The 288358-nt window shown below is 44.3% G+C and overlaps 4 protein-coding genes and 2 long non-coding RNA genes across 17 annotated transcripts; 2 read left to right on the forward strand and 4 right to left on the reverse strand.

The window, feature by feature from the left end:
* Nucleotides 1-10671: 10671 nt before the first annotated feature.
* Nucleotides 10672-16155, reverse strand: COMMD2 (COMM domain containing 2). The gene is made up of 5 exons (XM_075937710.1): nucleotides 15782-16155; nucleotides 15307-15384; nucleotides 14387-14469; nucleotides 11820-11993; nucleotides 10672-11248 (listed from the first exon to the last, which is right to left on the reverse strand). Exons 1-5 carry the CDS (start codon nucleotides 15846-15848, stop codon nucleotides 11051-11053), a joined length of 600 nt encoding a protein of 199 aa, XP_075793825.1. The 5' UTR covers nucleotides 15849-16155; the 3' UTR covers nucleotides 10672-11050.
* Nucleotides 16156-22273: 6118 nt separating this feature from the next.
* On the reverse strand, nucleotides 22274-66363 carry ANKUB1 (ankyrin repeat and ubiquitin domain containing 1). Of its 10 annotated transcripts, none has more exons than XM_075937707.1 (7): nucleotides 66023-66363; nucleotides 43017-43160; nucleotides 34413-34629; nucleotides 30401-30515; nucleotides 28094-28833; nucleotides 27904-27958; nucleotides 22274-23047 (listed from the first exon to the last, which is right to left on the reverse strand). In XM_075937707.1, exons 1-7 carry the CDS (start codon nucleotides 66167-66169, stop codon nucleotides 22963-22965), a joined length of 1503 nt encoding a protein of 500 aa, XP_075793822.1. In that variant the 5' UTR covers nucleotides 66170-66363; the 3' UTR covers nucleotides 22274-22962. The 10 variants fall into 10 exon arrangements, with proteins under 10 accessions (XP_075793822.1, XP_025036943.2, XP_075793818.1 ...); XM_075937701.1 differs by adding an exon at nucleotides 25854-25962 and having other exon boundaries at nucleotides 23025-23047; nucleotides 27904-28833; XM_075937706.1 differs by lacking the exon at nucleotides 22274-23047 and adding an exon at nucleotides 25536-25962.
* A 75-nt stretch (nucleotides 66364-66438) lies between these two features.
* RNF13 (ring finger protein 13) lies at nucleotides 66439-171690 on the forward strand. Of its 2 annotated transcripts, XM_025181159.2 has the most exons (11): nucleotides 66463-66598; nucleotides 83457-83623; nucleotides 86767-86890; nucleotides 91489-91569; nucleotides 105238-105363; nucleotides 125815-125902; nucleotides 127102-127192; nucleotides 140276-140381; nucleotides 149648-149741; nucleotides 166629-166709; nucleotides 170216-171690. In XM_025181159.2, the coding sequence occupies exons 3-11, from the start codon at nucleotides 86777-86779 to the stop codon at nucleotides 170578-170580; spliced, it is 1146 nt and encodes a 381-aa protein (XP_025036944.1). In that variant the 5' UTR covers nucleotides 66463-66598; nucleotides 83457-83623; nucleotides 86767-86776; the 3' UTR covers nucleotides 170581-171690. The 2 variants fall into 2 exon arrangements, with proteins under 2 accessions (XP_006115996.1, XP_025036944.1); XM_006115934.4 differs by lacking the exon at nucleotides 83457-83623 and having other exon boundaries at nucleotides 66439-66598.
* An 18330-nt stretch (nucleotides 171691-190020) lies between these two features.
* Nucleotides 190021-196841, reverse strand: PFN2 (profilin 2). 2 transcript variants are annotated; one of them, XM_075937712.1, is made up of 3 exons: nucleotides 196552-196841; nucleotides 194135-194327; nucleotides 190021-191724 (listed from the first exon to the last, which is right to left on the reverse strand). In XM_075937712.1, exons 1-3 carry the CDS (start codon nucleotides 196681-196683, stop codon nucleotides 191627-191629), a joined length of 423 nt encoding a protein of 140 aa, XP_075793827.1. In that variant the 5' UTR covers nucleotides 196684-196841; the 3' UTR covers nucleotides 190021-191626. The 2 variants fall into 2 exon arrangements, with proteins under 2 accessions (XP_075793827.1, XP_075793826.1); XM_075937711.1 differs by having other exon boundaries at nucleotides 191721-192031; nucleotides 196552-196821.
* A 535-nt stretch (nucleotides 196842-197376) lies between these two features.
* On the forward strand, nucleotides 197377-202215 carry LOC106731491 (uncharacterized). The gene is made up of 2 exons (XR_001367766.3): nucleotides 197377-198326; nucleotides 201783-202215. It is a non-coding gene; the product is annotated as an uncharacterized LOC106731491 (long non-coding RNA).
* A 99-nt stretch (nucleotides 202216-202314) lies between these two features.
* On the reverse strand, nucleotides 202315-205435 carry LOC142830771 (uncharacterized). The gene is made up of 3 exons (XR_012906239.1): nucleotides 205296-205435; nucleotides 205096-205191; nucleotides 202315-203592 (listed from the first exon to the last, which is right to left on the reverse strand). It is a non-coding gene; the product is annotated as an uncharacterized LOC142830771 (long non-coding RNA).
* Nucleotides 205436-288358: the final 82923 nt, after the last annotated feature.

Genomic DNA, 288358 nt, shown 5'->3' on the forward strand with positions numbered 1-288358 from the left:
AGGGGGCAAGAGGACAGGGTGCTGGGGCTCTTGTACATTTCAAAGACTGAAACACTGCGTGGAGCCCGGGACCAGCGGGGGACTCAGGGAGGTGTCCTGAGTGGAACAAACATGGAACGCCACTGGTCCACCCCCTCCCACGGAGCTGGAGCCCCTTCTTCCCACCCCCCTTGTTGCCTCTTTCTGATAGAAGCAGCGAAGGGGGAAGTGACTAGCTGACTAGTGTGTTGACTATCCAATAAGCTATTGCTTATCAGATAGTCAACTAGTTGCTTACATCCCTAGTGGGCACTCTATAGTATAACTATCCCTCGTACTCCCTACCCTCCTGTGGTCATTGCAGAGCATAACTATCCCCTCCTATCAGATCCCTCCCTTTCCATATTATGGAAAACAGATTCCAGGCACATCCTATTGTCCTGGCACAACCAAACCTTGACCTTGCTTAAAGTTAGGATAAGAGGAAGCTGCCTACCAAATGTTGTGGTCCTAGCTCTTACCATTTAGGAGAAGTTCTTGATCAAATGGATTCACAGATGGACAGACTCACGGGCAGACAGATGCACAAACTCTCTAACATAGAGCGAGAAGGTTTGATAGAATTGTAAAGGATGGATCCATGTTCACAGCCTACAACGGCCAGATAAAATACAGCCTGCCACCAAGCCACTGGATCCTGAGGCTGGCTCCCTGATTGCCGCAACTCTACACACCATTCAGAGCAGCCAGCTGCAGGGGCCTATGCGTCATCTCTAAGTGCCGCTGCGAGAAGGGGGAGGAGGAGATTGAGCTGGGGATGGGACTTTATGCGGCTGCCCCGTCCCCAGCTCAATCCTGCAGCTCCCATGGGCTGGAAAGCGGACAATGGGAGCTGCATAAAGCCTTGCACTCCCCTCTCCTTGCTCACAGAGGTGCAGAGAGACGCACAGGCCCCTATAGCCGGCTGTTCTGAGTGACCTGAAGGGGGAAGGCAGGCAGGGTACCTGCCTGAGAAATCTGCTGGTTGGAGCCACCTAGCTAAGTGCCTCCTGGCCAGAGCACCCCAACCCCTCCCTCCCTCCCTCCCTCCAACCTTCTTCCCTCTCTCCTGCACCCCTACCCCACATAACCCAAACCTTTCTGCACCCCTGCTCCTGCACCCATACCCCTTTCCAGACCCAGCACTCCAATCTCCTGCCCTAGGTCACAACCCAAACCTCTGTACCCCATGTTGAACTCCTCCTCCAGGTCACACCCCCTCCCCAGACCCTGCACTCCCTCCTACAGGTCAAATCCTCTTCTGTACCCATATCACCTCTAGATGTTGCACCCCCTGCTACATCCCAATCACCTGCCCCAAGTCACAACCCCCTCCTTCACCGAAACTCCCTCGCAGATGCCACACCACCTCCTGCACCCCGATCCCTTACCCATCCTATTCAACTTATTTATAAATGATCTAGAGAAAGGGGTAAACAGTGAGGTGGCAACATTTGCAGATGATACAAAACTGCTCAAAGTAGTTAAGACCAAAGCAGACTGTGAAGAGCTTCAAAAAGATCTCACCAAACTAAATGATTGGGCAACAAAATGGCAAGTTCTTGGAGTGCCTCCCCCCCATCAAAAATGATTGTCCACCTCTGCACTATAGGCTTGCCTTTCAACTGTTATAACTCAGAGCAGAGTAATTCCATGTTCAGATGCTTTTTGTGTTCAAATATCGCGAGACTAACACATAGAACCTGAATACACCATAGCAACAGCTCTGAAAATATCACATTGATATCTTCCAAAATATGTTTTAGACTTAAAATCAGTGCATATTTGTGCCAGCCCAAGAGCCAGGTCTTTTTCAGCTCTGGCTGAGGAGAGGGCATAAAGGAGGTTGGATGCCACCCCAGTCCTGACACTGGCTATGCACCAGTCTATTCTCCTGAGAGCCTGTTGGCTGTTCTAAACTGTGATGTCTGCCAAGAGCCTCGAGAGGCCACCCTAATAATCAGAGATGTTCTAGCATGGTACCTTCCTGCTTGCCATGCGCTCTGAATAGCAGCCAGCTACCAATGGTGATGGTGATAAAGAGATGTTACGGTGTCTTGACACCAGCTGATTTCTCTCTCTGCTGGAAGATTCTTACATGGCTAATTAAGCTGGCTCCATAGAAGCATTGAACAGACTGACTAGCACAAAGCTGCCCTAATGCATCAGTGGATTAGCAGAACAGACTATAATTGATTTTTATGAATGGTTGCAGTCTCAAGTATAGCCCAGATTCAGATACTCTTATTCATGCTAAATAGCACTTTACTCCACAAAAGGTCCCACTGAAATTAATGGTAGTTACCCATAGAGCAAGGTATTGTTCTTAAACAACGTCTAACAACTTAAAAACATACAGATTTTAGGACTAAATCTTACTTCTTATTCCCACAATCAGATTGCCTACAACGACAGGCAACCAAATTGATCCCTTAAGGGTATTGTGATTTTTCTTTTTTTCATATTCAACTGTTTTTCTTTATTCCTCTTGGGGAAGCAAGACCACTTCCTATTCCTCTGTGCATTATTTTGTCAAGTTCTAAAAGCGCCCTCAGAACCAGTTCTTTATTTTTAGTGGCAGAATATGGAGCTGATAAAAAAGGAGCCTATTTAAAACTTAACTGGATTAGCACTAGGGACATTACCTCAGTGTTTTTAATAATTTGTGAGAAGTGAAGGAGGATTCTGGAAAGCAACAGCAAAGCCATAAGGAAAGAAGGAAATTGTATTCATTTTCTTTAAAAGAACTCTCATTCTGTGTGATTCAGAGTGGGTGAGATTTGAAATGAGCACTGTAGAAATTCCAGATCTATATCCGGATTTCAACTTTACCACAGTTTAGGAGTATTGAGACTGAGTTGCCAGTTCAAATCCTTGGGTTACATCTGCCCGAGAGAACTGAATCACTGGTAAGTCAATCAGTGGAATTATTCTGGTGTAAATGGCTGTACTGCAGTGCATCCAAACTAGTCATTATATTTAGATGCAGTTTTACCCTGCCTCTACACAGGTACTCTATTCTCCTGTTGCAGTTGCACATCATGCTGAAGCTGCCCTCCTTGAATTACAAAAGCAGGGAAAAGGAGAAATTTGCACATTAAGTATAATCCAGCAAACTGTCCCTGCAGCCCCCATGCCTGCCTGAAAAACCAGCTCCAGTGCTACAAATAATAAAAAGCAACATACTTGGTGCAAGGGGTCCTTGTCTCCCAGTTTCTCATCTTGAACCTGCTCAGCTGCCATCTCCAAGTATAGTCTTGGACATCTCCCAATCCAGCTCCTCCTCTTGGGTCTCTGCTGAGGACGTGAAGCCGATGTTCTCTTTCTTCTCCTCCTCCTTCTCTTGGCCCCTCACCATCATAGCATACAAAGTGCCTCCATACTATCAAGCACCTCGTTCAGTGCATTAGACTGGTGGGTTTGCCTCCATACCAGCTGTTACTTTGAACCTTATTATACTGCAGCTTCAGCCCTTTAATATTTTCATGGCACTGTGAGATAACCTGAGCACTGCTCTACTTAGTAAGGTATTGAGACACCAGTCACAAAGTTCAGCTCCAATTGGATTGCCTTGTCATCAGTACCTATACATCTACCACTTGCCAGTTAGTAACACACTCAGAAGGTGTTTTCCTAAGAGATCCTAATAAAGAAGAGGATTTCAAATAATTTCTGTCATTGTGTGAGTAAACAACTATGAATATTGGCTACTCACCCCTACCTCCCCCTCCCAATCAAAGAATAAAATAAATTACATTTGAAAGGTCTGAACTAAGCCCCTTTTTTAAAAGGTAGGAACTGCCAGTTTAATGCACTTCTGCCGTCTTTGGTTTTAAATACTACTTTCCACAAAGAGTAAAAGCCCCAAATGCTAAAAAATTACAACAGATTTAACAATAAAAAGTGCATTTTAAAACAAACCCAGAACAGCAGCAAGGGAGCATTATTATAACATCAGCGTGGAAGGGTGAGACACAACATGAATTGAAGCCAAATCAATTGTACAAAACTCCACTATCTATTTCTGGGGTGGGCAATAATTTTAGCCAGGGGACCACTCCAAAATTTTGGAAAGTGATCAAGGGCCGCACTCCTCCATGATATTAATAGAGAAGATGTGGAGTATGGGATGGAGGTTGGGTGCAGAGGGGAGCTTGGAGTAAGGGATTGGGGTGCAAGAGAGAGACTGGAGTCTGGGAGAGGTTTGGGTGGAGAAGGCAGTTGTGACCTTAGAGCAGGTGCCTGGTGCAGGGATTGGGATGTGACCTAGGGTAGAAAGGGATTGTGATCTGGGGCAGGGAATTGGGGTGCCAGATCTGGGAGGGGGCATGGGTGCAGGAGGGGGACAGAGGGTTTGGGTATGTTGAGTGGCGGGGGTAGAGGGTTAGGGCAGGGAGGAGATGGGGTGCCAGACACAGGCTGTGGCCAGGAAACTTACCAGCCAGCAGTCAAACCAGCCTGCCTGCAAAGCTAAGACTTGAAGAACTTAAAACATTTCCCAGACAGCCTGTCTGCTTGCCTGGCCATATGCTTCACTGAATAATTGAGCTGAGGAGAGGGGGTATCATTCTTCCTGGCAACCTGTTATTCAAACAGGCAGCTCTCATTGGCTGGTATCAGGCCAGAAACTGGCCAATGGGATTGTGCTGGAGGTGGGGCGGCTCCTGAAACTCCCCCTTTGTCCGCTCCGGTTTTGAAACAGAAAGGAAGCCCAGCAGCCACGTTTCTCCATGGCATGCAGGGCTGTGGGGCAAGCAGGAGAGCCTGCCTGGGGCTCCCCGCTGCCTCTGCGGCCCGGATCCGGTGGCTTGGTGGGCAAGATCCGGCCCCTGGGCTATATTTTTCCTAGGCCTGATCTATTCTCTCTCCATTACAGTTCCCAGGATGTATAATTCACTCCCACTAGTAATAAAGTGATACTAACATGCTAGTCACTGAAACTACTAAAGCAGGGGTGGGGAATAATTTTTAAAAGGGGGCCACTTCATAAATATCTGAAATGGCCTGGGCTGCCCCAGAAAAAGCGGGGCAGGAGACTTCTCGTGCACACCCCTCCTTCCAGACATTGATTGGCCTGGGGTGGGGAGGGGAGAGTGCATGAAGTCTCTCGCCCCGTCCCTGCCCTGTCAGGGGCAGGGTTGCCAGGTGTCTGGAATTGACCCTGACAGTCTAGTATTTTTGCCTCCTGTCCGGTAAAAAATTTCAGAAAATACTGGACCCCTAAAACATCCCGCATTTTCTGATTTTTTTCCCCCTGCAGGAGGCAAAAGTACTGGACACCTGGCAACCCTACGACACACTCAGCAACTGGGCCCAGCCCCCGATCCCCCCCTCTCTCCCCGCTTACCTGGTTCCACAGGGAAGCTGTTTTCTGGCTTGATCAGGAAAACAACATGGCCACTGGCAAAAAGCTTCAAAGCTTTTCTTAAAGGGGACATGTTCTTGGGGTTTTTTGCTTAATAACTTTCGGGGTCCTTTTTTTTTTCTTTGCTCAACAACTTTGGTCTCTCCCCCCCCCCTTTTTTTCCCTCTCAACAGAATTTTTTCCCTGGTGTTTTTTTTTTTTGGCTGGGGGGGGGAGGGATTCGGTATTTGTAGTTAAACCATCTGGCAACCCTAGCCAGGGGCGTGTGGCAGCTAGAGAGAGCCTCCAGCTGTTTTAAAACAGCCAGTGGTTCTCTCTGATGCTGTGCACCCCTGGCTGGTGGAGGAGACTTTGCACACTCCTCCCCCCACCCCAGGCCAATTAGGGCTTGGGGATGGGTGAGTGCACAAAGTCTCTCGCCCGCTACCCCCACCCTGCCAGGGGTGCACAGTGGCTAGAGAGAAATGCCAGCTGTTTTAAAACAACCTGCATTTCTCTCTCATGCTGTGCGCCCTTGGGCTATGTCTACACTGGCGGGTTCTTACGCAGGAATATCTTGCGCAAGTATACTTGTGCAAGATCTCTTGCGCAAGAAAACAACTACACTGGCCAGAACCGCATTGTAAGAACGCTGAGCTCTTGTGCAAGAAAGCGTCCACACTGGCGGGAAGCCCTTGCACAAGAATGTTTCTCCGGAAGCAAATCGGCCATATCAAGAGGTCACCAGCAGCGTCTGTGGACATGCGCCGGACCCCCATTGGGAAACGTACTTAAAGGGACTCCTGGACGGCCATTTCCCTGTGGCTGCGTGGTCTCACACCCTTTTGAGGGAGTGAGAGCCAGAACAGCACCTGTCACCTCTGTTCCTGGGAAGTGCCCCGGGCACCCTCGCTGCCACCGTCACAGCCATGGAGCCGGAGGAGGACCCCAGCCAGCAACATCCACTCCTTACAGCCATTACAGAGGCTGTGGAGCTCCTCCACCAGGGAGCCACATTGCTCCAGAAGGAGCTGGAGACTGGGCAGCAGGTGCAGAACCTCGCCACGGCTCCAGCTGGGCTCGGGCACCCGCACCCCACCACTGACAGGCGCCTCTGGAGCTACGACACCAGTGGGGACTGGTGGGAGCGCCTGGTGCTGGGACAATGGGGAGACCAGCAATGGGTGCAGAACTTTCGGATGCACAGAGGGACATTCCATGAGCTCTGCACCTGGCTCACCCCTGCGCTCCAGAAGCAGGACACCCGCCTGCGCCCCGCCATCCCCGTGGAGAAGAGGGTTGCGATTGCCCTCTGGAAACTGGCCACCCCGGACAGCTACCGCTCCGTGGCGAACTAGTTCACCATGGTTGTCCGGCAGATAAGGCCCTCCGTGGACCATGGGCTCATCCTGGGAGAGGGAAGGGGCTAGACTGGGCGGGGGGAGGCTGTAGGGGCGGGGGGGAAACCTCGCACACAGGGGGTCACGCTGTCCTTCCTGCACATAGCCCTGCTGGTGAGGGAGGGAGATATTCTGGAGGGCAGAGGGCCCTGGCCTGTGTGGGGGGGAAGGGCCATCAAAGGGAGGGTGAGCACACCCCAGGGGCCCATGTACGCACTGTCTCTCATTCCATGCATCCCTCTGCAGGTTGTCAATGCCATCAATGACGTGCTGCTCCAGAGGGTGATCCGCCCCTGGGACGTGAACACCAGCATTACTGGCTTCGCCAGCCTCGGGTTCCTGAACTGCGAGGGAGCCGTAGACGGGACCCACATCCCCAACTGGGCACCAGAGCACCAAGCTACCTGGTTCATAAATCGGAAGGGCTACTGCCCCGTGGTGCTCTAGGCGCTAGTGGACCACCAGGGCCGGTTCCAGGACATTTATGTGGGGTGGTCCGAGCGGGCCCATGACGCTCGCATCTTCAGGCACTCAGGCCTGTGCCACAGGCTGGAGGTGGGCACCTACTTCCCCCAGCGGGAATTCATCATTGAGGATGTCAGGGTGCCAGTGTGCATCTTGGGGGATGCGGCCTACCCCCTGATGGCCTGACTGATGCGGCCATACACCTGCCACCTGGACCACAGCCAGGCCACCTTCAACAGCCACCTGGACCGGGCCCGCAATCCCATCGAGTGTGCCTTTGGCCGTCTGAAGGCACGGTTTAGGTGCCTCCTGACCCGCCTGGACATGGGGGTGCACCACCTCCCAGAGGTCATCTCGGCATGTTGCGTGCTCCACGATATTATTGAGGGGAGGGGAGAGGCCTTCCTCCTGGGGTGGATGGTAGGTGAGGGCCAGGCCTACCAGTAGCCCCACATGGCCGCCACCCGGAAGACCAACTGCCATGAGGTTCGGGTCCAGGAAGCCCTCCGGGTGATGCTGGACCAGGCCCCACAATAGACCACTCCTACACCTCTGACCGCAAGGGTGCCCCCGTGCCCCCACTTCCCGTTCCCATCACCACCCCTTGCTGCCACCCTTCCCTCACCTCCCAATAAATAAAATGCACTTGCTATACATAAGGCACTTTTCTATTTACATGGGGAAGGCTTCAATATCTGAGATAGAGGTGAGAGGATTATTCTAGGCGGGGTGGGTGAGATTCTGTGGCCTGCACTGTGCAGAGGGTCAGACTAGATGATCATAATGGTCCCTTCTGACCTTAAAGTTTATGAGTGTATGAGTCTGAGTGCACTGTGGGGAAGGAGGGGACCCTGAACTGGGAGGGCCTCATGATGGATAATGGAGGCCTCTCCCACCCCCACGAAAGCGGGGGCGCCTTTGATCCTCGTGGCGGGTTGGGGCAGGCTGCACCAGGAGGTGCCGAGGGTGGGGGACCTTGGGAGGGGGCATGGGCAAGGCAGGGGGAAAAGCGGGCGGAGAGCTGGGGGTGGCAGAGGGGGGCCTGGCAGCATTGGGCTGATGCACAGGGCCCAGCCGGGCGGCAATGGTGCCCAGGAGAGTGCAGACACAGTCGCAGCGCTCCAGGTACTGGCCCCACACCTGCTCCCACCACTCCGCATCTGTGCGAATCTTCCGTCAGAGTGCGCTCCACTGCGCAGACGTGGCGGCGGTCCCAGGAGCGCTGCGACGGGCCCTGGATCCTTTGCGCGGCAGGATGGGGCTGTAAGGTCCCTCGCTGGAGAAGCAGAGGACAGCAACATGGTCAGTGAGCCCTGCCCCAAATGGTGTTCCAGAGCCCTGTGCCCTCCTCCCAGCACATCACGATGCCTGGGGACAGGTGTGACTGGTGAGGGGGAACTCCCCTGAGGCAGCAGGAGGGGGGGGGTCGTCCCAAGAGCCCCCAGGGGGGCCACCTGTGCTTGGGGGGGGCCCTGTTGTGCCTTCCCCGGGGGAAGCTAGTGTCCCAGAGGTGGCCATGGATGTGTGCAGCACCCTTTAGGCTGTGTGAGGTTAGGCCTGCAACCTTGGGGCTGGCCTACTCCTGGCCAAACCTCCCCCCACCCCCGTCTGGTCGAGCGGAATCCCTGGGGTCGCTAGCTGCCACTTCTCTGTGCCACTTGGTCTGGCTGCACGTAGGGTTGCCGGATGGTTTCAACAAAAATACCGGACACACTTGACATTACATGACAGTCTACATTACATCTTCGTGAAAATATCCCAGACATATATATTTTCTCATTTTATCCTCTCAATTTTTTTCCTGAACAGAAAGCTCAAAGACTGGACTGTCCGATTCTAAACTGGACACCTGACAATTCTGGCTGCACGAGGTTGCACGTGCTCCATGCCTCTGCGCAGCACATGGCCAGGCTGTGCAATGTGCCGCTACCTCTCCCCCATCCTGAGGCCCTCCCCCGCCTTCTCCAGCACACTGGTGAATGGTAGCCACTGCACTCACCAGACAATCCGTCGCTGGCTTCAGAGGATGCCCGGGACACATCCTGACTGCTGCTAGGCCGGGATGGTGAGGTCTGGCTACTGTCCTCTGCCACCTCCTCGTCCAAGGACCGGTCTCCCTCCTCCTTCTCCTCCAGTGGCCTGGGTCAGACCACTGGGGTGGCCATCGCTGTGTCCACCTGGGACAGCAGAGAAGTGGCCCCTTTGTCCCCCAAGATCTGGTGCAGGCAGTGATACTGGGAACAGGCTGTGGCTCCGCCGCCCCCACGCTCGCTGCGCAAGAAGCCGCGAGTGTAGACATAGTTTCCTCCCCCCCCCCCCCCCCAAAGGCTTTGTGCACTCCCCCATCCCCAGGTCTTGATTAGCTTCCTCGACTGGTTCCCCTTCTCCCTCTGGGTCTACTGATTCCAAAACTCTTCTTCCTCTTTCCAGGGAGTAACTGCATCCAATGCACTTTGCAGTCTCCAAACACTACTACCCCTTTGCAAAGAAGGGCTGCCCTTGCTCAGCAGCAGCTGTTCCCAGCAACAGTGACCCCTATCTGCAGCCAGCTACTTGACTTTATACAGGTCCTATCCATTTCTGCATAGATGAGCCTGTTCTTTTCATGGGGCTTTCTTCTTAGCCTCTGATCTACTATGTTAACTGGCTCTTCTGGCCTCCATTAACTCCTTCCACTCCTGTGTGGGGTGGAAACCCCTACATTCCTAGACTATAGCAGGGAATGCAAGAGTGTAGCCATTTAAACTCATGCTTATCGATTACCCAAATAGCTACATGAGACTCCTAGTCCGACTCCCCACACTGCTGCCTTTGATAGAAACACCGAAGCACAGGACAGCAGCCAGCACCCTGGAAGTGGGGTGGCAGGTTGTTACACAGTTAATCAGTTGCACGCATTTTAACATCCCTACGATAGTCAAGTATCAGAGGGGTAGCCGTGATAGACTGAATCTGCAAAAGCGGCAAGGAGTCCTGTGGCACGTTATAGACTAACTGAAGTGTTGGAGCGTAAGCTTTTGTGGGCAAAGACCCACTTTGTGCATCTGACGAAGTGGGTCTTTGCCCACGAAAGCTTATGCTCCAACACTTCAGTTAATCTATAAGGTGCCACAGGACTCCTCGCCGCTTTTACGATAGTCAAGGCAGTGCTACCATATTACACATCTTTACAGAAAGATCAACAGTAGTAGAGTGCTTTGGCTAACAAAAATTTAACTTAAAAGTGCACTCTCATTTGCAAGTCTAGCCAGAAACATAGGAAATGCTATCTAAAACAAACAAATGATTTTGTCTATAATGTGACTCTGATGAGATATGGAGCACTAAAGAATTTACTACCACCACTTCAAAAAGCATTCTGGAAGCCACTAACAGAAACTATGACAAGAATTCATTGGTTCTAGAAGCATAATTATGGAAGACCAATCCTGTAAAATATCAGTCTTTCGCAGCTTAAGTGTATTTTTTTATTTTATGAAGGAACACACAAAAAAGTTGCTTGATAAACATAATTAATACACAACTTTATATTACATTGATTTAATGTTAGAAAAGCTCACTCAGGAGAGTTAACTAATGTAGACCTGACCACACTAATTTCTATATATGGACTTAAAGCACAAGATAATTATCCAGGTCACCTCAGGCAGCTGCGGAAAGTTAGCACCAAAGGAAGTTTGGCCTGTAACTACTGGCTCAAGATCCTGGCACAGGAAAGCATTTCATCTGATCCAGATGTTTATTTTCCTCAAAATGTATCTGTGAACATTGTTTTCTGCTTCTGTTTCACAAATTACTTAATGAGATAAGTCACAAATTAATGTTATTTGATGTTGCGCACTATTCGCCTACAGTGATTTGTTTTCATTTCCCCCAAGGCTTGCTCCAATTGCTGAATTAGGTGAACCAGAGTAGCAGGGTCAGTTTGTAATATTTTGGTTGTCTGTTCTCCATTTTGATCAAGGTGTAGCTTTACAGTGACAGCTGGTTTAATTTGTTGTCTCAAACTTCTGCTGGCAAGCTGTATGGAGACGTTCAAATAAGATGATATGGAGAAGTAGGGGAAAAAACAGTAAGAGTTAAAACAAAGAAATATGCTAGGAATCCAAGTATCATATTCAAAACTCAGACCACTTCTACAACTTTATTCATAGAATGACATGTTTACCCTTTATATCTGTATCCAGTTTTATCATTCTTAGATTGCAGTTTGATTTAATTTGTTTTTTACAATGCTATCCTTTGACAATGCTTCATTATATACAACACCAAAGACTTAAAAAAACAAAACAAAATAGGATAATAAAGTTATTCTTTAATATATAAATCTCTGAACTCAACTCCACATTATAACAGTGAATAAAACAATTACATCAATTATTTTGCAACATTAAGATGAATGAAGACTATGGTTAATGCCTGATGCTTTCCAGTGCCGACTGGTAAATAAGGATCTATAAATATTTATATAAATACTGCTGGTCTCAAGCATTTTAAGACAACTGAATTAACCTTAATTTTTCACAACAACCTGTTCTGCCAAAATGTGCTAACATGAAATTCAATTACTTACTAAGACTAGGATATGTTACCTGAACATCTAGTCTCCATTCAAGACTGTGGTAACTGGGAAGCTTTGGTGCCAGTTCGCTAAGAATGCTTCTGATTTCCTTTCTGTTGTCAAGGTAAAGTTGGAGCAATAATTTGTTCAATTCCTCTGAGAATCCCAGAACAAGCACAGAGTCTTGGAAGTCTATCTCAGAAATCTAGAAATTAACAATTTAGAATGAAAATCAGGAATTACACAACTATTGTTGCTATTATGTTACTTGTTCCTCTGAATCTATATATTACAGTCCCTAGTTACAATCCCTTTCATACAGAAATATAAGAGAAGAGTTCCATTGCTAGAACCCATCAAATATCTCACATGTTAACTAGTGTATAAATGCTGATACTATATTGCTATCAACATATATCAACTTCAATAATTACATTCAAATGCACCAATTCAAATATGTTAAAAAGGGCAAATATGCTTATTACTCTGTATTTAATCATTTTGATACAGTTATTTGGAAGAGTTAGGAACCAGATAATGTGTCAATAGAAGGAGCTCATAACACTGACTTCTTGGACCTTGACAGATTGTAGTCAATTTCTAGGTATCAAATCTATTAACAGCTATTACAATTAATAATTATGTACTCTGAAATTTCTAAAATGTTTAAGTATGTAGGTGCTGATGCATCACCAGAACTCTCATTAATCTAGAGTGGCCTTTGTTCGTTGACAGTCCCAGATCAGAGGTTTTCTAGATGTATGATTTATGGTAGTGAGGGGCAACATAGATTTGTGAGTGGGCCACAAGTAGCCCTCCATCTCAGTGTGCTGTAAGATTGTCGTAAACAAAGCGGTTTCTTGGGAGAGCGTAGTTTTCCTAAGTGCATTTGCATACCTAGAATTTGCAGGGTGTACCAACTGAACCATAGCAGTACTTTGAATGCAGAGGGAGACCATGGCTCTCCCAATGATGTGTGTAATAAGTGCATGTCAAAATCTGGCAACCTTGTGCATGGGCAATGGTAAACAAAATGTAATGTGGGCCACACGCAGAACCCCAATGCACTGCAGGTTGCCCTCCACTATTTTATGGTGTGGTTCAGTTTGTGTTATTCTGGAAGTGGAGATGTGCTTGAGAGAAGAGTCTTCCTTTTGCACTAACAGCTTTCACATACTATAAATGTTCAATGGCAAGCTCTGTCCCAAGCTCAAATTGCCAATCTAATGTATTTCATTTTTCAACCTTACTTCACAAAGGAAAATATTTCACTCTTTTCCAAGAACTGGAAGCAATACCAGAAGAATGCAAGTGAATGAAAGTTAACGTAGAACTATCCCTGCTCCACTTCTTTCACGTTTGCAATATTCGAGTATCCTCTTACTTCTTGAATAGTCTTCACAGTGGAAAGGCAATTTATACACTCACTAGCTACATCTAGACTGGCATGATTTTGCGGAAATACTTTTAACGGAAAAGTTTTTCCGTTAAAAGTATTTCCGCAAAAGAGCGTCTAGATTGGCACGGATGCTTTTGCGCAAAAGCATCCATGCCAATCTAGAAGCGCTTTTGCGTATAAAAGCTCCAATGGCCATTTTAGCCATCGGGCTTTCTTGCGCAAAAAATTAAGGTGCTTGTCTACACTGGCCCTCTTGCGCAAGTATTCTTGCGCAAGGCTTATCCCTGAGCGGGAGCGTCAAAGTATTTGCGCAAGAAGCACTGATTTTGTATATTACAAAGTCAGTGCTCTTGCGCAAATTCAAGCAGCCAGTGTAGACAGCTGGCAAGTTTTTGCCAGTCTAGATGCACCCTGTCTCTCTCATTTGCCTGTTACCTTTTATAGTGATTTAATTAAAACCTCACAAACTAAGCAGCATCAGGCCAGACCAGTAGTACCCTAGGTAGTGATAAAGAACACCTACTTAGAGGATTTAATACTGTATGTATTTAGTACAGCTTTTGAACAGTGTCAGAACTTTAAAAAAACAACATGGTTTTCCTTTACTTACAGTTGGATAGTTATTTTAAAATCATTATTCTTCACATTCTTTACTTTGTGTGTTGTTGCTATGCAGTGTTTAAAAAATTTAACTCCAGAGCCACTGAAGAGGCACATTCTAAGCAAAGTGAAGTGAATCACATATACCATTGGTCTCCAACCTTTTTACACCCAAGATCACTTTTTAAGTCTCAGAACAGGTGAAGATCTACTGCCCCGCCCCTTCCTTGAAGCCCCGTCTACATTACATGAGGAAATCTAATGTAAATGTACTGTGCAGGTGCGCAGTTCAGAGCGGGCTCAAGAGCTACTCTTAGAGCCCCTGAGATCTACCGGTAGCTCGCGATCTACTGGTTGGTGACCACAGACATATACAGTGCTTTAGGATTCTTAATATTATAATACTGTGTGAAAGTGATGTTGCTTTTATACACACACTTCAAATCTCCCATCATCAAGAATGTGGAAGACCTGGTAACTTGGATCCCTTGTCTAAGAGTTTCCACATAGTATAGGAGCTTTAGTTTTCCAATAAAATAAACTGGAGAGCTCCTTTCAAATTTTTACCTACAGATTTACTGTCTGGACATTATCCTTACCATGAGTTTGGAACCTTCAGTGAGAAGATATGTTAATCCTTCTACTCCATGCTGAATAATGTCACTACTAACATTAAGTTTTCCTGAAAAGAAAACAGATATTCAAGACAAGACAAGGTGTATAGGCGTGGGCTATAACGTATAGGACATGTAAATAAAAAAAATATTTTTAAAAGCACCACAGAACTAGTACAGACTTAAGCACTCATTGCATTGTAATGGGACCTGCAAGAACCCTGCAGAGTTTAGAAAAGGCATTAAAGTGACATCAACACAAACAATTAAATTATTTAAACCACAGTTACAAGTATAACTTATGATTCCTATAGATGAAAGATTTTAAAAAGTAGCATTTTCATATGGATTTTATTTATGCATTTGATAATCCTTTGGGGGTACTGTGAATTTTATTTCTCAACCTCCAAGTTAGAATCTACTAAGCAGACATTTTTATCTTGATGGTTGGATGGGCCTTTCACAAAGCAACAGAAAAGAGAAATATTTTTTGAAAATCAGGAAAGTGTTACCATAAAACAAAAATTGGAAATGAAATTCAGAAGCAACAGAAAATTATTTTAAGTATATATAGCAAATTGGTAACATCTATTTAAGGCATCATGAGGTTACATCTGACCCAAAGATATTTCTGGATTTTATATTCCTGCTCAACAATGTAAGCCCCTTCCATATGAAATCATCAGCAACAATCAAATCCCTTGTGGATTTCATGGAATCGATGGCAATTCTCCCTTTTCAGGGAAGAACATTATTACGGCGGATCTCTCTCTTTTTTGTGTGTGGTTATTTTAGATTTTATTAGTTTTTAAAATTAGTTTTACTTTTAAATCAATTCTGACAATTCCCTTCAGTCCAGCAAAGTCCTAGGCAGCATTACCCATCAGCCCTTCTCTCGCTCTTACTTGCGGCTCCTTCGTAGATTTTCGGGTTGGTGCCTTTCCTTAAGAACTCCACCGCGATACGGCCAAATTCACCGACCACTGAAACGAAAGGAGAGCAACTCTCCACAACCTGCCCGCCTGACGCCGGAGCTGGGGTAACTCTGGGGCCTGTGGGGAGGCAGGGAGCAGTTTGTGGGACACCTCGGCCGGGCCTCCCTCCTGCAGAGCTGTGCCGTGCCCGCGGCAGAAGGTCCTTAGGGCCCCCTTAGCCACAGCAGCTCCCAGGGACCGGGCGACTGTGGTAGACTCCTAGGGCTGGAAGAGACCTCAGCAGGTCATCGAGTCCGGCCCCCTGCCCAAGGCAGGACCGGCCCCAACAGACCCCACGTTGCTGCGGGATTGGGGGCCGCTGGGGGGCGGGGGGAGCCCGCCCAGGGCAGAGTAAGGGCGAGGGCGGGGCGGGGCAGCCCGGGGGGGGGGGGGGGGCGAGCCGGACCTGCGCTGTCCACCTGGGTCAGGAAGCCCAGGTGCTCCTTGTGCTCCTCCGACAGCACCAGCAGCATCTTGCCCGCGGCCTTCCGCCTGCTCCGCTCCAGCCCCGGCCCCGGCGCCTCCCCGCAGTCAGCTGACCCGCTCCCTGTCGGGTGGCTCCGGCAGCTCGCTCCGGCCGGCAGCGCAGCCCGGCGCTCGGGTTCCGGGGCAGGGGAAAGGCCTGACCCAGTGGGGGCAGTTCAACCCCCAACGCCTGCTGCAGCCCGGCCCTTCCGCCCCGGGCTCCCGGCAGGAGGAGGGTCCCCGGGACTCGGCCGCTGGTTCAGCCCAGGCGCTCTCAGTCTGGCCGGAGCGCGCTGGGCCCGAAGCGGGGTCTTGTGTTCCCCGCAGCGCTGGGCTCCCGCCGCCCGGCCAAGCGCCGTGACTAACAGACCCCCCCGCAGGTGGGTCCCCAGGCGCTCAGGTTTCTCCTGCGTGAGAGCTCGGAGTAATAGAGCCCTGCATGTCCGCGGACAACTGCTTTATATCGCATTCGTGTTTATGGGCGTGGATATCCGCAGCTCATTTTTGCAGGTCTGGATGCAGATACAAACTTTGTATCTGAAACCCTACACATTTGCGGCTATGAGCTTTGAATCCCGCAGGTATCTGCATCCCTAGCTCATTTTTCAGATACAGCTATGGGTACAAATTTGGCATCTGCGCAGGGCTCTGTGGGTTAACATCTCCCCAGAGTTTTAGGGAAACCGTTTCAGTGTTACTACTGATTTATAGTTTTGTTAATTAGCACAGTTAAGGCTTGATCCTGCAAAACATTCTCCACTCCCACTGAGGTTAATCAAGTCCAGCAGAGCTTCACACATGCTAAACACCCTACAAGCCCTGATTAGGACAGAGCTAACTATTAGCTAGTTTCAAACATTGTTAATATTTCTGTGTGACAGGTACCTGTACTTCACTTCTAGCTGTCAATTTACTGTAAATTATTCAAAAGAAAAATGAAAGAATAAAGCAACTAATATTTATTTCTAGTGCTCTATGTACTTCCTCTTCTGCATGTGACATATCCTAAAATTCCCACAGCTGGCCAATTTTATTTGGAAAGAAGGTCACTTAAAAGTGGAAAAGGCCAGCAGATAACCAAGTAAAATATTTGCAAATTTAGTTTAAAATTCACCCATAGATATTTCCCCCTTCCACCTCCAGTTTTTAACAAATCTGGTGAAGGCATACAATTTGCTTATCCCTAGATCCACTCTCCCCTCCAGAAGGGGTAGTAGGAAAACAATGAGTCTAATGTTCTTTATCAAGCGTTTGTCCCTTTTGTCTATTTTTCAACTATTGGAAACATTAATAAACAAAATAATGTTCCAAATGAAATCATAGACTGGAAGGAATCTTGAGAGGTCATCAAGTCCAGTCTCTTGCACTCATTGTAGGACCAAGCACCATCAAGACCATCCTTGACAGGTGTATGTCTAACCTGCTCTTAAAATCTCTGGATGTTTCCAACTGCTCTGAGAGACTTGTTTGGAATGAGTAGGAGAAAATCCTTTTCGTTTAAACAGTATCACTCATCTACTACAGGGTAGGAACTGCAAAATAATGCTCTGATAGTATCATTGTGAATAGCTAAAAACAATTATATAAGCAAAATAGATCAGAATTTTATTTTACCAAAGCTCTACAATGACAGTATGCATCTTTGTGGCTATTTTGTTTATTGATGACATTGTAATTCCTAAAAAGCACAGTCTAGTGCAGTATGACCACAACTGGGCCAATTCTTTCATACCAGAGCTGACAAACTGCCACAGATTTAAATGGGAGGTGGAGCAGATCCTAGATTCATAGTAAAAAGGTAGTCACCAATTTGTTTTAATTACAAGTGTATATATGTGCAGCACTGAACATGAAGACACTATATGCCATTGCCTTCAAAAGAAGATATGTAAGAAATAGAAATTGTAATGATTTTTATTTTACAATTCTGTACAAAAACAATATTATGTTTTGTGTGCGTGATTCATGTTTCCACTGGTTGAGAAAAATGCTGAGAAGTCAAAATCACAGGCAATATACAATGTAATAAGTTGCTAGACCAACATACATATTTCAGTTAGGGGCTTTAAAATGTATGTAATTTGCTAACCATGTAACTGCTGAAAATTTCAGCAGTTACACGGTTATATGAAGGATGACTCCCTACCAGTCTGGGAGCTGGTGCACCCCAGCCTCCGGCTTTTAAACTGGCTCCCCATGCATACCAGCTCCCACCTGCCACCATGCACTGGGCTCCCCAGGAACTGATACATGCCAAGAGCCGGCTCTTGGTGAGTACTGGCTCCTGCCTGCTGCCCCACTCCCCAGGAGCCAGCTGCTGCCTCTGGTATAGAGGCAGCAGCACAAGGTGGCAGCCAGCTCCCAGCAGCTGGACTGGGAGCCACATGTAATCGTTTGGATAACTGATAACCTCATGCTTACTGGTTACCCATTTAAATGAGCAAAATGCAGGACAATGTAGCACTTTAAAGACTAACAAGATGGTTTATTAGATGATGAGCTTTCGTGGGCCAGACCCACTTCCTCAGATCAAATAGTGGAAGAAAATAGTCACAACCATATATACCATTTAAATGAGCATACTCTTACACCTCTAATTCCAGTTGTGAATTTAATAGCTTACCTGACCATCTTTTATCTCATAGGAATGAGGGGGCTGTGGAGAAATACACAGGAAGACACACACTTCATTCTTACTCCTGCTTCCTATAGAATCAATGATGGTACAATCTCAGGGCATGTCTATATGCCCTGCAGTTCAGACTAAGAGGTTGTGAACAGCAGTGCACACCAAAATCCTGTGCTATAACTCTCATGTGTGGATGCTGTGAGCATGAACTAAAAGGTTCCCAGTTCTGTTTGAAGAGGACTACATTAAGGTAAATGAGAAAACTTTTCATTCATGCCTGTAGCATGGGGGAGTTACGGCACAGCACTTTGATATGCACTCATACCCTATAATCTGAGGCAGGCAAAGCAGTGTAGGCAAACCCTCAGACATGATTTTATCACTGTTTTCCCCCTGGAAATATAAAATCTGAAAATGCTACTTGTATATCGTGGACATTTTGAGAATTCCCAGAAGTTAGAGTTGGAAATTATTTATTAGGCAATCTAGCCTATGTGCCTGCCAATACTGGATATTTCATTTTATAAAATGGCAGAATTTTAAATGTTACCCTTTTTCGTTGTATATTTTACAGTACTTCTAATTCAGTTCATATGACAGCATGTAATAGAATATTTCACACTAACCATAGTTCCTGTTCTTTTCCCATTTAAGTCAATACTAAAACTGTTTTTACTAGGAGACAAATCAAGTTCTGTTCCCCAACATGCTTTGCAGATATAAGTTTACAGTTTCAGAGCATGTCTTCACTAACCGCAGTATTGACTGGCAACAATCAATCCAGCAGGAGTCAATTTATTGCATCATACTAGATGCGATAAATTGACTATCGAACACTCTCCCTTCAACTCTGGTACTCCACCAAAATGAGAAGAGTAGGCAGAGCTGATGGAAGGGATGTGAATGTTTAACTAGCTAACTGGTGGGGGCTGGAGCAGCTCCCTCCCTGCCACAGGCAGAGGGCTGCTACAGCCCCATAGAGAGTGTGCCATGGACAGGGGCTGCTCCATCCCAATCAGAGCAGTCCCTGCCTGTGCGGGGGGGGGGGGGACACTCCAGCCAGGCTGGAGAGGCCCCGCTGCCAGTCTGCCCCTTTAATCAGTTAACCAGTCAAACAAAACATTTAGCTAGTTGAACATTAAATGGGGTTTTATACCAACAGGAGAGCATCAGCTGCTGACTTACTGCTGTGAACATACTATGTTATTCACGTAGTTGAAGTTGTGTAACTTAGGTCAATGGCCCATAGTAGTATAGAGAAAGTCTCAGTTAGAGCCTGATCATGTTAACTCTTACTGTGATGGGCTGGACCAGGCCCTGAGGCCCCTTCCGGAGGCTTGTGGCTTTGCCACACCCTGTACCAAGAGACTATAAAGAAGTCCTTTATGCAGGCTAGAGTGGCAATGGATTAGGGGCTGTGAAGGCCCTATAAAAGGAGCTGCAAAGCAAAGCAGCAGTCAGTTGAAGTGTGGACCTCAAGGGATTGCAAACTGGGTGAGGGGCTGGCTGAGACTTGGAAATAAAGCCCGGAAGGGAGGGCAAAGATGTTACCACCAGGAAGGGAAGTCCTGAGGGCTCCACTGTCATTCAGAGTGAGGAATACACATGGGACACTGCAAAGGGCCCGTATTAGAGGTGCACCCTGGAAGGAGTTTGTTCAATTGCACACAGTATGTGACTTGGCTGGAGGGCTGAGTCGCCAAAGAGGCATTTAAACAAGAAAGTGCAGGCACATGTACCTGGCCAGAGAGGGCACTTGTAGGAGGTGAGTGCTGCCCTGTTACATTCACGCCAATAAGTCTTATTAATTATAACCTTAGCTGATCAAGTCAGTGGCTAATCATCTCTGTAATGTGATAGGAGTATTAACTTTTTAAACTCCAATATTAAATGACTGGGGTCAGACAATAAAGGCCAGGTTGACACTCAATGTTAAGTCGATCCATCTAAGTCACTCAACAGAATGGAAAATTTATACTTTGGAGTGAAGTGTCTAAGCTGTTCTATCCCCTGCTGTAGACAGCACCAGGTGGATGAAAGAATTCTTCTGTTGACCTTGCTATCAGCTCTCAGGGAGGTGGATAAAGTACACCAATGAGAGAATCCTTCCCATCACTGTGTAGCATTTCAAATGTAGACAAGACCTACAAACACTACTGTTCACTGCACATATACTGCAAGTAGCACAAGACTAGGAATATTAAATATCAAGTAATTAACTAATTGAATAGTCAATGCATTTTTGCATCCACTATTCAATTAGTCAATGGGGGCACCTCCGCCTTTGAAGTGTAGCAACAGCCTTAGGCACTTCAAAGGCGAAAGCGCTGCGTGGAGGCCGAGGTTAGATGGGGAACTGACCCCGGGCTCCATGAGGCACTGGCTCTTTAAAATGCCATGGGGAGCCTGACGTCAGGCTTCATGCAGCATTTCAAAGCAGAAACGCCGCATGGAGCCCGGGCTGTTTTGAAATGCCGCGTGCAGCCTGGGGATACCCCAGCTGACCCCAGGCTGCCCTTGGCGTTTCAAAGTGGCAGAGCCGCATGGAGCCCGGGGTCTGGCCCCAGGCTCCATGCAGCACTGTCACTTTAAAGTATCCCCTCCGCTTCCTCCCTCTTGCTGTCTTTTTTTGATAGACGCAGGGGAAGTAACTAGTTGACTAGTTGTTCACATCCCTACACAAAACCCTTAACTTAAACAGAACTGCACAATATGTATTACTCATACAAGTAAGGTCTGGCAGAATGAGGATGTTAAATAATAAACATCTCAATGGAAGAGAGAAGGAAAGTATGTAAGAGAGAAAAGATATATTTGCAGATGAGACTTAAAAAGAGAATACAGGCAGTCCCCGAGTTACGCGGATCTGACTTATGTCAGATCCGCAGTTACGAACGGGGCTTTTCTCGCCCCGGAGGACGGGAGCGGCGGGACGCCCAGATGCGCCGCGGTCCGCTGCCCCCGTCCTCCGGGGCGAGAAAAGCTGCTCCCCGTCTCCCTGGTCTGCAGGGAGACGGGGAGCAAAGCCTTGGAGCACGCAGCAGTGGGGACAGCCTGGGCGCGCTTGAGCTGTCTCCCTGCGGGCGTGCTCCGCGGCTTTGCTCCCCATCTCCCGACCAGCAGACCAGGGAGATGGGGAGCAAAGCCTCAGAGCACGCCAGCAGTGGGACAGCCGCGGTGCGCCTGGACTGTCCCGCTGCCCGCGTGCTCTGTGGCTTTGCTCCGCGTCTCTCAGGTCAGCAGACCAGGGAGACGGAGCAAAGCCGTGGAGGACTTGGGCGGTCCCGCCACCCCCGTCTCCGTGGTCTGCTGGGGGGAGAGGGGGTGCAGCTAGTGCCCCCCCCCAGCAGACCAGGCTTTTCTTGCCTACCCCTGGGGCAGAGCAGCTGGGGGCTGCCGGGTTGGTCCCGCAGCGCAGCTCCGGACCAACCCGGCAGCACCCCAGCTGCTCTGCCCCAGGCGTCCTGATTCAGCCGCTGCTGGTTAGTTTCAGCAGAGGCTGAATCAGGATGCCTGGGGCAGAGCAGCTGGGGTGCTGCTGGGTTGCTCCAGTAGCGCCGAGGAGCCGCGCTACTGGAGCAACCCAGGAGCACCCCAGCTGCTCTGCCCCAGGCGTCCCCAAGTTAGCCGCTGCTGAAACTGACCAGCGGCTGACTACAGGAAGCCCGAGGCAGAGTTGCTCTGCCCCAGGCTTCCTGGAATCAGCCGCTGATCAGTTTCAGCAGCAGCTGACTTGGGGACGCCTGGGTTTCTTAAGTTGAATCTGTATGTAAGTCAGAACTGGCATCCAGATTCAGCCGTGGTTGAAACTGATCAGTTTCAGCAGCGGCTGACGCCAGTTCCGACTTACATACAGATTCAACTTAAGAACAAACCTACAGTCCCTATCTTGTACGTAACCCGGGGACTGCCTGTAGTGGTAAAGAAACACAGCATAGCACACTGTTCCAGATGGCAGGAGCAGCAGAAACAAGTTTTTTTAATTAAAATTAGTTTGAAATTATTTTAAAGATAAATGGAAGATCTTTAAACTCCTGGGGAGTGCTGAACAATGAAGTCTGCTAGCACACAGTACAGGTTCAATGGCACTAAAACTTAGCACTAGGAAATGAATTTTTCTTTCTCACAGTGGTGCTACACAATGTTGAAAACCTTTGGTTCACACTAATCTAATAATTTTTTTTTTCCTTTAAACATGTTACGTTAAGTTTTTTCAGAATTATTTTTGTCAAATGATCTAATCTTATCTTCTTTAGAGCTACAGTGACCAAATATCTGTAACAAAGCCCATAGCATCCACTAATGATTTATACATTTTCTTTGTGTAATGTGTTACTTATTAAATATACCTCCATTAACCATATCTGTGTATTATGTTAATGGAATAAATAGAATTTAGGATGCTTGTCGAATAGGACAGCATTGATATTGTTAGAAGCATCAAACATAGCCTCTCTTCCCAAATTACAGTTCCTTGACACACTAGGCCTTTATCAGTACACAGGTTTGAGAACACTCTTCTTAGCTAGGGTTCTGGCAATTCCCAGTTGTTGAAGCCATGGTTTCTCTTTAAATGCACTGCAAAACAAGTGACAGGACAAATTAACTATTTCCTTTTATGTATTACGTCTGATGCACTTTTAGCACAGGCAAAATTTCAATTGACTTGACTAGGAATTTTGCCCAAATAAGCAATGCAAAATCAAGTTCATGATGTACAATTCTTCTCAATACAGGTTGGACCTGCCTTATCTGACACCCTCAGGACCTGACTGGTCCTGAATCAGAGAATTTGCCGGACCAGGAAAGGTTCCCTGCCACAGCCCCTCAGCGCTGCCAGCTCTGGGACCCCTCTCATTCCTAGCCCTGGCCGGCTGGAGGCTGGTTGCGAGCTCCAGTGCTGTGCTGTGCTGCTACGAGTTCAACCCTGGCCCCACGGGCTGCCAGGGGCTGCAACTGGCTCCGGCCCTGATCCCACTGCCACAAGTTCCCGGAGGTTTATCGAGGGCTCAAGCTTGGAATTCAAGGCAGCCCATGGGCTTTGGCCCTATGCTACCTCAGGCTGCCCAAGACTCTGGCCCTGACCCCGCGCTGCCACAGACTGCTGGTCCTGCTGCCGCGGCTGCTGATGGGTCGAACTCCTGCCCTGCAGCAGTCTGCAAGCTTTGGTCCCGCTCCCATAGATTTTGCCGGACCAGAGACTGACTGTTTGAGAAGTGCATCTTGTAGTGGCCTATCAGTATGACTATGCACAATTAGTTGTTTAATTTGTACAGACAATACCATGATTCTGTGTGCTGATAAAGTCGTTGAATGTGCATATGATATGGTTACACACTGAAATGCTGTAGAAATGGGCATAAATTAGGTACAGGATTGCTGACAGGAAATATAGAAAGTCAGTTAAATGTATAGGAAATAACAGTGAAGAATACTGTAGATTTTATACAGTGATAAAACAATTTTTCACACATCTTTTAGCTACAGAGTTCATCTGTCTAGTACACTTGCACTAAAACTGACACTCTCTGGTCTGGCAACATCTGTGGTCTGGCACGATCTTGGATGTTCTTGGGTCAAAGAGCACAGTAGCCTAGGGCAGGAAGGCTAGCCAAAAGCAGGGCTGGGATGAAGTGACAGGATGGAGCAGGAGTTGGGGCTGGTGGCAACCCTGAGCAGCCTGCAACAGAGGAGCTGGAGCCAGCAGCAGCTCCGGGCAGCCTGGGGTACTGAGATCGGGTCCGGGGCAGCACCCGCAGTGCAGGACTGGGCAGTCAACAGCTGGGGTAGTGCAGGGCCAGAGCCAGAGCTCTGGGCAGCCCGCAGTAGTGGGGGCAGAGCCTGGGAGCTGCCACAGGACAGGAGTTTGAGCCCTCAGCAACCCCCGGCAGCGGGACCAGGCTTGGAGCTTGCAGCAGGCCATGGCAGTGGGGCTGGAGTCAGACCTGCAGGAGCGCAGGGCCGGAGCTGGAGTGTGGGCTGCAGGAGCCTGCAAGCAGCCTCCAGCTAGGGCAGCAGCAGCAGGGCCAGCCAGGGTTGGGAGCAGTAAGGGGGTCCCCAGAGCCAGCAGTGCTGAGGGTTGAGGGCTGAGGGGCTGTGGCAGGGAACCTTTCCTGGTCCAGCCAATTCCCCGATTCAGAACTGGTCAGGTCCCCAGAGTGACGGACCAGGGAGGACCAACCTGTGTTATGTTGATAACCCCCAAAACCTCATTCACTAAGTATTTATTAAAGCATTTTATTATATTACTATATGACTCTGTCAAGCTAGATACATATATTGCCAGTACTGCTATTAATATATTTTACATTGAAATCCTCAAGGTTTGCTTAATACTATCACCTAAAAAGAAGCAATCCTACAGATTCACGTGTCTACCTGCCCTGCTGGGCTCATACAAAAATCTGACAGAATCTTCCTGGCACCTATTACTAACAGCAACTCAAAATCATCTGTTTTGACATTTTTCTGCCCTTGAACGGTTTCACACCCATCTTCTTCCCTTGAGAGGAAAGGGGTCCACCCTCCTCCCAACAGTTTTATTTTTAAAATGAAAGGGGATAACACAATGTGCCAAATTCTCATCTCCTCACTCAATGTTTACTAAGACCCCACTGACTGAACAAACACTTACAGCCTGATTCATTAAGACACTTCAGTCCATGAGGAATGCCTTTGAAGCCAATAGCTCTTAAAATTAGGTATGTATCTAATTCCCTTTACATCAGTCCAAATTCTGATGTTTTCGTTTAGGTACAGATTCAACAAGGTAATTATTTTTTCCTTAAAAATGGTTTAACAACTTCTTGAGCATAATTTACACGTCACCCCTCTCATTATGCATGTTTAATGTTTCTGGGCATGTGTAGTACTCTCTCACTCGTAATTTAGTGTGTTACCTAGTTCTTCTATGTTTGTTGTTTAAGAATTTCAAGAGCATTGACTATGTTCTAAGATTCTAGTCAGATAAAGATGCTTTTCCATCTGCTATGATCCTCAATTCATGAGGCCTCAACTATAACTGATGTATGCTACTAACTGCTACCAGTAGGTGGCAGTAATCCCTCATCAAACATATCGTCCAAAATTTTGCTGCAAATATCCCCAGTGTTGTAGCAGTGTTGGTGCCAGGATATAAGAGGCATGAGGCTGGTGAGGGCCTTTATATACCTCAGATTGATTAATTACAGGAAAGGAAGAAAAAAATCTGGAGGGAAAATGACCACTTTTATTAGACCAGCTTCTGGTGATGAGAGAGACAAACATTCTAGCTACACGTCCTTCTTCAGGTCTGTAAAAGATATTCAGTGTGTCTCAGCTAAATACAAGTTTAAACAGATAGTTTAGCATAAGTTGTTAGAACATATTTTAAGGGACCATTTACCTTAGTAGCTTTTCAGACTTGAGGAAGAGTTCTGTGTATAATGTGAAATCTTGTCTCTCGCCAACAGATGTTTGGTCCAACAAAAGAGATTACTGCACCCGCCTTGTCTCTGCAAATATTGGCTACTTGTAACTTCCAAGAAAGTGCCAATTATAATTCAGTAGTCTATGATTAAAGAATCTCAGTGATCAGTTGTAACGACACACAAACTAAATACTGCTTTAAAAAACATGGTTGTTTTTGGATCAGCTTCTATGTAGTTTGCTTTCTTTTCTTATGCATTTAAACAATGAGGGCAAAACAGAACTAACTGTAAATTAAATCTATGATGTGTTACTTACCAGTTGTAACAGATGTAGTTTCAGACATGTATTCCAAAACACAACCCTTCATCTCTTAGGCTATGTCTAGACTGCAGAGTTTTCCAAGATAACGGAGGTATCCCAGAAAAACTCTCCTGCATGCAAGGAACGCATCCGCTTTTCCAAAAAAAAACAAATCAGAAAAGTGGACACATTTTTTTTGTCATCCCTGTAAACCTCGTTTTAAGTGGAAGAAGGGATGTTCCAAAAGAGGTTTTTTTTTCTGAAATCTGGCCTCATGTAGATGGGCCAAATTTTGGAAAAGCCTCTTTTGGAAGTAAATCAGAAAAAGATATGCAATTGTGTGCTGCAAATTGCATTTCTTTTTCCAGTTCATCTTTGTAGTGTAGACATAGCCTTAAGGAAATAAACTGGTGGCAGATCTGGCAATGCTCTTAACACATGAGCTTCCCCCACAATACTATAGACACCTGGGGTGCAGCTACACTGCAGGGTTTAACTCAAAATAAGCTACACATATTGAGCTACATCAATTGTGTATCTTATTTAGAAATAGCTTATTTCAAAATTGGAAGCATCTACACAGCACTTATTTCGAAATAGAGCACTATTCCTCCAACTTCCCTTATTCCTCGTACAATGGGGGTTACAGGAGTCAGATTAAGAAGCCCTCCATCTTAACAGTATTTTGACACTATTTCGAAATAACTGCCTGCTGTGTAGCCGCGGACTAGTCGGACTATTTCGGAATAGTGTTGCAGTGTAGATGTACCCCTGGAATCCAGGTTACTCACCAACATAGGCTTGCTACAGGAGGCACAGGATTTGAAACCTGGAGACTGGGCCATGCTCCTCTGAGCAACTGTGAACTCTAACTATATACACTACAACTAAGAGAAACAAGTCAAAAGTAACTAAATTTATGAAGAAAGGAGGGAATAAGAGAGCCACTAGATGAAAGCCATGCTGAGGGAAGAAGCCATGCTGAGGCATTTTTCCAGCAACCATGAAGAGGTGTGGACTGTCTGGTATCCTTATCTTCAGAGGGATAGCCGAGTTTTTCCTGGTACAAGCAACCCCCAACTTACGATCACCTGAAATACGACCCCCCGCATTTATGACTGCCTTGCTTCGGCCTCTGCCTCCACCCGGCACAGCCCCAGCCGGGTCTGGTAGCAGCTTGCGCCACGCCACCTTTCCCCGGCACAGCCCCTAGCCGGCTCTGGGAGCAGCTCACACCACGCTGCCTTCCCCCGGCACAGCCCCAGCCGGCTCTGGTAGCAGCTTGCGCCACGCCACCTTCCCCCGGCACAGCCCCCAGCCGGCTCTGGGAGCAGCTCACACCACGCTGCCTTCCCCCGGCACAGCCCCCCACCAGTTTTGGGAGCAGCTCGCACCACGGACTTCAACTCCCAGGAGGCAGAGTGGGCAGAGTTTCCCCATTTTTATCATTGCACCTATGGGGAAAAAGGGTTCGACTTATGACAGTTCTCCAGGAACCAATTAGATTGTAAGTTGGGAGTCACTTGTGTCCTTATATCAGTGTGTGAGCATACAACATCAGAGGGTGCTAGACCTGTCCAAACAGATACCACTGAGGGAAAAATTTCCAATGACAGTGCATGCAGCACATGCTCACTTAATGATATGAGCAAGCACTGGAAGAAGAAAATATATATATAAACACCTGGAGAAATAAAGAAGGAAAACAAAAGATAATACCATACCTGGCAATAGCTAAACAGTAGATTGCATTATCTCTTGGAGTTCTTCCATGGTGTTCTGAGAAAGAATCAGAGGAGGAGTTTAAGAGTAATTTAGCATTAGGTGTTGAATAGTAGAAAGGAGGGCGTAAATTTCTGAAGCTAGAAATAGAGGGCAGAGGAACTTTAGCTAAACACATATTTTGGTCCATACTTCCATCTTTTCTAGGCTGAGCAGACTTCTTTCTAATATTCTTCTTTTGGTGAAGTCTAAGTTTGTTATGGAGTTTATTCACCTCATCCAATGGAGGTAATTTGAGTTTTATTAGTTTTTGGTTCTCCTTTGTAACTGTCAAGGGACATGAATTTTTCTCATGTGGAGTTTGATCAGTTAGGTTTGGTAACTTATAGTTCTTATTGCCTGCTGCCTTGATCCTGGCTTTGGAAGTCATTTTTGTCTTTGTAAAGCCATCCACGATAACAGTGTCCCCCACGCGTGTTCTGAAGACTGTAGCTTGGTTAAACCATTTCAGGGTAGGTATGTGATTCTGAGCCCTAAGCAGCCATTGCTTTAATTTAATGTAGATCTTCATGGGAAGTGAAAAATTAGGATAAGAAACGACTGACCACATTTTGGTAACTAAATATTGCACACAATCCTTATGTTTGTGCTTGATACACACGTTCAGAGGAATTTTCCCTTCTGGATTTTGGCACTGTAGGCACAACACACTGTAATTGACAAAGGCCTTCAGTATAATTAGTTGGCCTGCTTCTGCAGCTGCATGAACTGGACATTTAGTTATGTCTGGATGATGTGTTTCCTGACACCATTCTCGGTAGGGATGAACACCTACTGCCTCATAGGGGCTCACTCCCTGTTTCAGGATCCATGCTGTGAGCTCAAGGTGGCCAAAAAATGCTGCCACGTAAAGAGCCACCCTTTTTTGATATCTGAAAAAAATAAACATAAAAAATAAATTAACTGAAGAACTAAAAATATCCAGCATAACATAAGTATTAGAAGAATCGTACCATTCAAAATGATATGTATTTCTTTACAGAATGACAGCACAAAAATATTCAGCCAAACATATGCCAAGAAGATATGTTTGTAAGTCTCATAATTTTGCACTCTAATAGGGTGATTAATGGGGTGATTAGATAAGATGGTCCGCATATGAATAAGTAATGTATGGGTTAAAATACATGTAAAGAGGATAGATTTGTCAGACCAAATTCTTATCTAACAATATGTTCTGTGTGTCCTTGTTCTTGGTAAAGAGAGTGGATACCTTTTGCAATGCAAAGCCACTGGTGGGGTGATGTACTGCTCCTAACAGCAATAGGCTATTCAAACTCATGACACAGTCTATACGATAGTATGAAGGCACTGTCAATTATTTCCAAATCTATAATTTCAAGTAATTTGTTAGCTAGCATCCAGTGTAAAAAGACACCATTTGTTTATAGTTCTGACACTTTACATTCTGGGTCTTCAATTAGTCAATTAAACATTGAAAATCTTGTGCTCTAGTCCTGCACTAACCTCCTGAGAACTGGGGAAACAGAGGGCCCATAGGACTGGGAAAAGAGAGAGCCCAAAAACTTAATAAGGTCAAGTTCCACAAGGTCTGTAGCCATGTTCTAAATGTGGTGCCACATTATCATGCAGTGCTGTGATTTTTTACAGGCGGAAAGTGTTAGCATACTGTATTTCATTTAGAATACATCTTACTATGTTAGGTCATGTCTAAAGATCTTTTACAATCACATGATCTTCTTTATCCAGTTAGGTCAGTATTAGGATGTTTTGCTCTTGCACTCATAATAGCTGTGATCCTTTCTCTCCTTTGTATCTTTCACCAAAGCTATGCATTGCAACACAGTCTAACTATACAGTAAGGAACACATGTTGAGAGTTATTAAGGGTGTATTAAATATGGTATTGGCTTACAAAATCACCAAGAAAATGTATTGGTTTAGTCATAAAATCTGCTTGATCCCCTTCATACCATAACAACTTAAAAGTAATTATATTTTACTCACCTAGGAAAAACTTATTCCAGGTGAATGGACAAGTAGAATTTTGCAAGTCTAGTATAAACAATGCTTGTTTGCAAGAAAAGTTTATTAAAAATAATAATGAAGGGAAGGTGATCTTTAGGGCAGCTTTCAGAGGTGTCATTACAATTCCAGGTGTCCAGATAAGAGAGTGAATTTTTAAAATACTGTACATATACTCCTATTGTAAAATAAGAGCCTAATTCATAGCCAATCAAAATCAATAGGATCAGACTCCAAATTACTAAACTGGGAGCTGGTATTTTTGCTATGCTCCCTTAAATTTAGAAGATATTTCAATTGTTTGAATAGTACCTTATACTAAAATACTAAAGTAAACTGGCAGTTAAATCCAAGATGTAATCAGTTTTCAACAGACACTGTTGGGCACAAAGGTGCTTGGACTAGAGAACTTAAAATGGAGGAAAAAACTAATGCAATTAATTAGTTACTGTACTTGAGTACTGGTTCTTCATCAGAAAGGAAGCGTTGGACTATATGCTTGTTTCCTAAAAGACATCCAGTCAGAAATTCTTTCCATCCATCCCACACATCTAGGCGAAGTGTTGAACCTACCAACAAGATACAATCTCTTAGTATGGTTCCAGTTTCGTTATATTTGCCATATTGTGCATATAAAGGATATTTGTCCGAATCCTACTGGCTGGATTTTGTGTATTACAACCCTCTGCTGGAGGGAATGTCAGGCCACACCTGTGAATACGTTGTTCTCTCGTGGCTGGCCAAAAATGAGAATACAAGCCCCCTAATACTGTGAATTTACCAAAATACCAATCTGAAAAGATGTACATTTTAGCTAGTTTATATTTAAAAAACAGGCTGTTTGTAGTCTGTTGCACATAGATGAGATATTGATTGGTTACTTGGTCTGAAATAGTCTAAATTTTGTGACCTTCCAGTGATGTAGCAAAAAGTATCTACTGGAAGAGGCATTAGAGAGGGTGAGGGTATGTTCTCAGAATGATGGGTGGAAGGGAGGAGGCTGAAAGAAGCTTTTTGCAGCTGGTTGGTTAGTTGAGTTGTGTTATTGTTCTTGTCTGAAGGTTTGATTTTTAATGCTGCTAGATGGATTATGTTGTAATTGTAACTGAGTGTCAGAGCACTTAGAGGCTGTTGGTAGGTGTCTTTTTTATTATTTAAATCAGAGGTGAAAGTAAACAGGAGCACGCTGGTGTGCAGCTCCTGCAAGAGTTGGCTGAGCTGTGACAAAAGCCAGCAGAGAGCTATTCAAAGAGCTGGCAAGGACCTGGGTTGCAATAGGACAGTACCTATAAGAAATTATGAGTTACTTTCACTGCTGATTTAAATCAAAATAAACAAACAGATAAATGGTAAGTAATTAGACCTTGAGGTTTGCTATTAACAATCCACTACAGTTTGATATTCATATTTTAAACATAATCACAGACCCAAGTTACTGTGTAAAAGTTTCAAGGCAATGAAGTTCAGCAGGAATGTCTTGTTCTAGGGAGTATTGTAATTAAAACTACCATTAGAGGGCATTAAAAAACTGTGGGATCAGTCCTGATCTTTTTTTCATGGCTGTAACACTCACTGGTTTCTGGGGGTAGAAGTGGGCCCATTGTTAAAAGTGCAAATATCAGATAGGTTGTGAGATTCTAAATTTAATCCTTTAGAGGCTGTCCCTGGTAGGCTGATATTGTGTACACACTTAAACTCCATGGAGTTATGTGGGTGCTGAATCAGTGTGAGCAGACAAGTCCTACACACAAGTCCCCATATCCAAAATGATTGCAATAGCAGTTGTGACTGCATCAGGACTGCAAACCCGAACTTCTGGGCTTTAGATCTCTAAAATGTTTCTTATCTGGTTTGGGATGTTACTGTATATATCAGTGATGGGCAATAACTGGCCTGTGGGCCAGAAGTAGTTTGCCAGGGTTAGCCCATGGCGAGCCACCACCACTTTATTTACCTGAGCCTCTGCAAGTATGGGGTCTTGCAGCTCCTGTCAGCTGTGGATCAATGTTCCTGGCCAATGGGACTTTTGAGAAGTGGTGTCCCAGACTATGCCACTTTCCACAGCTCCTGTTGGCTAGGAACAGTGATCCACAGCCGACAGGAGTTGCAAGCACTTGTACCTGTGGACATTCAGGTAAATAAAGCAGTGGCGGCCTGATGTATATACTGGGTTCAGGACCCTTCACCAAATATCCACACCCAAGAGAGCAGAATTATTGCTCAATCATGTAGCCCATGATTTCAGAGGTTACGTTTCTGTATGTATACTGTTGACCAAATCCTTGGGCTTTTTTTTCTGAACAGTTTTAAAAGCAGTGTACATTTAAATTGTCTTATTGCTTATTTTTGTAATACTGTATATATGGTATCAGATGTGTGTTTGACCAACAACTTAATTATCCATCTTTTATAAATATAGTCCCAGAAACCAAGCATTACTTGATTGTTGTAAGTTTGTATTTAGATTATTTTAAATTTATCTCATTTCTTGGCATTGTTTTAATATTGAGGTTATGGAGCAAAATCAATAATTGCACTGTAGCTTGTCTAGTCACCTGAATCAGTACTGTCTGAGTTTTTACATCTATCTTTCCCGACTACAGCATATAGAGAGATTTTAGGTTGTTATGAGAAACTGTTGCTGGTTTGGGGGAATGCAGGTGGAAGGTTAAGTATTTCTGCTCTAGCAGACTAAGCAAAAGAGAAGGAACTAGGAAGCAATGAATTCTAATTTTGGCATTATCTTACCCTACAGTTAGGTTGGTTCATTGGTTAGGTTGGTCTGACATTTTTCAGTTTATTTTCGAAAATTAAAAATGACAAAACTTTGATCAGCTGTCCAAAACAAAGTCAAAAGTTTCAGAGGGATAGCCGTGTTAGTCTGTAACTGGAAACGGTTAAAAAACAACGAATAATCTTGTAGCACCTTAGAGGCTAACGAAAAATGTTGATGGTATCATGAGCTTTTGTGGTCATAGCCCACTTCAGATGAAAGTGGGTTGTGCCCACGAAAGAAGGGATGTTAAATTTAGATTAACTAATCAAATAGTCAATGGGATTTCCATTGACTGTTCGATTAGACTGTAAGGACACCTCCACCTTTGAACTATAGAAAGAGCCCTACTGAGCTCTTGCTACAGTTCAAAAGTGAAAGCCCTGCAGGGAGCTCGCTTGAGCCTTTCAAAGGTGCTTCTGGCCTCAAAAGGAAGCCCTGCAGGGAGTGCAGGGCCAACGGGAGAGTCCTCTGCTGGCTCCCGCTCCATGCAGGGCTTTTGCTGGGGCTTTTGTACATATCAAAAGCAGAATTGCAGCAGAAAGGCATGTGTGGAGACCGCTTCCATCTCTGCTCGCACCATTTCCTGCTGTGCCTTTACCTCCCTTGCCCCCTGTGGAGATGGAGCTGGGAGAAACCGGCTTTTAAGCAGGATACATTTTTGTTAGTCTCTAAAGTGCTACAAGACTATTGGTTGTTGTTTAAGTTTTTCCAGAACAAAGTCAGTATACTAGCTGGCTACGTCTAGACTGGCATGATTTTCCACAGATGCTTTTAACGGAAAACTTTTCCATTAAAAGCATTTGCGGAAAAGAGCGTCTAGATTGGCACGGACGCTTTTCCGCAAAAGCACTTTTTGCAGAAAAGCGTCCGTGGCAATCTAGATGCGCTTTTGCGCAAAAAAGCCCTGATCGCCATTTTAGCCAGTACTGTGCTGTCTATACTGGCCCTCTTGCGCAAAAGCTTTGCGAAAAAGGACTTTTGCCTGAACAGGAGCAGCATAGCATTTCCGCAAGAAGCACTGATTTCAGACAGTAGGAAGTCAGTGTTCTTGCGGAAATTCAAGTGGCCAGTGTAGACAGCTGGTAAGTGCTTTTGCGGAAAAACTTGCCAGTCTAGATGCAGCCGCTGAGTAATAATGTAATGGGAAAGATTAATACCTTTGGAGGTGGTCTGAGACTATAGCACAGTGGGCTCGCAGAGCTTGCATTAATCTTATATCTCGTTATGCAAGAATTCTGCAACTTTGTGTGTACTGTTTCATTTTACAAGCAACATTTAGTTTGATAAGAATTCTCATTCTTCCCTCCCCAGCCCCCGTTTCATACCAGTGCAGCTCCACAGATTTCTCTGAAATAAGTCCCAATTTACAGTGGTACAAGTACAGGCCCAGTATTTTTACAAGGCATACAGAAGCACATTATGGGTTCCTTTTGGACATCTTTAATTTTTTGTCTCTCCACATGCCTTTCACATTGTTTTATTTTGAAAGGCATCAGATGACCCAAAATGTTTTTTAAATACTCAGATATGCACCCCAAAAATATCAATAATATTAATGCTTTTCAGGTTTCCCTTAAATGTAATCTTAAAGATTAATATTCTTTAAGTATAGAAAACTGTCATATTATAGACACGTTTTGGGTCAACGTTGCTCTATTTAGTAGGTAGTTTACACAAAACCATCTTATACCTATATCTAACTGGTAATCGTTCAGTGTGTTGCAGTCATACATCTCCCTGCCTTCTGGAGTCCTAAAACAATAAACGCTATTTGGAAGGCCACATTTCAAGGTTACCAAGGTTTTCAAAAGAGACACTTTTGTAGCAAGAAGAGAAATACTCCCCTCAATGGGCACTTTCTCTTGGGTTACAACATTGTATATGTAGAGAACTGGTTTGTCTTCTTCCTAAAAGCAAAAATAATAATAAGTACTCCAGCAACTATGCTCTTGTAAATTCTGCCTGTAGTTTAGAAACACTGTTTTTACACATCTAAAGATCTACTGTCATTTTTTATTGGAGTGTGGTCCAGTGGATAGAGCAGGAAACTAATGATCCCTCAAACTGATTGCTTGACCTTCCTCCAATTATTAAGCACCCAAACAAACAAGAGATAGAGTGCATCTTTTGAGGTGCTGAACAATGTAAGCTTTGACATCAGTAAGACATTAGGGCACTCATTATCTCTCGACACCTTGGAGGAGTAGGTCCCAAACTCCTCTGTGATCCAGTTCACTCAATAATATTTATTTCACAAGGATATTGTGAGGCTTAGCCATTTCCAATTTGTAAAATGCTTTCAGATGCATGGATGAAAGTCATTAGCATGTACTTTTACTTCATTTATAACATTTCCAGGGTAAAGTCTGTCTGTATTTTATGTCTTGTACAATAATTAATTCATGGTCACTGCTTAAAAACATAAGCCTAATTCTGCACATTATTGCAAATACTATCTAATTGTTAGCATGACTAGAAGTTACTGCACTGAGGAATGGAGAGAGGTAACTACTGTTGTCCCGCAAGGGTCTGTACTGGGACCAATCCTCTTTAGCATATTTATAAATGATCTGGAGAAAGGTAGCAAAATTTGCAGCTGATACTAAACTGTTCAAGATAGTTAAGTCCAAAGCAGACTGAAGAATTTCAAAAGGATTTCACAAAACTAGGTGACTGGACAACAAAATGCCAGATGAATGTTAATGTTAATAAAGACAAAGTAATGCATATTGAAAGGGTTCTGCAGAGATCAGTTCTGGGTCTAGATCTGTTCAATATCTTCATCGGTGATTTACATAATGGCACAGAGAATACAATTATAAAGTTTGCAGAAAATACCAAGCTGGGAAGGCTTGCAAGTACAAATTTATGTAAAACTGTAGAAATGATCTAAAGTATATAGAATGAAATTCAATAAGGACAAATGCAAAGTACTCCACTTAGGAAAGAACAATCAGTTGCTCTAGTGCAGGGCTATTCAACATGTAGCCACCTGTGGTGCAATTTGAATTTACGTGTGGCTCAACACATGGCCCACGGGAGGGAGACAAAACAAAAAAAGGAGTCAATATAATGGTCTTCTGTTGATATGTGTTTTAGTAGTCAATTTCTTGGACTGTCATTGCTCATTAAAAATCCTGTCATATGGGTGGAAATCGGGTAAATATTGCATTTTATTAATACCAGCAGAAATGACTTAAATGGGGCCTGTGTGTTGTGTAGTCTCGCTGTAATCTTTGTATTCATGCCCATCTGTGTGAAAGAAGCTATTTGAATATATCTGCACATACGAAACATATGAAACCACACTTAAGCTGCAGCCCTCGGCATGTGCTGTGAATCATAGAATCATAGAATACTAGGACTGGAAGGGACCTTGAGAGGTCATCGAGTCCAGTCCCCTGCTCTCATGGCAGGACCAAATACTGTCTAGACCATCCCTGATAGACAGTTATCTAACCTGCTCTTAAATATCTCCAGAGATGGAGATTCCACAACCTCCCTAGGGGTATGTCTACACTACCCCGCTAGTTCAAACTAGCGGGGTAATGTAGGCATACCGCACTTGCAAATGAAGCCCGGGATTTGAATTTCCTGGGCTTCATTTGCATAAGCGGGGGGGCGCCATTTTTAAAACCCCGCTCGTTTGAACTCTGTGCAGCGCAGCTACACGGGGCATGAACTAGGTAGTTCGAACTAGGCTTCCTAGTTCGAACTACCATCACTCCTCGTGGAATGAGGAGTAACGGTAGTTTGAACTAGGAAGCCTAGTTCGAACTACCTAGTTCGTGCCCCGTGTAGCCGCGCTGCATGGGGTTCGAACGAGCGGGGTTTTAAAAATGGCGGCGCCCCGCTTATGCAAATGAAGCCCGGGAAATTCAAATCCCGGGCTTCATTTGCAAGTGCGGTATGCCTACATTACCCTCCTAGTTCGAACTAGGAGGGTAGTGTAGACATACCCTAGGCAATTTATTCCAGTGTTTGACTACCCTGACAGTTAGGAACTTTTTCCTAATGTCCAACCTAAACCTCCCTTGCTGCAGTTTAAGCCCATTGCTTCTTGTTCTATCCCCAGAGGCCAAGATGAACAAGTTTTCTCTCTCCTCCTTATGACACCCTTTTAGATATCTGAAAACTCCTATCATGTCCCCCCTCAATCTTCTCTTTTCTAATCTAAACAAACCTAATTCCTTCAGCTTTCCCTCATAGGTCATGTTCTCTAGACCTTTAATTATTCTCATTGCTCTTCTCTGGACCCTCTCCAATTTCTCCACATCTTTCTTGAAATGTGGTGCCCAGAACTGAACACAATACTCCAATTGAGGCCTATCCAGTGCAAAGTAGAGCGGAAGAATGACTTCTCGTGTCTTGCTCACAATATACCTGTTAATGCATCCCAGAATCATGTTTGCTTTCTTTGCAACGGCATCACACTGACAACTCATATTCAACTTGTGGTCCACTATAACCCCTAGATCCCTTTCTGCTGTACTCCTTCCCAGACAGTCGCTTCCCATTCTGTATGTATGAAACTGATTGTTCCTTCCTAAGTGGAGCACTTTGCATTTGTCTTTATTAAACTTCATCCTATTTACCTCCGACCATTTCTCCAATTTGATCAGGTCATTTTGAATTATGACCCTATCCTGCAGATTAGTCGCAGCTTGGTATAATCTGCAAACTTAATAAGCGTACTTTCTATACCAATATCTAAATCGTTGATGAAGATATTGAACAGAGCCGGACCCAAAACAGACCCCTGTTGAGTATCATTGTGGCCCGAGGCTTCCAAAGTTGAGTAGCCCTGTTTTAGTGGCTGGTGACAGAACATTATTTAGGTTGCACCTCTGTGTTTTGGGACTCTCTGGTCCAACAACTGGTCCAACACCATCCGTGATTCAGCAGGATCATGGATGTTGCGAGACCAAAGAGTTCCAGTGGCAGAGGTTGCTGGCAGCTGGGAGCAGAGACAGCCAGCTAGGGTAGTAGAACCCGTGGGGCAGAAGAGCTCACAGCTGGCAGGGCAGTGAAGCTGGCAGGGTCACTGGAGCCTGTGGGGCTGCAAAGCCCACAGGGCAGCAAAGCCAGCAAGGCCATGGGGCTGAGGCACCAGCACAGCTGCCAGAGCTCCTGGGACTGCAGAACCAACAGGGCTGCTGGTGCTGCCAGAACCTATGGGCAGCGGTGCCTGCAGCTGGCCCAGCAACAAAGCCAGTGGGGCTGCAGGAGCCAGTGGGCTGCAGAGCTAGAAGGGCTGCTGGAGCCTGAGGCCACCAGAGCCCTTGAGGCTGTGGAGCCCACAGGGGCTGCCAGAGTCAGCAGGCCAAGGGCAGTGAAGCCCAGCAGCCAAGAAGAGGAGCCCAGCAGGGAGGCTGGTGTTCTCCTACCACCATCTCTCCTAGTCTGGCAAACTGCATTTTCTGGGACTGGTCAGGTCCCCAGGGTTCCAGACCAGGGAGGTACAATCTGTAGTATGAAGGCTTTCACCTCCCAAATGTGTGTCACCTTTTGTTCCAAAAAAGCTAGAATTTGTGAACTTCATATGCAAAACTTATCTACATGCAAGTTTTTTTTAAGGGGCATAGAGTTAGTGGAGTGGGTCTCAGTGTTAGTGAATTGAGAAATCAATCACTGTTGATGCTGTGTCATTTAGCATACATTTTACAAATAGTGTTTTTAAATATTGATGGTTGGCGTGTTTAGTGTTTTATGACAAGTGTTATGGAAATATATGTAAATTCTCTAAAGATTACCACATGTTTAAGGCTCACTCCCCAGGAGTGTTGTATAGGGTTGCTAGGTGTCCGGTTTTGAACCGGACAGTCCAGTATTTGAGCTTTCTGTTCGGGAAGCAAATTGAGAAAATATAAATGTCCGGTATTTTCTAAATAAGATGTAATGTAGATTGTGATGTAATGTCAAGTGTGTCCGGTATTTTTGTTGAAACCATCTGGCAACCCTAAGTGCTGAGCATCTCAAGCAAAATGCTGTGGTCTCTCAATTTATTGACTCTGTGGAAATGGTAACCATGTTGCCAGACTGGACAGTGACTACACAGATTTACCAAGAGAGTTGTTGCATCTGGGTTTAAAGAGACAATTAAAAAAGAAAGCCTGCTGCCAAATATCTGCCTCTTCTGAACAAAAAGCAAATACACAGCATCTAACATGCATTCAGATCAAGGACTTGATTAAATGAAATTCATCTTTCTCCCCAGAGGAACTGCAACAAAACAAGAACAAAAAGCTAGAATCAGAACACTTGGAATGAACAAGCACCTAAACTGAACACTGCAGTTCTTTTACTACATTGTTCCCACTCCTTATTTTTATGTGCTGCATCCCTAGTGATGCTATGCCAGGAACAGCAATAATTCTGGCTAATTAATCCTATGACAGAGAGTGGAGCAATAAGAAAGACTAACAATGTTCTTTATTGTTTATGGACTGAGGGGCCTACAGCCAATATATCTTCAGCATCATTCCCTGCTTATATAACAACTGTAGAAAGAAGCCAGGCTTATTAGTGCACAGAAGCTGCTGCCTTGCAATAGCTCGCCTCATTAATTACTGCACATGGCTTTACAGTTTGCAGCTAAAAACAAAGCCCACTCAAACAGCCCCCCCCCCTTCCCTGTGTGTATGAAGCAGAAATCCAGGCTGCAGTACTGTTGAGTATTTTAATTGTGTCTTTTCCTATAATACTTTGTTTTGCCTGTTTTTGTTTTCTTCATCGCAGCACTTATCTCCCTTCTGACAAAAAAATTGGAAGGTACAGTTATGCCTGGCTCTGTATAGATGAGCTTCAGTGGGGAGAGCACATGGACCCTATACTCCTTTCCAGCACTTCTACAGGAAGTTGTTGCTGAAAATAAGCTGAACCCTACAGCCCTGAAACTCAGATCTGGCTGATAGCATAGGCCCTGGAATAGCATAGGCCCTGGAATAGTGAGGATCAGAGGTGGCTGTACACCAATTTTACACCCCTCATTCCTGAGGCTAGCTAAGGTCTGGTTTTATCCTTGGGTCTACTCTAAGTTGTGCTAACTTGCAGCTGGACCCCAAGAGTTTACTGACCCCTCCACACTGCCTCCACTAGAGAACATAGGGGTAGTTACCCTGGCTGGCACTACACCTGTTTAAGACAGCACTGGCAATCCAACAGCCAAAACTCTGGTGTTATTAATACATGACATCTGTGTAACCCCCACAGCTGTGTTAACATGGACATAATTACTTGTATGGATGGCAGGTCCACAAAGGACTCTTAATGAAGTAGCCAAGAAGATCCAATATGCTTACAGATTGGAAGGGTAGTTAAGAGCCTCATGGCACAAAACCCACACAAATACTACTCCGGAGAGAATAAAAATGTTCCTCATGATGGATGAAAACTGTTAATGTTGTTATAGACATTGACAATGAGGGACAGAAATAATTATTTTGGATTAAGATTTAAGACCAGCCATAAAAGTCTTGTGCAAACCTGTCACCATATTAAACAGGCTTTCTTGCACAAAGGGTAACTCCTCCTTCCAGCTAAACAGAATGAAAGTCGCCTAGGTGGAAGAGTTGTGTTTTCTTTAAAATAAAAGGTAGCCATCAACCACCTCAGAACATTCAGGAAAATTACGTGTTACAGGATTTGGAAGAGGAAGAAGAATCAGAAGAAAAGACTACATTAGCTATTCATACACTGAAAAGACCCATATAAAGAATCTTATGCCTTCTCTGACAGAGGTACTTTGTTTTTCTTGTAACTTGGAACAATCCGGTCATAATGCTGTTAAAAAATAAACGTATGTGATGGCAAATCATAATTTTCTAATTTGTGTAAACCTCACTCAGTTGTGTTATATACTCTCATCGAATTACAGAAAAAATGAACATGGTTTAAACTGTTGCCCCCAAATGCCATCTTCTGTCCTTAGGCCCATATGTGAAAAAAGAGGACCTTCTGTTTAACACACATGACTAAGAGTCAGACAACATAAATTGTTTTCTGGCCGTAGGCAGGACTATCAACCCAGCCTAGGTACCCAGGCTATACCTAGAACCATCTCTTAACCTCCATGCTTGTGTTATCCAATGTTTAATACAGACAGAATATTTATAATAAAAACTAGTTATGCCTGGCTTGCAGAGATGGTAGGAGATTTAGTTCATTAATGCTCTAACAATGTTTTAGAACCCTCAGATGTGTGCACTCTAGAAGTGAAGTATTATTTATTGACTTTGAGATTTTAAGCAAAGATAGAATTTGCCATAAGCAACCCAATTTTCAAAATAGGGCATCCCAAAGTAGATGTGTCTGAACCAAGTATGTGTATATATATATATATATATAAACAGCAACAATTTGGACAGCTAGATGCAGGTCCACAACCAGATTTGAAATTATGTTTAAAAGTATCCTATATTCCATATTTTCCTTAGTTATAACAGTAAGGATAAATTTAATTTTTTCCAAATCATACCAGAAGGAGTTGCCATTGTATCGTGTGACATCTTTTGCACTGCTTGTTTCCTTTAATAGTGTTGGCATATAGCTGTAATACAAAACTAGGAGTTTCCCCCCTGAAATTCTAACTCCTCATTCATTCAAGCAAGAGTAACTTTTTGCTGCACACAACAAGAAAAGCCCAGGCTGTTTCAATGTAGACACACTTTGAAAGAGAGCAAGATGAAATCATGTATTCTAGTTCCTGAGAATGAAGAAAAGATTTTCCAGCTACAGCAGTACTGCAAAGTAAGATTTTGTTAATCATACATGCCCTTTTAGACAGTGCAATGCTGGGAGTCCCTGTTGATTTATTTTCCTTTTTCACACTTCACAAGCAAACTGAAATAATCTAATTTTTAATACTGTATACAGTTTTATTTTGAATTGGACTTAGGCTGGAGCCAGGGTTGAAGCTAGGCAATTTCCACTTTCTATGGTACTGTTCCCTCTTACCACACTCGATATCCTTGCAAAAATTCAGCAGGAAATATATAAGCTGGGACCTCTCAACTCCCACTGATGTCCTCTGCAACTGCTACTAAGCAGTATAGGAGACAGCATGTCTCCTGGTGGTTAGGAGAGGAGAGGGAGGCCAATGAAATCAAGTAACAGGTGAGTCATCCACATGAATGAATACTTGCTTCTATAGAGGAGGATGGCTGGGGGAAAGCCTTTCCTGCAGAACCAATGAATCCACAGGATCAAGAGGCCATACCAGAGATCTTTAAGCCTCCACCTCGTTGCCCCCAGATCTTCTCTCTTTCAGGGATCATATAGATGAAACTCCACAAGGAAGTTCCCTGGTCACATGGTATTGTCCATGGCAAGGAAGGAGCCAAACCATTAAAAATTTTCCTTAGCATGATGCCTCCAAAATTAACACAGAGTGTTTGGATTTCACTAGATACGGGGACAGGCTTTAGCATTCAGTTTAGAGGCCTAATAGAGACCTCATCTTTGGATTTAATGGACCTTAAATCTCAATAGCTGGTTTTGAGATTTCAGACCAAAATAGTGAAAGTCTCATGAGATCAGTTGCTTATGAGATTTCAGTCATCTTGAATGCTAGCAACCTTACATGACTAGACCTCTGAATGCTGAGCTTTTCTCACAAGAGTTTGGCCACAGTTGAACCATGAATGGAAAAGGGGTCATTCTAGTGTAGTAGCCAATCCAGAACCAAAACTATTGGGGTAAGATTGGTGCCAAGGATTACCGTCTGAAATTCAATGGGGTTCAAATTCAAGGTTCCAGTTCTCTCTTTTTATTCTCAATTGTATTATAAAGACTACTATGTGCTGAACTTTAAACCTGCTGCACTTAGTTTACTGGAAGACTGTGCAAGTGGGAATTTACTACAATTCACCTTTGGCTTTTCTACATATTATGAAGGAGCAGCAGCAACTAATTACCAAGATATACATTCAGCAAAGGAAAAATGACAGATGAGGACCTATAGTGAATTAGTGATCATAGATACTGAGGGAAGGAATGGACCTGGGAATGATACAAATATATGGCTGACAAAATCCTCCATTGCTCACAGTGGGAAAAGGGTATTATGCTGCATCAAACAGATCCATGTAACTAAATAAATGTAAGCCCAAGCATTCATGTTACCATAACAACTTTGTACACTCATTATTTAAAGGTCGGAGTGGCTACTCCTGAGGTCAGATACTTTTTATTGTTGCTTAGTGATGCTAAATTTAGCACTGGACCTAGAAGGAGAACCAAAAAAACACAGAGATTTTATGAACAACTTAAGGCTGCTTTTTAATTCATACTGTACCTTAACAACACATTTAATAGTTGAGGAAACTGATATCCCCACATCAGCAAGAATCCAGCTATCCTTCAGTATTGCTCCTGCATAGATCAAATCCAAATACTGTCTACCTTGTTTGTCTTCAGAAAGTGGAATGTTGAAGTAATCCTAAAAATGAATAGTAAATGGTGAAGTGTGTCTATGCTGCAGTGATTCCTGCCCAGAACATTCATTATTGGTGTTATGAATATTATACTAGAGCCCTTAGATACTGCTCTTGGTGCCACAGTCTGAATAAAGTGTTCTAAGAACATACAAGTTCTAAACAGAAGATTTATACCTTTTTGTTTTGAAAAGAAAATAGCATTGAGATATAGTAGCTTTGAGCTAGACTAGTTTTATTTTTTGCTTATAAGTTACACACATTCTATGTATGTAGAAGACTAAATAATCTGATGAAGTTTTGTTGCTGCAAATGAGTACTCTCATCCATTACAACTGACACAAAGCTAAAACAAAAATACACAGGCTGTGACATTTCTGCTGGGGCATTATGAAAGCACAACTTTTCTCAGGTGGCCCCTGCTTTTGGTTACCTCATACATTTGTGTTCCCAACTTAAGGCACCTTCATGACCTCATACCAAAATGAGGCACCTAAATGAATATTTACAGGTACCTGAATTAAATGTCAGATGGGATTTTCTATCTCACTCAGTATTGGTCTGTCTGATCCCACTGAAGTAAAGAACTACCATTGACTTCAGGGGTGCAGAGTTAAACCAGAGTGCTTTTGAAAATCTTACCTTACATATTCAAGCTGGAATCAAAATTTGAGGATACCAAAATTAGAAGCCATTTTTAAAGCTTGGGGTTGAATGACTTTGTGAAAGAACTCTGGACTCTTTCCTTGAAGGATGAATGTGACATGTATAGTACTTTTCCTTGTCTTGTCAAAATATGTGCATAAAAAAATGTAAGGTTAATTCAGACAATGCAGCCAAACCTGGAGCCATAGAGACTCCTGAATTACAGGCATTTCATCTCAAAAGGAGCAAGCTGAAATATTACTGTGATACACATTCCAATGCCACGTAATGTAGAGTACAAGCTGCTTACACATGCATCTGGAGGTCAGTGGTGACAATTTGAGACCTCTGGAGAATCCCAGCTCTTTTAATCCCAGCCTTGCCTACAGTGGGGCATCTCACAGCATCTTCCTTCTTTCTGTTTAAGAGAAAATCTCCATTGATTGTTCCCTTGACGCTCTACACACAAGCACACATGCCAGTTCTAAACACTTTCCCTGTTGCTCCCATGAATTGGAATACCCTTCCTACAGCTGCTGGTGGTAGAGACAATCAGATTTCATATTAAATTGTGGAATGTGTTGTCAGTGGTTCAGAAATGTATCTTGACAGAAAGACCCATTTGAATGTGCTCTAGCACAATGCCTCAGAGCCAGCAAACCATCATTAAAACAACTCTCAAAACAGATTTATGTACCCACTTTTTATATTTTTGTCCTAATTCCAGAATATGCCACATTGCATCAGCACCAGATGTGAACCCTCCCTTCTCTTCCCCTGAAGATGAAGTGCCTAGAGGTACTATGTATGTTAACACGTTAGAAGTTAATGTTATCTATCACCAATGTGTTACTGAACTAGTGAGGATTCTCATTTGTGGGAAATGCCTTTTTGGGTTGGCTGCTGGCAGCCAAACGCAAGTGAAAGTAGCCCTGAGATTGCTTAACTTTCCCCAGGAGCCTGCCAAGGATAATGAATTTCAGCTTTGCTTGCTACTCCCATCTTTCATATTGCAACAAGCAGACCTTGGCTAAACCTGAAAATCAGACAGTAAGCATCTGAGAAAGCCATATGCAGGGATAGGCAGCCAGCCCAGAAGACCCATAAAATGAAATTTCTTACATTATAATAGGGAATATTATGCAGTATACATGAATATTATACATGTATTTAAACCATAAATTAACGATAACAAAGTTAAAAATAATTAATTTGATAATTAGTTAAGCACCTACCTTTATCATCAGTTTTATAGCTTGCACAGTTTGGTCTGATGAAATGTCAAAAGATTCACAAAATCCTTCAAAAGCTATGAAAATCTTCATCTTGCAAAAAACTGAAAACAACTGCTAGGAGACCTTGCTGATCTAACAAAACACGTCTGGCGGAATTCAGATTCACAAGTGACAAAAGATAAACACAAATAAAGCAAAATCCATACCACAACAAGCCAGAGAAGATTACAAATATCCAATCTAAATACAAAGTTTCTCTTCTCTTCAAAGCAAATGCCTTCCAGAAAAAGCCCTGTAGTAACAGGCAGCACTGACAGGGAGGGAGATAAAATGTCCTGAATGTGTTTCTTTAGCTCAGCTGAATTGGAGCTGAAGAGGAGGGGGGAAAGCAGGGGGGGAGGGAGAAATCCCTCACCCATGTGCTTAGTGAAACTAACAAACCACATATTGATTAAGACAAGTGTGAAGGAGTTTCAAACATGCACATGCACGATCCAGGCTAATCATATTTCTACCATCACACCCACTGTCCACAAAACCTAATAACTATGCTTATTCAAAGTGCTACTGTTTAAAGCACCGAGAGTCGTCAAACAAGGTTCCTTGGCAGCTGTTAAATTGAAATGTTTGCTTATTGCCATCTGCAAAGTGTTTTGTAAATAAGTCTATGCCACATTTATTCATGTTACCATAACAACTTTATGCATCTATTTACACTTCTGAATCCACCCTGAGAAACATTAGCTACTTATATATTTTTAAAAGCAAATATAAAGACATATAAAATATAAAAAATAGTTTACAGCAGTGTTTCTTAAATTTTTTAAGACATGCCACAGTCTCTCTCTCAGTTTACACTGGGGCCTTCATTCTGATAGAGCAGACTTGTATACATTCTGATACAGGAGATGCTGGCCTATGGAGGCCTCACTACTCAGGGAAAGGTTAGAAGGACTGTCACTGGCTAGAGCTTTTGTGGAACTGGGGGTTGAGAGGTGATCTCTGGGAAGCTTATTAGCATGTTTAATTCTTTAATTGATTGGAATTTTTTTCTATAGTAATTTTAGTTTAAGAATAAAACTTTCTTCCATAGAAAGAATTGTGGTAGCTTAAATGTTGGCAATTATGAACACCAAAGTTACAAGCTGACCAACTGACATCCTCATTTGAAAGCACAAGTACACAAATAGGCAGCAACAGAGACAAAAAACAAAGAAACAAAAGCAAACAAACCAACAAGCAAGTACTGCAGGGGTTCTCAAACTTGTGATACCGTGACCCCCCTCTAAGTTGCTCGTGACCCCCTGGGGGGTTGAGACCCACAATTTGAGAAACATGGAAGTACTGTGTTAACCACAAACTATTTAAAAAAAAAAGGGAAGTTTAAAAAAATGACAAGATAAGGGAACAGTTTCTGTACTTGTTTCACTGAAATTTGGATGGCTAAAAGCATTTTTCTTCTACATAATATAGCCTTGAATGTTCAGTTGTAAATTCTGTTCAGAATTATCAACATTTCAGAATTATGAACAACCTCCATTCCTGAGGTGTTTGTAACTTTGAGGTTCTACTCTGTTGTTAGCCTCTGAAGAGGAAGCTGGCCTGTTTAGGCAGACCGTGTTTTGATGAGGCTAACACAGAAGGGAGGTAACTGTTCAGTCTGGAGATATCCCAGTTAGGAAGAAGAGAAAAGGCACTGGCTAAGGAACTAGAAGTGGGAGAGTGAGTGCCCATGTTTCACTATTAAGAGAAAATACATAGTTGCTTTGTGACTCCGACTTCCTCAGATTAAAAATGCTATCAACAGTAAATGAGAAGTTGAGCTGTTATACTCTCCCAAAATGACTAATCAGAGTTGTGACAGGGCATTCCATATGCTTCATGAAAATATGCTTATAAATTGACATTACCGGAATATGCTTTATGCAAAATACTTCATGTAAGATATCATTAGAAAGCTTATAATCTAATGAATATGGTTTTCCCATTTGTATGTATACACGTATTATTTCCGTATTAGAAAGTTAGAAGTATTAACCTGTGTTAATGTAGTCATGCTAAGGGAGACCATTAGTAGTACAGGCAGTCCCTGGGTTACGTTCAAGATAGGGACTATAGATTTGTTCTTAAGTTGAATTTGTACGTAACTCGGAACTGGCTCCAGATTCAGCCGCTGCTGCTGAAACTGACCATGGGCTGACTACAGGAAGCCCAAGGCAGAGTTGCTCTGCCCCCAGCTTCCTGGAATCAGCCACTGATCAATTTCAACAGCGGCTGAATCTGGAGCCTGGGACAGAACAGCTGGGGCGCTGCCGGGTAGGTCCCCCCAGGACCAACCCGGCAGCACCCCAGCTGCTCTACCCCAGGCGTCCACAACAAAAGCCTGGTCTGCTGGGGGGGGGAGCGCACTAGCTGTGCCCCCCCCCCAGCAGACCAGGGAGACCCGGAGCAAAGCCACAGAGGCGGCGGGGTCCCTCGCCTCTGTGGCTTTGCTCCGGGTGTCCCTGGTCCGCTGGGGGGGGGGGCCGGGGGGGGAGTCCCCAGCAGACCAGGGACACCCAGAGCAAAGCCGCAGAGTCGGCGGGGTCCCGCCGCCTCTCCGGCTTTGCTCCTGTCTCCCTGCTGTGCTGGGGGAGTTCCCCCCCAGCACAGCAGGGAGACCCGAGCAAAGCCGCACAGGCGGAGGGGTTCCCCGCCTCTGCGGCTTTGCTCCTGTACACAGCAGGGAGACAGGAGCAAAGCCGCAGAGGCGGGGGACCCCACCGCCTGTGCGGCTTTGCTCTGGGGCAAAGGAGCAAAGCCGTACGGGCAGCGGGGTCCCGCCGCCTGTGCGGCTTTGCTCGGGTCTCCCTGCTGTGCTGGGGAGTCCCCCCCAACACACCAGGGAGACCCGGAGCAGCTTTTCTCGCCCCAGAGGACGCGGTGGTGGGACCGCTGCGCTCTGGGCGGTCCCGCCGCCCGCGAGCTCCGGGGCGAGAAAAGCCCCGTTCGTAAGTGCGGATCCGACATAAGTCGGATCCGCGTAAGTCGGGGACTGCCTGTACTCAAATAACTTAATGGCCCAATACTCAGCACAATGTTCTGTGAATAGTTTTATTTTTCCTGTAAGCCTGAGAGAAGGGGCTATAATAGCTCCTATCAAGACATGTGATCCTGCCATATAACACTGGGATCCATCTTGGATCTTGTATTTTTTCCACAAGAGAAAAGAGAAAGTTAAGACTGAACCAGAGGTGAGAGTAAATTAAATTTTGTATTGTGACCCCCACCTCTGGTTGGGGGGACTCAGGGCAGGAAGTTGAGGGGGTTGTGATATGACAGTACATATAAGAAATGTAAGTGTAGGGTGGAGTGCACGGGGTGTGATGGGTGTAGGTGGGCTCCGGGCAGCAGGTGGGGATGTGGGGGGTGCAGGAGTCAGGGCAGGAGCATGGGCATGTGGGGGCTCAGGGGAGAGGGCTAGGATATCTGTGGATGCAGAGAGAGCAGGGGGGCAAGGTTGCTATTTATGAAGCATAAGGGGGCTCAAATCCCCTCCCCACAATTCATAGTAGGAGGCTGCTTACTGTTCCCTTTCATGAGAGGGAAGCTCACAGTATGGGTCACTCCTCTGCTCCCAAACCAGTCTCTTTAGTGTATTAAGTTTAGTTTGCATGTTCTGTTTTGTTTAGTAACCTATTTTGTTCAGTTTGCTACCTCTTATGACTACTTAGATCCTAGCTTTTATATGTAATAAATATATATATTTAATAAAATTACTTCTGTTCATTAATCAATCTAGTATAAATGTTACCCAGGGAGAATAGGCGGCAAGTAGCAGGCGCATCTCTCTTTTTACTTTGAGAAATTGGGTGCACAAAATGACTCATGAGTTTATTCTGTATAAAAAATTATACAGAGTAAGATGGATTTAATTAATTAATTTTATAAATTATTAACCTGATCCATTCAACGTATGAACCCTCGACATGCCAAGTTGTTCACAATGGTGTCTTGACAGAATCCGTCAGCATACCCTCAGGAGTCTGGTAAGGGAGCCTGTTGTCACCTTTCCTGTTCTTGATCACAATGGACTGGATTATGAGCAGGACAAAAGATGGCCATCAATGGGGCATTCAGTGGACACCTTTCAAACAGCTAGAGGACATTGATTTTGCTGACGATGTCGCCCTCCTTTCACACCAACATGAAAGCATGGAAGAAAAGGTCACAACACTAGATAAAACTGCCTTAATGATTGGACCTAGCATTAACAAGGGAAAGACCAAGATAATGAGGATCAGCCAGTCCAACAACACTGGGAGAATGACCTGGAAGATGTGCAGCAGTTCACCTACTTGGGGGCTGTGTCTACATTGGCATCCCTTTCCGGAAAAGGGATGCTAATGAGACACTTCGGAATTGCAAATCCACGGGGGATTTAAATATCCCCCGCGGCGTTTGCATTTACATGGCTGCCGCTTTTTTCCGGCTCGGGGTTTTTGCCGGAGAAAAGCGCCAGTGTAGACGCGATTCTCCAGAAAATAAGTCCTTGAAAGTAGGAATAAGGGATCTTCCAGAAAAGGGCTTATTTTCCGGAAAATCGCGTCTACACTGGCGCTTTTCTCCGGCAAAAACCCCGAGCCGGAAAAAAGCGGCAGCCATGTAAATACAAATGCCACGGGGGATATTTAAATCCCCCACGGATTTGCAATTCCGAAGTGTCTCATTAGCATCCCTTTTCCGGAAAGGGATGCCAATGTAGACACAGCCAGGGCGTATTATGAGCAGAGGAACAGACAAGGATATCAATGTTAAGATAGGGAAAGCAGCAGCTGTAGTTAAGACTCTTCGTCCCATATGGAGCTAACATCTGCAAAGATGAAACTGCAATCTTCAACACAAATGTGAAGTGTGTGTTCTTGTATGGATACGAGACCTGGCATACTAAAAAGTCTTCAAATCACAAGCTACAGACATTCATGAACAGATGCCAGAGGTACATCCTTCACGTCATATGGCAAGACTTTGTCACAAATGCGGAGCTTTGGAACAGAGTAGGACAAGAACCAATTGATGTTCAAACAAGAGAAGAAAGTGGGGATGGCTGGGCCACACTCTCAGAAAAACATCATCCAACATAGTCCATCAAACTCTCACATGAAATCTGCAAGGAAAACGCAAAAGAGGAAGACCTCGGACAACATAGAGAAGATCTACTAAGACTGAGGGACAACAACTGCGGTACTCCTGGAGTCAGCTAGAAGTTTTATCTTGAGACAGAGTGAAATGCAGGAGACTTGTAGATGACCTGTGCTCCACTCGGAATACAAGAGTTTAAGAAGAAGATGGATTTATCTGGGATTCAGGTCCCACTGGGGCTGTACAGATGGGTGCTGAGGCAAGTCCCATTAGCTGAGTCTTCCCAGAGCAGAGCTCATCTCAGAATCTGTATAATACTGCAGAGGGCTGTGACCCTATCTCTGTCACTGCTGGAGGAGTCCGGAGTAAGGATGTTAAGTATCATGAACAGTCAATCCATTTTGCATCGATTATTTGATTAGTCGGTAGGGCACCTCCACCTAACGCTGTTGCTACACTTCAAAGGCGAAAGCACCATGCAGCGCTGGTATTTTGAAATGCCAGGAGGAGCCTGGCGCCGGGTTCCTTAGCGTTTCAAAGTGGCAGCACCGCACGGAGCCCAGGATCAGCTGAGAAGTCCCCAGCTGATCCTGGGATCCACATGGCACTGCCGCTTTGAAGTACCCCCTATTCTTCCCCCCCTTGCTGCCTCTATCTGATAGAGGCAGCAAGTAGGGGGTGGGGAGGAGGGTAGTGACTAGTCGACTATCCTGTCGACTATCCAATAAGCATTTGCTTATCAGATAGTCAACTTATCAGATTGTCAACTAGAGGGCCCGGATTAGCAGGACTGAGTTGAGGGGTACCCACAAGGGCAGGAAGGTAGGCAGAGTGATATTTCAGCACACGGAGGTACCACTGACCAAACCCGTCACCGGAGTTTTTCCATGAACTTCATCATACTTTGGACCAAAACCAGGGTTCTGTTCCTCCCATCTTCCTCTGGTGCTTACTCATGAACAGTTATGATTGTGACAGATGCAGCACCTTCACTTCGCTCTCTGCGGTTACCGTCCTTTTGAGTGCTGAGATTAGGATGTCAGCTGGTTTGTCTGTTTGCATTTTCTCACAAATCCACATCTTCTTTCATAATTTTATTTCTACACTGCATTGGGCCACTGAGATTAGCTCAGATGCTCTGGCTACTTATGGCACTTAGGGCATTTAAGGGCTCCAGACTTCATAACAGTTCACAAATACACCCCTTTAATTTTGTTTCAAGTTTGGCTGTTTATAGTTTTTGTTGTTTATGCCAAAATGTATTTCCTAAAGCAGATTGGTAGACATGACCAGTGTTGTTTTGTTGTTTGAAAATAATAATATTGTTGCCTTCTGAGATATATCTGTATCAGAAACTTGCACACTAGTTTTTCACTGGAGGAGAAATCTATAACAGAGTCTGGATTTTTTTTAAAGTGTAAATAACCTATATACACCAGTCCTGGAACAGAGAGCAAACAGCGTGCAGGCAGTAGATGGAGAAATTAAGAGCAAATAATTTTGATGTTTGCAACAGCTGCCCCTAAAGAATCTTCATCACGGAAAACTATCAGTAATTTCTTCAAAGACTGTTCACTGCTTTCATTCTGATAAAAACAATTTGTAAGTCTATGTGCAAGAGTGGCCAAATCTATACTACAGCTGATAGGGCGGGTTAAGGTATACAACTCCAGCTATATAAAATACGTAGCTGCAGTTGATGTACCTTAAGCCGAACCTGGCGCCTTCTTCACAGAGGGAGGCTGATGGGAGCAAACACTCCTGCCAGCTTCCCTTACTTTTTGCAACTATGAGGAGTACTGGTGCTGACTGGAGCCACCCTCAGCATTCGATTTAGCGGGTCTTAACTAGACACACTAAGGCTGTGTCCAGACTCCATGCCTCCTTCGACGGAGGCATGTAGATTAGCCAGATCGGAAGAGGGAAATGAAGCCGCGATTAAAATAATCGCGGCTTCATTTAAATTTAAATGGCTGCCCCGATCTGCCGATCAGCTGTTTGTCGGCAGATCGGGAGAGTCTGGACGCGATGCCCCGACAAAGAAGCCTTTCTTCATCGACACAGGTAAACCTGGTTTCACGAGGCTTACCTGTGTCGATGAAGAAAGGCTTCTTTGTCGGGGCATCGCGTCCAGACTCTCCCGATCTGCCGACAAACAGCTGATCGGCAGATCGGGGCAGCCATTTAAATTTAAATGAAGCCGCGATTATTTTAATCGCGGCTTCATTTCCCTCTTCCGATCTGGCTAATCTACATGCCTCCGTCGAAGGAGGCATGGAGTCTGGACACAGCCTAAATTGAACACCAGAAGATTGATCTCCAGCGTGACAAGTGAAGACATGGCTAGTGCTATCACAGTCCTGGCTGAGACTTCCTAATGTCTCCTCCAAACTGTTAACTAGAGATAACCTACCTTTAGATCCCATGTGCATCCAATTCAGGTGGGTCTCATCAGAGCTCACTCACTGCTTCCAGTTGTGGTGCTCCCATGGCTTCCTCCCAGGCTCAGAAATCTTGTCTGGCACACTTCCTGGAAGAAGGGACTGGAAACTGAACCCTATGTTAGAACTAATGCTGGTAATGAGAGATTCATTTGAACTCAAGGCGAAAAGGCAATGCTTTGCAACCAGATTCTGCAGCCCGTATTCAATTTGCTGACTTCACTGGGACTAATAGTTGAATAAAGACTACATAATCAGTCACATGGTCCAACTTTTGTAGGTTGTAGATTCCTGGCACAAGAAATAGATTATCAGAGCCACTTCTGTCGTCTGTTTTGCATGCAATTAAAGTGCAATTCTGATGTGTTTCCCCCTGCAAATTTATGCTTAAATACTCTTTAGAAAATATTAATGCTAGCATTAAAAAATCATAGGTACATTTTAATTTAGCAATATATCTTAGTATCTGACTAGTGAGCCTACTCTGATAGTCTAAAATAAACCAGAAGTTTGATCACTGGAAAAATCCTAGAATAATTCTGCATACAGGTAGTCCCCGAGTTACGCGGATCCGACTTATGTCGGATCCGCAGTTATGAACGGGGATTTTCTCGCCCCGGAGGACTGGAGCGGCGGGACACCTGGTCCCGCCACTCGCCTCCTCCGGGGCGAGAAAAGCTGCTCCCTGTCTCCCTGGTCTGCTGGGGGAGCCAGCAGACCAGGGAGACGCTGAGCAAAGCGGCGGAGGACCCGGGCTGGACCCGCGGCGCTTCCAGATCAGCTGGAAGAGCCGCGGGTCCGGCCCGGGTCCTCCGCCACTTTGCTCCGCGTCTCCCTGGTCTGCTGGGGGGGACGCAGCTAGTGCCCCCCCTAGCAGACCAGGCAGACGTGGAGCAAAGCCTGGGGCCTGTGGTAGAGCAGGTGGGGCGCTGCCAGTTGGTCCCGCAGCACCGCTCCTTGGCGCTACTGGACCAACCCGGCAGCACCCCAGCTGCTCTGCCCCAGGAGTCCTGATTCAGCCACTGCTGATCAGTTTCAGCAGCGGCTGAATCAGGATGCCTGGGGCAGAGCAGCTGGGGTGCTGCTGGGTTGGTCCAGTAGCGCCGAGGAGCGGCCGCGCTACTGGACCAACCCAGCAGCACTCGAGCTGCTCTGCCCCAGGTGTCCCCAAGTCAGCCGCTGCTGAAACTGACCAGCGGCTGACTACAGGAAGCCCGAGGCAGAGTTGCTCTTCCCCGGGCTTCGTGGAATCAGCTGTTGATCAGTTTCAGCAGCGGCTGAATCTGGATGCCAGTTCCGACTTACATACAGATTCAACTTAAGAACAAACCTACAGTCCCTATCTTGTACGTAACCCGGGGACTGCCTGTATTTTAAGAATGGTTAGTCAACCTCTGTTCTCTTGGTAACAAATGCTAGAGTCCTCAGAAAATTTCTAGCATCAAAGGATCTCTGAAGATGTTTGGTACGTTTTTATGAAAAAGGAGTTATATTTGAATCAGTCCTTTATTGGACCTCCGTCAGCAAACAATATTTAATTTACTGGGGGTTTTTTTGGTTTATTTTCTCACTGAAGTGATTCATGTTGTATAGAACTATATAATGAGCCCAATTCTGCAATTTTACTCCTACAGATTTCCCAAAGAGTATTATGCCCTAATATGAACTGCAACAGCTAGACCCCCCCATAACATATACTATAAACGTTATTATACAGTCTGGACTATGAAGTTAAAATATAACTGACAGTGGGATATAGTATAGAATAGGGATGTGAAAGGTTAATCAGATAACTGGTAAGCATGACCCTTAATAGGCGATGCTTACTGGTTCCAGTTAACCAGTGAAGGCTGGAGCAACTCCCTGCCTGCTGTGGGCAGGGGGCTACTGCAACTCCCCGGGGTCCACCTGTGACTGACCGGGCCGTGTCTGGGCACCGCTGAGGGCATCCGCTCAGGGCGAATTGCTCAACTTCGGGGCTCCTTACAGCCCCCAGACTGGTGACCTCTCCAAACAGGCCACAAATCAGTCCCACAGAGCGCTTCAGCAGCCTGCCTGAAGCCTCACAAGCAAAACCCCTCCGACACCCCAGCGATATCCGTGCCCCAGATGGCCCCGGGCCTCATACACAGGTGGGGGGTCTTAGCACCCAATCCCACCTACCCCGAACAAGTTCTGTCTAGTTCCAAGAAACCAGCCACAGATCACTGGTCAATTTGCCCTCTGGACCTTACCCACAAATCACGCTGAGCCAATCCTTTAGAATCTATCATCTAAAGGTTTATTACCACAAGAAATAAAAGCATGAAAGTGAGGTTGCTAAAGTATCATACATTACATGCATCGAATCTCCCAGTTCTCGGTGTAGGCTCTAGCAGAGATGTTATAGCTGCTGGCTTAAAAGTCCTTGTTGCACATCCTAGATCAGGATGGGTCCACAGTTCTTTCTGGCTCTTCAATCCCTGCACTTCTGCCTCTGGGATGAAGTGCTGAGCTGAGTACCAAGATGGAGTCCGCCACATGGCCTCTTTATACATCCTTCCTGGTCTTCTTGGCTGCAGCAGGTCACCTAGCCAGTAGCCTATCCCTGTGTTCCTTGCTGGCAGCCCTTAGGTGTCACCCCTCATTCTTTAGGTGTGTCCTTGTCCCATTGAGTGCCATTGTCCCACAGGGCCTCGCTAATTAACATGTCTATAGGCTGGGCTCTGCCCAATGCTCAACCACATGCAGAGAAATATTCAGTATCCATACAGATTACAGATTCCTAACTACACACACAGACATCATACAATCACGTGACTAGTGTACATAGGATTAGCAGACAGTAAGCTTCTATTCAACACCCCATAAGGCCCCCTTTTATACCATTTTTGGGGCCAACACCCCCACCTATGGGTGCAGCAGTGATCTGGCTGCTTCCCTCAAATTCAGTAACGTGACACCACCACAGACAAAGGCTGCTCCAGGTGTCCAGAGCAGCCCCTTTTCACAGCAGGCCTGGCATGTCGCAGGCAGGGGCAGCTCTGGGATGGACCACCGCTTCCCGCAGATCTCCTTGGCTTGAAACGGCAAACCGCAGCCAATGGCTGAAATCCCGGTGAAATTCTTCAAGGGTCTCTTTCCCGTGGGTCCATATGATGAAGATGTCATCAATGTAGCATAAGTAGAGTTAGGGTGCTTGAAGGTGAGAGCTGAGGAAATTCTGTTCAAGGTCAGTCATAAAAATGTTGGCATATTGTGGGCCATGCAGGTGTCCATGGCTGGGCCGCTGATTTGAAGATACAAATTGTCTCCAAATTGGAAGTAGTTGTGGGTGAGGACAAAGTCGCAGAGTTCTGTAATCAGGTGTGCAGTGATGTCATCAGGGATGGTGTTCCTGACAACCTGTAATCCATCTGGAATCCATGTGGAATGTTGGTGTAAAGAGCTTCTGTGTTCATAGTGGCCAGGATGGTGTTTTCAGGAAGATTCCTGATGTTCTGTAGTTTTCCCATGAAGTCGGTGGTATCTCAAAGATAGCAAGGTGTGCTGGCAGCATAGGGTTTGAGGAGAGAGTTAATATAGCCAGATAATCCTGTTGTAAGTGTGCCAGTGCTTGAGATGATGCGTCATCCAGGATTCCCAGGTTTGTGTATCTTGGGTAGCAGATAGAAAACTCCTGGTTAGGGATTAGAAAGGGTGTTTGTAATCATCATGAACAGAACAGATTATGAACAGGAGGCAACCAGACAACTCACCAACACCAGATTCTACAAGTTTCTCTCCTCTGATCCCACTAGAATACAAAAAATAACACCAACAACAAAAACACAACACTGTTCATGAAGCTCCCTGATACTGCTCAGGACCAAATTTACACAAACACCCTCTCTAATCCCATCTACATGTTTTGTTAGTCTTTATGGTGCTGCTAGACTATTCATTGTTTTTTAAGTTTTTCTCTCTCAATCAGTTTTGCAGGAAAATTTATCCAGCCAAATAAAGGTGTGTGAGTACTTGTGGTTCATTCAAGAACATAAAAAGGGTTACAAAAAAGAGGGAGAAAAATTATTCTCCTTAACCTCTAGGGATAGAAAGAGGCCTTGTCTACACTGGGAATTTAGGTCAAACTTAACCATTTTAGGTTGAATTCTAAACAAAATTTCAGCTCTTCCTCCCCCCCAAAGGGCACCTTGAGGGTGGGAGGTTCAGAGCTGGGGTAGTCCTGGATTGGAGGGCATGCCCCCAGCCAGTCCCTTTGACCTGCCTAATGATTCTGTCTCTTTTCTGTATGATTTTTTGAGAAGCAACCCTATTCCAGGCATATCACATTTTCCTGGCACAACCAAACCTTTACCTTGCTTTAAATTAAGGGGAAGCTGTATTCTGAATTTGGTGGTTTTAGCTCCGACCATTTAGGAGGAGTTATTGAATAGATAGACTCTCTCAAATAATGATAGATAACATATTAATATATTTTTTTAAATAGAGGGAAAAAAATCACTTCAGTCTAATTTGGCATTGTTAAAGTCTGGTACTCTAGGGATGCGTCTACACTGCATGGCTTAACTCGAAATAAGCTACGCAAATTGAGCTACATCAATTGCGTAGCTTATTTTGAAACAGCTTATTTTGAAATTGGGAGCATCTACACAGCACTTATTTTGAAACAGAATACTCTTCCTCTGACTTCCCTTACTCCTTGTAAAATGAGGGTTATAGGAGTCAGAGTAAGAAGTCCTCCAGCTTAACAGTATTTCAACATTATTTCGAAATAACTGCCTGCTGTGTAGACGTGGATTAAGTTATTTTGAAATAACGCTGGTTATTCCGAAATAACGGTGCTGTGTAGACGTACCCTAGGTGACCACCTAGTTTGCCTATATGATTGGGCCTTCTTTACAGTGGTTTTCTAAGGATTCTTTTTTAGGCACCTAAATGTGAAGTACTGTGATGCTCAGTGCTGCAACACATACCGTATTTTCCGGCGTATAAGGCAACTGGGCGTATAAGACGACCCCCTAATTTTTTAGTTAAAAGATAGGGTTTCGTCTTATACCCCAGCGCCTCTCTGCCTCCTTTGCTTCGGCTTTGCTCCCGGTGCCTCTGGTCTGCTGGGGACCGTCTCCAGCAGACCAGGGACACCGGGAGCAAAGCCTCTGAGGACGTCCCGGCAGCGGGACAGCCCCGGCGCGCCTGGGCTGCCCCGCCGCCGGAGCCCCTCCGCGGCTTTGCAAAGCCTTGAGGGAAGCCGGCGGCGGGGCATCCCAGGCGCGCCTGAGCTGCCCCACCGCTGGAGCCCCTCCGCGGCTTTGCAAAGCCTCAGGGGAAGCCGGCGGCGGGGCATCCCAAGCGCGCCTGAGCTGCCCCGCCGCCGGAGCCCCTCGGGGGTCATCTTATATGCCGGTATGCGGCTTTGCAAAGCCGCGAAGGGGCTCCGGCAGCGGGGCAGCTCAGGCACGCCTGGGATGCCCCGCCGCCGGCTTCCCCCAAGGCTTTGCAAAGCCGCATACCGGCGTATAAAACGACCCCCGATTTTGGGGAGATGTTTTTTAACATCAAAAGTTTTCTTATACGCCGGAAAATACGGTAGCTTCCTTTGTGCATCCCACCCCAATTTTTTTTCTTGTATTGTAGTTAATATGGCTTATTTGGCTGATTGAATACTATTTTCTGCAATTATTATTGCAGGATTTTTCACTCACTGATGGTTTTTGTTATTTTCAGCCTGAAAGGCTTCTCACATAGAAAAAGCATCTCTTCATTGTAATGAAATGTACAGCTTTTTGTGTTTTGAAAGAAAAGATACAAAAAATGTGTGGCCAGGCATAAATCAAAAGTTATCCTTCTGTCTCCTGATTCAATAGAAAGTAAAGCTGGTGGCTTCAGGAAAAGCTGTTTCCTACAAAGCTACTATAAATAACACAATTTTAACAATGGAAAATTTTAATCCTAAAAATTCTGCTGTATTTTGTTGAAAGGGACATATCTTTAAACTGGCCTCTCATTTTGCAGCCATAATTAATGGCAAGTGTAAGTGCCAACATTTAGGTCTGTTTAACTACCTGGTCTGTAGAAATTTAGAGCTAACATCTAAAGGATCTGAGAGGCTTGGAGCACCAGCTGGTGGGAAGACAATGGAAATAAGGTTCCACAGGGAGCAATGTTGCCAAAGTGATGGAGATAAGTAAATAAACAAACTCTGTACGAGTGCCTCTGTGATTAACAGATGCCAAGATACCCAGGGAAGTTCTCTGCCACTCAATATTTGGTGGATTATTTATGGGTATTCATGGGTGTGGAGGGTCTTGCTCTATTCCTGCTTCAGCGTGACTAGTTGCTGAAGGACAAATCCACACACCCCTGGATTGAATTAACTGCAGGGAATCATAGATACTGAAATTTGGAGTTTCCTAGTTTTCCTGATACTGATTATATACTCTTTTACTCAGGGGAAACTTCCACTGTATATCTTCTTACTATATATTTTAGAAATGTGTGTCTATCTGTCCATCTGCCAATGAATCTGTTTATTCAAGAAATCTTCCTAAACAGTAAAAGCTAGGACTACCAACTTGGGTTTGCAGCTTCCTTTTATAACTTAAAGCAAGGTAAAGGTTTGATTTTGCCAGGACAATGGGTTCCATACAATGGAAAGGGAGGGGTCTGGCAGGAAGGAAAGTTATACTGCAGAATGACCACAGCAAGGGGCCAGAGATAGCTGCAAACCCATTAGGCTAGTAGAGGACAGGGGTAGAGAAAGGGACAGCCATCCATTATATACTTCAGAGAGTTTGGGTATCTATTTTCTGAGTGACTGTCTGTCCAACACCCAGGGGACATACACCCCCTTCCTGGCTGAACCCCCTGGAGCTGCAGTTACCATGGAGAGGTGTTTCTCATCTGGCCCCAAGTTGCTGCAGTGCTCAAGGTCTGGGGTAGTCCTCTCTCTCCCAGGGCAGACTGCATGCTAAAGCCCTCATCCTTGGCCCTACCCCAGAGCAATGATTTACATGAAGGAAAACAAAACTTATTTGAGTTGAGGATCTGAGAAACACTGGGTAAATCTTTTAGTATATCCATATAGATAGAATGACAGACATTCATTATGGTCTCAATTCAGCAAGGTACTTAATTAGGCCCCTGCAGAATTAAGCACAAGTAGTCGCAAAGAAGTCAGTGGAATTGTCAACATGTTTGAAAACAGGCATGTGCTTAATTGAATATTTTGCTACGTGGTGATTGACTTCAACAGTATTTTGCCTTAGAAAATATCCCGGGAGTGAGTTTTATGAGGGCTTTCCCATATTTTATATACCTCATCTACTTTCATCCCACACAACCCTGCTCTGGTAATCTTTTGTATTACTCTATGTTATTTACAAAAGAAATGCTGATATTAGAGAACATTATTTACCTTAAAGAATTTTTTTATGTATTGTTTATTTTTATTTTCCTTTCCTTTTCCTTCTGGTTTTTGGACATGGCAGTTAGGAAATAAAAAGGTATATGCAGAAGAGGGGAAAAAACCAGAAAAAAGAAGACTGGAGATAAGCTGAAAAGTAGTGAGAGGAAAGGAAATGAATGAAAAAGGAAAGGAAAAACAGCAGGGAAGAAAGAGAAACAGACTTGAAGTGAAAAATAGCACTTGGATAAGTGCTTCTTGTCCCTATATCAGTGATCACAGTTATTTCAGAAAGACAGCTTTGTTTATTAAAATAAGTGCAAAGAAATATGCCATATAGTTTGCAAAAAAAAAAAAAAAATCCATCAAAAAATGGTAACAGTGAATGAAAAAGAAATGCATGAGTTATCTGCCTACATGGAATGTGGAATTTGTGGCAGCCCAAGGCCCAATAGTATGGAATTTACTCTAGCAACCTACAAAAACTACCAGGACTAAATATGAATTACAGGCTCTTTCCCAGCAGAGCTAGGAAACCTTGTGGCAGGCCAAAACAGGAAAAAAAAAAAAGGTACAGCCATCCTTGTAATATGTAAACTAAAAAATTCCTCTACCTGTGTTATTTATGCCTTTCCACAAACAGAGTTAAATACAAAAATAGGCTTGCTTGCATATACCTTTCCACGCTTCAAAAAAGTGTCGAAGCAAACGCCTCACTCAGTTTACGCGGCTAAACAGACAGTTTTATTGGCCAATAAAAGCAAAGTGAGCCAAACGTGGTCCCAGCAAGGCTGCTTAATACAATTAATCCTAGTATTTTATACCCTTAACCAAACAAGTCTGACGTCAGGGCAAGAAATCAAAGAGAACTTCAAAGAGGAATTATTATCAGCATAGAAAGAAACAGGTTAAAAGGGAGTTTGAGCTTCAGCTCAAAATAGTTCATTAACACATTCCAACAGCGCATCCCTCTGGTTTCTCCCCACCTCGGTGAAGGCCAGTTCACTCCCTTGTGCAGACACAAGAAACTGAAATGGCTTTTTGTTATACAGAATGGCTTCTAGCTAAATATGAAATAGCTTTTACAAAAGTATATGAACACAACTGGCTGTTTTCCTTGTAATTATGTATCTACCCCAGAAGCACGGCCAGACTGAGGGGTGGGCAAGCCGGGCAGCTTCCCGGGGCGCCAACCGATGGGGGGCGCCTGATGGCAGCTGTAAAGGGGTGTGTGGCGTCCCTTATAGCTGCCATCAGGCGCCGCACGCCCAGCTCCCACAGCGCCAGCCCTGCGGCGCCAGCCAGCAGCACCCTTCCCCCCACAGCCGTGGGGCCCTGCAGAGCCCGGCGCACGTGCCAGCAGCGGTGGCTGGGCCGGGCCGTGCATGCGCCGTGCGCCCCAGGGGCAGGCCCACACATGTGCCGATCACCTTGGGGGCAGGTCCATGCACCCAGAAAGGGTGGGCCCGCGTATGCGCCGTGTGTCCGGGGTCGGCACCGCGCGCCCAGGCCTGGGGGCGGTGCCATGCACCCAAGCCTGGGGCACCAAAATGGCTCAGGCCAGCCTGCCCAGAAGATATTACAGTAAAACTCCAATAGTCTGGCATCCAATTGTACGGAACTCCCGATAGTCTGGCATCAAAATGGCAAGAGCCTAGTGAGTGAGCTTCAGCAAAAAATGAGTCACAAGGCAGCAACAGCAGCAGCTGAACAGAGCAAAACCGGATGGGACAGAGTCAGTCTGCCACTGGCATTGTGACATGCTGGACAGTGCTTGTGCTACAATAAAAAGGGTTAAATACACTTTATATAGAGTGTGTGTGTGTATATATATATATAAAAAACCATTGTATAGTACCTCCTGATAGTCCGTCATATCCAATAATCTGGCACTACCTAGGTCCCAAAGGTTCCAGATTATCGGAAGTCTACTGTACTAGGACTACAAACATCGCTGCTAGGAGGGACTATATTTCCCAGGAACCCTGTTTCCCTAAATCTCATGGGAAGACTGGAAGGGAAATACCATTTGTCAGACCATGACTGCATTGCCACTTTACTGCACTGCAACTTTCTTGCTCAAGAGTGTGAAAAAACATTCCCCTGATTACAAGAAGTTACAACACTGTAGACTGCTATTGTAAACAATTTCCCAGCTCTGTTAGCTAGTGTTCTCATGTAGGTGGTTTACGCGAAGCGCTGGGAAAGCTCTCTCCCAGCACTGGTGCCATGGCCATACTTTCACTTCACAGGACTTTAGTGTTTTAGCCTCTTTTTTCTCTCACTGCATCAGAGGAAATATAAGTTACAGTCCTCCCTGCCCATGGAACTTCAGCCTAGGACCCTAAAATTTGAGTCAGCAGTAGGGATGTTAGATATCAGTTATTTTAGTAATTGTGTAGCTGCAACAACTTTCAGCGGTTACACGTTTACTAAAATGCTCCCCAGGGGTGGGAACAGCAGCAAGGGTACTCCCAGCTCCACTCCCAGGGAGCCTCCTGCCACCCTGCACTACCATCTTTGTATCAGGTTTAAATATCAGCTCCCCACACAGACCAGCTCCTGCCTGTGACCCTGCTTTGCAGCCTCTGATACAGAGGCAGCAGCACAGGGGGGGGGGGGGACACAAATGTCTCCATGGAACTTGTTTCTCATGGAGAAACGGGTTTTAAGCTGCCCCCCCGTCCCCTCTGTGGGAGGCAGCAAGGGAATGGAGGCATATGGCTCTGTGGGAACCAATATGCGCAGGGAGCTGGCTTCCCACATGTACTGGCTCCCGCCTGCCCCCCTCACTCTTTGTGCTGCTGCTTCTCTATCCGAGGCAGCAGCACGGGGGTGGGGAGGCAGGTGGCTCCACAGGATTCAGTGCTCATGGGGAAGCAACTTTTAAGCTGGCTCCTCCTGAGCACTGGCTCCCACCTGCCCCTCCATGCTGCTGCCTCTGCTCTGCTGGAACAGTCACATGTGGCTTAAAAGCCAGCTCCCCACAGACACTGCCTCTTGCCCCCCTTCCCTACTTGTTGCCTCTGATACAGAGGTAGCAAGGGGGGTATATATAGTTATTTGGATTAACCAATTAGCCCAGGCTTATCAGTTAATCGTTTAAATGACCATATGCTAACATCCGTAGTCAGCAGTGTGGTTTCTTTACAAATACCAGGATGCTTCTGAGTCCTCTTTCTCCTCAGCAACCAAAACCTACAGGAAGTTAAAGGACTAATATACATTTAAATTCCTTTATAGGAATTAAATGAATCCCAGATAATATGGCCAAGGAGCAAGTGCTATGGTGATAAGCCCCTAAAATACATTAAGTACTATATAATTGTTTTAGAAGAAACAATTTAGAAGAAACAATAAAGAATAGCTAGATACCATTTATGCTACAGCCAGTTCTGAAATAAAACAGACATCACTGATGCTGTGATAATAAACATGAAGTCCAGTCTTGCATCTTAAAACACAACACAGGATCAGACTGTTTTGATTGAATAGAAGCTTTTTGTTGTAAGGAAACATTTGCTATCAATATCCATAAATTACCCTAAACACAAAGAAAAAACTTTTCCATAAAATATTTATTCATATTCACAACTGACAGTTTAAAAACCTAACCTGTGCAAATACTTGGTTTTGCTGCATAATCTTGGCAACTAATGGTCTGGTAGCACTTTATAGACTAACAAAACATGTAAATAGTCTACATGTTTTGTTAGTCCCAAAGTGCTACCAAACCATTTGTTGGGTTTTTTTTCTGTAACAGACTAACTCGGCTACCCCCTGAATCTTGGCAACGGTTTGTTTCAAATATCTGTGCATGAAACCAATTATAGCTTTTGTTCTTGGTTTTGAAAATTTGGCTCTTAAACTCCACATGAAACAGACAGCATCTTTGTTATTAAGAGCTTGTTTGACTCATCTACACAAGAATAAAGTGCATCCTCTAAGCTATGAAGGTTGAGCAGACTAACAAGATTTAAACCTATGGTTCTAATGAATAGAAAACCATTCACTATTCAAATCATGATGCTTAGATTGCTCAACTTCTCTCTCCAGAAGGCAGATTTTCATACAATGGCTAAATTTACAGAATTTCTCTTGCAACATCAAATTCAGTCAAAGAGCACAACTGGGGAACCTGAAATGGACAGCAAAATTCTATTGAGTCCGAAGCAGCGGTTAGTTGGGGAATATTATTTAGGTCAATCTTTGTTGCAAGGGAGATAAAAACAAAGGGACAAATACAGAAGAGATCTAAATTACACATTGATTGGTAGGTGTAACTTACAAGCCAATGAAGCATTACCAGGGAGAAAAGGAGTCATCCCTAGCATAGCAATTAGCAGGAGGCTGTAGGGTAAATTTCTTAATCCTATTTTATTTTAATTTGCCTTTCCTGCTGTCATGGGTGTGTATATTATAGCCTCTCTCTGAATTTGCCTCAAAATATGTATAATATATAATCACAGCTGATAGCATACCTTATACCTAGCATTCATTCTAAATGTTTGTTGTTTATATCGAACATTCATTCTAAATGTTTGTTAATTTATTCCAGTGGTTTTCAAACTACAGAGACAGTGTCCAGAGACAGTGTCTAAGTGATCTACAAAGGTTGCTGTTACCATACAACATTAATTTTCCAAGTGTGGTCCATACATCATCGGGGGTCTGCAACCTTTGTATAAGATTTCCATAGAGGTTCACACATCCATTTGAAGATTTTAAGGGGCAAAGGAAAACAAAAGGTGCTATATTCCAAGGGTACCACCTGTCTTGTAATTAGGCTGATTATATATTACTGGCCTCTAATACAATTTTTCTCCCTCAGTGGAAATGTGTCTTTTTGGTAAAACTCTTGTGCGGCACAACTTGGAGAACACTATAACAACCTAGAGCTGGCAGCATCTTAGTTATTGGTAGGGCTATATAAGGATAGCACCATTGGAGGAAAAAGAAAAACAATCCCACACCAAAACTGACTACAGCCTACCCTGGCAACTCTTCCAACTGTTGCCCTTTTAAGGGTCATGTTCACCATTGGGAGGTGAAACCCATGTCCTCCCAGCCACACTGCCCATGCTGTGGTATAGCAGTACTAGCAAGGGCCCTGCTTTCTGAGGCCTTGTCTACAGTGGCATGTTTTGTCACCAAAACCTGCCCTTTAGTGTTTACAGTATAATGTGACTTTTGTTGAGGAAAAAAATACCCAGTTTTGGTGACAAAATAAGCCTTCCACCCTGGAAGGGACTTTTCCCTTCCCTTTATTGTCAACAAAGATCTAGCATGAACTCTGCTGTTTGGTTGAGAGAACTGGGTTCCACTAGTATTCCACAATGCTGACCTAATAGCTCTGTGCAGTGTTTTGTGATCTCTTCTAAGGATGTAAGAGACTAGTTGACTATCCCAGTACCATCTCTGAGGAGGGCAGGAGAGGTCGAGGCACAGTGGGAAACAGCGTATGCGGGAACTGAAGTAGTCTGTTTGTTCTGCTTCTGCTGCAATTTTGCTTTTGGAATGTACAGATGCTTGCATGCAGGGAGTACAAGGCCAGCAGAGGAATCCCTGTTAGCCCCACCACCCTGCAGGGCTCTTGCTACAGTTCAAAGGCCAGATACCCTTATAGACTAATCAAATGGTTGATAAAAAGCCTATCAACTATTCAATTAGTTAATTAATCTAAATTTAACATCCCTAATCTCTGCTGCCTGGCAAGCATGCCCTTTTCAAAATTTCAGGAAGTATCTGACAGCTGAGTGAGTTGCTCCATTTGGGGACCAAAGAACCAATCCTTGGAATGCTTCTGTTCTACCTGCTGCTGGAGGAGGAGGGCAGGTGAAACCACTGTGCTGCTTTGACATGCCTCACACACACACAAAGCAGCTCTGGCTTCCCACAACACTGCACTGTGGGATGCTTATGTCAACAGGCTGCTAGTAATGTGGCCCTGGACTGCCCACAACAGGAAGCAGAAAACCTGGGTTGAAGGCCTGGTTTTCACTTTCGGCGATTTTTGCACGGCCACACGTCTCTTGACAAACCTTCCCAGCGTGGAGACAGCCCGAGCTGTGCGCCTCGCGTTCCAGGCATTGCCACGGGCCGCCCACACACCAGGCTGGCCAAGGCCGACAGGGAACAGCCCAGGCAGCCACTGCTGTCAGGACACGGGAACAACGGCCGCCCCACATCCCTGCTGGGGGGGGAGGGGGGAGCTGTTGAGCCTCTCAACTCATCCCGCCAGACATCTCCCTCCGCCTCCCCGCAGCCGGGACTCCCTGCGCAGCACCTGGCCGGCAGCAATCCTCAGCCTCCTCCGCCAGCGACTGCTCCGAGTCCCAGAACCCGCTCGGCGCCTCTCGTCTCCGCCCCCAGCTCCGCGCCCACCAGTTCCGCCCCAGCCAGCATCACGTGTCGTTGGCCTACGTGCGGCCCTACTGGGGATCCGCCGGTGAGTGACGTCAAACGAGCAAATCGCTGCGCCCGCGCCGGCCGCCTCAGCCTATGACGGGGCCCGGGGCGGGACTTCTGCCGCGCTCCGGCTGCGCGTCTGTCGGCTGACGGGACAAACCCATTTGTCATGGAGTCGCTGTAGATTGGTCTCTGCGCTCGGCCCGCAGGTAAGAGCTGCCTTTGCCGCGGTCGGTGATGTGGGGAAAGGGGCGGGCGGCGCTTGGGCCTCCCGGCCTGCGCAGCCGCCTCGCTGGCCCCTGCCTGGGCTTGTGGGCGCTGATGGACCCGTTGCGGGTCCGGGGCTGCGAGCTGGTGTTGCGCATCGAAGCCGAGCTCCGAGCGGTCTCCCCCCCAGGCAGGGATGCTGGCAGCCCACCCGCTGGAGCGGTTGCTCACTTTTACTTCAGCTTCCCTTCCCTCCCCCAGCCTGGAGCGAGCGCAGGGGAAGCAGAAGAGAAGAACGAGCGAGAAGAATCAAATGATGCCAAAGCGCCCCTGATTACACCTACAGCCCGGGTGGGGGTCCGCGTCTGTGGGTCTTGCGTGTGGTTTTCTTCAGAGCTGCCTGGCTCGGGATGCCGCCCCTACTTATGATGTAGTGATCATCTGTGCTCTTCCTGAGGGCATTTCTCAGCTGTGAAAGGGGAAGCAGGTCCTGGCTGTATAGTCTCACTTAGTGCCACCAAAACTATTAATAAAGCGATCCAGACAAACTGGTTGGGATGTACAGACTCTTTTCTGTCTAGCCCAATCCATGCTTTGGTCAACAAAATTCTGACAGTGAGAACTGAGTGTTTACCATTCTTCACAGCTATTCCCTTGTTAGGCCCCTGGTGCTTTTTTAAGTTTTCACACCCTACAAAGTGGGGAGTCAGGCTTCATTCTGGGGCTGATCTGGCTATAATGCAGATTCAGATCTGATGCAGTGTGATAAAAATCGATGCACTGAAATGCTGGAGGGAGACTCTAAGAATATTATTAACATTAAGTAGCTAAGATCAGTTGTCCTCTACTCATGAAATTGTAAAACCAAGAAGCCACCGGGAGCTTTTTAAGAGCAATTAGAATATAAATGAAATAAGTGTTCTAGATACTTACTGTTTCTAAATATTTTCTTTACTAACCATGAATAGCAGCAGAATTTACCAAAATGCACACTGAATTACAAAGCTATAGACAATGGGACAAATGCCTGGTGTAAGGTTGCTTAAGTTGAATTATGTCAGTGATGAATTTGTTCAAATATTAGCCAGTTCACTTAATGATTTTTCATGATGTGTGTACATGTAAGTATTTTTATCCTTCCCTCTGTGGTAAACTGAGGTAATAGGAGAAGGACTTATTTTAACGGGGAGGTCTTAGTCTGTGGCCCATGCTTTTAATAGCTAGTCCCTTGGACCAACCGCTCCTCTTTACAGACCTTCTCCACTCCCATTAGCACATTTAAGGGGGGAGGGATAGCTTAGTGGTTTGAGCATTGGCCTGCTAAACCCAAGGTTGTGAGTTTAATCTTTGCGGAGGTGATTTTGGGCAAAAATTTGTCAGGGATGGTACTTGGTCCTGCTGTGAAGGTAGGGGACTGGACTCAATGACCTTTCAAGGTCCCTTCCAGTTCTAGGAGATAGGCAATCTCCATTTATTTATTTAAAATTTACAGAGTTCCCTTCCTGTTTATAGCTTCCCTGTTGCAACTACAGCAATTGCTTACATGAAAATTAATATTAGGAAGATATTTGTTTCATAATTATCCGTAACGTAACCTAGTAGGTTTGAATAAGAAAAGCAGATAGTTCTTTGCCACCCACAGTACGCACCATGGGGAGCACCAGTGGCTTCTGAATGCTGATTTATATGAATATTAGAAGACTTACTTGGCATTGCCTGGGCCCTTCAGAGTAGGGGATTGGCGGTGTGGGGGATGTGGAGGGCAGGGCAGGAGGCTGGGGGGTGTGCAAGAGTGAGGGTTTGGGGAAGAGAAGGGGCTCAGGGTGGGAGGGGGTTCCATTTGGGGGACTGTCTTCCTTCCCCTCAGTACAGCAACCAAGGGCCAGGGAAGAGGGGTTTGAGGCAGGGGTGCTATTTACTCCTTGAACAGCAGTGCCTTCCCTTTCCGTGTTCTGGAAAATAGTCCCATTCCTGGCCCTTCCTGTTTTCCTGACACAAGTGCTGTCTTGCTTTAAGTTAGGGTAAGAGGAAGCTGAATACCGAATTTGGTGGCCCTACCTCTTATTGTTTAGGAGGAGTTCTTGAACAAACAGATTCACAGACAGACTCATTCCCTAATAGAGAACAGCTCATCTACAATTATGCCTTCTGTAAATGCTGCAGTATTCTATGTTTGGTAAAGGGAGATTATGCAGAGGTTCCATTCACGATAAGGATAAACTGTTTGCTTGAGGCTACGTCTATACTACCGCAGAAAGTTGAACTAAGGTATGCAACTCCAGCTGTGTGAATAGCATCTTTTGAAGCTTCTGCAGGCAAATCTCCCAGTGATTTGGGATGCAGGACTGCAGGTTCTGTAATGTAAAAACATACATTTGTGCAGTTCTACAGCTAGAAAGCTGGAATAAATGAGGAACGCAGCCCCGTGGCTACAAGGCTTAGTGCACTCCTGTGGAACTGTGCTCCTGGCCCCTGGCCTTTGGGGGCCCTCCACAATTAAGGATGTTAAGTAGTGAGTAAATGACTAATTGTGTAGTAAATACAAATTGTATTGAGTATATGATTAGTTGATAAGGGGCATGCAGGCAGCCCAGCTCCTATTACATTTAAACTGCAAAGCTGCAGCTGGGGTAAGTCTGGGACCTGACGTGAGCCAGGACTATAGCAGTCTGGACTGCTGTGCCTCTGCCTCTCCTGCCGCCCCCCAGCTTTTAAGCCAGCACCCCCCAGCACTGATATAGAGGGAGCAAGGGCAGGGGAGGGAATACAAGTAGTTGACCTAACTACCCAATAAGTCTAGGCTTATCGGGTAGTCAACTAATCAACTACTCTTTTACATCTCTATCCATAATACATCCCGAGTTCCTCTTCAGTCAATACTGGCCTCTCTGCTGCTGTAGAAGCAGAGCCCAACAGAGAGACTAACGTTGACCTCCCCTGGTCTGGCAAATTCCCCTGGTTCAGGATCAGCAAGAGTGCTGGTTGAGGGAGATCCAGCCTAAATAACATTTAGAGGATAGAACTGCGAGTCCAGAATCTTGTACTCTGTTCAGGTGACTACACAACAGCTTATGTGCCCAAAATTTGGTACCCAGTATTGAAAATTGCAGCCGCGATGACTTTACCAAAAGTCACATACAAGATTACTGTGGACTCAGTGCTAGATCCAGGAGCAACGTTACTTATTTAGATGAGCTGAGTACTCATATCCCACTGAAGTGCCTCTTTAACTGAATTTTTAACTGGTAACACTTTACTGTTTCACAGACATGAGTTTTAACACATTTTTGCTAAGCTTTTATAGATCTTTTGAAAGTGATAAAGTGCAAAATATCACTAAGGGTGCATCTACACTGCATTTTAGGTTGAAATAAGATACACAATTTGAGCTACAGAAATTGCGTATCTTATTTCAATGCTATTTCAAAATAGTTTATTTCAAAATAAATTGCTGTTCTGAAATGTCCCTTACTTCTTGTGGAATGAGGTTTACAGGGACATTGGAATAGTGAGCCCATTATATTTGAAATAGTGCTGCAATGTAGACATAGCCTAAGAGAAAAATATGAGGCACTGTTAACTAAAAAACAAATAACGCTTTTCTCATTTTGACCAATTATTATTATAACACAAAATTACTGTAACTGAAAGAGTTTAAGGGAATATTACACCATATTATAGCATTTTATCTATAGGTAGTTTTATTGCTTCCATATATAGTCAGTAAGTTTTTTCTCTGCTGTTTGTGCAAGAGCTATTGCTAGATAGAGTGTCAAAGGCAGATAAGGTACCTGCAACTCCCTTTATGTCAAAATGAAATGGATTAGGTTTCATGTTGGTTGTATCCCGTTAATTACCCCACAGCAGGCTGTAAAGTTCTATGAACCATAAACTGAACACTTGAAGATCCTTTTCTCCTGTGTTTCTATAACACCTTCTATATCATAAACAGTAATATGTAAGTCTAACATACAACTAGAAAAAACAGTAACTACATGTTCAGTGTGACTTAGCTATGATGCTTTTGGAATCTTAACTTTTGCAGCAGCAGCACATTTATATTGTGACGGATGAGCTTTCAGTGAAAAAGATCCAAAGATGGCTTTAAATTGTGAGCTGAGCTAGATCATTGGTACAAATTAGATTAGTGTAAGGGCTGCTATAGTTTATGGTGGCTTTCAACACCTTTGTTCTGTGGCTATTCCTGGAGTCCGATCATCTGGGGATGACATTCTGGTCACACCTCCTCCTGGTCATGTCCTTATTGGGAAAGGCTTGTTAGGGGAACAGTAGCATCCATCTTCATGTCAGCTTCATGCTGGAGGAATGTCAGAATTTGCCCAGTGTTGTTATGTGATCATATCTGCCATTCCAACCTTCAAAGGATTTTTGTTTTTCATGTTCAAGTATTATCTTGTGTTTGATCACATGGACTTCTCTAATGAAAAACAAGTAAACCCTTGTATTAAAATGTATTTTCACACTCATTCAGTAATTTAAACTGAGATAAAAGTTTCTCCACAAAGGATTAATTCTTTACTCTTGTTATAGACTTAGCCTCATATAAAACCAAGTCACTTCTCTTGATCTATTAACTGCTGACTTTTTTTAAAAAAAAGTCTATGGTCCAGTTGAGTGTAAGTAAACCATAAAGGGGAACCTTGTGTGGCCCATTCATGTTCTCTTTCACATGCTGAGTGCAGGAGCAAGCTAGTAAACTGATCAGTAAATCCAATGTTAGCGGTATGGCATAGTTTGTCTTTTGAAAGTTTTATGGAGTAAAAGAAGGAGAAAAACTTTAGTGACATCAAAGGGGAATAGTGAGGGTATAAATATTTTTATAATGTAAGTATACAAAAATAGTCCTCAGTTAATGATGTTGATAGGAAATTAAAACATTAGATGTTATTTTTGTGGAACATATAAATTGTTAATATGGGGCTATATTAAATCAGCCTTTATGAAACAGAGCTCCCTCTGATTTCAGAGAGAGTCATTCTGTTTAAAAAATATCATTAATACAATGAGTCATGGAAAGCAAAGCCAAATTTTAAAAAAGTTTTCTTTCAAGTTCATCATGAATAATCCAAAAGGGAAGGGGATTTTGGATTTATGTAAGAACAACAGACTGTGGACACTTCCCATTTTACTTAGGTCCTCCAGAAGACATCGTTCCATAATTACTGCCTTCATTTCCAACTCTACTTCCCTACCACCTCTGTTCCCATTTTTGTATTTTCCTCAGTCTTTACTTTTCACGTAATTTCTTTTTAGTTTTTCATTTAACTCATTTAACTAACAAAGCATATATTCAGTGTTTAAATGAGTCACCAATAAGGAACAGAGTAGGGATGTAAACGAGTAGTCGACTACCCAATAGGCAAAAGTTTATTGGGTAGTAAACTGAAGTATCAACTCCTCTCTCTTTTCCTCCCTCCTTCCACAGTTTCTGAGAAGCAGCAAGGTGGGGGGGGGGGGGGGGGGGGGGAGAGAAGACAACTTAAATGCCTCTATCAGAGGCATCCGGGGATGATAGGGTAGCAGCCCCTGTCCGCGGGGGTCCGAGCGGCTCCCCCATTGCAGACAGGGACTGCTGCTACTAAGCAGACCCTGTTTGTGGCAACTCGAGCTGGCCTTGCGCAGGGGCTGCTCTGGTAGCAGCTCCTGTTTGCAGCAAACAGAGGCTGCTGGACTCAGCGCAAGCTAGGACCGAGCAATCCCAGCTTGTGCTGGTCCGGGATGCTGCACCTCTGCATTTTAAATGAAGCAAGAGTCCAGCGGCTCAAACTGGCTCCTGGAGCTAGCCCCACTGCAGTTTTTCATAGCAGTTCTTGTCGACTACTCATGTAGTCAATACAAATTGTATTGACTACATGATTATTTAGATAACTGCAATTTAACATCCTTAGAACAGACTCCATAAACCATAGCGTATTATTATGTTATGTATACCATAGCTCATGCCTTTTCAACAATGGTGGGCATACTGCAGCCCATTGGGGTTCTGTTTGTGGCCCATGACACATTTTATTTACTATTGCTCACATGCAGAATTCCCATATTCCACTGGTTTCTGTCCACGTAGGTTTTTTTCCTACCAGTATTGCTAAAGTGACACACAAAGGAAAGCATGTGAAGTGAGGTACATGCTGATTGCAAAAGCGACGAGGAGTCAGACTAACACGGCTACCCCTCGGATGCTGATTGCAGACAACGTTGATTGGGAGAGATGTGCCTTTCTTTGCATCCAATCAAAACAATGTGTGGTTCAGTTGGTATGTCCCACAAATTCTAAGTATGCAAGTACAGTTAGGAAAACTACCCTATCTTGCAGCCTACTCATGGCCCACTCGCTTGCCTAGAGAGGTGGTAGGGAAGAAGGCTGGCCACCACCGCTTTACAACCTAAATATTTTTTTTTAGCATGCAATTATTCATTAAGGGTATGTCTACCCTGCATTCCTCAATCGAGAGAGGAATGCAAATGCAGACAAACAAAATTGCAAATGAAGCGGGGATTTGAATTTCCCACACTTCATTTGCATAATTGTGTCTGGCCGCTTTTTCGAAATAACCCCGTCTACACAGCGTTTTTTTTCCGAAATCGGGTATTTTGAAAAAGCGGCCGGCTGCGATTAAGCAAATGAAGCACAGGAAATTCAAATCCCCACTTCATTTGCAATTTCGTTCGGCTGCATTTACATTCCTCTCTCGAAAGAGGAATGCAGTGTAGACATACTTTTATACAATTAGGGTATCAACTCAGATTCGTACCACATTGTATTAGGCACTATACCAGCATTTAGTGTAAATTATGTTTGCCCTGAAGTGTTTACAGACTAAATAGTTATGTCAGACAGAGGTTGAGAGAAAGGAAAATAACACACAGAGGCTATGTCTACACTGCCGGGTTCTTGCACAAGAACGGCCATTCTTCTGCAGAGCATCCACACTGCCCGCCCGCTCTTGCGCAAGAAGTTTTTCAGTAAAGCGTGGGAAGAGAGGGCTTCTTGCACAAGAGCAATGCTCTTTTCTAACAAGTGTAAGCCCTCTTGCGCAAGAGCTCTTGCGCAAGAGGGGAGTGTGGACACGCAGCAAGGGTTTCATGTGCAAGAAAGCCCTATGGCTAAAATGCCCATCAGAGCTTTCTTGTGCAAGAAAGCATCCACAGTGCTATGGATGCTCTTGTGCAAAAGCACATATCAGTGTAGACATGTTCTTGCGCAAGCATTCTTGCACAAGAACCCACCAGTGTAGACATAGCCAGAGTGACCAGAGAGATGTTTGACAAATATAAAGCTTGTTCTACTTAAAAAAAAAAAAAAAAATCTTATCAGAACTGATTATACATACTATGCAAGTACATGAACTTTTCCATTCCAGTTATTTACAGTCATTAAAGATATATTACATGAGTTTAGGAAAGCCATAAATCTCATAACAGGCCTGAAACAGGTGGGTTAGTTATTCTTTTCACAGCCCCATTGGATTTACGGGAGGTGGGGAAAAGCATTTGCAAATGACATAATGACATTTAAGGCCAAATCCTACCCTTAATATATGATCAGTTCCATCAGTGTCAATGGAATGACTTGTTTGAAGGGTCAAATTCTACTTGCTTAAAATGTTATCAAGAATTATTTAGAGTCAACTGCAAGTAATATGGTAGACTGTGAAGCTGAGAGGCACTTTAGGAAAGTACAAGCTTTTGTATTGTTGATAAAGAAGTTGATAATATGCAAATACAGCAGCTCTATGGGGACTAAACCCCCATTTCATGTTAAATTCAGGTTGTGAGGTACTGGACCACGAAAGGGGCTTTTTGGCTGAGGACTGACTACAGCCGCTCCCTGAGTTAAGACCGTTCGCACTTATGACCAAAGCTCCCATGGAGCGGTCGTAAAGGCGGTCCCCGAGTTACGAACGCAACCCGCGCTTACGAACAGCACAGTCGTGTGTAATTCAGTGAGGTCCGAGTTATGAAAGGATCGAGTTATGGCCAAGTGTTTGTTCCGTAACTCGTTTGTAACTCTGAGGCTGTACAAACATTCAAGGACACAGCATTTGTGTTGTGTGATCAGCTTGATCATGAAATCACAAGAAGCTTAGTACTGTCAGAATTAAAGGACTGCAACTACTGTGCATAAATGATTTAGGACCTACTCCTGTTGCTCTTTAAATCAGGGTAGATTAATTTAAATTAAGGCAATTTAAATAATTTATTTAAATTACCAAGAAAAATTGGTTTAAATCAGGTTTCCTACTGACACTTCATATATTTCTTAAACAACGGTGCAAAACTGATCTTTAAAGCATGCTAATTTACAATTCAGTTGAGCATTTTACAACATCCAAGAGGGTATTCTTTTTGTGACTCTTTTTTTTAGATAACTTGATTTTTATTCATTTCGGAAACACAACATAACACTCATCTGTGTCAAGCTGCAGATGCAGCAGCAGTTCATTAGGAATGGTAAAAACTAAATCACACACAAAACACAAGAGCACTTATATTTTATTAAACTAAATCTTAAATGTTACGTAAATGCAATAGTCTCCTGAGTTGCTGGCTGATGGATGTCCTTAATCTCTTTTTTTTTTATTTTCAAATTGTATTAAATAATGGACAAGTACTTTAGAATACGAAATACACAGGTCCTTAAAACTTCTACAACTAGCTCTCATCTTCCCCACTCCCATTGTCCTTTTGAGTCAAACTGAAAGAGAAATACGAGTTTTCTTGCTTTTTTCCAACTCCCAGTCAATTCCTTAGATTTGTCTGAATAATACCAAACAATGAAAATATTCTCTCTGTGCCTGCAGAAGAAGCTACTGCTGTAAAAAGTTGGCTTCAACTGAAGGAACTCTGTTTCAAGGTGGCTGGCTGGCTAATGATTCCCACAAATTCAGGGGAGTGAATTTATTCAAAACATCGTCTGTACAAATGTATTGATTATATGGTTTTGTTCTAGTCCTGACATTTATTATGACTGGCATAAGTGAGGAGTGATTTTGAGATGCCCATGCCATGGCAGCAGCATCATCTACTAGTTAGGCATCTACTCTTATATCAAGGTGTGACGGAGCTGCCGGGCTCTGCACTCCAGCGGCAAGCACTGCACCGGGGAAGGCAGGGGTGCCGCCGGCAGATCATAAAGCCGCTGCCGGGCTGAGGTTGCGCAGTGAAGAAGCCACCCTGCTCCTTAACCGCGTGGCTGGTACTAGACTGGGAGAGCACTGGGCGGCACTGCAGCAGCAGGGCGGATGTGCAGGCGCAGTCAGGCAGGGGGACCACAACCTGGCAGTACCCGCTCTGTGCTGCCAGCGTGTTGACGCATGGCACATGGGCGTGGGCAGAAGGCGACCAACGTGGTGCTGTGGCGCCATCTTTAAAAGCAGCCTGCCACAACCCAGAAGGGAGAGAGGAGGGCTGGAACGCAGTAGAGGAAGGAGCAGGGAGGTTCCGGAGAGGGACGGCGAGCGTGCTGTGACGGGCTAGGGTGCGGAGGCACAAACTGACAGGAGGTACTGGAGGGGAAGGACTAGGTGGGTAGGAAGTGGCCTGGGGCATTAAAAGACACTAAACCCATTTCTAAGCGACTGAGAGACTAAAAGTACGGGGGATAGTGCAGTTGGTCAGGGGCACCAAGACTCGGGTGGTGATTGCGGGCAACCCGCCGCCTAGGGCACGGGGCACGTGCCCTTACACAAGGGTTAAAGAACATTCATGAGAAAATGAGATGGAGTCAGTGTTTGACCCATTTGCTGCTTTATTGTTTGTAATTTAACTGTCTGGTGAGGTATTTCTTTCATCAAAGTCCCTTGAAGTGCCCAGAGAGACATTTTCACAGCATTGGCAATGCAGAAGAAATTTTTCTGAAGTACAAGGTTCTGGTTAATAGGTTTCAGTATACTGATCATATCCTATACACTCCTCTTTAATTCAATGTTAGATACTTTGGATGAGATACTTCCACTTCCATCTATTTAACCATGATTTTCTTCACAAATTTTTATGAGAATAAGCCTATTCTTAATAAATTGTTCAAAAATCAACCACAGAATTCCATAGAACATTTTGAGGGAGAATTAGTTTGGATCCTCCTGCTCTCTTCAGTGAAGCTGAACCAAAATGGTTATTAGGAAGTATTTTGAGATTTTCACAACATTTTCTTTTATTCCTGGATAAGACATATTTTAAGTCTTTGGCTAAAATGTGCATTAAATGGGCATTGCAGCTCTATGTTATTAAAGAGCATACATCGTTTTCTTCTAAGTATCTTCTCATCTTTGCCATGTTTGCAGCATTGACTGAGACAAAACTTCATACATGACACTTCAATATTTGTTCACAGTTTTAGTTTTCAATTTCACATCTTTTAAATATTCTGTTGTGTAGACATTTCAGGTACGTCTACATAGCAGCATTATTTTGAAATAATGTCGAAATACTGTCAAGCTTTAGGACTTCTTATACCGACTCCTGGAACCCTCATTGTATGAGGAGTAAGGGAAGTCGGAGGAAGAGTGCTCTATTTTGAAATAAGTGCTATGTAGACACTCCCAATTTCAAAATAAGCTACCTAATTACGTAGCTCAGTTTGTGTAGCTTATTTCAACTTAAGCCCTGCTGTGTAGACACACCCTTCCTGATTTATCTATTTTACTGAAAGATATGCAATCCATATGCAAGTGCCTGGCATATCCCTGCAGCCCCTGAGAAAGTCAGAGCTGGGGGTCTCCACGTGCTGTCCTTGCCTGCAGACACCGCTCCTGCATCTCCTGTTGTCTATTGTCGCACAGACACATATTACTGGCTCATTGTGTGCATTACTTCACCCATCAAGGCTTAAACTGGCAAATTGCCCCTCAGAACTTGAACAGTATGGAAGAAATACTCTCTTATACTGTGCATCTAGCAACCTTCCACAACTGTCTGCTCTCCCAGGTGGAGAGTAGCTTGGTCATAAGGTCTCAGCTATGTCAATAAATGTGTTTGTTTACAATGTGAAAAAGATAGCTTGTGGTATAAATGCACCATGAAACTTTTTTATGTATCATGGTGTCTTGTTGGTATTTGCTGGTCCTTATTACAACCTACTCTTGGTGGTGGTTTTACCGGATGAATGAAATCATTTGTTCCTACTGACACTCTGTTGTCTGAAATATGTTTGGTTGCAGCACTTAGGGATGTTAAGAGGCGTGTAATTCATTAATCAACTACTTAATTTTGTCGACTACACAATGAATCGATAAGGGTTAGCGCTGCAAGCATTCAGTCCTGGCTTGTGCTGGGTCCAGCAACTACCCCCGCTCTGGCTCGGTATTTTAGGAGCCAGTGGGCAAGCAGCCCGCCTCAGTTCTGACTCGTGCGAGGTCCTGGGAGCTACCCCCCACTGTGGCTCTGCAAAGAAAGAGAGAGAAACTGAGGAACTTGCCTTCATATGCAAATTTGACACATTTAAGGAAGCATTGAACAAAGAAATGAACTGGATGGGCCGTTCTATTCAACACCCAAATGACATCAAAAACTAAGTTCGGGCACATACAACCCAACCTATTAGCCTCATTTAGCGTGGACACTTTAAATTGAAAAGGTTTTTTTTCCCTTTTCCTACGCTTCTTCTTTCTTTTTCTGCTATTTTTTGTACCTCTGGACCCCTTGCTCCATTCATTTGAAGAAAGGGAGTGTGCCCAAGAAAGCTCATGATGCTATCTACATTTTTGTCTCAGAGGGTACGGCTAGATTGCGGGGGGGGGGGGGGGGGGGGGTTAACTTCACTGCATCCAGGGAACGCGTTTACTCTTCTGCTTTTTTTTTTTCCTATAAGGAAGAAGGGGGCTTCCAAAAGAGATTCCCCCCCCCCCGACATTTGGCCCCGTCTAGACTTGCCATATGTCGGAAAAGCTTCTTCCGACAAAAGAATCGGAAAAAGGTACCTTTTTCCAACAAAAACTTGTAGTCTAGCTGTATCCTAAGAAACTGCAGGACTATTCGTTGTTTTGTAAAATTCAAGAATAGTAATTATTCTGAATTCTTCTCACTATTATTTGGTTAATCATTTACATTCTTTTCAGCAAGATGCATTTAAGGTTTACCTTAATAAAATATAAGTGCTATTGTGCTTGTGTACGTGATTTTTTTCCATTCCTAATGTATTTCTGCTGCTTCTGCAGCTTGACACAGGTAATGAGTATTATGTACTATTTCCTAAATTAATAAAAATCAAGTTATCTAAAATATTACACAAAATATACCCTCTTAGATGTTGTAAAGTGTTTTACTGAGTTGTAACATGTTTTAGTGATCAGATTTGCACCATTGCTTAAGAAACTAGGAAACTGGATTTAAATCAATTATTTTTTCTTGGTGATTTAGATCAATTATTTTAATTGCTTTGATGTAAATCAGTCCTCCATGAGTTATACTGAAGTAAATGGGAATAGATTTATGGCAGCACCTTTAAGGTCTGTGGCCATGATGTTGCAAAATAAGGGGCATCTATTATCGCTCTCTATATAAAAAAGTTTTTTTTCCTGCCAGGCAACGATGACTAAAGTGGCCAGAGACAGGGGGGCTGGCAAGTGTACCGAGCACACGGCGCAGCCTGCTAGTGTAATATAAAATAAGGAAATGATACTTGTGATTGGCAATTCTAGATTTCTTACTACATACTTGGGTGAAATTTCTTCAATATATTCCCAGATAAGATCTCTCATAGCTTCTAGGTGCAAGACAGTTTTTATGACACAAAAGTGTAGGGAAATATAGGAAGCTGTATGTGTGCTGAATAATGTCTTCAGCAATTTTCTTTCCAGTTCACTCTAATGTTCCTTTCTATGCTGCCTCCATCCCTTTCCTGTATATTACTTCTCCTGACAATGTCTTAACGAATTCCACTGGCATGCTTGGCCCAGGACTACCACTGCATAAGCACAGAACAAAAATAATCCTATCCAGCCTGTGCCTGTCTTTGCAAATGTTAATTTAGCCTGCTGAGAAACAGAATTAAAAGCCCAGAACTTTCAAGAAGCAAGAATCATAGAATCATAGGACTGGAAGGGACCTCGAGAGGTCATCGAGTCCAGCCCCCCGCCCTCAAGGCAGGACCAAGCTCCGTCTACACCATCCCTGACAGATGTCTATCTAACCTGTTCTTAAATATCTCCAGAGAGGGAGATTCCACCACCTCCCTTGGCAATTTATTCCAATATTTGACCACCCTGACAGTTAGGAATTTTTTCCTAATGTCCAATCTAAACCTCCCCTGCTGCACTTTAAGCCCATTACTCCTTGTCCTGTCCTCAGAAACCAAGAGGAACAAATTTTCTCCTTCCTCCTTGTGACACCCTTTTAGATATTTGAAAACCGCTATCATGTCTCCCCTTAATCTTCTTTCTACCAAACTAAACAAGCCCAGTTCATGAAGCCTGGCTTCATAGGTCATGTTCTCTAAACCTTTAATCATTCTTGTCGCTCTTCTCTGTACCCTTTCCAATTTCTCCACATCTTTCTTGAAATGTGGCGCCCAGAACTGGACACAGTACTCCAGCTGAGGCCTAACTAGTGCAGAGTAGAGCGACAGAATGACTTCACGAGTTTTGCTTACAACACACCTGTTGATACAACCTAGAATCATATTTGCTTTTTTTGCAACCGCATCACACTGTTGACTCATATTCAACTTGTGGTCCACTATGACCCCTAGATCCCTTTCCGCCATGCTCCTTACTAGACAGTCGCTTCCCATCTTGTATGTATGGAACTGATTGTTCCTTCCTAAGTGGAGCACTTTGCATTTCTCTTTATTAAACCTCATCCTGTTTACCTCTGACCATTTCTCTAACTTGCTAAGGTCCTTTTGAATTATGTCCCTATCCTCCAAAGAAGTTGCAACCCCACCCAGTTTGGTGTCATCTGCAAACTTAATAAGCGTACTCTCTATCCCAATATCTACATCATTGATGAAGATATTGAACAGTACGGGTCCCAAAACAGACCCTTGAGGAACTCCACTTGTTATCCCTTTCCAGCAGGATTTAGCACCGTTAACAACAACTCTCTGACTACGGTTATCCAGCCAATTATGCACCCACCCTATCATGGCCTTATCTAAGTTATATTTGCCTAGTTTATCAATAAGAATATCATGCGAGACCGTATCAAATGCCTTACTAAAGTCTAGGTATATGACATCCACCGCTTCTCCCTTATCCACAAGGCTCGTTATCCTATCAAAGAAAGCTATCAGATTAGTTTGGCATGACTTGTTCTTCACAAACCCATGCTGGCTATTCCCTATCACTTTATTACCTTCCAAGTGTTTGCACATGATTTCCTTAATTACCTGCTCCATTATCTTCCCTGGGACAGACGTTAAACTGACCGGTCTGTAGTTTCCTGGGTTGTTCTTATTCCCCTTTTTATAGATGGGCACAATATTTGCCCTTTTCCAGTCTTCTGGAATCTCCCCTGTCTGCCATGATTTTTCAAAAATCATAGCTAAAGGCTCAGATACCTCCTCTATCAGCTCCTTGAGTATCCTGGGATGCATTTCATCAGGACCTGGTGACTTGCTGACATCTAACTTTCCTAAGTGATTTTTAACTTGTTCTTTGTGTATCCTATCTTCTAAACTTACCCTCTCTCTGCTTGTATTCACTACGTTAGGCACACCTCCAGACTTCTCGGTGAAGACCGAAACAAAGAAGTCATTGAGCATCTCCGCCATTTCCAAGTTTCCTGTTACTGCTTCTCCCTCCTCACTAAGCAGTGGGCCTACCCTGTCCTTGGTCTTCCTCTTGCTTCTAATGTATTTATAAAAGGTCTTCTTGTTTCCCTTTATGCCTGTAGCTAGTTTGATCTCATTTTGTGCCTTTGCCTTTCTAATCTTGCCCCTGCATTCCCGTGTTGCTTGCCTATATTCATCCTTTGTTGTTTGTCCTAGTTTCCATTTTTTATATGACTCCTTTTTTATTTTGAGATCATGCAAGATCTCCTTGTTAAGCCAAGCTGGTCTTTTGCCATATTTTCTATCTTTCCTACACAGCGGAATTGTTTGCTTTTGGGCCCTTAACAACGTCCCTTTGAAATACTTCCAACTCTCCTCAGTTGTTTTTCCCTTCAGTCTTGCTTCCCATGGGACCTTACCTACAAGTTCTCTGAGCGTATCAAAATCTGCCTTCCTGAAATCCATTACCTCAATTGTGCTGGTCTCCCTTCTACCTTTCCTTAAGATCATGAACTCTATTATTTCATGATCACTGTCCCCTATACTGTCTTCCACTTTCAAGTTCTCAACTAGTTCCTCCCTATTTGTTAAAACCAAATCCAGAACAGCTTCTCCTCTGGTAGCTTTTTCAACCTTCTGAAACAGAAAGTTGTCTCCAATGTAGTCCAGAAACTTATTGGATAGCCTGTGCCTCGCTGTGTTAGTTTCCCAACATATGTCTGGATAGTTGAAGTCCCCCATCACCACCAAATTTTGGGCTTTGGATAGTTTTGTTAATTGTTTAAGAGCTGGTAGTCAGGCTGGATAGTCTAGACCAATTAATTCATTTGTATGAGACTGTAAGTGTAGGTGTAGTATGTTTGTGATAGAGTAAAATCCCATTTAAAATGTTAACCAGTTAAACTAACCGGTTCACTGCTTGTGAGGCTGCTGTGGCTGAGCTATGCGCCAGTTAACTGGTTACCCTGGTAAGCATGCTGGTAAGGCAGTGTTTACTAGCCTTTAGTTTGTGATAAGATTTAATTGTAACTGTTGTTTTTAAATTAGCAATTTAGTATTTTATTAATTTAAAAATAAATAAATAAAAAACATCATTTTTTTTATTTAAAAAAATCATTTATTCACCTTGATTTCAAATGGTTTACAGTTTTACCATCGAGGGCTCGAGTCATGCCAAACCTTACTTGTGAGAAAGAGTCCTGTTGACCTGAGTGTGACCACTTATGAAATAATTATTATTCGTGCAAATGAGGCTTCTGGATCCCTACCTTGTATTCTGAACATTTTTTAGAAGGAATTCCTAAAGACAATTGCCTAGCAAAACAAAACAGCCCCCCAAAAACAATGAATCAGCAATTTTAAAGGGCAATTCCTCTCTGCAAAGTTATTCAATAGAGCAAACTTGTTCCCTCTGATGACTCAAAGATAAAATTGTTGATTTTAATGGTTTAAGTATAGTTTAACTGGTTAGCATTGTAGAATCAAACAAGTACAGAAAAGGAAGCTGAGATCAATCCCTTTTTGCACATCAACAGAATTGTATAATAAGGGCCAGATTCACAGTTTACATAAACTGGCATAGCTCCATTAAAAACTACAAATTATGCATTTTTACGCTAGCTGAGGATCTAACTCAGTGTTACAAGTTATAGTTCCAAACAGTTGGAGCGCCCCAGGTATAGCATAGCAATATGAACAATTATACTCTATTACTTTGTATTATAGTGACGCCCAGGGTCCCAATCATGGATCAAGGCACCATTGTACAAACATGTAACAAAGACAATCCCTGCTCCAAAGAACTTACAAAGTGTGAGGGCAAATACTTTCAAAAGTTACTAGAGGTTTTGAGTGCAAAACTTGACACCTTAAGGAGACAAGATTTTTATAGACACATGCTGAGCACATTCTGAAAATCAAGTTCTTATAAGGTGTCTCAAGCTAGGAACCCCCCAAAAATCACTAGTTGCTTTAGAAAATCCTCACCATGGACTTTAAAGTCATAACTTGTTGCCTAAGGCATGCTTTATGCTAAAATGTTGATGCTGAGCAAAAGCATAACAGTGCCTTTTATCTCTAGCTCTTGGAAGTGCTTTACAAAGGCGGATAACATTATTCCTGTTTCACAGATGTCAGTCACATTTTTGGTCAGTCAGTGTTTAAGTTGGGAAGAGATGCAAGATTCCATGACTTTCAGTCACGTATGTTAGCTGCTGGACTGTGTGCCCTAGTGACTAGAGAACTGGACAGCAATTTAGGAGACATGAGTTCTAGTCCTGGCTTTGACAGATCTCAGGCAAGTCACTTTACCTTCTGGTGTTTCAGTTTCCATGTTTTTAAACTAGGAATAATATTGAAGCAGTTTGAAATCTACTGATGAAAAATGCTATATAGAAATGTAAGATTGGAAAAAACAGAAAAGGTCATCTAATCCACAGGTTCCCCAAGCTGGACAGCGTGCCCCCATAGGGGTGTGTGAAGAAATTCCAAGGGGTGCGCGTGAGGCAACCCAGCCCCCTGCATCACTCCCCCTCTCCCAAGAAAGAGCCCAGTCTTGCAAAAAAAAATCAGAAAATACCATGTGAAATGTCTGATATTTTCTGCTTTTCCTGGCTCAGGCATCCACCAGAACATGCGCAGCTTGGGCTGGCTGGGGCAGGGGGAGGATGGAGCGTCCCGGACAGACTACAAAATAGCCGCCTTAAAAGGGCAATGCCTGCTCTGCTCTTATAAGGGCAACCTTTTGGGGGGGGAGCCAACAAACTTTCCCCCTGGAGTACCGGTACCTTTTTTTAAACACTGGTCCCAGGAATTAAAGGGTCCTCAACTGTTTTTCGGCCCCAGTCAGTTCTTTTTTTTTTTTTTTTTTTTTTTTTTTTTTTTTGTGCTCAGCAAGTTTTGCTGCTATTTTTGGGGGGGTAAGGGGCATGAGGGTTTCTCAAAAATCAAAAAGTGGGCGTGATGCCAAAAAGTTTGGGAACCACTGTAAATCCATCCCTTCAACTTGTCTGTGGAGCTTCTCTGCTCCTCCCCCAATCTGACACAAAATTAAGTGTACCTAAAACAGGGGTGGGCAGTAATTCTTGCAGGGGGGCACTTAATGAATTTTGTACATGGACATGGGCCAGTTCCACTCCCACAAGGGGAGGGGCCAGAGAGAAAGAGGCGGGACTGGGGACTAGCCTCCCTCCAGAGTTGTGAGGGCCAGAGGCTTTGAATTAATAAACACAGCAAAGGGTTCACAGCTCCTGCCCCTGCTGGGGTAGCATCATGATTGGGAGCTATTTAAATGGAATCCTGCTGCCTGACCCACCACCTGGAAATTCGATGACTTGGACAGCAAGATATAAATAGAAAGCTGCCATATGCAGTCTGTGGACCAGATCAAAGTGTTAGGTGGGCTGGATCTGGCCCCCGGGCCAGACCGCCTCTTGCCTTTGCCCAGGCCTGACTTAAAACATCCTCAACAGCTGTTTGCTAAATATGTTCTCCAAAAACAGAGATTCCACAACTGCCCTCATCCACAGGTAGCCTGTTTGAGCAGTTTAACTATCTTTATGGTTAGAAAGTTTTTCCAAATATCCAGTCTATATCTTCTTTGCTCAGTAATTGATGAGTTGGGTATTATCATCATAAAGGTACTAGAGATCAGAAGGAAAGTTTTGAGACAATTACAGTATGTGAAAAATTCTCAAAGCCTTATAGAAGCAATTTGTACTACCATGACAGGGATGTGAGGTATGTGAATTTATTGAAACCAATGGGGAAGTAGTTCACATTCCTTTTTTGCTTAATGTAATTACTGATTTTTTCTGTGTTGCCTAAATAAATCAACAGTCAGAAGTTGTCCACAGATAAAAGTGAAAACCAACAAAAATTGATTAGCTGCAAAAAGTTAATTAAAAACGAATGTGTAGAATGAGTTATTTTTAAATACTTGAAATATTAGCTTAATACTGTGGCACTCAGCCCCATTCATTCAAAGAATGGCTGCTGACAGAGAAATTTGTGAAATATTGTTTGAAAGATAAGCAGTGGTTAATGCTATAATGATATGTGCTATAGAAAACTAAGGGGCTACACGCAAAAGTTGTACCACTTTAATTATATGAGTTTTGTTATAGCAATACAACACCCTTTCTGTTGACACATTTGCATCAGTACAAAGGTGCTTTGGATGAGTGTAGGCTTTTCTATGCAGGGAGGAGACTAAGCTTCACTGATGGCACTTTCATACCTAAGGACTTGTACCAGTTACTTTAGTTTGTTTTTTTTAAAGTCACACCTTCTAACTAAAATAAGTATACTGCTACCAAATCTGTGAGTAGACCAGGCCTGGCATGGATAGATGTGAATCATGAACTTATTTTACCTTCTCAATCAGTATATTTAAAGCCAGGAAATAGCTAGTGACCTTAGAAACCTAAAAGTCAACTCAGAGTAACAGTAGGCCACCTTTTGACAGCTATCTACAGACTTTTTAAAAGAATATTGATGGATGAATATGTGTGTCAGACATCTGTAATACTTTAAAACTGATTGGCTGGATTTTTGAGGAAAAGTTCTTTCTGAAATGGTTAAATCTTTTAAGTTGTTACAGTATCTCATTTCTATTCCAAGACAAATTACTATTTTTTCACTGTTTTCAAAATACAATAGTTCTGAAATTCTTTACATCGATTGTTTTATAAATTATATTTTAGCTGGAAAGTTAAAAGCAGAGCTGAATGTATTTCCTTTGGAATCACTTGACAGGAATGTTTGCCTTTTAAAAGGTCTTTAAATCACACACATTTCACAGGAGACTTTGGATCACAAATAGGAAGTACTGGACCAGAGTTTTTCCTTTCATTGCCTGATTGTGAGACATGCTGCACATTCACTAATCCCACTGAGACTCCAAAATTAATAGGTGATTGATTCCTGTCAAGATCACACCATCAGTTTATGTTGGTGTAAATCCAAAATAACTCCATTGCCTTTAATGGAGTTTCTTTAGCTGAGAGCATAATTTGGCTCACTGTGTTTATTGTAGAGGTGGGAAGTTAAAAATGAAGAATGTTAAAGTATGCTAAGAATATGCATGTCTGCTACTTTATGCCAACAGTAAGTTGCTTGGATAGCTGTATATTGTCTGCATAAAGTATTCTCATTGCTTCTATTAGCTGAATATTTAACCATTCTGGTAATCTAGATAGACATCGAACCCCATAGAAATTACACTCTTTGTGCAACCTGTACTTAATTGTGAACTAGTAATAACAGGTAAAAGTTTCTTGTCCATTTAGAATAACATCTCTTAAAGTACTCTTTTGAAAGTCAACTTTTAAGCTAATCTAAATAGATGTTGGTTAATTTGTTCTGATAATTAGGAGACTAACAAATATTAGGAAAAATATCTGCTACATGTCCTGATTATTTATTTTGTTTTATTTCCAGATATTTAAAAATGCTGTTGTCAATAGGAATGTTAATGTTGTCTGCCACTCAAATATACACCATTCTGACAGTTCAGCTGTTTGCTTTTCTAAACCTTTTGCCTGTGGAAGCAGACATTTTAGCAGTAAGTATAATAAATTTTTTAACATGCAATTAAACAGCAATGTCTTTCAAGTTTTCCTATTTATATATCATATCATGTAATACATTTTAAAACACTACCGTGCAAAGTTAATATCACCTATACTATTAATTACATCAAGCATATTCAATCAGAGGGTAGGATTTTCAGGGAAGGTTAAAGTTAGGTACTGAGATCTCTTTGGAATTCAGAGTAAGGCACCTAACTCCCTTAGGATCCTGTGAAAGTTACAGCCAAAGTATGTAGGATCATTTAATGCCATAGATCTTTAAAAAGAAGTCTCCACTGATTTAATTTAATTGTAAAAATAAATAACTAGATAGCTGACCATAATACATTCTAGGGACTCTTTAAAATTCTATTTGCTGCTGTTTGTGTGGGAGGAGTCTGTCCAGAGTAATTTACAATATGATTAAAAGCAAGAGTCCCTTCTCAGGTTCTCACTCATTTACATTAAGTTCTGAACTTGTGGAGATGCAGCATAAAATATTAGAAAGGGATGAATACTGTTTGGATATAGCAAGTTATGTTCTACCCAATTGTGATGAACAGGGAAACTAGTTGGGAGTTCTTTAGAAATCTGTAGAATGAAGTGTTATATTTTGTGGCTAGAATTTTCAAGGGGTCTTAAGGGTATTAGGTGATCTATTCACACTGATTGGTGTTATCATGAACATGAATGGATGCAGATTAGGTTTTTATTGTTATATTACACTACAGAATAAGGCCCTGATCCTGCAAACACACACTTATGATTAACTTTATGTACATAAGTAGACCCACTGACCTCGACTTAATATAGGTGAATAGTCACATTAAGCATGTGTTTAAGTGCTTAGAAGATTGGTGCCTGATTCAGGAGCAGAAAAGTAATCTGTTACCTTTCCATATTGTCAAGATATATATATATATACTCACACACACCCACATCCCCAGCTGAATTAAATGTTAAGTAGGTATCATCGAAGATGATCTCCTGGTTGGATATGATGTTAGAAAAGTGTTTAATTACTTATATCAATTTATACATAATTGTTTTGTGAGGAAAGTTATCCTTTTTCTCTTTGGGATAGGTGTTCAAGCCACTGAAAAAAAATATAATAGCTCTAGTCAGCTATTCTGTTTTCCTTGGGTATCACTATGGGTATTATTGTTAAGATACTTTCTCTCTCATCAGTTTATCTTAAATAGGATGTTTAAGTAATCAAAGAAAATGCATAAAGTTACAAGCTCCACACATTTGTAGTAGTGCAAGGTTGCCAAATACAGAATTGTGTTATTTGGTACTTAGGTTTTATTAGGTCCCTATTATAATTTTTCAGCATCTCTTTCTAGGTGTTTATTTTAGAAAAAGAAATGAATGTGCTGCTTTACTATGAAATAGCTAGGTATGAAACTTACTTTCTATTATAAATCTCAGTCTTCCTCTCCCCCTTTTCCAGAAGGAAGAGAATCTTTCTGCATGCCATTTTTGAGAATTGTGTGTGTGAGTGTGTAAAGTTCAGTAAAACTCAGAAAAATATTTTTTCTAAAGTTATGGTGATTTGAAAAATTAGTTGAAATTTACTTTCAAAGTTTTGTGGGCTTTTTGGTGGGCAAAAGAAGGGGTAACACCAAAGGCCTCTTTGTGGAAAAATGTCCCACAATATTTTGGGGGGATGGCAATGGGGGAATTACAAAGTACTCTAAAATAAACAAAGAAACAAAACACTGATGATACCTCCTGCTAAATGAAGAAGCAGTGGGATTATCAAGAGGTTCATTAAAGCAAGGTTATACAAAGGAGATAGTGGAATGAAGGAGGAGCCTTCAGTGGTAAAGGAAATGCTTGCCTAGCCACTCTGAGATCTGGGAAAGTGAAGGTCTTACAGAAACCTTGAGAGATTTTGTTAATTAAGGATTGTTTGTTTTTTATCTCAGGGATGAAGAATGTTTAAAGTCCCCTGTACAGTGGGCTGGTGTGGAGGAATGCTTAGCACAAAGGAGTGTATGCTTTAAACTGGCAGGATATAGTATGGGTGTGTGGATAGGTTGCAATATGGCACATGCATACATATTTTGTTACCTCTGGTAACAGTCTGGTCTACGTTTATACAAAGCAGCTTCACGTGTTCATGTGTTTATATGTGTGAAAGTGGAGGTGCTCTGCATACCTTGAACAGCTTGGGAGTGGGTAGGTGATGGGGGAGCATGCTGGAGGAAAAGTCCACAAGGGAGGGGCATGATGGTGGGGTAGTTGTTTGTAGGGGATGTGCGCTGGGGAGTAGGAGGTCACAATCCCCTCCTTCTCCCAAACTCCCTTCCAAATCCCACACCCCAGTCCCTTACCCCAAGATCCCTTCTGCACCCAACCTTCATCTCAAACCTCCACACCTCCTTCATCAACAAGAGGGCAGCCCCCGACCACTTACCACATTCTTGGAGTGGCCCCCCCATCAAAAATTATTGCCCACCGCCTGCTCTAGGGTGCGTGCCTTTACCCACACGTACATGGAATAGTGATCCCGCCTACCTCCTCACGTAGCAGCACTCACCTTCCTTGGATGTGGAAGGTAAGCTGCTGGTGGTGGTGGGGTTGGTGGGAGAGTGGAAGGCCAAGGCCACCTAGTGGTTGTCCGGCTGCTCCTGGGGAGGGCTGCCTGATGGGTGGCTGCCAGATCTGAAGCCGGGCTGTGGTATGGCTGCTACAGTATCGGGGTATACTGTGTCCCCAGCCCCAGAAGCACCCACACCGTATCCTGGGCTCCAGCTCTGGCAGCTGCCCATAGGACCCACCTTGGGAGCAGCTGCGCAGCCATCACGTAGCCCTGGCCCCAGCTCCAGCCCTCAGGAGAGGCCTGATGGCTCTGGCTTTTTTGCTCCCACCTGCTGCAGAGAACCACTTCCCACTGCCTCTCACCCCATGCCACAGAGCTTGCGAGAGCCCCTGGCAGGTGAGTGCTTGGGCTCCATGGTGGGATGGTCTCATATTTCACTTCAACTTCTATTACAGGCAGTCCCCGAGTTACACGGATCCGACTTATGGCGGATCCGTACTTACGAACGGGGCTTTTCTTGCCCCGGAGGACGCGGGCGGCAGGACCGCCCAGATGCGCCGCGGTCCCGCCTCCCGTGTCCTCCAGGGCGAGAAAAGCGTCTCTGCGTCTCCCTGGTCTGCTGGGGGGGGGCCCCCAGCAGACCAGGGAGACGCAGAGCAAAGCCGTGGAGGATGCGGGCAGCGGGATCGCGGCGCATCTGGGCGGTCCCGCTGCCCACGTCTCCCTGGTCTGCTGGGGGAGGGGGGCAGGGCGCAGCTAGTGCGCCCCCCCCCCCCCCCAGCAGACCATGCTTTTCTCGCGGACTCCTGTGGTAGAGCAGCTGGGGCGCTGCCAGGTTGGTCCCGCAGCGCCGCTCCTTGGTGCTACTGGACCAACCTGGCAGCACCCCAGCTGCTCTGCCCCAGGCGTCCTGATTCAGCCACTGCTGGTCAGTTTCAGCAGCAGCTGAATCAGGACACCTGGGGCAGAGCAGCTGGGGTGCTGCTGGATTGGTCCAGTAGCGCCAAGGAGCGGCGCTACTGGACCAACCCGGCAGCACCCCAGCTGCTCTGCCCCAGGCGTCCCCAAGTCAGCCGCTGCTGAAACTGACCAGCGGCTGACTACAGGAAGCCGGAGGCAGAGTTGCTCTGCCCCGGGCTTCCTGGAATCAGCCGCTGGTCAGTTTCAGCAGCAGCTGTCTTGGGGACGCCTGGGACAGAGCAGCTGGGGTGCTGCTGGGTTGGTCCTCGCAGCGCCGAGGTGCGGCGCTGCGGGGACCTACCCAGCAGCGCCCCAGCTGCTCTGTTCCAGGCGTCCAGATTCAGCCGCTGTTGAAACCGATCAGCGGCTGATTCCAGGAAGCCCGGGGCAGAGCAACTCTGCCTCCGGCTTCCTGTAGTCAGCCGCTGGTCAGTTTCAGCAGCGGCTGAATCTGGATGCCAGTTCCAACTTACGTACAAATTCAACTTAAGAACAAACCTACAGTCCCTATCTTGTATGTAACCCGGGGACTGCCTGTATTCATTTATTATTTTTATAATTTTATTGTTTTTATTAATGCATTAAAATATTGTAGCAACCCAACGGAAACAAGTGGAGACAAGACTAGATCCACAAAAAGACTCATGTGCCACAGTCAACATTTAATGTTTAATTTATGCTAATATTACTCATCATGTCAATTATCAATAATTTTAAGTTGTATATTTTCCAGTCATGCAAATGGGCATTCTACAGCACTTTGTTGACCACTTATTCTGAATTTTGATGTAGTTTGGCTTTTTGGTCTGAAAATGTTGCCGAACCCTGGTTTAAATCCATTCTCACCCACCATCAGACATATTGAACTCTTTGGTAAAGCAATTTAAGATCTACTGATAAAGAGTGCTGTATAAGAACTAGTAATGATTAAAGACTGCAAAAGGGGAGCACCACTTTGATGAGCCATAAAAGATCCTTGCGAGTAAACTTGCACAGTTCTGCTCTAAAGAATGTGAGGTTGTTTCTTTGTTTTCAATTTTATACATGTTACAGATCTGATTTTTCTTTTATATTTATGTTTAGTATAATTTTGAAAATGGAACTCAGACATTTGATGATCTACCAGCAAGGTTTGGCTACAGATTGCCAACTGAAGGCTTGAAGGTAAGAAGTAGCATCTCTGAATAGTATAAGCTAAAACAAAATTGTTAGAGTGCATTTTGTGTGCTATGTAAATATATTGGAAATAACTTTGTGAATGCTAGCTTAGAGACAGATTTATAATTTTCACATATACCTTTAATAATGGACTAAAAGAGAAGTATGACAGGGTACCATCCTCAATACACCTTTTTGTGTCCATGCTTGATCAGGGCCTTCAGTTCCTCTCAGTGCTTGCAATCATTTATCCACAGGGTGGGGAACCTAAAGCCCGGGGGCCGGATGTGGTTACCAGTTTGCCTGAATGCAGCCCCTGAGGTTCAGAACGCTCCCCAGCATAGGGGATCCCATGCTGGTGCCCTCTCCGCCATTCCCCGCGGAGCACACAATCTAGTAGGCTGAGCTCTCTCCCCCTCCTCTCCCCCCTCCCCCGAGGTTCTGGTGTGTGAGGGGAATGTGAGGAGTGTCTTTTTCCTTCTCTGTCAGGGGCCAGGTCAGTTTTTTTTCTTTTATAGGAAAAAAAATTGGTGGTCACCTGTGCTATAGTTCATATTATAAGAAAACAGAACAAAACAAAAAACCCACAACAACATATGGGCCCCATCTTGCAAGGTATTGTGCCTAAAGCCAATTAGATGCTGAGCTGGCCTTTAGACAATGAGGTTGTCAGAAAGACAGGGCTGGCCTTACCATGAGGTAAACTGACTGTGTGTGTGGGGGGGAGGGGAACCACTAGGCCCAGAATGTAAAAAATGGTATCTGCTGCTGGTGCATATGTATTCTCTCTGCTCTAGATGCACAGAGATGGTGAAGTGCTGTGCTGTAGGAAGGAGGGCACAAGAGACATAACAGGCAGGCAGGAGAAAAGGTGGCATTGGGGCGTCATTTGAGCTCCCCTCCTCAGGTGCCAAAATGTTGTGGGCTGGCCCTGCAGAAAGAACCATCCTGAATAGCTACATTGTACTAAGCAACATTGTTTTTTTGTGAAAAAGTCCTTGATACTTTTAAGTGAAAAGTTTCTTGTATTTAACATTTATTACACTGGTCCCTATCTGAAGTACATATTAAAGGTTGTCTGCAACAGATATGGACTGATTAAAGTGGACATTTAAACAGATCCTGGAGCTATGCAGACAAGAATCTCGCATCTTTGTATTTCTATACTACACTATACTGTTGCTAAATGTTTATTATAACTGAATTTAGCCAGGCAGGGAAAAGGTTATTACTACATTGCTCTTCATTAAGTTATTTTTATAGGTTATGGAGGCTGAAATTATGGAGCTGAGCTCACAGACTCTTGACAGTCCACTTCCATAAAGAGACAAAGTATCTGCCAAAAACAGTTCTTTCTAGATGAGTTCAGGCAGGCTTTTCTAAACCTTGATAATGAATTTAGCAGGTGAGTTATTGTAGGAATGTACCTGCAAACTAGAATTGAAGAAAAATACTTTTGACAAGACACCTTACTGTGTACAAAAAGGTAATCCAGAAGCAGCCACACCCAATGATGGAAGATTTAGTACAGATTTAGGGGGACTGGCCATAAAATTCTGAATTAGCATGTCTTCAGAGTGCATGCATTCCATAATCTGAATATAAGCAGAGCATATTACTAAATACACACAAGCTCCAGGAAGAGTCTTTTTAGTGTCTTCACTTCCAACTGGTGTATCCTGACCCAGGAGAAAGGGGATCTCACTTGAACAGTTTCAAGTGTGGTTCTTCTGAATGAAGTCACTCAGGCTATGTCTACACTGAAGGCTTCTTGCACAGTGTAGAAGAGATCTTCTGCAAAAACATCTTGCACAAGAGTGCATCCACACTGCAAAAGCACATTGCTTTTTTGATGCGCTTTTGCAGAAGAGAGCGTCTAGACTGCATGGACGCTCTCTCGAAAAACCCCTCTGTTCTTTCATTTTACTTGCACAAAAAACACACTTGAGGTGTGGATGCTCCATGAGTTTTTGCACAATAACAACTGTGTTTGTGCAAAACCTCTGTAGTGTAGATCTAGCCTCAGTGTTACAGATTGTAGGGCAGAGTGCACTGGGTTCCTAGGCAAATGTGCAACCAGAGTGGAGCCAAGAGGACAAATGAAGAAGAGAGGAGAGGAGAAGAGGGTGAAGGGAACCTCAGCATAGTATCTGGATACAGTGAAAGTCTTTATGCTCAGAACTAGGGATATAAAATCCTGTGTAATTAGTTAACCAGCTAAATGGGTGGGGGGCTGCTCCAGCCTGGCCCTGTCCACAGTTGCTCTTAACCTGCATTCTCCAGAGTTCCTGGAAGCATTGTGCCAGTATGATGGCCGCTACTTTGGCTGACTCCAGGCATTGAACTAGGGCTCTCTAGAGCCAAAACCATGAGCTGAGCAGCTGGCTTGGCATACTAGTAGTTTTAACAGATTTGCCTCCTCTATAGATTGAATACAGAAGGAAATACTGACACCAGCTCAAGACAGAGCATGTTTTGATGTGCCTTCTGAGTAAATTTAGCATTCCATTGACTCCCCCAACACAAAGCTGCACCTTTAAAGGCACAATTGAAACCTGAGATACTGATAAAAATGGGGATCAAATCACCTATCATATAGGATCAAATCATTTGTATTAAGTAATCTTTATTGCTATTTTATGGGGCTTTTATATGGTGGCGTTTACTTTTGATGATTCATCCCAGAATGTATAGTTTTTAGGCCACACCAGTATAGATAATGGATACAGTAAATACAAACGTTTTCATCTTTTGGCTTTAACCTACAATAACTTAAATTGGTGTGGAGTAAATCTGGGGTAACTATCAAAGCTCCACAGCAAAATCCAAAATAGTAGAGATATAAATACAAATATAAACAAACATCTCAGGTGAAACTCCAAAGACTTTCGTGTATTTGCCCCTTTAAGAACAAGAACCCCTATCTGAGAAAAAGCTACATCAACAGCCCCTATATTACTGTAATTTAGCTGTCCAAAAGCCATCCTAAAGTCACAGCTTTTTACCTGTACCTGAGGCCATGCTAAGCTAAGCTGTACTTGCTGCTTTTTCTGTGTGCTAGTCACAGCTTGTATGGCTCAGAATAAATACTACCAGAACAGAAGAGAGGCTTAATGGGAAGTCACAATCATTGCACTGTAAATTTTGGTGTCTTTTTTGCAGAAGAATTCTTTGTGAGCTGCAATCATGAAATGTGACTGATCTTTAAAATTTCCTGAAATTCCTATATTTTGGGGTCTGTGCATTGCAACAGTCTTCCTGTTAACTTTTTCCATTTATTTTTTAAATAAATTAGCATTAATGAAAGAAACATCCATATAACTCATAACTGTTTCTTCAACAAGGTATGTTAGGGCTGTACATATATTATCTTTTTAACGTAAAAGGGCTCTAACATTTCTTTGTGGTAAGTTTCATTATGATGATGATAGAAAGGATTTGTTTTTGCCACAGTCTGTAACAGAATAGAATGCAATGAAGATTTAGAGAAATTGTGCTGAGTAAAATCTTGCATTTCTGTGTGAATAACCTAACAATCAAGTACAATATGCAGACTGTGCTTGGATATATAGCAGCTGATGTATTGCTAGTTTCTTCAAGTAGTGTCCCCGTGGGTGCTCCACTACAAGTGTCTGGCTCGTCCCGGCACCACAATCTGGAGAGTTTTAGCCAGCAGTAGCTCCTGGTGGACTGTGCATGCGCAGAAGCCGTCTCTCGGCATTCGTGCTCTTTCTGCGCATTGCAGTCTAATGCCAGTTCCTCCTAACCGTCCACGGCTGCAGACGGAATTGGAATGCGCTCCTCATCAACCTGAGGAGAATTTAGATCAAAGTTACTTGTTCCTTCCCAGTTAGCCCCCCACCCCTTATAGTATAGTTAGTTATCACAGTACTTTAGTTAGTTCACACACACACAAAAAAGTTATTCTTGTTCGATCCCTCCGGCCCTTTGTTCGGCATGCTGGGATCTTTTCCCCCCATCTCCTGCTAAGGCACTTACTCCAACATGCCTGCGGGGTTTAAAAGAGGTGCCTCCTGTGGCGGCGCGATGCCAGTTTCGGACGGACACTCCTGCTGCATTCGCTGCTTTGGAGAGGGGCATATCCCACAGAAATGCAGTCATTGCTCTAAATTGACCCCCAGGGCCAGACGCAACAGGGAGATGCATCTGAAGATGCTCCTTTTTAACACAGCACTTCAGCCTGCGGCCCAGTGTCCAGAGGCTCCACAGTCGCGGAAGGCCCGCGAAGGCAGAACCTCCGCTCCGTCTAGGAGTGCGAGTGCCGGGGAGCAGCGACCACAGAGGCATGTTGAAAATGAAGATTTGCCTCCAGCAAATGAAGATTTGCCTCCAGCCTAGGAAAATGAAGCGGCGATTTAAATAAATCGCCGCTTCATTTAAATTTAAATGGCTGCTGCTTTGAGCCGATTAGCTGTTTGTCAGCTCAGCGCAGTAGTCTGGACGCTCCATGGTCGACAAAGGCATTTGTCGACTTCCCAGGAGGTCGACAAATGCCTTTGATGTTGACTGCGGAGCCTCCAGACTACTGCACTGAGCCAACAAACAGCTGATTGGCTCAGCGCGGCGTACCCTCAGAGGAGTCTAAGGAACACTCATGAATGATGCTAAGAACCTGTAAAAATATAATCTGACCATTGTAGCTTCAGTTTTCTGACCCACAACTGCCCGCACATGAGAAGAGTAAATTTTTTTATTCTTTTCCTGTTTCTCCCCTTCCCACGCTCTTAGACTTTTGTTTACACAAGAAGATTATACTGTCTTAAACTTAAATTAATTTTCAAACTGACTTAATTAAACCAGTGTTAACCTCACTGCATATATTCTTATTTCATAGTGACTTGCATTACACTAATGCCAGGAGGCCTCTATGGCATTGTGAGCCCACTGTTTTGGATGTTGTACAAACACAAAATCAGTGAGTCTCTGTCCTGAAGAGATGGCAGCCTTAAAGACAAAAATGTAACAAGCTGGTGTAAACAAACACATGGAGAGACTGAGGTGCTGTATACCTTATTACTTACCATCCCTAGGAAAGAATATTGTTTCTTTCAGGGCCTAACTTAAGCATATGTACTAGGGGGCTGTACCCCCTGCTCGCTACGCTCACCAACCCCCTTTTCTGGGGGTAGGCAGCTCCGGCATCCCACTGGCTACCAGGGAGGGCCACGGTGAAGCATAGTACTCCTGGCCTGCCCGGGCTGTCTCTTCCCCGGCTGCCGGGGAGTTGGGTTGGCCTGACGCTCTCCCTTCCCACATACTGTGGCCAGGGAGGAGAGATTGCCTGAGCTCTTCTCCACCCCCACCTCTTTTCCCCCAAGGCTGCTCCTGTTCTTGTTCCCTGCAACTCCTGCCCTCCCCCTCCCCCCAGCAGTGGCTCCTTCCCCCTCCTGGCTGCCAGGGAGAGGGGCCTGGAGCAGATTGTACCTGGTTCTTACTCCTGGCCGGGGGGGAGGGAAGGGACAACCACTTCTGGGCCTTACAGGCCCTGCAGTCTTCCACATGTCCGCCAGGGAAGAGGGAGGCTGTTGTGTGGCAGCAGAAAACTAGAGAAAGGGGAGGTGGGCAGCACAGCTTCACAAGTGATTAATCAGCCCCGCCCAGTCAGCTCTGTGCATTGAGCCCTGAGCCTCTGACTGGTTGGGGCTGGTTAATCACATGTGAAGCTTAGAGGGACCACTGGAGGGGGGAGAAAGGAGACAAGGTATAAAAAACTAACTTGTGAAGAAAGGTTAGAAAACTTATCTGACTAGAGGGTTTGAACAACTATTATTCTGAAAGGAACTGGTAGGAGTAGACAGGTATTCACATGGGTAAACTTCTAAAAAAATAGGAGTACATAGGGAATTTAATCAGACTTAACTGATGCAAAAAATATAGGGGCTGAATCCTAGACCTTCTTTACACCCTTGTTAGGAGTATTCATTTCCTGGGTTCTAGCATATAGTAAGCATATAGGGCTAACTGATCCTGAGAACCTGGTGATACTTCAGAGATCCTGCAGGTTAACTCCTCACCTCTTTGGGGAGCACCATGAAAGTCCTGGCCTGATTGCCAAGTGTGAGAGAAAGAGAATCATTTTGGGGCAAAAATCTTTCCCAAGCTGACAGTGCCAAAACTGTTACCTTCACACTGTTAGTATCCTTTCACCTTTCCCCTTGAAAATGAATTGTGCAGTATAGTATAATTTCAGGTATGGTACTCCATACTTTTGTAAGCACCTGGGTTGTTCTTTCTGCTCTAATATAGACATGAGCTATTTTCCATGGGGGCATGAACAGAATTAATCCCTGGAAGTAAATAAATACAGTAAATACAAGGCATGTGAAATGAAAATCTCCTTTGCTCTGTTATATTCCAACACTTGTCGAGGTTTTAGATTTCCTAAGCCCTTAAAATCCATTTTTGACCCTCTTCTTGGAGTAGAGCCCTCAAGGCATCCACAGCCCAATAACAGCTATGTAAATTGTACAGTGTTGTTGAGCCCAGGACTAGGGTGCTGGTGAATGACTTCATGAGAGATTCTCCATGCACTGAAGGAGTAGCATCTCCCTGGTTGAATGACAACATAAGGTCCCAGTGATTTAGACACAAAATTGACCAAGAGCTCCAAAAGGTTGGGGAGGATGGGTGTCTGTCCTTTCCCCATAAAGGAGTAATAGAGAATAGCCCAATGGGACTTTCCCAATTGACTCCATCCACAAAAGATAAAATTATTTCCCATCCTTGGTCTCCTCTCTTCTACGTGAAGCAGCTCTTCTGGGGATGCTGCAGCATCAAGGAGATGGAGTAGGATCTTCAGAGAACCAGATGGGGCCTTTCATATCTCTCCAGGTACTATCTGTGTTCCATTCTATAGCCCCTTCTTATTGGCTTGACTATCATCAGGGAAGGTCAATCCAGTGCAAAGTAACCTGCATATTCTCCTCCATGAGAGAGAAAGTGGGGTTTTGTCCCTATGAAAGCGAGAACTGAAATGCCATGATCTATCTTCACTAAACTTCCAAGACAAAAATAAATTACACGTATGTGTTAGCTCATAATTGATAGGTGAAATGCAGCATATTGTTTTTGCTTGTTTTTTAGTTTTCACTGTGTCCAGTAAAGATTGTTAGGGTTTTGTTTTGGGTTTGTCCTTACAGTGCAATATAAAGCACTCAAAGTCCACCAGAGGGCACAAAAAGAACTTGTATATAACAACATCGATGTTTGTATAACCAAATTTTTGAATGAAACAGTTGGGTTGTGTAGAGTGTATGTAACAGTGTAAACAGCAAATAACTTTTTCTAATAAGGCTTAAATACCACAAATTCCAAGCACAGCAAAGTAATTGGTATAGGCTTTAGTTTTCATTAGAAACTAGGATTAGAGAATCAAAAGCTACAGTTTACAGGCTATGTATTTTACAAGTTTAAATCTGAAACAAAGGTCAAAGATGAGTTGTAGAAATGCAGTGGCTGAAAGATTCTCTCTCCTGGTGATGCTTCAAACCTAATTTAGAGGTATCATGCAAGGTGATGCAAGTTCAAGTCAGATTTATTATTCTCACTTAGGGTATGTCTACACAGCAACGTTATTTCAAAATAACTAGTGTTATTTCAAAATAACTTAATCCGTGTCTACATAGCAGGCAGTTATTTCAAAATAATGTCAAAATACTATCAAGCTGGAGGACTTTTTACTCTGACTGCTGTAACCCTTATTGTATGAGGAGTAAGGGAAATCTGAAGAAGAATGCTCTATTTCAAAATGTGCTGTATAGACGCTTCCAATTTCGAAATAAGCTATGCAATTGACGTAACTCAATTTGCATCACTTATCTCGAGTTAAGCTCTGCTGTGTAGACACACCCCTACTGACGTGCAGAGGAGATTAACTGACCTCCCTGCATGTGGAGGACCTGTAAGATATTAAAACAGAGGGTGTCCTACTTCAATTTGCACTTTCCAATCTCCTGTTATTTTCCTTTGTTACATTCCTTTTTTCTACTACATTTACATGGTACTTACAACAACTAAGGGTTTTTTTACATTAATCATTGTAATTGCAACTCATGTACGCATACCCATCTAGTCTAGATAGCATGGCTAAAAAATATCAAAGAAGACACAGCAGCATGGACTCCAATATGGGCTAGGTGCACAAATACATGCTCAGGATATTGGGCAGGGATTGAGCAATAATTTTTGGTGGGGGAGGGAGGGGCTGCTCCAAGATTTTGGTACATGCTCAAGGGCTGCACTTTTCTGTCGAGAGCATGTGGAGTCTAAGATGGAGGCAGGGTACAGAATGGCACAGGGGGTAAGGGACTGGGGTGCAGGAGAGGGTGTGGGGTCTGAGAGGGTATTAGGGGGAAGGAAGGGTTATGACCTGGGGCAGGGGAATGGGGTGTAGGGTTTGGGAGGGTGCTTGGGTGCAGGAGAGGATTCTGGCCTGGGGGAGGGCTATAGGATTGGGTACAGAGTCTGGGAGGGAGTTGTGACCTGGGGGAAGGGGGTGCAGAGGGTTTGGATGGTGACCTGGGGGAGGGAGTTGGGGTGTGGGAGGGACAGTGGTGCCAGAGGCAGGCTCTGGCTGGAAGGCACTTACCTAAGCATCTCTTGGCCTGCAACACCCCCAAGGCAAGCTGAGCTCCCTGCCTGCTGCAGCCCCAGATCCCTTGAAAATACAGGCTGTTTCTTCCACATGGCTCTCAACTCAGGGTGAAGGAAGAGGCTTGTGCTGACCCCGGCTTCCAGGCCAATCTCTCTGGTCTGATTGACTGGCTGTTTCCAGCCAATAGGAGCTAAGAGATTGTCTGAGGTCAATTTTTATTGGCCGGTTGTTTCTGGCCAAAAGGAGCTGAGGATAGGGCTGGGGGCAGGGATATCATATGAAGTTTCCCCCCTTTCCTGCAAAGCAGAGAAACATAGGGACTGCACTTTAAACTGTGCAGCTGTGTGCCTGAGGATCCTGGCAGGGTGATCCGTGGGCTGGATCTGGTGGCTTGGCGGGCCAGATCTGGCCACTAGGCCATATTTTGCCCAGCTCTAGTATTGAGTGTTCTTGTACAGACCACGCTGAAATCCAATACAGCAGCATCTTTGTTGCTATTCTTTGCAGCGCTGTCTAGATTAAAGCTAGTGTGGGTATGCCTATGTGACTTAGTCTGACCCTATGATAATAGTGTAGTCCTAGCCACACACTCTTCAGTAAGTAATAGAGATGTAGCCGTGTTAGTCTGGTCTTGCTGAAACAAAAGCCAGGACTGCTGCATAGTCCATAAAGAAAATTAAATTAAGATACAGTTCCAGACATAAAGATGATGTCAGCGTCACTGACTTTGATCACTGCCATTTAAAAAGCCAGAAATATTGAGGCATGTCTAAATATTGTATATTGAAAAATATCTGTTAGGGCCCAGGTATCTTCTCTCCTTGATAAATTCAGAGGGTCAAAAGTGAATGAAAATGGTGTATGTGTCACACAAATGAGGAGCAGTAGCTCTAAGGTATATTGCCACTTTCACTGGTTCTCAGGAAGACCATCTTCAGAGACTTCATGGGGGTCAAATCTCCATGTTAAAAGTAAAATGTAAGAGATAGGGTTGAGGTTGCTTTGTGTCGGGGGCTCACCCCTGTCTTGGGGTTGCCACCCCCATCCGGGGCCTAGTTCAGCCCGTCTGGGCCTAGCCCTCAAAGTACAATGCCCCCCTCTTAGGGGAAATACGGCCTCCCGGCCTAGTCCACGGTTTGCGGGCCCAGAGGCCTAGTCCACAGTTCAGTGTCTGTTACTCCGGTCCCCACTTGCCAGGGTCTCGGGCAGCAGGAGTAGGGGGGCCCGGGCCCTCCCTCTCCACCGGGCCCCGACCCAGGGCCCTAGTAGTGGCGGGCGGTTCCCACCACCGGCTCAGCAGGGGCTCCTCCCCGCAACGCCCCGAGCCCTCGGGCTTCTACAGCTCCCTGCCCTGGGTCGCTTCCTACCCCCTGCTCGCAGCCTGCCGCAGTCCCACCTGTTGACGTCGGTCGACTGGCTGTAGTGGTCCTCCCCCTGGCAGCCGCAGAGTTGGCGGAGTCCGGTCCGGGGCTCGGGTCACGGGGGGGTCGGTCGGCGGCTCCAGCGTTGGGGCCGAGCCTGGCGGAGGCCCGGCAGCAGCACCCTCAGCTCCCTTGGCGACTCCCTCTCTGGCCAGGGGTTGCTAGCTCCAGCTCGGGTCACAGTCTGCCCCTTCTGAGCAGGCCAGCAGCCTTTTGTACCTTGGCTCCCTTTGGAGCATGCCCGGTAGGGCTGCGTGGGTGGGGCCTTCTCCGCCCCCGGCCCCAGGTGGTTTCTCTGGGCTTGAGTGCGGGGCGGGGCCGCCCCGTCACACTTTCCAAAACATCTTCCACCTTAAAGCTTTGACTGATTTACAGTGTGAGGTAAGGGTACATCTACACAACAGTGCAATTTCGGGATACCAGAGGAATCCGAAATAGCTACCCCAGGTCTTTTGAACTCATCCACTATTGCGAAATATAGCAGACATGCTATTTTGGCATCCCTCTAAACCTTATTACACGAGGGATAAGGGATGTTTCAAAATAGTATTTTATTTTGAAATTGGCGCTGTGTAGGTGCACCAAATTTTGAAATAGCCTATTTCGAAAAAGAATTGAAATAAGATTCGCAATTTGCCTAGTACAATTTGCGTATCTTACTTTGAGCTAAGAGTGCAGTGTAGACACACCCATAATGAGTGATCTGTTTCTATTTTCAGTTCCATGCTACTTGCATAGCATATCTTTCAGAATTCTTATATTGCTTCCCTATCTGTGTTGTGTAATCTTCTCATGAATTATGGTGTCTGGGATAGCAGCCAACCTGAAACCATGGCAGGGCAAAAAGGGATTTGGGTATGTCTACACAGTAGGACTAAAGTCAAATTATGACATGCAACTTCAGCTATGTCAATTGTGTAGCTTAAGTTGAAATAGCTTAACTCGGCTTTTAACGCTGTCTACACAGCAGGAAGTCAAAGCAAGAACACTCTTTCTCAGACTTCCCTTACTCTTCATGAAATGAGGGTTACCATGAGTCGGAGTAAGAAGTCCTTCAGCTCGACATTATTTTGAAATAAAGGCTTGTATTGTAGATGCACACTGTTATTTTGGAATAATGTCAGTTATTCCGATATAACACTGTTATGTCAATGTACCCTTAGAGCAGACCTGGGCAAAATATGACCCGCGGGCTGCATCTGGCCCACCAAGTAACCAGATCCAGCCCACACAGGCAGCAGGGTGCCCCAGGCTTGCCACACAGCTCCGTGCACTGTGCAGAAATGCAGCTGGCAGCACTCTGTTTCTGTTTTAAAAATGGTACTAAGGGGGGAAGTTTTAGGAGCTGCCTCCAGCACTTTCCCATTGGCCAGTTTCTGGCCAATGGGAGCTGCTTGTTGGAATAACAGGCAGCTAAGAAGAATCACACCCCCTCTCCTGGGCTCAGTTATTCATGATGCACATTGCCCAGCATGCAGGCAGGCTGGGAAACATTTTAAGCTCTGCAGGCAGGTAAGCAGGCTATTTTGGCAGCTGGCAAGTAAGTCTCTTGGCCACAGCCTGCTTCTGGCACCCCAACCCTTTCCTGCCCCAACTCTCTGCCCCCCCTCAACATACCCAAACCCTCTGTCCCCCTCTTACACCCATACCCCCTCCCACATCTGGCACCCCAATCTCCTGCCCCAGATCACAATCCGCTCCTATCCTAGGTCACATCCCAAACGCCTGCACTCCAGTCCAGCAGCAGATATAGGGCAGGGCAAGCGGGACAGCTGCCCCGGCCCCCGCGCCCTGGGCCCCACAAAACTCTCATCCACCCCTGCTCCAGTCACAAGTGCCTGCTTCATCCCAACTCCCTCCCAGACTCCAGTCTCCCTGCTGCACCCCAGTCCCTTACCCCAAGCTCCCTTCTGCACCCAATCTCCATCCCAGACCCTGCATCGCCATTAATATCATGGAAGAGTGTGGCCCTCAACCACTTTCCAAAATCTTGGCATGGCTCCCTCCAAAAATTATTTCTCACTCATGCCTTAGAGAGTAGTGCAGAGGCATTCAGCCACTATAAACACATCTGTGCCCTTAAAGATGCAAGATTTTTCAGTGGATTTTAGAGCACCTGCAGATTAAGAAGGTTATACCTAATCCTTGTCCTCAGGTGTGTGCAAACCCAGCCTCATGGTGGGACAGTCCAAAGAACTCCCTAAGAGTCAACATTCCTGAAGTTTCCTGGTTCTTCACTTCTGATAGGTGTGCATAAATCTCTGCAAACCTTGTAAAATCAGCTATTACACATTTAAATGCAAATCCTGTAAGTGCTTTCATAGATTGAGATTTTCTTTGACTTCCCCTTTGGTAATGCTTGTTGGCTTAGTGTGCCTGTGGTTTTGTTAATCACAGTGAACAGGCCTTAAAAATATTCACTTTGATAAAGTTACTGCGCTATGTGCACTGTTTCCTATACCAATCTCTCTCTTTCTCCGCGCGTGTGTGTGTACACACATACACACTGCAAATTCTTGAAGTGACATTAGTAACTAGTTACAAGCCAATAGGAAGATTAAGGGCAACTCATATATATATATTCAGTTTGACATTGTGTTTTCTCTAAGATCCTAAGCAGCACTTTGGTATTAGAGATCCTGTTTAAATGAGTAAAATATAATACAGGCTGTACCTCCCGAAACCTGGACCATAGATGTTGCTTGACCAACTAGAGACCCTGGGGCTAGGAGCTCAGTGGCAAGCTTAGTTAGGGCTGGGAACCTGCAGCACCCCGGCCGGTGGTTAGCAGCCTGTGGCAGCCGCAGTCGACATCCAGCAACCCCAGCCACGGCTGGCAGCCCACAAGCCCATTGTCCAGTAGCGTGTAGGGTTGCCGGGTGTCTGGTTTTCACCCGGACAGTTCAGTATTTTGGTCTTCCATCCGGTAAAAAAAACCCAGAGAATACTGGACATGTAAAATATCCAGTATTTTCTGTTTTTCTCAGACAGCTAGACAGCAGCATCTGCGAGGGTTGAGGGAGCAAGGAGCACGGTAATTAAAAGGCACAATAGCCTTTTTTCTCAAAATGATAGCCTGCAGCATCTGTGATGGTGGAGGGACCAAGGAGCGTGGTAATTTAAGGTGCAGCGACTTCTTTTTTTTTTTTCTTTTTTTTTTTGGGGGGCTCAACCAATTTTTCCCTGCCTGTTCAGGATTTTTTGTGAAGGTATCTGGCAACCCTAGCAGTGTGCAGAGCCGGGAACTCATGGCAGCCTACAGGGCTGCCACCTGGGAACCTGCAGCAGTCTCAGCCAAGACTGGCAGTAGGGGGGTCAGGGCCTGGCCGGGACCAGCCACCCTGATGGAACAAAGTCACAGGGGCTGGCAGGGCTGGAAATGGAGCTGCTGGTGGGGAGGGTTGGCAGGCTGGGGGTCAGTGGCAGGGGACCTCCTCTGGGACAGCAGATTCCCTCATTTGGTATCCGTCAGGCCCTGAGAGTGCCAGACCAGGGAGGTCCAACTTATACAATGTAAAATTCACAGTGATACAAGATTGAACTCTAGGAATTTGCTTCGTTTTCTTTCTAGAATATGACTTTTCCCCCCAGGACTTGTGTTGTCAGAGAGCTTCAACTGATGCTGTGATTTTGTTTCAGGGCTTCCTAATAAATTCAAAACCAGAGAATGCATGTGAGCCCATAGCACCTCCACCACTGAAAGACAACGTCTCCAATGCTTTCATTGTGTTAATCAGAAGACTTGACTGCAACTTTGATGTTAAGGTAAGCCTCTTTCATTGTACAGGTTTGTAAATGTAAAGCTGCTGTTATTTCTGAATTATGGCTATGGTTAATGTCAAAAAGGACTCCGACACATGAAATGAGAGTCATGTAACCTAGAGCAGGGGTGGGCAATAATTTTAGACGGGGGGGCACTTCACTAATTTTTGAAGTGGCCCCAGGCTGCCCCAGAAGGGGGGCGCCTTGGGCGGAAGGGGCAGAAACAGGACACGTCTGTGCTTTCACTGTAAGCACCGCATGCCCCTTGCAGAGCAGGAGGAGACTTCATGCACTCCCTCACTGACAGGCCAATCAGGCCTGGGGTCAGGAGGAGCATGTAAAGTCTCTCGCTCCCTGCCCCCGTCCTGATTGGCCTGAGGGCAGGGAAGTGGCAGGGCATCTGTGTGCAGGATCCCCCCACTCGCCCTGATCTAGAGGCAGCGACAGTAATCATAGATGTTGGAGACTAGTTTGTGGTTTTTCACTTTGTGCCATTTGTTCAGGAAATAATGTCTGTAGCTGGTAAGTATTGAGGAAACTAAAGTGAAAGGCTCTCCATATGAGAATGGAAAATTAGAGACTAGAGTAATTTGTTTTTGGGGAATATCTAGCTTTGATATTTATTACTTTGTAAGAGTGAAAATGGATCTGTTGTATGGGGGCAACAAGACCATGCTGGCCTGTTGGGACTTCTGTGCTCGATCAAAAATGGTTCCTGGTAATTTGCCACTGATTTTCATAGGATAAAACAGGGTTCGGGCATTTTTACCACCATGTCATTTGTTCAGAGCATGGTTATAGGATAGTGGTTAAAATTCCTGAACTCTGTCTGCATTGTAGCTTCCACTGTTGCTAATGCTGGCAGTGGAGATTGAGCCTATATGTACTAGTATAAAGGCAGGCTTTCTCCCCTGCTACCTACCACTGCTGCCCCTGCCTGTGAAAGCTCTGCAGGCTCTGCAGCCCTAGCAGCCCCGATATCTCTGGCAGCTCCTCCAGCTGTGAGCTCTGTAGCCCATCCCCCTTCCTGGCCCCACCGGCTGCAGGCTCAGCAGCAGCCCCTCCTGCCCTGTGGACTCTGGCAGCCTTGCCAGCTTCCCAACCCCACAAGCTGTGTGTTCTGCAGCACCTCGCACACATCTTTCCTGGCCCTGCTGGCTATGGGTTCGGCGGTGCCCCCTACTCCCACCCTGAGGACTCGGGCAGCCCTGCCACCTTCCCAGCCTGGCTGGCTGCAGGCTCTGCTGGCCCCATCAACCAGCTTTGCTCCCAGCTGCCAGCAGCCTCTCTGCTGGGGCACTCTAGACCAGCAACATTCATGGTCCTGCTGGACCACAGTTGTTGCCAGACCAGAGAGAGTCAACCTGTTCTAGCTGCTTGTGTGTTCTACTCCTTTTTAGAGAGCAGTAAGGACTTTCAGAACATATTTTCCCTCATGTCCACTTTGAGTGATACTGCCCTGAGCTGAAGAGAAGATTCTAGTGCTGAATGTATCACCTGTACCCACCATGCCATTTGCCATTGCACCACTCCTTGGAGTTATAGCACGATTTAGCCCTAAATACCGTCATTCTTACATATTGTAAGAATTGGTGAAAAATTAAGCAACTGGTTCAAGTTAAAGTTTGGTGTAAACAAAGTGGCATCATCATATTCTTAAACTGGACTTTAAGAATGGCAAATAAGTTGGAGAGTATGATGATAGATGATCTGGAGATAAGATCCTTAGCTTGAGCAGATAACAGTGTATAAATGGCAAACATGTTTGAAATTAACGATACTCTTTGCTACCACGGTATATTGGTGTAGTCAACTTGGACTTGAAATAAATGTCAAGAAAATGAAGTGATTTTGGGAAGAGACAATATATGAAATGCAGCAGTGAAGTGTCAGAACAAGTGAAATCTTATGTGCACTTAGAAGTTTGATTAGTGCCAATGGTTCCAGCGAGGATAAAGTTAAAAGGAGATGTGCTAATAAATGTAGTACTTTTAGTACCAAAGTAAAAAATGATCAAACAAGCATACTAACAGTGTTACTTTGTTGTCTGTTTCATTTAATGAAATTGCTTTCAGACATCAGAAGGCTACAGCCATTGCCTCCCAGGCAATGAAGTTAGACTTAAAAAAGAGTAAACCCCAGAACTACTAAGCAAAAAGAAAAACAATTGCCAAACTAACATGCTACCTGCTGAAATTCACTATTCAGTGATTTTTGGTTTATATTGCATCCCTTCTCCCATCTTTTATCTGTACATTGTAAATTTCTTGTGACAAGAATCTTGTTGACTTACTCATCTGCAAAGTACTTCGAACATTGTTGGTGCTAAATAGATACAATTTTATGATTGTCACTTACAATCTTTAATTTTAAGATTATCCAAATTCAGTTTAAACAATATATTCCAGTTTGTCAAAATTGGGATTTTTAAATGAGTTTTTTTAGGTGAATTTGGTCTAATCTACCTTTCATGTTTTGATAGGAGTCCTTGCTTTAAGTGGATTCATAATTCACATTCAGTGATAGCGACTGAAAAATGAAATATACCTTCAAAAAGTCTTTCAGTGGTAAATACAGGATTTTTCAGTTCCTGCATCATGTCTCACCTTAGAATTTCACAGTTGAGTGCAATATTGGACGACAGCTGCTATTATTTCATGTCTTGGGTGTGTCTACACAGCACCCTAAATTCGAAATAAGATACGCAATTTGCGCTACACAATCTTATGTCGAATCTATTTTGAAATAGCTTATTTTGAAATTTGGTGCATCTACGCAGTGCCAAATTTCAAAATAACGCACTATTTCAAGCTATCCCTTATCCCTCGTGCAACGAGGTTTAACAGGATGGTGACATAGAGTGCCCGTTATTTTGCAAAATATTTCGAAATAATGACCTGGGGTAATAGTCATGCAGTGTAGACATACCCTTAGTGTTTGTGTTGAAGAGGGAAGCAAGTTATAGCAACAGCACTGACAAGATATTTTTCTATATGGAATCTAAAATGATGGTGTCACATGGCTGGAGAGAAGACCCAGTTCAGGGCAGGATGAGGGTGTCAGTCTCACACCTGTCACTCTTGTATTCTCCATTTTTGTTCCCCAGTCCATGTCTTTAACTCCACCCACCAAAATCTGTATGCCCTCACCCCCTAGTCCCCAGGGCAGAGTGACCCAATTGTCAGAGCCTCTAACTTGCCCCTATTTTCAGGACAGCACAGTTCAATAGTCCAGACTCTTAACTTGCTCCTCCTTGTGGGGTAATGCAACCCAATCATCAGAGTCTCTCGAGGGACGATAGATAGGGGAAAGGTTTACATCCCCCAACAAGGGGGTCCAGGCCCTTGCATTCCACTGGACCCTAGCCCAGGGCCCTGTTAGTGGCTTTCTCTAACCACCGAATCAATGGGGAAAAGCTCCATCTGAAACACACTGACTCCCTAGCGTTGGCTAACTCACAGCCCTAGCTGTCCCTGGGCTGCTTCCTGCTTCAGTTGTCGCAGCTTCATCATGAATCTCCCTCTCCTCTGCTTTGTCAGGGTTCATGCGGCTCCTGCATGCCTCAGGAGCCTGTGAGGACTCTGGGAGTATCTGGCCTCCAGCCTGCATGGTAGCACCTTGGTGTTTGGGTAGTCGTTGTTTGCCTGGAGTTGGCAATATACATCCTCTCCCTCCAATCATCAGCCCCAACTGAGCAGAACTGCTCTCTTTTATAGCTGTGCAGCTCAAGCATGCCCAGTGGGTAAAGGGAGTGTGGCTTTCTCAGCCCTCAGGGCTGGGTTAACCCCCTCCTGTTCAGTGCAGGGAGAGTACGCCCCATCACACATTGTCTGTGAATCTCCCCTATGATTTCAGTGCCTATAGCAGCAAGAACTACAAAACTTCAATTGCTAGTTTCCTTTACAACAGGTGGGGAACCTTTTTTGGGTTGGGGGCTGCTGACCCATAAAAAAAAATAGTCAGGGGCTGCACACAAGTGAGAAGCAAAAAAACCAAACAAACCTTCACTGATGTGGCCCCTGACTGAGAAGGAGAAAGACACTCCCCTCACATACCACAGCCTAGGGGGTTCAGGCTAACGGTTTCTGAGTGCTCCAGCCCCACGGGGTGTGTTTGGGGCTGGTTCACCAGCACAGACTCTCCAATGCTGGGGGAGGGAGCCTGAGCCCCAGGGGATGCAAGCCAGGGGCCACATCCAGCCCCAGGCCTTAGGTTCCCCACCCCTGCTTTACAATAAATAATTGCTGTTGTGACAAACAGTACAGTAAGGTTATTCTCTTGTAATGAAGGCCCATATGCTGCCGCCAGTTTCAGTTACTTATTGGAAATTGAGAACAATACCATTTACTGAAGAGGAATTATTCTGAATTTACGTGGGGGTAAAAGAGCAGAATTTAGCCAGGTAGCTTTAGAAACACAGAATTAGTCTAGATTTGCCAGACATCTGGTTTTCAACCAGAATATCCAGTCAGAAAGGGACTCTGGCTGTTCCACTTGGCACTGCTGACTGGGCCATTAAAAGTCTGATTAGCAGTGCAGCGGAAGCCCAGGGCTAAGGCAGACTTGCTACCCGCCTGGCTGCAGGGGAGCTCCATGTTCTGCATCTTCTCCAAGTGCTGGCTCTGCAGCTCCCATTGGCCAGGAACCATGAACAATGGGAGCTGCAGTTGTGGGGGCAATACATGAAGTGTTCTTGCGCCTAGCAGTTGCATGGGCCTAGTGTCTGCTTTCTGGGAGTCACAGTAAGTACTGCCAGTACCCTCCACCCCCTCTCACACACCAGTCCTCTCCCTCAATCTGGATTCCCCTCCTGCATCCCAAACCCTCATTGCCAGCTCCACCCCAGAGCCTACACCTCCACGAGAACCCTCTCACAGCCCCCTCCCTGCACGCATTCCAACCTGCTATCCCAGCCAACCGAAAGTGAGAGAGGTAAGAAGAGATTAAGCAACAAAGAAGAGGGGATGGAGCCAGTGGGGGAGAACCTTGGAAAAGAGGCAAGGCAGGAATATTTACTTTTGTGCAGATAGAAAGTTAGAAACCTTAAACTAGCCTTGTGCATTTTGCATACTAACCAGCAATGAAATGAACAATCAGCAGTCTTTATACATGCCCAACTGCTGTGGCAATGTCATCTGAAGTTGTGTGTAGGATATTCAAACATTACAGGAGATGTTTGCAATTCACTGTTCATGATTTTGCTTATTCACAGGTCTCGCCTGTTTCTCACATTGCACACCATCCTCCAGCTCCTTGGAGGTGGGAGTAGGTCAGGGTGCGTGCGCGCACACACACGGGAAACTGCTATTAATTGGGAATTAATTACTATCACTTGGGATCACTGAATGTAAGGGAGGCATTCTCTGCTGTCTGGCTGGAAGAAACACACAGCTGTGGCTATTGTGTCAGTCTCTTTGTACAATATCGTTTAACACACAATTTTGTAGATTTGAATTTTCAGGGTAATTATGGCCAAAGAATATTTTTAGAATATGATTTATTCTGCTTGTGTAGTGTTTTTATTCTAAAGACAAATTAAGTGCTGAAAATAATATAATATTCAAAGCCCTTAATTATGGCTTGTGTTTTCTTGGGAAGAGATGCTTGTGCTCTGTTTTCAAGGGTGATGGGATTATTAAAGAAATGTTTTACATGTCACCTGCATGACAAAAAATATTTTTTCTAGGATCTTGGTAATAAAAAAGTTCAGACTCTATGATTCTGATCATTCTTTTAATATTTTATATCTATAACAAAGAAACACAGACCTGATCAATAACTGTACACATTCCACACTTTGTATTTTGGCTTTACTCTTTCTCAAGAGGATGCTGTTTTATACATAAAGCATTATTATTGAAAAGGTTTCTGCATTTTTCTGAAAATTGAACTTGTCCCCTTAAACTGCCCTAGTACCAGAGCTTGAGCACCGTGAACAACAGTAGGTCAGTGGGAGTTAGTTAGAAGAACGGAGACCCTTCAAGCTATTCTGTACTCTACTTTAAAAGGTTCAGGCTCTGAATGTTTTGACATATTGCTCAGAACTGGAGAGGAGGCCAAATAAAGAGCAGCTTTCTTATCTAGTAGCTTTTCCTGCCATGTATGGTATGGAATCCTGGGGCAGAACTACCATGTCAGATAGAAAGCCGTTTCAATTGCTTTTGAGACTCAATTTATATAAATAAAAATATGCAACTGAGGCACTGAACTGGTTCACTGATTTATAGTGTATTCACATGTGGGCAGTTGTAGATCACTTCAATATTTTTAGTGTGTTTCCAATTAAAAGGACCAGAAAAGGAAAGTGACAGGTTGAATGTTAGGTTACGTTTCAGAATAGATTTTCCTTCTGTGTTTCGCATTCCTGTCTGTTAGTGAGCTATGTCAACAGTTAACCATATCATAGCAGAAATAGTTTTTGAGTCAGATTCTCAGTGTAAATTGGCATAGTTTCATTGCCTTCAGTGGAGCTACACCACTTTACCCCAGCTGGAGGATCTGTCCCATATTGTTTCTGCCTATATCTTCTGTACATATGCCATGACAAAGATATCTACTAGGAATAAATTTGGTTAGTAAAAAAAAATTGGATTTTCCATCTTTGCCAATAATATTTTAGTATTAAGTAAGTTTATACTGTGGATCTGTTTTATGAAAAAAAGTGGAGGCTGCATTGAAATGTCAAATTTGCATGCCCACTTGACCTTTTTGAAAGAATAAACTTATTTTGTATTTGCAAACATTTGTTGTTAAACAGTATCCTGTTTTCTGACAATAAGAACATAAGAATGGCCATACTGAGTCCTTCTAGCCCAGTATCCTGCCTGCCAGCAATAGCCAATACCAGATTCCCCAGAGGGAGGGATCACAACAGGTAATCCTCATGTTAATCCCTCCCCTGTCACCCACCTCCAGAGAAACCGAGGCTAAGGATACCATTCCTACCCATTCTGGCTAGTAGCCATTGATGGACCTAACCTCCATGAATCTATCTAGCTCTTTTTTGAACCCTGTTAACGTTTTATCCTTCACCACATCTTCTAGCAAGGAGTTCCACAGGTTGACTGAACGCTGAGTGAAGAAACATTTCCTTTTGTTTGTTTTAAACCTGCTGCCTATTAATTTCATTCATGTCCCCTAGGGTATGTCTACACTACCCTCCTATTTCGAAATAGGAGGGTAATGTAGGCATACCGCAATTGCAAATGAAGCCCGGAATTTGAGTTTCCCGGGCTTCATTTGCATAAGCGGGGTGCCGCCATTTTTAAATCCCCGCTCGTTCGAACCCCGTGCCGCGCGGCTACACGCGGCACGAACTAGGTAGTTCGAACTAGGAAGTTACTTTCCAAAGTAATCACAACTCTATAGTTCCTGTCGCCTGGCCCCTCTTAAAGCTGCAGGTACCCTGGACAAGCCTTGTGGCAGAAAACCAGCCTGGGAGTAGCACCCTGACGGCTTGGCTCTCCCTGCCACAGGCCTGCTCTCTGATGGCACAGCCACAAGCCTCCCAAAACGCCTCGGCCCTTGCAGGAAACAGCCCCAGGGGTCCCAGGAGGACCAAGAAGTGGGCAATCTCCTGGTCCAGAGCAGAGAGCCTGTCCCTCAAGCTGTGGGGCAAGAAGAAGATACTGCAGGATCTCCGCTTCAAGCAGCACAATGTGGACATCTTAGAGCGCATGGCCAAGTCCATGGCGGAGCACATACACCCACCCCAGACCTTAGAACAAGGCCGGAGTAAGGTCAGAGAGCTCTGTCAGGGATACGTCAGGGCCAGACAGTGCAGCTCATGCTCAGGGGCAGGATCCCACACGTACCCCTTCTACCAGGGACATTTCCCCACATCATGGACTCAGGCCTTGAGACCCCTGTCATTGCTTGGCTGGAGTTATGGAGGAGGAGGACGACGACCAGGGACAGCAGGAGGGGGAGATGGACACTGTCACCCTGTCTCTGGAGCTGGTGCCTATCAGCCAGGATGTCTCCCAGATGCGGGGGAGGGATATTCAGGTGAGTGTTCTCAGTTTGTCACTCACATAGGGTGTGGGAGGTGTGCACGCGGGGGACGAGCGTCGCTCGGGCTGGACATCGTGCTACAGTCCATGAACATGAAATCATGTGCAGCATTAGTGTGCGCCACAGTGACTCAGCAGGCAGCCCCTGAGCATGGGTGGGATCCTGCTGCCAGACTCGGGAGGCTACACATGTTTGGCCCCAGGCGGAAGCAGGCTAGCCACAAGGGCACAGGCACGACCCCAGACACACCAAGTGCCGCACACAGCACGTGGTCATGCCTGCATGTGCGAGGCAGCACCCGCTCCCGCGAACAGCGCTGCGAGCCGCAGGTGTGTGTGCGCGTACCCCAGTGAGGGCCAGGCTGCTCCCGGCTCCTCTCCCGCCCATGAAGGTATCCCACTATGGTCAGACACTTCCTTTGCCTGCTTGTCCATGGGCTGAGGAAGGGGGCGTGGGAAGCGGGTAGCATTGTCCCCTTGGCAGCTCTGGGCCCCTGTGAAGAAGGGCCTGCTGTGCAGGCCACACATGGCCTTGCTCCTGGGATATCCCCCTCCTCTGGGCTGAGGACTGTTGGTCGCTGCTCACAGAGGAGGGCCCAGCCTCAGGGACAATGTCTGCATGGATCGCTGACTGCCTTTCCCTCTGTGTATTCTCCACAGCCGGACTAGTTGGGACTGAAGGGCGAGCCACGCCACTCGAGCCACCCGCCAGAGCCCGGGGTATCTGCATGCATGCCAGGGTCCAGGAAGACCTCATGTGGCAGCATCCTGCACGACATGCAGCAGACCCTCGCGCAGAAGATCCGCGAGGACACAGAGTGGCAGAACCACACATGGGACTAGCTCATGCAGCAGTGTGATACCATGTGCGCCTTCATGCGCAACATGATGACACACCCGCCTGCTGTCACTGCTTCTGCCACCCTCCTGCCCCCTTGCTATGCCCATTCCCCCTTCTTCTGCCCCCCAACCAATGCCTCTGCTCCCTCCTCAAGCGATGCCTCTGCTCCTTCCCCAACTGATGCCCATTCCCTCTCCCCCAATCCTCCTGTCATCCCTGACCCCACTCCAGCCCCCCCTCCTGTCCATCTCTCTTTGTTGCCAGACCCGCCAGACCCACCCAACCCCAAGTCCAACAAGGTCCTCACACCTGAGTTGGTGCATGCAGTTGCCCCCACGCCAGTTCAAGTCCTGCTTCTCCCTCCAGGTTATGAGCCCCCCTCCCCAGCTTTTTTAAATGAAAGATCAATACATAGTTCATTTTGTTTGGTTTCCAACAGGTGTTTTTACTGAGAGGTCAGGGAAGGGATGAAGGGAGGGGTTGTGGTGGGGAAGTGATAGGGCAGTAAGCCAGAGGCCCCTATTGAGGAGGCCCTGGGGAAAGTTACTGGGGTCCTTGAGAGAATCTCTCCCTCAGGGCCTCCTGCATGCTCACCCTGACCTGATGGTCCTGGTGTACGACAGCTGTTTGCAGCTGCTCGAAGGGTCACCCCTCGTGGCCAGCATCTGCCCCCCACCCTGGGAGGAAGGCCTCCCCCTTCCTCTTCACAATGTTGTGGAGGACACAACATGCCGCTACCACCTCGGGGATGTTGTGCTCCCCCACGTTGAGGCAGGTCAGCAGGCACCTGAAACACACGTTGAGGCAGCCGAAGGGGCACTCAACCTGGATCCTGGCCAGGTTCAGGCGGGCATTAAATTGGTCCCTGCTGGGGTCCAGGTGTCCTGTATAAGGCTTCATGAGCCATGGAATCGGGATAGACCATGTCGCCCATGATGCACAATGGCACCTGCACATCCCTAATGGCGAATTCACAGCGGGGGAAGAACATGCCTGCCTCCAGCCTCCCATACAGCCTAGAGTTATGAAAGACACGGGCATCTGTGCCCTGCCCAGCCACACAACAAAAATGTCTGTGAACTGACCACGGGGGTTGACCAGAGCCTGCAGCACCATCAAGAAGTAGCCCTTCCTATTAATAGCCTGGGCTGCTTAATGCTCAGGTGCGCGGATCGGTATTTGTGTCCCATCTACGGCTCCAGCACCGTTCGGGAACCCTAGAGCAGCAAATCTGGCCATGATTGGGTCCAGGTCTCCCAGGTGGATGACCCTCCACAGCAGGATTAATTTGATGGCCCTCACAACCTGCAAAAGGCGGCAAACACACAAAACAGAGAATGAGAGAGGGAGTGCCTGAGCCCTTGAGAGGTGCCCACCCCCTTCCCAAACACCCCAGGAGCCACCCCCCCATGAGGCCATCTCCCCCCCCCCCCACCCTAGCCAGCTGGCCTGTGTGAGGGTGGGATGACACAACCCCCCAGGGGTGGGGCTTCCCCCATCCCCACTCACCCCCACCCTCCTTTCCTGAGGGTCCCCCTTTTCCAGCACTTCCCCCTCCTTCCCCTACAGGCACTGTACCCCCAGAGTGCCTTACCTCCTTGAGGAGGGCCCCGATGGTTGACTTCCCCACGCCAAACTGGTTGCCCACTGACCCATAGCTGTCTGAGGGTATGTCTACACTACCCTCCTAGTTCGAACTAGGAGGGTAATGTAGGCATACCACACTTGCAAATGAAGCCCGGGATTTGAATTTCCCGGGCTTCATTTGCATAAGCGGGGCTCCGCCATTTTTAAAACCCCGCTCGTTCGAACCCTGTGCCGCGCGGCTACACGGGGCACGAACTAGGTAGTTCGAACTAGGCTTCCTAGTTCAAACTACCGTTACTCCTCGTGGAATGAGGAGTAACGGTAGTTCGAACTAGGAAGCCTAGTTCGAACTACCTAGTTCGTGCCCCGTGTAGCCGCGCGGCACAGGGTTCGAACGAGCAGGGTTTTAAAAATGGCGGAGCCCCGCTTATGCAAATGAAGCCCGGGAAATTCAAATCCCGGGCTTCATTTGCAAGTGCGGTATGCCTACATTACCCCGCTAGTTCGAACTAGCAGGGTAGTGTAGACATACCCTGAGGTGGTAAGCTTCCAGATGGTGATTGTAACCGGCTTCTCCAGGGTGATGGCAGGCTGGGTGTCGCGTCTCTGTAGGCTGGGGGCGAGCCAGGCACATAGCTTCTGCATGAGGAAGTTTTGGAACCACGGCTGGTCGTCCCACTAGTTCAAACTGGTGTTGAACCTCCAAAAACGTCTTTTGTTGTGGGGTGTTGTTGCCAGAGTGTAGCTCCCGCACCGAGGAAGAGGGTCCCAAGAATGAGCTTGGGTTCGAGCTCATGCAGGACCAGGAAGGCAGCCAGCAAAAAGTGCTGCAGAAACTGCAGCATGGCCATGTGGGGCCATCACATGCCCAAGAGCAGCTCCGGCTCCATGGCACAAAGGATAAAGTTGCTGAGGCGTCCAAAAAAGTGGGCAGCCACAGCAGGTACTGCGGCAGCTTTGCTGTCTCTCGAAGAGGTAGCAAGCACGCAGCAGAAGCAGAGAAACAGCTTTCCAGGGGGTCCCTTTAAACGCGTGTCTCTGTAAGGCTCAGGCACCAGCACTCAGAAACAACTGGTGACCTAAAGCCCTGCCTGAAGTGGTTCCGGGTACCTTTTATGTGAGAGAGTGTCCAGTCAGTCTGGACGCTCTCTTTCAAAAAAGCAGATCGCTTTTTTGATGCATTTTTGTGCATGGATGCTTTCTTTTGGAAGAAGTTTTTTCGGAAGATCTCTTCCGAAAAAACTTATTTCGAAAGAAGCTTGCAGTCTAGATGTAGCCCCAGTAGAGGATACATTGTGCCACTGCTATTTTTACCAAGGCCTGGGTACCTTTTACATATGATTACCCTTAAAAGAGAAGTGAATCATCTGATAACATCAGAAGTAATGATTCTGACTGGTGTATATCACCCCTCACCCCCCACACACACACGGGTAATTCCTGGTCTACAATGGGACTAAAAATCCACAGCATAAATCATATGGAAAAAAAGTGTAACTATTTCTATGCTTCTTGCCTTTTAGAACTTCTTATTGAAATCAGGGTGTAGGAAGATCTAGGTTAAGAACTGATAGAGTGAGGAATATAAAATGCAAATGAGTATTGAAGATACAGATAAGTTTGTGTAAAAAAGTGATTAACATATAGACTAACATAGCCTCCACTTATGTCTAGTCCATTTTTCTCTTTGTGTTGTTTTAGCTGCGATGATCCTATATTTAGGAGATGGATGAAGTAATAGCTTTTATTGGACCCACTTCTGTTAGTGAAAGGCAAGCTTTTATACTTATATAATGCTGTGTCAGCTCAGAAGCTTGTATCTCATCATCAGAAGTTGGTCCAGTAAAAGCTATTATTTCACCCATCTTGTCTTTTTTCTGGTCAGCCATTTTTCTCTTTTATTATACTCTGTGCATACCTCATTATATTAAGCCCTCAAGAGGAATCAGCTTTCTAGGATTGATAGTGTACTCAACATCCTCTGTGAAAAAAGAGGCAGGTTGGAAGCATTTAATCCCCAATGTTATAGTGCTTTCTCTTTCTGTTTTACTTCCTGTTTTCCTCCTTTATCCTCCTGTTTGCTGCATCTCTTTCCCCTCTCATACAACCAGTCTTCTCAGTCTGCCACTTCCACTGATGCACTGTCATGCCATATTAAAGGAGGTAGATGCAGTGCTACCCACTGTGAAGGTTGAAGTACTGCAGCACTTCCTTTTCCTGATTGTTTGGTGCTTCATCACAGCATACCAGCCCATTATATATATATTTCAGAAGTCAGCAGCCTTGTGCTCTCCTGACACAATCTACACTTTTGATTTTTTAGAATTGTGCATTAGCAAGTCTGTGAAACATTTCGTAATTGTCAAATGCCCAATATATTATACTTCTTTCTCCTTGCCTTAATAAGGGTAGTTTATTTCGTAAATTATGTTTTCTCTAAGTAAAGAATTCCATCTCAGTTTTTAGGTGCCTAGAAATATTCCTTTTGTTCTTGTATTTAACACGGATTCAAATAGCCCTTGAACATCCATCTTCTGTCCTTTTAAGAGTTTAATACTTCAGTAAAACCCCCTCTCTTCTTTTCCAAAGAATGCCAGTTTACTGCAACAGTACACTCTGATCTTGATGCAGGTTGACATTTCAAATTCCCTTATGGACTTCTCCCTAGTGTCCTCCACACTGTTTTACCGTACTCATAAGTATATAATTCTCCATTGTTTTAAGTCCCTAATACTTTTCACTGTCTGTCCCTTATAACCAGAGCCTTCCTGTTTGGAGCCTAATTCACTGGAATAATTGAGGGTATTTTTTGATTACAGGATCAGACTGGAGAGGGGATATTTCACAAAAAAATGCATTAGTGTGCCTGTTTGGGTGATGAGCTTCTTTTGCAGTGTATCTGTATTTAGTTATATCTGCTGTTTAAGGTATAATACTTCCTTCAACTGTGGTAAAGGACACAATAGGCAGTCACCTCTCCCACCAGAACATCACTATTTCTAAGGGCCATAGTTTGGGCTCAGGTTTGCTGACAATGATTTTAGTAATAGCAAGCTTCCAGTTGCTTTCCTTCATTTGACAAAAAAATCAATACACTGATATTTAGTTTTCAGGCTACAACTTTATGCATTTACAAGCAGATTTTTTTCATGTCCCCTAGCATTGAATAGGTAATGGAATCAAAGGTTATGATAGTAACAATGGACATTCTAGCTTTTCAGTTTAACTTTCTACAATATAACTTTCTACAGAAAGCTTAACTTGCTACAGTATAGGTAACTAATGAATAAAGGAAAGTCATGAAAAAGTCTCAGGATTTTTCTGTGAAGGTCCTTTGTTGCTAAACTACGGTAAAGCAATGGTGAAAGAGGAGAGAGCCCTACTGAGAACTACCATCTGACCGTAAGTCTGCTGGGATTTCTGCAGAACTATGACAGCTGATCAGATGCAGTCTAAAGAACTCCAGGCAAGGCTGTTTGAGTACAAGGAGCTCCTGACCTGAAGTTGCTGGAATTCAGTTTAACTTGTGGGAGTCAATAGTAGGAAGTGGAATCTTAGGCTGATCTCTATCAGGATGGCGATCAGAGGAAATCTAGTCTAAATATGGTTGGTTTATATGTTGAAATATTTGTGTATGTATTTGTCCCTGCTGCAGCAATAAAATCCCTTTGTTTGTGAACAATCCATTTTTAAAATTTCATTTTACACGAGCAAAATTCTTTGAAATGTTGGCCTGATACTTATTCTAACAGGTCAACATGCTACTTAGTTTAGTGTCCTGTTTGAGAAAAGTTTTGTCAAGAGGTGGTGCTGCATGTTGAAATCCAACATATGTTACATTACTTGTTTCTCAAGCTTGTGATGAGGATCATCATTGACAACTGTTAAACGTATTGCTGACAGCCTGCAAGGAGCTGAGCTTATAGTCAGAAGAACCTTTTATACAGCCAGACAAGCTTTATTTTCTTTGAAGGTGGAAAGTGAGTGTGTGTTGTATGCAAGTTGTATTGGGGTTAGAATGGAGAAGAATATTAGCTTTATTACAGTGTTGCAGGAGGAAAAATATCTGCATTTTGGGTGACTAATGATTACAGTGTAACTAGTCACCAAATCAGGCATCCATCTCTCCAAACCCCTAGTTTTAAGGCAGGTTTACATAGTAGTATATTAAAATACAGCCCAACTCTCCATCTCCATTTACAAGTGTAAAATATAAATATAGTGGTTTAAAAAATGAAGTGTTTGATTTTCAGCTTGGCCACAACTGCTCATCCAGTTGTGCACTGGTATTTTATGGACACAATTAAAGAGGTGCACACTATTTGCCCCCACTGATTGCAGATTCCAAACAGAGGCCAGCATTTGAAAGTATGATTCTTTATGCATAGTTTGGGTTATTTAATCATAAGCAACTACACTGAACAAAAACAGTTGTCAGTTTTCATATTAAAAGCTTTGCCTTCTTATGCACAAAAGCATGTGGAGCAGTGATTTTCAAATTTCTTTTCTCATGACACAGTTGAAGAACATTATTGATGCCCAGACCCAACATAATTTGACTAGAGTGTGGACTCAGGTGGTGGGGGGCTGAGTATGAGGCCTTCAACTTTGGGAGTGAGTCAGGGCTGTGGCTCCCAGTTAGTGATGCAGCGGGGGTGCTAAGGCATGCTGTACCCCAGGAGCAGCCAGCAGCAGGTTCCCAGCCAATGGGAGCGCAGAGCTAATGCTCAGGGAAGGGGCAGTGCACAGAGTCCTGTGCATTCTTCTCCCCCCCCCCCCAGCAGTTGTTGCCAGCCACTTCTGGGACACAGCACAGTATGCAGTATCAGGACAGCCTTAGCACCCCCTCTGATTACCTGATCACCCTGCAGCAATGAAATCCAGTGCCTGACATTCCACAACCCAATACAGGTTGGACCTCCCTGGTCAAGCACCCTTGGGACCTTACTGGTCCCAGATGAGAGATTTTGCCGGACATGGGGAGGATATTTCAAGCTCCCCTGCTGCTGGCCCCATCCCCCTGCTCTGCCCCCACCATGGGCTTCCTGGCTCCCTCTGCAGGCCAGCTGAGTTGCACGCTGGCTCCTGCTTCCCCTCCCTGCCACTGCAGCCCAGCTGAGCCAAGTGTCGGGCTTCCTGGCTCCTAGCCTCCCACTACCTAGCTGGGCCTAAGAGCTCCCCCTCCTCCCCTCAGTGCACTGGGATTCTGGCATCCTCCCCTCCCTCTCCAGAACTCTCTGATCCAGGAACATCCATGACCATAGCCTGTAGTTTGAAAACCACTGACGTAGAGTATCTTCCTGTTTCCCTATGCCAATGTGCAACAAATACATGCACAAAAGGGTAAGAGCTAGATCATGACAAAAATATATTGACATAGTTCAGATTTTAAAGTATTTCCCCCTTAATTATTGGAAATAAAGTTCTGTAGACATGTCTCTGTCCCTCTTCTACTGAGTAGCATGTGTATAAAGAATCATATACACTGTAGACCAATGGTCTCCAACCTTTTTAACCACAAGATCACTTTTTCAATTTAAGTGCAATGTAAGATCTACCTCAAACCCAAATACCCTTGCCCTGCTTCCTTCTCGCCCCTGCTCCACCCCTTCTCTGAAGCCTCACCCTGCTCACTCCATCCTACTTTATTCCCATCCTCACTTATTTTCCCAGGTTGGGGTAGAGGGTTGGGGTGTAGTCTCTAGTCTTGGGCCAAGAGGTTCGGAGTGTGGGAGGGTCTCCGGGCTTAGCCAAGAACAGGGGATTGGGGTCCAGGAGGGGGTTAAGGGTGCAAGCTCTGGGAAGGAGTTTTGGTGCAGAGCGACTCACGTCTGGGGCAGGAGGTTGGCTATAGGAGGAGATTCAGGAAGCAGGCTCTGGCTGGGCATGGTTTAACTGAGATGGCTTCTGGGTGGTAGGGTTGCCAGGTTTCCGGTATTCTACCGGACAGTCCAGTTTTAGCGCCCTCTGTCCGGTAAAAAAAATTCAGAAAATACCAGACATGTGCAATGTCCGGTATTTTCTGTTTTTCTGGCTGGGCGCTGGATGGAAGCCGGGCAGGGGCAGGGGGAGTGGCTGGGAGGCGGGGCCATGATTGGTGCTGGGAGCCTATGGTAGTGTGCAAAAGCCTGGCGGGGGTGGGGGTTGTGGCTGGGAATCCCCCTTCCCCCGCCAGGCATTTGCACTCTACCACAGGCTCCCAGCACCGATCGCGGCCCTGCCTCCCAGCTGGGAGCCTGTGGTTGCATGCAGGAGCCCGGCGGGGGGAGTGGCTGGGAGTCCCAGCCACTCCCCCTGCCCCCACCAGGATTCTGCACGCAACCAGAGGGAGTCCCAGGCTGGGAGGCAGGGCGCAGTCAGCGCTGGGAGCCCGCCACTGATTGTGTCTGAGGAGGAGTAACGCCTTGGGGAGGAGGAGAAGCCCTGTCCCTGCTCCTGAGCGCTGTTCAAGCGCGTTGTGGCGCCGTAGTCCAGGAGAGAAGCCCGCAGGTGCTTTGTAGTTGTGTTTAGGCACTTTCCATGGGCTCTCAGCCAGAACTGACTGGGGTGGAATTTCTGCTTCTTCCCACTGGGAAGAAAAAGCCTCTTTCGAAAAAGAGCATCTAGACTACAATCAGTACTTTTGAAAAAGCAAGCTGCATTTTTGAAAGTGAGCATCCAGGCAGTCTGCATGCTCTTTCAAAAAAGCAGAGTTTGCATTACATAGTGCCTTTTTTTGAAAGAACTCTTTCGAAAAAAGGCATTCTTCTCGTAAAATGAGGTTTTCTGCGGTCAAAAAAACTGCCTCATTCTTTCGATTTACTTTAGAAAGAATGCGGCAGCAGTCTAGACGTAGGAGAAGTTTTTTCGAGAAAAGGCCACTTTTTTCGAAAAAACCCTGTAGTCTAGACACACCCATGCAGCCTTGGGTGAAACATGAGAAACTCATAGGATATCTTGAGCCCCTTCCCTTACAAAGTAGTGTGTAGAAGCTTTGTCTATTGTAACTCCTGTTGGGTAATCCACGGAATTACATTCTATGACCTAAACAGGTGTGACTGCATAGTGCTGAAGTGTTAGATCAGTGGTCCCCAACATTTGTGTGCGCCCGCCAAGTGCTCAGGGCTGGCCTGGCCCCGGGCACATGGCGCACGGTGAGCGCCGGCCCCGGGAGCGCCGCGGATTGGCCACCCGCGCTCTGGGCGCACGGTGCATGGGGGGAGCGCCGGCCCCGGGCGCGCGGCTATGGGGGTAGGGGCGGCTGTGGGGGGTGTGGGGGGGGGCCTCTGACGCCCAGCAACCTTAAATTGTTGGGACCACTGTGTTAGATGTTGCTAATAAAATACACAGTGCTGAGTAGATTGCACCTGGAGCATGATGGGGGAAGATGGAGAACTAGAATATCTGAATACGGAAGGGAGAAACCTGCCAACTTGCAAACAGACATAATAACTATGCAGAAAAACAGAGAGGAAAAAAAAGCGCAAGGAAAATTTAAAATGTTCCATATACCATCTAACTGGAAAATACACATGCTTCAGAGAAAGTCTCTCTCCTGTTACAGTAGTTGTATTCTCATTTAAAAAACAAACTCCAACAACAGATAAGCTTATGTTGACACAGATCCCAAGGATACACATTTCTCTCACTTCTGATCCAGTAAATGTCAAATTTAACTTTCCTGTTTGGCCACATGGTAAGGCTGAACCTGGGTCAACATTGGTGTTTAAATACACACAAATGAAAATGAAACTATTTGTGTAGCTGGAAGTCTTTGAATGTCGGTATTTATATAAATGCAAAGGCCTGTTGTTCAAGTGACAAAGGATAGGCGTCTGCCTAGGGTTCCTTGGGATACAGTATAATTAAACATATTAACTTTCTTTATATAATAAATAAATTGCTTTTATCCTTCTGACTCTTAATAATCTTATGTAAAGAAACAGCTTATTTTTAGAATGCTTGCAAACTGTTCTACTATCGTATTTGTATGAATATGCTTTAATGAAACTGAAGGTGTCATAGGCTGATTTGACCACCCCGTTTTGCTACTAAACTGCTATGAAGGGATCCAGCCATTGAATCCTGGGTGTTGTAAGACTCCAATCTTAGAGTCTCTCTCCTGGTACATTCTTAGTATACAGATCTTCTATTTGGCAGCTGCTCTTAAGAGCTGCAGCCACTCAGGCTACGTCTACACTTCAGGATTTTGCTGGCAGAGAGTATGCTAATGAAGCACTCATTAGCATTTGTCATGCTGTCATTTGCATCTCTGCTGATGCTTTTTGTGCAAAAAACCCCTTTTGTGCAAGATCCCTTATGCCTCAAAAAAGGAGATATACGAGATCTTGCGCAAAAGGGGTTTTTTTTTGTGCAAAACGGACCTGTCTACACTGCTTGTGTTTGCGCAGAAACCTCCTGCTCAAAAAGCATTAGCAGAGATATGCAAATGACAGTGTGACAAATGCTAATGAGCTCTTCATTAGCATACTCTCTGCCGGCAAAAGCCTTGCAGTGTAGACGTAGCCTCAGTCCCCTGGAACACTAAACAGAAGAAACATGGCTGATACCTCAGATTGTCCCATAGTTTAAGGGAGCACATGAGTAGGTGTAGACACTTAAACACAGACTTTGCTAGTGATTCTAAACGAGCACTGTACTCTATTTCATAGCATGAGAAATAGAGATAGGTACAAAAATACACCCCGCATGTATTTCCTTGCCTTGCTTTCCTCACCACTCCAGTTTCTTAGGGCTCTGGCTCAGAATTGCCAGGGACTATTCAGGGTCGTCCTTCTTGAATTTCAGAACCCTTCTCCTAGGTCACCTCCTGACTTGGCCTTCCCATCCCCTTCTTCTCTTCTGTCCAAAATTCCTGCATGTCTCAGTGTGAGCCTTCCTACAGTGATTCCTTTTATAACCTCCTGCTTAATTACCTCTGTCCTTTTGTGGAGAGTATGAAATGAAATCTCACAAGCACTATGGACCATTATCTTCCACTCCAAGGGCAAGATGGATGTAAACATAGAGCAGCATGTACATTTTTTAAAAAAAGCCCCCCAAAACAAAGCCTATCAGTCATATAGTTTAATATAGTACTGGAGGTTTTTCAGATACTACAGTGAGGAAAGTGCTGGGGTGGAGGCTGCTGCCAGCTCCCAGCCCCCTTCATTTACTGCCACGGGGAGCTGCAGGAAGCTATGGCAGCTTTACGCAATGGAAAAATATCATTCACCAAGTTGATCTAGTCATGTCTAGCGAGGCTGACTTTCAGGCCAGATTATGCTATCAGTGCAACTGCTTTGCATTACACCTAAGAAACTAGTTCATATTCATAATTCTGTATTACTATAACATTAGTGATATCGTGAACTCACAAGTTAGAGATCCAAGCATGATATAAAGACACAAAGATTATGACTTACATATAATGTTACAGAAAATTAGTGCTTAATCAAAATAAGTAATCCTCTTGATGTTCAGATACGAGAAAGGTAAAAGATTTTAGGACGAGTTGTATAAATGTGAAACCTGCCTGCACAGAAGTGATTTTTGTCCTTTTTTAGAAAAAAAAGTATAGTGGCATCCTATTTTAGGATTATATGGTTGTTTCATTCAGAAATAAGGCATTATTTTTCAAAGTGGAGTCGTTTGCATTCATAGGCTTCGTCTACACTGGACCAGGAAGGCTGGCTTAAAGTACGCAATTCCAGCTATGTAAAATACATAGCTGGAGTTGGCTTACCTTAAGTCAAGCCTTGGCAGCATCCACACTGTGGGAGATCGACGAGAGCAAACGCTTCCATCGGCTTCCCTTATTCCTCGCAAAAGGAGGAGTAATGAACTCTGGCAGGAGCTGCCCTCAGCATTCGATTTAGGGGGTCTATACTAGACCCACTTAATCAAATACCAGAAGATTGATCTTCAAGCATCAATCTTCTGGAAAGTATAGATGTGCTCATAGAATGTTGTGAGAATCTTGTTTTATTATAGGCTACTGATTTTAATATAACAAGTACTATGTATGACTTACAGGTTTTAAATGCACAGAGAGCTGGATACAAGGCAGCTATAGTTCACAATGTTGATTCTGATGACCTAATTAGCATGGGATCCAACGACAGTAAGTACAGGTATCACTTCTCTCCTGTTTGAAAGTTATTCCATTCATATTTACTGAAAAGTAAGATGAAGCACTGTTGAGATAATTCAGTGTAAGTTAGCAGAACATCTGTATTTTTGTTTCTTCTTTCACTTTAAAATAGAACTAAGAGTTCCCCATCTGAGGTCAGTAGGGATGTTAAATTTAGATTAATTGACTAATTGAATAGTCAGTGGGATTCCCATCAACTATTCGATTAGTCTATAAGGGCGCCTCTGCCTTTGAATTGTAGCAAGAGCTGAGACTCTTGTATATTTCAAAAGGAAGCCCAGCAGGGAGCATGGGGCCAGCAGGGCAGCCCACGGGGGCTCTTGTACATTTCAAAAGCAGAACTGCAGCAGAAGCAGCGCAAGCAGAGACTTCTTCAGTCCCCATACACTCTGTTTCCTGCTGTGCCTCTACCTTCCCTGCCCCCTGTGAAGACAGTGCTGGAGGGAACCAGCTTTTAAGCTGGCTCCCCCCAGAACCGGCTCCTGCTCCCTCCCTCTTGCTGCCTCTCTCTGATAGAGGCAGCAAGGTGAGGAAGCGAGTAGTCACATCACTAGTCGCTTACATCCCTAGTCAAGAGAAAGATTTCAAGTTCTTGTGATAGCAGTCTGTGTTGGGGTTGCTTTCCTTCAGTCTGATTTCTCGTGAGACATGAGTAATGAGACTGGATTGGCTCATTCCCTCCTTTCTACTTTTGGACTTTTTCCAGCTTAAAATCATCTTTACTGCTTTCATCTATATGAAAAAACATGGAACATATAGGACCAGATTCTCAGCTGGTATAAGTCAGCATAGATCCTTGAAGGCCCTGAAGCTATGCCAATTTATACCAATTGGGGTGAAGCCATAGTTCAACCAAAACATTACTAATTAATTTACCAAAGAACTTCTTGTCATTCTTAATTTTTTTTTTTAAGAATTATCGGTTAAGGATTGCACAGACAGTAACTCTTAGATATGTTTTACCACTAGTAGTGGTATCATTTTGTAGATGGACATGTTGGCTAACAGAGTGTGTTAACATATTGTACACTAAGTGCATTTTATAAGAAGTCTCCACATGGATTGTCTCATTTTGTCTTCACAGCTCTTTATAAGGCAGTCTTAACTAATGGTGTGCCCACAAAGAGTTCTGTATGTCAGTGCTATTCTTTTGTTCTTTTTATGAACAGTTGAAGTTTTAAAGAAAATTGATATTCCATCTGTCTTTATTGGTGAGACATCAGCTAACTCTCTGAAAGATGAATTCACCTATGAAAAGGGGTAAGTAATTATTTACCTTTTTATTTTTGTGGAATGATATGCTGTAACATTCCTTGGACCAAGTTATCAGCTCTGTTTAATCTTTATTAAGATCAAGAAATTTTCTGGGATGAACTCCTGGTTCAAGTTGTCATGGGATAAGAGAGAAGGTCCTTTCATGGATTGATAACTGGTTAAAAGACAGGAAACAAAGGGTAGGAATAAATGGTAAGATTTCCAAGTGTAGAGAGGTAACAAGTGGGGTCCCCCAAAGGTCTGTCCTGAAACCCATCTTATTCAAATTATTTATAAATGATCTAGAGAAGGGGGTAAACAGGTGGCAAAATTTGCAGATAATACCAAACTGCTCAAAGTAGTTAAGACCAAAGCAGACTGTGAAGCGCTTCAAAAAGATCTCACTAAACTAAGTGATTGGGCAACAAACTGGCAAATGAAATTTAATGTTGATAAATATAAAGTAATGCACATTGGAAAAAATAATCCCAACTATATATACACAATGGCTACGTCTACACTGGCCCCTTTTCCGAAAGGGGCATGCTAATTTTACACTTCGTAATAGGGAAATCCGCGGGGGATTGAAATCCCCCGCGGCATTTAAATAAAGATGTCCTCCGCTTTTTTCCGGCTTGTAGAAAAGCCAGAAAAGAGCATCTACACTGGCCCGATCCTCCGGAAAAAACCCCTACTTTGAAGTAGGAATAAGAGATCCTCCGGAAAAGGGCTTTTTTCCGGAGGATCGGGCCAGTGTAGACGCTCTTTTCCGGCTTTTCTACAAGCCGGAAAAAAGCGGCGGACATCTTTATTTAAATTCCGCGGGGGATATTTAAATCCCCCATGGATTTCCCTATTACGAAGTGTAAAATTAGCATGCCCCTTTCGGAAAAGGGGCCAGTGTAGACGTAGCCAATATGATGGGGACTAATTTGGCTACAATTACTCAAGAGAAAGATCTTGGAGTCATTGTGAACAGTTCTTTGAAAACATCCACTCTTGAGTTCAGTGGCAGTCAGAAAAGCAAATAGAATTTTAGGAGTCATTAAAAAAAGGGATAGAGAATAATACAGAAAATATCTTATTGCTTCTATATAAAACCATGGTATGCCCACATCTTGAATACTGCGTACAGATGTGGTTGCCTCATCTTAAAAAAGATATATTGGCATTGGAAAATGTTCCGAAAAGGGTAACAAAAATTATTAGGAGTTTGGAATGGGTCCCATATGAAGAGAGATTAAAAAGACTTGGACTTTTCAGTTTAGAAAAGAGGAGACTAAGGAGGGGATATGACAGAGGTCTATAAAATCATAGAAATCGTGAATAAGGAAAAGTTATTTACAGTAAACTTCCGCTAATCCGGCACCTTTAGGACCCACGGGGTGCCGGATTATCAAATATGCCGGACTATCAGAAGGGGGGGCTATGAGGGGTCTGGAGTGGGGTGGGAGGGGATGCCACCCCAGACCCCTCATAGCCCCCCCTTACGATAGTCCGGCTCTGCCCCAGGCGTCCCTGATTCAGCCGCTGCTGGTCAGTTTCAGCAGCAGCTGAATCGGGGATGCCTGCAATAGAGCAGCTGGGGTGCTGCCGGGTTGGTCCCGCAGCACCAAGGGGCGGCGCTACGGCACCAACCCAGCAGCACTCCAGCTGCTCTTGGGGACGCCTGGGACAGAGCAGCTGGGGTACTGCCCAGTTGGTCCCCTAGCGCTGCCCCTCTGGGCTGCGGGACCAACCCGGCAGGACCCCAGCTGCTCTGCCCCAGGCTTCCAGGAATTAGCCGCTGCTGATCTGTTTCAGCAGTGGCTGAATCGGGGACGCCTGGGGCAGAGCAGCTGGGGTCCTGCCGGGTTGGTCCCGCAGCGCCGTCCTTTGACGCTGCGGGACCAACCCTGCAGCACTCCAGCTGCTCTGCCCCAGGCGTCCCCAAGAGCAGCTGGGGTGCTGCCAGGTTGGTCCCGCAGCTCCGAGGGGCAGCGCTACGAGACCAACTAGGCAGCACCCCAGCTGCTCTGCTCCCGGCTTCCCCGATTCAGCTGCTGGTCAGTTTCAGCAGCAGCTGAATGCAGGAAGCCTGTCCGGCTGCCCCAGCACTTCCGGGTTCCTGATGGTGCCAGACCATCAGGAGTCCCGGAGCATTGGATGCCGGATTAATGGAGTTTTACTGTACTTATTCCCACAATAAAAAAAACTAGGGGTCACCAAATGAAATTAATAGGCAGCAGGTTTAAAACAAACAAAAGGAAGTTTTTCTTCACTCGGTGCACTGTCAACCTGTGGAACTCCTTGCCAGAGGATGTGGTGAAGGCTACATCTTTAACAGGGTTCAAAAAAGAGCTAGATAGATTCATAGAGGTTAGGTCCATCAATGGCTATTAGCCAGGATAGGTAGGAATGGTATCCTTAGCCTCGGTTTCTCTGGAGGTGGGTGATAGGAGAGGGGGTAACATGAGGATTACCTGTTGTGATCCCTCCCTCTGGGGCATCTGGTATTGGCCACTGTTGGCAGACAGGATACTGGGATACATGGACCTTTGGTCTGACCCAGTATGGTCGTTCTTATGGTCAAACTGAAGTCAGAGGAAGGCTTGCGATTAACTTCACTTTGGCCCGGATTTCACTCTCTATACTTTAAACATAGAGATCAAGTATCTTGCAGTCTGTGTGATTTGTGGTATTTTTTTAAAATGTGCACTTCGGCAGAGTGGTCAGTCTAAGAATCTAAAGTTATTAAAAAAAAAAAACCCACCAGTCAGACCTTTCAGTATCTCTGAACTATGTGGCCCTAAAGTAATTATGGATGGTTTCAGCAAAGATATAGTTGCTCCTAATATTTTGATTTTTTTAAGTTCTCTTGAGGAATGTTTACTGAATATTATTTATTAAGCCTGTCAGCCTGACTAGTACTTCAGCAAGCTTCTTTGGATTCATATATTTGTGGCCACTTTCACATTTTTAAAGGATAGTGCACATTAGAAGTTGCCTTAAAGGGAAGCATCATCTAAATTTCGCATTCAGCATGTTCACGTAAAATTAAACTCGTGTGTTTATCAAACGTTAATTTATTTGCTGTAATTAAAATGCTGATGTAATCACTGATAAAGTTACACATTTGATAAAAATGCTCACTTATTCAAACTGATGGTATGCTGGCACTCCCCCCACCTTTTTCATCCTTTTTGGTCTGCCAACTGAAAGACTTCCAATTTATGGTCCATTATTAACAAGGGATGTAAGTAACTACTAGAGTCACTATTTAACTAGTTGTTCTCCCCCCTGCTGCCTCTGTATCAGACACAGAAATGGGGTTGGGGGGGGGAGCAGTAGCTGATGGGGGGGGCGGGATCCAGCTGAAAAGCCAGTTCCCCCCAGCACCATTTTCGTGAGGGGACAGGGGAGGCAGAGATGCAGCAGAGGACCCAATGCAAGCCAGAACAGCAGTTCTGGCTTGCACTGGGTCCCAGACGTTGCACCTCTGCTTTTTAAATTTAGTAAGAGCTGCCAGGCTCTTACTACATTTTAAAGGCAAAGCTACAGCAGTCTGGGACCAGGCATGAGCCGGGACTAAGCTGTCCTGGCTTGCGCCTGGACCCAGAACACTGCAGCTCTGCCTTGTAAATTTAGTAAGAACCTGGTGGTTCTTAATACATTTAAAAAGCAAAGCTGCAGCAAACCCCCTCATCGGCTACTCAATTAGCTTACTAACTGCTATTTAGCATCCCTGTTATTAATAGATGTTTTTAAAAATTTGGGCAAGGTCCATTTGTACTGATAAGTTTGTTTACTGTGTCTGTCTCCCAAACAGAATACCTGTTTCATTGTCCACTGAAATCATTGGAAAGACTTTCATTGACTTCTGTGAGCTTTAAATGACAATAATATATTAGAAAACCCCCTGCCACAAATGCACCTTTAGAACATACAAAACCAAACAGATGCCGACCCCAAACATTTTTCAATAATCTTAGTATATGTCATTAAAATTTACCACTCAAAACCCCAAATCCCACTTTTTACCTTGATTGAAATTTTTAAAAAATTACATGCTCATCAAGTAATATTATTTGCTCTAGGTAAGAACATTTTTTTCAAGGCTTTCCTAAGAGAAATGGGCCTGAGCGAATTTTCGTCATTCAGTTGGATAGTTGCTACAAAAACACAAGTCTAAACAAAATTCTTTCTTCTGGTTTCACAGCAGCAGTACATCCTGCTGACATGAGACTGAGCCTCAGGACTCAGCTTCTTAGATTGCAGGTGACATACCAATTTTTAGGGTAGAATGCTAACTACTTTAGTCTAGCTAAGCCCCTCTAGCCATTGTAGCTAGAGGAAATAAGGAATGAGCTCAGAGGAAACTCTTTTCTCCAGAATACAGGGAAAGAAAGATGAGAAGTAAGGGTGGTAGCATCAGGGCAAGTGGAATGGCAATGTAAGTTATTTGTTTTGCTAGTTCTTAGAGACAGCAACTCTCAAAATGAAGCAGTATGAAAATAATTCCATATATGAACTGTACAGATTATGAGGATTATTCTACAATTTGAGTGCTGTTACAGTCTGATTACTTGGAACTCATGAACCATGGAATAGATGAAATAATGATGAAATATAGGTTCTCTTTGATCATTCTTATGTAGCTTTGCATTTAAACTATAGACAGATTTTTGAATGAATGCAGCTGTAATGAACACATATTGAGCTAGGTTTGTCAAAACAATTACTATGATTTGCAAAACTTTCCACGAGCCCAGGCAAGTTTTCACTAGCTTGGAAAGCAACATAGTCCAGTGGCTAGTAAATAAGAGTGAGTTACAAGATATTTATTTCTTTATTATATAACTTAAGTGAGTCATTTAAATATGGTTTAACTGGAAAGTTGGCATTCTGTATTTGGTATCCCTCAGTTATTACTATATCATGCATGCTCTGTTCGCAGATGAAAAGATTTTTCTTACTTGCAGACTCTGCATGGGATATGACAGTTAAGCAGAGATTTTGCTTGCTCACCAGTATTTGAGACTTTGTGAGCCAAATGCTGCTATGAGTTTTAACTGTGCAGTTTCATTGTCTTCAGTAAGGTCATATAATTGTAAATGCTACCAAAATATTCCCCAGAATAGTAAACAATTACATTGATGATTGTAAAGGATCCAACAAAAGGGAAACCAAAACACAAACAAAAATAAATCTCTCCCATGCCCACCTTCCTTCAAGAAGTTCACAGAAAAGGAGTAGCCTTAAAGTTCAGAAAGTCCTTACCTTACATTCAGTTCCCAAACTGGGAATCAGCAAAGCTTCTATAGTTCCCATCAATCTTGTCCCAACCAACTCAGACCAACTGTAGTTTATATAGTATCTAGTCCTTTCTTTCCTACTTGGTTTCCTGTTCCTGTTAAAATATCTCAGCCCCAAAGTTGGGTTGAAATCTTCCTTAATTACATTTGTTTTGGTTGCAGATTCTAGCCCGTCCCTTAAAAAGGCAGTACACTCCTTTACAATGATAGACTAAAAAGAATAAAACCTAGCTCATGCTCTCTTAGCTGTGATAGCTTGGCTGAGCGAGTGTGTAAACTTGTTTTTGTCTGTAAAAGAACATATGAGCTGATACACTCAATGAACAGTTTTGTTGGGTAAGAGGTGACATTTTTAAATACAGGCAGTCCCCGGGTTACGTACAAGATAGGGACTGTAGGTTTGTTCTTAAGTTGAATCTGTATGTAAGTCGGAACTGGCGTCCAGATTCAGCCGCTGCTGAAACTGACCAGCGGCTGACTGCAGGAAGCCCGAGGCAGAGTTGCTCTGCCCCGGGTTTCCTGGAATCAGCCTCTGATCAGTTTCAACAGGCTGAATCTGGATGCCAGTTCCGACTTACATACAGATTCAACTTAAGAACCCCAGGCGTCCCCAAGTCAGCTGCTGCTGAAACTGATCAGCGGCTGATTCCAGGAAGCCCGGGGCAGAGCAACTCTGCCTTGGGCTTCCTATAGTCAGCGCTGGTCAGTTTCAGCAGTGGCTGACTTGGGGACGCCTGGGGCAGAGCAGCTGGGGTGCTGCTTGGTTGCTCCAGTAGCGCGGCTCCTCGGCGCTACTGGACCAATCCACCAGCACCCCAGCTGCTCTGCCCCAGGCGTCCTGATTCAGCCGCTGCTGAAACTGACCAGCAGCGGCTGAATCAGGACGCCTGGGGCAGAGCAGCTGGGGTGCTGCCGGGTTGGTCCAGTAGCGCCCAGAGCGGCGCTGCGGGACCAACCGGCAGCGCCCTAGCTGCTCTAACACAGGCGTCCGGAGAAAAGCCTGGACTGCTGGGGGGGGGGGGCGTACCAGCCTCCCCCCCCCCCAGCAGACCAGGGAGATGCGGGCGGGGGACCGAGACGCACCGCGGTCCCGCCGCCCAGGTCGTCCGCGGCTTTGCTCCCCGTCTTTCGCGTCTGGGCTGCCCGCGTGCTCCGCGGCTTTGCTCCCCGTCTCCCTGGTCTGCTGGAGACCAGCAGACCAGGGAGACGGGGAGCAAAGCCTCTGAGGACGCCGGCAGCGGGACAGCCGCAGCACATCTGGGCTGTCCGCTGCCCGCGTGCTCCCCAGCTTTGCTTCCTGTCTCCCTGGTCTGGGGAGATGTGGAGCAAAGCCGCGGAGCACGCGGGCAGCGGACAGCCCAGACGCGCCGCGGCTGTCCCGCTGCCGGCGTCCTCAGAGGCTTTGCTCCCCGTCTCCCTGGTCTGCTGGTCTCCATCAGACCAGGGAGACGGGCAGCAAACCCCGTTCGTAACTGTGGATCCAACATAAGTCGGATCCGTGTAACTCGGGGACTGCCTGTGGTCATGTTTCAGATCCAAATGCGCTGTTACCCCCTCTCCGTGCCTCATTTTTCCTATCTAGAGAATAGGGATTATAGTAATTCCCTTTATGAAATACTTTGAGCTCTACAGATTTCAAGCATTGTCTGAGTGTTATTGTCTATATCATGGTAGTGCCTAGCTTCAGTCAAGGTCAGAATCCTGCCCAGGAGTACACTTGCAATGCACATTTAGAGACAGCCCCTGCTCTGCAGTGTTTACAATAAGCCGCCTGTAATGTTTGGCAATTTACTTCAATTCTGTGTGCCCCTTATCTGCCTGACCCTTCCCATGTATGCCTTACCTATTTAGATTACAAAACTCTTCAGGGCAGGAATTATCGTATGTGTTTATATTACCCTTGTTACAATAGTATCTGAGCGTCTCACAACCCTTAATATGTTTATCGTCACAGTACCCTTCTGAAATAAAATAGTGCCATTTTGCAGATAGGAAATGAAGCTCAGGCAGATTAAGTGATTCATCTAAGGTCATACATCGAGTCTGTGGCAGAACTGGGAACTGAATCAGGGCTTTTAGGCTGAGGCTAATACCCAAACCACAGGCCCTTTCTCCCTCTTCCTGTCTGAGCTGCCTCTTATTATGTGTCTATATAGGACCTGAAACAATAGGCCCTTATATTGGTTGCAATTACTAGGCACTATAGTGATAGAAATGTAGCCGTGTTAGTCTGGGGTAGTTGAAGCAAAATGCAGGACAATGTAGCACTTTAAAGACTAACAAGATGGTTTATTAGATGATGAGCTTTCGTGGGCCAGACCCACTTCCTCAGATCAAATAGTGGAAGAAAGTAGTCACAACCATATATACCAAAGGATACAATTAAAAAAAATGAACAAATATGAAAAGGACAAATCACATTGCAGAACAGAAGGGGGATGCGGGGGGGTGGGAAGGGGGAGGAAGGAAGGTAAGTGTCTGTGAATTGCTGATATTAAAGGTAGGGAGAGTGGGATGTTTGTGAGTTAATGGTATTACAGGTGATAATTGGGGAAACTGTCTTGGTAATGGGTGAGAAAGTTCAAAGACTTGTTAAGTCCTTGTTGGCAAGTGTCGAATTTTAACATGAATGACAGTTCAGAGGATTCCCTTTCAAGTGCAGATGTAAAAGGTCTTTGTAGCAGAATGCAGGTGGCTAAGTCATTTAGAGAGTGTAGTAATAGCTACATGGAACTGAGATGCAACAGATGAATAACAAATAGAAGGGAGAGAGAATAAAGGATAAGAAATACAAAAAAAAGGATCATGCACTTACAGAGGATACAAATGTTGCCACTAATGGTTGCTACAATTAGTGCATTTAATAATATGGGGAAGCAGCTGCTTGGAATTTGGTGACTTTTGCCAAATTTCTCATTGAAGCTTTGAGCCTGAAACACTAAAGAAATGCCACTTTTCTTACAACCCCTTCAACATGAAAATGCTGAATTTCACATGCCAGGAATTTTACCAGAGTCATATCATGTGAAGAAATCAACTACTAGAAAGTAGTGTGTTTGAACATTGAGGATTTGATAAGATTTAGTCACTAAAGAACCCAAGGAAAATTCATAGAGGTTTAAGCTTTCTAATAATAGATCTTGAACAGTGCTGGCAAGCTTTATTGCTAATGCAAGCTGCATGTTCTATTTTCTAAATGCTAATTTCTAAGCAGGTGTATTCTCTAGGCAGAGCTGGGTAGGATCTACAGTAGGCAATAATTTTAGAAGGGGGGCCACTTCACACATTTTTGAAGAGGCAGGGCCTTGGGTGGAAAGGGCAAGGCCAGGACACTTCTTTGCTCTCCGGCTTACAGACCCTGATTGGCCTGGGGGTGGGGTGAGCATGCGAAGTCTTTGCCCCCTGCCCCCAGTAGCTAGAGAGAACTGTTCTGAACAGCTGTTGATTCACTCTAAGTTCTATGCGCCCCTTGCAGGGTGGGAAAAGACTTCACACACTCCCCCTGCCTCCAAGCCAATGTGGGCTTGGGGGTATGAGAGTATGTGAAGTCTCTTCGCTCCCTGCCCCCGCCTTTCAAGGGGCATGCAGCGCCTAGAGTGAAACACCAGCTGTTCAAAACAGCTGGTGGTTCACTCTAGGCACCGTGTGCCCCTGTCAGGGAGAGGAGACTTCGTGTGCTGCCCCGTCCCCAGGTCTCAATTGGCCTGGGGGCAGGGGAGCAGCAGGGTGGCTGCGGACCTGCTTCTCTAGCCCAACCCTTGTTTACAGATTTATTTATTGACCAGTCTTCTCTCCTTTCCTATTCACTATGGCAGTTTTTGCCATTGAACTGGAAAGGAAAGTCTTTTTCATATTGATAGCATGCTAGTGACACTCAGAGCTCTCTAGGTCAAGTGTGGCCAGGTCCACTGATGGTGGAAAAGGGGGCAGTTGCCCTAAGGCCCACCAATTCAAAGGGCTCCCTGCCACCAGTGCTGCACAACCATGCGGAGCGCTCAGAGCGATTCTAAGGGCAGGGTAGGCACCACATTTTGTGCAGTGCGGAAGGCTGGCTGCCCCACCCCTTTCACCTGAGGTCCCACCCTTTTTGGGAGCATGGAGCAGGCCCCTCACCTTACTGTCAGCTCCCCTGAGTATTGCAGTTCCACACCAGCCCCAATCTTCACCAGTCTGGACAGGTGACCTTTTAAAATGCAGTGCTGTGCTAATGGAAAGCCATGTGAAAGTAACTAATTTAATATAAAGGAGATGTATGTGAATCACGTTAATGTTTTCCGTACTATGTTTCTCGTTCTGTGTTGTATAGCTATTTTGTATTAGCCCCCTGTCCCTGAGGGGCTATATTGTAAATGTATCGGTTCCAAAATTATTTTTGCCTGATACATCTCGAAGTTACGGACAGGTAAGGTTCAGAGCTCAGCGTAAGTAGCAAAGTATGTCTGGTGTTTTAATGACCGTAGGAGATATTTCTGCATGCCCATGTGAATAAGCTACTTAATCATGTGCACAAGACTTCTGCAGATCTTTGGCCAAGAATGACTTAGAAATTCTTAACAGAGATGTTATTACTGAAGGAAAAGTAGGGTAAGGAGTTTAATTATTAAGTTACCTGCCAAAGCTGAGAGAAATACTTGACATCATAAAACTTCTTGTGGATTCTAAAAATAGCTTTTCTTCTAAGCACTATGCCATGTTTATTTTATATCATTTTGTAAAGATGAAAGGACAAAGCTACTGAGCACAACAAGCAGAATATAATTAAATAGTTTACAGTACATCAATTAAATATTTCTCCAGTTTTCTTCACACATTAGATGCAATATGTGAATCAGCCTTAAACTATAGGGCTAACAAGTTATAAGACGTTCAAGCTGATTTTTTTTACAAGTAGGTTTCTCAAGTTAGGCTGTTACATCCATATTTAGACATTCAGGCGAACCACAATTTATGTATCTTTTTCTGCTTTTGTTACTGAAAGAGGCTTTTTTGAAATGTGGCCCATCTATATGGGGCCAAATTTCAGAAAAAAGTCCTCTTTCGGAACATCTCTTATTCCTTTCACCAAGAGGAATACAGGATGCCAAAAGAACACGTCTGCTTTTTCGGAAACTGTTCCGAAAAAGCAGATGCGTTCCTTGGATGCGGCAGAGCTTTTCCGGAAAAAGCTCTGCAGTCTAGACATAGCCTCAGTAATAAGTGGGTGCTTTTCAAAATTTGACTTCTGGGGAAACTGCTGAGTGCTCTAATGCTCAGGACTTTTTTTCAGAAATCCTGACCACATTGTTTTCAGATGATTTATAATAAAACTGCTGAAAAACTAAACTGAACTTTTACATAGCATAACTATGGATTCACATAAATAATAAAAATGGAAATGGAATAGTCTTTTGTTTTCAGGACAGGCTGAGAGGTTTTAAAAGATCATCAATTTAAATCCATATCATGCCTTGATTATGCTGTGATGTATCTTTTAAGATGTGGTTCCGCTCTGAAAAGGGAACATAAAATGGAATTGTGGGTTTCCATGACTGGTGTGTCTGAATGATTTCCTTACTCAGAAATGGCCAACACAAAGTGAGTTTGGTGGTCTCAGTCCATTTCCCAGTAGACAGGTATCCACAATATAAACCCATCATACCTGGTACCCTTCCTGACAATCTTTTTTTCTCCCACAGACTTGTTGTATCTTGTCATTATTCTAGACCAGTGTTTCTCAACCAGGGATACGAGTACCCTTAGAGTACTTGAGAGAAGTCTGGGAGGTACATCAGCACAATTGAAACTTGGAGAAAACTGAATTTTTGTTTTAAGTTTTACAGCACTTTATTATTTTTGTACTTTTTACATCCAAAAATTTCATTGCCCGCCCGGCTACGATTAAGTTGTTTAAACAAATGAGTTGCAATGGTAGAAAAAAATTGTGTGTGTCTGAAAACTTGTAGGTATTGGGGATATTTACAATTATTTTTGTAAAGGGGGTACTTTATAAAAAAAAGGTTGAGAAACACTATTCTAGACTATGAGCTTATATTTGTGTTTGTTATGCCATCTGGTGCAACAGGACTGTCATCTCACTTGGGGCCTTTAGGTGGTGTTCTAACACAAATGAGAAATAATAAAAAACAACAACAGTTGTACAAGTAAACCAATGAAGTCCACATTGTGACACACACTAGTTTTTTTTCACTTACTAATTTGCAAAATGCATAAATTTGTAATAAGTCTCCCACATGGGTGAGGTAATATCTTTTATTGGACCAACATCTGTTGAGAGAGATACGCTTTTGCTTATACATGGAGCGCTTCTTCAGTTCTGGGAAGTTCAGAGCACGTCTTCATGTACAGCACTGTGATGCTGCAGCAAGTCCGGAAAAGACAGTCTTTGCCAATGGGATAAGATCTCTGTTGACACAAGTGCCAATGTGGATAGCACTCAAGGGTATAACTATTACACATACACACACAAAGCGACATAAGTTACACTGATAAACATTCGTGTGCACAGTGCTATGCCAGTGGGAGAGTTTCACCTGCCGACATAGCATCTGCCATTCACTGACAGATTTTTTATGCTAATGGGAGAGCTCTCTTCCAATGCCAGAGTATGTCTTCACCAGATACAATGCAGCAGTGCAGCTCTGTTGGTACAGCTATATGCCACTGCTGTGCTGTATGTATAAACATACCCATAGAGCCGGGGGGGGGAACCTAAGGCCCCAGGGCTAGATGCGGCCCCCAATTTGCCTGGATCTGTCCCCAAAGGCTCAGGGCTCCCCTCCCCCTAGCATTGGGGAGTTCGTACTAGTGCTTCAGCCCTCCCGCCATCCCACTGTGGGGCTGGAGCACACAAAATCTACTAGCCTGGGCCCCCCGAGGCTCGGGTGTGGGAAGGAATTGTGGGATGTCTTTCTCCTTCTCACTCGGATGCCACATCAGTGAGGATTTGGTTTTTCTTTTTTGCTTTTCACTTGTGTGTGGACCCCATCTGATTTTTCGTGGGCCAGCAGGCCCTGACCCAAAAAAGGTTCCCCACTCCTGCCATAGAGCGTCACAGCTGCAAGATGGAGCAGACTGTTAAGACAAAAAGTTAACATATATTCAAGGGGCCATTCAAGATGAAGTAGCCTATTAACATCCTCCACTCATGAGGAGGAAAGGAAGGGCGGGGAAGTAGCTGAGGTGGTTATTAATGGGTTATAGATTGTTCTAAAAAGCCATAAATCCCGTGCGTCTGTTCAGCTTATGCTTTCCAGTGTCTAGCAAAGTTATGAATTCAAGCTCCAAAGTGCATCTTTTGAAAGTGTTGTTCAGGTTCTCGTTGAGGTTGAGCACTGATATGTCAGATATCATGCAAATTAGCAAGGTTCTACTTTATTAACCAATGAGAAGACAATGCCTTTTAAAACTGATTCATTCTAAAATGGATATACAAAGCCTATTTTCAGCTGATTGTCTTCATGGTGAATTGCAATGAATGTTAGGGGTAAAACCCTGGTTCCATTTAAATCAATGGAAAAATTCAATTTGACTTCATTGGAGCTAGGATTTCACCCTGATAAGTTTGCTGATTCTAATTCTTGGAGTTTTACCTATTTATTTATTTAATTAATATTACATTGACTATGTGTGGACCTATTAAAAAAGTGGCTGGATAGTTTCATATTATAGATACCTCTTGTTTGCTTGAAGATGCTTATTTTTATTTTAATGATTTTGCCCTTTTGAATGTCTGTGGTAAGCTTCATTGTTTGTTAAAGTTTAATTTGTTTTAAAATTGTTTTTCTTTTCTGTACAGTGGCCGTATTGTGTTAATTCCAGAGTTCAGTCTTCCTTTGGAGTACTACCTAATTCCATTCCTTATTATAGTGGGAATCTGCCTTATACTCATTGTCATATTTATGGTAAGTGTTGCTCTTTAAATAATCTTTTTCCTTAAATAAAACAAGAAATTAACAGGACTGTGTCCAGTTGAAATTAGTATGACCCTCTATGCTTAGCTAAAGAAACAAAGTTTCAAATACAGATTGAACAGATTGAAGTACTCGAAAGAACATTGGGACTGATCCATTAGATCATTGGATTGCTGTGACAGATTCTGGGAGAATTCAGAGAACAGGAGCCATGGTCCTGCCATGAGTCACAGAGATGGGTATTACCATGTTTGGGTAGATCCCTCCCTCCCGGTGACCAGCTTGTGCTACTTCTAGATCTTGCTCCTCATCCTGGTATTGGTTCCAAGGCCAGTCTTCCATTGCAGAACTGCTGAGTGCCTCCAGTCATCGAGGTCCCCACAGAAGTGCACATCCCATCCAGACCATTCCTACTCCAGAATCTATTGCAGATATTGCCAGATGCAAAGTCACTGCCTCTGGTGGTTGGATACTTATACTGCTCTGGATATTGGACCAGAGTGCAGCAGAGCTCAGTATCAGCAGTGCAGCCTTCCAGACCTTTGGTGCTGTCCACAGCACCAACACCTGCCCAGTGGCCAGCTCTGGGCGGGGGGGGGGGGGGGGTTCCCTCAGGCCTCCCAACCTGTCTGCTTGGTGACAGAGGGTTTGGACAGGCTGGTAGCCTCGATGACCCAACTCTTTCTAATGCTTGAGACCTCAGGGAAAAAGGATTCTCCAAATCCATGTGGACAAAGGGGGTCAACCTGCTGGCCCACCAGTGGGCACCATGGAATCCATCATATTGACCTCTTCCTTGTCATCACCAAACTAAGCTATTACCAGGACCCCACACTGTGTCTCTCAAGATAACACTAGAGTGCACCAGGAATTGTTGAAGAGGGTTGTATTCAACCTCAACCTGCAGGCAGAGGAATTGGAGGTGCAGGTTAACTCCCTTTTAGACTTCCTCTCCACCATAGACCCTGTTAGGGTGGCTCTTCTCCTTCACAAAGAGGTGTCAAAAATTATTAGCACCTTGTGGCAAATCCCCTCCTCTTCACCGCCACTATCTCGAAGTGGGCATTAAGTACTTTGTGCCAATTAAATGACAAAAATACCTCTGCCTCCATCCTGCCTCAGATTCCCTGCTGGTCAAGGTAGATAACCACAGGGAATGTCAGGGACAACCTGGAGATATCACCAGAAATAAAAAATCCCAAGAGGTTGGACTTGTTCAGATGGAAAAATTATTCTTCATCTATCCTACAGTAGAGGGTGGCCAAGCTCTTCTGGGCCTTTATGATTTTAATATATGACAGACTGCGGCCAGGTCCAAGAATGGTCTCCCAAAAGGTTCCCGTAAAGAATTCCAGGTGATAGCTGACAAAGGCTCGGCTGCTGTCAGAGCAGCTCTCCAAACAGCATCTGACATGGCAGACTCCCATTGCTCACACCATGACATCTGCCATCTCCATGTAGTGAGCTGTTCAGAAACATATTCATGAGCTGGAGGGATAAACCATCTGACAGTGATGATTTAGTCATATACAGGGAGGAGGGTAAACTCTATCAGAAGAAGGGAAATTGTCTCAAGCTTCTTGTTAGTTTGGCTGAGAGTACCCGAGGGTGTGACTGCACCGAAGACACAGACTTGGAGTTGTGGGACCTAAGCTAACATACTGAAATAGCAGAATGGACATTGCAGCTTAAGCTGCTCTCAAGGTCCTGCGACTTCCAGACTTGAGACCTGAGCTCCAGTCCAAGCCATAACATCCACCCTCCTATTTTTAGTGCTCTAGCATGACCCTCACCAACACGTCTGTCTAGGCTAGGACAATCAGTTGCTTCCACCTACAGTTTAGAAATACCTTGAGAGTCCCCTCAAGGACATCACTGCTCCTCCCAAAGAACTGGGATGGAGTTTACTTACACATTTGAACTATTCAGTCCAATTATCAGTAAAAAGCTTCACCCTAGTCTTCACTACAGAGTTACGTAAACGCAAGGCAGCTTATGTCAATCTATGTAAGTGTCTACATTAAAATTTTGCTCCTAATACTGTAAGTCACTGGTACACCAGCTTAATAACTCCACTTTCATGTGAGGCATATGGTTGATGTAGTCAGGCTGATGCAGTGGCAGCATAGATACTACATTGGTTACATCGATTGTTGTTGCCTTTCAGAAGCTGTGCCATGATGCCTCACACTGGCAGTTCAATTGGCACAAGTTCTCCCATTAGGATTGGTCACTTCCTATGCAAGGAGGAAAGTATAGGCACGTGATTTAATTACTGCAGTGGTTCTGTGCTGCTATCAGGCTGATAATTTTGTAATATAGACATATTTTTCAACTAGGTGAGTTAAACTCAAAGTCTCACTCCCTAACTGTTCTGATAAGAGTCTCTGGTCATTCATAATTCTTTCCCATGAGAAGCAGCTTCCACATTAGATGGGCTATGGTGCTTTTTTTACAACTGTTTTCAGTGATAACTCATTACACTGACCATTATTTTAGTTATTTTGAACTAGAAGATTTTCCCAGTGTTGCTCAGGTTCTTAACTCAATGCATTTTTATTTTTTTGGAAAATAAAATGAAAATGTGCATGCTTCATTTAAATCATTGCTTTGAGGTAGGGCTGGGATTGAGGGATTCAATATGCAGGCTGCCCCAGGGGTCAGAGGGCTCCCCCAGCCTTTTCTCACCACAGTAGCTTGGGGTCAGGTGAGAAGCACCTTTCCATAGCTGCTGCAGTGTGCACAATCGGTGGAGGGGTGCAAGTCCCCAGGCTGGGATGGGTCCAGGTTTGTCTGCCCCCTGTCCTCCCCAGACAGAGTGAGGAATGCAGTAAACTATGTGCTTTCCCCTTTCTCCCTGACAAAGGGGAACAGCCAGCAATGTTCCCTAAAAGGCACTTGGGGTGTGGGAGGCTCAGGGCAGGGACAGTCCTGGACTGGGGTTCAGAGAACTCTCCCCCACCCAGCCCCTTTTACTTTCCTGGTGATTCTGTTTCTTTTCTGTATGTTTTCTGAGAAACAATCCCATTCCAGGCACATCCTGTTTTCCTGGCACAACCAAACCCTTACCTTGGTTTAAGTGATCATAAGAAGAAATTGCATATCAAATTCGGTGGTTGTAGCTCTTACTGTTTAGAAGGAGTTCTTAAACCAACAGACAGACACACAAATTCTCTCAAATAAATAGTAGATTATAATCCACATTTTAAAAAGTTCCTATCCTTAGATGTAAGCACTTTTGGGGCCATTAAAACTTCAGTCACATGAAAGATAAACTCTGCTGCTTTTTCTCTTTCCAAATCTAGACAATAAGAAAATAACCAACCAGAGATGACCTCAAACCTAAACAATACCTTGTGTTAACCACAAACACCAGCCCTGAGCATGGTCTTGCCCCAGTAGCCTGGGTAAATAATGGAGTGTGAACTGAAGGTCAGCAGATTCAGGCTACTTCAAACCAAAGGTTGAATAAATTCCATAGGTGAGACCTCTTATGGAGAATGCTCTATACACAGCCTTTTCCCTTAAATTGTCAGTGCTCCATCCAAAGCACCTCTTTTGGTCTGCTCAGTGTGAAAGTTGCAGTCAAAAAAGCACCGAAGATGTTAGGTATATAAGGAATGAGATGGAGAACAATACATAAACTATTGCAGTACTGTTATGTAAATCAGCAGTAATAGATTTACAGCTCATTGAGCATAAAGTGTGCCTTACTGCTCACCCCATCTCAGAAAAGACAGAGTAGAGGGCATGAATAAACCCTGATATGAGAAAAGATTGCAAGTTAAATAGTGCTAATCTTTTTGAGGGGGATTAATTAATAGATATGAGAAAAGAATAAATAACGAGTAGTCTGTAACAGATAGATTATGAGCTTGGTTTCAGTAGAGTGAACATTTCTCCGCAGATCTCCATCATGAATGCCTCATCAGTAGAGATACTTTCTTTTTTCAAAGGTGCTTTTTCATGCCCTTTTTTAGACTTGCCACCAATTCAGCTGCTCATAGGACAGCTCTAAAACTTCCATGTGAACTTCAAAGGAGCCTTTTTCAGGGCAAGAAATTAACTTCTTTAAAAGCTGATTTATGAAGATCAGCAAGAGGCAAGACTGATACAACAGAAACTTGGCTGACCTTATCAAAAGGCCACACCTCCTTAGAAATGCAGTTGTTACCCTGACAGGGGAAGAGACAGGTTTCTGCATCACAAATAACATTAAACACATTACAGGAAATATATGTGGATTTTTTTAAGATGGTAGCAGAATTTCCAAACAAAGATCATACATAAAAATTGAACATTTTGTCTGTTGGCTGTCCTTTAAGTGCAGCATTTATTGGTATCAGAGTAGCAAAGGCCAATACTCTGAATTAGCATAGTTTTGTAATGAGTGAGAGAGCAGTATTGTGGTGGTGCCCAACTGATACTTGCTGAAATGAAAGCCCTATTCTACATGCATGATTTTGGGACCAAACAAGTTTCTGTGCAAGCCTGAAGGGCCAGGCAGGATTAATTTTCAGAAGCAAATCATCTAGTTGGTGAGGTACAGCTAAATCATTGTGACCACATCCTCTGATTCTCTTGCTCATGTATTGGGAAAATGCAGAGGACAAGAGTAGGTCTGTAAACTCCTCCTTCATGTTAAAAGTCTAGTAAATGTAACCTTTCAAATATGAACCAAGTATAAACTACTTTCTTTGCCTATAGGTAACTTGAGACAATTGCTCTGAGAGCTCTGGACTCCTCTAGTACTATTATTCTCCTTGCAATTTTTAGTATGGAATTATATAAAGAAAGAGATATAAATATTCCCAGGTGAACTATGGGATGCTGACAGGTTGTATGCTGAAGAATTGTAAGTCCTAAATTAGTTTAGTTATATCTAAACTGTAACTTACTATTTTTAGATTTTTTTTTTTTTTTTTTTTTTTTTTTTTACAAAGGACACTTAAGACAAGAGGCTACCATAACAGACAGTGCAAACTGCAAGAATCACTATATATACATACAGCCATATAAGGACAATTTCGTACAATTTTGTTTGATTTTAAATTTAATTAAAGCATACTTCTACTGGGCAACTGTTTTTTTATCTATTGTATGGTCACTTAAGACAGATTTCTCTGTGTAATATTTTGAATGAATGGCAGGAATACCAGAACCAGCCTGCTGGATAAATGCTTATAAGCAGAATTTTAAAATGTAAAATAATTACTTTGTGCTTAGCCCACTTTATTTTGCTTAATGCTTTTTAGATTGGCTGTAACTGGTAAGGTTTAATAGTTACCAATACTTCAGCTTTATTCCACTTAAAGAAGAAAAAAGATCTAAGGTGAAAGGTAATCCTTTCATGATATAAATTTATTACAGCAGTTTAGGCCATCTACAGTTGAATTGACATTTTCCCTTACAATTTCACTTCTTTCACTTCCCTCAACTCTGTTTTCCTTGAGCAAGGGAAAACAGCCCCCCATCATCAAATCAGCTGACCCAAAGGGGCACTGTCACAATACGCTGCTCCCATGTGATCAGATGTCTAAATCAGTTGTCTAAACCAACATAATCTAAAAATACCAGGATAGATATTATGATAGAACCATCACAGATTAAATGCATTCATCTCCATAGCGGGGATAGCTGTTCAATAAACCTACCTTCTCAATTGCAAGTAAAATACCATGTGGCATTTTTTACATTTCAGTACAGAGCGTGGCTATAAACTTGTCCTGAATGCTTACATAAGTAGATGTATTTCTACCTGCGGACCTGTGTACAGTTTCTTTTTTTCTCTGTTGTCAGGGCAGTTACTCAGGGTACGTCTGCACTTGCACCCTACTTCAAACTAGGGATGCAAATGTAGGCGACCAAAATTGCTAATGAAGCGGGGATTTAACTATCCCGCGCTTCATTAGCATGATCTTACCGGCGCATTACTCCGCTCAACAGCTGTTTCAGAAGTGAAAGTGCACGCCAGGACACGTTAGTTCGAACAAAACTCCTCATTTTTTGAGGAGTAACGTTAGTTTGAACCATGGGGTTTGGTTCGAACTAATGTGTCCCAGCGCGCACTTTCACTTTCGAAACAGTTGTTGAGCGGAGTAACATGCCAGAGAGATCATGCTAATGAAGCATGGGATATTTAAATCCCCACTTCATTAGCAATTTCAGTCGCCTACATTTGCATCCCTAGTTCGATCTAGGGTGCAAGTGTAGACGTACTCTCTGATATTTAGTCAGACTTGCGCTTCAGTCACTGTACTGACCCCTACACAGAATCCAGACATGTTCTCCCAAAAGATTTGTTGGATATGGTTCACCAACTTCTTTGGTGAAGCTCGGGTTTTAAATAGGAAATAAAGAGTATCTCAGGTCCATGTCTAACATCTGAATCCCACAGGTTAATTGCAGTTCTCACCTGGAAAACAAAGTGCTTGGAAGTTCAAATAACAGAGAAATCTAAATATGCTATGAATGCAAAGCAAAAAGTAGCATAGAGGGAGGATAAACATGTTTGTTTTCTTCAGGGAAGAATTAAATTCATATAAAAATTTCAACTAAACTGTCGTCAAATAGCATGTTTATAACACACATTGTGTATTTTGTCTGTATCAATCATATCTACATTTCTACTTACATTCTGTTGAACAAAAGGAGATACAGGGAGTAGTTTTATTGGAATAGCTGTGGTCAAAAAGTGAAAACAACTCATGTTATTATCAGAAGGCAAGGAAAATTAACATTATTTACAATACTAATATTCAATAGTGTTTATTGTATCATGAAAACAAATAGTCCTGTTGCAATTCTGGGTATATCTACACTACACCATTATTTTGAGATAACTAGCGTTATTTTGAAATAACAATATGAGCGTCTCCAGAGCCATTCCGTCATTTCAAAATAATTTTGAAATAACTGACGGCTTGTTCCAAAATCTGCAAACCTTATTCTACGAAGAATAATGCCTATTCCGAAATAGCTAGTTCAAAATAAGGTAGGTGTAGACACTTCACAGCTGCTATTTCAAAATAGCCCCTTACCAGGGCCATTCCTTCCCAGTGCCTCCTGGGGCTCTAAATTGAGATCGCACCTCTACATTAGGGAAGTCTGCCTCCGACTAATTTTGAGGTTTCTCTGCAGTGTAGACGTATCCTTAGAGACTAACTAAAAAAATTAGAGAGAGAGAGAGAGAGAGAGAGAGAGAGAGAGAGAGAGAGAGAGAGAAAATGAAAACGAATCATGAGCTTTCATGGCCAAAAAAGCTCATGATACGAGGCTGACTCTGGGATCAGCTGTGCGGCATTGCCCCTTTGAAATGCCACCTTGGCATTTCAAAGTGGCAGCACTGCATGGAGCCTGGGTCAGCTGAGGACTCCCCAGCTGATCCCAGTCTCTCTATGGCATTTCCGCTGAACCTGGGATCAGCCAGGGAGTCCCCAGCTGACCTCGGATTCTGGGGAAATGTCGTGTGGAGGCCAAGATTAGCTGAGGAATCCCCTCCTGACCCCGGGCTCCGCATGGCATTTCAAAGCGGCAGTGCCGCATGGGGCCCAGGGTGCATGAGAGCACTTCCACTTTGAAATGCACAAGAGCACCCGCTGCAGACTCTTGTACATTTCAAAGCTGGCACACCATGTGCAGCCCGGACTCTGCAGGACTTCCCGTTGGCCCCAGGCTGCACGCGGAATTCCTCATTCCTCTTTTGAAATGTACAAGAGCCCCTACTGGCTAACTACTCGACAAGTAACTTAACCGCTAGTTAACATCCTTAGTCCCCATTGTGGCTCTTGTACATTTCAAAGCAGAAGTGCTGCAGAGAGCCCAGCTCAGAGAGTCTGGCTCTGGGCTCCATGTGACGTTTCAATCTTTGAAATGCACAAGAGCCTCTACTGGGGCTCTTCCGCCTTTGAAATGTAGCAACAGCCAGGTGGGATCTTGCCACATTTCAAAGCAGAAGCGCCCTTATCGAATAATCAATGGAAATTCCATCAACTATTTGATTAGTTGATTAATCTTTTAACATTCTCTCTCTCTCTCTCTCTCTCTCTCTCTCTCTCTCTCTGTGTATATATATATATACACACACACACAGGGCTTGACAAACTGCAGCGAAATCCATTCACAAGCCCTGCACCGCGCATGCGCCAGACCTGCACATGCACACACCACCAGTGAACGGGGCAACCGGCTGAAATCTACTCGCCATGGGCAAGTAGATACACGGATTTGTTAAGCCCTGTCCCCACTGTGGCTCTTGTACATTTCAAAGCGGAAGTGCTGCAGGGAGCCCAGGGCCAGCAGGGAGACTCAGAGATTCTGGCCATGGGCTCCATGTTATGTTTCAGTCTTTGAAATGTATAGTATATATATATATATATATGAAGTAGATACACGGATTTGTCAAGCCCTGTATATATATATGTGTTAGTTTCTAAGGTGCTACAGGACTACTCGTTGTGTTTTAAAGTTACAGACCAACACGGTGACCCCTCTAAGACTATTGTACCATAAGTTGCCTCTATAACTGTTACAGTTATCAAAATAGCGAGCTCTGCCATTTTCCAAGTTGGATTGTTCAATGTGTCTTTTAGCATCATTGTAATTAAGGCTATCTCATCATTTGTTTCTAAATTTGTCCATAAAAATCATTTCATCATACAAAGTCAGAACATAGTAACAGACTAGAAATATACTGTAAGAAAAATAAGAAGGATTTATTCGGTGTGATCAAAGGGAACAAGACAGGAGACAACAGTCTGAAGTTAGAAAAAGGAAAACTGAAGCTAGGTGCTATGAATTAATTCCTACTAAGCAGGGAATAATTTGCTTGTGGAGTTACACTAACATAGAACTACTATGAAAACAAAGTCAATACTAATAAGCCATATGCTGCCGTAACCACTCCACCTTTGACCACATTGACTTGAGCCAGGATGTTGCTTCAGTGGAGTTGAACGAGATGCAACAAAGAGTTTGCCGTTATTTCCTATTAAGTTATTTTATTGTATAAATGCTATATACATTCAGTTTTTGTTATCACCTAGAAATTTTGCTTCACTGCTGTTTGTGTATATATATGTCTTTGCCCTGGAGTCCAGATGGGACAGAAATGACTGTATATTACCCCGGTCCTGGGGACAGAACATCTTTAGCTAACTTGGAATGGTTGCTCACAGAACAAAACTGTCTATTTCATTGTTGTTTTGCTGTCTTGATATAGTGGTTCCATCATCTTATTTATGTCTACTTCTTTCCAGATCACAAAATTTGTGCAAGATAGACACAGAGCAAGAAGGAATCGGCTTCGAAAAGATCAACTTAAGAAACTTCCTGTACATAAATTCAAGAAAGGCAAGTGGATCTTTATTGTCTAAATAATTCAACCCCATTGGTCTTAAAATAAATACTAATATCCAAATGGATTTTTTGTATAGCTTTGAAAACTTTTCGGAGACAACTTTAACTGGATAGTACAGTTTGAAATGAAAGCACATTCTAACAAAATTGGCATCAGGACTGATCCTGGTCCAAATGAACAACCTACACCCGAATTTTCCGCTCTTCCTACACTTCATTCTTCCCCACCTTTGAATACTGCCGGCAGAGCTCCTTCACATCCCATTGGTCCCATCCTGTTTACTCTCACTGCATTAACAGCGACTACAAGAAAGTATGAGGTCTTAATCTGTCATGTGTCTGGAGATGTATTTGTAGGATGTAAATTGCCCGCCATTTTGGAGGCTCTGCATAAACTGACCTATATTGTGGGTATAATCTGACTACTTTTCTGCAAGGTGTGTGGCTTTCCTTCCATTCACCCCAATGCCCATAGGAAGCCAGATGATGTGAGGAGTTAAAAGTTTAAGTCCAATATATTACGTTATGCAGAGTTAATCGCTAAAGAGGTAGTCAGAATGATGAAACACACACTGAGAAATTAAAAGGACAATAATTTATAGGATTCATTGTAAAAGAACATGCCTTTGACAAGATCCCTCACCAAAGACTCTTAAACAATGTAGGCAGTTATGAGGTAAGAGGAAAGTTCTCTCATAGATCAGTAACTGGTTAAAAGGAATCAAAGGTTAGGAAGAAATAGTCAGTTTTTACAATGGACAGGGGTGAATAGCTGGGTACTGTTCAGAATATTCATAAGAGATATGGAAAAGGGGATGAACAGGATGTTATGTGCCAAACATTTTCACATAATACAAAATTACTCAAGACAGACAGTTAAGATCAAAGGTGATTCTGAAGAGTTACAAAGGGCCCTCACAAAACTGGGAGACAAGGCTAGGCAACAAAATGTCAGATGAAATTCAGCACTGGTAAATGCAAAGTAATGCACATTGAAAACCATAATCCCAACTATACTTACAAAATGATGGGGTCTAAATCATCTGTTACCACTCAAGAAAGAGATTTCTGAATTATTATGGATAGCTCTCTGAAAACCTCTGCTCAGGATGTGGCAACAGTCAAAAACCTATCACAATGTTAGGAACCATTAGGAAAAGGCTAGATAATATCAGAAAACTCCTATATAAATCCATGATACAGCTATTCCTTGAATGCTATATACAGTTCTGGTAGCCCCAGCTCAAAAAAAAAAAATATATATATATATATATACACACACAGGAAACCTCCGACTTCCAACCACCCGAGTTACGACCCCCCCATACTTACAACCATTTTTGTAAGTGTGGAATGGGCCGAAAACCTCCGACTTATGTCCTCGACCCACATTTACGATGGTGCACGGCGCCTATCATAAATGAGGGTTCAAGTTATGACGCCCCCGACTTGCAACGCTTCCCCCAAAACCAATCGCATAACAAGTCAGGGGCAGCCTGTATTAGAACTGGAAAAAAATGACAGAAAAGTGCATCTAAAATTATTAGGCTTATGGAACATCTTCCATATGAGGAGAAATTAAAAATATTGTGATCGCTCAGATTTCATAAAAGTCTAAAGGGAGATATGATAGCGGTCTATAAAATCATGAATAGTACAGTGTAAGTGAATAAGGAAGTGTTACTTACCCTTTTATATAACACATAAACAAGGGTTACCCAATTAAATTCATAGGCAGCCAGTTTAAAACAAGCATAAGTATACAGAGTGTCGAAGTCATTGTCAAAATATATAACAGGGTTCAAAAAAAAATTAGGTAAATTCATGGAGGAATGTTCCATCAATGGCTATTAGCCAAGATGGTCAGAGATACAACCCAATGTTCTGGGTATTCCTAAATCTCTGACTGCTAGAAGGTAGGACTGGATAATGGGATGCATCACTGAATAAATTGCCCTGTTCTGTTTACTCCTTCTGAAGCATCTGGCATCAGTCTCTGTTGGAAGACAGGATACGGGGCTAGATGGATGCAGTCTGATGCAGTATGGCCATTCTTATTTTCTTATGGGCTGCCTCAAAAAGTCTGCATGTTTAATCTGCTTTCCAAAAAAAAGGCATATCTGCCATACACTTCTTTACTTTTGTTTTTTTACACACGCTGAAATTTTGTCATGTAATAGTTCATTTGTGCAAGCCATTAGGTACAAACATAAAAACTTGCTACTTCAGCGTTCGTGTTAATGTGCAAGTATTCGCATGTACAAAAGCATCACTTGAGGGACTGGGTTCGATTCAGGGACAGAGCCATATGCAGTTCTCAGCTGCCCTTGATAATGTTCCTGCATTATTAATAATATTGTAGGTGCTACCTGAAAAGCAGATGTTTGGTTTAAGAGTTTGTATAGTGTCATATGCAAAGTTGGTCTCTCTCATAAAAGAATTAATGAGCTTTTTACTTCACAGGGTTGACTAAACCTTGCTATAATATTCTATTTCTCTTGGGTTAGAATTGGCTTTAAAAGAGCAATCTAGAGCCAAGAAGGCTAATATTACTATCACTCCTTAATTCATTTAATTAAGGATTCCTAATTAAAACAGGAAATATTAAGCATGTTAGGGAGTTTTGCATTGTTCCATTGAAAACACAATCTAGTGTTTCTTCTAGCAAGTCAATTTACGGGGTTTTCTGTTAATTATTTATTGTGTATGTTTAGTGAGAAAGAGTAATGTCTCAGTACCATGCCAAATGTACACATCGCTCCTGTAGCCAGAGTATCTATTTGTAACCACCTACTTTTTGTTTGCTTTGTTCTCCCTCCCCTTTCCTCTTATTTAATTGTTTTAATTTCAATTGTAAGATTTTAAAGAAAGGACTGCTTTTCAAAAAGGCATTCTTGGGAGCGTAGTGTAATTGGAGATGTGTGAGGATGACCTATATGCAAACTTTCATTGATTTTATTTGTTCAGCTGGATGTTGGCTCCTTCTAGTGACATCATAATGAGACATTGTTCTTTTTCAGAGACACATGGTCATTTTTTTTTGAACTTACAAATGATAACTATGGGTACATCTACACTGCAGAGGAGGATTGAAGCTGCTGCTGTCGATTTTCCAGGGTTCGAATTAGCAGTCTAGTTAAGACCCCTAATTCGAACTGAGAAGAGCACTCCGATTGATTCCGGTAACCCTGGTTTCATAAGAATTAAGGGAAATCGAAGGAAGAATGTTCTTCCTTCAACTTCCTGCAGTGTAGATAGCACCAGAAGCCAAGTTAAGCTACTTCGACTTTAGCTACGCAATTAATGTAACCGAAGCTGTGTATCTTAATTCCACTTTGTCCCGTAGTGTACACATACCTTTTCTGATTTACACACATAAATGCAGTTTTCCTGTGAAGATTTGAAATTTGAAGAGTGTACAAATTTGGAGTGCTCCAATTTTGAGATTGAATTATGCTGCTTTCTGAAAAAAAACTTCAGAAGAGAAAGGGAAAAGTCCAAACATAGCAGGAAACCTTTAATTATTTGGGGGGAGATAAGGGAGATAGGAACTGTAATATTCAAAATCCAATAACACTGGGATTCCAGAGCAATATAGAAAAAAACACACAAGCAAAAAACAAAAAAACCAATAACAACTTTCTTCTGCTTGCTGCTCAGGCCTCACTCAGGCTATGTCTACACTGCAGCCTTTTGCCAGCAGAGAGTATGCTAATGAAGCGCTAATGCCTTAAAAAAGGAAGTATAAGGATCTTGCACAAAAAGGTTTTTTTGCACAAAACAGAGCCGTCTACATTGCTTGCTTTTGTGCAAATGAAGCCAGGATTTGAATTTCCCGCACTTCATTTGCATAATCGCATCATGAACCTCTTTCAAAAAAGCGCTATTTTGAAAGTAAAACCGCAGTCTAGATGCAGTTCTTTCGAAAATGGAAGCCTTTTTCGAAAGATCCTGTAACCCTCACAATGAGGGTTACAGGATCTTTCGAAAATGCCTTCCCTTTTTGAACCTTCCCTTTTCAGGATGAAGTTTACAGGATCTTTTGAAAAAGCGTTCCCTTTTTGAAAGAACCACATCTAGACTGTGGTTTTACTTCTGAAATAGCACTTTTTTGAAAGAGCACCATGACGCGATTATGCAAATGAAGCACAGAAAATTCAAATCCCGGATTCATTTGCAATTTTGAAGTGCCTAATTTACATCCCTCTGTCGAAAGAGGGATGTAGTCTAGACACACTCTTAAATCTCACCAGCTAATATGAGCATTAAATGAAAAACCTTTTGGATAGCAAAACAAAAAAAGATTTTTTTAAAATATCCTAGAATTATAATGGATTAAAGACCCAGTTCTTTCAACCCATAAATCCTGAGCTAACGTTAGTTAACAGGGCAGCTTTTTGGGGGGGGGGGGGCAGTGGAGGAGTTATAAACACTCATACCAATGGATCAATTTGGAGGAACAAAATCCAGTTTCTATTAGAATAGCCGTGAAACAGATCCACATATCTCTGATTGAGTTTGTAGCGCTATTTCTTATTTTTAAATATCTCTTTTATTTCCAGCATGAGAAACAGATTATATTCCCCCTTGAAGGGGAAAATATAGCCCAGAGGCAACTATTGATCTAAATGGAGTTTCACCATAGTTTAATTTGTGACTTAATCCCATCACTCCAAACTCCTTTTCCTCTGTAATCACTTAGACTGAGATTGAGAATTTTTTAAGCAAGTGGATCTCAGTGTGGTCCTGGGCATCCCGAGATAAATCTCCAATTAGTAAAATGTTCAGAGCTACCATCTCTTGATATTGAAGGTCCCAACAGAATTGACTAAAAGCAGTTCTCCTTTACTTTCTCTTCTCCAACAAACAAAAGTTAGTCAATTAAGTAATCATGTAGTAGCAATGATCACAAACAGCAGCACCAGAGAATTTAACATGCCTGTATTTTTTCTTTATAGTAGCTAATCTTCCTGAGACCTTTTATATAACTAATTTTGGCCCTATTGACATTGCTGAAAATCAGTCTCACTAACCCTGTATCTTCTTTCTAAATTTAATTCATGTTGATGTGGACACATCATGAAACATCAGTGGGGTTACATCAGGGATTCATTTGGTCCACTTTCTTTTGAGTTTCTGCTTGATCAAATTAGAGGGCCATAATTTGTCATTGGATTACATCATTTGGATCTAAGTTATTAGGACTATAGAAAATGAAGTTAGTACTCTAGGTTTTTCTCAGTTATACTGGTGCAATCTTATTGGGTAAAATTTTGCTTAGTTATACCAATGCAGTTGTTGTCGATCCAAATCTATTTTCAGTTAAACGGATCTAAAGATGGATCTCAATAGGGTTGTTCAGCTTTACATGAATGCTTTTCTTCAGTGGAACTAGCACACAGAAATCTGACCCATACATTTTAATTCTTATGAATATCAAATTTTCAGCTTGGAATTATTGTTATACTTCCTTGATGTGGGTGTACCTTGTAGTCTTCTTCCTTCCATGTAATCCTGACTATTGGTGATAAATGAGACATGTATTCAAGGGGAAATGGAGGCTGTAGTCTCAACCCTGAGTATTGAGTAGTGTATAACCATGTTAACCCAGAAGCTCTTGGAAGAAATAGTATCTCAGAAAAAGCAAAATACTTCTCCAGGCTCTCTTCTTGCACCAAGGAGGGGGGAGCATAGAATATATCCTGTCCTGCTAACAGGTGTGTGGATCATGGGTCTGGCCTTTTCTCATTTGTACGCAGGAGGTGGTATTGCACATGCAGCCCCTACTTTCCTTCGTGTGCTCAGAGCCACAGTCCAGGAAGGTCCTAAACTGCTGAACAGAGGGCTGGGGTCTTACTTCTCCTTATGGCCCTATGCAACCACACAGGACCAGGGCACAATCTAGCCCCAACTGTGCAGTGCAGACATTCTTTTCTTTTGACTCTCAGCAAAGAGGCAATACTTAAGTTATTGAAAGGAAATTTTAAAGCTGTTTTTTTTTTTCCATGTCTACTATTCTTGACAATTTGTGAACATCAGCATTCATTTTTATGTTTGTTATAGATTTCACTGTTGTCTGATTACTTTAAAGCCTATTGCATTGTATCTGAACTCTAAACCATCTGTACTTAACACTTTCTCTGAAATTATTGATTAAATATACAAACAGCTGGTAAAAAGTTATAAATATTTGATCAAATTGCCTTTGTTGAAGTGATACAGTGGGCAGGTGGCAATTCACATCAATAATGTATTAAAATGGAATTTGGTCTTAGAACTGTTAATTCTGGTATTACATATGGGTAAAATTACCAGCAATTCAAGATAAGATTGATAGTTAAATGAGCCTCTGTTACACTGATGGTATATACAACAAAATAAAATTATGTTTAATAAATAAGAATGCAAAAGGTAGTTAAATTCTAGTATTTAGCACTTGTAAAACTCTGTCTTCTAATATTTCCTCCCTTCTCTGTCCTTCCACATGTATGTTCCTTTGTTAACCCTGTTCCATATTTCTCTCTCTCAACTATACATAATCTAATGCCTCTATCCTTTTACTCTTTTTATACAGGTTGGACCTCCCTGGTCCAGCACCCTCGGGACCTGAGTAGCCCCAAAGGAGGGATTTTGCTGGACTAGGGGAGGTCATTTCTGGCCCCTCTGTCACCAGCCTCCCAGCCCAGCTCCAATCCTGGCCTGGACTCCCAGCCTGCTCCTCACATGCCACCAGTCCTGCTGCCCTGCCAGGCGTCCCATAGTCCTGCTGCTGGGGCTCTCCCCTCTGCTGCGGCAAAGCACTGCCCTGCCCCTTGTGCTCCCAGCCCCACCATCCCTGCGGTGCCAGCACTGGCTCCACAAGCCCATAATCCTGCTGCCGGGACTCTTCCTCTCCCTCCCCCCCCAGCTCTCTGGGGTATTAGAATTTAGGCCAGAAGCTCCTGCCTTCTGCTGCTGCTACAGCATGAAGAGCAGCTGGAGCCCCTAACCCTTTAAATCACTGCCAGAGCCCGGGGCGGTGAAGACCAAGCAGCACAGAAGGCCTGCTGGGGGGGAGGCTAGCCCTGAGCCCCATCCCTTCCACCTGACACCCCATAAGCCAGTTTATGAGACTAGATAGGTGGGAACCAGTAAGGTAGCTGATGCAGATAATGTACGGTGTATATGTAACCCATACACCTTCTGGATATAGTGTACTGTCCTATCTAGTGACACTGAGACCACTTACAGAGAGAATGAGTCTGCTGTACAGCTTTAGTCTAAGCTCCAGAGGTTCCAGGTTTGATTCTGCCTGCCATTGTTACATATGCAAGAAAAAGCAATGCTGTGTCTCTTTAATTTGGATTTCTTTAAGATACTTTTGTGCAACATTCCAGTAATCTGCTGAGTTGATACTAAAATTTCAGGAACGTCTCTGGTAAATTGACTTGTTACAGATTTTTGGGGGAGTTCTTTTGATTTTATAAGTAATCAATAATAATTTATTTCAGAAGACAAACAAGAACCCCCTTAAAATTAGAAAAATATAGGTCATAGTAAGATTTCAGCCTTATTATTCTACAAAGTTCCTTTAAATAAAGTGATCGCTGTGAACACATTGATGTCTAGATTGCAAGACCCAATTCATCCTTAATGTTATATTCAGAAAGGTTTCACCAAGAACAAATGTAACCCAATATTTGTTGTACATCTACTTGGCAATACAGGAATCAAATTAGGATGATTGATGCTGTGTTTGAAGATACAATTTTCCAAGGCAATGATACAAAATCAGCACCAATAACCACCTGTTTCCCTGTTAATGCTAAAGGCACAGTCTTTTAGGGTTTGCCTCACTTGTTTGGAAGCAGCACTGAAGAACACTGCAGACTGTAATTTTGGTGTTAGGAATGCTTGTTTTCCTTTCAACTGTAACACAGTCTGGCTGCCCTATCGTTGTGTAAATCTTAGATTATTATGGTTAATCTGTGAAATAGAACAGTAATTATAACATTCCCTAACTAAATTCTCTCAAAATTTATGCCACCAGGTTCTTGAACACACTGGATAATATAGGGTTTGATTGTCCTTGTACTTACACCAGTGTTAATATGAGTAATTCTACTCAGTGAACATCCTCACATCGGTTTAAAACTTGTTTGAAAGGAAAATCAGGCCTAGTATCTTTTAATAACATGAGGTGCACTTCTGTGATATATAGGACAGAAGGCAAAGATTAAATAACAACATATGTTTTTGCAGAGGGAGAGTATTTTTATTTAAGCATCTAAACACAGATTTAAAGACTAACTGGTGCTTAGATTTGAAAATTTGGACTTAATCTTCACATTAAAAATGCGGTATATACTAAGAACAGCCATACTTGGGTCAGACCAAAGGTCCATCCAGCCCAGTACCCTGTCTGCCGACAGTGGCCAATGCCAGATGTCCCAGAGGGAGTGAATCGAACAGGTAATGATCAAGTGATCTCTCTCCTGCCATCCATCTCCACCCTCTGACAAACAGAGGCTGGAAACACCATTCCTTACCCATACTGGCTAATAGCCATTTATGGACCTAACCTCCATGAATTTATCTAGTTCTCTTTTAAACCCTATTATAGTCCTAGCCTTCACAACCTCCTCAGGCAAGGAGTTCCACAGATTGATTATGCGCTGTGTGAAGAAGAACTAGACTGTAAAAACATGGGTAAGTTTAGGCTAAGGTTGAGATCCTCAAAAGTAATCAGGTGCCTAGCCTAATGAGAATCAGACATCTAAATACCTTTGAGTCTCTGGACCTAAGTAATTATTTTCAGCTCAGGGTAGATGATGGAAGTGGACACCATATGTTCATATGCCGAAATCTAAGACCAAAACAAAACATCGTGTATGTTATAGTTTTGCAAAAAGAAATGCTCAATTCCATTCTGCCTTATGACAATTATTATCTTTTGAAGGACTGCAAAGGAGGAAGAGATTATTGGCATATATCATTTGCATGATTATATAGTAATAAGTACAGGTCTGCTATTTACTAGGAGTTTATAAATCAATTTATTCCTCAAATGGGATTACCATTGATCTAATTATTGTCCTTTATTAGCCCATCTGCCTGGCTGCACAGTACTGTGCAAGTCTCATTCAGGAAAAAAGTAAAACACCTTAAAATCTACCGGGGCCTTGGCAATTTTATGTATGCATCTTGCATTCTTAATAAGTATCAGAAATTTTGCAGTTCTACAGCTAGATGAATGAGGTAGCTGTTTAAAAATGTATCTATGTGTCTCTATAAATTGGAAGAGTATTGTGTACTTACAAGAGGTTTCACATATTACATTTAGGTAAAATATTTTATTCATAACAATTTCTAAAATCCTTTAATGTCTTTTGCTGTTTCTAGTGGGTACATGAGGAAATCTCTACAAAAACATTTGGAATGATACGAGTTGCCAGGGATGTACTTAGGATTTATTGGGCCATATACTGCATAGAATCCTAGAACTGGCAGGGACCTTGAGAGGTCATCAGGTCCAATCCCCTGCACTAATGACAGGACCAAGCACCATCTAAATCATCCCTGACAGATGTTTGTCTACCCTATGCTTAAATATCTCCAATTATGGAAATTACACAACCTCCCTAGGCAATTTATTCTAATGGTTAACCACTCTGACAAAATTTTTCCTAATGTCTAACCTAAACCTCCCTTGTTGAAACTGCTTCTTGTCCTATTATCAGAGGTTAAGGATAATAATTTTCTTCCCTCCTTCTTGTAACATCCTTTTAGGTACCTGCAAGCTGTTATCATGTGCCCTCTCAGTTCTCTTTTCCAAATTAAACGAACCCAGTTCTTTCAATCTTCCCTCATAGGTCATGTTTTCTAGACCTTTAATAATTTCTGTTGTTCAACTCTGGATGTTCTCAGTTTCTCCACATCTTTTCTGAAGTGTGATGCCCAGAACTGGACACAATACTTCAGTTGAAGCCTAATCAGAGTAGGACAGAAGAATTATTTTTTATGCCTTGCTTTCAAAACTCCTGTTAATGCATCCCAGAATCATGTTTCCTTTTTTTGCAACATTGTCACACTGTTGACTCATATTTAGCTTGTTGTCCATTATGACCCTTAGATCTTTTTCTGCACTACTCCTTCCTAGACAGTCAGTTCCCATTTTGTATGTGTTGAACTGATTATGGAGTACTTTGCATTTGTCCTTATTGAATTTCATTCTCTGTACCTCAGACCATTTCTCCAGTTTATCCAGATCATTTTGAATTTTAACCCTATTCTCCAAAACACTTGCAACCTCTCCCAGCTTGGTTTCATCCACAGACTTTAATAAGAATACTCTTTATGCCCTTGTATAAGTTGTTGATGAAGATATTGAACAGAACAAGTCCCAAAACTGATCCGTGCAGAACCCCACTTGTTATGCCCTACTAGCATGACTTGTTAACAATTGATAACTACTCTCTGAGAACAGTTATCAAACCAGCTATGCACCCACTTTACAGTAGCCCATTCTACTTTGTATTTCCTAAAGTCTAGGTATACTACATCTACCACTTCCCCGTTATCTACAGATAATCAGGTTATTATATATCTAGTCTGAATCATCTAAACAAAGCTTGTTATTCTATCAAAGAAAACTATCATGTTGGTTTGACATGATTTATTCTTTACAAATCCATGTGGACTGTTACTTATCCCCCTATTATCATCCAGATGTTTGTAGATGGATTCCTTAATTATTTGGAATTATCTTTTATATTTCCTGGCACAGAAGTTAAGCTGACTGGTCTGTAGTTTCCTGGAGTATCCTCACTTCCCTTTTTATAGATAGGCACAAAATTTACCCTGTTCCAGTCTTCTGGAATCTCTTCAGTCTTGCATGACTTTTCAAAGATGATAGCCAATGGCTCAGATATCTCCTCAATCAGCTCCTTGAATATTTTAGGATGCATTTCATCAGACATCTAATTTTTCTAATTTGCAAAGTTTAAGTGTTTGCAAAGCACTTGGAGCACCTTTCATGGATGCTGCTGAAATGTGATATATTATATAGTTCCCTGCATGCATCTTACCTTGAAAGATCTAGGGTAGAGAATGCTCTGTATTATATGTTTGTTAAGAACAGTGTACATTTCCGGTCCCATTTATTTTAATAATAATCTGAATGACAAGTCTCTCTCTGAGATAATTATGTTTTCTTACTGCAAGGTTAGTAGTATTTTAATATTGGAAATATGGGAAATGTGTAAATGCTTCTTGATAATCAGATAAAGCAATAGACTGATTAATTAAAGTAGACCTATTGTTAATGAGGTAGTTGAGTTCTTAGTTCATATTAGTTAACATCCTAAAAAGAGGGTATGCAGTAATCCTAAATAGGGCAGAAAAGAGGAATAATTAAATTATCCTTTTTTAGTAATTTGAAGTATAAACCAAGCTTGAGTTAGAAGTTGAAACCATGTTCATCTCTCTTTAAATATGTGGATGGCATCAGATTGCTTTCCCAATCTTCTTTCATGAATCAACTAGGAAATATTTAAACAGGAGTTATCATGCTCTGTATGTTACAAGACTGTACAGAGCAATTTAGAAAAGGTGTTATACTATCTATTTAGTTATTTTTCAATATTTTTAACTTTTTTTAAAAGTGTTTCATTTTTCTTTTTAGAAAAATGAACAGAAGGTGCATTATTCCCAACAATGTACATTAAGTAAAACAGAAACCATAACAATCTACAATTTAAAACACACAATCTTAAAAAGCCATCTGACCAGAGTGTTGTCATATATAGTTTAGTTATTTTAAATAATCAGTTTATTACATATCTAGTCTGAATCATCTAAATAGAAAAGGACATTGCTAACCAAGATACCTCGTTTGTTTTCCCTTTGCACCTCTGTCCCCTCTCACTGCCTCCCCTTTCCCCCAAAAAACTATGTTCCTTAGAATTTTAAACTGACAGTTTTAGTGCCTCTGTATTTGACAGATTGCCTTGTCTATTTCTTTTACATTTTAATGCTTTCCTTGCAAAGCTTAGCTACTGTCATGTTCTCATAGCTTAAGTTTTCCCACCATTACATACACAGTCATACATGTGCAAAACGTACACACAGCACAGATCTTATCCATATTTAGGAGTGCTTGGATTACCAGTTTCATTGTGAAAATTCGATCCAAATATCTTCTGAATCAACTAGTATTCTTTTTTCTGGAGCATGGCATTGTGGTCAGGGACACCTTGGCAAGTAATTTCTTGTGCATAGTTCTCAGAACCTCTCTCTACAATTACTGTATTTGAGCCATTATACATTATTCATTTTGATTTCAAATACACAGATTCCATATCCCCTGTAAGTGCAGGCTGCTTTGTACCATTCCATTACTAGATGGTTAAGATGAGTTTATGGGTACTCTGCATTATTAGAGTAGTACAAAGCAACCCCAACTTACTTTAGATCAGTGATTCTCAACAAGGAGAATGTGTACTTCTGGAATACACAAAGGTCTCCTCAGCAGTACATCAGTTCATCTAAATATTTGCCTACTTTTACAACAGACAATATAAAAAGCAATAGTGAAATCAATACAAACTATAATTTCATACAGTGACTTTTTTATATTGCTTTATATACTGTACACTGAAATGTAAATACAATATATTCTAACTGATTTATAATGTTATGGTAAAAATGACAAGTTAGCAATTTTTCAGTAATAGTATGGTGAGAAACGCGTCTAATGTCTGATTTTGTAAGTAAGCAGTTTTTAAGTAACTTGCGGGTACACAAGAAAAAGAAAATCAGACTCCTGAAAAGGAGATGTAATTTGGAAAGGTTGAGAGACGTTGCTTTAGATGATGTCTTATCACCTACAGCTTCCTCTGGTATATGTCAAACTTCCTCATGTCTTTTTTATACCGAGACTCAATTTTTCTTTCTTGATACTGTCGAAGCAAAAACACGCTCCTCTCTGTTTAGGCAGCTAACAACTGATTTGCTTTATTGATCAGTAAAGCAAAGTGAGCCAAACGTGGTCCCAGCAAAGCCGGGCCCAGTAAAAGCTGCTAATACAATCACAGAAATCCTCAATTAAATTTGGAAAAACAAAGCCTTATCAACAAGATGGCGGACAGGTATGAGGGAGTACATCTCCTGTCCCAACCAGCCCAATTAACACATACCAATAGCGCATCCTGTAGGCCTCTTCTCACGGGGTGACAGAAAGTTCACTCTGGTCTACGTGCTTGAGAGAAAAGCTGAAATGGTTTCTGATATACAAGATGGCTTCTAGCTAAACATAAAATAGCTTCTACAATACAACTTCCTTTAAAAACCTGATTAGATTCCCTATATGATATCTCACAGCCAGGTAATTGAGAAGGCCTAAACTGAAAAGCTTTGTTGAGTTGTGTGCTTCATTCTCCACCTGCTGTTTATTATCAGTTACATTTACACTTTTACTACCACAGGTGCAGAATAATTCCCATATGCATTCTTATTTTGTGTGAAAGTCAGTTATCACTTTCAAGTCTGTTAGGCTGGTCCATCTGGAGAACCTTTTTTGAAAAGCATCTATCTTCTCAGCCTTTACTTGGCTTGATAGTATCTCTGTTGTTGCAATGAAAGGAGCAGAAAAAGGGGAAGGAAAACAACTCTGTCACAGAAAGCAGAGTCGTTTATGAACAGCTGTGGAAAAGGCAAAAATATTCTTATTTTTTCCGGGAAGTCTTTTAAATATAGAGCAGAGAGAGATAAGGGAAGGCACTGAGGAAACACGTCAGCAAGAATGCACAAAGAGATGGGAAAAAATAAAATTCTTTTTAGAGAGAGAATTATCTTACGGTTAAGGGAAAGGACTAAAAATCAGGGGTTTAAGGTGTCAAAACTAGTAATACCATCATAGATGTAGTATTCTCTGTATATGGACACAAAACATTATTTTCTTAAAACACCTTGAAGTGATATGCATGAGTCCATTGAATCAAGCTAGATTTTTGGTAGCTACTCAAAACCTGTTTGTATTCCCACTTCATGTAATACCTATCTGAAACTATGCTCCTGGTGTAGCTGGTTGGACAAACTCTTCTGAACATTAATTCTGGCCCACTTTCTCCCCAGTCTCCTTGTTGTGTTTTACCTGAATATTTAGCTCATCACAGTTTTAGTGTTTGTGTATTTTTAGTAATTGTGATTTATAATCAGATAAGGTCTAACAATCTAACCTCTGATTTAACTACCATTCATTATAGAAGTTGAATAAGTTTCTAAAAGAATTCAGGAACTTTAAAGCAAAGATAGAATCAAGTCTAAATATAAGTGGATTGTACATACAAGAGAAATAATAGGGTTAATCAGACTTACAAATCTCATCAACCTCCTTATGTTAAATTTGCTGCATTGCTCGTAGAGTCTTTTGGAGAAAGAGTCTTTCATCAGTGGAGTTGGTGGCATCTTTCAAAGTGTCTAAAATATTGCTTTTCTATGCTCACTTGAATATTGTTCTTTTATGGTCACTTGAATGTATCTTGCCTAGTGTAACTCATGTACTTGCTAAAAACCTCCTAATATAAAATGGTGTGTCTTTCGGCCTCAAGTCACACCAAAACACTTTTTTTTTAACTCATAGACACAGCAAACAGATTGACTATTTAAAATTCAGATAAGTACATGCATAACTCTTGGAAAGTTCACTACCTTGGATTGTAATGGTTAACATAGTTTAAGTCTTCGCTAGTTATATAAATATGCACTCTTGCTACTGTTCTTTATGAATGAGTGTTAGTTTTAAACATCAGTATACTGCAATTATAAAGCATGCAGTAGTTTTGTTTCAGTGAAAAGTCAATAGAAGTTTAATACAAAAAAATCAGGTCAAATGGAAAAGTAAATATATAAATAAATACAATAAATTTTTTTCATTATATTGTAATAGAAATAAGATCACATCAGTGTCCACAATAGTTTTAGATAAACGCAGGTAAAAAGTACAGAAGTGCAGTACTGATTCTCAGAGGTAATATGCATTCTCTGTCCCCTATATTCTCCCATTTTGTCATTTGCCATTTTGTGGTGGTTTCATAACTATTATCATATCATCTGTACCAGTTTCACTACCAACACTTTCAGCAAAAATGCCCCAGGACAAAACGATGCAGAAACACAGCTATGAATCCAAGAGATATTCACGCAACATGTATTATTATTCTGAATATCCAGCTGCCTTTGAGAAATTATGTGGCACAAAGTCAGAGGCCAAATACCTTCAGCCATCTTGAGAAACAGCTATTTAGTACAGTTGAATTGAATATGAAAAGTTTTCCTGGTCTTGAAGGGCCAGCATACCTCAGTACAGGATAACAAACACAACTGAGGCAAGAGTATGCTACCTTTTCAAGGATGATTCTAAACATGCACATAGAATGCCAGATTGAGAGACTAAAAATATTGTAAAAAGTAATGCTTTTTGAAGTTTAGTCTGTGTGTGGGAGGGGGAGTATAAAATGATAGTAAAACTACAAATATGTAGATTGTACTCTTAAACTTATTCAGAGGTTATACTGACATTTATTTAGTTACATAAAGGACATAGTAGGTATTTATAAAAAGAAACAAAATAATTTGTTAATCTAAGTATTCATTGAGGAAAGAGAACACTTGTGTTAAAGGTCTGCAGCTTTGGCAGTACAGCTTGTCTGCATCATCCTCCCGTTTGAGACAAGACCAGCCATACACACAAGACACCCTCTTATTCTCTGAACCAAAGTAGAAACCATCGTACAGTATGTCAAATTCTTAATAAAAACATATGATAAAAATATGTATGTTTAAAATTGTTTGTTACTCGGCATTATGTCAGTAGTGTAAATCTTGTTTGTGAGGTTTATATTAATTATTCAGTAGTAGCAATGAGGAGTCTTGTGGCACCTTAAAGACTAACAGATGTATTTGGACATAAGCTTTTGTGGGTAGAAACCACTTCATCAGACTCTATGCATCTGACAAAGTGTTTTTTATCCACAAAAGCTTATGCCCAAATAAATCTGTTAGGGTACATCTACACTAGTCTACACTCCTCGTGGAATGATGTTTAACAGTTAATTTGAATTAACGGGTTTATCTTGGAATCCTGCTTCTCTGCCGCGTGTAGACGTGGGCAGTTACTTTGGGCTAGTCAGTTTCCAAAATGGCGACCGGCCGGGAATATGCTAATCAAGAGTGGGATGTTTAAATCCTGCACTTCATTAGCAATTTCGGTCGCCCTCATTAGCCTCCCTAGTTCGAACTAGGGTGCTAGTATAGACGTACCCTTAGTCTTAAAGGTGCCACAGGATTCCTTGTTGTTTTTACAGGATTATTCTGTAGTGTTTCTGTGCATTTTCTCTAGTAACTAGATAAGTAATTGCTCCCTGTTCATTATTCTGATTTCCTTCAAGTCCTCCTGCCTCTTTAAAAAAGTAAAATTCTAGTTTGTCTTGGTTAAATTTAAATGGGGCATATTAAGGTGAATATTCTTCTGCTTGTTTTTATGTACTGTATATTTAGTTGACATATGCCACTAACAGTTCATGCATACATATTATAATATAGATTTCTATTTCAATTGAATATTTTAATTAGAATATGATAGAAAACGGACTTCATGCAAACTTAAGCAAATATGGCAACCTTTTCCTTGAAGGGAGACCAGATGAACATACAGTTCAAATAAAAAGAAATATAATGAAAGGGGCAATACAGCCTCAAAGAAAATGCTGTGGATGGGAAAAGATAACAGGGCCCTCTGGATATTAAAAGAAAGTATCCAGAAGAAACTATCTGTATGTATTTGAAGACTACTAGTTTTGTTATATATCCTTTAATGTACTGATTCATAATTTTCTGCTGCAGGAGATGAATATGATGTATGTGCCATTTGTCTGGATGAATACGAGGATGGAGACAAGCTCAGAATCCTTCCTTGCTCTCATGGTAAGCAACAGTATATTGGTTTTTAATTTTAATTAAAACAGTTATTAAAGAAAATATTTGTGTCTGAAAACAGCAATACATTTACTGACCGATTTATAAAAGGTAGCCTCTTTAGTTTGGCTCAGAGTCTACTTAAAAAATGAGATAAAATCAGACAATTTTGGCTTCTTAAAGCATCAGGAGGATAAAATGACAACACAACTACTCACCCAACCAATGAGTCTACCTTCCTCCAGGAAAATTCCCAAGAGAAAATATGACACTGACACTGGTACCATGAAAATCAGACTGTGTGTGTCAGCACAGCAGAGAAGCGCACTCCAGAGTTAGATTTTACATAGATTATGTTCCCGATGATCCGTTTTGCCTAACAAGAAGCCACCCATGTTGTGCACCAGCTGCATGTCTTGAGTAGTCTTCCTTACATTTTCCCCCTGTGCACGAAGTGGATCCAGATCCAATAGAAAGGATTGCAAAGTCTAACGACATACAGGTGAAAATAGGTACTCTTGGCTGTGACAAGTTAGGTCACAAAAGTCCCCTTGTGTTTTCCTCCCAGTGTGCTGATCATCCCACCGACTCTGATCTTCCTACCCTCTTGAGATTCCCACCACCGTGTCCTGCTGGGTCAGACCCGTTAGTCTCCTCCAGCCAAACCACAGACTTGGTGTTATTGTCAGTATTTTCCCTGTAAGCTGAGCACTTGGGTGGCCACCCAGGAGAGATTAAAATGCCGCCCAGCTGATTAGCAGAGTGCCCACAGCATATGTTTCTACATCCACACGTGCCTCGGTGCACATAACAAAATTTATTCTGCAAATAGATTGAAAAATTAGAGAAGACGTTGGTTACCACCCCTCCCCCTACAGAGCAATACAGATGCTGAACCACTTCAGCTCCAGGAGGGCTGAGCTATAAGGGATCAGTACTCAGGAAACCAACTCCCAAATGGGACCTAACCCCCCAAATAAATCCATCTTACTCGGTGTAAAAGTTTTACATAGAGAAAGCTTATAAGTTTTCCACTCTTTATCAATGAAAAAGAGAGATGCACAGTGGTTGCTCCCCCCTGCCCTTCCAAGTAAAAATTCTTTATAGTGGACTTGATAATAAACAAAAGTGTTTTTATTAAGTATAAAAAATAGTTTTAAAATAGTTTTTAAGACCTGTTACATGCAAATTCTAACCCTAAACAGTTGTTGTAAACATCTCTTTCATATGCAAATTTGATACATTTACCCAGGGACTGAACAAAGACATTAACTGGATGGGCTGTTATATTCAACTCCCAAATGACATCAAAAGCTAAGTATTGGACACTTAGGCCGTGTCCAGACTCAGGGGTTTTTTCGGGAAAAGTAGCCTTTTCCCGAAAAAACTTCCCCTGCGTCCAGACTCAAGCCGCGTTCTTTCGAAATTATTTCGAAAGAACGCGGCTTTTCTTTCGATGGCGGTAAACCTCGTTTCACGAGGAAGAACGCCTTCCTTCGAAAGTTCCTCTTTCGAAGGAAGGCTTTCTTCAATGTAAAGAGGCCGTCTTCGAAAGAGAGCATCCAGACTCGCTGGGTGCTCTCTTTCGAAAAAGCGGATTTTTCTTTCGAAAGATCCGCCTGCAGTCTAGACGCGATCTTTCGAAAGATGCTCTTTCGAAAGAAGCCTGCAGTCTAGACATAGCCTCACAGCCCATCTATTAGCCTCATTTAGCACGGACACTATAAATTGACAGTTGGGGGGGAGGGTTCTCCTCTCTCCTCTTTTTCTTAAATTTTGTGGTTTCTGTGCCCCTTTGTGCTCCACTCATCTGAAGAAGTGGGTTGTGCCCTTGAAAACTCAAGATGCTATCTATATTCCTTGGTTAGTCTCTGAAGTGCTACAGGACTTGTTTTTTTAAATCTCTTTCACAGGCTAAGCAGCCTCCTAGCTTACATTTTTCAAGCAGGCATCTTAGGTGGTAAAAGCAGGGGAGGGAGGTGTCCTGGCGTCTGGCAACTCCCCTATTGTGTGGTTCCTCATTCCCTTTATATCCTTTGTGCCCCATGTGGGAATTAGTGCTCGGTTCAAACTTTTCTCACCTTGAATGAGAAAGTACAGGATCCAAAATGAGTTTCAGCATCAGTTGGTCTAGACACACGTCTTTGTGGGACCAACCACAAACAAGACTATCAAACAAGACTTTCCAGACAAGACTATTCACAGGTCGTTAGTGTGAGTACTGAGTCATTAAATTTCTGGAGCAACAGTAATGGCCCTTATTAGCAAATTTAGAATTATAATAGATCCACACTTCATCTTTCTAACTTCATAGTCGAGAACGATGCATGCACAAAAATAGGATATACAGATTCAGTGGATTACAGACTTTAAATTACATCATATGATGCATTTGCATAAAGCGTCTTTCAGTTATGCATTTCATAAGCCAATTTTCATAAAGCAGGAGTGGCGTGATATTAGCTATCCACTAACTAGAAATCCAGGAGCAGACAGGGATTCAAGACTTCACACAAACTGTTAATCTCTTGGGCACAGGTTGGACATGTATCCTAACAAAATGGTCAGGAATCATCCCTACCATGCCATTATGATCCTTCCTTCATTCCATTAGTCCCATTGTCTCCATTTTGCCCGGACTGCTCTCATGGAGCTCACTCTCATCAAAGTCACACTCTCACCAGGCACTACAAAAGATTACTGTCAGGTCAGATGAAAATGAGACATCTGATGACAGTGCACCCCAAACCATCTCATTACCTCACATAATGGCCTCACATACATACCGAACAGAGTGGGGGACTAAATAGCACTCTGTAGGATTCCAGGCAAAAGAAACTCGAGGGCAGACAGACAAATCACTGGGACTTCTCAGAAGGGAAGAAAAGAAACATGGACTCTACCTTAGCTAAGAGCAACACTGTTAGCCAGATCTTACAATCATAGGCTATTGACAGATCTAAAGGAATTCTCATGAACACTTCTCCCAGGAAAACACTTCAGCCCTTCTAGGGTTGCCAGAGTTGGTAGTCCAAAGCAGGATCTGAGGACTACTCTCGCCTAGATCATCTCCATCCTACTGCTGCTGTCACCGCCACCATCTTCCCTTTTCTTCTCTCTAGGGCAGAGGTTCTCAAACTTTGTGATACTGTGACCCCCCTCTAAGTTGCTCACGACCCCCCTGGGGGGTCGGGACCCAACAGTTTGAGAAATGCTGCTCTAGGGAGTAACTGCAGAGCCCCTCCCTGCCTTTTTATAAGCTCAGCGTACTTCAACCTGTGGGCCTTTATCATCAATTAACCTTTATAAATCCCTGGCTCTCATCTAGATGCAGCCTATGAAGTTAATTGGCCCATTTTTCCCAGTCAGGTATTTCGTGGGCTTGACATCCAATCACACGGTCTTTAAAAATCAGCTTTATTTAACCTAAAACTGTAACACACAATTAAAACAACAGTAATTTCAGACAGCTGTGTTTACTTAGCAAATGACATACTTATTTTGTTTCCTGACAGCATATCATTGCAAGTGTGTGGACCCATGGCTGACTAAAACCAAAAAAACATGCCCTGTGTGTAAGCAGAAAGTGGTCCCTTCTCAAGGGGATTCAGACTCTGAAACAGAGAGCAGCCAAGAAGAGAATGAAGTCTCTGAAAACACCCCCTTGCTTAGACCATTAGCTTCAGTTAGCACTCAGTCATTTGGGGCTTTGTCAGAATCTCATTCCCATCAAAACATGACTGAGTCTTCAGAATATGAGGAAGACGACAATGAAGATATTGATAGTAGTGATACAGAGGATGGAATGAATGAAGAGAATGTAGTGGTTCAACTGCAGCCCAATGATGAAAGGGAGTACACAGTGGCAAATACTGTTTGAGTTTCAAGACTGCTAGTGATCAATCTCATAAGAACAAATCTGTTCATAAACCTATACTTTACATGCACATAGGGAATACATTATATTTGGTTCCCTCTTTGGTTACTTCAATAGATGCAGTTCTTCATGTAGTGCTCCATGGTTTAATCATATTAGAGACAGATTTCTTGGTTCAGTTATTCATTCACATATTTATCTTTTCAAAATGAATAGTTTAACTGATCTTCACAGTAATAATGAATAATGCTGGGAGTCTCCATCTGTAGAGATGTCACATTAAACCAGAGACTTTACTTTAAATGTCAATAACTTGTTGAAATGGGAAATAGCCAAGAAAGTATTTTTTTCCTGATTACAGCTTATAGGTAAGACTGGCTTATATTGATAGCAATATTTATTAAAAGTATGGTAAGTGCTACCCTGCCAAGTCCATCAAAAGTGTATATGGTTTCTTTGTCTCCATGGTTTTTCCAAACTTGCCACTACTACTGAAAGAAAAAGGTAGACAGTTTAGTATTCTTTTAGCAAGCAGACCACAAAGCAGGAAAATGGATGCTTTAATCTTGACAGCAGTGATTCTGCTATTTTTCTAAGTAATCCTATTGAACTTGCAAGATCTGTTTAAGGTTGTGAAGGAAATTTCAGAATCAGTTAGATTTAAAATAGCTCACACAAAAAGATTCCTAATTAATTAATTATTAATCGGCCCCATTTGCAGACAGCAGCTAAACTAATTTCCTATGAAAGTAATGCCAGGGCTCGGAGTGACCAAAATAGCAAAGCAAGCAAAGTTGTATATAGAAATACTGAATTGTACTAACTGTTCTGTTGATCCTCACATTATATACCTCTAAATAAGGAGCATTTTATGCTGCATTAGTCTGCTAAACTATGTACATAGATAAATTGGGTTTTTTTTTCAAGTATTTGATTTGAAAATGAGTGGGTATAAATATTTAACAGAACTCTATACTTAACAGTGTATCATGAAAAACTAAATTATAAATAACGCCATTACAACTATGTATAATCAAAATGCAAAGATTTTTTATATGGCCTTGTATAACGGAGATTTGAAAGAATGTTAATAAAACATGTTTTCCACTTTAAGTCTTTAAGTATTAGTGGGAATTTATTAAACTATCACATTACATACATAATGTGTTTTTATTTATATATATGTATGAAATGTAAATGTTAAGGTTCCCATAACATTAACTCACCTGCATTGCAGCATTGCACCAAAGGTATATCACAGGATACAATAAACAGTATAGTGATCAACAATATGTACACTGAAAGTGTGAGTTTACATAGAGAACTCTTAAATTTAATATCACTGGTTTAAATTTGTTATTTTAAAGCTTCAATAATGAAGATTTTTTGCATGTAATTTTCTGTGGGAAAATGATGGAGAAAAGAGGGCCTGTGCCATTAATCACTCCTAGTCCCCTGGCTAGCCCCTTAAAGCCAGCAGTCTGTGTATTTGTGAATTGGTAACCAAATACTCAATGCTTGGGTTGAAGAGATTCCTGGTGAGGCTCACTATTTTCACTGTTCTAATGCACAATGTAGTCACTCCTTCCATCACTCCTTGCTTGCCTACTACCTGGGAAAAGAAGACATTTCTGCTGGTCAGAGTCATTAGTAGTTAGGGAAAGGTTATTGAATATTTCTGGAGGAAGTCAGATTTAACAGTTGTGGGGGCCTAGGTGGAAGTCTTAGATGAATGCTGTCTCTTAGTCCCTCACATCACCAAGCATCTCTGGGGAGGGCAAGCAGAAAGTAAGCTTTATCCAGTATATCCTCATCATGCATTCACCTAGATGCAATTGTTATTTTCACTTTACTAAAGTGTAACCCTTCGTCAGATAGTGCCAGCAGCAGCCAGGACCGGGTTCAATATCTACGGGTTCTTTTTCATCCATCTCACACACAACTGGCTCGAGCCCCCACCCAGTAACCTGGGAAATTCACACACCCCTGGGTGCCTCCGAGAGGCAATGCTTCCCCACTTGCAAGCACAGAGTCTGAGCGGAGAAAAGAAAATTTTAAGGAAAGGAGAGAAGTAACATGGCATTAACTTGGGAAAATACCACAACTAGAGTTCATAACCCCCCACAAATAACTGTCCCAGCTCAAATGGATTGAGCAATGTCCTTTGCCTCTCAGACTCACTAGTCTCATGGTCATGAACCTGTCGATTGCGATCGACTGTTCGATCACAAGGTATTCGCCCCCCCCCCAACTTCCTCCCAGCCCCAAAAAGCCCTGCTACCTACCTCCAGTGACAATGGAGGTCGCGCTGGCTTCCTGTGTGGTGGATGGAAGTCTGGCAGCTGCATGCCACTTCCAGGGGTTTCGGAAGTGCGCTGGCTGCTCCCCTCCCCCAGGTCTGTGGTGTGCTGGGAACTTGTGGGGGGGGGGGGGAGAGTCCCTAGAGGAGGGATGCAATCTAGACATAGCCCTGCTGGCTAGCCGTACCCTCACTGGGTTGAGACAGGATATGTGGGCTATGAGGTGGGAATGAGGGATTTGGATGTGGAAAGGGGTGAGTGGTGTAAGCTCTCGGAAGACATTTGGATGCAGGAGGAGGTGGAGAAGGGGACACTGGCTCAGGGAGGAGGCTCCAGGTTGGGGAGTGTTGGGGTCAGATGGAGGCTTGGGGTACTAAGTAAGCCACAGGCTTGTGGATGTGAGGGTGCAGGAATTTGGGTTGGGGTATGTCAGGGGCTCAGGGCAGGGGGTTCCAATGTATGATATGCTCAGATCTAGGGTTGGGGGGGGAGGGGAAGTGCAGGAGTGTTATGATGCTGCAGCCAGATGGAGACTTGGTCCCAATTGGGGGCTTGTTGGCCAGGCTTCATTTTTAAATAAAATACTGTCAACCACTAAAAGTTTCAGCATTGTCTTTATTTATGAGAAGGGTGGGGAACCTGTTTTGAATCAGGGTCACTGACCCACAGAAAATAAGGGATAAGGGATCTTTCGGAAAAGGCTTTATTTTCCGCAAGATCCACGTCTAGACTGGCACTTTTTCCGGCAAAGCTCCGTGCCGAAAAAAAGCAGCAGCTATTTTTATGCTCATGAAGCGGGGGAGATTTAAATCCCCACTTCATTAGCAATTGCGATACGTCTAATTTGCATCCCTTTTACGAAAAAGGGATGCAATCTAGACGTAGCCCAGGAGTTTTTCCATGATTCCAGAGATATCCCGGAAAAACTTTTCTGCATCCAGAGATGTATTTGTTCTTCCGCTTTTTTTTAGTGGAAGAGCAAACATGCTCTTTCAGTAACCCCTATATTCCTCGTTCCATGAGGAATAAGGGGGCTTCCAAAAGAAGGGTTTTTTCTGACATTTGGTCCAGTGTAGACAGGCCAAACGTTGGAAAAAACCTCTTCCTACAGAAGAATAAAAAAAGCAGCAGTGTAGAGTGTATAAGGGCTGGGAATAGCAAGTGATGGAGAGAAGGAGAATAGAGAGAGCGGGGCTTCAAGGAAGGGGTGGGGTCTTGGAGGCAGGATGGGGCGGTAGATCTTGGCTTGTCCTGACATTTAAAAAGGGATCTCAGGTGTAAAAAGGTTGGAGACCACTGCACTAGTCAAACAATGTAAGGGTCCCATTCACATGCTCAAACATTCTCCGAACCTCACTCAGAGTTGCTGCCCTTGATCAGGGCAGATCAGAGCTCAGGGGTGATTTTCAGAGCTCACCTCCCACCCTTGGCAGGGTGGGGATAGGAGGCAGCTCACCCACTCCGTTGGCCACTCGCTGCTGCTCCTCCATGTCTCTCCCAGCAGCCACCTTGCAGGCCGCCTGCTCCTGCCAGCTGCCCTGCTGGCCACCTACCACTACTCTTACTGGCCACCTGCCAGCCGCCCTGCTGACTGCCTGCTTCCGCCAGCTGCCCGCTTGCTCCTGCCAGCTGCTGCTTCCACCATGGGTCTGGCTCTGGGCCAAACCTAGTGATTTCAGCTCTTTGTCAGTTTTGCAATGATTTCAGCTCTTGGCCCACCACCTAGGCTGGCCAAAAGATTCCATCTCCCACTGGAATAATATTTCAAAATAACAAAGAGATTCCTTATGGAGTCTATTTTAGCCTTAGAACAAACAGAGAGAGAGAGAGAAAGAAAGAGATAGAGAGAGAGAGATTGAACCAGTCTATATGTAATATAATTTAAGATGATCTGTGTCCTTTTTTCCATGTGGAAAATTTGAAAGAGCTGAACAAACTCTTTTGGAAAAACTACCACACTGTCTCCTAAATTCAGCGGCAGTTCAATGGCTCCTCAAAGCAATTAATTACAGTTATGAAAGTGCCTGTTTGGTCCCAGCCCTGTTCCTGTCTTGCCTCTCTCCAACTCCTAAATTTTGACTCTGACATTTAGTTGCTGACTCCTGGCTCTGGCAGCCAATTCCTGCTGTAACTTACCAGAGTCCTGGCTGTCCACCAGCTAGACCAGGGTTGCAGAACCTTCAAATGTGGGTAAAGGGATTTTTTGGGGGTATGGAGAACAATTAAATGTGATGTAGACACACATAAGGATGCAGTTTAACTCCAGTGTAGGCATAACCATTCACAGATAGAGCCTCCAAAAGCAAAAGCAATCCAAACCTATTGCAAAGGAAAAGTTTAGAGTTGTCTTCAAAGTTTTGATACATGATGTATGTGAAATTGAACAATTCTACCACTTTGTTTATGCTGCCATATACAGCTGGCTCCCATTTTTGATGAGCATTTGTTTAAATTATGCCTTGTCAAATCCAAAGCCCTCTCCAGCTGCCCTCAAAAAATGTTAATAAGATATAGCTGTCTTTTGCCTGTGTGTTTAAAAAAGCTTATCAGCCTTTGTGAAGTCAGAAGGCATTCTTAGACGTTAATGCGTTACGGTAAATGTAAAATTCATGCATTTGAAAGCATTGCAGCTGTTACAGCACAAGATAGTGTAGCATAGTCTGCTACTAGCTCAAGCTTAATGTACCCCAACAGCTCTTTACAAAAGGCAGTCCCCAGGCTAGGAAGGGGTTTGTTTGGGTGGCTCCTGGAATGGGAGAAAGCAAAAGGACAGCATGGGATGGGTCCCATGAGATTTCCAGCCCACCTCTCCCCTTGATTTACAGGATTGGTTTGAGATTTTGTGGGCTTTGGCATGTAATCTGGAGCCATATGCTCAGAGCTACTTCCTATTTGCTGGTTTCCAGCAGTCAAACCATCCTTGTGCCCACCTGTATGGGGCTGCAAATGAGCCAGCAGCTGTGTGAGGTGGCAGAACCAAGCCATGTTGGCTTTAGCTTAGAGCGATTCACTTGTGTTGTTACCCACATATAGCTGCTCAGGGCCCAAGTCCTGGGCCCATGGTAAGAGCTGTCTCCTCTCCCCCATGGGCACTGTGAGGCTACGGCTACATTGGCACGATCTTGCGCAAATGTTCTCTAACGCAAGAGTTCTTGCATTAAAGTAGTTGCGCAAGAGACTCTATTGGCCGGGATTCATTGTAAGAACGATGCTATTTTGCGCAAGAGAGTGTCTACATTGGCGGGACGCTCTTGTGCAAAAGCAGGAGCCCGGAACCATTTTGGAGAGGGCAAAAGGGCACCAGCCCTTCCTGGGGGCAGCAGGCTGGAGCTCCTTTGAGACACGTGCTTGAAGGGATCTCCCCAGACAGCTGTTTCGCTCCTGCTGCGAGCTTTAGGACCTCTTGCCGGGATTGACAGCCGTAGCAGTTCTACTTGTGGTTGCCCTCTGCCTTGGCCACCATAGCCTTGTGCCTTAGTGCCATTAGCTGATTTTTCGACCTCAGCTCTCTTCTTGTGCCATGGAGCCAGGGGTGGCCTTGTGCCTGCTCTGGCCTCTTCCGGCCATTTTGGAGTGCCTGCAGCTGGTGCTCCATGCTGCTGCACTCATCGTCCAGGACCTCAAGGTGCAGGTCTCTCTGGACTCCCTCACCAGGGAGGCCATGGCGTCCCTGTGGCATCCCCACTGCACCGTGGAGAGGCCCTTGTGGAGACTGGACACCAGTACGGACTGGTGGGACTGGCTGGTCCTAGGGCCATGGGGCGACCAGCAATGGCTCCGGAACTTTCGCATGCGAAAGCGGACGTTCCTGAAGCTGTGTGCAGGGCTCGCCCCTGCGCTCCAGAGAAGCACCACCCGGCTGTGGGCACCCATCCCCGTGGACAAGAGGGTCACCATCGCACTGTGGAAGCTGGCCACCCCGGACAGCTACCGATCGGTGGCACACCAGTTCGGGGTGGGCAGATCGACCGTCGGTGCTGTCGTCATGCAGGTAAGTCCCAGGGAAAGGGGGTGGGGGAAGGGTGCTGCACTTCATGCCCAGGGGCAGGCAAGACTCCATAGTAGGGTCGCCTCTGTCTCCCTTGACATCTCCCTCCCATCTCCAACCCTTCCCTCCTCCCCTCACCTCCCAATAAACAACCAACCCACACAGGTTTTTTTGGACAACGTCTTGGAACTTTTTATTTACAATGGGGGGATGTGGTTTGGGAGGGGGGAGGAGGCTCTGAACTGGGAGGGGGGAGCTACTTCTGGGAGGGGTGGCCCCTGCGACTGCCTCTGTGGGGGCGGACCACTACCTGTGGTTCAGGCTGCGTCGGGGCAGGCAGCACGGGGAGGTGGGCAGGATGGGGTGCAGGAGGAGGAAGAATTGAGGGAGCAGGAGGAGGGGGCACGGGCATTGGTATGGGAGCGATGGCGGGTGCATGGGGCAAGGCCATGCCATAATGCACCACGTGCCCAATGTGTGCGGTGAGGCGGTGATGACATCGCCAATGCACTCACACTGGGCCTGGAAGCGGCCCCAGGCCTGCTGGCACCACTTCAGGTCTGCATCCACCCGGCGTCCGATGGTCGCCTCAATCCATTCGACAGCCTGGACGTGCCGCCAAAGGAGTTGGTCCCGCTGCCGGACCTGCTGGCTTGGTGCCTGGGCGGTTGGGGGTGCTGCTGCTGCCGCAGGGCTGAAGGGTCCCCTTGCTTGGTCCCACTGCAGGGAACAGAGGAAAGGATGGGTCAGTCAGGCAGCCCAGCCACCATCCCCGCACCCCATACCCTCTGCCCCTGAGCCCAGGTGACACCACAGGACTGTGGCTTGGGCCCACTCGGTTCCCCACCCCATGTTGTATGTTTGCATACAGGCCTGCCCCCGGAATAGGGTCCTCCTCCATCTATTGTAATCACCGGTCTGTGTCCTAGCCCATTGGGGGGGGAGGAGGAGGAGGACCTGTGTTGTGTCAACCTGTGGAACTCCCTGCAGGTGGAGGCTGTGAGGCTTTGGGCTAATCAGTGGTGTTTGACAAGGAGCAAGATGAATCCCCACACAGTGCCTGGGAGCACATAAGGCAGACGGGGTCGGGGCTCTCAGATCCCCATCACGTGGATGTCTCCTGGACGGAACCAGGAGTGACTGGAGAGTGTACCATCCTTGCAGCGAAACTCATGTGGCCCTAGGGCTGGCCCTAGCACTTCCCCCCTCCCCGTCCCTCTAGCTCTCACACATGTAGCCCTGGGACATGTGTGGCCGCAGTGGAGAGTTCCCTCAGGGGGCCAGCCAAGGCACCGGGAGCAGGCGAGGGGCTCAGTGGGGGCCACGCTCACAGGGCTGTGACGCTGCAGTTTTCCCAGGAGCAGCTGGCTGTGCCGCACAGCCAGGCATGGAACAGTGTGCTGTTCTGTGTGCTGCACCCTTCAGGAGGTGCGGGCTCTGGCCTGAGCCCCTGGGGCCCTGGCTGGTTCCAGCCGGCATCCACCCTTCCCCCCTGGTCTGGATGTGTGCGAGCAGCATGGTCCCAGGCATGCCCTGGAGCTGCCTGCTGTGGCCACATCCCACTCGGTCACCAGGCTGCACATGGTTGCACGTGCTGCATACTGGTAATGCTACACAGCATGCAGCTCATGCTGCCCGAGTGACGCTCCCTCCCCCTCCCCCTCGGGTGCCTGGCTCCCTCCCGCCCTTGTGAGTGCAAAGTGCAACTCTCACCAGTGGATCCTTCCCTGGCCTCCGATGACGCACGGGAGACGTCCAGGCTGCCTGAGAGGACCTCGAGCTGGAGGGTCACAGTGCTCCCCTGGTCTGCCTCCTCCTCCAACCCACTGGACAGCTTTTCCTCATCCCCTGCCTTGCTGGTCCTGGTGACGGGGGGAGGGGAGGGGCCTGCTAGTGTCCACCGGCACCAATGGTCCCTGGGGCGCTGCCTCTCCCAGGATGGCATAGAGCCGCTGGTAATGAGGGTAGGTGTCGGCTCCTGCCCCCTGGCCCTCGCAGGCCCAGACATAGCCCAGGTGCAGCTCCTTGACCTTAGCCTGGACCTGCTTGAGGGTCCGGGCAGGATGAGCCTGGTCAGAGAGTGCCTGGGCCATGCGGCGGAAGATGTCCGCATTCCGCCGATTGGCACAGATGTTGTGGAAGGCCTCTTCCTCTCCCCAGAGGTCCAGGAGGGCCTCGATCTCCCCTGGGGACCAGGAAGGGGCATGCCGCTTTGTGCCCCTTGGGGCCTCCTGTGCTGGGGGTGCGGGTTGTTGTTCCCCCCCGGAACGGCCCTCCTGGGTGGTCCGGTGGCTGTTGGAGGAAGCAGAGCCGTGCGGCAGAGCTGGGTGGCAGAGGTGCTTCTGCCTTGTGGCCTCTGCAGGCTGCGTCTGCCTTTAAGGAGGCTCGGGTTACCAGGAAGTCCAGAGCTGCCTGCGTGTATGGAGCGTCCAAGCGGCTACTAGGGCTTTTTTCCGATTGGACGGCTCTTGCGCAAAATCTCTTAGCTGCCTGTCTACACTGGCCTCTTGCACAAAAACAGTTGCGCAAGAGGGCTTCTTCCTGAGTGAGAGCGTCAGAGTTCTTGTGCAAGAAGCCCTGATTTCATACATTAGAACGTCAGTGTACTTGCGCAAGAACTCCCGGCCAGTGTACACAGGCAGCAAGTTTTTGCGCAAAAGCAGTCACTTTTGCGCAAGATCGCGCCAATGTAGACGTAGCCTGAGGCTAAGGCAGTGGGGGTCCGCATACTTAGGGAGGACAAAGCTGAGCCCTGTGGCCAAGGTAGGGAATTCTGACTGCCATGGGCTGTGGGACATGCCCCTGAGGGACTGTAATTGGTAGAGGCAGCAGCTGTTGGATGTGCACTTGGCTGGCTTCACTTCAGCCAGATGTTGCTTCAAGAGTGAGCCTAGTTTGCCCTTCTGGTTGCAGGGTGGAATTCACCTGGTGATTCTCCCTTTCTGTTCTAATCTAGTTAGTTCTTACCCTAGGCCCATCATGGCTCCAGCTATTCAGTGGTGGACGGATTGAACTTCCTGCTCTGGCACTAACATGCCCTGGCTTGGTCCTTGCTCCTGGTACAAACCACATTCTGTGTGAGCATTCTGCATGCTTGATATCGCCCCTAATCACTTGTGGGGCACTAGCCAGGCTTACAGTATAAATCTAACAGAAATTAGCTGTTAGGAACCTCCAATCACTGGCAATAGCTAGTATGTTTGTTGGTGCTGCTGCTGACTTTGTCCCTCTGAGCTGTGACTAGCCAGACTGATACAATCAGACACTTTGGGACAATCCTGACTCCTCACTTTCCACTCCAAATACAGACTGACTTGCAGTCCTTTCTTACAGCAATTTATTGGGCTAAAGCCCTGCATTAGACTGATGTACTTAGAGGTTTAAATGTTGTCCTTAAGGCCAGAGATAGGCTCTTGAACTGTATAGTGTGTTCATAACTGTCCACTGAGTTCTCGTGACCTGGTCGTTAGTTCCCATAACTCTCACAGCCCCTCCAACAGTTACATGGTCAAGGTTATAAAAGCTCCTTCGCCGCTCCATCCCCAGCCTGTTTCTTCTTTATCTCTGTGCCTCCCTCCAAAGTACAGGAGTCTTTGTCCATAACAATGCAGCCTTTTAATTTCTAATGTATAAGCTACAGGAAAATCAACTGCCATTGGAAGGCAAGTGACAACTCCCACCATACTTTTCTGAGCTCCCACCCCTCCTAAGGGAAGCCAAGAGGATCGTGTAGGAGTAGCTCATCTGATGAAAGATCCAGAAAAGCCCTGTGAGCCATGCATTGAGCAAACACTGGACAAGATGTGGGAAAGGTTATGTGAGGCAGTGCCAAACTGATCTGGTTGTTAGCTGAATTTAGTGGGTGAAATATCTCAGCTAAGGCATTCCCAGACTTTTCTCACCAGTGTACCCCTGCATATAGAACTAAAGCAACCTTGCTTGTCAAGCCATCTTTTTACTAGACTCTTATCATGTTGGGGTGATAAATAAGGTAATGCCAATGTATTTCCATCCCTCTGTGCTCACGAGACTGGACCATATTGTCCCCAAAGCAGGGACTTCAGTATTGCAGGGTGGCAGTCTGGTCTGTTACATGGGAGACTTTGGCAGCTCCGCTGACCTCCGTGGTCTAACAAGTTTTAAGAAAAGGCGGTAGTGGAGATGGAAGCAGAATCCTCCCTCCTTAGCTGATGCCTGGAGTATGACGCTGCTTTACAGTGTGTCCATCTTTGTTTACTCAAGCACATCCATCAATGACAGTGCAGAATTCTTCCAGTCAGATGGGCATTTCATGGACCAGGCATGTGCTGGAGGGCCTGAACACACTCATTCCGATTCCTGAATGGGGAAAAATGGCTCAACGCTAGAATTTCTTCCATGTCTCTTCTGTGTGGCCTGGGGAATGCAAATCCGGTGCTGAGACGAGCAGAGCCACCCATGGGGTCAAGTCCTTTGGGCCCTTGCTTGTGCTCTGAGCAGAGGCTGTTCTGTCTCTGTCCTCCTTGACAGAAAATGGAATGCACTTAAATCCACTCTGGCTAGCTAGAATGATTGAAGGGCAGCCAGGGCTTAATTCTTTCTCACATCTCACCCATGCCCTGTAGAAGAATCAGATTACCCTTCCTAGCATAGGGCAGAGCAGCCCTTCACAAGAAAAGGAAGCGATGACTTACCTGCATGACATCCTTCATGTGATGAGGCCCTCTCTTCTGTCTAGAGAGAATTAATACTCCCAAACAGAAATCTGCATACAGTATTCATTTCACAGCCAAGAATGTGCCTGTCTTTAACAGCAGCATAGCTAATGTTCTCTGGATTGCAGGGCAGCAGATTCATGGCATTAGCACCAGAAGCCAAGGAAGTGTCAACAAGATGTCAACAGTCCTCTGGAAGCTTGGTTGCTAGAAGCAATAGCAGTGGCTAAGGGAGCACTTACACTACACTTTTTTAGTTTACGCAATGGTGTTGGGGGGAGGGAGGGTGAGAAGAAATCTATCTATACTAGAACTCCAAATTTGGTGTTTTGTGGTCTTGCTATATCTAACTAGTTATCCAGGGTGGCCTTTTACTGTAGGTTTGTGGGTCAACCTGGACTCCCTGTTGGGGATTCACAGTCTGCGAGGATGGGGGAGGGTTGGGCCTATGCTGCTGGAATGCAGAGCAGTATCAGGAAACTAGTGACTTGCAGGTTCTGAGGCACATAACTGAGGTGGGCAAGAGGCAGTCAGTGAGCTCATCTGGCTCAAGCCACCGGATCTGGCCCATGGCTGCCTCCCCAGAATCCTTAGGCCAGGGGTAGGCAATAATTTTTGATGGGGGGCCATGCCAAGAATTTGGGAAGTGGTTCAGGGCCACACTTTTCTGGGATGGAGGTTAGTGGCAGAAGGGAGCTTGGGGTAAGGTATTGGGGTGCAGGAGGGAGTGTGGAGTCTGGGGACTTTGAGTGAAGGAGGCAGTTGTGACCTGGGGCGCTGGACTAGGGCACACAGGGATGGGCTGTGACCTAATGCAGGGAATTGGGGTAAAGGAGTAGGTACAAGGGTTTGGGTTGTGAGCTTGGACAGAAAGGGATTGTGCTCTGGGACAGGGAATTGGGGGGACAGAGGGTTGGGGAAAGGAGGGGCTGCAATGCCAGAATCAGGCTCTGGCCAGGAGACTTATCAGCCTGCAGCCCAATAGTTTCTCAGGCAGGCAGGCAAGGAGCCTGCCCCACCCTCACATAAGCTGCAGGCACATGCTTTGTGAATAACTACAAGAGAGGAAAGTCATGGTGCTTCATGGCTGCCTGTTATTCAAACCAGAAACCAGCCAACAAGATTGTACTGGGGTGGGAGCAGCACTTGAAGCCTTTCCCCTCCCTTCTGGGCTCAAGAGTTTTTAAAGAAAAACCTCCCCGCAGCTACATTTCTGAGTGGTGTGCAGGTGGGGTGAGGCAAGTGGGGAGCCTGCCTGGAGCTCCCCACAGTATCCGCAGGCTGGATCTGGTAGTTTGGTGGGCCAGATTGAGTCCGCAAGCCGTATTTTGACCAGGCCTGCCTGAGGCAGAGAGCAGCTCATATTGTGCTCTGGAGGCTGGGAAGGGAGGATTTGCCCCATGTCCCAGCAAAATCTCTCAGTTCCCATTGGCCAATTTCCGTCCAATAAGAGCTGAGAAATTTTGCTTGGGGCTGGGGCAGCATGTGAAGCCTCCCTCCCTCTTTCCCAAGCCTAGAGTAGAGCCACACAATGCAGCCAGCCCATGAGCCTGGGACTGGAGCCAGGTAGGCACTTTCCAGCCATAGTCTGCCTCTGGCACCCTACTCCCTCTTCCCCCTCTATCTGCTCCAGGCTACCACCCAAATCCTCCGTACCCCTTTCCCCAGGTGACAGCTCCCTCCCAGACCCTGGACCCCCTCCAGCATCCCACCCCCAGGCCAGAATCCTCTCCTGCACCCATACCCCCCTCCCTGACCCTGCACCCAATTCAACTGCCCCAGGTCACCACCCAAATCTTCTGCACCTCCTTTTCCCCCTTCTCCCAGGTCACAAGACACTGTAGATCCTGCACCTTCTCTTAGAGCCCCTCCCCCAGGCCAGCATCCTCTCCTGTACCCATACACCTACCTGGACCCCATACCAGGTTACAAGCCCCCTCCTACACCCAAACTTCCTCTCAGATCCCATACCCCCTTCTGCACCCCAGTGCACTACCCCAAGCTCTCTTCTGCACCCAACCTCCATCCCAGACCTTGCACCCCCTCCACAGCAGCACAACCCTTGATAATTTGCCAAAATCTTGGAGTAGACCCCCCCATTAAAACTTATTGCCCATCCCTGCTTTAGGGAAGGAGTCTGTACTCTTAAAAGCAGTCTCTGTGTTGGTTTTCCTCAGGAGTCATCTGGTTCAGTGAGTTGTTTCCTTCAACAAATAGAGTTTCTTCGGGCAGGCTCTTGACCTACAGGACATGTAGTAGGATGGTGACTCTCTAGGGCTCAGATTCACAACTCTAAAACCAAGCACGTGTTTCAGGTATATGTGGGCCAGAGGTCACTTGGGAAAGTTTCCATTCCTGCTAGAAGAACCATTCCTTCCTAACCAAATTCCTCTTGTGGGAGTATTTAGGAAGGGGCTGTCATTCTTCGGCTTGACTTCAGAAAAGTATCGGTCCCACTTTTTCTGAGTAATGGCCACAAATATGGGCTAACTAGATGGGTCGGGATCAGTGTTTTTCAAAGTGGTCCATGGATCCACTCTGAGAATGCTGCTAAAGGGCCACTCCAGTTTGTTGACTTACGGCTCCACAGCCACGAAGCCTCACACCTGCCATTGGCTCCAGTTCACCATTTGCAGCCAATGGGAGTCATGGGAAGGGCGATGACCTAGGCCACTGGTTCCTGTGGCTCCCCTCGGCTGCAAACAGCAAACCAGAGATAATAGGAGCCACAAGGCTCTGTGGCTGCAAAGCTGGTAAGTAAACAAACTGAAGCGGCCCATTAGCAGCTCTCTCAGGCTATGTCCACACGGCCATGTACTTTTGCACAACAGCATCCATGGCAGTGTGGATGCTCTCTTGCACAAGAAAGCTCTGATGGCCATTTTAGCCATAGGGCTTTCTTGTACAAGAAGCCCCTGCCGCACATCCACACTGCCCTCTTGCACAAGAGCTCTTGCGCAAGAGGGCTTACACTTGTTAGGAAAGAGCGTAGCTCTTGAGCAAGAAGCCCTGTCTTCCGATGCCGTACTATAAATCTTCTTGCGCAAGAGTGGGCAGGCATTGTGGACGCTCTGTGGGTTCTTGCACAAGTACCCGCCAGTGTACACATAGCTTCAGTGTGGGGCTGCAGACCACTTTGAGAAACACTGGTCTGAATGCATCAGTGGTCTAAATTCTAGAATGCAGGTGATCCAGAGCATAGAAGTTCTACGTTTAACTACCACAGGTTTTAATCAAATCTTATTCCTATCCCTTGTCTATCAGACAGACTGTATCAAAGCATGCCTACAGCTGGGAATATAGATTTGTGGGCAGAGCATTGTGCACTAGCTTTATAGAAGATAAATTGTCTTGCAGGACAGCTTTGGGTTGGATGTGATTTTGTCTTGGAAAAGCATTCAGCACGTGCACTGAGACCAGCTTGTACCTCATTTGCATGGACTGGTACCCCATGAGGATGTGCTGGACATCATGGTTACACGCTGAGGAGAAAATGGCCTAAGAATGTACTCCAGGAAATTGGAAAGCTAACCAGAATATTGGACTGCTGGTAGTAGGCATCTCATAGGAAGTCACTGACTTGTGCTCCAGATAAAAAATATGAGAGCATCTCCTTATATTGAGCAGGGGTGACCAATCATGTCTAACCCTTGTGACCAAACATGAACCAGGGTTTGGGGCACTTCCCCCCAATGTGCTTGATGGCAGTGCTGACTGTAAGGGTCAAAGTCACCTCTTCACTCAACTAGTAAAAGGGGGAGATATGTTAGTGGGCAAGTAGAGGTGGCCATAGCCTATCCTAGTATAATAATTGGCTGTCCCTGCACTGGGAGCCACAAGAAATGGCAAAGGATCAACAGGGTGCCAGTGACTGCATGGAGCTGTACATTCACTGTTCCCATCAGGGAATTTGGCTAATGAAACTGTGACCTGATTAAAACCCATACCATGTGTTCTTGCCTTCTTCCGTGCAGTGAATTTATGCTCTTAAAAATGTATAAGAGATCATGAAAAGGATATAGAGTGTTTATTGGTGAACAAAAGGCAGAAAGGATTTATGAGGGGGGAAAAAGGGTGTGGAGGATGACCAAAAGAACTTAGACAAGTACAATAGAAGGAACAAAAGGGAGCAGGAAGAAAGAGGAAAGTGGAGATGCACTCAAGGGTTTAAACAAGAAGTCAAACTTTAATCTGATGCAATCAAAGACTGGAAGCCAGTAAAAGGATCCAGGCAAAAGAGCCTGTGATATACACAGCAACCGTGTTTGTATTGCACAGGTCAATAATCAAGGTGAGATGATACCAATTATGGACAAACATTTTTAGTAGGGAGAAAAGTGCAGTGAAAGGACACTGAGTGCACCAGAGTGAGAGGGATCAAAAGGGGCATCATTTAATACAACTATAATAAGGAGGGACTTTCACTACACATACATGAGCAGGTAAATATCAAAAGTGGAACAATGTTTTTATATGCAATTTTTGATACCTTCATTGCTTGCTGAAGCATGTTAGTCAAATACAACCTCTCCCTAATTCTCCTCTACTATAGGATTTAAACCACAGTAAGTGTAGATGAGACCATAAGGAACTGACTACAACAACATAAAATTCAGCAGCCTTAAGATACAACAAAAACCCACAACGCAAACCTCATTACAGTGACAGTTTTAGAAAGGAAAATTTCAAAGCTTGTAAAAATAGCACTAAAGTGAAAAGCAATGAAATTCAAATCTGTAGTTTGGCATGGAGACTACTTAAGGCTCCTTACCAGGCATGAAGGACTAGCAAAGGTAGAGTAAAGGAAAGCACACATGTAGAAAGTGAAACGAGCATTTTCCTTCTGTCTGAGCTTGAAACAATGGCTCTGGAATTACCTCATTCATTTCACTAGATGCCAACTCAATTTAAAGTACAAGGCATCTGTTACCATTAACTAGTTCACTGTTCAAAGTAAAGCAGTATTATGTTATGAAATTCTACTTCAGCATTTCCCAAAAGTGAGAGGCATGGCATAATTAACTTTTACATCTGTACTTCTCCTTAAGACATGCAGGCCTTTATAAATAGGATTACAGGAAGGAGAGGTGAGACAGATTCTGAAACCTCATTCTGGAAAGATTTAAAAAATGTGGGAAACAGATTCAAGGAAACGGAGTCTTGGATGGCATGCATGCCTCTTAAGGCAAGAAGTAAACCAGCATGCCTGGACAAAAACCACAGTGGAAAATGGAAATCAAAGCCTAGCAAACACAGTAAGAATATAAATTAAGCAGGCCACATTTAAGGAGGGCAACACCGGAATTTAAAAAATAAACAGCTACAGATATTAAAATAAACACATTTTTAATTATGGAAGGAAGGCTATAAAAGTTTTATGGTTCTGATGGACCAGCAAGGAATTAAGTAAGCAATGGAACATAAGTCACATTTATATTCTCTGTAGCATATTTCTGTTCATCAAACTACACTACAGAGGATATTGGAAAGATACTTATTCTTTTGGGTAATAAATGAGGTGTCTGAACTACTAATAAGAACTATGAAATTTCCATTAAAATCTGTGACTACAGTTGAGGTGTACATGCTGGAAAATTATATACCTTTAAAAAAAAAAGATAATCTTAGGTGGGAGCTATATGTTAGAATTTATTTCTGTATTTGGCATAATGGTTGGAACAGTAATAAACTATTTAAAAGCTAGATTATGGCAAGATAGAATAAGCAGCATGGTTCTAAAAGAGAAAGTTGTTCCTCTTTAAGGGTACGTCTATACTGTGGTGCTATTTCGGAATACTTCCTGTATCCTGAAATAGCTATTCCATGTCTTGACTGCATGCATATTATTTCAAAATATCTTTCAAAATAATGGGTATGCTATTCCAACGTCCCTGTAAGCCTCATTCCACAAGAATTAAGGGACATTTCAGAATAGTTTATTTCAAAATTTCAATTACGAAATACACTCAAAAAAAGCTACACAATTTGCATAGTTCAAATTGCATATCTTATTTCAAGCTAAGGCTGCAGTGTAGACACACCCTAAGAGTTCTTTCAGCACCTCAATAAACTAGATATTTAGAAATTCAGACAGCATTTAATAAACTCTCTCATGAGGTTATTGATCGAAGTATTTTGTGGAGGAGGGGGATGAGACAAAGAACTCACATGGATAAGAAACTGGTTGACAGAAGAGAGAGGGAATGTCAATTATTGTTTTCCCCTTGACTGAATTTTCATACATTTCTGTATGATATTTAAGCTATATAATTAACAATCCAGAAAAAAGGGAGCAAACAGAAGAGCAGAAAGGTTTGCAGATAAGTTAGGTGAGTCAAGACCATGCTCCTCTGGAGTGACCCTACTAAAGGAAAGAATGGAAAACATTGCCCATGAAATTCACCAGAGACAAATTTAATGTTCAATGGAAGGAATAATATAAACTACATATACTCCTTAATAAGTTCTACACTAACATGCTAGAAAAATATTCTAGTCATATGGATAGCATCTTTGCAAAAATACCAGCATGGGACAAAAAAGGAAACAATGGATGATAAAAAAAAAATAGGCTGGAGAACACTAAAAATAGGCTATGAATAAATGAATGGTATTCCATTACCTGAAATGCTATATTAAATTATGATTACCTTAGAAAAAAAACGAGAAGAAATTGGAGTTCAGAAGACAAGCATGAAATAGCTTCCCTATGCAGAGTGATTGCCATTCAAGGGCAATAAGAGGGTATGTGGTAAAAGGTGCACAAAAATGAACGTTACACAGAAAACAGATTGAGCACTTTCATGTACTGTTTTCGTATAACGTGTTGAATAAGAGACTGAACATTTTAACAGAACAAAATATTCATATAATGCAAGAGTTAATCTGTGGAACCCTTTTCTAAAATATACCTCTGAAGTCAAGAGCTTCGCAGGATTTTTTTTAAATGTTTAAACATGTACATGGATAATGAGAACATAAAGTGTTACAACAGATAAACCTAAAAGAAAATAAACCAACAAAAATACACCGGGTGAGCCAATCCCTCAAACTTCAAGATATCCACAAGTCTTAGTGATTTTCCCTGTAAGTAGGTTTTTTTTCTTACCAATTTACTGCCAGATTTATTCTGAAAGATCTGATATTAGCTACTATAAAATACATTACTTGACTAACTAGACCACAAGCCTGATCTAAAAGATTGATGTTAAAGGAATACTCAGGACTTGGATCTTTAAAGAAAGGGATGGGGAGTGTCTTTACAGCATAGTGGATTTGTCAGATATAAGAGGAGGTGGAGCTAAATTAGGAGGAAAGAGAGACCAACATTAGCAAGGTAAGAAAAAAGTTAAACATAAAATTTTTAGTGAGGTGGAGTAAGATATGGATGTCACTGAGGACAAAGGGCTGAAAGTAAGGAGAGAGTGATCAAAAGTGCAAAAAGTTAAGTACAAGTGAAAAAAGTGCCCCCTTGGACTAAGAAGGGTGCTGGAGAAGTTATTTACTTGGTAAGAGTACTTGTGGTTTGTAAGAGCAGACTCAAAGGAGGGGAAAGATGGCATTAGTGGGGCAGGACAAATTACAAGGTTTTTTCCCAAGCTGCTGGGAACAAGCAGTTTAAGAGGAGCCATCTGGAATCTTAGTTAAGATTAGGGTCTCATGGTTTGCCCTTGCTTCCTTCCTTGAATAGGTAGCTTAGTGAAGGAGCTGTTAAGTTTCAAGAGACCTTGCAGAGACAATTCCCTTCAGTATGTTTAGAAGAAGCCATCGTGCCCAGTACCAAGGTAGCTGGTATTCTGGGGATTCACTGGCAGAATCTGTGCATGGTCATCAATTAAGACCATACAAAAGCCTTACAGGGTTTGAAGCTGGTTAACTAGCTGGGTGCTAAGCTGTTTGATATGTTTTCTCCAAGAGCAGTATGGATTTGCATCAAGAGGGTTAGCTCTTACAGTTACAGAAACAAGTACAGTACTGATTACGTCCCATCTGTTTTTAAGAGTGTAGGTTACAAAAAGTGTTTACTGCATTCACATAAGCTTGAGGCAGTTAGGGCAAAGAATGTTTAAATAGCATCCCTAAGAGTAAAAAGAAGTTGCCATGGCATGTGCTAGATTAGTGCAGTCAATAATAGTTTCTCTTAGGTAACATAGTCCCCCCTCTGACATACAAGGCTTAAAAAAAGTAATTATGAAGACTATTAGAGCTTTTGCTATGACTTAAGTTCTGTAAGTGGTTAAACCAGTTTAGTGTTCTAAACAGTCATCTTTACCACAAAAGGACTAACATCAGTACAATAATGTTGTTCTACAAGTTCTCTCACACACACACACACACACACACACACACACACTCACACACACTCACACACACTCACACACACACACAGTCAGTGCACTAAGCTACACAATTAAATATATTACTTCAGAAATGTCTGATGAAAAAAGTTGCACGAGTCTGATTTTATTTGGTTGGAATAAATTTATTTTGTCTGTAAACAAGGTGTTTAATAGTTATGGCATTTTTTGAAATGCATATTAAATCAGATGAGTTAGACTGTATCCCAGATGTAAAAGTGCAGGGAAAGAAATGGACAAATCAGCAACAAGAATTTGTTTAAATCTGTACATTATCCACAAGGCCCAAATAATAGAAGCAAATACTAGAATGTCCCTAAAGTAGTGCCATTCAAAAGAAATCCTTATAGTCAGTTAAAATCCATCTCACAATAGCAACAGTTCATTTTTTTAAACAATAGTATGGCACAGAATACATATTAAAAAATTCATCACAAGAAAGCCAAGTCAGTTATTCCAACCAATACCATCTCCCATTTATTCGTTTGTATACAGAGTTCTGCAGTTCTGTTTAAATGGACATACAAGTTAGTACCGTGCTTGAACGGACAGTTTGGTTACACATTTTAGATGACTAGTGCACGAGGCAGTTTACTCCACAATTTCCGCAGCCAGGGTGAGGCAGGCCAAATGACTATTTAAATTTGAAATGGTATAATTTTAACAATTTTAAGCTTATGAACTACCACCCTTCACACTAACATTGGTATTAGAGCAGCATGTCTCTTTACATTATCAGTTAAATCAGACAAAGATTGGAGTATCAGCTACCAGTTTATAGCAGAAGGTGATAGTTTTCCATAATGACCCTGTAGTTTCATATAAAACCCCAAGCTGCAAATTAAAAATTGGTCCTATGAAAAACTGAAATCGGACACACTCCAGATGGTTATGTTGGGATATCTAATGTCCATAATGGCAGCCTTTTACAATTCAACTACAGAACTGGAGCTGGCAAAAAAAAAGTGCCTGAGCTATTGAAATGATGGAATGTCCCTTGGTATTCATTCAGGACAATGATTGTAAGATCATGGAGGAAATGCATCTACATCATTTGATAGTTTTGTAGTTGCACCCATTAAGCAAAGTGTGCTTCAGATAACATGAAGAGTTTTGTAAGTCTATGGTGAAGTGCAATGACAAAACTAATCAAACACAATAGATTCTGAGTGGAAAATTGGTTACACAAACCAGGCACTATGTAAAAATAGGTGTAAGCAAACAAAATGTGGATGAAAGAGTGGACAAGGGAGAAGATATGCATGCACTTCTCCCCCCCAACCATGCTCTACAAAAGGAAGACTAAATGAGCTGTGTAACTGCTCAAAGTGCTGAAGAGACATTGATCAAATCAGATTGTACAATCGGCACCTTGTTTAGTATTTAAGTTGTTTTAGTTGTCAATACCATATTAATTGCTAAGACAAAGCAAAGCCTAGACTTGGCATACTCCCCCTCCTAAAATATATTTCAAGGTATCATGCGCATCATTTTTTTGCTGTGAAAATGGTGCCAAAAATGGGACTTGGTTACATACAGTGGCTAACACACAAATGAACACAAGGGTAATTGGAATCATGATATTAGAAAAAAAAATGGGTAAATTAAAAAAAAAAAAACATAGAACAACTACCATCTACAGCCTGGTAGTACTGTGAACACAACTGGGTGGTGATGAAGACAGTTGCTAGGTGGATGGGGAGAGGCTGCTTAGATGTCAGACCTCCTCAGATATAAAGCCAGTTCATATGTTTTCTTGTTCAGTGTCCCTCCATAGACACCTTCCTTTCCCATGACTATAACCAATGCTGGAGTACACAATGAAACAAAACAGAAATGAACAGAATTAAAGAAAAAAAACACCTTTCCCCACCAACAAAGGGATACAAAGGAGACACAGGTTCATACCCCATCACCCTGCATTGCTAATAAAGTTTCCAGAACGTAAGGTTTAAAGCCCACTGCCAGGAAAGTTTAATAGCAATTTTTCCCTAATACTTAACAGTCTGCCTAGCAACTAGAACCCAGAGTCTCTCAAATATTTTGCCATTGAGTATGCCTTCTTATTCAATCCGCCTCCATGGACCCCTTCTTTGCCCATTACAAAGACCAAGACTGAAAGAGAAAAGAAAAAAAAAAGAGGTTTTAGAGGAGTGGGTTAGACAAGAAAATAATGCAAGTTTTAATTAGATACTGCAATAAGTACACAAATTCAAGTTTTACCATTGGGATATTAAGCTGGCTTTACAAATGCTTTCTAAAGCACAGATGTAGAGAAGGTTGGGAGAGAGAAGCCTTCATGATTCCAGAGAGAGCGCGAGCAGTTGTATGCTAGAGGTAAAACTTCGCCAAAAAACTGAAAATATAATGGAATTACTATTTTAAAGATAAAATTTATCACGGTGCATGTTACCATCTGACCTCTCTAACAAGGAAACCCCAGGTATATCTTATAAGGTAGATAAAGTAAAGATGTTAAAAAGGGAAAAGGTAGCAATGTCAGAACACACAAGTGTCCAGTATTTTTAGACCAGAGATTGAGTTCAGAGCGGTAACAGATACATTCCAAATCTACTGCGTATTTTTGTTTGGTAGTTTATTGGTAAAATTTAAGCAACTTTTAAGTAGAAGTTTGTGTTTATGGCAGCATCATACGGGTAATAAACTTAACTCAATTGTAGGTGAAATGTTTAAACTCTCTTTCCATAATAGGGCAGTTAACTTCTGTATAGAATAAAGTAATTCTGAGTTCACTTTAAATCTAGTATCTCTCCTTTCTCTACATTAAGATAAGACTACAAAAGTGACCAAACTACTTTACTGGGAAGGTTTCCTATAGAATTGTAGTTAATAAAACATTACATGCTAACTGCCACCAGATGTCACTAGAACAGAGTACATGTAAACTTGGAAGGATTTGATTTTTATTAGTACATTTTGATTTCACTATCAACAGCCAATGAAAATTATATCCATCAATAAGTTATATTTATGGATAGACAATTAAACAGATATTACTGGAAAATGAATTAGATTTTGATACGAGGATATTTTGTATGTGTTAACATGCTGACAATTTAAATTAAAACACCAATATCTTTGAATCTGTGTCTAACATTAAATAATCCCGTCTTCCCCTATTGTGTGACTCTCCCATAATTTTGCACAACTGAAAATTTAAATCAATTTGCTTTAAGAAAGTGCTTCAAAGTAAACAATGAAATTATAAAGATCAAGTTATGCCAGGCATTATAAGCAGTTATCTAGATAGTGATACTATTTCCTTAAAAGGAAAGGAAGAAAATTAATTACAGTCATGGCCCAACCTGCACCAAAATCTTTGCCTATTCCATTTGAAAGCATTGTTAAAATACTTATAACATCAACATAGCCTACATAAAACTACACAATACAGCTGGGTCTTTGTAACTATTTTTTGTTTATACATTGACCTTGGTCCCTAACATATTAAGTCTACAACAGTGATCAAAAAAATGTCAAGAATGTCTTGGATGTCCTCATGTTGCTTGTATCTAGTATTTTGAGAGAAGTTTCTTTTGGAATGGAGTCTTCTTCCAAGTAGGATGTATTTTATAGAATCTTAGATTTAATGCACAAGTAGACAGACAAACGTTATATAAATAGCCTACAGGTACCTAATTGGACAGACTTTATTCATTGTTTCAGAATCAAGATTTTTGAGGTTGTCAATGGGGAATTGTTAAGAGTTAGTGCAAAACATGTATGATTTAAACTAGGTAGTTCCATACAATCAATTCAAGAATTTGGAGAAGAAGTTTTAAGAGAAGTCACTTGAGAGCAAGTCTACACTTAACAATAACATTCAACATCATTATGACACTGTTTTAGACTCCAAACATTTTAATGGCAACATACCTAGTGCAAATGGCTGGCAGACTGCATTTAATGCAACTGATACATAAGCTACGCTAGCTTGTTAAAGTCTGTAGGCACATGACCATATGATAAAGATAGTTAAGTACCCGTGTTCACTCATTTAGGACTGCTAAATACAAATCTAACCCTGGAAAATAGAGAGACCACAATTAAACACCATGGTTTGTGTTTGTATATTGTAGAGATTTTAAAAAGTCTTTTAATACAGATTAATGTAAAATATTTAGTGACTAGAACCTAGTTTTAAATGTTGCATTTTTGTTGTGCTAGTTTAAAACTTTTAAAAGAGTTATAACTTACCTCGACCAGCTCTGCCTACAGCAACATTGTATGTTGGCTCGCCACCATGACTCTTTGTCCTGATGTCCATTGTGCATTCACTATCAACATACAGGCTATCTCTGATCACAGAGCACTTCTTTGCACCAAGAGTCAGACCATTGGTGAAGAAACCCTCTCGGTCTTTTCCTACAATCATATCTATTTCTACGGGCTGTTAAAAAAGAAATTCAGTGTTACACAGCAAGCTCTCACAACTACTTTTCACAGAAGACACTGGATTTCATGTACTCTAAATGAAGTAGCTTACAGGTTAATTTCCACTCAAAAGGGTCATTCAAGCTTCTCCCAATACAAGACACTTTGGAGTCAAGTGTTTTGTTATTCAGTGATATTTTCTTTAATTTAGTATCATTTTAAGTGAACCCAAGTGTTGTTTTGAGATATTTCATACTTGGATTGCAATATTAATATTATAGATTAATTTATAGATTCCAATAAGTCTTCTTTATGAAAAAGACAATGTGAAGTCATCAGGCAATTTGCTAACCACAGGGGCCATTTATTTTAGTAAGTGAATGAATCACACTTTTGTTACTTGATACCGAAGTACCAAAAAAAGCCTTCAGGACCTTGTCCAGATAACAATGATGTGGGTGTTCTCCAGTCCCATTTTCCTTAACAACTGGTGGGATATTAACACACTTCTCCCAGGTCAGCTGCCACAAGTCTCTAAGACCAAATAACTACTATGTTTCTAATGCAAAATATAGTCAAATTGATGTTGCACAACAATGTTCAGCTTTGCCCTTTTCTAGGCAAGAAATGTTACATAATATCACGTCTAAGTTTTAATGACTCAACAGTAAACTCAGATACTGACAGAGCCATAGCTACAGCAAATGCACAGGACCTACAACACCCCAAAAAGCAGAGGAGGGAAATGCAATGCTAATGTGACCCCTCTGTACGTAGGGAAATTGTGTTGTCTAGTCCCTGCAGAAGCTCAAGGCAGGCTGCATTTAGAAAGGTATCATGCCATATTAATCCCCACGACTTTTGCCCACAAAGTCTGCGTCCCCTTCCATGGGGGAAGTCTCTCTGCAGCCCTGCTTTCAGGACAGAAATGGAGGTGGGGGTGGGGTGAAGGCAAGTCAGGAGCAATGTGCTTCCTAACGGTAAGCAAGCAATAAGAAGAGAGGCGTTGCCCTCCAGAACTGCACAGTCATAGCAGGCCCTGCCTGGCCTTTTCCAATCACACACCAGGACTTTGCCAGGCCACATCCTAGGATGGCACAAAGACACAAGGAGGAGGGATTCAGGCAGCAGCTGGAAATCCTCAGGGCACCACTTGGCTAATCATCTCCAGGTAGGGCAGGGATATAATTGCAGGGTTGGTTTCCTGAGCAGTGGTCTGTATGGCTACTCCCCACTGCCACCACATCCTTGAAAAGGGTATGATGAGGAGGGGGTGCTGCTGAGGCCATGCAATGAGATCACTTAACTGTGGAGGTGGGTGGAGAAAGCTTTTATGCAGTAAGGCTGCCTTTGCATACCAAGGCTGCCAGCAAAGAGGGGCCTAAGGAGAGAAAGGGCTGCCAGGCACAGCAGCCACCTAGTGTGTGTATGGGGCAAATCCAACATGACATCACTTAACCAAACCCTCCTCTCCCCACAGAGAAAGCAGTAACCCCACATTTCTTTCCAGAAGCCTACAGGCTGGCTTAGTGGAGGGAAGGTGAATCAGTCTGCTGCTAACTACGCCCAATGGCACAAGGTTATAGTCAAAACACGCTCTTCACCACCACCCACCCACAGAGGTATGGCATAAAAAGGAGTCACTCCGTTAAAACAAGCTTTCCCTCCTCCTCAAAGGGATTCCTCGGGTTGCTGAGCAGGGCCCTTCCTTCGGAAGGTGGGAGCCGTGGGTGGGCCGGGGGCTGCGCCGCACGACCAGGGATGATTAATACCTCTGAGGAGGACAGGCGAGGAGGCAAGGACAGAAAGAAGGGAGGGGGGAATCAATGGCAGTGCGCCATCTTGGAGATGAAAAACATGTAGCCAGCGGCGAGGATTCACGAAAGCCTCCTACGCCGGGGACGTAAGACTCGCCGCAGCAGCCGGGCCTGGGCGCAGGCAGCCCTACGCCAAGTCTCGCCCGTGCCCGGCCTTTCCCTCCGCCTCCCTCCGCCGCATTGCCGGCTCCGGCTTAGCCCGCGCGGGCCGCTCCCCCGCAGCGCGGCGCCCCCAGCGGGGGTAGCGAGCCGCAGGCTGCCGTGCCCGCCCCCGCGAAGACCCAGACAAAACCCAGCAGCGGCCCGGGGGCTGGACCCGGCTGGCCGGCCGGCCTGGCTGCGGGCGCTCCCCCGAGAGCGGCATCACCCCTAGCGGCGGCTCGAGCTCTGCGGCCCCCGGCGGGCAGCCGGCGCGGCCCTTACCGTGATGCTCTGGAAGATGCCCCCGGCCGTCGCGGCCCAGACGTACTTGGCGTCGCAGTAGCCGACAATGGCGGCCTCCTGGCAGCAGCCATCGCACATCAGGTTGTCCACGTAGCTCTGCCAGCCGGCCATCGTCTTCGCCTGGCGCAATCGGGCGGAGGAGCGGAGGGCGGCGGCGGTCTCCTCACAGGCGCGCGCGAAGCGGCAGCCGAGCCCTGCAGCGAGCAGCGCGCGCCCGGCCACGGGGAGAGCGGAGGGGGTGGGGCTGCTGCTGCTGCTCCCCCCTCCCCTCGGACGCGTCTCTCGGAGCCGCAGCGAGAACAGCAGACGGGGGAGGGGAGGGGATGGAGAACACGGGCCGGCTCCGCGGATCCTTCCGCCACGGGAGGTGGCGGCGGAGGGATACCTTAGAGGTGGGCTGCTGGGGCAGGCAGTCGACGCTGGGGGCTGGCGTGGGAGCGGCTACCCCCTCCAAGCCACCCCCCTCCGCGCACTCGTCAGAGGGCCCTGCCTGGCGCGGCTCGAGACCCCGGAGCCTGCAGGCGCATGGACAGAGTCGCCCTCCTCCCCGCGCGGTGGTTGCCCTGCCCCGGGCGAGAGCTGGGAGCCGCGCCACCGGGCACCTGCCTTGCCAACGGGCGGCGAGGAGCAGCGCCGAGCGGGTGATGTGGCGCTCGCTGCGGGGCGCGGTAGGAGCGAGCGGCGCGTCGGGACCGCAGACCTGCCTGGCATCCCGAGCACGCTGGTCGGGCTGGTGGACCGGAGCCTTCCTGCAGCTCGTGTGAAGCGCGAGTCTATGAGTAGCCGCGCGCGCCGATCCCGTGGAGTTACCGGCGCGGGGTTCCCCGGCTAGGTGCAGTGACTGGGGACACGTAGATCGTTATTACTTAAGCCACGAACGAGGAGTAATTGCAAGCTCGAGGCAGTCGCAGGGATGATCTTTGCATGTTACAGAGTAATTGGTTTTAACAAAAAACGTGGAGCTTGAAGGTCACCTATCAAAACTTTGCCTGTTGTCACAAAACCAAAGGATATGCAGAGATGGCGTGTAGACATGAAAAAGCTAAATTGTTACCGTTTCATTTTGTTATATGTGTCTCAGGTTACTTGTTCCTTATTTTAAGTTTTTTGAAAACTTAACTCTTTGCCTAAGTGAGATTTCAAAAAGCATATATCATGCGTATGAAACTTTGAGGAAACATTTTACTGGGAAACATGGAGTAGTATAGCCACTTCACAGTTAAGGTTTCAACTGAGTTCGTTTTATAAGTTAATGTTTTGCTGTCTCCCCCAAAATAAAGGGAACCCTCCCCCCCCCAATAAAGTACCGGTTGTAAAGGGAATGCTGTGTTAGATCTGGAGAAGAGATACAATTTTTCTATCTAATTTGAAGTGAATTATTGAAGAGGTTACAGAATTATAGTTATTTTAACTTGTTTCTTCTAAAACAAATTCTTGTTTGGTATTCATCAAAGGTGCATCTGCACTAGTGCTACCAATGTTGCAAACCTGTGTACACCACATCCAGGTGTAACACCATCTGATGTCCATATTTTTATCTGCTCTTGAGTTTGCAGCATTTCTAGCACTAGTGAAGCTGTATTTTTATTGCAAAATAGGTAAGTATAAACAGCAAAAAAGGGGGGGGGGGCGCTAAAATGTAGATTTACTAAACTAATCTGTTTGAGATCATGTTACAGGACAAGAAAGAAGAAAATCTCTAACACTCTTTTTATGAGATCTCTCTTTGGTTCAGGAGAGCAGGCAATATAAAAGTAAGTGTAATGGTTTCTTCTCTATCATTTTAAGGGAAGAAAAGATGCATCCTTACAATGCTGCCTTTTCCACACACACACACTCACTCTCTCTCCCTCTCAGCCCTTGTATCTCCTGGTGATTTCTTAAGAAGCTCAAATCTTGCAGAGAAACTGGGAAGAATATAGCACTGGAGGGAAGAAATGTGAAATCCTTGAGAGAGGGAAAGAAGAAACTACTTAGGGACTGTAAATAGCAGAGAGTATAAGAAGCAAATAATATCAAAACTAAATAGCAAATGGACAGTTTGTTGAATGTATGCTGGAAGAAAGTCTGAGTTTGAAGTAAACTTTGTTTGTTGCTAGGTGCAGGGATGTTAAGAGGCCAGTATTTAACTAATTGAGTAGTTGATAAAAATTCTATCGACTACTCAATCAATAGGCAGCCTGGCTAAGTCCCGGTTCATGCCAGGTGCGGGACCAAACCTCCTTATGGTGCTGCAATTTAAAATGCAGTAGGGGCGGGGAGGCTGCCTGGGGCAGTAGGAGCGGGGGCATGAGCCGGGACTCTGCCAGGCTGCCTGTCCAGCTGGCAGCAGTCGCTGTCCATGGGGGGTCCCAGTGGGACATTGGGACCTCTGTGCACAGGGGTACTCAAGAATAGAGGCAGCAGCGAGAGGAGGGGGGGAAACCAGTGATACTGCCAGCTCCCCCCAGCACTAGCTCCTGCTTCTCCCTCCCCTTGCTGCCTCAGAGGGGAATGTGGATAGTTGACTAGTAGACTACTCCCTTACATCCCAAGCTGGGTGGTTGAGGTTTTTTACACTTACCTGCAACATTGTCATCAATTACATCACTTTCTAAAGGATGCATACAAAATGGAAGAATGTTCAAAAATGAAAAGTCATGAATGAGAGTACAGACTAGAGGACCTGGTGGAAGCTTTACAGTGCATTATCCTTCTCAATGTACAATGTGACGGTGGAATATGGTGGGGGGTTGTCTTTCGCTCTGATTCACCTCCTCAGTATTGTCTGCCTCATTCATCTTTTAATAGTGTCCTTCAGCAGTTTTTCCTCTTTGCTCTGAGTGGCAATTACAAACAGGAACTGTGATTTTAGAACATATATAAAAATGGTAGGATCCCCATCCTGTTACACTAACACCTCTTTTAGTATTTGCCTCTTGTGCTGTTAAAGGGTAAGTTCAAATTCCTTCTGAGATTCTTTGGGAGAAATTTCATTACATTCCTGAAAAACTAGGAATGGTGTTGAGATGGTCAGAATTTTTGGACAACTGTTCCATCTGGTTTAGATTTCTAATTTTGGTGAGCTTCCTGTAAGATAGGAGGACTGAGTTCTTGGTTTTTGTTAGGACTTATAGGTGTACTGGGGATTAAGTGACTGTGAGGTTGCTTTTTATGTAATTTACTATGAACCAGGATTATGCTGGCAGTAGCCTCTTTCACATTCCTTATTTGGCTCACCTTTATCAAGGTCAGAAATGTAATAACTGAAGCCCTCTTATCCAGAATACCCTGTGCTAGATAACCTGAGTAATAGTAAATCCCTGTGAAAACTGTTAGTTATCAGTTAAGTCATGTTAAGCAACACTCAGTGCTGCCCTTCTACATCCTCTTTCTGTATTCTATCCTTTCTGCATATCCTCTTTACGTTTCTTGACATTTCAACAACTCAGTTTTTACCAATGAGATTCACTCTCATCACCTTCTACATCCCATCCACTACAATACTGTGAGGAAATTGTGGTGACAGCTAGTGTCCCATGTGTGGCTGATCACAGTGGGGAAATTCACACCTCAGAATTGCTTTTGGCTCTCTGTAAACTCAGGAAGACATCACTGCAGGGACTTAACCTTCCAAATACAAAAAAAAAATGGTAATTTCACAAACTAGGAGGGCTAGAAATTTAGGGTTTGGTGGTGGCAGTGTGGCAAGGAGGTTAAACAAAAGTGTAGAGTTTGTCTACATGGTGTAATAATGTATACTACAGGGCATGATTTCAAAATGCACCAATATATAATTGCACATTAAGTGGTCTATAATGCTCCTAGTGCATATTGTTAGTGTAGGCTGTGTCTAGATTACATCCTTCTTTCGACAGAGGGATGTAAATTAGACACTTCGAAATTGCAAATGAAACTGGGATTTGAATTTCTTATGCTTCATTTGCATATTCACATCATGGTGCTCTTTCGAAAAAACGCCATGATGCGAATATGCAAATGAAGCACCGGAAATTCAAATCCCGGCTTCATTTGCAATTTCAAAGTGTCTAATTTACATCCCTCTGTCGAAAGAGAGATGTAATCTAGATGTACCCTTAGGAGGGATGTAATCTAGACAATCCCTTAGAATCTACAGGATGGCATAGTTCTTGCTCATAGGGTTTTATTCACCAGAACTGAAACTGTTAACTCATAGTATTGCTAAATCAGTTTCACTCTCTCTACTTCCGAAAGCACTTGTGGTAAAGTACACAGATAGTCATAGAAAACACAATGTGGTTTAAAAAGGAAGTATCAAATGTAACACCGCAAAGTAACACATAAAATGACTAAGTTTAATTGCCAGTAGGAAGAGAACAATACATCAAACAAGATTTGTTTGCTTAAATGTATTAAAATAATTGTATCCACAAGTGTGGCATTTCTGTAGTTTCCATAGACTTCTAGTATCTATAGTTTCGGAAGAGTTTATGTTTTCATTTGTGAAACACCAATTTGAAAATCGTATTTCTATGTGAAAATTCTGTATCTACTACAGTTTCCTAAGACTACAAAAACTGGGAGAGAGAATAGCATTAGACCCACTTCTAAGTGCAGTCTTAAAAGGCCTTTGAAGCAGGATACCTGGCAGCTACCAGGGAACACTGGTAGCATGTCAAACTTTGCACTCCTTCCTGTAACCCCACTGAAAGAATTTTTGGTCCAATGAAAAAAATACATAAATACCTGCATCCTGCTTCAAAGGCCTTTTAAGACTGCAGTTGAAAGAGAATCCTCTGAACTGTCATTCATGCTTAAATTTGACACTTTATGCCTGAGTTTGAATAAAGAATCTAATTACCTTACCCATTACAAAGATAGCTTCCCCAATTATCACCTCTAATATCATTAGCTCACAGACATTTACCTCCTCCCCCCCCAATCTCCCTTCTGTTCTGAAATATGATTTGTCCTTTTCATATGTGTTCATTTTTTTAATTGTATCCTTTGGTATATATGGTTGTGACAATTTTCTTCCACTATTTGATCTGAGGAAGTGGGTCTGGCCCACGAAAGCTCATCACCTAATAAACCATCTTGTTAGTCTTTAAAGTGCTACATCGTCCTGTTTTTTGATTCAGCTACACCAGACTAAGACGGCTACATTTCCATCACTATATAGTTAGTGTCATTGTTGCTTTTCAGTTGCATTTCCTCTTCTTACACTGATTTGTATCTATACCATACAGGATTGTGATGACGTCACTGATACGGGGCTTTGAAGAGCTCAGGTTCATGCTCTTCCCTGGATCTCCCTGAGCCTCTTGTATCTGAGCATCACTGTGGTATGGGAGGCTATAGAAATGTGAAGTGCTATGCAAACAATAAGTAGTGGCATGCAGTGTTCCCTCTGTCGAAGCAAACGCCTCACTCAGTTTACACGGCTAAACAGACAGTTTTATTGGCCAATAAAAGCAAAGTGAGCCAAACGTGGTCCCAGCAAAGTCGGGCCCAGTAAGGCAGGCTAATACAATCAATCCTAGTATTTTATACCCTTAACCAAACAAGTCTGATGTCAGGGCAAGAAATCAAAGAGAACTTCAAAGAGGAATTATTATCAGCATAGAAAGAAACAGGTTAAAAGGGAGTTCAAGCTTCAGCTCAAAATAGTTCATTAACACATTCCAACAGCGCATCCCTCTGGTCTCTCCCCACCTCGGTGAAGGCCAGTTCACTCCCTCGTTCAGACACAAGAAACTGAAATGGCTTTTGTTATACAGAATGGCTTCTAGCTAAATATGAAATGGTATCTATAACTCCCCCCTTTTAGCCTTTTAAAGGCTAACTTTGAAGCCATTTCATGCCTCTATTTTCATCAAAGCTTTTATATACATTTCTTGTTCTTTTCTTGCTCATCATATTTGAACATCATGAGTTCTACATTCCCTTTGGTAAGGGTCTGTCTTGTGTTTTCCAGAATGCAAGAAATACAGCATTTGAGTAACAAGAAACAAAAATAAACACAAAAGAATATAGCTAATACTAAAACTACACCTTGCAGAATCTGTTTTCACATGTCTAAACCAGCCTCTCAACCAACCCCAGAGGGTTCAGTTTTCCTGCTGCCTTAGGTGTTCCACAGTTGTTTCAATCTCTGAGGCATCTTCCTCCATTTCCTTGCTGGTGTCAGTGATATACACACATCATTCCTTTCCCACTAAGGCACAAACCCCACCCTTACTAGCTAGGACATAGTCTAGGGCCATTCGGTTTGGGCTTTTTCCCCACCTTGGCTCCTGAACCATTACATGTCCAGCGGTACTTTCCAATTGGGGTCAAGGCTAAGCAGATATACCCTAGGTTAGTAAACCTTTTTTCTTGCCGAGTTTCATTTGGCTTAGTTCACTAAACAGTGTGCCATATTTGAGTGTTGTTTAGTGGGACTGGAATCATTGGGATGCCTCCTTCTGTATGTACAGGACTGTAAGCACATATCCAGCAACCTGTGGAATTAAATTCTTGGGAAACTTGGTTCATTAAAAGCATAAACACATTTGAACCATGTAGGTTATAACTGCTAGGTATTAAAAACAAGATTAAGCATAAGCTCAACATGAATTGTTTGTCCAGCCTCATGCTGGCTGTTCTTCAGGACTTCGTAGATTGCTTCACCTATTGCTGGCAGGTCCTTCTGGGCCGCAGCTGGTACCTTGGCCTCGGTCTTTCAGGATCGTCTGCTTCAGGGCTTGGATTGCTGGTACCAAGCCTGCGCTGATCCTCGTCAACTTCTGGACCTGGGTCTCTGGTACCAGGTCTGCGGTGATCCTTGGTGGGGCGAACCTCTGTAGGGGCTGGAACCAGTTTGCAGTGAGAGGCGTGAATCCAGATGGGCAATCCCTCGCTCTTTACAACAGTAGAAGTGGTAAGAAGGACTTGGTAGGGACCCTTTTAACTGGGTTCCAGGGCAGTTTTCTGCTGGTGAACTTTCACGCAAACCCAGTCTCCTGGTTGTAGTTTATGGCACGGCTCAGTCGGGACCTCCTGGAAGGCGTCCTTAACCTGTGAATGATAAGACTGTACACACCTCATAAGTTCCTGACAATACTTGACTATGCTTCCTTTAACAAGTGTGGCATCAGCCAGGTTAATTTCTGGGCTGCTTAACAATCTCATAGGTCGGCCACATGCAATTGCATGTGGACTGAGTCCAGTTTTCCAATTAGGAGTGGCTCTCATGCTCATTAGGGCAATCGGGAGAGCTTCTACCCATGTTAAGCCAGAGTCTTCACATATCTTAGCAAGTTTGTTCTTTAAAATCCCGTTACGTCTCTCTACTGCTCCTGTGCTTTCCGGGTGTCGCGGGCAGTGCAGTGCTTGTCTGATAGAGTAGTACTTTGCCAGTTTTTGAACAATTTGTCCAGTAAAGTACCTCTATCACTGGAGATCACCAGGGGTATTCCCCATGATGGGATGTAATGATTTAGAAGTTTCTTAGCTACTGTGATGGCATCCGCTTTCCTGCAGGGATAAGCTTCTACCCATCCCGAAAACAAACAAACAATAACCAGCACATATTCAAAGGATTGACATTTAGGCAATTGAATAAAGTCCATTTGTAAATTCAGAAATGGTCCCAAAGGTGGAGGTCTGGTTGCTGGAACTGTCTTTACAGGTTTACCTATGTTGTAGGCTTGGCAGACAGGGCAAGCCAGACAGTAATCTTTGGCTGCTTGGGAGAATTTGGGAGCAAACCAATTTTTTTTTTAAGGATTGCTACCATCCCCCCTTTGCCAACATGCGACAATCCATGGAGCATGGAGGCAAGGTGAGGTAGCAATACCACTGGGGCAACAATGCGGCCGTCGGAGCTGCGCCACAAATGGTCTGGGAGCAAGGTGCACCCTGCCAGTCTCCACTCCTGCTTTTCCGATTCTGGGGCTTGGTCTCGCAGGAGGGCCAGTTCTGACAGAGATGGCAAAGGAGCTGGCGGTGGTGGGAGAGAAGGGTACAATGCTTCAGCCCGTGGAGGACATAGGGCGGCTGCCTTAGCAGCCCGATCAGCTATGTCATTTCCTAATGCAACTTCATTAGAGGAAGAGGAATGAGCTACACACTTAACAATAGCAAGAGCCGAAGGTAAAAGAACTGCATCAAGTAAAGCAGCTACATAAGGTCCATTCTTTCTAGAGTGGCTAGGGGAAGTAAGGAAACCTCGTTGCTTCCAAAGCATACCAAAATCATGAACTACGCCAAAAGTATACTGGGAGTCAGTGTAGATAGTAGCAGATGCTCCTGCAGCAATATGACAAGCTCTTGTGAGAGCTATTAATTCCGCTACCTGTGCGGAAGAAACAGCAGGTAAAGGGGCAGATTCTACTACATCCCAGACAGTACAACTTGCATAGCCTGCTACTAAAACTCCACTAGAATTATAAAAGCAAGAACCATCTGTGTAAAGCACAAAGTTAAGATTATTCAAGGGACTTACATTTTTTTTCATTAAAACAACAATATTGTACACACAACAATGTTTGAAATACATATATCAAAATCAAGACCTACCAGACAAATCTGGACAGAACACAAACTTATTATGTCATGAGACAGAACTATGATTTTTTTCCAGTTAATTTTCAGCTGATAGCGCTATTTGAAGATCTGAAAGACAAAGAAAACACTTGTACCCCCACTGGGGTGGCCCATTATAACTTAAAATACTGCCTAAGATCTGTTAGGAGAACTGGTTACAGCTAGTTCCTTACCACTTCTATGGGTGAGTGAGCTGCAACTTTCTGAGAACAAGAGCGCTTCATTGGTACTCATGACCTTCCAGTCCCTTGAATTACCTCAGAGATGCTAGCCCTCTCCAACAGTGGCATGCCTCAGTTTTCCTCTTGTACTGCAGACTAGGCTTTTTTTTTTTTTTATTAATGTGAAGTTTCAAATGATTTACTGCCACAGAAACTCTTTCTTAGGACAAGGTGCTTGCTAGTTACTATTCCAGCAAGCAAAAAGGTTTTCTTTTCCTGAAAAGAATCACATGCAATGTTACAGACTTACTTATGGGGGACAGTGCCCCCCCCTTCCGCAACAGACAGGCAGTTTGCAGACACACACAACCTTGGATCTGAAAGCAAGCCAAAAGTGCTATCAACTCAGCCTTGAACAGAAACACAGTGAAGTTTCTGGGCTTGGATTTTTTTAAAACAATAATTAGTTTCCTTGGAAGACACATCCAACTCTTAGGGTGCAGGTTTTACAAATTTACAATGTACGGATTCTATTCTTTTAATCAATTAAGTTTCAGTAGAATTCCTTTTTTCCTTTAAAAGATTTAACAAAGTGTCTGTAGCCAAATGTTTAACTTGACTGTTTCTTTGCTGAGATGACTAAAAGAGACGAGAAGAAACAAGGAGTCATTTCTTAAAGCAGGTTTCCCTTCATATATAACAACAATCGCTTAATTCCGTCCACTCTCCCATGCAGTCACTTCTCACCTTCACATACCCTTTAATCACTTGCTTCGTCCTTCTAAAGAAAACATTCCTCATTCCTAGTAACTTTCTAATGTCTGTATTTCTACTTTCCTTATTCCTTCTTATGGTTTGTCTTTTCTGAGCTTTACTTTCATCTCTCAGGGCTTTAATTTTTCCTCTTTTCCAATCTGTTAAATGCTTACAGGTCCTTGGACCATTATGCACGTACATGTAGTACACAGGGGTGCCTTTCGGCAGTGTGGGGGGATGTTTAGACTAACCCCCACCTAAACTAACTTTACACACTCCAAAGAAAGAGTCTGCCAGGTCTAGAGTGTCAGACCATAGCAGCTCATGAAATAAGGGGAGTCGTCACTCCCTCACATATTCATTGAGTCTCAAGGTTCAGCCGACTCCCCCCTTGCATTCAGAGCTCACTCGTGGGAGAGCCCTGGTGCAGCTGGGATCAACTCAAGTCTCAGACTTATGTGGCGGCATTCATACTTCACTCATTACATTCATACTCATTTTCCACACACACAATTTTTTTTTCTCCTTTTTCACATTTTTCCTACAGTTTCCACATTTAGATGCATCTTTCTTTACTGTCCAGTTCCCATGGGTTTCTATTAAGTGGCGCTGCCCTAAGACACCCGGCACTTAATACCAGACTTCATTAGGATCCTATACCAGAAGGCAGTTATCATAAAGGCACTGGAATTCCTGTAGACTGACCTACCCCCATTTTCTGCGCGTGCTTAAACAGATTCTGTAAGGCACTGAACTAAAAGTCCACCTGCTTACACTATCTTCTGCGAGTCACCGAATTAAGAGAAATCTGCCTGCTCGCACTGGTCCCCCCCCCCCTTTTGTTGCGAGGCACTGGACTCAAGGTCCACCTGGCTCGCAGGGGTTTCCGGCACCCGTCCCAGCCCGGCAGAACACCACATCCTGGTGCCTGGAGACAGCCTGGCGGAATGGGGTACTATGGCCTGGGGTTAGCCTCAGAGGTCAGTACTACACCCACAAATAACAGAGAGAGACAACAAAGCTTCCCCACAGTTCCGTGTGCCGAGAGAGTGTAATGGCACCACACCAGCTTTTAGCGTCCGAACACAGAGGGTCCAGCGCATGGCTGCCTCACTAGAGACACCGGTGTGCCCTTTTGGAACTGTGACACATAAGACAGGCCTAATAGACAAAGACAGACACAGACAAACAAAAATGTTAGCCGCTCCACAAAATTGAATTCCGTAGCTCCCCTTACCCCAACGGCCGGCCGTCACTCCAAATCCCAAGCCCTCAACCAGGAGATTTTGTAACAGGTATCCCCTTTACCTTCTCTTGAGCGCTCTGAGAGGTTTGGAAGTGGAGTGCCAGTCCGTCCATACGGGCAAGTGGCACGTTAGGAATCTCGGTGGGACCTCCAAATTGTCGAAGCAAACGCCTCACTCGGTTTACGCGGCTAAACAGACAGTTTTATTGGCCAATAAAAGCAAAGTGAGCCAAACGTGGTCCCAGCAAAGTCAGGCCCAGTAAGGCTGGCTAATACAATCAATCCTAGTATTTTATACCCTTAACCAAACAAGTCTGACGTCAGGGCAAGAAATCAAAGAGAACTTCAAAGAGGAATTATTATCAGCATAGAAAGAAACAGGTTAAAAGGGAGTTTGAGCTTAAGCTCAAAATAGTTCATTAACACATTCCAACAGAGCATCCCTCTGGTCTCTCCCCACCTCGGTGAAGGCCAGTTCACTCCCTCGTGCAGACACAAGAAACTGAAATGGCTTTTGTTATACAGAATGGCTTCTAGCTAAATATGAAATGGTGTCTACACCTCTGAGGATATGACTACACTAAAGGCTTCTTGCACAAGAATATTTTTGCAGAAGAGATGTTCTGCAAAAAACTTCTTGTGCAAGAGCGCACCCACACTGCAAAAGTGCATTGAAAAAGCGATGTGCTTTTGCACAAGAGAGCGTCCACATTGCATGGACACTCTCTCGAAAGAAAACTGATTGCTAATTACGGAATGGCCACCAAGGCACCTGTGCTTTTTTCGATTGCCTCTTTTTGCACAATAAAACCCTGTTCCCTGTCCATAGACACCTTTTTTGCTCTTGCGAAAAAGGAGTTACTTCTCATAGGAGGAGGAATACCTATACCGCAAAACCTCCTCTGTTCTTTCATTTTACTTGTGCAAAAACGAACTTTAGGTGTGGGCATTCCGTGAGTTTTTGTGGGAAAACTGACATATTTTCACAAAAACTCTGCACTGTAGACCTAGCCTAAGTTGCACAGCAGCACAGCTTCACAGGTGATAAATCAGTCTCGCCCAGTCAGAGGCTCAGGGCTGGGTGCACTGAGCTGTCTGACTGAGCAGGGCTAATAAATCACCTGTAAAGCTGTGCTGCCAGGCAGCTACCAGGGAACACTGGTAGCATGTCAAACTTTGCACTCCTTCCTGTAACTCCACCAAAAGAATTTTGGTCCAATGAAAAAAATACATAAAGTTACAAACAGCTTGTTTTAGTGACAAAACTGTTAGAATATTATCTGGATGAGACAGAGCTGTTAGTCAGTGGTAGCCCTCTGGATTAGGGATGTTAAAATGTGGTTATTTTACTATTCAAGTAGTCAATAGAATTTTTTATCAACTACTCGATTAGTCCATAGGGGAAAGCAGCTGGCTCAGTCCCAGCTTGTGCAGGCACCAAACCCCAATGCAGCTCTGCAATTTAAAATACAGTAGGAGCTGGGCAGCCTGCCCCTTGACTCCTACTGCATTTTAAATTGCAGAGTTGCGGTGGGGTTTGGTACCAGACCCAGCACGAGCAGGGATTAAGCTGGGCTGCCTGCCTGCCTGGCTCCTACTGCCTTTTAAATGCAGAGCCATCAGCTTCCCTTACTCCACTTTTAATTTAGTGGGTCTTAACTTGACTAAATCAAACACCAGAAGACTGATCTCTGACGTGGCAAGTGAAGATGTGGTCTGAGAGAAAGAGCAGTGAAAACTAAATGCTTTTAGCAAATCTCTTTCAAGGACACACCGTCAGGGATTATTCTTCACAAATACCTCAAAAATATGATGCCCTTTGAGAAAACACTGTTAGTAGCTTTTCTGAGTTAAAATGAGAGGCTGAATTTTCCCATCTCTGGCCAAAGAGGCACCAAAGATGGCTGGCTGCCAAAATAGCAGTGGCTCCGTTAACCCAAACCCTGTCTCCTAGGTGGCAATTGGCAGCGGGGGCTCTACATAAGCTGAAACACAAGAGAATGAATGGTGCCATTGCTCTGGTTCAGACCAGAATGGGCATGAATTCAACTGTTCTTGGTCCTTCTGTTCAAGACAAATTTCTCTTAAACATATCTGGCCCTAATAAAGTAGGGAAGTTACAGGCAGGAAATTCATTCTGTAGTTCTTTGCCAACACCTTTGGAATCAGGGGGTTTTATGCATAGTACAGATTGAAGCTTTAGTGTGGCACTGTTGGAACCTGGCTGGTACCAAACCAGAGAATTTGCCAAACCCCAGGAGGTCAATACAGATTGCAAGTGGGTCTCCAGAGGGGTGGGAAATAGGGATGCAGGTGGGGCATGCTATCGCACTCCCAGCCTTTGAGCTTGTGGGGCCCCTTGTCCAGGGTCCGTCACTGGCCACAAGCCTCTGCAGCCAACCCCAGCTGTGGTCCCAGTCTGGGGCAGTGAAGGTGTGGACAGGGATAAAGAGGGGTCACAGAGCTCCAGAAGTGGAGGTGTTGGTAAGTGCAAGGCTGCCAGCATGTGGGTAGGATATTCAGAGAGGAGCTTGGCACTGGTGGGTGCTCCACACTGATTTTTTCCTGTAGGTGCTCAATACCTATGTTCCAGATCATGGATGATACCAGACCAGAGGTTCAATCTGTACAATAACCACAGTGTGTGCACCAGGCAGCCCACTCTCCATGTGAAGCCCACCTCTAACTACCAAAGGATGATAGTGAACTGTAGCCCACTCAGAAGATGAGACAAAACTTAGCCAATCTGGCACATTCCTGAAGGGGTAAGAAAATGTCCACTCTGTGTTTAAGTTACTAAAAAGAAGATATCTGGCATCTTCCAAGCTTCTAGTCACTCTTCAGAAAACACCACCTTGGTTTTTGCTTATCAGTTAATCGACTACACTATTACATCACTAATACAAACAGCAACAAACTGCATAAATAAATTGTAAAAATCCTAAAAGAAACAGGTCCCATCAATCATCTGCAAATGCAGTGACAGACAGTGTTTTTGGCTCCATAGCTGATTTGAAAATATATAAGACAAAGAGCTGTTAGGCTGAGGAAAATTCAATGAGGAAAGATTGTTTAGAAAGAGAATAAAGAAAATGGTTGTGATTTGAAATATAAGAAGCAAAATAAGCTCTCTCTCTCTCTCTCTCTCGCTCTCTCTCCAGAAACATCTAAAATGGAATTTAAGCCATATGCTTACAACAAATCCAGAGGCTCCTTATATTCCTCTTGGTACAAAAAATTCAGTTCTATTACTACATACAGGCCATATTCTTTGATATTTGTGTAAGCCTCCCATTGATATGAGTGAGAATGCAAAGAGAACTGTTCTTGACTTGTCTAACCCTTCCTTTCCATTTTCTGTGAAAGTCAACCGGCATTTTAAATGTAGCTTTCTTATGGTCCATTGCGTTTTGCAGTTTGTGCCATTTTGGTATATGTAAATAGAAGCAGTATCAAGTTCTGAGTGCAGTGCTCTGTCATCAGGCTAATGTGTCACTCTTTCTGGCTTAATGTTGATAAAAATATCTGCAGCATCTTTCTGGCAGATCACACACTTGTCATAAGTCTATGTCCAGCTTCAGCCTTCTGAGTCTTGTCATGTTCCTATTATTAAATTGACAGGGCTTTATGTTTTTCTATTTGATGTTTACTTTGTGATCACTATTAGACTCCTTTCTGCTGCTCATTTCTTTTACCCTCTGCTGGATAGTCTGCCAGTGAACAAAGAAATTTTGTTAGAATGTTATTGTACTTTATTTTCTATATAAACTTCTGAGTCAAAATATCTGACTGTCTGGGTTATTTCCTTTGCTACAGTGAAATATTCTGCTGTTAGTGCTGCTACTGCTTTATACTTGTTAAATTGTTATTGATATCATATTCCATATGCTTTGTAGAATCATAGAACCATAGAGCTGGAAGAGACTTCAGAAGGTCATAGAGTCCAGACCCCTGCTCTATGAATATGCTTGTTATGAATTACATAGCATATACTATATGCAAAATGGTTCATGTAAAATATCATTGGAAAGATTGTGATTTACTGAGTATGATTATCCCATTCATATGCATGTATCATTTCCATATCTGAAGTTAGGAATATTCACCTGTTACATCTGTATTTCATATTTGCTGCTTTGGGTCACTCAGCGTATGTCCACACTACAGAGTTTTTTCAGAAAACAGTTGTTTTTCCGAAAAAACTTCAATTATGTCCACACTGTAATCGCGTTCTTTTGAAAGAAAATCGAAAAAACAGAGGGGTTTTCCCAGCATTGGTAATCCTCCTTCTACAAGGAAGAAGCCTTTTTCCAAAAGAGCTCTTTCGGAAAAAGACGTGTGTGGATCGGGAAGAGGGAGTTATTTTGGAAAAAGAGGAAAGAGCACAGGTGCCCTGGTGACCACTCTGCCTATAGTAATCACAGTTTAAATGAAAGATAGCATCCAATCAATGTGGATGCTATCTTTCAAGAAAGCAGATCGCTTTTTCAATGTGCTTTTGCAGTGTGGATGCTTTCTTTCGGAAGAAGTTTTTTCGGAAGATCTCTTTTGGAAAAGCTTCTTCCAAAAGAAGCCTGCAGTCTAGACATAGCCTCAGATTGCTGACACATCAGGGACCACACTGGAAAAGCCACAGAGAGCTGATGGCCTATCAGCTAGAGAGGTCTGCAACCTATGGCTCAGTATGGAACCAAATATGGTTCTTTTGTCATTCCCAAAATGCATGCAACTTCTTAAATTAAAATGAAATATGAATTCAAAATTTAAAAAATGATTAATTACTCATCTAGCTTGAATGTGTGATGAGCCTGAATTTGACCAGTTATGATGTAAACTTCAAAGAAATGTGAAAAAAGATGCAGCGGAACTCCCATTAAATAAAGTCAGAGTACAATGTTTCATTGATGCTATTATTAATCGTCATGTCAATTATCAATAATATTAAGTTGTATATTTTCAGTCATTCAAATGGGCATTCTTATACGGCTTTTTGTTGACCACTTGTTATGAATTTTGATGTAGTTTGGCTCTTTGGTTTGAAAAGGTTGCCGACCCCTGAGCTAGAACAAGGGACTGAACAGGTGTGGCCTTCCTGTGGACTGATGCTACTGACTCATGGACAGTGGAGTCAGGTGATCTAGGCACCTGATACCAACTTGCATCTTAGGTTGCTGTACTTTTCCACTAGAATATAACAAAGAATTCCTGCCATATGGAAATGTTATATCAGGTGGATGGAAAAACAGTCATGGTTTCAGTTTGCTTTAGCTCTGCCTCCTCATCCTGAAAAGATATTTGGAAACTAAAGGATAATAACTGACAGGAGGGTAATGGGGAGAACTGCTGGACCCAAGCTAAGAGTTACCTGAGCAGTAAAGGACTACCTGAAACAATAACTACGGTGAGCAATTATTGTAACCAATTTTTTTTAGTGAATCTATCTTAGATTGTGTGCTTTATATTATTTCCTTAGTCATTTGCTTTGTTTGGTTTAGCCACTTAAAATACACCATTTCATAGTTAATAAACTAGATTATATTATAAACCAGAAATAAATTTATATAATTTTTAATGGAGAGTGGGGGGGGGGGAGGCTATGAATATCTTCTTTTGCATTGATGAAGTAGGCAAAATTCATACAGCGTTGAGTTTATACCCCAAATAAGAGGGTGAATAAAATCTGGGTGCTAGAGTAAATTTGAGTCTTCCCGGAGCTGATCTACAGCTGTGTATGGCCCTGCCTGTGTGCTTTGCTGGAGGTGATTTTGGTACCTGGCTCAGCAGGAGAGCGTTAAAGGGAGGCCCAGACTGGCAGAGTGGACTGACTCAGTGGTATCAAAGCACCTTAGTTGGCATCCCTGAGGTTCCAACCCAACACACTTAGGCTCTGTCTACACTGCAGGGTTTTTGTGCAAAAAGCTTTATGCAAAAGAGATCTTCCACAAAAACGTCTTGTGCAAAAGCGATGCGCTTTTGTGCAAGAGAGCGTCCACACTGCATGGACGCTCTTGCACAAGAAAGTTCTGATGGCCATTCACAGAATGGCCATCAGAGCACCTATGCTTTTTCTGATAGGCTCTTTTTGCACAAAAAACCCCTGAGGAGCATCCACGCAAAAACTCTTGCGCAAAAAGAAGTTACTCCTCATAGAAAGAGATATACCTACACCGCAAAAAGCCCTCTGTTCTGCCATTTTACTGTACATTTTCTTGCACAAAAACGCGCTTGAGGTATGTATGCTCCGCAGGTTTTTGCACAAAAACCCTGTCGTGTAGACATAGCCTTAGAGTTTTTTGGGTTCCAGAACTGAATCTATTCATGGGAAATTGCCAAGCAAAAATCTTTCAGATGGAGTTATGGTTGTAGAGACATAGCATTTTAGAAATCCAGGAAACTTTATTCCCATGATTGGTGGGTGAAGATAGGGCTGGAAGAAGCAAGCCCCTGGCCCTGCCCCTTCTGCCCAAGCCCCACCTCCCAACATAGTGAGGTGGGGAGGTGCATGGCCAGAGCCTCCCCGGCCCCAGTATGCCTACAGTATGTGTTCTGGGGGTGGAGTATGGGTAGAGCCGGGCTGGTGGTTTGGGAAGGTAGTGCCTTTACTCGCCGCCCATGTTTATTTCCAAACAAAAGCACTAACTTGAACTCAAATAACAACCATAATTTTAATTTTGCTCCATGCAGCTGCAAGCATCTACTATTCTCACAATGAAACAGAAAATATTATACAATTTTCTGTGTTTAATCTGTCAGTTTTTGGCATTTTGCAAATTACTCTCTAGTCCCAAAACATCAAGTTCTAGCTCTTACTAGCAGTGGAATGGCCTGCCCTCCTTTACAACAAAGAATGATTAGTACAGCAGTTAATATCAAACATGTTAATTTTTGGATACTGAAGGGGCTGCTTAGTGTAGAAGAGTCATTTCTACCACAACTGTCAAATGTGGTGTACCTTAAAAAGAAGGATGAACCAATTTGTGAAAAGTAGGAAGAGGGAAAAGATGAGTGGGGGAAAAAAAGAAAAAACGGCATAACGAAAAGTGGCCATTTCTCTTTGAATACCTCCTATTTCTTTTTATTTTTACTGTCCCACTGAAACTCAGGGAACAGAAGACTTTATCTTGTTCAAACGTCACAAAATTATTATCCGTTAGCAAAAAATGTATGTATAAGTATTTCAACAGTATACTAAAACCATAATTGATTAATCAGGCAATTCAACCTTAGTCCCAGATTCAGCTACTCAGATACTTTATCTTAATAGAACCTTCCCCCACAGACTGTCCTACTGATTTCAGTGGGGCTAATCACAGAGTAAATTATTAATCAACATGAGTTAGGGTTAGCGGAATCTTAGAGTTTTACAGGCTTGGAGCTTGTTTTCACCTACAGAAGTGCTGTAGCACTTTAATAAAGACACTACTATGCCAAAAGGAGAGTTTCTTCCATCAGTGCCGTTATAATCCACCTCCCTGGGAGGTAGTAACATTGTTTACACAGGATGTTAGGGTCAGTACAGCTGCATCAATCAAGGGTCTGGATTTTTCACTCTTGAACAATGTAGTTATACTCGGGGCTCGACAAACTATAGAATCTACTCGCCCGTGGCTGCGTGCCCTGTTTACCGGTGGCGCACGCAATGCAGCTCTTGCGCATGCGCAGTGCAGGGCTGGCAAGCGGCTTTTGCCGCCGTTTGTCAAGCCCTGGTTATACTGATACAGGTCAGTAATGCAGACCTGGCCTGAGGTTGTACGCTCCTCAGAGCAGGGACAAGATGTATACTTTTGTTTGTGCCATCAGAAATGGTCCTTCTTGGGGTCTTTTGCCAGCGCATAATATATGTATTAGGAATAAACTTCTAGTTATAGCTCTGTTCACACTCCCATCACTGCTCCTAAATCCTCCATCCAGAAACTTGATGTGCACTGAGTGACCAGATTTGATTTAGATCTAAACAGTCCTATGGATCCCTCTCATATTCATTGCACACTTTTTAATAAAGTCTGCATCTGTTCATTACCCTTTTGTGAGTTGAATATACACTTTCTAGGTATGTATTTTCTCTGTACATCCAAGTATGCAGAATGAGAGAGGGATCTGCAGCAGCCTCTCTTTGCTCTGAATAAAGCTCACACACACACATCAAAGCTCATAACTTAGTTAAATCAAAACCAAATGTCACTGGAACTTTCAAAGGCACTTCTCCTTGATGAGGGCCAATTCTGTTAAATTTCAGCTTTCTAGTCTGGCTGTCTCAGCACTTCTTTAAAAAAAACAAGCAAATACCCTAAGTTTCCACTATTGGGAGTTTCCCACTTATACTTTCATTGGGGCATATTCTGCCTCTCCTGTTAAAAACTATTCTGATTTTTCTTCTTCATACTCAGATTTCCCAAGACCCACTTTAATTCTGGGTGGAATTCAGGAGGCAAGGGGTATCTGAGCTTTTGATTGGAAAGACAAACCATTGTACTGATGAGGGCTAGCATTGTAACCATGAGGGTTAGCCAGCAGCCTGGGGATTAAGGGGTTAACTGTACCTAGCCAGGTAGCAGTCAGCCAATAAAGAAATGCAGATAGGGATTTCAAACTGAAACAAAGGAATTTTGGGGTTTTCCCTCTTTTGTCTCTGCCCAGATCTCACATGTAGCACCTACAATAGGAGTGTTGGTCTTAGCCTCTCAGTCCCTTAATTTTATTTTGAGTCCCTTAGCCTTAGAAACAATAGATCAATAAATAAAATCCATAATTTTATAGCTACACGTAGTTTTGGTACTCTTCACTTTGCCCACATCCTCTGAAAAGCTGTACACCAGGAACAAGAAAAAGTAAAGGCACAATCTTGCTTCCACTGAAGTCATTGAGAGTAGCATTGGCTTCTTTTGGGTATATCTACGTTGTAGTGTAAGCTCTTAGTAAAATCCAGGTTAGCAACCTCTGAGCTTGTTAACCTAGGCTTTGAGCATCTACTCTCATTGGTAGCTCTAGGTTAGGAATTGTTAACAGTGGGTCTCAACCTGGGGCTCTACACTGCAATGCAGGCCTGAGTCCAACCATCCATCTCTCAAATTTCTTAGTGCCCTCTCAAACTATGGCTGCTCTAACCTTTTGTTCATGATGCAATGTAAGAAATCTTGACTGTCCAGAGGGCAAAAAGTTGATCCATAGGATATATTTCCAGTGGAATTGTGTCTATACTACACAGCAATAGGGCCTGAATCTTGGGTCCCACCTTGACTCAGGCTCAGATCTTCCACCCGAGTTAGGCCAATTTGCATGTAGATGGGAGTTAGGAATAAGCCTAAGATCAACCCCCAGGCTTAACATAGCAGTGTAGACATACCCTTGTTATAAAATGTGTTTTGTTGCATATGTTTTGTGGCATGAAGGTAGTCTAGCCAAAACCACTGTCCAGTCACTGAGATACCGAACTGTTTATTTTGCTAACATGCTGTGCTTCTGTACCATTTTATTACATAGTTAAATATAGTAAACCAGGAAATCTATTCTTGGTAGAAACCACAAGGCATATTATTCTGCAGCCAGTGCAAAACAAGCCATAGTAACAAAGATTGCATGTCAGTTCTCAAAAGCCTCCCTTCTGCTATGCACTGCCTCAGCCCCTACTCAATTTCACAGGTGGTGCGACTGACTACATAGCATTTTGCAGGATGAGGCACCTTTTTAGAAAACTATGCATAAATGCAGGTCTTACTAGGAAGGTACGGTCATGGTTTCTTTGTCTCATATAGGCAGGGCCTTACTGTTCTGAGACATTATTTCAGAAACCATGTTATCATAGTAAATCCACAATTCTGCAGAAAGCATCATTTGTACATCCATGTTATAGCATGGTTAGGAATTGGCTGTGCCATCTCAGAATCATTGTGAGCAACTTTCTAGGAAGGATTGTTTTATAACTGTATTCTAGAAAGGTGTTAACATGGATTCTTTGGAGTCGTGGCCAAAGTTTGATAGCCATTTTGAGAGTATGGCCTGTCTGCTATCCGCTAGTGGCATTAGCATTGACTTCAAAAGAAGCATCTTGTCTCCTCTTCCAAACAAGTTAAGGTGTCACTCTCACACATTCAAGTGATGAGAAGCAATAAACAAATGGGAATGGGCCATGATTCAAACCCTCATCTTAATTTGGGGGAAGCACTGAAGCGATTATGGTTGCCGAGATGCCCCACCTCAAAGCATATTGCAAGGGCATAGTTTAGTTTGTTTATATATTTTTCTATTTAGAGAGAGAATTTATGACAGTATCAAGCACAAATGCAATGTTTTGAGCATCTCTAACACTTGGAACAGATCCTCTTCTAATGTAAATAGAGATTGCTCAATTGAAATGATCAGATGTGTAAAAGAGAATCTTCATTAATCTGGCCTTTAAAATTTACCATCTTATACAAATATCACAGACAATTCAGACTTAAATTATGCTACAGTAAAGTGAGGAACTGAATTTTCTTTAGCTTTCTCTTTTAGATTCTTTTATTGTTTCATAAACCACTTAATTTGTCTGGATTACATTTCCTTTCATTGTGCATGTGGACCAGAAGATACTTACCTGACATTTCAAGGAGAGCCACATAATTCCCCCTGACCCATCTTTATAAATGGAGACGTTAGTATTCAAGTTAATTTTAACATTCAAATGAGCAGTTGAGGCTTTTGAGATATGCCAATCACTACTCAATACTTTGAATGGTAGGAGAAAATAAATGGGATCAGGAGTTTCAGTTATAAAGAATCTTAAGATGACACAAAAAAACGTACTACCGGTAGGTAAGTTAGTACATGACTTAGGGACCAACACAGGATATTGCAGTATGCGCCTGTGTGTTGCTTTGCCCAGTCTAATTGTAATTGCCCCAAGTATGTGATTTCCATCATTTCACTTGAGAAACTCATCTACTAGATTGTAGGTATAATTGTTTCTGATATTCACCCTTTTCTTTTGCTTAATTTCATTGCATGCTCCTAGCTATATTACCTTGGGCCATGCTCATCAAGGTAATATAGAGCTCATGCCCTAATACTCTAATAAATTTGTTAGTCTGTAAAGTGCCACTGGATTCCTGGTTGTTTTTTCTTCTAAAACATGGATATCAGGATTAGATGATGCATTCCAGTAGCTGTATTGCCAATGTTGTATTCATAGGGAGACAATCACTGCCTATTTCTACTTACTAGTCTCTCGTTTATAAGAATGGCCATACTGGCTCAGACCAAAGGTCCATTTAGCCCAGTATCCTGTCTGCCGATAGTGGCCAATTCCAGGGCCCCAGAGGGAGGGAACACAACCGGTAATCCTCACGTTATTCCTCTCCTGCCACCCATTTACAAACAGAAGCTAATAACACTATCCCTACCCATCCTGGCTAATAGCCATTGATGGACCTAACCTCCATTAATCTATCTAGCCATTTTTTGAACCCTTTCAAAGTCCTAGTCTTCACCACATCCTCTGGCAAGGAGTTCCACAGATTGACTGTGCTGTGATTGAAGAAAAATTTCCTTTTGTTTGTTTTAAACCTGCTGCCTATTAATTTCATTTAGTGACCCCTAGTTCTTATATTGTGGGGATAAGTAAATATTTTTTCCTATTCACTTCTTCCACACCAGTAATGATTCTATAGACCTTTATCATATCCCCCTTTAGTCTCCTGTTTTCTAATCTGAAAAGTCCAAGTCTTTTTATTCTCTCTTTGTTGCCCTTTTCTGAACCTTTTCCAATGCCAATATATATTTTTTGAGATGAGGCAACCACATCTGTACACAGTATTTAAATGTTTCCTAACATTCTATTTGCTTTTTTGACTGCCGCTGCACACTGAGTGGACACTTCCATGGATCACATTAGCACCATCTGCCACAGCGTCAGACTGGGAGCTCATATTAGTTTCTTGTCCAGCATAATACCTGACTATTAGAAAGCTTCAATGAATATGGGACATGCTGAGAGTGTCTGACAGAAGGCCATATGAGCCAGCCTGGTCCTGGCTGTAACGCCAGTGCTTGCACAGTAGGGGATAACATAAGGAGCGGTGTTTCTTCCTTGCTTTGCACTCTGCTGGTGAGCCAGAGACAAATGCAGTCCCCACCCTGGAGGAGACAGCTCCCTCAGTGCAGCCAATGAGCACAAATTGTTCCTTCGAGTACACCTCACATCAATTTAGGCCTGTTGATGGGGGGAGGCAAAGAGGGCAATTGTCCTGGTGCCCGGGGCTCCCAGCCACCACTACTGCAGCAGTGGCCATGGCCAGAGCCCCCGGACCTTTAAATCACCAAGGGAGTGCCATGCCATGCACTCAACATGGCTCTGAGGGCTGGGGGGGGGGGGGGGGGGGCATGTCACACTCCCAGCAGTGCAGAGAGCTGGCTGTCCTAGATGTGCACCTTGTGGATGAGGCCCCACCCCTTCTGGAAGCACAGAGCCCTCACACACTCCAGCCTTTCTCAGGGGCCTACAAAGGCTGTTGGCTCCCCTTCATCTGCTGTACTCTAGACAGTAGAGATGGACATGTCTGGCAGTGCTAGGGGGTGTATGGGCACCATCTCAAAGGACAGTGCAGCTTGCACTCCCCCACCATGTGCTGAGTAGCTAACGACTCTCTTTTGCCTCCTGAGCCCCCGTGGCACATTCAGTATGCTGTGACATGTGCCGCTATCTAGCCCAATGAAGGAGATGTAACAGAAGAGCTCAGTCTTCCTGCAGGGCTGCTGGAACTATTTTTAGTGTGGGAATGCTGACAGCCATGAAGCAAAGTTTAAATGTTACATATAATAGAAACTACTTTAAGCCAGGAGGTCTGGCAGCACTTCCCATATCCCCAGTTCCAGCACCTATGACCACATACACCACTGCCACTACAGGTCACCTAACAGTCTGGCAGGAGGGGGATCATTCTGAAAAGGGGAACTAAGGCTAGGCACAGCACAGAATATATTTGACATGTCCTAAGTTCAGTAAACATTTTGGCTATAGGGTTGTTCACAATATATATTCAGGAGCCATCTAATTTTACTTTGTGATTTTGTAGCAAACAAATAGAAGCCTCTGTAAGTGGAGTGAAACAGGTCTTTTTATATGAAGGATCAACTTTCCGCTTGAAGCATGGCAAAATTCCCATTGGCTTTCTGGGAACAGGATCAGCATTGTGTTGGAAAAGTGCATGTCCTTTTACAATGGCTTGATTAAAATAATATGTCTAGCCTCTGCACCAAATGCTAGGACACAGTATTTTTCCTAGGCTGTGTCTAGACTGCAGGGTTTTTTTCGAAAAAAGTAGCCTTTTTTTGAAAAAACTTCACCTGCATCTAGACTACAGCCGTGTTCTTTCGAAATTAAATTGAAAGAACGTGGCTTTTCTTTCGACAGTGGTACTCCTCAATTCACAAGGAAGAAAGCCTTTTTTTCGAAAGTGCTCTTTTGAAAAAAGGCATTCTTGAATGCAAACAGGGCTTTTTCGAAAGAGAGCATCCAGACTGCCTGGATGCTCTTTCGAAAAAGCGGCTCACTTTTTCGAAAGAAGAGGTTTCAGTCTAGATGCTCTCTTTCAAAAGAGGCTTATAGTCTAGACGTACCCCTAGTGAAAAATTACCCTCAGGCCAGTCTAAATGTAATCTGAACTGTGTTAAAGCATGGAAGATATTTCCAAATAAAAACATTTTGGAAATACAGGTTGGACCTCCCGGATCCGGCACCCTCAGGACTTGAATGGTCCCAAGGGAGTTTGCCAGATGAGGGGAGGTCAACCCTCCAGCTCTTCCGGGGTTCCCGCCACCAGCCTAGCCAGTGCGCTGTCCCCAGCCAGTGGCAGGGCTCCACTCCCAGCTACTGCCCTGCTCTAGTCCGTGGGGCTCCCTTCCCCCAGCTCCCTGCCCTCAGCTGGCAGTGGCTCTGGTTCTCGGTCCATAGGGTCTTCCTGCTCCTCGGCCAGCAGCAGTTCTGTGTTCCCAGTCTGCACAGGCTCTATGTCTGCAGCCGCAGGGGCTTCCCTGCCCCCCTACCAGCAGTGGATCCAGGCCCCCAACTGGCAGAGGTCCAGTGTCCCCAGCCAATGGAGCTATGTTCTCAACAGGCAGGACTCCCTGCTCCGGATGCCAGCCACTGGCTAGGCTTCCTGCCACCAGGACACTGGCTCTCCAGGCTGCCTGCCTGGCTGAGTTCCCAGCTGCTGGCAACCTTTGTGACTGAGGCTCTCTGGTGGATGTTGCCAGACCAGAGAATCCCGGTCGACAGCCTGTTCTCACAAGATGTGTCTGCATTCAAGATAAAGTGTCCCCTGTAGAGAATACTTACTCCTGCCTCAATACAGGGTACTGGACTACATGACCTTTCAAGGTCTCTTCACGTCCTACATTTCTGTGATCTAATAATATTTGACCATTATCCTTTGTGGATCTCAAAGCACTTTACAAAGATGAGTGAATCAATAGCCATTTCATAATTGGGGAAACCAAGACAGAGAGATGAAAAGACCTGCTAAATATCCATCCGCAAGTCAGCAGAACAGCTGAGAATGGAACCCACATCTCCAAAAACCCAGTCCAGCTCCCTACCCAGCTAGTCCCCCCACACTTCTTGTGACTCTCTGCAAGTGAGTCAAAGCCTATTGAGGTCAATTGAAAGACTCCTGTTGACTTCAATGGGCTTTGAACTGGGCTCTATAATGTTAATAGTCATGGCTGAGGACTCTGATACAGTATTGTTGACCCACTTACATCTGGGATCCACTTTGCAATGTATGTCAGGTTTAACTGTGTGTTGCTAGTATTCCTGCATCATGTTAAAATGGTTAGATGGCCAAATCTAACCTGGTTCAGGAGCAGAGTTAAGCTCCAGGGTGCACTACACGTCAGAACAATATTGTCCCAAGGTTACTCTTTCAAGGCTGTAATTGTAGTGCAGATGTGTCTGTTGAATCAAAGGTCAGCTAACTGCAGAATCAGGGGGTCAAATTCATCTCTAGTGGAAGCAGGAGAAGCTTCATGCCCTAGATAAAATGGGGCCACACAGCATCCCTTTTCCCCCACAGAACACTCAGGTTAAAGAGGCTAAATACCCCCTTATACATTAAATCAGTGGTTAAGAGAACAGTTAATCCATCCTTCCACACATAGTACTTGGCGGAGCACTTCTGTGTAACAGCCGTGATTCTCTCCAAAGAATGTCACCACCCTTCCATAGACATAAAACATGTCACCAAACAGAAATCACTCAGACATAATCTTACACATTTAACCTGGCTACCCAGAGACATTACACTACAGAGTTGCATCTAATTCAGAATAATTCACACTGCTCTTTATCATCAGGATAATGCGATCAAGCAAGTAGGCAGTATAGCAGAAGTGACTGGATTAGGTTCTGCTGGTACATTGGTGTAAGTAAAAATAATACACTAACCTGAGGCACGTTATTCTGGACAGGTGTACATGTTAGCACCCTTTCTCCTAACAAAAGCACTAGCTCTGTACAGAGTGCATAAGGCAGCATTACATCAGAAGACAGAAGTGACAGAAAATACTGATTTATCTTTGAATGCCACATTTTTCCAAGCGCTGTCTTAAGAGCTGATCCTTATAATATTTTATTTACCTTTTTATTGCTGCTTTAGAGAGTGGAGGCACATGGGGACTCCTTAGGAAGTCACTCTTCTGGAGCTGTTTTGCTTAAATTCTTTTCTTGGTGCTTTTTGTCAGTCTGGCATAAAGACCTGGTTATGGATGAAATATGGAAATGGAAGAAAAATTATTAAAAGCAAATACTCATTTTTTCTAGATACAGGGCTTACCTCTAATCTTGCACCAGTTTAACTTCAGAGGAAGTACTCCAAATTCAGATCAGTGTGGCTGAGTAGAACTGGGCCTAAAGTAACTTCCACCACAAGACCATAGCACAAAGCTCATAACTGAAAGCTGACTTTGTTTCCCTGAATATTACTGTCAGTTTTTTTTCCAGCTAAGTTACAATTAAATGGCAAAGAGGAAAAACTTTTTGTTCTACAAGGACAATAGTGCTAGGCTTTAAAAACAAAGAAACACACACAAAAACCCTGGTATGGTTTAAATCAGAGGAAGATCAAGAAAAGGGAACTTATCCAGATGAAGTATTATCAAGTTTTTTGTCCTCCATTTTGAATTACATAAAAATGTTTTTCTTCAACTGGCCTTGAGTCTTGACTTTCAGAGTTTGTGGAATTCATCTCTTTTCACAGGTCTTTGCCTGAGAACTAGGGATAAGATGTAATCTTCCAATGAAATACCTCTTTTGCACTTGCAAACATTAGTAATTGTACCAACATCTAGTAGACGACAAGATGTTCTAAAAGCAGGAGAAAAAAAATCAAAGAGCAGTAAGGTTTGGAAAATGCTTCCAGTGAGCTATTTAAAAAACAAACTCCCTACCATAAAATGACATTCACAGATGCATAAAACACATCATTTTCATAGTGTTATTACGAATACAAGCTTACTCATAGGTCCAACTGGAGAATGGAGTTACAGGTGATCTGTAAACTATTCACTTTCAAAAATGGTTTCTGCTTTTTTTAAAAACAAGCATAATAGATGCAGGCCCCCTCCTGAGTACTTTCATTGTGTAATGAAAGAGGTGCCGGGGAGGGCTCAATTAGGTTTTTTTAACGCAGTTTTTATATTCATAATTGATGCAGCAAGTGTAGAGGTGCTGGGGCTCTGAACAGCCACATCTAGAGATGCCACGTCTCAGCTTTCATACAAATTAAGCACTGCCCCTCCTTCAAGGCATAGTTTTATTTTGTAACATAAAACTTAAGGCAAAACAAAGCAATTCTGTCCATCCTGGGCTACAGCATCCATAGGCCTTTCCCCTATTTTCTCCAAGTGATTAAAAAAGGATGTGCACTTCCTTACCCATCAATCCTCAGCTTCAAGACTTTCTAGAGTAGGGATGGGGAAATCTCAGGCCCAGGGGTGGGATGCAACCCCCAGCTTGCCTACATCCAGGCCCCAAGGCTCAGGGGTCCCCCCACAGCATTGAAGAGCCAGCACTGGGGTTCCTTTCAGCCCCCCAACCATAGGGCTGGAGCACACAATAGCAACTAGGCTAGGAACCCCCCTAGGTTTTGGTGTGAGAGGGGAACGTGGGGATTGTCTTTTTCCTTCTCCATCAAGGGCCACCTTAATGAGGAGGGTTTTTTCCCCGTCTCACGGTGTGTGCAGCCCTCAACTGATTTTTTGTGAGTCTGTAGCCCTCAACCCAAAAAAGGCTCCCCATCCCTGTGCTAGAGAAACCCATCTCTCACCTACAACTTCTCCTTGAGACATCTACTTGTCGGCTTTTATAATCACTTGATCCCTTCCCAGCTGGATCTGATAATTGACAAAAGATAGTGGGCCCCAGGTTCCTAGCCCTTAGAGGGGCAGATCACCCAGTCACACAAGACATACAAGATCTTTTTAAAATAAAATGTTTGTTTTTATTTTTCTCAGAAATATCTGGAATGTCAGATCTGACGTGGGATTGATAGGAGAGCTTCTTAGGGTCTCAGAGATGAGCTGTTGCACTTCAGCTAAATCTTTCTCCATTTCACTAGTTTTCCAGTCTAATCATAGAACCTTCCAGCCTAAACAAGTCTTCAATTTCTAATGTAACAGTAAGCAGGGGGGAAAGCTTTTTAATTTTGAAAAGAAAGTCTACGGGGCCCTTTCAATCCACCTTTTTCCTCCCACAAAGAAGTAAATAAGGACACAAGCCTAAGTCTTTTGTTTCCTTTACAGACCACCTTTAACAGCACATTGAGGGAGTTCTTGTCAGTACTGCTCTTGTCTGTATAGACAGTTTTCTATCTGCCACATTTATCAGAGCATCAACTCATCCTTTTACATGCTACACGTTTTTTCCACAGGAAAGACTGAGTAATTTATTTTTACTTTAAATAAAACCGTGGGTTCCACAACAAAAATTGCAGAAAGACCTTATGATATTGTCTTTTATTCACCTCTCTTTTTAATTATTTTCATTGAATGTGTTCAAGTCCCATCTTACAACAACTCACAGGATCATGCTCTTGTTGCTTATGATAGTTATTAATTCAGCCATGACCTTACAATAAGATCTTCTCTCTCCTGATAACATAGAAAAATATCTGCCCTTATCACTTGAAATATTAATAATAATGAAGTAGGAAGTGTATTTTAATTTTACTTACACCAGTGTAAATCTGGAGCCACACCCAATGGTGTTTAGTGAGACAAGGGCAGCCATTCTCAAACTGTGGGTTGGAACCCCAAATGGGTAATGATCCCATTTTAATGGGGTCACCAGGGCCAGCACTAGACTTGCTGGAACCCAGGGCTAAGGCCAGAGCTCCACCCCCACCGGGCTCTGCCATTCCCTCCCCAGAGTTAAGTAGTAATTTATTGTCAGAAGGGGGTAGTGCAGCACTGCAATGAACTTCGAGAACTGTTGGACTAGGGCACTATGGACATCAATGTGAGTTCTGCTCCTGACTTCAATTGGAGCAGGATTAAGGCCATCGTGTGTAAAGTTAAGTAGGTACATAAGTACATACAGGATCAGGGCTTTACATGTTGCCTGTCTTAAGGACTTATACAGCCCCCTCCCCCCCATCACTATATCATCTAAACACTTCACAGTTTCTAATGTAGTTATCCTCACAACAGCCCTGTGAGGTAAGAAACCCATTGTCCCATTAGACTGAAGGGGAACTGAGGTACAGAGCAGTGGAGTGACAGGGAAGACAGGGAAGCTGGGAAGCTGTGTAGGAATTAAACTAACCTTTTCCACAAGCCTTCCTGTTTCTCATAACCCATTAGTGAAAATGTCTGTGTCTTTGCAGTTCATTCTGACTGAACTTGCTTGCAAAATAACAGGCATGAGACAATCTGTCAGGAATATGCAACGCCCTGTGTCCTGGAGAAGTACCAATCTGACCTTTCATATTCAGCCAGCTACAGAGAGCCAAAGTGTCACACCATCAAAGCAGCTTCCTATGGTTATCATGAGACTGCCACCGCGTTTTAAAGTAGTTAGCAACTAACCAAGCAAAGTAGGGTTCAGCTCATGTCTGGAGTGCTGGCAGAGCAATGTAACAGTACTCCTCTCTGCTGTCTGTAGGCTTCAGGCTGCCTTTTTCATTTGTGACCACTGACAGCACTTGGAGCCTGCGGCGTCCCTACTCCACATGCTGCCATCTGACTCTCCTCTTGGCTTCACTTCTGCATAAATGAAATAGCAGATTCCGGGCAAAGGCAAAAAGAAGGCCAAAGTTTTGTCTGGGGCTTTTTATAAAGACCTTATGACAAATTAAAGGGCCAAATACCTCCTGGGGAAATCAGTGCGAGTTTTACCGTTGAATTCAGTGGCAGAAGGTTTCTGCCTATCCTGTGCATTTACAGGATTTGAGACTTATATTCTCCCCTATCAATCCTCCACATACCAGGGGTCAGATTCTTTCCTGCACCGATGCATTTGCCAGCACAGGGACTGAGAGTCTTTATTGTTTTGGAGAGTTGTAAGTTCTGAATGGTTTCTATGCTTCCACCCCACATTGTAACTGCAGTTCAGTGGCTCATTTGATTACCTCTGTCCAAACGTAAAGCGACAACTGTGGTTTCTTTTGGAAGGAAACGTTCTATGTGTTGTTTATTAATCATACACAATTCCTGATTCATAGAGTAGGGTTTTTTTTAACCTTTCCCTAGGAAAAGAAAACACTATCCCAATAATCAGAGGTAAGTATGCCAAGCCTAATCTTGCAAGGTGCTGAGAGAATCTTATGCGGTGCTGAGTTACTCAACTCCGGCACTCAGCACTACAAGATCAGGCTCTTAAAAGTGCCCTTTGTCCTCCTATCTATTCATAATGCAATCTCTTCTTCTCCTCTTTAATTCCAGCCTTTTTCATGGCTGCTATTGCATTCACCTCCAGCAGCCCATCAGGCCTGGGGATCTGTAGCGCCAGAGGTTTCCTGTAGGATAATACAGTACTGCTGCTGGACCATCATAAACAGCCTTTTTAATTATCACCTTATTTCCTGTCCTCCTACCAAAATGAAAGAGAGCATAGGCAGCAAGTTCTAAGAACCCATGGCGCCTGGGAGAGAGTCTTTGATTATTGTTCCTGGTTTTTTTACCTTGCTTTTTTGTAACCAATGTCAGACACCCCAATGCTCTGCTCAACTCCTTCCATTGAACAACTTAGTGTAAGCCCTTGTAAAGTTTGCCCTAAAATGGATTCAGTCCAATCCTTTTGTTCCTTAGTAAAGCGCAAGTTACAGACAGTAGATCTTTCTCTTTTTGTTCAATGTGTGTAAGCTCCTTTTGGAAGCTTGGCCCAAAGAACATTCAGTTAATTACTCAAGGCAGTGTGTTATTTAGTCGCTATTTGCTCGGGAAGCAAAGCTGCTTCTTTTGAGAAAAGTGCAAGTAGTTCTTTATGACTTTTCTATTCCCTCTTTAAGGGCCCAGCTGAGAACTACTTACTTCTTTCTTACTAGGCGAAACTCCCACTGGGCCTGATTTTCTTTTCATTCCACTCTAAGTCAGGAATGATTATACAGAAGCCAGGGAAATTACATCAAAGCAAAACTGGTGGGAGTACAACCAGGGCCACTGACAGTGGGAGTTCTGCCTAAGTAGGGAAGGTCCTTACTGCATCATACAAACATCTGAAGTCCCATCTACATTACAGGTTGAACCTCCCAAATACGGGGCTCTCTAGTCCGGCAACATTTATGGTGCGGAAGAAAGGATCCTGGATGCTGCTGGGCAAGAGAACCCCAGAGGTGAGGAGCATGAGCCAGCTGAGAAACCCACAGGTGCTGGGGAGCCCCAGCTGGGCTGGCAGGGGCTGGTCCTGAAGTAGGTGGGGAGTCCAGCCCCGGGGAGCTCTAGGTTGGGAGCCTTGCCCGCCAGCAGCTGAGAGAAATCCCCAGCCCCGGCAGCAGTGGGGCTGGCACCAGCCAGGAGGAATCCCCGGCTGGGAATCCAGGTGGCAGCTAAGCCAGCGGCGGGTGCAGGAAATCCCCAGCCAGGAACCCCAGTGGAAGGGGGCCAGCAGTAGCCTGGTGGGAGTGGGGCCAGTGGCAGCCAGAGGGAATCCCCAGCCCCAACCCAGAACCTCAGCAGCAGCAGGGCCAGCAGGAATTTTCGGCCCTAGCTGGGAGCCCCGGTGGAGTGAGGCTGGTGGTGGCCGGGGGAAATCCAGACCTGAGAAGGCCAACCCTGGGAGCCTCGGCATGGGGCCAGCAGCAGGGAGGGAAGCCCAAGATCCAGGGATGCCCACAGCCCAGAGAAGAGCCTTGACCTCCCCTGGTCTGGCAAACTCCCTGGTTTGGGACCACTCAGGTCCCGAGGGTGCCAGACCAGGGAGGTCCAACCTGTAGAAGAAACCTGTCTTAGTCTATCCCGCTTTTGAAAACTAGTTCTTATAACACAGGTTTAGGGCTTGGAGCTTGCTCAGCATGAAACACTAAGGCCAGGTTTCTTATAGTGGGCCTACCTTCAGAAAAATGCCTTAAACCTAGTTGAACCAAACTAGCAAACAGCTAGCATGAATCTACTGTAGGCAGCGCTTGAGCAATAATTGCCAGGCTCACTGTGTTACTGCCCTGTCTTCCCTTGTGCTGGCTAGGTGTAAGACAGGCACAATCCCTCCCCCACATTGTGGGGAACAGTCCCCAGCACAGGTAATGTTTGTGCTTCAGGAGCCCAGGGAGCAGGCCACAGCTGTCCTTACCGATATGTGGAATATGAAGCTGCATAGGGCACCATTGGGTCTTAATTTAGGGATGTCGAGTAGATGACTACATAATTAACCAATCAGCCTAGGCTTATTGGTTAATCCTGTTGACTACATGCACTCCCCCTCCCCCCCCCCCCGCCCGCTTCTCTATATCAGAAGCAACAAGGCGGGGGGGGGGGGGGGGGGAGGCAGGAGACAGTGCCCGTGGGGAGTGAGCTTTTAAGCCAGCTCCCCATAAGCACCGGATGCACCTGCCCCTGCCCCTGCCCCTGCCCCTGCCCCTGCACTGCAGCCTCTGATAGAGAGGCAGCAGCATGGAAGGTGAGGGGGACAGGCAGGAGCCAATATGCACAAGGGAATGGCTTTCAAGCCGACTCTCTATGAATGCCAGATCCACAGACCTGCGTGCCCCGCCCCCTTGCTGCCTCTTACAGAGTTGGGGGAGGTGCAGGCAGGAGCCCCCGTCCCCATCCCCCACACTACTGTTCCTCTCAATGGCAGCAGCCCCTGTCTGTGGGCGTCTGAGTCCCCTGCGGACAGAGGCTGCTCCACAGTCCACAGAGAAGCCTCTGTCTGGCAGAGAGCAGCCTCTGTCTGCGGGGAGTTTGGATTCTCCATGGACAGGAGCTGCTGCTGCAGAGCAGACTCTGTCCACAGGGAGCTCGGACTGCACCGTAGACAGGGGCTCTGCCGCCCCATGCTACTGTCTCTTTATCAGGATCCCCTCACTGACCAGCTCCTGTTTACCACCCCGTGTTCAGGATGGCAGGGGGCTCCCCAGGAGTGGAGCCAGGAGTCCACTGCCTGCTGGCCCCCGCCTCTGGGGACTATAGAATAGTTGTGTAACTGCTAACATTTGATGTGGTTATACGACTATTCAATTACACACTAACATCCCTAGTCTTAATGTCCATCCACCTGCTTCTTTCTGCTCTTGTTCTATGGCTTCACCTCCTTCAGAGAGGATCTAATTAACTTAAAAGTGAAAAAAGGCTGCCAGAGCTATTGGTGGAACCTGTGACAGAGCCATGCAAGTGGTAATGAAGCCATGTAACAGGCATTTGCCAACCCCAAGAACATCCTGTCAGTTTCTGAGTATACTGTGCTAGTCTACAGGGCCGTAGTTTAAAATTTGCTTTAAAAGCATTTTCTTAGTGTATTGCTGAAGATTATAAAATCACATCTCTAAAAAATATCTCCCCTCATCCACCAGCAGACATAGGGGTACCAGTTTAATTGTCCTGTATATGGCCTCATAAATCCCAAGGATGGCCCTGGGGCAACCAGCATGGCAGAAAGTCCTGGGGATAAGTCAATGTGTGGGTAGGATTTGCTGTGACCAAGATACACCTATACCTCAGTGGGGCTCGTCTACACTGGCCCCTTTTCCGAAAGGGGCATGGTAATTTCAGAGATCGTAATAGGGAAATCCGCGGGGGATTTAAATATCCCCCGCGGCATTTAAATAAAAATGTCCGCCGCTTTTTTCCGGCTTTTAGAAAAGCCGGAGAAGAGCGTCTACACTGGCCCCGATCCTCCGGAAAAAGCGCCCTTTTCCGGAGGATCTTATTCCTACTTTGAAGAATAAGATCCTCCGGAAAAGGGCGCTTTTTCCGGAGGATCGGGGCCAGTGTAGACGCTCTTCTCCGGCTTTTCTAAAAGCCGGAAAAAAGCGGCGGACATTTTTATTTAAATGCCGCGGGGGATATTTAAATCCCCCGCGGATTTCCCTATTACGATCTCTGAAATTACCATGCCCCTTTCGGAAAAGGGGCCAGTGTAGACGTAGCCCAGCAGTTCTATGCCCTGACAGAGACCACTAAAGAAGGGATATAAATTAGGTAGCCCTAATCTGCATGGTCCCTACAGACCTGATTTGGGGAGGTGCAAACTGCCTCTCTGTGCTGCACTGACACATGGATCAGGGCCTAAATGATTTATCACATCAGCTGCTTGTTATGGTTGTGACAGAGCAGCTACAGACTAGCCATTCGAGGAGGGAACTGGGACTGAGGATTTGTGGGTTCTATTCTTAGCTCTGAGAGAGCATGTCCTCTTGTAACTAGAGCAGAGTATGCCTTGTGCAGTCTAGTCCAGGTAGATTTTGGGAGGAGAGCGCAAACTAGAAGTTAACTCCGAGGATGTTTTCTATTCCCAATCCTAGGAAAGATCATGCATGGTTTAGTGATCACAGCTGGAAATTTGGAGTCAAACATCCAAAGAGACCAACCAAAACACACCTGGTACTACATTTTAAGGGTGCGGGAAGAAGAAACTGTTTTCTCTCCCAATGTCCATGCCCTGGGAGATGAGGCAACAAGCCTCACCTTCTTCTCTGCAGGCTTATTTCAACTGTATCCCTTTGGATGTCTTACCCCCAGTCTTCTGCGTTAACCATTAGCGTAGGAAAGAATCTGCACACAGCTGGCAACAATTAGCTACAGATACAGGACATGCCACCAGAACACTGCAGTGCTCTTTGCAGTTTAAAATAGATATCTGCCTCCTTTTCTAAAAGTGTTTGTTCCTCTGTTAAGATGAATCTCAGTGACTTAATTCAGCTGTAGCTGCAGTTCTTTGAATGCCTGATGCAGAAGACACCATGGTGGGTTGGACTGAGGCTGAATCATGACGTTCAGTTCAACAGAGATTAGAGTTTTCAGGCCCTAAGGATTCCACTGCTTCTTTATTCTTTTGAAATGGATTACGATACATTTTTAAAAGAGCAGGCAGGTCTCATTTCCTTTTTAAAATCTGTGCCTTAGGCATACTCTTTCAAGGGAGTTAATGTGGTTAACAAGTCCTCATAGATACAGTTGTTTGGTTACAATTGCATGGCGAGAAGGAATCTAGCAAGGAGGCCACAATTAACTCAGCAATAAATCCTGTCCTTTGTAGAAACAATAAATAATATTATGAATAGTTAAGCCAGGTCAGCTCTTGGCACTCATCTCCTCTGCAGCTCCACTGACTTCTCACCCCACGATGCTTTTGCAGTCACTTCCTAAAGCGGAATGCTCCTTGACCAGACTTTCTGACTGGGGGGCCTTTACCCACGGACCCAGACTATAACTTAGTTATGAAGTGGACCATTCATGTACAGATCTCCTCACTTCTAACAGGGCTTAGTCTCTCTCTCCCCACCTCCCAACATCCTTGTCCCTAGCTAGATAACAGAGAAATCTCTTCCCACAGTCTAGGGTCAGTGCTGGGAGAGGAGGTGTAAACAGGGCAGGCTCGGTGGGAGGTGCAATGTAAGTCAGCACTTCTAAGTAGGCACTATTAGGGAAGGATAGGCATTGCTGTACCAGATCAGAACAGTGGCCTTTCTGCTCTGATCTGAGACAGTACCCCGGTCTCTGACAATGGCTGATATTTGATGCTTCAGAAGAATGTGCCCAGAAACTCTGCAGTGGATAGTTATGGCACAGCCTCCCCGAAGGCCATTCTGTATCATTGCTTATGCTCTCACCCCCATCAGCTGGTGGCTGGTATATGCTATGAAACAAGAGGGTCTGCATCCCATGAAATTTTCTGTTCCATTGTCCATAGAAATATTTAATCCTTTTACCTTCTCCACATAGCATTTCTTCTTCACACACCGTGTAGTCAACCTGTGGAACTCCTTGCCAGAGGAGGCTGTGAAGGCTAGGACTATAACAGAGTTTAAAGAGAAACTAGATAATTTTATGGAGGTTAGGTCCATAAAAAGCTATTAGCCAGGGGATTGAAATGGTGTCCCTGGCCTCTGTTTGTCAGAGGCTGGAGAAGGATGGCAGGAAACAAATTGATGATCATCGTTTTCGGTCCACCCTCTCTGGGGCACCTGGTGCTGGCCACTGTCGGCAGACAGGATACTGGGCTAGATGGACCTTTGGTCTGACCCAGTATGGCCGTATTTATGGGCTTATGTATAGCTCCCTCTTTGATTCCATCATGGCTAGGAAGGGGCCTCACTAATGTCACTGCTATGCTGCCAAGAACCCAGGTGAGCTTGAGGGCCCACCAGGAGCCAGAGATCTGGCCTCTCACAGATCTCTGGGGATCTACCATATTTGGAAACAAAATCCACAGGCTTTTCTAGAGGAGGTGGGGAGTCAAAGCCCACCCCCCAACTAAACAATGTTGCAGATCTCTTCAAGCGACTTCCTGCCCCAGGCTTCCCCTCCCGCTGATTTTTCAGTAGGGAAGGATAATCTAGGCAATGAAATTCACTACCTTGTGGCTGCATTGGAAATAAGGAAGGCCACGTTTGACCCTCACTTGGCAGTGGAAGGTGTTCTCCATTAATGCCACCGGTCAAGGATGGATCACAAAACATTATACTGTACCTGGAGCTTTTGCTCCTGGAGATAAATCCCTACAAAGGAGAGAAAAAGAAAGGAAGGTGAAAGGCACACAGCGGCACGTAAAACAAGACTGACCAGGAAGATAAGAGAAGTGAGGCAGCAGAATCCAGAATTAGCTTGGCAGATAAGGAAGCAGGCGTTTTTCATTATGCTTTATTACATCCATCTAAGCAAAAAATATCTGCTTTTCCAATAATCCTGAAAATATATTTAAAAGACCTACTGATGCTATTGACTGAAGTCAGCAGTGGATATAGGGCAGGGCGAGCGGGGCGGCTGCCCCGGGCCCCGCACTTCAATAGGCCCCACGCCAGTGCCAGGGGCAGACTGGCCCGGCAGGATACTGGGAATTTCCCAGTGGGCCGTCTGCCGAAGGGCCAGCGGGTGGCTGCTGAAGGAGGAGGGGGATTGTGACGGGGCTCCGCAGCCCTGCACTTTAAATTCCCCAGCGCTGGCCAGTATGGGCCATGTGGGGCCAAGGGAGCGCATGCATGGCGTGCTGAAATGCCGCGCAACAGCTGAGAGGGGAGATGCCCGGGCATGGCATGACGTCACGGCCTGGGACTTTAAAACTGCATGGCCCAGCGTTGCACCGCTCGGTTCGGCATGTGGTCTGGAGCCTGGGCCGGGGTCGTGGCTGTCCTGCAAACTGGAAGGCAGAAGGTGGATGGCAGAGGAAGGGGCTTGTGCTGAGGGGAGGGGAGCAGGTCAGGAGAAAAAGGAGAAGGCATCCAGGCACAGCAGAGAGGACAGACAAATGCTAGGGGGCCAAGTGGAGACAATGAGGAAAAGGGCAGGAGAGGAGGTGTCAGTGGGAGGGGGGACAGGGTGATGCTGGGAGAGGAGAGGGTAAGGGCACTGAGGGCTAAAGGGGGGATGGGGAGGTGCTGGGAGAAAGCTTGAAAGAAGGGGTGGGCATGAGGAAGGTCGGGATGGAGCAAGGCATGTGTGAGGGCACAGGGGCATGAGGAGAATGGGGGCAGAGAGTGGTGAGGGGGTGGGCATTAGGGGAAAAGATGGCAAAGGGCGTAGGGGCAGTGAGGGAAGGGGGAGGCACCAGGAGGCTGCAAGGGTAAGAGAAGGTGCAGGTGCCAGAGGATTCTGGGGGTGAAGCAGAAGGGCAGACACCTGCAGGGGAGGGACCAGCACCAGAGGAGAGAGGCAGGGCAGGTGTGTAGAGGGAGGTGTTAGGAGAGGGGATAAGGAGGGGTAGCTCACATGATCAGAGTGGGACTACTAGAGGAGTGGGCACAGGGAGGACGCCTTTTTTCTATTTTTTCTCCAAAAGGGGGCCCGCGAAATTGTGTTTCCCTGGGTCCTGCAAAACTCTCATCCACCCCTGACTGAAGTAATATAGCTAATAAACTGTAAATTGGCTATACAAAAACCAGAAGAACTGAGTCAGACCAATTGTCCATATAGCTCAGTGGTTCTCAATGTTTACCCCCAAAGGTACACACAGGTCTTCCAGGGGGATACATTAAATCTAGATATTTGCCTAGTTTTATAATGGCTACATAAAAACCACTAGTACAGTCAGTACAGGTTGGACCTCCCTGGTCTGGCACCCTCATGACCTGAGTGGTCCTGAACAAGGGAGCTTGTTGGATGAGGGGAAGTCAGGCCTGGAAATCTCCTGGGATTTACCTCTTGGCTGCCAGCCCAGCCAGTGTGCTGCCCCTGGGCTGGTGGGGCTCCAATCCAGGTCCCCATCCCAGCTCTGGCCAGTGGGGCGCCCTACCCCACTAGCCCACCCACTGTAGCCGGCAGAGTTCAGCTCCAGCTGGTGGGACTTCCTGCCCATGGCCTACTGGCCAAGCTCACTGCCCTCAGACCACTAGCCCTGCAGGCTGTCAGACTGGCTGAGTTCCCAGTCACTGGCAACCTTATCGGACCACAGAGGTTGAACCTATACAAACAAAAAATTAATTTACAATGACTAGTTTTTACTGCTCTATATACATTGAAATGTAAGTATAACATTTATATTCCAGAAACTTCAGGGGGTAGCCGAGTTAGTCTGCACAGGATAAACTTAAAAAATAACAAATGGTCTGGTAGCACTTTATAGACTAACGACACATGTAGATGGTATCATGAGCTTTTGTGGGCACAGCCCACTTCTTCAGATGACCGCAGTTGAGCCCACGAAAGCTCATGATACCATCTACATGTTTTGTTCGTCTATAAAGTGCTACCATACCATTTGTTTATTTATATTCCAATTGATTTCTTTTATTTTTATATGGTACAAACGAGAAAGTTAGCTATTCCAGTAATAATGCGCTGTGACAATTTTTTGTCTGCTTTTGTAAACAAGTAGTTTATAAATGAGGTGAAGCTTAAAGGTACACAAGATAAATCAGACGGCTGAAAGGGGATAGTAGTTTGGAAAGCTTGTGGGCCACTGATACAGCCTAATAGCCTGTCTTCCAACAGTGGCCAATGCTAGATGCTTCTGAGAGAATGAGCAGACCAGAGCAATTTTGAGTGATCTTGTCACCCAATCCCAACTTCTGACAGCTTAGGGACACCTGGACTATGTCTAGACTACAGAGTTTTGTTGGAAAAACAGCCGTTCTTTTGACAGTAAATCGAAAGAACAGAGGGCTTTTTGCGCAACTGGTAATCATTCTACGAGGAAGAAGACTTTTTCCAAAAGAGCTCTTTTGCAAAAACATGTGTGTGGACGGGGAAGAGGGAGTTTTTCTGGAAGAAGAGGGAAGAGGAAAAAGCACAGGTGCTCTGGTGGCCATTCTGTCTACTGTTTACATGTGAGACAGCATCCAGGCAGTCTTTTGCAGTGTGGACACTCTCTTTCTCAAGACTTTTTTTGGAAGATCTCTTCTGAAAAATGCTTCTTGTGCAAGAAGTCTGTAGTCTAGACGTAGCCCTGGAGTATGGGTTGCATCTCTGGTGAGTTTTAAAGACTCCATTAAACATTTATGTTGCTGCTTGATCATAATTGTTTTCACTGAACATCTTTTCTTCTGTAGGTCTCAAATGCCAAGATTTTCCAGAATCACTAGTGATTTGGAGCCTGATTACTGTAGGGTGGGAGCTTAGAATGTTTTGAAAATCAGGCCCATTTAATGTACAGGAGCACCCCGACTTGCAATGTGATCAGTTCCAGGGCAAGCGTCGCAAGTTGAGGGCGTCATAACTCGAACCCTCAGTTATGATAGGCACTGTGCGCCTGTCACAAATGCAGGTCAAGGACGTAAGTTGGGAGTTTCCGGCCCCTTCTGCACTTACAAAAATGGTTGTAAGTGCAGGGGGTCGGAACTCAGATGGTCGCATCTCGGGGGCCTCCTGTATCTGAAATTGAACAAACAGAATTTACCGCACCAAAATTACTAGTCACTATAATAAATCTTAACTATCATATTCTCAAATAACAGGTGTCCATGATGATCCCCAGATGAAATAAGTGAGGCACAGAGCAGCCAAGTGACTTGTCCAAGTTCACCCAGCAAATTTGTGACATATTCGATAACAGAAACTAGTTCTCTCTACTGTGCATTTGGTCACTGGATCTCATCTAAAGTAGTTTAAAGATGACATTTTCATATATAACATCCCATTCCCATAAAATGTGTCATCATCCCAGTGATACATTTTACATCTTTAAGTACTGAGGGTTGGCGTCTTGGAAATGGTTACTTGAAAGACAGCTCTTCATCCCATTCCTTGTTGCAGCAGTTAGGAATGGCTAGAAAGCTCTTGCTCTCAGTTCCTAGAACTGAACATTCCATCATTGGCAATGGAGCAGTCTGATTTTAGGGTCTCCACTTTTGAGATTTGTAAGGGATGAAGTCAGACTCATTTATTTTGTGTAGCATTTGGATGACTGTTCTGCAAAAAAAATTAAAACAAAGCAAGTTGGGGTTATCCAAAATAATAAAATATGCATGAATTCCATACTGTATTTAAACAGATTCTGAGTTGGTATTTTACACTAATTAGCAATTAGGTTAAGAGGGATAATGGCTTATAAAATATTCTTGCTTCACTGATTTTGACACTTTCAGTTTAGTTTTAATTATGTATAATAATTCATAATGTGCTGGTTAATTTACTATAGCATATTTCTGTAAAATAATGAAGTTTTAATGACATAAGATGTTACCATACCCTTTGCTATTAAATCGTTGCTGAGTAGTATGCAAATAAATGAATTGCAGATTAGGGAGGTTCAAATATATTTAGAGGGTCAGCTTGAGAGTTTGTTCTTTTCATACAATAGTGTTTTTTTTTAATTAATGTTATAACCAAGGCCTGATACGGAAAACATGTATGCCCGTGAACTCAATACTCAGACTAAAAACATTGTGGCTGTGCATAAGTGTTAGCAGAATTAAGGCTTAAACACCAACCTTTAAAGAATATCCTATATTTGTTTTATTGAAAAATGTATTTAATATTTGTAAAAAGATTCTGCTTGCCTGTTTGTTAAAAGGTCTTTCATGCAAGCTTGAGAATGACAATAGTGTGTACATTTCCTGGTGTAAATATAACAGATGTTAGTTCTTTATTCAGCTAGCAGCACTGAGTTTTATCAGCTATGGTATCACATCATGTCAACAGTGCATATCCTAGACCTAGAGTGTTACTCATCTACACTTAGCTAATGAAAGAACTGGTTATAACTCTTTTTTTTACATCAGTTGAAGCAGTGACCATGACACACCCAGGAATAATAATAAAAACAAAACAAAACTTTGAACATACTGAACCATATTTTAAAAGCAAAATTCTTTCCATTCCCCAGGCTGCCACAGATTAGACTAGCTAATGGTGATACCTTTTAAATATCACATTAAACAAAGGAGGATATTCTTTCCATCATGTGCCAGACCTCCTTATTTCATTTCTTTTAGCTCCAGGCTAATGATATTTTGCTTCTGAATCAACAATGAGTCATGTCTGATCAGTAGCCTGTCTCCTGGGTTTGTTTTCTTAACAGCCTATACACCCTCTTTGTTACATTAGCTTTAAATAAGAAATGCATAATACATCTCTCTATTTCCATCTCTTTCACATTTTCAGGACTTCTGAAAGCTTTGGATAATAAAAGCTCTGGCATTTTGTACTTTAAAATTTAGTATCTGTGAATAGCTCAACCCACATTTTATCCCTGAGAATCCTCTGAAATGTGGGCACTTTTTCCCCCTTTTTCTTTTGCTGAGTCTTCTAGGCAACAGAGGAGTACAGATATTTGTGGACTACTGGCAATATAAGCATTCCTGAGGCAGCTGGGCGTGCTGTCAGAAGCAGTATGTGTGTGTGTGCGTGTATGAGCCATAAAAGAGTGGGGAGTACCTTACACTTTACTCTTGAGTGACCACTAACCCTACTGCTAATTCATGGAGCCCCAATAATGATCTTTAGAGGGAGTATTGTCCAGGCTTCCTAGGGTCACCAGAAAAGTCATGATGGCACAGAAAGTAAGTAGAGATGGGAGAACTTCAGAGATCACTACCTTTTCCTACTCTTTGAGAGTATGTCTACGCTTTGGAGTTTTTCCGGAAAAAACAGCTGTTTTTCTGGGAAAACTACACTTATGTCCATGCTGCAATTGTGTTCTTTTGACAGAAAGTCAAAAGAACGCAGAGGTTTTTCCAACAGTGGTAAACCTCTTTCTACAAGGAAGAAGCCTTTTTCCGAAAGAGCTCTTTCGGAAAAAGGTGTGTGAGGACGGGGAAGAAGGGGTTTTTCAAAAGAAGAGGCCTCCAGGAAAAAACACAGGTGCCCTGGTAAGTACATAAGAACATAAGAACGGCCGTACTGGGTCAGACCAGAGGTCCATCTAGCCCAGTAGCCTGTCTGCCGACAGTGGCCAGCACCAGGTGCCCCTAAGGAGATGGACCTAAGACAATGATCAAGTGATTTGTCTCCTGCCATCCATCTCCAGCCCCTGACAAACAGAGGCCAGGGACACCATTTCTATTCCCTGACTAATAGCCTTTTATGGACCTAACATCCAGGAAATTATCTAGATTCTCTTTAAACTCTGTTATAGTCCTAGCCTTCACAGGTGGCCACTCCGTCCACAGTAATCACAACTTAAATGTGAGATAGACTGAAAACTCCTGCATAAAAATGATGCATACGTGGTTATTTGGAAGATGTTTTTGAGCACTTGCTGCGGGTTGTACTGACATGCAAACATTCATTCCAATTCAGTACCGAAGAGCGATTTCATAGAAAATGACACTCCCAATATGTACGGGTTTTCTTCTTGACTAAATTTCACACTATATTATCTTAAAATAATTGGTGGCCAGTTTCTGCATTCTGCTGCTCAGTTCACTGGAGTTATACCAGTTCCAATAAGGGTCAAAGGAGCCCCTCTGAGGGATCTCTCTGGGGGAAGGGTTGAGCTGAATGGAACTGATAATGGAAAACAAGTGTTCAGCTAAATCAGGGTGTCAGAACTAAAGAAATATAGATATCATTGCCTTCTATCATCATAGGGCAGGAGTATGACCCAGAGGTGACAGTCCTCTAATACAGGAATCAGGAAACCAGGATTCTGTTACCTATTTGCCATCAATTTACTGTGTGATGTCATTGAACAATCTTGTGTCTTAGTTTATCTGTAAAACGGGGATTATACTACTTATCCTGTGACACTCTACCACAGGGAAGCATCCTCTAATCTCTATATCCTTCACCTATGTATAATTGTGATATTGCATATATAGCATGACACGTGAGGTATCAAGGAAAAAGTGGAGCCCATTATTCCATTTCAATGTGTGTATCATTAATGCATGTACAGTTATAAGAATTGTGTTATATGGTTATGACTTATGCTGTGGGTTTGGGAAACACCCAGATACTAACTTCACAGATGACAAGGGAGGTAACCAATGTCCAGGTGAGTGTTGGAGACAACACCAGCCACTGTCTGGCAGATGAGTTACAATTCAATGACTCTCTCACAAGCTACACACCAGGGTATTATTTTACCTTGTGACTCAGCAGTGCTCAAACATATCTGGACTTGTGTTCTCCAAGCACAAAAATGATTAGGGGTATGGAACAGCTGCCATATAAGGAGAGATTAATAAGACTGGGACTTTTCAGGTGGAAAAGAGATGACTCAAGGGGATATGATAGAGGTCTATAAAATCATGACTGATGTGGAGAAAGTAAAAATTATTTACTTGTTCTCATAACACAAAAATTAGGGGTCATCAAATGAAATTAATAGGTAGCAGATTTAAAACAAAAAAAAAGGAATATTGATTCACATGGCACACTGTCAACCTGTGGAACTCCTTGCCAGAGGATGTTGCAAAGACCAGGTCTTTAATAGGGTTAAAAAAAAGTACTAGATAAATTCATGGAGGTTAGGTCCATCAATGGCTATTAGCCAGGATGAGTAGGAATGGTTTCCTGAATCTCTGTTTCTCAGAGGCTGGGAATGGGTAACAAGGGAGGGATCACTTGATGATTACCTGTTCTGTTCTTTCCTGTGGGGTACTTGGCATTAGCCACCATCGATAGATAAGATACTGGGCTAGATGGACCTTTGGTCTGACCCAGTATGGCTGTTTATATGTAAAACGCCCTGCTATACTCGTATGCCACCCCCTTCCCTAGGGAGCTCCAGAACTGTGGCTGCTTCTCTCAATTTTCTCAATAACATTTTGGGATATGTTGACAACTGTGAAATGAATCACCTACAGTCACAGCCTTACCGAAGAATCAATGCCTTGGCTAGAATGAGTCTATAAACATCTCCCTTCACCTCCTTCACAACTTGGTCTTCTGAAAACAGGTTCATTGCTTCAAGATAGAACACTTCATGTGGGAGAAGCTGAATCCTATTAGACAGGAAAGGAAACCCTTCTGGGGCTATGGTTATCATCTTCTTTTTCAACATCCATTTACTGTTACTGAAATCAGATCTAGTTGATTTTGTGATGGGAGTCACGGCCCTATAAAAGAAGGCCAGGCTTAAAGGAGCAGTGGTTGCCTCTTTAGTGAGAACTGCTGAGAACACCACAGACCCTTGTGCAAAGAGTAGTACAAGCAAGAATGCTCCACATTTCTCCCTCTTTATATGCAGGGATAACAGATATATGACAGAGACTCTGACAACCACATAGCAAATAGGGACACATTCTGATTTGGGCCCATGACGTTCCCACTTACACTGGATACGTGCCAAGAGCGTACTTCATTTTTATGCCTGATGCTCCTGGTGAACACTTTGTTCAAAAGTTTCAGAGGGGTAGTGAATTAGTCTGAACTGGAAAAACTGAAAAACAATGATACCATCTACATGTTTTGTTAAGTCTTTAAGGTGCTACTAGACCAGTCATGTCAAACAAACAGCCTGCAGGACACATGCGACCCAATTAGGCTTGCCAGGTGTCCGGTATTCAACCGGACAGTCCGTTTTTTGCGCTCTCTGTCCAGTAAAAAAGTTCAGATAATGTCCGGTATTTTCTGCTTTTCCAGCTGGGTGCCTGGCAGAAGCCTGGTAGGAGTGGGCAGAGTGGCTGGGAAGCCGGGGCCGTGATCGGCACTGGGAGGTTCATATAGTCAAAATATATGATGTAGACTGTTGATTGTTTATACTAAAGTTCCCATTCAGTGTTAAGCATAGATGTGGTCGTTTTTTTTTTTTTTTTGCTCGACAAATTTTTAGCACGTGTTCGGTATTTTTTGGGAAACCATCTGGCAACCCTAGGCCTGATTGAATTTTTTTGCAGCCTGTGACTACATCTTTATAAATTATCTAAGTGCGGCCTCCCTGCTTACATTGTTTATAACGGGTGGCCAACCCGCAGCTCTCAAGCCATATGCAGCTCTTTGATTAAAGAAATGCAGCTCCTGCAAGTTCTGAGCCTTGTGCCCGGACTGCTCACGGCCGGCCGCTCTGCACATGTGCCCCACCACCTGGAGGAAGAAGTGCCTGATGGCGGCAGCGGCTCCAGGACCCAGGCATTAGGTTAGAGCAGGGAGAGGAGGGGGAGGCCGGGGGTTCCTGGCTTTGGAGGAGAGGGGTGGATTGGGTTAGAGCAGGGAGGCTGGGGGTGGCCGGCTCTACGGGAGGGGGCAGCATTGGGTTAGAGCCGGGGGGAGGGGGAGGCTGAAGCACCTTAAACTCAAAGTCTTCATGGATGCAAATAATAACAATTTTACACTTCAAATTATTGTATTATATTCAAACAAGACCTGAAAAAAATATTATAAAATATACCTAAAATATAATCTATAATAATAAATAATTACGACTTTCTGATAGAAGTACATTTTCTTTGGTGGCCCTCTGTAGGCTTTGAGTTTGACATGCCTGTGGTAGACTAGACTTTGTTCAAAGTTATTCTGAATATTTCATAAACAGTATTTCAATATTGTGAGTCATTAGAATGGTTTGTGCTATGTGCTGACAGTGTGCTATTGCTTTATGCCCTGTGCTAAGTGTGCAGATTAATAGATGTGGCTTTATGAAGGAGGAGGAATGTGCTTCCCATTCTGCTGACAAAATACTCCTGTGGATGAGAATTTCATTTGGATGAGACATGAACAGGGCTGTCCTTAGTATTGTGTAGGGCCTCATAAATCCTATTAAAGTGGTTTCCCTATATCCCATGGCAACTGGAAAGGGATGATGTTTTAGAGATGTGATTTTTATAATCTTCACCAATGCACTAATGAAATATTTTAAAGCAAATTTTAAACTAAGATCCTGTAGACTAACACAGTAAATTTAGAAACTGACAGTATGTACCTCGGTTTGGCGAATGCGTGTTAAACGGCTTCATGACCACTTGAATGACTCTTTCACAGATCAGTGTAATGCTAATAGGTCTGACAGGCTTCTTCATTTTTAAAGTAACTAGATCCTCTCTGGAGGAAGTGAAGCTACAGAACAGGAATAAAAAAAGACAGGGTGGGTGGACATCAAGACCCAATGGTGTCCCAAATTTTTGGTTGCCCTACACAGCTGCATATGTGTAAGGACAGCCCCGGACTTGAAACTGGCTTCCTTTCTGCCCATCACTGCTGATTTTTTGTGTGCCAATTAAGAAATAATTTTCTATCAAAGCTACAAGTCTATTTATAGGGGCATACACATCACATTACCAAATGCTTGGGGGGAAAAAGAGGAAATGGAGAGACTGTAAACCTGACTGTCAATCAAATGCTTTACATGTCAAAATTCTGCTTCTGAAATAAAAATAATCTTTGTTGTTTATTGAAATCAAAAGTGGGCTATGCACTCTTGAACTTAAGGGAAGTCCAAATTTGAATCCAAACTTTAGGGATAACTAAAAGGTCCATTCTCTGAAATGGACCTGAATGAAAACCCTAGATTCAAGTCCACAAACTGTTGGGAGAGTTCAGATTCAGATCCAAACTTTGAAGTCTGCAGCCATCTCTTAATATAAGAGGCACATAATGCATTTATCTGGCACAAGGAAAGTCAGATTTGGAAAGAGAGACAATGGGCAACTGTCTGGGTCATCTGTTCTTCTGATTTGTCCTTCAGCTACTGTATGAATTAGTCCAAGTGGTGCAAACTCTAATGGAGTCCCTGGTATCATTTCCTCTCTCCTCCGCCTCCTCACTCCCCACCGGAGGCTGGCAGGCACTGAACAGTTTTTCTCAATGCTTCCGATCACAACTAGGAACATTGATAGGAATTTTAAGCCTGAGATTGGGGAAGGGGGAAGCAGTGTCAGGGCCTCTAGTTCTTTAAATAACCTCTTTCTTCACTAGTCCCCTTTGTGCTAAAGTCTATTCCAAGATCAAGGAGTTACGGTTTCTGCAATCAAATATTTGATGTCTTTCCTACTGTGAAAGGCTACTACATGCTGACTTCTACCCTCCTTGTTTACAGTGCCCCAGTTTTTGCTGTTTTTGAAACCACATTTTGTGCATTCAAATATTCAGATTTGCAGAAGTGAGAATTTGTGCAAGCAAATTAGAATTTGGGGGGTTACAAGAATCTGGGTGACCAAAACCAAGAAGAAACTCAGAATCCTATACTAAAAATGGGACCTGGACTGTTAAATGCAGTTGAGTTTTGAATTGTCATTATTGTAGGTATAGCAGCTTGCTAGGATTCCTGTGGTATCTTTGACAATGTTCCATGGGCACACTAGTAACAGATACAATTTTAATGCCCTAGGTGACATCCCTATTAGGGACAAATGGAAGGCCCAGGGGTTAGCAAAAATCACTAACACAATCTTAAAATCAGAATTTTGTCAGCCCATGTTAGCAAGTACAAAATCCTTCCAACACGTGGTTTCTCTGAGGATTGTTTTTTTTTTAACAAATTATACTAATGCAATCAATGTGTTTCTGTTGCAGTTGCTCATGTCCAATAGACGCCTGGCTCCTTCTTACAAAACGGTTTTAAAAGGAACATTATTGGATGCAAGATTAATGTACCGTGGGCAGGAACAACTTGTTTGTTCAAATTTAGACCCCCATTTGAAATGCAGTCAGTCTGGATTTAGAACAAAACTTGAACATTTAAAAAAATATATTACGGCAGGTATATTTTTATTTGGTTTCCTGAATACTGTCCTAATCATAAATATGTAACCAAGCCCTGGAGGAACACCTGGATTGAGTAAGCCAGTGGAATTTTAGCAAATCAATTGAGTCAAATTTTGAATTAGACTCTTTTTTAAGTAACCTAGAATATTAAAAAGTTTGAAAACAATTGCCCTAATACACTCATTGTGTGATTTTCCCCCCTCAGCCATTTCTGCTACTGTATCTTAGCACTTTTATTCCATTATTGCTGAATATTTGTCCCCAAGAAGCCAGTACAGTAGAACCTCAGAGTTACAAACATCTCCAGAATGAAAGTTGTTTATAACTCTGAAATGTTTGTAGCTCTCAACAAAATGCGATATTTGTTCTTCCAAAAGTGTACAGCCGAACTTTGACTTAAGACAGCTTTGAAACTTGAATATGCAGAAAAAAATTCTGCTTTATACTGTACTATCTTAATATAAATAAAACAAGCACACAAAACGTTTCCTTACCTTGTCAAATACTTCTACATTTTTAGTAGTTTAAATTAAACACAGTAATGTACTGTATTTGCTCTCTGTGAGTATGTGTAGGGGCAACACATGGGGCACCTGGCCCCCCAACGCTGTGAGCAGGAGGGGCAAGTGGCTGGCCAGTAGCCAGTGGGCCAGAGTCCCTGGGCATCTGAGGGTGGGGAATGAGTGGGAGAACCTGGCACCTGCAGCGGGGACCATCCCCTCCTCCCCCACCCCCAGCACTCACTGGCAGCGATGTGGGAAGTGAACCAACGTGCTCCAGTTCAGCAGGCTCCCAGCACATCACTCAGTGGGGGTGGGGGGAAACCACACTCATACTCACCTGTGGAAGTGGAGTGATGTGGCTGAGGGAGCAGAGTAAGCTAGGGCTGTGTTGATCTATTTCCCCTGCCACTGCCAGCGAATGTGAAGCAGACAGATCCCTGCTGCCAGCACCGTTCTGCAGCTCCCCAGCCCCACTAGTTGCCTGGGCTGCATCGCTTGTGGGGGAGTGGGATGGTCAAAGAGGTGGAGCAAGGGCAGGGAGGGGTTGGAGCAGGGGCTTGGAGAGGCAGGGCAGGGGCGAAGGGGGATGAATGAGCACATCCTACTGTTTAAGAGAAAATTCAGAAAAACATGACAAATACTCTGCTGCATACAGTATGCTCCTTCATAGTTTCAGTGCTTAAAAAGTACTTTTAAAAATAATTTTAAAGAAATTTGAAAGACAAAAGTAAAAGAGGTAAGGAATCTTTCCAGGTTACTGAAGAATCAAATATGAAAATGGCCTGATGGCGTGTGGGTGAGTGGAATTCAAAGATAATTGCTGGGATTCTGCACTCCAATCTTTTCTTCATGTGACTAAAGGAAATGAAGAATTCATTTTACCAAAATAAAGATACCACAGAATACATAACCAGCTGCAAAAATCTTAAATTCACTACATCTATATCTACATGACAGAGGCAAGTGTCCTGAAGATCCCCATTGCACCGAGGCAGCAATTGCAGAAGAAAGGTTAAGGCTGGGATTTTCAGACAAGCGAACGGGAATTATACACCTAATTACCACAGCACCAATCTCCTGACAAGTGTAGACAAGCCCTGTGTGTACAGAAAACCTTCCATATCCTTCCTAATTGTGTTAGCATTTGTACATCATCTTTCTTTAGCAATAGCTAAAGACAATAACAGACTCACCACCTGCTGGAAAACGTCTCCAAACAAAAATTGAGAGTTACTCCTGATTAAACTGATGTAAGTGAAATCAATGCTAGGCAAATAAAGGGCCAGATTCACAAACACACTCCAGCTGCTTTGTGAATCTCTAGCAGTGCAACTGGTAACCGGCTAATTCAACTTGATTTATGACTTATTTTACATTACTGAAGAAACACACCTGTAACGTAGTAATGAATCTGGCTCATTGCATATATCTTTTTTATAACATCTGTTTACATTAAATGGATGCTTATTTTTTAGGAATTCTTCCCCCCCCCCTTTTTTTGTAGGGTGTTCTTTCACCAGCAAATAAAGAAAACATCAGTGTGCCACACACTCACACACACACTTCCTCTTTGCTTCCTTGTTATGCCAGCAGGATTGCTTCAAAATAGATCCCCTTTCTAAGTTTTTCATAAGAATTTAGTGGCTCTAGGAATCTGAGACACACACAGGCAAGCTCTGAAATACTTGCATCTCATCACTAAAGCCTCATTTATTCAAGTCATGGTTATTTTCTGTTTCAGAGATTGTCCAAGTTAGTCTGTTTCAGCAAAACCAACAAGGAGTCTGGTGGCACCTTAGGGTGTGTCTAGACTACAGGAGTTTTTCCAAAAAAAATGGCCTTTTTTTTTCTAAAGAACTTCCCCTGTGTCTAGACTGCCACTGCGTTCTTTCAAAATTAAATTGAAAGAACGAGGTGGTTTTTTCGACCGCGGTAAACCTCATTTTACGAAGAAGAACTCCTTTTTTTAAAAGTGCTCTTTCAAAAAAAGTCGTTCTTGAATGCAAACAGGGCTTTTTCTAAAAAGTGCATCCAGATTGCCTGGGTGTTCTCTTTCAAAAAAGTGGCTTGCTTTTTCGAAAGAAGTGGTTGCAGTCTAGACGCTCTCTTTCGAAAAAGCCCTTTTTGCATTTAAGAAAGAGGCTTGTAGTCTAGACGTAGCCTTAAAGACTAACAATGTTATTATGGCATGAGATTTCATGAGTTGCAATTCAAGGCATCTGATTAAGTGAGCTGTAACTCACAAAAACTCATGCCATAATAAAATTGTTAGTATTTAAGGTGTCACCACACTCCTTGTTTTTATTTTCTGTGTTTCTTTTCTCTTCCTTGCTGATTACCAATATCCTCATGTAATGTGTAATCAATAAGAAACTTGTTCTACTTGATCCTCATGGCCTGTCCACTTCATGGGAGTGAATGCAGTATCACTAAGAAACACAGGACTGAAGATGCCAATGAATCTATCAGGCAGGATAGTGGAGTGGTTTGATTAGAAAAGGAGGGTACTTCTACTTACGCAAGCATCTTGGCAATGAGCAAAATGGGAAGAGAAGCACACAGAAGAATACAGGGCTGCTGAATTAAGCTTTTATTTTAAATTTACTTTAGCTTTTCAGTGACTCTTGTACTAATGGGCTATTTCTGCTACCAGGTCTCTGTGTGACTGGATTTTAATAGAAGAGCTACAGCTGTATCCTAGGGCAGAATTTGGCTCACTAACTTTAATGGGCCAATTCAGCAGCAGAAACACAATCACAATTTGAAACTGGTTCTTGTTTTATACCAAGACACAGAGAAGGAACTTGCCAAATTAAAAAGTCACAAGAACAATTCATTCTTTTTTACTTCTCATTTTTGAGGTAGGGTTCTGATTGAAGAAAAAACACAAGTAGTGAGGAAGCTAAAGAAATATCCTTAGGATAAATACCTAGGTTAGGTACATCTGCACACCTGTACATAATCTTTGTGTACACATCTACACTCGGTACCTGCGTACATTAGTACAAAATACACATACACCACACCCTGAATTTGACAGCTTTCCAGACACTGTACGAGATGTTATGACACCTCTTTTCCCAGGCTTTTCATCAAGAGAGGGGACTGTTTGGGGAATTGCCAGGAAAAAAAAGGAGCAGAGATGCCAGGAGTATGCTGGGATGGGAATCATTGTTGAGAGTTGGGATATGAAGCAGAGCCCCTTCTTTACTTACAATAAGTAGCAAGAGTGGTGCAGTAGGATGGGAAGGTCCGTTTGTGGCTTTTGAACTTCTGGGCAGTACTAGTATACATTTTCATACAGCCCCCAGAATTCTGGTTAGAGTCCTTATAAATATTCATTTGAAAGGTCCCACAAATGCAAGAATCCCTGGTCTCTGGGGTAGAGTGCAGTTGAATTCTGTGGCAAATTGTAGGCTTTGCAACAGTATGAGATACTGCAAGAAACACTCTGAAAAATCAGGGCTATTAAAACTAAATGATTGATTGACACAGCTTTATTGGCTGCGTCAATATTTAATTTAATAAAAGCCTGTGTGACTGATTGCTGTCATATTTTCAGGCTGCTGCAGAAACTCGTATTGATTTCCATCCTTCCTTCTGGCTGCTGGGAGAACGTTGGGGACATGGGGTTTAACTCCTGGCTGTTGGGGAGGAGGGAAGGCAAGACACTGATCTGGAAAAACTGAATAGGAAGACAAATCTGTATCCCTGGCCTCTGTTTATGGTGTCTCTAGTCTGTTAGAATTTGGGAATGAGTGCCAAGGGATGGATCACTTGATGATTACCTGTTCCGTTCATTCCCTTTGGGTCACCGGGCACTGGCCACTGGTGGAAGACAGGAAAGTGGTCTAGATGGACCTTTGGTCTGTCTCAGTATGGCCATTCTTATGTTCAGCAGTGGATTTGCAGGATAGGAGATCTGACACAGGGCAGCTGTGAAAGGCTTGGGGGAGTGAACACTGCTTGTTGATATTCATTTGCTCAGAGGTATGTGGTGTCCTGACCTGAGGGCAGTAAGTTGTGGAACAAATGAAGCTCCTCTCAGTTTCACTCCCTCCCTTAAATCCATCCTCAAATTTCTGCAGTCTACAGACCTCATGCAGAGGGTCTTCCTTTGGATACTAAAGAGCAAGAAACAGGCTATGGAGCCAGCATACCAACCTCTTCTATCCACGTTAGTTGCCCCACCAGTTGTAACACTGGAGGATGATACTCTTGTTGTTTTATAAAACATTCAATTGTCTTGACCATTTTACAGATTTTAAGAGTTGTTGCTGCTTGACTTCAAATCATTTCCTTCATCAGGTTTTGTGCATTAAAAAGTTAGTACAGTACTTATCTTGTGTGCTCCGTCTAGCCATGCCTCTAACTAGATCATAAGCTTGGTCATTTGCCTGCTACTGCTTTAACATTAGACTTTTCAATCTATGAGAAGGGTCTTTTCTTGCGTGTTTGGGAAGCAAATCAATTTTCTCTGCATCTTAGGCTAAATCTACACTGGCATTTTACAGCGCTTTAACTTTCTGGTTCAGTGAAAACTCCCCCACCTCCACAAGCACAGCAAGTCACAGCACTGTAAAGCATCCATGAGAAGCAGGCTACATACAGCGCTGGAAGTCCTGCTCTCCCAGTGCTCCTGCTGTGGCCAGGCTTTCAGTTTAAAGGGTTGCCTAAGGCTTTGTCTACATTAGCAATTGAGCGAGAAAGCTTTTGTTGTTAATCCCTCCTACCTCCCAATGTCAAAAGCCCGCAGGGGGTGAAAGATTTTTGTTGGCAAAAGAGCAAACAATATTTATACCACCTGACTTTTAGAGATACAACCATGTCACTAAAAACCTTGTCGTGTAGACATGCTTAGTCCTTTTCAGTTCTGCTTAGTCCTTTTCAGTTCTGCCAAGTGTTTATCAATCAGAGTGCCCTGAGATATAAAAACAACGTCAAATAGCCTATATATATAAAAACAGGACAAAGAAAAATTACTCAAAACACCAGGCTGTCTCATGTAGTTCCATTTATAAAACATGATGATACATTGAAGTTTCACTTTATCTTAGGGAAAGAGTTAGCACAGCGCTGTTAGCAGACTTGTAGACAACAGCAGAGTGGGTACGAAAAGCTATTGCTATTATTGTTTTTGCAAAATAATCATGTCAAATTTGCTATTTTTATGAATCTGACATGAAACCAGATGACCAAGTTTAGCTTTAAGCTTTCAGTTCATTTGAACCTGGCCCTTAAAGCACAAATCAAGAATTGTGAAACCACAAAGATCAAAACTGAATAAAACATTTGTACAAACCCATGCAAAGTGAAACCCTTCATTTCACACTTCTGTGATAGGTTACAAAGCACCAGTGTTCCCTGAAAGCTGAGCGCTTAGGTGGCTACCCAGAAGAGAGAGATTCACATGCCACCCAGCTGATTAGCAGAGCACCTGCAGCAAGCAACATGTGTTTCTACTGGTAGTGCACATCCGCAAATGCCTCAGTGCTCATAAAATTTATTCTTCACATGAGCGGAAAAAGTTAGAGGGAACAATTCAGACCACCAGAACTTAGTTTACTTAAAAGTGAATCCTCCTGATTTTCATTGTTCATATACTATAGGTTGAACTTGGGTTGTGACCCACAGACACAAAATAGCAAAAAGTTAGGAGAATATTCAGAACTGGAATAAGTAGATGCAACTTCATTAACATCAGTGTGGTTCCATTTGTTTACTCCAATTCTAAATTTTGGCCCATAATGTACAACTGAGCCAGATCAGAGTTTTCTACATTTCTTTGACTAAGCAGGAGCACATCAAGGCTGTCAAATCATCTTCCTGAAATGTGTTATGAATGAACCATGCTGTACATCCCACCAGTTTCTGATTCACTAAACCAGTGGTACTCAAACTTTTTAGCCCATACTCCACCTTGGTCAAGGAAGACTTTTCCACAGACCACCATCCAACCACCTATGATGACAAAATGGGTGCAGGAGTGAGTGGGGGTGCAGGAGAAGGCTTAAGGTGGGGGGTCTGGAAGGAAGAGTGCAGGCGTGGAGTGGAGGGTGTGGGGTCTTGGCAGGAGGGGAGTGTGAGATAGTGTGAGGGTTTGGGGATGGGCATGAGGGAGATGGGGAGCACTTACCTGGCTCTGTGTCCCCTGCTGCTGCCAAATACTGCCCACCATGATCCCAGCCAATGGGAGCAGCAGGGAAAGCCTCCAGGTGAGCAGTTTCTTGTGCTGCTGTTCCCCCAGCTAGGGGAAGGGGGGATTGGCAGTGTGCAGAGCTGCTTCCTTCCCCCACAAGCCAGATCCGGCCTGCAAGGCTCCCCACCCTTCAACGGGAAGCCAGCACTGGCGTGCCAACGTTGTAGAAAGCGGGTAGGACTGGAGCATCAGTGCAGGCTCCCTGCTGTGGGGGTGAGGATGAGCCTCAAGCCATCTGCAAGACAGTCGCAGGCCCACACTTTGAGAACCACTGCACTAAACTAAGCCGGGTAGGATTCTGGGGTTTGGGCTCTGATAAAGACAAATTAGTGCTCTCAACACAGATGAAAGAAAACCTACCTTTTATGTGAGGAAACACTCAAACACTAATGAACTCTTCTTAAGAGGAAGGCGAAGCTCTGTCTTGAAATCAGGATCTCACACGATCTGATGCAACATTCAATCGTTATTTTACTCTTTCATTCATCACTGTCATTGGGGACAATGTTGCCAATAGCTTTGTGTGAGAATCAATATGTTAACACACCACGAGCCATTCTGTGGTCACCCCATACATAAAATTATATCAACAAAAACTGATAGATAGATAGATAGATAGATAGATAGATAGATAGATAGATAGATAGATAGATAGATAGATATTATAAAACATGACTGCAGATTTTATATTACCATCAATTGCAACTCACTCCAGGATTCAGATTTGCAGACACAGGCTGGACAATTTTCTTCACATGCCACATTCCATTCTTAGACAAAAGGACATATCCAATATTTTGATCCCACACTCATAAGTCGTACATACAATACTACATGAACCAACAAGGGAAAGGGCTTCTTTTTTCTATCCATTTCAATTACTAAGGATATTTTTGTACAGTTCTTATGTCCAAAATGACAGGACTTGCATTGACATTACCTCCAAATGTGTTGCTTAGTCTAGGGGTTAAGGGGTTATTATTTGCATAATAACCCATTCCTCTTTTTAATAATAGGAATTATTGGTGGTAAGGGGCCTAATTCTTACTTACACTGAGGCCCCTAGCCACTCTGCTGGTGTGTAAAGCTAAGTGTCATTTATGCTCCTCTACCCTGCAGGGGACCTTACTGTGAATGAAAATCATGCTCAATCTGTTACCAACTTGTTCATAAAAATAAAGTTCACTATGTAACCTGACATTTTTCTATTTAACAAATGATTTAGTTTTCCTATAGTTTTGCACTGGGTATTACTCTGATGGCCAATATTTTTCTAACAAACCTCTCTTTCCTTCTCTGTGCATGCCCACTGTGCCACATCTGCATTCTCACAACAATTAGCTTTATTTTAAAAATGCTCTTCACATGCAACACTGATCTCAGCTTTGAGTTTGGTTAAATAAAGCCCAGGGAAGTTTGGCCTGTGTCAGGGCTGCAGAATCTGGTCCTTAACTGAAAACTCTAATGCCCTCCTGAGTAAATTCCACTCCTCTTCAAAGCATTTTGAGCTTTGCTACTCAGGAGATGGATCAGATTTCCCAGGAAGCCTACAGAAACCCTTGTGCAGTGATCTGCAGTCTGCAGAACCCACACCAAATCTCTGGGAAGCATGCTGAGTATGACTTTTCACGTGCCCATAACCATATTTCCAACTCAGTGGAGCTGTGACAAGCCTGTTAGTATATCTGCCCATCACTGCCCTCTACTGGGTAGAATGGCACACTACTTCAAACTTGGCTTTTGGATGAACTGCACAGAAAATAAAAGCCCTAATACTGGTGTTCCTTCTCCACTACAGATGTCTCTCTAGCACAGAGCCTTGTGTTTGGCAGCAAAAGTTTGTGGGTTCTTTCCTTGATGCTGCAGGTGGGTGGCTATGGTGATGTCTGTAGACATGCTGTTATGGAGTCGTGCCTGATGGTTGCATTTAACCATGTGAGAAGCCCAACTTCAAGACTTTATATCTTACAACCCCTGAGGTTATCCTGAATGAGAGAGTACCTGAATGTGTTGCCCTGGCTCCTATGTACCAACATCCTCTCCTGGAGAGGATAGCCAGTCAGCTGAAGTTCAGCTGAGTGTAAAAGGATTGTACAGAAGGTAGTATACATACATATGGAGATGTGGGAGCAATATGGGAATTACATTCATTTGTAGCATGTTAGTACTATCCAACAGGTACAATGGCAAAGTGTGCTACCTATTTAAGTAAAGGGGAGCTGGAGGGTTCAGATTAAGAGAAAACAAGTTGAAGACCTGCAAGGATATTATAATTTTGGCTGAACTATAGAGCAAATTGTTTGGAAATCTGGAAGAAGGGTAGGTGTACTCAGGTCCCCTTGAGCAGCTAGCTTGGGCATGACCACAGCCTCCGTACAGGGTCTCTGCCCTCCAAATGTTAAACTAGCAAACAGACTGGGCAAGCTATTAACTTAATCATTGCCTGGAACCTAGGCAACAAGAGTAGCAAGCACTACCTTCCCCTGCATCTGGTTTGCCATGTGATCACACTCAAAACTTTTAGATGAGGACCACTTATAACCCACACACCTAGTGTGGTTCACTGTGCCATGTAATGACACTGAGACCACTTACAGCGAGAGATAAGAACAAGGGAGCTCTACAGCTTAAGCTGAGAGCCAGATGGCTTTATAGCTCAAGCTATAGAGCAGTGGTCTCCAACCTCTTTACACCCAAGATCACTTTTTAAATGTCAGGGCAAGCCAAGATCTACCCCATTCCTTCCCCTTCCTTGAGGCTCCACCCTCTTCATCATTTGCTGTCCCCAGTCTTTATGCACTCTAACTGGGTTGAGACAGGAGATGTGGGTGGGAATGAGGGAATTGGGAGTGGGAAGTGCAAGCTCTGGGAAGGAATTTGGGTGCAGGAGGTAGAGCAAGGGATGCTGGCTTGAAGGGGGCTCCAGGCTAGAGAGTGTTGAGGTCAGAGCTTGAACCCATGATGTATGGCTCTGGAGGCGGGTACCTTAGCCACTGCAGGAGCCCCCTAACTTCCTATGTTCTGGCACCCCTTTATCTGTCCTATGTCACAAGGGTGCCAGCGCCAGGCTTGTGGATGTGGGGGAGGGGGGGCAGTTTTGGTCGGGACATATAAAGGGCTCAGGGCAGGGTGGTTGGGAGTATGATGGGCTCAGGACACAGATTTGCAGTGTATGGATGGCACTGGAGTGTTGTGGCAGAAGATTGGGGATGTGGGGGTGCAGGAGTTTAGGGATGTAAGGGGATCAGGGCAGGGGGTTCAGGTGTATGATAGGCTCAGGGTTGAGGTCTGTGGGGGTGCAGGAGTGTTGTGATGCTGAAGCCAGATGGGAGCTTGGGGCCTTGTTGGCCAGGCTTCATTTTAAATAAAATATTATGTCCAACACAAAATGTTTCAGCATTTATTTGTGGGAGAGGCGGGGAACCTGTTTTGGGTCAGAGGCCACTGACCCAAAGAAAAATCAGTTGGGGATCACACAAGTGAGATGCAAATAAACAACCCCTCCAGTCTGTCCCTCCCCCCCCCAACCTCACTGATGTGGCCCTAACTGAGACACCTCACTCCCCTGGCACTCCAGCCCCATGGAGGGGAGGTAGGATTGAGGTTCAAGGCCTCAAGCCAGATTAACTCTTCTGGGGTTCCAGGATTAGTGGAATTTGTGAGCCCCTCTACACTCTGAGGTGGGACCAAATATGAGGGGTCCAGTGTGCAGGACAGGGCTGCCAGTGAGTGGAATAGGGACGGGGGTACAGGAGCAAGGGGGGGTAGGTGTCTGGCCAGGAGGGAGGGGGTAGGATGTTGGAGTGTTGTGGCAGAAGACTGGGAATGTGGGGGTGCCAGTGGGAGTCTGGCCAGGGGGCAGGAGCAGGTGCTGGTGGGATCTGGCCAGAGGGCAGGGTACTGGATGGGGGCCTGGGCAGGGGGAGGGGGCAAGGACAGCTCGGCCAGTACCTGGAGGTCTCCAGGGACAAGGATTTCTGGGTAGCACTGGACAAAACTGTTCTGGATCCAGTGCCGCCATCTTAAACCACCACCCCATAGCACGGGGGCAGGGAGGAGGGCAGACAAGAAAGCACATGAGCTGTTGTGGGCAGGGGAGGCATGCACGCTTTCTTGTCTTCCTTTCCTTCCCCGTGTTGCCTTCCTTCCTTCCTGCAGCATGCGGGGGACGGGGAGGAAGAGAAGTCCTGCAGCTGTGCATCAGAGCCGGTGTCTCAGGAAGCGCATGCTGCTCCTCTCCTCTCTTCCCCACAACAGCAGGCATGCATCCTGAGAAGTCAGAGCTGGCACGCAGCCCCTGGTCTTCTCCCTCCCCACCACACCACAGGCAGGCAGGCAGCATGGGGAAGAAAGTTCCATAGCTTTGTGCCAGAGCCGGCGTCTGAGTAAGCACGCCCGCTTCTTGAGACACCAGATCTGGCATGCAGCTCCCTCTTCCCTCCCCCCCCCCCCGACGCCACAGGAAGCTGGCGCTACCTCTATTTTCGTAGAAGGCTGTAGCACCAGTGTGGGCTTCTCGTTGGGGGGTGGGAGAGAACAAGGCGGGGGGCGGGGGGGGCTGGGAACACCTCATGATCAATTGGCAGTGCCCCCGCAATTGACAGTTGGTGACCATGGTTGTAGAGACTCCTACACTAAGCTTTAGAGGTCCCAGGTTCAAATTCACCCTCTGGTGGTTACATATGCTCTATACAGAATGCTCATCATCTCACACTTTGGCTGCGTCTACACTGGCATGATTTTGCGCAAATACTTTTAACGGAAGAGTTTTTCTGTTAAAAGTATTTGCGCAAGAGAGCGTCTACACTGGCATGTGCCTTTGCGCAAAAGATGTGCTTTTGCACAAAAGCATTTGTGCCAGTGTAGACGCTCTCTTGCACAAGAAAGCTCCGATGGCCATTTTAGCCATTGGGCTTCTTGCTGAAGAAATTGATATTACCTGTCTACACTGGCCTCTTGTGCAAGAATACTTGTGCAAGAGGACTTATCCCTGAGCGGGAGCGTCAGAGTATTTGCGCAAGAAGCATTGATTTTGTACATTATGTCAGTTTTCTAGTGCAATACTCGTGGCCAGTGTAGACAGGCGGCAAGATTGTGTGCAAAAGCAGCTGCTTTTGCGCAAAATCTTGCGGATGTAGATACAGCCTTTGAGATCTGTGAATGAGCAGTCCTGGGTATTGTTATCAAGTATCTGCAAGGTCATGATTCATGGTCTAAATGTAGAACCATTCCAGGTGTGCACATAAATCTAGCGCGGCATGTGTTACTGTCATTGACAGCCCTTGGAGATGCACAGAGCCTAATTTGGCATATAGCCCTTAAAGCTTTTCAATTCACTCATAGACATCACCTTAAACTCTTTTGCATCTATGTGCTTTACTGTGTGTTTTCACCCTATTAATCAGTTTCCATTTGATCACTATGTAACTCAGGAATTTAAAAAACCAATAGGCACAATGTATACATGGCAATTGCTGTCTGATGTTAACATATAGCCCTGGTAAAAAGTATGTCCAAGAAGTTCTGAGGAAAATGGAGGAGATATAATTGGTAAAGTGATACAACATCATTTATATAAATTAAACTTAACTATTCTTAGGAAGGCCATTTAATTAAAAATGGCATCTCAGAACTTTGTATTTTAATGTAAACATTTGACAACTGATGTCTCAGTGAATAGCTCAGTGTATAGTATCTTTTTTTCCCACATAAAGACACAATACATTACAATGTTATTCTGACAAAAGAAATTTAAATGGCTATACGACAGTAAAATGTAATATTCAGAAACATTTCTAGCATTTGGTAATATGTGCTGTGCTATATTTTGAATATTGTTCTTTAAAATACAGTGTTTTGAAACCATATTATATAATTTACCATGTAATCCAGCTGGCTAGATTAGTATGCTCAAATATCTCTTGAAAATTTGGCTTGTAGATCATCAATTATATGGCATCTGTGTCTGTAATCAACTTCTTTTCTGGATTTCCCACACAATGGGACAATAGGCAAAGATTAGGGACTTACTAGGAACACAGTTTTTACGTCATGGTGGGCCCGGAGGTTTGTTTTCTATGAATCAAGTAGGAAGTTGATTCTTTGCTCTAGAGTACAAATCCATGATCTTCAAACATGCATTGAAGAACACCAGGAGAAAGCAACAGTCTTTTGTACTTTCACAGTTACAATGTACATAGTGGAAATTCAATCTTTTCTCATACTGCTCTGCAGCATGCTCTTTGCTTTTCACAAGTAATTCAGTTTCGAGGCTTATTTTTGATCTAGACTTTTTCCTGATGAGCAATTGCTAAGTTTGATGCAACAGGAATGCAGCTGAAGAATAAAAGACAGCGTTCCACACATGAAAAGAATCCCTCATTCTTCCCAGTACTTTAGTCACTCCTGTTGCCTGTCCTGGATATGAATAGTTAGAAAAATTAGAATTGCAGCTTCCAGAGATTGTTAAAGATTAGAATGTAAATAAATAGAGATATTTGGTTCAGTGGTAATAGAAATATTACTTTTGTCTGTTACACAGAGTATGGAATCCATTTACATCTGTCTATTTCTATCTATTTACTGAAGATATTTCTACAGTAACCGGCCCTGACAATAGTTAGACTGCTGGTGTGCAGAGACCACAGCTTATCCTATTGACCAACCAGGTGTCACTGGTCTCTTGTTCCTCCCCACTGGGATTCGTCTGTTGTCCCACTTTACACTTGGAAGATTGTAAGATTTTTTGAGGCAGAGACTGTTTTTTTGTTCTGTGTTCGTCCGGCACCTAGCACGATGGGGTACTAGTCCATGACTGGCACCTAGGCACTATAATACAAACACAATTGTATTTGAGCTTCCCCATGCTTGTAAGAGCGGCTAAAGCTATGAAGTACAACCTGGTCAAACAAGGCTTTGAGAAAAATGAAAAATAGCAAAATTACAATCAGACTAGTCACTGAAGGGAGTTGCAGCTAGTGGTTAGAGAAGGGGAGCAGGAGCCTCATCGTTCCAATCTTGGTTCTGACACCTACTCCATCTGTTGCCTTAACCAAATTACTTAAACTGCAGCTCTACTTTGAGAAGTGGTTCTATTAAAGCAGCATGGTGGGACCCCATATTTTTTCATCTCTCACAATTGCCATTTCAAATATGCTTGTGTAGCTCGGTTGTGACTCACCACCACAGTGTCCCCTGCAGGCCACTCTGGGAATTAGCTCAGTCCTAAGCAGGGTGCCCCCTTCTGGCCAGTGTCTCGCTCATCCTCGCTCTGTGCTTTCTCAGTTCCTCCCTCCCACTCCCTACAGCCTGCCCACCACTGCTTTGGCTAGAGTGCCTCTTCCTGGAAACCAGTCCTGCATCCTGATGGGCCCAGGGTCTGCACAGACTCCCGCCAGGGTCTTTAACCCCTTCTGGCCAGACTGGGGGCAGTCACCTCACTATAGCTTGGTTTACAAGCAACAAGATTTATTTTCTAACTGCCAGCTCTGCAAACTCAGCCAGGACTCAGATTCAAGCTATATTCTTTCTATGTTCCATACATTAGTAGAAAGGGCTCTGCAGGCCAAATTAGTTCACAGGAGCAAACTCACTGCCTTCAGAGTAAGCCCTCAGTGTTACTTGCACAACTGATTGGGGCTTAGCAAACACTTTTGTTGATGAGTCACAAGATGGAATAGAATTTGCATCTCAAGTTCCCATAGCTGTACTGACTTTACAGGGCTAATGGGAGTAAACAGTAAAGACATTTTTCTCACAAAGGTAACTATATGTGACTCTGAACACACAAAAGGTGCAAGGCTGTTCAGTAAGAAGCAACCATTTTACATATTCACTTTTCAGGGTTAAATTCACCTCTGGTTCTTTTCTCTCATCTGTAAAATGGGGATAACATTTGCTTAGACATGTTGTCATAGAGATTAGTTAGTTAATGGCTGTAAAGCACTTTGAAGATGGTAAAGAGCTAGTGATAGTCACAGAAACTACCCCAGCTGCCATAATCAGAAGCAAGTTTATGCCATTCCCTTCCTAGCACTGCAACAGTTCTTTTGTGATGGAACAGCCAACCTTGAAGGAAAGAAGTTAATGGAGATAAGAACAGAGTGGCACTGGTGGTGTGCACAAAGAGGAAACAACTAGTCTTTCAATATGCCACGTAGCCAGTAAATCATGAGACTGGTATGTAGGGATGCGGTACAAAGTCAGTCTTCTATCTTCCACCAGTTCAGCTCCTCCCCCCATCCTTAGCCCCCAATTCTGCCCCCACATCAGTTATTTCCCCCACAGCTTCACCTCTGCTCTTCCTGCACAGCCAGTGTTCTTCAACCCCATCTCTGGGGAGAAGGCCCTGCAGCAAGATCTCCTCCTCCCCACCCCCTGCAATATGTGGTCTGGAAGAGCAGAGGAGACAGCCCATTTCTCAGAAGAGGGATGGAGGAAAAGGGAAAGGAGCTGCCCTGCTGGACTCTTTCTGATCCTTCCCCACTTCTGTGAGAAAGAAATCAGATCCTGGGAAGAGGGGGAGAATCTGACCTTCTTGCTGCAGCAGCCGTGGCTTTTCATACCTTTGGGCCTGTAACCCAGTACAGTTTGCACACTGTCCTTAGGAAACAATCAGTTCCCACAAGTGTCAGCCACAGGATTCCTCTGAGCTTAATACTGATTCAAGGATGTGGGGGGATCTTTCCCTCGACTATGGATTACTTAGTTCTGCTCCCCCAACCACACTTTGCCATGGAACGTACTCTCAGAGATTTGCATGGGCCTGACCCTTCTGAACATCTCAACATTGGAGGCATTCAGGCTTCATGTTCATTGAGTATGTCATCTCTCTCTGGACCTCCTTCTCCTCCCACAACAATGCAATAGTCTTTCCCCAGCTCCCCCAGCTATAGGAAACCTCCACCAGGATATCTTGTGTTTCTCCAATTTCACACTCCACAGTGTTCTTGCCGTGCTGATTCACAAAACCCTGCCTCTCTTTCCCAACTATCCAATAGTCTTGTCGTTCCCAAACTATAGTCTGCAGGGGGCTAGTAGACCTGCAGACCACTTGACAGTCATCCATAGAAGGCTGGTTGAGTAAAGAACAAACATTTGTGGACTGAATAAAATAGGTGCCATGATCACAAAAAAAAGGTGCTTTTGAGTCAGGTTTGAGGTGAATTGTGCTGCTGGCAAGGGGACACAACAGATTTGATATTTAAAATAAGCTTTTGTCCACTAAAATGTTGTGATGGACTAATGAAATTCCATCCAGGGCAATGGAAAAACAACATTCCTAAGAAACCACTTTAAAACCAGATATCTGCTTTAAGTTTCAAGGGGGACCTCCAAGATCAATTGTAACTAGGCAGGAGGCAGGGCAGAGTGTGTCCTGATTTGTATCTTCATACAGGCAGTTCCCGAGTTACGCGGATCCGACTTATGTCGGATCCGCAGTTACGAACGGGGCCCTTCCTCTCCCTGGTCTCCAGCAGACCAGGGAGAAGAAGCAAAGCGGCGGAACACGCGGGCAGCGGACAGGGTTGTCCGCTGCCCACGTGCTCCGCGGCTTGGCTCTGCTTTGCTCTGCTTTGCCCCCCCCCCCGCACCCCCCTGTCCCCCTGGTCTGCAGACCAGGGGGACGGGGGGGGGGGCAAAGCAGAGCCAAGCTGCGGAGCAGCGGCCAGCTGACAGCCCAGACGCGTCTGGGCTGTCAGCTGACCGCGCGCTCCGCGGCTTTGCTCTGCTTTGCCCCTCCCTCCCCCCGTCCCCCTGGTCTGCAGACCAGGGGGACAGGGGGGCAAAGCAGAGCAAAACCACGGAGCCCAAGGGCAGCAGGACAGCCATGGCGCGTCTAGGCTGTCCTGCTGCCCCCGTGCTCCGCGGCTTTGCTCCAGACACCTGTGGTACAGCAGCTGGGGCGCTGCCAGTTGGTCCCGTAGCACCGCTCTGGGCGCTACTGGACCAACCGGGCAGCACCCCAGCTGCTCTGCCCCAGGCGTCCTGATTCAGCCACTGCTGGTCAGTTTCAGCAGAGGCTGAATCAGGACGCCTGGGGCAGAGCAGCTTGGGTGCTGCTGGGTTGGTCTAGTAGCGCCGAGGAGCGGCGGCGCTACTGGACCAACCCAGCAGCACCCCAGCTGCTCTGCCCCAGGCGTCCCCAAGTCAGCCGCTGCTGAAACTGACCAGTGGCTGACTACAGGAAGTCCCTGCCCCGGGCTTCCTGGAATCAGCCGCTGATCAGTTTCAGCAGCAGCTGACTTGGGGATGCCTGGGGTTATTAAGTTGAATCTGTCTGTAAGTCAGAACTGGCGTCCAGATTCAGCCGCTGTTGAAACTGATCAGTTTCAGCAGCGGCTGAATCTGGATGCCAGTTCCGACTTACATACAGATTCAACTTAAGAACAAACCTACAGTCCCTATCTTGTACGTAACCCGGGGACTGCCTGTAGTACTGTGCTCTACTGGAATTAAAGAGCCTTGATCATATTTAACAGTTCCCTCTTCCACTGTAGTTGTACTAATGGAGCTGCTGCTTTAGTTTCCTGCTAAAGACTTGTACTTTGAAACCAAAGGTCATTAGTTCACATGCTTGATACTTCTTCCGAAGTTGGCACATGTATATGGCACAGATTACTACAACTGATACAGGGTGTGAAATATCAAATGACATTCTAGTGATACAGGTCTGAGATATAGTTTCACTGAAACTTATTGGCAAGGGAGATTTCAACCGGCATATCCTGTAGGACTTTCAGATGTGTATGCAGCTCAACTACTGTGACAATAAAACAATATGAGGCATTATTAATAGACTCAATATAATGTTAGCAGGAGTGTTTGGATTTTTTTAAACTCTACTAAATTTTGTCTCCAATACTATTATCATGTTAGTGGGGCAACTTTTAAATTTTATATAATTTAATTTCATTTTGACAAACAGAATTGATAACATTAGCTTCTCTTCGCAATGTCACAAAGGGCGATATGAATGTATTAGTCCCAGTGAAAGTGAGGTGTGTGGCTATAGGCTACGTATATTATACATGGAGCTAATATAGATTTTTTTCACTTGCATTTGATATACTGATTTGATATGTTTAGATCACAGGTGAAGTTCCCATTAGGCTTTATTACAACTCAGCTAGGCATGTTTCTGAATCACATTTACGTTTGTCCTTTTATGAGCAAACCTGTTAGAAGCAAAGTGAGACAGTTCCACCCAGCTGCCTGTCGACTGGCAGCAATTCAGGACTTTTAGTGCTTTGCCTTGTGCTACTTATCCTATTTTAAGGTATGACTGAATAAGGGTGACTTTTGGAACGACAATGCTTAGGTAGTTGTTTGGCCTTGTAAACCAAGGCCTAAAATGGGATTTTTCAAAGAGAACCCTCTCCCAAATTAACTTTTTAACTAACAGATTTTTAAATGCTCACTGCTTCATCAACCTTGGCTTTTATTAGTTATGAGTAAGATCTTGCAATCTTTACTCAGGCAAGTAATCCTTATTCAGGGAAGTCATTCCATTGATTCCAGTGAGACTACTTGTCTAAAGGAGTTGTGATAGAAGGCATTCTGTATTCACACCCTACACACTACTGTAATAATCTTTGTACAAAAAGATATAATTGAAAGCTAATCACTTGCTCATCAATAACACTGTGGTGAAATATATGCAATGTTATGTGGAAAACTACGACCACAATCTGAAATCAGGACTGAAGTGGCTACGTCTACACTGGCATGATTTTCCAGAAATGCTTTTAATGGAAAAGTTTTCCGTTAAAAGCATTTTCGGAAAATTGTGTCTAGATTGGCAGGACGCTTTTCCGCAAAAGCACTTTTTGCGGAAAAGCGTCCGTGGCCAGTCTAGACACGGTTTTGCGCAAAAAAGCCCCGATCGCCATTTTAGCCATCAGGGCTTTTTTGCGCAAAACAGTACTGTGCTGTTTACACTGGCCCTCTTGTGCAAATCATTTGCGCAAGAGGGCTTTTGCCCAAACGGGAGCAGCACAATATTTCCGCACGAACACTGATGATCTTACATGAGATCGTCAGTGTTCTTGCAGAAATTCAAACAGCCAGTGTAGACAGCTGGGAAGGTTTTCCGCAAAATCAAATGATTTTGCGGAAAAACTTGCCAGTCTAGACACAGCCAAGTGTGTTTACCAGACAAGACTGGGAAATGGGTAAACCTGTTTCTCAAAGACAAAGAACAAGTGCCTCTACCTGGTATCAAAACTGATGGGCTATCACTTGTCAGGTGGCCATTTTTGGCATGGAAGGAGGAAAGGCAAGAAATTATTATCTAAATCTTAGCAGGCAAAGGGGAAAAGCAACAGCTTAACACTTTTTCTCCTGCCAGACTCTGCCTCCTTGCTGTCAGCTGGAAAGAACTTTACTCAAGAAAATGCATTTTAAGGAGGGATTGAACTGTAAAAGTGAGGGGCAAACATGCCCCCAATTTCTCTTCCTTTGTCCATCTCACTTTTACCCAGGAGAAAGAAAGAAAACAGTCATTGGACATTGGGAGCAGACCCTGGCTTGAAAGTCTGGTCAGCAATATTAATGGAACATCTGGTTAAGGACTTCATTTTGAAGTCGAATTTGTTAAGTTAGGAAGCAGTTCATCTGTATTTTTCTTGTAACCATTTCTGACCTGAATGCCTCATTATTTGTGTTAATTTACAATCTCTATAGTTATACAGACTTGTTTTATTCTTTAATCACAACTAATCCAGTGTTGTGCAAAGAACACTGGACAATGCAGACAATGAGTTTTGGGGAAAAACTGGGGACCAAGAGTATATTAGGATCACCCTGCATAGAATAACCTAGGCTGCTGAGAGCCAGAGCATGACTGATGTTGACAAGCTGCTGAGGTCAGAGCTGCTAGACTAAGGCTATGGCTTTACACAGATACTAAGAGTGTGACCTACATGTTGCAGGCATATTATGAGCAACTTAAGTTGGAAGACACAATGGTGATACACTGCAAGGTACCCAAGGTTGCAGGGGAAGCCCTCATTGGTCTGGACTGCACTCTGAAATATCGCAGAGGACTGCTGGATCAGACTCAGAATGAATCTCATAAGAGCTGTCAGATTTCTTCTGCATCATGCATATCAGCTAAATGAAAGTCTCAAACTGCTCCAGAATCAAATTCTAGTGCAGTGCTTCCTAAACAGGGAAATCTGCTGCCTGTCATGGTATGGGGGTGTTTACACTGAAGAGAATACTTAATTACCTGGGTCCACAACTGAATTCTCACTGATCTGAATTAATTTCTCATTCCTATTTCAAATCCATGATAAACCACACCAACCAAGATGTTTTCAGTTGGATTTTCTCTACCATTATCTACTCCTTTGTGCAACTGCTTTTAATTTCCGAGTTTAAGAATTTACTCAGATGGACTGACTAGTTTACAGAATAGGCAGCAGACTATATAAAGCCTTTCATTTCTAGGGTCACCAGGATAACTCCTTTCTAGGCAGTCTAGACAACCTACTTTCATAGTGCCTATGTTGGGGAAGGATGTAATAGGACCACAAGGCCTCCAACAGGGGCTTCCAAGGACCTGCTACACCCCTTCGCAGTACCAAAATTTCTGCATGGGACTCATGAGTGGAAATATAGCCCTAAAACTGTAATACTGACTGGTATTTTGAACTCCTTGTATGATATTTATTATAACAAATAATATTTATCAAATGTACAATGTAAAATTGTAGAAATTTGGTTTTGAACATCTTTCTTTCTTGGACTGAGCCGTCGATCGATGGATCTCATCTTCTATGATGCCTTTGATGAGCAACTAAACCAGTGGTCCCCAACCATTTGGGGTTGCCGGGCACCAGGGGGCGTGGCCGTTCGCCCGCCGGGTGCCCGGGAGGGCGGGGCCCCCCCCATAGCCACATTCCGGGGGCCGGCGCTCTCCCCTCAAGCGCCGCGCGTCCGGGGCCGGCGCTGGCGCTCTCTCCCCCCCTCCCCCAAGCGCCGCGCGCCCGGGGCCGGCGCTAGCGCTTTCTCCCCCCCCCATGCGCCGCATAATTTTAGGTGATACTTGCTATAGGTTCATTTTGTTATTGTTTTCAAAGACTTAGTTTTTTGGGGGGCAAGAGTAATTACTGGAAGCTACTGGATTTCAAGTAAGATGTAAGTTTCTAAGCTGTCCTTGTGGTTGCTAGCATGCCTTCTCCAGGAAGAAAGTTATTGTGAAGGATGACTTTCAAACCATAAGCTATTTTGGTAATATCTTAAATAGCACAAGAATTTCTTTGTGATTGTTCGCCTTCAACTTATATTAAAACAATTACCTCATATTTAAGTTTTTTAAATTAACCTTTAAAAAACACTTACAAGTCATAGTTTTAGATGAATATCAGAATACTTCCTTAGGGTATGTCTACACAGCAAAGTTATTTTGAAATAACAGCCCTTATTTCGAAATAACTTTCCTAGCGTCTACACAGTTAAACTGCTATTTTGAAATAAATTCAGAGTGCTTATTCCTCATTCTACGAGAAATAACACCAAATTCGAAATAGCTATTTCAAAATAAGTGCTGTGTAGACACTTATTTTGAAACTAGCCAATTAACCTGTCATAAGATGGGATTTTCAGGTCTCTCCTCCACATTGGTCATCTCTCCTGAGTCTCCAGTCTCTCACTCTGTCTCTCTGAGTATGTCTACACTAGCCCCCTAGTTCGAACGAGGGAGGCTAATATAGGCATTCGAAATTGCAAGGAAGTCTAACAGGTAATTCAATTTAGGGGCTTTAATTCAAAATACCGGGTCCCTGCTGTGTGTAGACGCGGGCAGTTAGTCTGGACTTGTAAATTTCAAAAATGGCGACCGGCCGGGAAGATGCAAATCAAGCACGGGATATTTAAATCCCAGGCTTGATTTGCAACTTTGAATGCTTACATTAGCCTCCCTAGTTCGAACTAGGGGGCTAGTGTAGACATACTCACAGAGAAGTTAGAAGTACAGTTTATTCCCATAAGGCTAAAAAGCAGCCTGCAAAGCCATTTATAGAGTTATTAAACTGGACACAATTTGGACTGATTTAGGATGAAATTAAAAGGGATTAAACATTTAAAAACCTAGTTATTTAACCTGGCTATAAATCAAAATACTGACACAATTGAACCCAATGGAATAGGGAACGAATTATTGAGTCTTCTCATAGGCTGCTGCTAAAACCCCAAAATGTCACCAGTTACACACTCATTTTTCATGCCTTATCTGCCATCTGGGTACTGATATCCACTCAACAGAAAACTGAATGCCTCACTGTCTGTAATGGAGAGGGTAAACTTGCTTCTCATTTTTTGCACAGAATGCAAGTCAGCAACCCATTGATCTGCTGCCGTGCTACCTTGTGCAGTGGTCCTGCTGGTTTGCAAAAGCTCAGAAGATTTAGAAGATGGATGGGAGATCTCCTAGGAACATGCATCTGGGATACGAAATAGTGTTGGCAACATATTATCTGATGTTTCAAAGTTGCTCCACAGTTGCAACTCCTCTTGAACTAAGGCTGCGTCTAGACTACGATCCTCTTCCGCAAGAGGAAATGCAAATTGAATGCTCATTTGCATATGTCGCACTCTCATTTGCATTTCCTCCTATGATCCCTTTTGCGTAAGAGGTTTTAGCGCAAAGCAATGCTGTGTAGACGGCTCCTTTTTATGCAAAAACCCCCTTTTGCACAAGAGCCATTCTTCCTCATTTTAATCAATCAGTTGCAATCTTTGCTTAGTGAAATCAATACTGAGCCAATTCCCTATTCTGGGATTATGGGGCACTAGGTTACTGGTGTGCATTCGGTAGAACTATAACTGTTTCTCAACCTTCTTTTATAAAGTATCCCTTTTGAAATTTTTTTTATAAGTACTCCCCAGTACCTACAGTTTTCAAACACACAATTTTTTTTCTACCATTGCACACATTTGTTTAAACAACTTAATCGTAGCTGGGCAGGCAATTAAATTTTTGGGTGTAAAAAGTACAAAAATAATAAAATGCTGTAAAACCTAAAACAAAAATTCAGTTTTCTCCAAATTTCAGTTGTGTTGATGTACCCCCCCCCCCCCGACTTCTCTCGAGTACCCCTAAGGGTACTTGTACCACTGGTTGAAAAACACTGAAATATAAAATGGAGTTTCTTACCTCTTAAGATCATTAAAACTTACATGACATTTTTCACAAAAGGAAGGATGTGTTAAATGAAAAAGATATTTTTCCCCTCCCTTTTTGATTTCTCAGTTTATTGCCAGAAAGACTAAATTTTCCATAGAATGCAAAGACATTTTCTGTTGAAAATTTCATTTAGTCAAAACCCCATTTTTCCAAGTAAGCATCATTAACAGAAAATTTTCAAGTAGCCCTAACGTTAAACCTGCAGTTTCCATTAAAAAGGTATTTTGCATTTGTTGCCTTAAGCCACTGCTGCATTTCACCCTTACCAGTGATCCATGTCTACAGTTTGCAAAGTGCCTTGGGATCCTTATGATTATCTGCATTATCATCACACCGAAAAATTAGGAGTGCCACAAGACTGTTACAATGCTGCTCTCATTGATAGAGGACTATGAGAAAATGACACCAGTGAGAATGAATAAATGTGGCATTTGCAAAACTTTCAGTTACTAATTTAGATGCTGAGGTTAAGGTCTGCGGCCTGTTGCTGGGCCAGGGCAGCTCTGGGGGCCAAGATACACCACTCCCGCCACGACTGATGGAGAGGTGTGTCCTGCCCTGCCTCTCAGCCAGCAAGTGTTGGGCAGGGGTGGGGTCTTTTCCTGGACACAGAAGAGTGCTTTGCCGTGTAGAGCCCAGCACGGCAGCCTTAGAGCAGCCACAACCCGGGTAGCAGCACTCAGCAGGCAGCTGGGTGGCAGCTCTGGGCTAGCATGTTTGGAGAAATTGGAAAGGGTACAGAGAAGAGCGACAAGAATGATTAAAGGTCTAGAGAACATGACCTATGAAGCCAGGCTTCATGAACTGGGCTTGTTTAGTTTGGAAAAAAGAAGATTAAGGGGGGACATGATAGCGGTTTTCAAATATCTAAAAGGGTGTCACAAAGAGGAAGGAGAAAATTTGTTCCTCTTGGTTACTGAGGACAGGACAAGGAGTAATGGGCTTAAAGTGCAGCAGGGGAGGTTTAGATTGGACATTAGGAAAAAATTCCTAACTGTCAGGGTGGTCAAATATTGGAATAAATTGCCAAGGGAGGTGGTGGAATCTCCCTCTCTGGAGATATTTAAGAACAGGTTAGATAGACATCTGTCAGGGATGGTGTAGACGGAGCTTGGTCCTGCCTTGAGGGTGGGGGCTGGACTCGATGACCTCTCGAGGTCCCTTCCAGTCCTATGATTCTATGATTCTATGAAGCACATTTACATACTTTTACATCAGATACCGTTTGGATGGTTCACTGTTTGATTTGAGACGTCTTACTGCAAAGACCAAGACACTGGCGAGGCTTATCACCGAAGTGCTGTTTGCTGATGACTGAGCCCTTATGGCACACCAAGAGGACCACCTGCAGACCATCACTGACAGATTCTCTGAAGCATCTAACAATTAGCCTCGGAAAGACAGAAGTCCTCTTCCAGCGTGCACCAAACAGTGCTCCTCCACAGCCATGTATCACTATTGATGGTACACAACTGAAGGTAGTGGACAGCTTTAAGTACCTGGGCAGCACAACATCAAGTGATGGATCCCTTGACAAAGAGATTACAGCGAGGATCCAGAAAGCCAGTCAGGCACTTGGAAGATTGAATATTAAAGTTCTTCAGCACAAAGATATTCACCTGTCAACTAAACTCAAGGTATATAATGCCGTGGTCCTCACTTCTCTCCTGTATGGCTGTGAAACATGGACCCTGTACCCGTAGGCACATCAAGCGGATGGAGCAGTTCCACATGCGCTCCCTACGATCAATCATGTGAGTACGCTGGCAAGACCGAATTACTAATCAAGAAGTGCTTGATAAAACTAGTTCCACAAGCATCGAAGCCAAGATCTTCCAGATCCAGCTTTGATGGTCTGGCCATGTTCTCCGCATGGACGAAAGCAGGATCCCGAGGCAGCTGTTCTACGGGGAGTTGGTATGTGGTAGCTGCAAACAGGGGTGCCCGAGGAAGAGGTACAAGGATAACCTGAAGGCCAACTTGCAGTGGACAGGCCTTCAACCTCAATAATTTGAACTAGCTGCTGCAGATAGGACTAACTGGCATTCCCTTACGAGAAAAGCAGTGACAAAGTTTGAGGACGACCGCCGCCAACGCCTCGCATCTGCACATGAAAGACGACATAGAGCTGTGTTCTCTCCTGTCCTGACAACCGGCGTCCCATGCCCTATTTGTAGCTGTATGTGTGCTTCAACCTTTGGGCTCTGGAGCCACATGCGTCTCCACAAATGAAATGCACAACATGTCTTCCTCGGCTCCCGAGAGACAAACAACAACAACATACTTTTAAACAAAATGCTCTACAGACAACTCAGGGGATGGATTCACCTCTGCGCCCACTTCACACTCCAGAGTAGAACTCTCACTGATTACTATTTGTAAGTGGCAGGAAGAAACAAGTTTCCACATATCTAGCAATCTCTCATTAGAACAGGGCTACTCAACTTTAGCAGCCTCGGGGGCCACAATGATACAGCACATGCTGAGGGCCGCAACTTAAGTGTGGTTGCATATACATGCAAATATATGCAAATAGCTTCTTTCACACTGACAGGCATGACTACAAAAATTAAACCTTTAGCCGTGGCGCCACACCCAAACGTGGCCAGTTTGAGCTAGTCAGCACCTCTCAGGCTCTGCCCACAAGGCTACGCAATCAGAATTTCCCACAAAACCTTGGCACTCCCGGCACCTCTTCCCTGGGGTCTAGAAATGCCGACACCCTGTACCCGTCTGTTCCAACCAGCCCATCTGCTTTCATCTTTCAGTGCTCACCCAACCTGGGAGAGGTCTCACCAATGTGGAGCGTGTTCCCAGTGGAGGCCATGTTGAAAGGATCCCACCCATGGGCCGCGTGTTGAGCCCTGTGTAAATGCAAACCACACCGCAGGCTGCAAACAAACAGGCTGCGGGCTACATACAGCCCACAGGCCGCGTGTTGAGTAGCTCTGCATTAGAAAGTGCCTGTGATATCTTTTCAAGAGGGAAAAATGGTTCTGGTAGAACAGTTAAACTTCTGCAGTAGAGGATAGGGTGCTTTGTTGTAGCTTTTGGGTGGGAGATATTCAAAGAGGGTGTCTCTGCCCCCTCCGCAGCTCAAACTGTAGTTTCCAAAAACTACACAGGCCAAGAGATTAGGTAATTTATGATGTAACAGTCAATTTGATCAACTTTGGGTCTGTCCTGGGCAAACTCTTGCTCACACGATTCGTCTTTTTGACTTTTCACTTGGGACTGTAGGATTAGCTCTGTATTTTAATGGGAAAACTTTCCTCTTCCAACAGAGAAACTTTCATTTTGCCAGAGGATGTGATAATTGGGAAAGGCTTTATAGGGTATGGGAAACTAGCTCTGCCAGTGGTTTTTGCAAGGCCATCCAGGGAACTGGCTGGGATAGGCACAGGGAGTTACTATTGGATGGAAGATTACAGGCCCATATGGGGCTGGGGGGCGAAAGCACCCCCTCCATAGTCCCTTAAGCAAGCACAATCCTACCCAGCCCGGGGAAGGCAGGACCAGCATGCTGCCTGAGCCTCCCTCCCCCATTCTCTGGCTGGGGGAAGGCTGGGACTGATTCCTGCTTACTTGGGGGGCCATGGAGGTGCATTTACACCCTTGCAGTCCATGTTAACAAAATAGCACCTGTGTATGGCCCTGGATTAGATCCTTCATCCTCAGGGAGAGGTGGGGTACTACTAAGGTGGCAGAGGTCAAGCCAAGCACTCCAGTGCTGCTCACTGTGGTCTGGAGAGAATTTTCTCTTCATCCCCATGGATTTGCTCTCGGTATGGAGAATTTGCTTTCTAACTCGGAACCTGACCTTCAGTTCTCATTCAAGTATGTGAAGTCTGCAAAATCAGGACCTTGCTTTCAACACTGCAAATTTCAAGGTTTGTATTTAAAAGAAGCCAAGAGCTGACTACTATAAAAGCACATTGGACAAAATGACACATAAAAACAGAGTTAAAAGAGAAACCTATCATGGCTGTGTAGATATAAAAAGTAGCAGTTTAATTCCAGTAGCATGTGCCCTTGGAATCAACTCAGCTGTATTTATGAAATTTGTCCTTGGGTTGTAATTCAGTGCCAGAAGCTTAGTTTTCAAAGAGGCCAGGAAGCAGCAAAGATCTCATGCTAGTATGCCTGCTCTCTGATTATTGCATGTTACAGAGAGAGGTTTTTAACAACTGTTTTGGAACTTGACCCTGAATTCTTTCCATGAGAGTCAATAGGAATTTTGGGTGCACAAGAAAGTTGGACCCTTAATTTTCATTTGTGCTTTTAAAATAAAAAACAAAGTGAAATACAGTGCTACATGTATGTAGTAAAACAGCGACCCTAAAGCTAAAAAATATTTAAAACAGGCTATTTGTTCTAATTGCATATAATCAAAATGAAATTTTAACTTTGTGGATTCCATCCTGCTCCTACTGCATAGAATTTTTGCTATTGCCTTCAAAGAGAAGTAGTTAATACATGGCTCTGTGTGACTATTGGCATAATTTTAGGTGATACTTGCTATAGGTTCATTTTGTTATTGTTTTCAAAGACTTAGTTTTTTGGGGGGCAAGAGTAATTACTGGAAGCTACTGGATTTCAAGTAAGATGTAAGTTTCTAAGCTGTCCTTGTGGTTGCTAGCATGCCTTCTCCAGGAAGAAAGTTATTGTGAAGGATGACTTTCAAACCATAAGCTATTTTGGTAATATCTTAAATAGCACAAGAATTTCTTTGTGATGGTTCGCCTTCAAATTATATTAAAACAATTACCTCATATTTAAGTTTTTTAAATTAACCTTTAAAAACACTTACAAGTCATAGTTTTAGATGAATATCAGAATACTTCCTTAGGGTATGTCTACACAGCAAAGTTATTTTGAAATAACAGCCCTTATTTCGAAATAACTTTCCTAGCGTCTACACAGTTAAACTGCTATTTTGAAATAAATTCAGAGTGCTTATTCCTCATTCTACGAGAAATAACACCAAATTCGAAATAGCTATTTCAAAATAAGTGCTGTGTAGACACTTATTTTGAAACTAGCCAATTAACCTGTCATAAGATGGGATTTTCAGGTCTCTCCTCCACATTGGTCATCTCTCCTGAGTCTCCAGTCTCTTGCTCTGTCTCTCTGAGTATGTCTACACTAGCCCCCTAGTTTGAACTAGGGAGGCTAATGTAGGCATTCGAAGTTGCAAATCAAGCCCAGGATTTAAATATCCCGCGCTTGATTTGCATCTTCCCGGCCGGTTGCCATTTTTGAAATTTACAAGTCTGGACTAACTGTCCACGTCTACACGTGGCAGGGACCCAGTAGTTCGAATTAAAGCCCCTAAATTAAACTACCTGTTAAACCTCCTTGCGGTTTAGCAAAACGCTAATTCGAACTAGTTTTTAGTTCTAGATGCATTAGTTCGAATTAGCTTAGTTCGAATTAACTAATTCAAACTAAGTTAGTTCGAATTAACGTTGTAGTGTAGATGTACCCTCCCTGATTTCCCCCTCCCCTCTCCCACTCTCTCTCCTCCCATCTCCTGCTTCCTTTCCCCAGTCTCACCAGAGTTTCATTCTCCGCCGCCACCCAGTTTTGTTAAATGAAAAAACGTGTATTTTATTTTACATTAGGAAGGGGCACTGGGGGGGGGGGGGGGGCGGGGTATGTGGCAGGACGTGAGGGAGGAATGAGGCACAATCCTCCAGTGGGGCAGACCAGGGAGACTGTTAGTGCTCCTCAGGGTGGAAGCTCTCCTGCAGGGCCTCCTGGATACTGACAGCCCCCCAATGGACCTCCCGGATGGCAGCCTGCAGAAAGTGCAGCCAGGCTCACAGCAACGTGTCCATGAGAAGCACCAGAGTGCCCAGGGGCAGCTCTGGCTCCATGTTGCAGGGTGCTGTGGTGTCCTGAGTGAGGGCATCCAGAGCACGCAGACACAAAATGCTTTGCTGTCCCTCATCGAGGTAGGCAAGCAAGCAGGGAAAGCTGAGAACCGGCTGTCCAGGAGGGCTCCCTTTAAGCACAGGCCTCAGATAGCCTCAGGCAGCAGTCACATGAAGTAACTTCTGACCTGATGCCCTGCCGGGCCTGGTTCCAGCCGGCCTTAAATGCGATTCAGTGTCCACTCAATATAGACAAGCTATTTCAAAATAGCAAAACGCTATTTCGAAATGCATTTTTTGTGTAGATGTGTTATTTCAAAATAAGCTATTTCAAAATAATGCTGTACTGTAGACATACCCTTTCAGAGTAGGCATTGGAACATTGTGCTGTTGCATGAAACCCTGAAAGTAAAACTGACCAAAAAACACCAAAATGAGAGACAAGTTAAATGAAGCAATGTCTTTTATTGAATCAATTTCTGTTGGTGGAAAGGACAAGCTTTCGAGCTTTACAGACCTGCTTTGATCTGACAAAGATCTCTGTGAAGTACGAAAATTTGCCCCCTCCTTCCTCCAACAGAAGTTGATCGAATAAAAGGCATCTTCTGCCTAGTCTTGAAAGTGGACCAACTTGGCTACACCACTGAACACCAAATATGAAGGTGACTAGTCTATTGTTATCCAAACTGAGAGAGGTATGAAGAAAACAATTGGCCTGAGTTTTCGGAAGTGCTGTGCACTCACAACTCCTATTTAAATCATAGATAGCTCTTGGAGCTCAACATCTTTGAAATTCAGGTTTTTATATTTTCGGTTTTGCTAATCATTTGACTCTAAAACGAATCAGCGCACAGGACATGTACTAAATTAGAGGCAAGATTCTTCTGCATATTTTAGAAGCCAAATAAGTAACTCTAAAATCAAGCATCTGTTTTCAAACAGGCTCATCATAAACTGACAGGAAACATTTTGCACATGCTTGAATGAGTTGCTTTCAGAGTCATCTCCTCTTGTGTACAATTAACATTTCCTTCATTCTTCCCCTCATGCAACAGCAGTTAAAGACAATGCTGCGTATTTATCATGGAAAGCCACTTATTTCCTGCATCTCCATGCCTCTTTGCTGCACCGTTAAAGGATTCAGAGTGAAAACAGAGGCTTATAGATAGCTAACAACTTCCCTTGGGTCAGTCACATATGGCAATAGTTTACATAGGCTCATGAACTTCTGTATTCTTGACAAAATTCTCCACAACCTTGCAGTCATGTGTAACTGAGCAGCTGATTGCTGGTGACTAATTGTCTTTATTTAGACAATTTGTGCATCCTTGCCAATCACTGAGTAATGGAGAAGCTCAAATTTCTGGAGAGTAAGACAATAGGGCAAGATTGGCTTTTACTTGCATTTCAAAATATTTCCATAGGTTCTGATCTCCAGGCATGTGCATTATTTTCATTCCCAGTCTCTGCATACCTTTGGGGAATTACTATTATTATTTGTTATTTTAATGGCTGTGTCCCGACCAACCATGAAGAAACTCATCCCGGGATGCGTCTGTATTAGCCAACTACAGCCTTGTATCAAATCTTCCATTCCTGAGTAAGCTCAGAGAAGCCACCCAAAGACCACTTCAGTTTCATCTATTTGAAGCTACTATCCTAAACCTGGCACAGATTGCAAGGACATGGGACAGAAACCACTTTAAATGCTAATGGCTAATCTCCTGCAGGCATCCATTCTCAACCTCCTCACCACCTCCGCAGCATTTCCAAGTGGTGATTATAAAATACTGCTGTCTAGCCTGAGAAATATGGTAGAGGTTCAAGGTAATGCACAAGTAGTGATGGAAAGTTGTACTTCCACTACTAGATCCTTCAACTCTGAAGTCCACAAAGGATCAACTCTCTCTGGTCCTACTCATCCTGAATTCTCCTCAGGTCAGACTGGGCCTTGATCTGCAGATATTTAAACCTGTCCTTTTTTGAGATGGGAGTGAGTTCATTCTGCCATTCAACAAATGCTTTCTGCTTGTCACATAGGAATTTGGAAATGCTCTTGTTCTCAAACCAATCCTGGTGTTCCCTTTTCTTTGGCTCCAGCATTGATTTTGCTGTGTCAACAATCACATGTTTGAGCTGGTTCCATTTTTCTGTTGGGTTGTCAGTGACTGGCAGGCATAAGAAATCTTGTCATCACATGACTGCTGAAACTGCACCTGACAGTTGTTGTGCTTGAGCTTTACTAGGTTGAAAGCTGTTGCATTGAGCTTGGGGCATTCACACTGTGACGGGACTATGAAGGCTGAGCATTGCTTTTCCTGTGATCAGTTCAGGGTTCTGTACCGCACATGGCTCTGGTAATTCTGACTTTGCAGGTGATAATATAGTCTCTAATTGGCAGGTGATAATATAGTCAATCAAGTGCCATTGTTTGGCTCATGGGTGCATCTATGTAATTTTATATTTATCCTTTTGCCTAAAGTTGGCGCTAGTCATGGGCAGACATTTACCCAAGAAGAGGAGTATGTTGTTGTTCATCCTTCCCACTCCACGTCATCCAATCATACCTCTCCAGTCACTGTGATCTCTACCAACTCCAGCATTAAAGTCTCCCAGGAGGATGAACTTGTCATGTGCAGGGGGTTGACCAACAATGGAGTGCATAATGGTGATAATGCATATGCAGTTGTGTAGTGAAAGGTTAGCCCTGATTTTGTGCCAAAGGTAGGAAGGGACATAGTTTTAAACAATGAAATCCCCAGGATCACTAATTTAGGGCACCTTCTTTTAGGGCTTTTGCCAGTCAGATCAATTTTCTCTGCTCAAAGAGCTGTATATGTTTGTTTAGTTTTGTTATTGAATCAGTTTCCAGGATGCAATTCATTATGCTTAGGAAAGAGAGCAGTTTACTCATGAAATACTTCTTTATTTTTCCCATTCCCTGGAGAATAATGTTGCTGCTTTCATAATCAAATTATGGAAATTAATAGGTATTGATGTGCACATTTGGAAAATCTGAAGATGTTGCTGTGGCAACATATTGACATGGCTATGGCTCACAGGACCTAGTTTCTAAGAATAGATATTCATTCTGTTTTCATCTTAAAACCTGTGTAGTGGCTTGGATGGCCTAAGAGGATTTGAGAGGCTCCAAAACCCCTTAAAATGTACAACCTAATGTCCACTAAAGTCAATGGCAAGATTCCTTTTGAATTCAATGGGACCATGATTTTATGGGAGACGCCAGACATGGCTTTGAGCTTATACTCCTTGGCAAGCAGTAGCAGGTGTGATGAATCAGTGCACGTTTACTGTCTGGTGAGGCTGTTCTTGCTAGGGATCCTGTGCGAATGTTAGATTTGTATTCTGGAAGTACTCACCACGCACCAAACACAATCCATATGTGCACAGGAATACATACTGACCTCGCCCTGAAGAGCTGGTTATTCTGTTAGATGTTTTAATTGGGACAAGGTAGGCACAGAAATGGAAGAACATGTAGTCAAAGTTCTTTCACTGAATCTTACATCTGTAGGATAGAAGGTGGAAAACAACTCGTCAAAGATCATATCAACCAATGGGTCATACAGTCCCTTCTGTGAGTTACTCAAACAGAGGATTAGAACTCCAGGCCTGACCCTGTAGCATTGAAATCAATAGGAACTTTGCAACTGACTCAGACCTTCCATGCAGTTTTCTATGAATTCTTCCCATGCATAATTCCTTTAGGGGGAATGGAGGGAGGAAACAGGACCTGTTTTTTCCCCTACTCACAGAAATAACAGGAGCATCTGTCATGCCAGAAAAGTCAACAGGTCCCCAAGATGAGCAGAGATGTTCTGCTTCCATACAAGGTCCCTGCCCTCTATGACCCTTATTCAGACTCTTCAGAAACATGCAGCCAACCACTCCATGAGTTGGTGTCTGTGGAAGACTACCTAAAGTATACGGGTCAGACGTGTAGGAGTGAAAAGTAATGAAGTTAATGCTGACTTCAGGCAGCATTCATTTTTTCCTTTTTTTTTTTTAAGAGTTCTTCTGGGTGTGTGTGATCACACCTATATATAGATGCACACCCATATCTGTCTCCTTTTCATTAGCACTTTCTTCTTTTCTTCATGTTGTCTCTAGTCAGCTGTCTATATTACAGAGTGGAGGACACTGTTAAGGCGGAGTGCTGTGAATTATCTTTAAAGTTCATCTGTCATCGTCAAGTGAACTGCTTATGTGGGGGGAAGAGTGTGGGCAACTATGGGTCACATGACTATATGTTTTTCTCCCTGTAGTTGTATGATAAGTATATGATCTCACTTCTAGCTACTGTAATTCTCCCATATCAACTTGGCACAATACAGACTGTCCTCGCTATAAGTCCAAGATAAGTTCCAAAACCTTGGACTTATAGTGAAACAACTTAAAGTGAGGAATTTTTTCGCTGCAGCTGACTTCCATTTATGGAAATTGGGTTGTTGGGGTTTTTTTTGATTGTTTGTTTGCTTTTTGCACGACTTAAGAGCGGGAAATGGGAGGCATTCCACTACCGTCTTTTTGTGCCCTGGTTGCCCGTGTGGATGCCAGAGCACCATAAGCATGGAGCCTGGTGTTCAGTAAAGTATCATCATGCTCATGTATGTTGTGGCACTCCTCGTGGAACTGTGTTTCAAGAGTATGAGCGTGTTGCTCCACCAGGAAGAGGATGAGGATGAAACTCAGCATGGCATGGAGACACTGCTCAGGCAAGGCCAGGATTTGATGCTAGAGAAGCCACCAGTCAATCCTCTGGACACAGTGCAATGTTGGTTCTGGTGCCGCAAGACTATCTGACTGGTGGGACCGCAGACATAGGATGATCAGTAGTGGCTGCAGAACTTCTGAATGTGCAAGGCCATGTTCCTGGAACCATGCCAATGGCTTTTCCCTGCCCTGAGGTGCCAGAAACCTGAATGAGACCTGCTCTGACCATGGAGGAGTCTGTGGCAATAGCCCTATGGAAACTTGCAAGGCCAGACAGCTACCAGTCAGTCAGGAATCAGTTTAGGGTGGAGAAATCTACATACAGGGCTCTTGTCATACAAATAGCCAAGGCCATCAATAACATTCCGCTATGGAGGATTGTGACTCTGGAAAATGTGGACACCATAGTGGATGCTTTGCCACGATTGGGCTTCCCTAATTGTGGTGGCACCATAGACGGCATGCGCATCCCCGTCCTGGCCCCCGAACACGTTGCCATGGAGTATATCGAGTATCCCAAAGAGTACTTCTCCATAGTGCTGCAGGTGCTCATGGATCACACGGGCTGTTTCACCGACATCAGTGTGGGATGGTCGGGAAAGGCGCCTCTTTCAAAACTCCTGCCTCTCTCAAAAGATACATGCCAGAACTTTTCCCCCTATCTGGACAATCAGAGTTGGAGAGGTAGACATGCCAATAGTGGTCCTGAGGTACCCAGCCTACCCCTGCTCCTGTGGCTCATGAAGCCCTACACGGGCATCCCTGACCCCAGCAAGGAGGAGTTCAATAACAGGTTGGGCAGGTGCACAATGGTGGTGGAATGCCTCTTTGGACATTTAAAAGGGAGATTCAAGGGTATCCTGACTCATCTGGACCTCAGCAAATGCCACATTCCCTTTGTGGTGGCAGCGTGTTGTGTTTCATAATCTGTGCAAGAGCAAGAGGGAAACTTATCTGGCAGGGTTGGGGGCTGAGGCAGAGTGCCTAACCAGAGAGTTTGAGCAGTTGGACATCAGCGTGATCAGGAGAGCACAGCAAGGGGCTGTGCGAATCAGAGAGGCCTTGAAGGACAGTTTCATGCAAGGCCTTTTTTGAGCCTCTGCCATGTGGCTCTCCACAAGTTGCCCTGCATGCCCTGTGTTTCCCTTTAATCCCCCACCCCACCACTGCTGTTCTCTTTGGTTGAACTGGGGTTCTGGCAATTATTTTAGCTACAAAGGAACCAGCAAATCACGAAAGGGACATAAAGCAAAGATTGCTCCTCCTGCCATAGCCTGTGACACAACCCAGGTCCTTCCAAACTTAATCTAACCAGCATTCTGCCAGGGTCAGATCAGGCTGCATTGCGGGTCCCCCTCTCTCGTCAGTGTCCCAAGCAGAGCCCAGACTGTTCTCTCTCAGCAATTGCCTTCTACTCTCATGGTTCTCAGTTGCCCGTCTTCATTTTCCCTCTATAGGCCCTACATGGGCCTCTGGCAGGCTGATGTGCTCCAGCTGACTCCTATCTCCACCCATAAGCCTTTGCCTAATAATCCAGGGTTCTATTGCAATGGGCTTCTTGCCCCAGCCTCCTCCTGAACTATCTCAGGGCTCCAGATGGTTGCAGGGCCAGTCATGGGCTGCTGTACTGGGCTGGAGTAGTGCAAAGCATCCAGAACAAATAGGTGAATCCTGTCCATCGCATCAATCTCAAGAAAGCAACTCATTAATCTCCTGTGACAGCCCCTATAAAACCCATACAAGTATATGAGTAGCATACATAGAATTAGCATGGCATAAGCTTTCTCTGGACACCTCACTTGGCCCACTTTGTACAGAATTTGAGGCAAACACACAACAGTGGGTGCAACAATGATCTGCAGTTTCCTATTACAACTCAATACCGCGACACCTCCATAGCCACAGATGACCAGGACCTTGGATTTTATAGTTCTTCTGTGAGAAAGCACCTCCAACAGGTGAGGTTCTTCATAGTTCTTCTGTGAGAAAACACCTTCCTGCCGCCCTGCTGCTGCTGCATATCCTGAACACAATAGCTCAGAGAGAGCCATGCCACTGGAGTCCTCAGTACCGCAACTTTCCCTCCTCCAGCCCTACCCAGCTTGTAGAATATGACCTGACCACCAGCCCTATGCCTTATGGCTGGGGCACAGCGCAGTGCTGTCTGGCCTTGTGGGTGACTTTCCCCCGGACAGGACAGGAAAGGGACCTTTCCCCAATGGCACGGCCAAGTTTACTTTGCATCTGCATTTCCAAATTAAAAACATAAGTATCACACCCTCTTTCCTTCTGCTGTTTCTCTCCATGCACCATCACCTGCCTCTTTACAGGAAAATGACGTCTGATTTCGGATTCTGCTGGTACAAAAGTGTCACCATTTTGCACCGGCAGCTAAGTCCTTGAGAATGATGGCATGGATGGGAGATCTTCTGTAGGATTTGTGGGGTTCAAAAGAAGGGTGGAGAGTACAAAAAAGGTGCACAAGGGGGGGATTTTAGAGTTACAACAGGGCATTGCTGTGGGCACAAAGAAGTTTTCCTGTTATGCTGAGCTTAAGAAAAATCCCTGACAGAGATCAGCTGATCATATAGAAAATTACTGCGCTCAAGTTTCGTGGCTCCAGGATCTCTGTCCACCTCCCCCCAATATTGCTGCTGCTCAAGTTGTCCTTGTCCTCTTTAAAGAACCCCTAGCTCTAGCACAGGCAGACAGCAGGACTATGGCTCTCTGGAGCAGCCAAAGAAGTGGGGGGGGACCAGTAGATTCCCCCAAGGGTCTGTACTGGGTAGGGCCATCCCTATGGGGGAGAGGGGACCAGGACAACCTCCTCGTCACCCCAGGCCCTACCCCCTGCTTTGCCCCAGTGCACCTTGTAGCCAGACAGACCCCACCTTCCCCCGCTCACATCCATCTTATTTGCCTCTCTGAGGTTCCTGAAGCATACAGGGCAGAGAAGGAGCAATAAAATCAGCATAGTCTATGCTGGCTCATCTGATCCTGAGAAGCTGAAAACATAGATATGAGGAGAGAGCGATTAAGGCACTAAGCTGACCTCGAGGCTGCGAGAACTGCCTCGGCTGGCACCCATGTTGATACGATCACACACAGCCGCCCCGGGAGAGGAATCTCCCACTGAGAAAAGAATCCCTAGTACTTCCAATTTAGTTCTCTCTCTTACAAGTGTAAATTAAGTTCACAACTCCCTTGTAAGAACTGGTCTCACAAAAGACAGACCAGCACCATTTGGCATCACAGATAAAAAAGAGAAATACGTGACCTCATGGGTATAAAGATGGGTCCAGCAGCACACTCACTTTGAGTGTCAATCTACCCTCTACCTGCTGGTCGGGTTAGGTGTTTTGACCTCCTGAGGTTCCATGGGGACGCCCACCTCATATTTTCGTCTTTCCTAGGAATTGAGGGACCGGCCCTGGCCTGACATGCTGGAGTCAAGAGACACAGAAGGGGGTAAAAATTGTACCTGGATGTGGTCCTTTGTCTTAAGTGTACACATAGACTTAGAGCTCTTTGAAGATTAAGCTGTCACTTGGTACCATTATTTCTATTTTCTATCTTTATTGTCTTTGTAACCATTTTTAAGATCTATATTTGCTAGCAGTTAAGAAAGAGAGCAATAGCCATTGTAACCATATGATTCATAAGCTTCTTTAATAAACCTGTAACTGTTTAAGTTTTAACCTGACTCCTTCAGTTGCTGTAACAGAACCAAGCACAATTTAAAAGAACTTCAGCCGGTCATAAGGGACAGGTATAGGAACACACCCTGCCCTGACCGTCGGCTGACACACCTCCATGCCACACTTCCCCCAAGCCCTAGCCCTGCTCTGCCCCCCCCCCGCCTCATCTCAACCCTGCTCTGTCTTTTTCCACCCCCATTGCACCTCTTCCCTAAAGCCCTCTCCACCCAAGTGACATGACTCAGGAAATTACAAGGGGATCTGGCACAGGGAAGTAGCAAGGGTCAGGACCCCACACTCACTTCTGGGGCAGGAGCTGGAGTGAACCCAGCAAATCGCTGCACTCCGCTCTCCTAAGTCCGTGTCACTAGAGGGAGCAAAGACGGCTGGGGCCTGATTGCGCCACTTCCCACTGCTGCAGTGGAGCAACCCAGCTGGGAGATGGTGGAGAAGTGAAGCAGGCTTCTGCACGCATTGCTCTGCTTCCCATGAGTCCCACTGCTACAGTGGAGCAACCCAGCTGGGAGATTGTAGAGAAGTGAAGCAGGCTTCTGCACGCATTGCTCTGCTTCCCATGGGTCCCACTGCTGCAGTGAGTGCACAGGGGCCCAATTCCTGCTGCTGGCTTCAGGCCTCCCAGGTAATCCCACAGGTTGCCTTAGCACCCATAGGCCTAACCATGGACCATTCCATCCATAGGACAATTGGGGAGGCTGCCGTGGGGCCCCCAAAGCATAGGGTGGGCAGCCACCTTGAGCCTTCCTATGGCATGGGACTAATAACCCAGAAAAGGAGGTGATCAGGGAAGTGGCACAGTTTGCAGAGGATACAAAGATACTCAAGAATGTTAAGTCCAAAGCAAACAGTGAAGAGGTACAAAGGGATCTCACAAATCTGGGTGGTTGGGCAATAATATGACAGATGAAATTCCACATTGTGAAGTGCAAAGGAATGCTCATTGGGAAAGATAACCCCAGCTATGCATATACAATGATCAGTTCTAAATTAGCTGTTACCACACTACCAGAAATCTTGGCGTCACCACAGGTAATTCTCTGAAAGCATCTAAAACTTGTGCAACAACAATCAAAAAGGCTATCAATATGTTAGGGATTACTAGGAAAGGGATAGAAAATAAGACAGAAAAATCTCATTGTGTTACTATATAAATCCATGGAACTGCACACGGAATATTCTGTCCAGTTTTGGGTGACACCTCAAAAAGCAGACAGTGGAACTGGAAAAGATTCAGAAAAGAGCAGGTACTTGGCTCTAAGGGTCTAAAGAGGCTCTCAAGAACTGTTTAAATAATTATCAATAAACTAGAAGAAAATATGAAATCACTGCTAGTACCATGTATGGGTGACAAAATATGAGAAGAGTGGTAAATAAGGCTGAGGCCAGGGCAGTGATTTAAAGTGATCTGGATCCCTTGGGAAGCTGGACCCATGTGAACAAAACAGGTTTTCACATAGCCAAATGCAAGGTCCTAGCCCCAAAAGCATTCAGGCCACAGCCCTGGAATGGGGAACTGTACGTAGGCAAGCAGTGACTCTAAGGACTAAATCATATTAGAAATAAGGCAGAAATAAGGCACAAATATTTCACAATGAGGATGATTCGCCATTGGAATGAACTACCAAAGCAATTGATGGCTTCTCCATTTCTTGATGTCTTTTAAAGACGACTAGATGCCTTTCTGGTAGGTGCTTGGATCAAAACTTAGCTACTGTGATATACTGGGTGGGATGAGATATGAAGGGCTCAGATTCAATGCTCTAATGGTCCCTTACAGCCTTAAAGTCTAATATTTAATGAAAAAATGAGGGTGGAAGAGGGAGTAAGTAGCCTCTGGGGCTTTATGGGGCAGCCAGCTGGTTCCCCAGACTCAGTTGTCATTAAGAGGGATGATCCAGGGGAAACCACTCAAACATCCAAAGAGGCTGGCCAGGGTCAGAACAGCAGCCTTACAAAGGAGGAGTGGGTGTGGCAGTGACATCACAAAGGCCAGTTGCAGGACCTCAGCCTACTGGGGGACAGTGGTAGGGAGATGATGACCTCATAGAGAAACACTGACATCAGTCAGGTAGGACAGAGATGCAAGGCAGGGGCAACCTCAGAGACTCCTATGGCTTTGCAGCAGCAAGGTTCCTTCTCGAGGTCTCTCCTTGGGCCGTGTCCACACTCAGGGGTTATTTCGAAAAAAGTACCCTTTTTTCGAAAGAACTTCCCCTACGTCCAGACTCAAGCCGCGTTCTTTCGAAATTAAATCGAAAGAACGCGGCTTTTCTTTCGACGGCGGTAAACCTCGTTTCACGAGGAAGAACGCCTTTTTTGAGGGAGATCCGTCGAAAGAACGTGAGTCTGGACGGGGGGAGCCCTTTCTTTCGAAATTACTGGCCTCCAGGAACAAGCCCTGGTGGACAATCTGGGCCATGGGTTGCACGTCTGTGGTTCCTGGCTGCAGCCATTCCTTAAAGGGACAGGCGCACCCTCACAGCCACTTGTTGCAGACAAGGAGCCAGAGCACACGGCGACCTTGCTGCAGCATGTCACAGCCCCAAGAGCGTCCTGGCCCTTCCTCCGAGCCTTCTGGGGACCCAGCCAAGGGCTCCAAGCGCCGGGCACCATCCTGGTCCGGCGCTGAGATCAAGAGCCTGCTGGAGCTGTGGGGAGAGGAAGAGGCCTTAAAGGCCCTCAAAAGCCGGCGGCGAAATGCCGAAATTTATGGCCGCATGGCTGAAGCCCTGGCCCAGAAGGGCCACTACCCCCGCACACAGGACCAGGTGCGCTCCAAGGTAAAGGAGCTGCGGCAGGGCTACGCCAAAGCCAGGGAGGAGAGCTCCCGTTCTGGGGCAGCCCCCCACTACTGCCCCTACTACCCAGAGCTGGACCAGATCCTGGGTGGCAGTGCAGAAGCACGCACACCACGGCGGTTCGTGCAGTCCGGACTGGCAGACCCGGTGGTGGACGCTCCAGAGCGGGAGCTACAGCAGTCTGGAGATGGGGACATGGGCCCAGAGGAGGAGGACACTGAGGAGACGGCGACCCTCACCCTGGAGCCAGTCACCCAGACCTCTGAGGCCTCCCAGGCGTCATCTGGCACGGGAGAGGAAGCCTCCGGTACAGGTACGAGTTTCTGAAGATGCGGGCATCGTGTGCCCGCCCTGACCACCCAACACAAATGTCCGAAAACTGTCCACGATGGTCGACAAGGGCCTGGAGGACCATAGAAAAGTAGCCCTTTCGATTGATGAATTGGGCTGCTCGATGGGGCGGTGCACGGATGGCAATGTGTGTCCCATCGAGCGCTCCTCCGCAATTGGGGAAGCCGAGGGCAGCAAAGCTGGCCATGACGCTATCCAGATCCGGTAGACAGATGAGCCTGTTGAGCAGCTCCGAATTGATGGCCCTCACCACCTGCAGAACGAGACAGACAACAAAGTGTTAGAAGGGGTGCCTTATGTCTTAAGAGGAGAACCCACCGCCCACCTTCCCTCTCAAACAGCCCGGGAATCCCCTCCTCAGAACCCCCCCCACAATTCAGGGTGAGTGGAGGAGCTCCCTCCCACTCCCACTCCCACTCCCACTCCCACTCCACTTGGCCCTTCCTGACAGTCTCCCTTCCCCCCACCCCAAACTGTGACTGTCCCCAGACAATGACTTACCTCCATCAAGACGGCCCCGACAGTAGATCTCCCCACGCCAAATTGGTGTCCCACGGAGCGGTAGCTGTCGGGGGTTGCCAACTTCCAGAGGGCAATGGCGACCCTCTTTTCCAGGGGGATGGCTGGCCGCAGGTGGGTGTCTTGCCATTGCAGAGCAGGGGCGAGCCAGGTACACAGCTCCTGGAAAGTGGTCTTTCTCATGCGGAAGTTCCGTAGCCAGTCTTGGTCATCCCAGATCTCCATCACGAGCCGGTCCCACCAGTCAGAGCTGGTGTCAAACCTCCAAACACGCCTGTCCACGAAAAAGTTTGGAGGCAAGGGCAGTGTGGCTGCCGGACGGGGGAACCCCTCGTCCCTCTGGTCTGGGTCCAGCTCGGGAAGGAGCCTCATGATTGTCTCACGAAGATGCAGCAACAGCTGCAGTATGGTGGTGTGGGGCCATCGCCTGCCCAGGGGCAGCTCTGGCTCCATGCCAAAAATAAGGGTCCGCAAGCAGAAAAACCTCAAAAGAAAAAAGCTGCTGGGGTGTCCCAGGAAGCTGAGCACTCCAAAGCAGCACTGCAGTGCCTTGCAAAATTCCTCAAGGGACAGCAAAGGCAGCTGCAGGAGCAGAGCAACAGGTGTTCAGGAGTGTCCCTCTCACCACGCGTCTCTGCAAAGGGCAGGCAGGCAGCACCCGGAAGGAAATGCTGCCCCCACGCCCTGGCAGAAGCAGTTCCGGGTGGCTTTCAATTTCGAAAGAGCGTCCAGCAGTCTGGACGCTCTTTTTCGAAATAGCGGATCGATCTTTCGATCCGCGCATTGTAGTCTAGACGTGCTCTTTCGAAAGAACCTCTTTCGAAAGATGCTTTCGAAAGAGGCTCTTTCGAAAGAAGCCTGCAGTCTAGACACAGCCTTGGGGACTGAGGATATATCTACATTACAGCGTTATTTTGAAATATCTTATTTCAAAATATCTTATTTCAAAATAACGCGTCTAGACATAAAATGCATTTCAAAATAGCGTTTTGCTATGTCGAAATAGCACATCCACAATGATAGGAAGCTGAATCATGTTTAAGGCCAGCCAGCCAGCCAGTTCTGGCAGGGCATCAGGCCAGGAGTTAGCCTCAGGCAGCAGCCATACGAGGTATCTGAGACCTGTGCTTAAAGGGGACCTCCCCCCCCGGACAGCCGGTTCTAAGGTTTCCTTGCTTGCTTGCCTACCTTGCTGAGGGATAGCAAAGTATTTTTTTCTCTATGTGCTCTGGTTGCCCTCACTCAGGACACCACAGCACTCTGCAGCATGGAGCCAGAACCGCCCCTGGGCACTCTGGTGCTTCTCCTGGACGTGTTGCTGTGAGCCTGGCAGCACGTTCTGCAGGCAGTAATGGTCTCCATGGTGTGCCCCACTGGGGGAGTGTGCCTCATTCCTCCCTCACGTCTTTCCACTTACCCCTCCCTAGCCCCTCTTCCTGCTGTACAATAAAAGACACGTGTTAATTACAACAAAGCCTCTTTATTGAACAAAACTGGGGTGGGATGGGGGGAATGAAACCGAGGTGAGACTGAGGAAAGAGGGTGGGAGAGGGGAGGGGGAAACCTGGGAGGAGAGAGCTGGCAGGGGGAGGCAAAGGGAAGAAGGGGGAGGAGAAGCTCAGGGCTCAAGGTTGAGGGTCTCACCAGTCCAACTGTCTCCCAGCACCACGGGTGTGGGGGCATCGGCCTCCCTGAGGTGTGGGGAGGAAGAAGTGGGAGGGGGAGGAGTGGGAGGAGGAGCGGTAGCTGGGGAGGCAGCTAGGGCTGGAGCAGCAGAAAGCAGCAAGCTCTGCCCCAGGGTCGATGACCATCTGGGGGGCACGTACCGTCCAGCCCCCCAGGATGCAGTCCACGGCATCAAAATGGGGCAGGGGTCTGGGACTGCCCCTGGTTGGGAGCTGCCCCTTGTGGCCCTGGCATACGCCTGCCGCAGCTCCTTTATTTTCATGAGAACCGGCTCCTGGGTTTGCATGTGACCTTTGGTGGCCAGGCTGGCAGCCATCCGCCTGTAGACAATTGTGTTCCTCTGTTTAGTGTGGTGATCGTGGACATTGAAGGAATCCCCCCAAACCTGAATTAAGTCCCTGATCTCTGCACTGGACCAGGCAGGCGCCCACCTTTTCCGGCCCCTGGCAGGCTCCTGGGGAGCAGTGGCGGGCTGGCTGGCACTGGCTGCCTGGCTCATGCCGGGGCCACTGGGTCAGGTGCAGAGACTACTGGCTCTGGGCTGGCAGGCTTAGAGCTGGCACAGGCACTGTGGCCAGAGTCTACCCCTTTAAGGGCTGCGGGGGGAGAGGGAAGGGAGAGGAGTTTTCTTGGTTGTGCCCAGAGTGGCCACCAGGGCACCCTGGGAAGGGCTGGAGGCCCTCTATTTCAAAATAAGTGCCTACATAGTGCTTATTTTGAAATAGGAGTTTCAAAATTGGCGCTATTCCTTGTGGAATGAGGTTTACCGATTTAGAAATAAGCCCGCCGCTATTTTGATTTAATTTCGAAATAGCAGTTTGGCTGTGTAGACGCTGGTAAAAATATTTCAAAATAATGGCT

This window comes from Pelodiscus sinensis, chromosome 10 (assembly GCF_049634645.1).
Source record: "Pelodiscus sinensis isolate JC-2024 chromosome 10, ASM4963464v1, whole genome shotgun sequence".
NCBI lineage: Eukaryota > Metazoa > Chordata > Testudines > Trionychidae > Pelodiscus > Pelodiscus sinensis.

Bases quoted from the DNA above. Each gene is read 5' to 3' on its own strand.
- COMMD2 (XM_075937710.1), bottom strand. From the start codon at position 15,848: ATGCTGCTGGTGCTGTCGGAGGAGCACAAGGAGCACCTGGGCTTCCTG. The intron at 14,470-15,306 runs GTAAGAGCGAGA...TTTTCTTTTCAG, and splicing joins AATCTACGAAGGAGCCGCAA to GAAAACTTAATGTTAGTAGT. The intron at 11,994-14,386 runs GTAAGGATAATG...GTTAATTTCTAG, and splicing joins CTGAAGGTTCCAAACTCATG to ATTTCTGAGATAGACTTCCA.
- ANKUB1 (XM_075937701.1), bottom strand. From the start codon at position 66,169: ATGTGGGGCGGCCGTTGTTCCCGTGTCCTGACAGCAGTGGCTGCCTGG. The intron at 30,516-34,412 runs GTATAAGATGGT...TCTTGTTGGTAG, and splicing joins CGATTACCAGTTAGATATAG to GTTCAACACTTCGCCTAGAT. The intron at 25,963-27,903 runs GTATGGTATTAT...CAATATTTGCAG, and splicing joins TACTGTTTAGCTATTGCCAG to AGACAAGGCGGGTGCAGTAA.
- RNF13 (XM_006115934.4), top strand. From the start codon at position 86,777: ATGCTGTTGTCAATAGGAATGTTAATGTTGTCTGCCACTCAAATATAC. The intron at 105,364-125,814 runs GTAAGCCTCTTT...TATGACTTACAG, and splicing joins ACTGCAACTTTGATGTTAAG to GTTTTAAATGCACAGAGAGC. The intron at 125,903-127,101 runs GTAAGTACAGGT...TTTTATGAACAG, and splicing joins TAGCATGGGATCCAACGACA to TTGAAGTTTTAAAGAAAATT.
- PFN2 (XM_075937712.1), bottom strand. From the start codon at position 196,683: ATGGCCGGCTGGCAGAGCTACGTGGACAACCTGATGTGCGATGGCTGC. The intron at 194,328-196,551 runs GTAAGGGCCGCG...CTTTTTTAACAG, and splicing joins GCATCTTCCAGAGCATCACG to CCCGTAGAAATAGATATGAT. The intron at 191,725-194,134 runs GTAAGTTATAAC...TGTGTACTCCAG, and splicing joins TGTAGGCAGAGCTGGTCGAG to CATTGGTTATAGTCATGGGA.